General features: G+C 37.4%; 42 protein-coding genes and 3 long non-coding RNA genes across 85 annotated transcripts; 20 read left to right on the top strand and 25 right to left on the bottom strand.

The window, feature by feature from the left end:
• Nucleotides 1–16,524: 16,524 nt before the first annotated feature.
• LOC108163007 (replication factor C subunit 5) lies at nt 16,525–17,975 on the bottom strand. The gene is made up of 6 exons (XM_017298031.2): nt 17,866–17,975; nt 17,741–17,805; nt 17,234–17,684; nt 16,962–17,176; nt 16,824–16,901; nt 16,525–16,763 (listed from the first exon to the last, which is right to left on the bottom strand). The coding sequence occupies exons 1-6, from the start codon at nt 17,901–17,903 to the stop codon at nt 16,609–16,611; spliced, it is 1,002 nt and encodes a 333-aa protein (XP_017153520.1). The 5' UTR covers nt 17,904–17,975; the 3' UTR covers nt 16,525–16,608.
• Nucleotides 17,976–18,283: 308 nt separating this feature from the next.
• On the top strand, nt 18,284–19,543 carry LOC108163008 (CD2 antigen cytoplasmic tail-binding protein 2 homolog). Its single transcript, XM_017298033.2, has 3 exons — nt 18,284–18,504; nt 18,563–18,755; nt 18,809–19,543. The coding sequence occupies exons 1-3, from the start codon at nt 18,398–18,400 to the stop codon at nt 19,457–19,459; spliced, it is 951 nt and encodes a 316-aa protein (XP_017153522.1). The 5' UTR covers nt 18,284–18,397; the 3' UTR covers nt 19,460–19,543.
• Nucleotides 19,544–21,235: 1,692 nt separating this feature from the next.
• On the bottom strand, nt 21,236–23,063 carry LOC108163010 (REPTOR-binding partner). 3 transcript variants are annotated; one of them, XM_017298039.2, is made up of 4 exons: nt 22,876–22,908; nt 21,758–21,839; nt 21,574–21,695; nt 21,236–21,513 (listed from the first exon to the last, which is right to left on the bottom strand). In XM_017298039.2, exons 1-4 carry the CDS (start codon nt 22,891–22,893, stop codon nt 21,421–21,423), a joined length of 315 nt encoding a protein of 104 aa, XP_017153528.1. In that variant the 5' UTR covers nt 22,894–22,908; the 3' UTR covers nt 21,236–21,420. The 3 variants fall into 3 exon arrangements, with proteins under 3 accessions (XP_017153528.1, XP_017153527.1, XP_017153529.1); XM_017298038.2 differs by lacking the exon at nt 22,876–22,908 and adding an exon at nt 22,947–23,063 and having other exon boundaries at nt 21,241–21,513; XM_017298040.2 differs by lacking the exon at nt 22,876–22,908 and adding an exon at nt 22,947–23,062 and having other exon boundaries at nt 21,241–21,513; nt 21,570–21,695.
• A 1,393-nt stretch (nt 23,064–24,456) lies between these two features.
• On the bottom strand, nt 24,457–32,461 carry LOC108163264 (kinesin-like protein KIF21A). Of its 2 annotated transcripts, none has more exons than XM_017298435.2 (12): nt 32,320–32,461; nt 30,911–30,979; nt 29,548–29,686; nt 29,073–29,485; nt 28,377–28,947; nt 27,614–27,956; nt 27,324–27,461; nt 27,060–27,251; nt 26,796–26,998; nt 25,756–26,726; nt 25,079–25,163; nt 24,457–25,014 (listed from the first exon to the last, which is right to left on the bottom strand). In XM_017298435.2, exons 2-12 carry the CDS (start codon nt 30,964–30,966, stop codon nt 24,919–24,921), a joined length of 3,207 nt encoding a protein of 1,068 aa, XP_017153924.1. In that variant the 5' UTR covers nt 30,967–30,979; nt 32,320–32,461; the 3' UTR covers nt 24,457–24,918. The 2 variants fall into 2 exon arrangements, with proteins under 2 accessions (XP_017153924.1, XP_017153923.1); XM_017298434.2 differs by having other exon boundaries at nt 27,324–27,464.
• Nucleotides 32,462–33,469: 1,008 nt separating this feature from the next.
• On the top strand, nt 33,470–35,210 carry LOC108163864 (ATPase family AAA domain-containing protein 1-A). The gene is made up of 2 exons (XM_017299380.2): nt 33,470–34,153; nt 34,212–35,210. Exons 1-2 carry the CDS (start codon nt 33,972–33,974, stop codon nt 35,146–35,148), a joined length of 1,119 nt encoding a protein of 372 aa, XP_017154869.1. The 5' UTR covers nt 33,470–33,971; the 3' UTR covers nt 35,149–35,210.
• A 692-nt stretch (nt 35,211–35,902) lies between these two features.
• On the bottom strand, nt 35,903–39,797 carry LOC108163844 (protein limb expression 1 homolog). Of its 3 annotated transcripts, XM_017299360.2 has the most exons (5): nt 39,672–39,797; nt 38,105–38,187; nt 37,877–38,040; nt 37,632–37,822; nt 35,903–36,816 (listed from the first exon to the last, which is right to left on the bottom strand). In XM_017299360.2, exons 2-5 carry the CDS (start codon nt 38,175–38,177, stop codon nt 36,435–36,437), a joined length of 810 nt encoding a protein of 269 aa, XP_017154849.1. In that variant the 5' UTR covers nt 38,178–38,187; nt 39,672–39,797; the 3' UTR covers nt 35,903–36,434. The 3 variants fall into 3 exon arrangements, with proteins under 3 accessions (XP_017154849.1, XP_017154850.1, XP_033249016.1); XM_017299361.2 differs by lacking the exons at nt 37,877–38,040; nt 38,105–38,187 and having other exon boundaries at nt 39,672–39,795; XM_033393125.1 differs by lacking the exons at nt 37,877–38,040; nt 38,105–38,187 and having other exon boundaries at nt 39,743–39,775.
• A 2,595-nt stretch (nt 39,798–42,392) lies between these two features.
• Nucleotides 42,393–44,262, bottom strand: LOC108163737 (probable trafficking protein particle complex subunit 13 homolog). The gene is made up of 5 exons (XM_017299196.2): nt 44,142–44,262; nt 43,668–44,055; nt 43,296–43,608; nt 43,109–43,237; nt 42,393–43,042 (listed from the first exon to the last, which is right to left on the bottom strand). Exons 1-5 carry the CDS (start codon nt 44,182–44,184, stop codon nt 42,599–42,601), a joined length of 1,317 nt encoding a protein of 438 aa, XP_017154685.2. The 5' UTR covers nt 44,185–44,262; the 3' UTR covers nt 42,393–42,598.
• Nucleotides 44,263–45,435: 1,173 nt separating this feature from the next.
• LOC108164243 (cathepsin L1) lies at nt 45,436–48,172 on the bottom strand. The gene is made up of 5 exons (XM_017299877.2): nt 48,032–48,172; nt 47,820–47,972; nt 46,445–46,831; nt 46,090–46,250; nt 45,436–45,844 (listed from the first exon to the last, which is right to left on the bottom strand). The coding sequence occupies exons 1-5, from the start codon at nt 48,140–48,142 to the stop codon at nt 45,649–45,651; spliced, it is 1,008 nt and encodes a 335-aa protein (XP_017155366.1). The 5' UTR covers nt 48,143–48,172; the 3' UTR covers nt 45,436–45,648.
• A 2,468-nt stretch (nt 48,173–50,640) lies between these two features.
• Nucleotides 50,641–53,945, top strand: LOC108163766 (BLOC-1-related complex subunit 8 homolog). The gene is made up of 4 exons (XM_017299241.2): nt 50,641–50,743; nt 51,335–51,405; nt 53,390–53,496; nt 53,562–53,945. The coding sequence occupies exons 1-4, from the start codon at nt 50,704–50,706 to the stop codon at nt 53,884–53,886; spliced, it is 543 nt and encodes a 180-aa protein (XP_017154730.1). The 5' UTR covers nt 50,641–50,703; the 3' UTR covers nt 53,887–53,945.
• Nucleotides 53,946–56,365: 2,420 nt separating this feature from the next.
• On the top strand, nt 56,366–59,041 carry LOC108163370 (probable dolichyl pyrophosphate Man9GlcNAc2 alpha-1,3-glucosyltransferase). Its single transcript, XM_017298622.2, has 4 exons — nt 56,366–57,111; nt 58,103–58,300; nt 58,363–58,522; nt 58,577–59,041. The coding sequence occupies exons 1-4, from the start codon at nt 56,447–56,449 to the stop codon at nt 58,979–58,981; spliced, it is 1,428 nt and encodes a 475-aa protein (XP_017154111.2). The 5' UTR covers nt 56,366–56,446; the 3' UTR covers nt 58,982–59,041.
• A 1,839-nt stretch (nt 59,042–60,880) lies between these two features.
• LOC108161248 (importin-4-like) lies at nt 60,881–64,123 on the bottom strand. The gene has a single exon (XM_017295471.2). It carries the CDS (start codon nt 64,121–64,123, stop codon nt 60,881–60,883), a length of 3,243 nt encoding a protein of 1,080 aa, XP_017150960.2.
• Nucleotides 64,124–65,719: 1,596 nt separating this feature from the next.
• Nucleotides 65,720–66,874, bottom strand: LOC108163950 (ER lumen protein-retaining receptor). 2 transcript variants are annotated; one of them, XM_033392945.1, is made up of 2 exons: nt 66,737–66,874; nt 65,720–66,660 (listed from the first exon to the last, which is right to left on the bottom strand). In XM_033392945.1, the coding sequence occupies exon 2, from the start codon at nt 66,583–66,585 to the stop codon at nt 65,947–65,949; it is 639 nt and encodes a 212-aa protein (XP_033248836.1). In that variant the 5' UTR covers nt 66,586–66,660; nt 66,737–66,874; the 3' UTR covers nt 65,720–65,946. The 2 variants fall into 2 exon arrangements, with proteins under 2 accessions (XP_033248836.1, XP_017154980.1); XM_017299491.2 differs by having other exon boundaries at nt 66,742–66,873.
• A 1,236-nt stretch (nt 66,875–68,110) lies between these two features.
• Nucleotides 68,111–69,744, top strand: LOC108163979 (small nuclear ribonucleoprotein-associated protein B). The gene is made up of 2 exons (XM_017299540.2): nt 68,111–68,215; nt 69,019–69,744. Exons 1-2 carry the CDS (start codon nt 68,213–68,215, stop codon nt 69,613–69,615), a joined length of 600 nt encoding a protein of 199 aa, XP_017155029.1. The 5' UTR covers nt 68,111–68,212; the 3' UTR covers nt 69,616–69,744.
• Nucleotides 69,745–71,177: 1,433 nt separating this feature from the next.
• LOC108163726 (NAD-dependent protein deacetylase Sirt6) lies at nt 71,178–74,841 on the bottom strand. Of its 3 annotated transcripts, XR_001775709.2 has the most exons (7): nt 73,922–74,152; nt 73,735–73,862; nt 73,232–73,654; nt 72,478–72,601; nt 71,839–72,417; nt 71,452–71,751; nt 71,178–71,391 (listed from the first exon to the last, which is right to left on the bottom strand). XR_001775709.2 is itself a non-coding variant. In XM_017299180.2 (4 exons), the coding sequence occupies exons 1-4, from the start codon at nt 73,985–73,987 to the stop codon at nt 72,399–72,401; spliced, it is 636 nt and encodes a 211-aa protein (XP_017154669.1). In that variant the 5' UTR covers nt 73,988–74,841; the 3' UTR covers nt 72,329–72,398. The 3 variants fall into 3 exon arrangements, 2 of the variants coding, with proteins under 2 accessions (XP_017154669.1, XP_017154670.1); XM_017299180.2 differs by lacking the exons at nt 71,178–71,391; nt 71,452–71,751; nt 72,478–72,601 and having other exon boundaries at nt 72,329–72,417; nt 73,922–74,841; XM_017299181.2 differs by lacking the exons at nt 71,178–71,391; nt 71,452–71,751; nt 71,839–72,417 and having other exon boundaries at nt 72,513–72,601; nt 73,449–73,654; nt 73,922–74,136.
• Nucleotides 74,842–76,574: 1,733 nt separating this feature from the next.
• Nucleotides 76,575–77,923, top strand: LOC108162843 (transcription initiation factor IIB). Its single transcript, XM_017297785.2, has 4 exons — nt 76,575–76,682; nt 76,743–77,154; nt 77,207–77,441; nt 77,537–77,923. The coding sequence occupies exons 1-4, from the start codon at nt 76,666–76,668 to the stop codon at nt 77,818–77,820; spliced, it is 948 nt and encodes a 315-aa protein (XP_017153274.2). The 5' UTR covers nt 76,575–76,665; the 3' UTR covers nt 77,821–77,923.
• A 1,250-nt stretch (nt 77,924–79,173) lies between these two features.
• Nucleotides 79,174–83,684, bottom strand: LOC108162842 (TBC1 domain family member 16). Its single transcript, XM_017297784.2, has 2 exons — nt 81,260–83,684; nt 79,174–81,189 (listed from the first exon to the last, which is right to left on the bottom strand). Exons 1-2 carry the CDS (start codon nt 82,757–82,759, stop codon nt 80,566–80,568), a joined length of 2,124 nt encoding a protein of 707 aa, XP_017153273.2. The 5' UTR covers nt 82,760–83,684; the 3' UTR covers nt 79,174–80,565.
• Nucleotides 83,685–84,301: 617 nt separating this feature from the next.
• On the bottom strand, nt 84,302–87,555 carry LOC108162844 (COMM domain-containing protein 5). Of its 3 annotated transcripts, XM_017297787.2 has the most exons (4): nt 87,201–87,554; nt 85,260–85,403; nt 85,028–85,197; nt 84,302–84,940 (listed from the first exon to the last, which is right to left on the bottom strand). In XM_017297787.2, the coding sequence occupies exons 1-3, from the start codon at nt 87,506–87,508 to the stop codon at nt 85,047–85,049; spliced, it is 603 nt and encodes a 200-aa protein (XP_017153276.1). In that variant the 5' UTR covers nt 87,509–87,554; the 3' UTR covers nt 84,302–84,940; nt 85,028–85,046. The 3 variants fall into 3 exon arrangements, with proteins under 3 accessions (XP_017153276.1, XP_017153275.1, XP_033248736.1); XM_017297786.2 differs by having other exon boundaries at nt 84,710–85,197; XM_033392845.1 differs by lacking the exon at nt 84,302–84,940 and having other exon boundaries at nt 85,095–85,186; nt 87,201–87,555.
• A 1,552-nt stretch (nt 87,556–89,107) lies between these two features.
• On the bottom strand, nt 89,108–94,338 carry LOC108163188 (lumican). Of its 5 annotated transcripts, XM_033393174.1 has the most exons (8): nt 94,281–94,338; nt 94,149–94,219; nt 93,340–93,390; nt 91,975–92,514; nt 90,878–91,065; nt 90,708–90,802; nt 89,670–89,782; nt 89,175–89,606 (listed from the first exon to the last, which is right to left on the bottom strand). In XM_033393174.1, the coding sequence occupies exons 2-8, from the start codon at nt 94,158–94,160 to the stop codon at nt 89,175–89,177; spliced, it is 1,431 nt and encodes a 476-aa protein (XP_033249065.1). In that variant the 5' UTR covers nt 94,161–94,219; nt 94,281–94,338. The 5 variants fall into 5 exon arrangements, with proteins under 5 accessions (XP_033249062.1, XP_033249065.1, XP_033249064.1 ...); XM_033393171.1 differs by lacking the exon at nt 94,281–94,338 and having other exon boundaries at nt 89,108–89,606; nt 94,149–94,253; XM_033393173.1 differs by lacking the exon at nt 94,281–94,338 and having other exon boundaries at nt 93,346–93,390; nt 94,167–94,253.
• Nucleotides 94,339–95,025: 687 nt separating this feature from the next.
• On the top strand, nt 95,026–96,264 carry LOC108163190 (methionine aminopeptidase 1D, mitochondrial). The gene is made up of 3 exons (XM_017298330.2): nt 95,026–95,144; nt 95,218–95,891; nt 95,949–96,264. Exons 1-3 carry the CDS (start codon nt 95,059–95,061, stop codon nt 96,146–96,148), a joined length of 960 nt encoding a protein of 319 aa, XP_017153819.1. The 5' UTR covers nt 95,026–95,058; the 3' UTR covers nt 96,149–96,264.
• On the bottom strand, nt 96,176–97,187 carry LOC108163191 (cilia- and flagella-associated protein 20). Its single transcript, XM_017298332.2, has 2 exons — nt 96,705–97,187; nt 96,176–96,651 (listed from the first exon to the last, which is right to left on the bottom strand). Exons 1-2 carry the CDS (start codon nt 96,978–96,980, stop codon nt 96,328–96,330), a joined length of 600 nt encoding a protein of 199 aa, XP_017153821.1. The 5' UTR covers nt 96,981–97,187; the 3' UTR covers nt 96,176–96,327.
• Nucleotides 97,188–97,773: 586 nt separating this feature from the next.
• On the top strand, nt 97,774–99,589 carry LOC108163189 (protoheme IX farnesyltransferase, mitochondrial). The gene is made up of 4 exons (XM_017298329.2): nt 97,774–97,958; nt 98,022–98,271; nt 98,329–99,015; nt 99,226–99,589. The coding sequence occupies exons 1-4, from the start codon at nt 97,881–97,883 to the stop codon at nt 99,465–99,467; spliced, it is 1,257 nt and encodes a 418-aa protein (XP_017153818.1). The 5' UTR covers nt 97,774–97,880; the 3' UTR covers nt 99,468–99,589.
• Nucleotides 99,590–101,187: 1,598 nt separating this feature from the next.
• On the bottom strand, nt 101,188–103,447 carry LOC108163919 (myotrophin). 4 transcript variants are annotated; one of them, XM_033393177.1, is made up of 4 exons: nt 103,322–103,447; nt 102,874–102,984; nt 101,598–101,681; nt 101,188–101,533 (listed from the first exon to the last, which is right to left on the bottom strand). In XM_033393177.1, the coding sequence occupies exons 1-4, from the start codon at nt 103,430–103,432 to the stop codon at nt 101,447–101,449; spliced, it is 393 nt and encodes a 130-aa protein (XP_033249068.1). In that variant the 5' UTR covers nt 103,433–103,447; the 3' UTR covers nt 101,188–101,446. The 4 variants fall into 4 exon arrangements, with proteins under 4 accessions (XP_033249068.1, XP_017154936.1, XP_033249069.1 ...); XM_017299447.2 differs by lacking the exon at nt 103,322–103,447 and adding an exon at nt 103,044–103,298; XM_033393178.1 differs by lacking the exon at nt 101,188–101,533 and having other exon boundaries at nt 101,651–101,740.
• Nucleotides 103,448–104,673: 1,226 nt separating this feature from the next.
• LOC108163054 (ATP-dependent Clp protease proteolytic subunit) lies at nt 104,674–105,937 on the top strand. Its single transcript, XM_017298126.2, has 3 exons — nt 104,674–104,817; nt 104,877–105,302; nt 105,372–105,937. The coding sequence occupies exons 1-3, from the start codon at nt 104,776–104,778 to the stop codon at nt 105,663–105,665; spliced, it is 762 nt and encodes a 253-aa protein (XP_017153615.2). The 5' UTR covers nt 104,674–104,775; the 3' UTR covers nt 105,666–105,937.
• Nucleotides 105,785–110,220, bottom strand: LOC108163053 (cullin-associated NEDD8-dissociated protein 1). The gene is made up of 7 exons (XM_017298125.2): nt 110,000–110,220; nt 109,261–109,934; nt 109,038–109,203; nt 107,620–108,978; nt 106,332–107,556; nt 106,126–106,272; nt 105,785–106,060 (listed from the first exon to the last, which is right to left on the bottom strand). The coding sequence occupies exons 1-7, from the start codon at nt 110,042–110,044 to the stop codon at nt 105,930–105,932; spliced, it is 3,747 nt and encodes a 1,248-aa protein (XP_017153614.1). The 5' UTR covers nt 110,045–110,220; the 3' UTR covers nt 105,785–105,929.
• A 1,554-nt stretch (nt 110,221–111,774) lies between these two features.
• On the top strand, nt 111,775–113,622 carry LOC108163555. Of its 3 annotated transcripts, none has more exons than XM_017298919.2 (3): nt 111,776–111,913; nt 111,981–112,325; nt 112,385–112,950. In XM_017298919.2, exons 1-3 carry the CDS (start codon nt 111,880–111,882, stop codon nt 112,393–112,395), a joined length of 390 nt encoding a protein of 129 aa, XP_017154408.1. In that variant the 5' UTR covers nt 111,776–111,879; the 3' UTR covers nt 112,396–112,950. The 3 variants fall into 3 exon arrangements, with proteins under 3 accessions (XP_017154409.1, XP_017154408.1, XP_017154407.1); XM_017298918.2 differs by lacking the exon at nt 112,385–112,950 and adding an exon at nt 113,170–113,602 and having other exon boundaries at nt 111,778–111,913; XM_017298920.2 differs by lacking the exons at nt 111,981–112,325; nt 112,385–112,950 and adding an exon at nt 113,170–113,622 and having other exon boundaries at nt 111,775–111,913.
• A 360-nt stretch (nt 113,623–113,982) lies between these two features.
• On the bottom strand, nt 113,983–117,598 carry LOC108163554 (MOB kinase activator-like 3). 2 transcript variants are annotated; one of them, XM_017298917.2, is made up of 6 exons: nt 117,436–117,595; nt 117,203–117,353; nt 116,997–117,120; nt 116,119–116,222; nt 115,554–115,669; nt 113,987–114,459 (listed from the first exon to the last, which is right to left on the bottom strand). In XM_017298917.2, exons 1-6 carry the CDS (start codon nt 117,520–117,522, stop codon nt 114,334–114,336), a joined length of 708 nt encoding a protein of 235 aa, XP_017154406.2. In that variant the 5' UTR covers nt 117,523–117,595; the 3' UTR covers nt 113,987–114,333. The 2 variants fall into 2 exon arrangements, with proteins under 2 accessions (XP_033249067.1, XP_017154406.2); XM_033393176.1 differs by lacking the exons at nt 116,997–117,120; nt 117,203–117,353 and having other exon boundaries at nt 113,983–114,459; nt 117,436–117,598.
• A 1,295-nt stretch (nt 117,599–118,893) lies between these two features.
• Nucleotides 118,894–121,369, top strand: LOC108163140 (cyclin-dependent kinase 1). 3 transcript variants are annotated; one of them, XM_017298254.2, is made up of 3 exons: nt 118,898–119,125; nt 120,111–120,614; nt 121,084–121,369. In XM_017298254.2, exons 1-3 carry the CDS (start codon nt 118,977–118,979, stop codon nt 121,313–121,315), a joined length of 885 nt encoding a protein of 294 aa, XP_017153743.1. In that variant the 5' UTR covers nt 118,898–118,976; the 3' UTR covers nt 121,316–121,369. The 3 variants fall into 3 exon arrangements, with proteins under 3 accessions (XP_017153744.1, XP_017153743.1, XP_033249066.1); XM_033393175.1 differs by lacking the exon at nt 118,898–119,125 and adding an exon at nt 119,616–119,650; XM_017298255.2 differs by lacking the exon at nt 120,111–120,614 and having other exon boundaries at nt 118,894–119,125.
• A 1,128-nt stretch (nt 121,370–122,497) lies between these two features.
• LOC108163142 (4F2 cell-surface antigen heavy chain-like) lies at nt 122,498–127,247 on the bottom strand. 2 transcript variants are annotated; one of them, XM_033393170.1, is made up of 4 exons: nt 127,158–127,247; nt 125,436–125,796; nt 123,797–123,963; nt 122,498–123,739 (listed from the first exon to the last, which is right to left on the bottom strand). In XM_033393170.1, exons 2-4 carry the CDS (start codon nt 125,784–125,786, stop codon nt 122,599–122,601), a joined length of 1,659 nt encoding a protein of 552 aa, XP_033249061.1. In that variant the 5' UTR covers nt 125,787–125,796; nt 127,158–127,247; the 3' UTR covers nt 122,498–122,598. The 2 variants fall into 2 exon arrangements, with proteins under 2 accessions (XP_033249061.1, XP_033249060.1); XM_033393169.1 differs by having other exon boundaries at nt 125,436–125,799.
• A 36-nt stretch (nt 127,248–127,283) lies between these two features.
• Nucleotides 127,284–132,472, top strand: LOC108163141 (ionotropic receptor 75a). Its single transcript, XM_033393180.1, has 6 exons — nt 127,284–129,609; nt 130,142–130,638; nt 130,925–131,737; nt 131,808–132,094; nt 132,150–132,289; nt 132,347–132,472. The coding sequence occupies exons 1-6, from the start codon at nt 129,471–129,473 to the stop codon at nt 132,439–132,441; spliced, it is 1,971 nt and encodes a 656-aa protein (XP_033249071.1). The 5' UTR covers nt 127,284–129,470; the 3' UTR covers nt 132,442–132,472.
• A 1,864-nt stretch (nt 132,473–134,336) lies between these two features.
• Nucleotides 134,337–136,512, top strand: LOC117188650 (ionotropic receptor 75a-like). Its single transcript, XM_033392824.1, has 2 exons — nt 134,337–135,486; nt 135,710–136,512. Exons 1-2 carry the CDS (start codon nt 134,980–134,982, stop codon nt 136,424–136,426), a joined length of 1,224 nt encoding a protein of 407 aa, XP_033248715.1. The 5' UTR covers nt 134,337–134,979; the 3' UTR covers nt 136,427–136,512.
• Nucleotides 136,513–137,503: 991 nt separating this feature from the next.
• Nucleotides 137,504–140,307, top strand: LOC108162510 (mitochondrial chaperone BCS1). 2 transcript variants are annotated; one of them, XM_017297287.2, is made up of 2 exons: nt 137,504–137,564; nt 138,988–140,307. In XM_017297287.2, exon 2 carries the CDS (start codon nt 138,993–138,995, stop codon nt 140,286–140,288), a length of 1,296 nt encoding a protein of 431 aa, XP_017152776.1. In that variant the 5' UTR covers nt 137,504–137,564; nt 138,988–138,992; the 3' UTR covers nt 140,289–140,307. The 2 variants fall into 2 exon arrangements, with proteins under 2 accessions (XP_017152776.1, XP_017152775.1); XM_017297286.2 differs by lacking the exon at nt 137,504–137,564 and adding an exon at nt 137,572–137,632.
• LOC117188652 lies at nt 137,564–144,516 on the bottom strand. The gene is made up of 3 exons (XR_004472778.1): nt 143,857–144,516; nt 143,554–143,786; nt 137,564–138,908 (listed from the first exon to the last, which is right to left on the bottom strand). It is a non-coding gene; the product is annotated as an uncharacterized LOC117188652 (long non-coding RNA).
• Nucleotides 141,107–142,241, bottom strand: LOC108162514 (proteasome subunit alpha type-1). Its single transcript, XM_017297295.2, has 3 exons — nt 142,133–142,241; nt 141,443–142,081; nt 141,107–141,380 (listed from the first exon to the last, which is right to left on the bottom strand). Exons 1-3 carry the CDS (start codon nt 142,133–142,135, stop codon nt 141,177–141,179), a joined length of 846 nt encoding a protein of 281 aa, XP_017152784.1. The 5' UTR covers nt 142,136–142,241; the 3' UTR covers nt 141,107–141,176.
• Nucleotides 143,344–155,886, top strand: LOC108162513 (LIM/homeobox protein Lhx4). 4 transcript variants are annotated; one of them, XM_017297294.2, is made up of 6 exons: nt 143,344–143,435; nt 145,575–145,882; nt 149,096–149,249; nt 153,983–154,174; nt 155,039–155,090; nt 155,599–155,688. In XM_017297294.2, the coding sequence occupies exons 2-6, from the start codon at nt 145,636–145,638 to the stop codon at nt 155,629–155,631; spliced, it is 678 nt and encodes a 225-aa protein (XP_017152783.1). In that variant the 5' UTR covers nt 143,344–143,435; nt 145,575–145,635; the 3' UTR covers nt 155,632–155,688. The 4 variants fall into 4 exon arrangements, with proteins under 4 accessions (XP_017152783.1, XP_017152782.1, XP_017152780.1 ...); XM_017297293.2 differs by lacking the exon at nt 155,039–155,090 and having other exon boundaries at nt 143,345–143,435; nt 149,132–149,249; nt 155,599–155,886; XM_017297291.2 differs by lacking the exon at nt 155,039–155,090 and having other exon boundaries at nt 143,345–143,435; nt 155,599–155,882.
• Nucleotides 155,887–157,593: 1,707 nt separating this feature from the next.
• Nucleotides 157,594–171,258, top strand: LOC108162512. Of its 3 annotated transcripts, none has more exons than XM_017297290.2 (7): nt 157,594–157,759; nt 158,546–158,733; nt 162,527–162,672; nt 168,186–168,396; nt 168,459–168,570; nt 169,627–170,009; nt 170,073–171,258. In XM_017297290.2, the coding sequence occupies exons 2-7, from the start codon at nt 158,667–158,669 to the stop codon at nt 170,318–170,320; spliced, it is 1,167 nt and encodes a 388-aa protein (XP_017152779.1). In that variant the 5' UTR covers nt 157,594–157,759; nt 158,546–158,666; the 3' UTR covers nt 170,321–171,258. The 3 variants fall into 3 exon arrangements, with proteins under 3 accessions (XP_017152779.1, XP_033248716.1, XP_017152778.1); XM_033392825.1 differs by lacking the exon at nt 157,594–157,759 and adding an exon at nt 157,776–157,936; XM_017297289.2 differs by lacking the exon at nt 157,594–157,759 and adding an exon at nt 157,776–157,892.
• Nucleotides 171,259–173,224: 1,966 nt separating this feature from the next.
• Nucleotides 173,225–174,271, bottom strand: LOC117188651. 2 transcript variants are annotated; one of them, XM_033392827.1, is made up of 2 exons: nt 173,709–174,271; nt 173,225–173,648 (listed from the first exon to the last, which is right to left on the bottom strand). In XM_033392827.1, exons 1-2 carry the CDS (start codon nt 173,737–173,739, stop codon nt 173,329–173,331), a joined length of 351 nt encoding a protein of 116 aa, XP_033248718.1. In that variant the 5' UTR covers nt 173,740–174,271; the 3' UTR covers nt 173,225–173,328. The 2 variants fall into 2 exon arrangements, with proteins under 2 accessions (XP_033248718.1, XP_033248719.1); XM_033392828.1 differs by having other exon boundaries at nt 173,225–173,645; nt 173,709–174,270.
• Nucleotides 174,272–174,510: 239 nt separating this feature from the next.
• On the bottom strand, nt 174,511–185,821 carry LOC108161249 (nipped-B protein). 3 transcript variants are annotated; one of them, XM_033392818.1, is made up of 24 exons: nt 185,688–185,820; nt 184,968–185,127; nt 184,711–184,882; nt 184,540–184,658; nt 184,339–184,474; nt 183,608–184,277; nt 183,313–183,535; nt 183,090–183,254; nt 181,783–181,961; nt 181,284–181,724; nt 180,456–181,139; nt 180,162–180,390; nt 179,134–179,458; nt 178,839–179,067; nt 178,351–178,545; nt 178,185–178,277; nt 177,634–178,127; nt 176,872–177,020; nt 176,527–176,814; nt 176,228–176,463; nt 176,010–176,167; nt 175,286–175,949; nt 175,013–175,231; nt 174,511–174,947 (listed from the first exon to the last, which is right to left on the bottom strand). In XM_033392818.1, the coding sequence occupies exons 2-24, from the start codon at nt 185,032–185,034 to the stop codon at nt 174,798–174,800; spliced, it is 6,285 nt and encodes a 2,094-aa protein (XP_033248709.1). In that variant the 5' UTR covers nt 185,035–185,127; nt 185,688–185,820; the 3' UTR covers nt 174,511–174,797. The 3 variants fall into 3 exon arrangements, with proteins under 3 accessions (XP_033248709.1, XP_033248708.1, XP_033248710.1); XM_033392817.1 differs by having other exon boundaries at nt 183,313–184,277; XM_033392819.1 differs by having other exon boundaries at nt 174,828–174,943; nt 183,313–184,277; nt 185,688–185,821.
• Nucleotides 185,822–187,278: 1,457 nt separating this feature from the next.
• Nucleotides 187,279–192,937, top strand: LOC108163127 (ATP-dependent RNA helicase DHX33). Of its 2 annotated transcripts, XM_017298238.2 has the most exons (4): nt 187,279–188,288; nt 189,237–189,312; nt 190,154–190,936; nt 191,001–192,937. In XM_017298238.2, the coding sequence occupies exons 1-4, from the start codon at nt 187,447–187,449 to the stop codon at nt 191,379–191,381; spliced, it is 2,082 nt and encodes a 693-aa protein (XP_017153727.2). In that variant the 5' UTR covers nt 187,279–187,446; the 3' UTR covers nt 191,382–192,937. The 2 variants fall into 2 exon arrangements, with proteins under 2 accessions (XP_017153727.2, XP_017153728.1); XM_017298239.2 differs by lacking the exon at nt 189,237–189,312 and having other exon boundaries at nt 188,201–188,288.
• LOC108163129 (sodium-dependent phosphate transport protein 3) lies at nt 192,725–200,164 on the bottom strand. Of its 6 annotated transcripts, none has more exons than XM_017298240.2 (6): nt 200,058–200,164; nt 197,915–197,973; nt 197,766–197,851; nt 195,576–195,730; nt 194,452–195,519; nt 192,725–193,030 (listed from the first exon to the last, which is right to left on the bottom strand). In XM_017298240.2, exons 3-6 carry the CDS (start codon nt 197,845–197,847, stop codon nt 192,830–192,832), a joined length of 1,506 nt encoding a protein of 501 aa, XP_017153729.1. In that variant the 5' UTR covers nt 197,848–197,851; nt 197,915–197,973; nt 200,058–200,164; the 3' UTR covers nt 192,725–192,829. The 6 variants fall into 6 exon arrangements, with proteins under 6 accessions (XP_017153729.1, XP_033248713.1, XP_033248712.1 ...); XM_033392822.1 differs by having other exon boundaries at nt 200,116–200,139; XM_033392821.1 differs by lacking the exon at nt 200,058–200,164 and adding an exon at nt 199,709–200,006.
• A 713-nt stretch (nt 200,165–200,877) lies between these two features.
• On the top strand, nt 200,878–206,494 carry LOC108163451 (ribonucleoside-diphosphate reductase large subunit). The gene is made up of 4 exons (XM_033392820.1): nt 200,878–201,002; nt 201,055–201,143; nt 202,895–203,072; nt 204,070–206,494. Exons 1-4 carry the CDS (start codon nt 200,951–200,953, stop codon nt 206,214–206,216), a joined length of 2,466 nt encoding a protein of 821 aa, XP_033248711.1. The 5' UTR covers nt 200,878–200,950; the 3' UTR covers nt 206,217–206,494.
• LOC117188654 lies at nt 200,902–201,566 on the bottom strand. Its single transcript, XR_004472780.1, has 2 exons — nt 201,297–201,566; nt 200,902–201,214 (listed from the first exon to the last, which is right to left on the bottom strand). It is a non-coding gene; the product is annotated as an uncharacterized LOC117188654 (long non-coding RNA).
• On the bottom strand, nt 206,191–207,100 carry LOC117188653. The gene is made up of 2 exons (XR_004472779.1): nt 206,808–207,100; nt 206,191–206,757 (listed from the first exon to the last, which is right to left on the bottom strand). It is a non-coding gene; the product is annotated as an uncharacterized LOC117188653 (long non-coding RNA).
• Nucleotides 207,101–207,548: 448 nt separating this feature from the next.
• LOC108164102 (inactive rhomboid protein 1) lies at nt 207,549–215,291 on the top strand. The gene is made up of 7 exons (XM_033392635.1): nt 207,549–207,817; nt 209,428–212,368; nt 213,079–213,420; nt 213,482–213,736; nt 213,948–214,205; nt 214,262–214,546; nt 214,954–215,291. Exons 2-7 carry the CDS (start codon nt 209,450–209,452, stop codon nt 215,224–215,226), a joined length of 4,332 nt encoding a protein of 1,443 aa, XP_033248526.1. The 5' UTR covers nt 207,549–207,817; nt 209,428–209,449; the 3' UTR covers nt 215,227–215,291.
• A 1,749-nt stretch (nt 215,292–217,040) lies between these two features.
• LOC108162481 (transcriptional regulator ATRX homolog) lies at nt 217,041–233,714 on the bottom strand. Of its 2 annotated transcripts, XM_033392634.1 has the most exons (23): nt 233,598–233,714; nt 231,499–232,614; nt 231,045–231,204; nt 230,202–230,975; nt 229,969–230,138; nt 226,478–226,671; nt 226,282–226,419; nt 225,426–225,601; nt 224,864–224,944; nt 224,437–224,529; nt 224,336–224,386; nt 224,052–224,269; nt 223,307–223,401; nt 222,548–222,855; nt 222,362–222,483; nt 220,914–221,119; nt 220,812–220,839; nt 220,682–220,745; nt 218,984–220,110; nt 217,844–218,652; nt 217,694–217,761; nt 217,352–217,631; nt 217,041–217,295 (listed from the first exon to the last, which is right to left on the bottom strand). In XM_033392634.1, the coding sequence occupies exons 1-20, from the start codon at nt 233,654–233,656 to the stop codon at nt 218,577–218,579; spliced, it is 5,256 nt and encodes a 1,751-aa protein (XP_033248525.1). In that variant the 5' UTR covers nt 233,657–233,714; the 3' UTR covers nt 217,041–217,295; nt 217,352–217,631; nt 217,694–217,761; nt 217,844–218,576. The 2 variants fall into 2 exon arrangements, with proteins under 2 accessions (XP_033248525.1, XP_033248524.1); XM_033392633.1 differs by lacking the exon at nt 233,598–233,714 and having other exon boundaries at nt 217,352–217,634.
• Nucleotides 233,715–234,018: 304 nt separating this feature from the next.
• On the top strand, nt 234,019–237,171 carry LOC117188620 (malate dehydrogenase, cytoplasmic). 2 transcript variants are annotated; one of them, XM_033392636.1, is made up of 3 exons: nt 234,019–234,078; nt 234,367–234,480; nt 236,022–237,171. In XM_033392636.1, the coding sequence occupies exons 1-3, from the start codon at nt 234,034–234,036 to the stop codon at nt 237,027–237,029; spliced, it is 1,167 nt and encodes a 388-aa protein (XP_033248527.1). In that variant the 5' UTR covers nt 234,019–234,033; the 3' UTR covers nt 237,030–237,171. The 2 variants fall into 2 exon arrangements, with proteins under 2 accessions (XP_033248527.1, XP_033248528.1); XM_033392637.1 differs by lacking the exon at nt 234,019–234,078 and adding an exon at nt 234,265–234,300.
• The last annotated feature ends 2,470 nt before the right edge of the window (nt 237,172–239,641 follow it).

The following is a 239,641-nucleotide window of genomic DNA, read 5'->3' on the forward strand; positions in this document are numbered from 1 at the left end:
ATTGGCATACAGATATCCTCCTTGTCTTGGAGAAGGGGGATTGTCGTGCCAGATCTGGCCAGCTCGTCCGCTATACAGTTGCCCTCGATGTCCCGGTGGCCCGGGACCCAAATCAGGCTAATAGCAAATTGCTGAGCCATCTCGTGCAGAGATTTGCGGCAGTCTGCCACGGTGGCCGAGTTCGAAGAAATCGCGCTTAGCGATTTGATCGCAGCCTGGCTGTCGCTATAAATGTTTAGCTTGGTTGCCGTGACGGCAGCCGCTTGTAGGCAGTCTAGAGCCTCCCTGATTGCTATGACTTCCGCTTGAAAGACACTGCAATGATCTGGGAGTCTGAAGGAATGCCTTATGCTTAGCTGTTCAGAGTAGATTCCCCCTCCGACTCTGTCGTCCAGCTTTGATCCATCTGTGAAGATGTTTATGGCCCCATCTGGGCATGGGAGTCCCTCGAGCCATTCGTCTCTGTGAGGGATGATTGTGTCGAAGGGAGTGTCTGTGTACTCTCTTGGAACTTGGTAGTCTGTTTTTGAGGGGACGCTACTGCTATTATTTAATATGGCTGAGTGACCTATGCACTGTGTCACCCATTGATCTGAGTCTCTTAGACGTATTGCTGCTGCTTCTGCCCGTTCCTTTCCTGCGAGGTCAAGGCTCTGTAGGCATAGGATGGCATTTAGCGCATCATTTGGGGTGGTGCGAAGAGCTCCGCTGATGCATAGGGCGGCAGTCCGCTGGACTTTGCCCAGTTGCTTGGTGATAGGGCCGGCCACCACACCGTAACTCCGTAGAGTAGTATTGGTCTAACTATAGCTTGATATATCCATTGGACTATGCTTGGGATCATACCCCATCTTAGCCCAATAGCTTTTTTGCATGTGTAGAGTGCAGTCATTGCCTTCTTCACTCTGTCTTTGACATTCAGGTTCCAGCTAAGCTTCTTGTCAATTACCAACCCTAAGTAACTGGCACTGTCGCTAAAGGAGAGCCTGCATCCTTGTAGTATTGGAGGGTTGAGGGGCGGGACCTTGTATTTATTTGTGAATAGTACGAGTTCCGTTTTTGAGGGATTTACTCCCAGACCGCGCGATTCTGTCCAGTCCGACAGTTGCGCTAGCTTTGTGGACATTAAGTCGCACAGTGTTTGGGGGTATTTCCCCGAGAAGATAATCGCAACGTCGTCCGCATAGGCCACGACATTGCAGCCCCCCCTTCTAGGTCACATAGAATCTTGTTGACTGCTATGTTCCACAGAAGAGGAGACAGGACACCACCTTGCGGGGTGCCTCTGTTGACATACCTTGACTGGGCGGACGATCCCATCGATGATGTCACCGTCCTGCATGTGAGCAATTGATCAATGAGCATCACCAAGTGACGGTCCACCCCCAGGTCAGTCAGGGCTTCTGTAATGGTGCCCGGTACAACGTTGTTGAAAGCTCCCTCAATATCGAGAAAGGCTATGAGTGAGTACTCTTTGTGATGCAGAGATTTCTCCACCGCTGAGATCACTTCATGAAGAGCCGTTTCCGTGGATTTTCCTTTCCGGTAGGCATGCTGTGCGCCTGACAGCAACTGAGGGTGTATATTTGTCCTCAGTTGCAGCCCGACGAGTCTCTCAAAGGTTTTGAGGAGGAAGGACGATAGGCTGATTGGTCTAAAGTCTTTTGCAGCTGAGTGCGAGGCTTTCCCAGCTTTGGGAATGAAGACTATCTTTGCCTTAAGCCATGTTCGCGGGATTGTACCCACAGCCAGTATCTTCCTGAAGATACCTTGTAGCCAGTTGATGGCCGTATCCCCGGCCTTCTGAAGTTGGGCCGGGATTACCTGGTCTGGGCCTGGCGATTTGAACGGGTTGAAGCTGTTTATTGCCCAGCTTATGTTACGTTTTGTGAGGATGTGATCCATCGAGGTTACTGGTCCCTCTCCTGGAAGATGTGCCGTCTCGATGGTTGTGCACCCTGGAAAATGTGTGTCTAGTAGAATGTGCAGGGACTCCTCACTGGAGTTAGTCCACGTGCCGTCATTCCTTTTAAGATACCCTACCGAGGGGTTAGTTTTTGAGAGAATCTTGCGAAGCCTTGCGGCCTCTGACGTTTCCTCAATTTCCGAGCAAAATTGTTGCCAAGAGGCCCTTTTTGCTTTCCTTGTTTCCTTTTTATATAGTGACAGACTGATTTTGTAGTCTGCCCAGTGGCTCTCCTCGTTCGCGCTTTTGGCCCTGTTGAAGAGGGTCCTGCAGCTTTTACGTAGGATGTCTATTTGTTTTGACCACCAGGGGGTTTCTTTTTCCCCCTAGGTTTGCTAGAGGGGCACGCTGCCGCGAAGGCTTTGTTGCATGCCTCTGTGAACCTGTTCACTAGGCGATCTAGGTCGTCTTTTGTGTCAGGGCATGATGGTGCTTTGGAGGGGAGTAAGTCCTCCAGGGCTGAGCTATATTTTTCCCAGTTGGCTTTCCTGGGATTAATATAGTCCTTAGGTTTCTGACACTCGAGGGATAGTGTGGTCTCGATGTATCTGTGGTCAGAGAAAGAGTGGTCATCAAGGACTTGCCAACTCTTGACTATGTCTAACAGGTTGGAAGACACTAGGGTGATGTCAATAACCTCCTGTCGATTTTTAATTATAAAAGTGGGGTCGTTGCCCCGATTACAAATAAATAGATTTGAGTTAAGGATGAAGCTGAAAAGTGATTCACCCCTTACATTTGTGTTCGAGCTCCCCATTGAGTGTGGTGAGCGTTGGCATCGCAACTTATTAATAGGTCTATGTCCGACCTCTCGCTGTCGCTGGCTAGTTTGCGAACCAGGTCGTTGGGAGGATCGTTTCCCTCATGGGCCATGTAGGACGACATCAGCCTTAGATGTGTCCCTTTCAGCTCTAGGCTTGCCGCCGTGTTGTCGCTATCGCTATAGTTATGGAGCAGAAAGATATTAAGGTGCTTTCTGGCGAGAATGCAGGTGCGGGTTTTACCTTCATGTTGAGCTACAATTATCTTGTACTCCTTCGACCCTAGTCCACAAACCTTGTCTCCCACTATCCAAGCTTCCTGGATCAGGGCTACGTCTGCTCCGCTCTCTTCGAGGCGGAGTATAAGAGCAGCAGATGCTGCTTTACAGTGGTGGAGATTGATCTGAAGGAGCCTCAAGGACATCCTTAGTGTTCTCCACCACTGTACTGTCGGCATCCGGATCGTCCTCGACTTCCTCGTGGCAACACATCGCCTCGAAGTCGCATCTCAGCGTGCCATCGGTGGAGTAGCCCTCTGGGTCTATCTCTGTGTGATCGTCGGGTGCTTCGATCTCCGAGGCAGCGTCCTGCTCGACTGGCTTGTCGACAGGACGTGCCTCGGCCACCGCATCCGACTTGTAGACCTTTACGGTCACAGAGCTGAACCCAAAATTGAGCTCGCCTTTGGCAGCCTCAATCGGGGCCAGCGACTCTTTGTTGAGGACGACCACCGCCTGGTTTGTGGGGCCCTGTGTCGTCTCAACTTTGACCACCTTCCAATCCGCTGTTGGGAGGTGGGGGTTGCATCTTTGCAACATTTTTAGGATGCGCTCCGGCTCCTTCATGGAGGCGGGCACCCAGACTCTCGCCCTTGATCTACTGGGCACTTCGCTCCAGTCTACAGCGACGAGCTTCGCCCCTGGGTAGACTTCCCCGACTTGCGCTACCGCTGCTTTGTACAGCTGTACGGAGCGCTCGTCTTCACAGGCTACGATTTTTATGCAGCCCTGGTACCAGCCCATGTCTTTGCAGACGGGGGGGGGGGGTCCAGGCTGCTTTTCCAGCAGCTCGAAGCAGCGGTCGGCCAGTGCCGCTTCCACCCACTTCCACTGGTTTCTAGGTATCCGGGAGACCGCGCTGCCTTTGTCCAGGACGCCACTCAGCGTCCTTTTTCTGGCAATCTGCGCGAATGATGTGTTAGGCAGCACTCTGGAGCGCTTCGGTGTCGGCCCCGGAGTCTCTTGTGAGCGCTGCCTTTTTGACTGAGGGGCTTCCTTCTTCGGTGCTTCCTTGCCAAAGTTCGGCAGCACCTTCGAGGCCCACTCAACCTTCTTTATCCATTTGTCCGTCGGGCTGGACATCTGGCTTGCGTTCTGCCGACGGAGTATATTGCCAGCACTCCTTCTATCGGCATATGTAAAAGATTTGGCTTGGACACTAGTAGATGGTGACTCATCACCCGCCACTTTACCAGCAGGCAGAGCAGCCGCAAGATTGCATAGCCACTCTGCCAAGGTATCGGTTTTGTGAGCCAATTCACCACCCACCCCGACACCGGGATGGGACCCCTTTGGGCTCCCCCTAGCATCTTCCGCCGCGCAGGTTTTCCCTGCTGATTTGCGGGTCGGGCCAGGCCTTTGGGCCGCTGCCTTCCCCTATTTGGGATTGCTCCCTGTTGGCATTTGGGGAGTGCCAGACTCATTTTTGTTGTTTTTAAATTCTTCCATTCTTTTCCCACGAGCTGCAGAGAAGGGGTACGGTCCGTCCGGGCAGAGATCCACGTTGCCCGGATAAGGCATACTTAGAACAGGGGGCTGCCAAGTCCCTGAGCTCTCCGTTAACGACTGGGCTAGTTTTATATACCGGGCCCCCAGCCAGGCTGACTCTCGGCACGGGTCGAATAACACTCTTAGTCCGGCCCGGTGTGAGCTGAATGTGGGGGGTTGGGATGTGGGTAGGTAGTGTGTAGGGATAGGGGAGTGTGTGAGCTACTTATACGAGGCGGCACCACAAGCGCATCGTCAGTGTTGCTACTTCGCGAACACCCGCTGACTGTCCGGGGCTGCTTATTTTCGGTACTCTCCCTAGGGATGTCCGATTATTCGCAGCTGACCTACCTATATGACCTGTATATAGGTAGGTCGTTCGCTATCCGCAACCTGCGACCCGTCCGGTGGCCTCAGCTAGGCCCCCTTTGAGCCACCTCACGAGCTCATCAGACCAGAATCTGAATACTTAACGCTGCACTGAATTAGGCTGTGTTTAGATCCCTGAAAAGCTTTAAATGCGTTGGCTTTGTTAAAAAAACATACAAAAGTTGCAATGTAGCATTGGCATCGTTGCCTATTTCGACAGTTAAAATGCGGCATTCAGAGGTTTGGTCAAATGGCTGCACCTTAGCCGTTTATCTATAGATTTGTACAAACGATACCTTAAACGACGGCTAATTAATGTACCTGTATCAGAAAAATATAAAACCCCCAGGAATAAATCTATTTCGACTTTTCCCGAGTTTTCAGTCAGAGCTTGGTTTAAAGATCCTTGAAAAACAATAAATGCGTGGCCTTTGTTGAAAAGCAAACAAATATTGAAATGTAGCATTGGCATCGTTTCCTATTTCGAACGTTAAAATGCGGCATTCAGAGGTTTAGTAAAATGGCTGCACCTTAGCCGTTTATCTATATATTTTTACAAACGATGCCTTAAACGACGGCTAATTAATGTACCTGTACCAGAAAAATATAAAAACCCCAAGAATAAATCTATTTCGATCCTTAAAGATCCTTGAAAAACAATAAATGCGTGGCCCTTGTTGAAAAACTTACAAATATTACAATGTAGCATTGGCATCGTTGCCTATTTCGAACGTTAAAATGCGGCATTCAGAGGTTTGGTAAAATGGCTGCACCTTAGCCGTTTATCTATAGATTTGTACAAACGATGCCTTAAACGACGGCTAATTAATGTACCTGTACCAGAAAAATATAAAAACACCAAGAATAAATCTATTTCGATCCTTAAAGATCCTTGAAAAACAATAAATGCGTGGCCCTTGTTGAAAAGCAAACAAATATTGAAATGTAGTAAATACATCGTTGCCTATTTCGAACGTTAAAATGCGGCATTCAGAGGTTTGGTCAAATGGCTGCACCTTAGCCGTTTATCTATAGATTTGTACAAACGATGCCTTAAACGACGGCTAATTAATGTACCTGTACCAGAAAAATATAAAAACCCCAAGAATAAATCTATTTCGATCCTTAAAGATCCTTGAAAAACAATAAATGCGTGGCCCTTGTTGAAAAGCAAACAAATATTGAAATGTAGTAAATACATCGTTGCCTATTTCGAACGTTAAAATGCGGCATTCAGAGGTTTGGTAAAATGGCTGCACCTTAGCCGTTTATCTATAGATTTGTACAAACGATGCCTTAAACGACGGCTAATTAATGTACCTGTACCAGAAAAATATAAAAACACCAAGAATAAATCTATTTCGATCCTTAAAGATCCTTGAAAAACAATAAATGCGTGGCCCTTGTTGAAAAACTTACAAATATTACAATGTAGCATTGGCATCGTTGCCTATTTCGAACGTTAAAATGCGGCATTCAGAGGTTTGGTAAAATGGCTGCACCTTAGCCGTTTATCTATAGATTTGTACAAACGATGCCTTAAACGACGGCTAATTAATGTACCTGTACCAGAAAAATATAAAAACCCCAAGAATAAATCTATTTCGATCCTTAAAGATCCTTGAAAAACAATAAATGCGTGGCCCTTGTTGAAAAGCAAACAAATATTGAAATGTAGTAAATACATCGTTGCCTATTTCGAACGTTAAAATGCGGCATTCAGAGGTTTGGTAAAATGGCTGCACCTTAGCCGTTTATCTATAGATTTGTACAAACGATGCCTTAAACGACGGCTACTTAATGTACCTGTACCAGAAAAATATAAAAACCCCAAGAATAAATCTATTTCGATCCTTAAAGATCCTTGAAAAACAATAAATGCGTGGCCCTTGTTGAAAAGCAAACAAATATTGAAATGTAGTAAATACATCGTTGCCTATTTCGAACGTTAAAATGCGGCATTCAGAGGTTTGGTAAAATGGCTGCACCTTAGCCGTTTATCTATAGATTTGTACAAACGATGCCTTAAACGACGGCTAATTAATGTACCTGTACCAGAAAAATATAAAAACCCCAAGAATAAATCTATTTCGATCCTTAAAGATCCTTGAAAAACAATAAATGCGTGGCCCTTGTTGAAAAGCAAACAAATATTGAAATGTAGTAAATACATCGTTGCCTATTTCGAACGTTAAAATGCGGCATTCAGAGGTTTGGTAAAATGGCTGCACCTTAGCCGTTTATCTATAGATTTGTACAAACGATGCCTTAAACGACGGCTAATTAATGTACCTGTACCAGAAAAATATAAAAACACCAAGAATAAATCTATTTCGATCCTTAAAGATCCTTGAAAAACAATAAATGCGTGGCCCTTGTTGAAAAACTTACAAATATTACAATGTAGCATTGGCATCGTTGCCTATTTCGAACGTTAAAATGCGGCATTCAGAGGTTTGGTAAAATGGCTGCACCTTAGCCGTTTATCTATAGATTTGTACAAACGATGCCTTAAACGACGGCTAATTAATGTACCTGTACCAGAAAAATATAAAAACACCAAGAATAAATCTATTTCGATCCTTAAAGATCCTTGAAAAACAATAAATGCGTGGCCCTTGTTGAAAAACTTACAAATATTACAATGTAGCATTGGCATCGTTGCCTATTTCGAACGTTAAAATGCGGCATTCAGAGGTTTGGTAAAATGGCTGCACCTTAGCCGTTTATCTATAGATTTGTACAAACGATGCCTTAAACGACGGCTAATTAATGTACCTGTACCAGAAAAATATAAAAACCCCAAGAATAAATCTATTTCGATCCTTAAAGATCCTTGAAAAACAATAAATGCGTGGCCCTTGTTGAAAAGCAAACAAATATTGAAATGTAGTAGTTACATCGTTGCCTATTTCGAACGTTAAAATGCGGCATTCAGAGGTTTGGTCAAATGGCTGCACCTTAGCCGTTTATCTATAGATTTTTACAAACGATGCCTTAAACGACGGCTAATTAATGTACCTGTACCAGAAAAATATAAAAACCCCAAGAATAAATCTATTTCGATCCTTAAAGATCCTTGAAAAACAATAAATGCGTGGCCCTTGTTGAAAAGCAAACAAATATTGAAATGTAGTAAATACATCGTTGCCTATTTCGAACGTTAAAATGCGGCATTCAGAGGTTTGGTAAAATGGCTGCACCTTAGCCGTTTATCTATAGATTTGTACAAACGATGCCTTAAACGACGGCTACTTAATGTACCTGTACCAGAAAAATATAAAAACCCCAAGAATAAATCTATTTCGATCCTTAAAGATCCTTGAAAAACAATAAATGCGTGGCCCTTGTTGAAAAGCAAACAAATATTGAAATGTAGTAAATACATCGTTGCCTATTTCGAACGTTAAAATGCGGCATTCAGAGGTTTGGTAAAATGGCTGCACCTTAGCCGTTTATCTATAGATTTGTACAAACGATGCCTTAAACGACGGCTAATTAATGTACCTGTACCAGAAAAATATAAAAACACCAAGAATAAATCTATTTCGATCCTTAAAGATCCTTGAAAAACAATAAATGCGTGGCCCTTGTTGAAAAGCAAACAAATATTGAAATGTAGTAAATACATCGTTGCCTATTTCGAACGTTAAAATGCGGCATTCAGAGGTTTGGTCAAATGGCTGCACCTTAGCCGTTTATCTATAGATTTGTACAAACGATGCCTTAAACGACGGTTAATTAATGTACCTGTACCAGAAAAATATAAAAACCCCAAGAATAAATCTATTTCGATCCTTAAAGATCCTTGAAAAACAATAAATGCGTGGCCCTTGTTGAAAAACTTACAAATATTACAATGTAGCATTGGCATCGTTGCCTATTTCGAACGTTAAAATGCGGCATTCAGAGGTTTGGTAAAATGGCTGCACCTTAGCCGTTTATCTATAGATTTGTACAAACGATGCCTTAAACGACGGCTAATTAATGTACCTGTACCAGAAAAATATAAAAACACCAAGAATAAATCTATTTTGATCCTTAAAGATCCTTGAAAAACAATAAATGCGTGGCCCTTGTTGAAAAGCAAACAAATATTGAAATGTAGTAAATACATCGTTGCCTATTTCGAACGTTAAAATGCGGCATTCAGAGGTTTGGTCAAATGGCTGCACCTTAGCCGTTTATCTATAGATTTGTACAAACGATGCCTTAAACGACGGCTAATTAATGTACCTGTACCAGAAAAATATAAAAACCCCAAGAATAAATCTATTTCGATCCTTAAAGATCCTTGAAAAACAATAAATGCGTGGCCCTTGTTGAAAAGCAAACAAATATTGAAATGTAGTAAATACATCGTTGCCTATTTCGAACGTTAAAATGCGGCATTCAGAGGTTTGGTAAAATGGCTGCACCTTAGCCGTTTATCTATAGATTTGTACAAACGATGCCTTAAACGACGGCTAATTAATGTACCTGTACCAGAAAAATATAAAAACACCAAGAATAAATCTATTTCGATCCTTAAAGATCCTTGAAAAACAATAAATGCGTGGCCCTTGTTGAAAAGCAAACAAATATTGAAATGTAGTAAATACATCGTTGCCTATTTCGAACGTTAAAATGCGGCATTCAGAGGTTTGGTCAAATGGCTGAACCTTAGCCGTTTATCTATAGATTTGTACAAACGATGCCTTAAACGACGGCTAATTAATGTACCTGTACCAGAAAAATATAAAAACACCAAGAATAAATCTATTTCGATCCTTAAAGATCCTTGAAAAACAATAAATGCGTGGCACTTGTTGAAAAACTTACAAATATTACAATGTAGCATTGGCATCGTTGCCTATTTCGAACGTTAAAATGCGGCATTCAGAGGTTTGGTCAAATGGCTGCACCTTAGCCGTTTATCTATAGATTTGTACAAACGATGCCTTAAACGACGGCTAATTAATGTACCTGTACCAGAAAAATATAAAAACCCCAAGAATAAATCTATTTCGATCCTTAAAGATCCTTGAAAAACAATAATTGCGTGGCCCTTGTTGAAAAACAAACAAATATTGCAATGTAGCATTGGCATCGTTGCCTATTTCGACAGTTAAAATGCGGCATTCAGAGGTTTGGTCAAATGGCTGCACCTTAGCCGTTTATCTATAGATTTGTACAAACGATACCTTAAACGACGGCTAATTAATGTACCTGTATCAGAAAAATATAAAACCCCCAGGAATAAATCTATTTCGACTTTTCCCGAGTTTTCAGTCAGAGCTTGGTTTAAAGATCCTTGAAAAACAATAAATGCGTGGCCCTTGTTGAAAAACTTACAAATATTACAATGTAGCATTGGCATCGTTTCCTATTTCGAACGTTAAAATGCGGCATTCAGAGGTTTAGTAAAATGGCTGCACCTTAGCCGTTTATCTATAGATTTGTACAAACGATGCCTTAAACGACGGCTAATTAATGTACCTGTACCAGAAAAATATAAAAACACCAAGAATAAATCTATTTCGATCCTTAAAGATCCTTGAAAAACAATAAATGCGTGGCACTTGTTGAAAAACTTACAAATATTACAATGTAGCATTGGCATCGTTGCCTATTTCGAACGTTAAAATGCGGCATTCAGAGGTTTGGTCAAATGGCTGCACCTTAGCCGTTTATCTATAGATTTGTACAAACGATGCCTTAAACGACGGCTAATTAATGTACCTGTACCAGAAAAATATAAAAACCCCAAGAATAAATCTATTTCGATCCTTAAAGATCCTTGAAAAACAATAATTGCGTGGCCCTTGTTGAAAAACAAACAAATATTGCAATGTAGCATTGGCATCGTTGCCTATTTCGACAGTTAAAATGCGGCATTCAGAGGTTTGGTCAAATGGCTGCACCTTAGCCGTTTATGTATAGATTTGTACAAACGATACCTTAAACGACGGCTAATTAATGTACCTGTATCAGAAAAATATAAAACCCCCAGGAATAAATCTATTTCGACTTTTCCCGAGTTTTCAGTCAGAGCTTGGTTTAAAGATCCTTGAAAAACAATAAATGCGTGGCCCTTGTTGAAAAACTTACAAATATTACAATGTAGCATTGGCATCGTTTCCTATTTCGAACGTTAAAATGCGGCATTCAGAGGTTTAGTAAAATGGCTGCACCTTAGCCGTTTATCTATAGATTTGTACAAACGATGCCTTAAACGACGGCTAATTAATGTACCTGTACCAGAAAAATATAAAAACCCCAAGAATAAATCTATTTCGATCCTTAAAGATCCTTGAAAAACAATAACTGCGTGGCCCTTGTTGAAAAACAAACAAATATTGCAATGTAGCATTGGCATCGTTGCCTATTTCGACAGTTAAAATGCGGCATTCAGAGGTTTGGTCAAATGGCTGCACCTTAGCCGTTTATTTATAGATTTGTACAAACGATACCTTAAACGACGGCTAATTAATGTACCTGTACCAGAAAAATATAAAAACCCCAAGAATAAATCTATTTCGATCCTTAAAGATCCTTGAAAAACAATAATTGCGTGGCCCTTGTTGAAAAACAAACAAATATTGCAATGTAGCATTGGCATCGTTGCATATTTCGAACGTTAAAATGCCGCATTCAGAGGTTTGGTAAAATGGCTGCACCTTAGCCGTTTATCTATAGATTTGTACAAACGATGCCTTAAACGACGGCTAATTAATGTACCTGTACCAGAAAAATATAAAAACCCCAAGAATAAATCTATTTCGATCCTTAAAGATCCTTGAAAAACAATAAATGCGTGGCCCTTGTTGAAAAACAAACAAATATTGCAATGTATATTGCAAATGACTCTCGGCACGGGTCGAATAACACTCTTAGTCCGGCCCGGTGTGAGCTGAATGTGGGGGGTTGGGAAGTGGGTAGGTAGTGTGTAGGGATAGGGGAGTGTGTGAGCTACTTATACGAGGCGGCACCACAAGCGCATCGTCAGTGTTGCTACTTCGCGAACACCCGCTGGCTGTCCGGGGCTGCTTATTTTCGGTACTCTCCCTAGGGATGTCCGATTATTCGCAGCTGACCTACCTATATGACCTGTATATAGGTAGGTCGTTCGCTATCCGCAACCTGCGACCCGTCCGGTGGCCTCAGCTAGGCCCCCTTTGAGCCACCTCACGAGCTCATCAGACCAGAATCTGAATACTTAACGCTGCACTGAATTAGGCTGTGTTTAGATCCCTGAAAAGTTTTAAATGCGTTGGCTTTGTTAAAAAAACATACAAAAGTTGCAATGTAGCATTGGCATCGTTGCCTATTTCGACAGTTAAAATGCGGCATTCAGAGGTTTGGTCAAATGGCTGCACCTTAGCCGTTTATCTATAGATTTGTACAAACGATACCTTAAACGACGGCTAATTAATGTACCTGTATCAGAAAAATATAAAACCCCCAGGAATAAATCTATTTCGACTTTTCCCGAGTTTTCAGTCAGAGCTTGGTTTAAAGATCCTTGAAAAACAATAAATGCGTGGCCCTTGTTGAAAAACTTACAAATATTACAATGAAGCATTGGCATCGTTTCCTATTTCGAACGTTAAAATGCGGCATTCAGAGGTTTAGTAAAATGGCTGCACCTTAGCCGTTTATCTATAGATTTGTACAAACGATGCCTTAAACGACGGCTAATTAATGTACCTGTACCAGAAAAATATAAAAACCCCAAGAATAAATCTATTTCGATCCTTAAAGATCCTTGAAAAACAATAAATGCGTGGCCCTTGTTGAAAAACTTACAAATATTACAATGTAGCATTGGCATCGTTGCCTATTTTGAACGTTAAAATGCGGCATTCAGAGGTTTGGTAAAATGGCTGCACCTTAGCCGTTTATCTATAGATTTGTACAAACGATGCCTTAAACGACGGCTAATTAATGTACCTGTACCAGAAAAATATAAAAACACCAAGAATAAATCTATTTCGATCCTTAAAGATCCTTGAAAAACAATAAATGCGTGGCACTTGTTGAAAAACTTACAAATATTACAATGTAGCATTGGCATCGTTGCCTATTTCGAACGTTAAAATGCGGCATTCAGAGGTTTGGTCAAATGGCTGCACCTTAGCCGTTTATCTATAGATTTTTACAAACGATGCCTTAAACGACGGCTAATTAATGTACCTGTACCAGAAAAATATAAAAACCCCAAGAATAAATCTATTTCGATCCTTAAAGATCCTTGAAAAACAATAAATGCGTGGCCCTTGTTGAAAAACTTACAAATATTACAATGTAGCATTGGAATCGTTGCCTATTTCGAACGTTAAAATGCGGCATTCAGAGGTTTGGTAAAATGGCTGCACCTTAGCCGTTTATCTATAGATTTGTACAAACGATGCCTTTAACGACGGCTAATTAATGTACCTGTACCAGAAAAATATAAAAACACCAAGAATAAATCTATTTCGATCCTTAAAGATCCTTGAAAAACAATAAATGCGTGGCCCTTGTTGAAAAGCAAACAAATATTGAAATGTAGTAGTTACATCGTTGCCTATTTCGAACGTTAAAATGCGGCATTCAGAGGTTTTGTCAAATGGCTGCACCTTAGCCGTTTATCTATAGATTTTTACAAACGATGCCTTAAACGACGGCTAATTAATGTACCTGTACCAGAAAAATATAAAAACCCCAAGAATAAATCTATTTCGATCCTTAAAGATCCTTGAAAAACAATAAATGTGTAGCCCTTGTTGAAAAGCAAACAAATATTGAAATGTAGTAGTTACATCGTTGCCTATTTCGAACGTTAAAATGCGGCATTCAGAGGTTTGGTCAAATGGCTGCACCTTAGCCGTTTATCTATAGATTTGTACAAACGATGCCTCAAACGACGGCTAATTAATGTACCTGTACCAGAAAAATATAAAAACCCCAAGAATAAATCTATTTCGATCCTTAAAGTTCCTTGAAAATCAATAATTGCGTGGCCCTTGTTGAAAAACAAACAAATATTGAAATGTAGTAGTTACATCGTTGCCTATTTCGAACGTTAAAATGCGGCATTCAGAGGTTTGGTAAAATGGCTGCACCTTAGCCGTTTATCTATAGATTTGTACAAACGATGCCTTAAACGACGGCTAATTAATGTACCTGTACCAGAAAAATATAAAAACACCAAGAATAAATCTATTTCGATCCTTAAAGATCCTTGAAAAACAATAAATGCGTGGCCCTTGTTGAAAAGCAAACAAATATTGAAATGTAGTAAATACATCGTTGCCTATTTCGAACGTTAAAATGCGGCATTCAGAGGTTTGGTCAAATGGCTGCACCTTAGCCGTTTATCTATAGATTTGTACAAACGATGCCTTAAACGACGGCTAATTAATGTACCTGTACCAGAAAAATATAAAAACCCCAAGAATAAATCTATTTCGATCCTTAAAGATCCTTGAAAAACAATAAATGCGTGGCCCTTGTTGAAAAGCAAACAAATATTGAAATGTAGTAAATACATCGTTGCCTATTTCGAACGTTAAAATGCGGCATTCAGAGGTTTGGTAAAATGGCTGCACCTTAGCCGTTTATCTATAGATTTGTACAAACGATGCCTTAAACGACGGCTAATTAATGTACCTGTACCAGAAAAATATAAAAACCCCAAGAATAAATCTATTCCGATCCTTAAAGATCCTTGAAAAACAATAAATGTGTGGCCCTTGTTGAAAAGCAAACAAATATTGAAATGTAGTAGTTACATCGTTGCCTATTTCGAACGTTAAAATGCGGCATTCAGAGGTTTGGTCAAATGGCTGCACCTTAGCCGTTTATCTATAGATTTTTACAAACGATGCCTTAAACGACGGCTAATTAATGTACCTGTACCAGAAAAATATAAAAACCCCAAGAATAAATCTATTTCGATCCTTAAAGATCCTTGAAAAACAATAAATGTGTGGCCCTTGTTGAAAAGCAAACAAATATTAAATGTAGTAGTTACATCGTTGCCTATTTCGAACGTTAAAATGCGGCATTCAGAGGTTTGGTCAAATGGCTGCACCTTAGCCGTTTATCTATAGATTTGTACAAACGATGCCTTAAACGACGGCTTATTAATGTACCTGTACCAGAAAAATATAAAAACCCCAAGAATAAATCTATTTCGATCCTTAAAGATCCTTGAAAAACAATAATTGCGTGGCCCTTGTTGAAAAACTTACAAATATTACAATGTAGCATTGGCATCGTTGCATATTTCGACCGTTAAAATGCGGCATTCAGAGGTTTGGTAAAATGGCTGCACCTTAGCCGTTTATCTATAGATTTGTACAAACGATGCCTTAAACGACGGCTAATTAATGTACCTGTACCAGAAAAATATAAAAACCACAAGAATAAGTCTATTTCGATCCTTAAAGATCCTTGAAAAACAATAAATGTGTGGCCCTTTTTGAAAAGCAAACAAATATTGAAATGTAGTAGTTACATCGTTGCCTATTTCGAACGTTAAAATGCGTCATTCAGATGTTTGGTCAAATGGCTGCACCTTAGCCGTTTATCTATAGATTTGTACAAACGATGCCTTAAACGACGGCTTATTAATGTACCTGTACCAGAAAAATATAAAAACCCCAAGAATAAATCTATTTCGATCCTTAAAGATCCTTGAAAAACAATAATTGCGTGGCCCTTGTTGAAAAACTTACAAATATTACAATGTAGCATTGGCATCGTTGCATATTTCGACCGTTAAAATGCGGCATTCAGAGGTTTGGTAAAATGGCTGCACCTTAGCCGTTTATCTATAGATTTGTACAAACGATGCCTTAAACGACGGCTAATTAATGTACCTGTACCAGAAAAATATAAAAACCACAAGAATAAGTCTATTTCGATCCTTAAAGATCCTTGAAAAACAATAAATGTGTGGCCCTTTTTGAAAAGCAAACAAATATTGAAATGTAGTAGTTACATCGTTGCCTATTTCGAACGTTAAAATGCGTCATTCAGATGTTTGGTCAAATGGCTGCACCTTAGCCGTTTATCTATAGATTTGTACAAACGATACCTTAAACGACGGCTAATTAATGTACCTGTACCAGAAAAATATAAAAACCCCAAGAATAAATCTATTCCGATCCTTAAAGATCCTTGAAAAACAATAAATGCGTGGCCCTTGTTGAAAAACAAACAAATATTGCAATGTAGCATTAGCATCGTTGCCTATTTCGACCGTTAAAATACGGCATTCAGAGGTTTGGTCAAATGGCTGCAACTTAGCCGTTTATCTATAGATTTGTACAAATGATACCTTAAACGACGGCTAATTAATGTACCTGTACCAGAAAAATATAAACCCCCAGGAATAAATCTGTTTCGACTTTTCCCGAGTTTTCAATCACAACTTGGTTTAAAGATCCTTGAAAAACAATAAATGCGTGGCCTTTGTTGAAAAACAAACAAATATTGCAATGTAGCATTTGCATCGTTGCCGATTGTCGATTGTCGGACGCCTACAACTGATGATTAGACATGTGATGATCCAATAAGTGAACTTACTTTGGTGGGCAGTTAACTCAGTGTAAACATAGAAAACAGTTAGCTCCTTGCAGGAAAATAATTTTTAAAAACTGTTCGAATAAAATAAAATTGGATGAAGTTTTAATAAGATTGAATGAAAAAGTTACATATGTATTTATTTTAAAACAGATGACATGAACAGATGAATATATGATTTAACCTTTTTTATTTATTCCTTATGCAATGAAACCATGTCCCGGCATATAAAAAAAGCAGAAACCAACGCTGCCGTATTTGCAATATCAGTGCAACCTTTTGTTAAACGTTCTTCGATGTGTGCAAGCTTCACAACCAATTCATTCATTACCGAAATCGGAAATTCAACTGTTTTTGTAAAGAATATAAAAAAAATCAAAGCAAAAACCATATCTTATTAACACTTACGTCTCATTACAATTAAGTGCAACTCGGTGATTATGTCTTCGAGCGCTAGACCTCTAGCGCTCTTGGCAACGTCAACATCTGCGTGAATAAAGATATACTTTATGAATGTTTTACTTAAATTTAAACATTTTTACATACTTTGAAATGACACCTCAAAGTTGTGCCCCGAAAGCAACGCCTTCAATATGTTTTCAATATCTTGCCGTAAAGGATAGCCAGCACACATGTATACATTATCTTCGTTGACGACATCAAATGCCATAGAAGTGCTTTGTAAAACGTTCAGTACCTTTCGCATATCGCCTTTTGAAAGAGTAAGCAGTGCCTTCTTTCCATTTTCTGTAATCTTTATACTACAACGGTACAATGCATTAAAAAACTAAAACGGTACAATGAATCAAAAAACTTACTCTTCCGACTGAACAATTTGTTCCAACCTAGGTATCATTTTATCAGGGGACAACGGCGCAAAACGAAAACGGGTGCATCGCGATTGTAGCGCCGGGATTATTTTGCTTAGATAATTGCAAATTATACAAAAACGGACGTTGTCCGTATACTTTTCAATGATGCGTCGTAAAGCGTTTTGAGCGTCGTTAGTCATAGCGTCTGCCTCATCTAATATAATAAGTTTAAAAGTATCGCAGAAAATTGTTCGCGTAGATGCAAAGTTAAGAATTTGGCCACGTACAATTCCAATACCCCTATCATCGGAAGCATTAAGCTCTAGTACCATGGACTTAAAGAGCGCCGGCGGGTAAAGTTGTCGGGCACACGCCAATATGGTGCTTGTTTTACCAGTCCCCGGTGGTCCATAAAAAAGTAAATGGGGAAGCTGTTTCTGACTAATAAAGCGATTGACTGAAATTGAATTGAGTACTTATTTGATTGATCTCATCTTTTATTGATAAACTTACTTGTTAAAATTATTTCGTCATGAGATATAAGGTCATCTAATGAATATGGGCGATATTTCTCAACCCTGAAAATATAATATTTTATTTTGTATAATATGTTTGAATTAGTTTACAAGATTACATACCATGGCTTGCGCAAAGCAGTTTCGTTATTATCACACATTGCTAGTCACAAATTCAATCAAAATAAACTTATTCCTATACGCGCCTTTTTGTAACGATAACGATAACAATATCGTTAGATACGGTATTTAATTGATATACACACTTCACATAACGTCGCTGAGTTAGCATTATTCTGGAACATAAAACACAGAACAACAATATTAGCATTTCCATACATAAGACATCTCGGTGAGAGGAGACTAACACCAAAACGTTTGGTGTTGGAAAAAGAGACAGATGTAAAACCAAAGCCTATGCATTATTTTTATGTATTCCGGTTCGTTCTATCACACCCCCATGGAATCCATTCATTCTCTCTATTCCAATTCAACGATGAGCATAATGTGAACTTTTCTTTGCTTTATGTATGCGGTCACACTATTCTGTATGAAAATAACTATTTATTAAACAATTTCGGTCAGTGGAGATTGCGAGCACTCAATTTGCTTAAAAAGTAATTCTTTAGAACATCAACAAAAATTGATACAAACAATGGCAACCAAACGACGAAAACGTTCACCAAGCGATAACATAAACGAAAGAAAGAGTAAAAAACATACTCTTGATTCGGATGAAGAAGATTCTGACCACTACGAACGGTGTGAATAAATTGTTAAGATTATGGTTTATTTTCTTTTACAACCTATTATCTTACAGTGAATATATGAATGATAGCGACATTGAAGGCGGCGAGGAGGGCATTCCAAAAGTAGAAGACAATGTAAAGGTAACACCTTTTAATATGCGAGAGGAGTTGGAAGAAGGTCATTTTGATAAAGATGGCCATTACCATTGGAATGTTGACACGGAAATAAAAGATAATTGGTTGGATAACATCGATTGGGTTAAGGTAAGGATGATTAATTCAGTATCTCTTATCATATCAAAATTTGTATCCCTTAGATCGAGAAAGGTGACTCCAAAAATGGCGATCAAAGCTTAAATACGTCGGATAGTTCTATAGAACCCCCAGCGAATCCCTTCAATTTGTCTATGACACTAAGAAAAATATTGGAATATTTAAAAGAGGGGGAAAGCGTTCAACAAGCCTTGAAAAGATTGGGAAGTCAGCGTCCAGCGGTATCAACTCTGGAAAGAATAAAACAAAAGAAAGCTGGCTTTGTTGATACAAAAACTCAAGATATTTTGAAACTAACTGAACTTGCTAATGAAATACTTTTAAGGACGGGCAACATGAATATATATGACGAAACTACGGAAAGCATTAACTCCAAGCTAACTGATTTGCCTAGCACAAGCAAATCTACAATTGATGACGAGGTTGACATGTATGCTGATGATTTCGATTTGAAAGAGTCTCAACGTTTTAAAGCGCGTCCTACATCAAGTCAAACTATGACCGATTCGTCTGAAGTCATGTGGGAGTTTAAGTGGACACAAAATAACGATGAAATCCATGGCCCTTTTACCACTGATAAGATGTTAAAATGGTCCAAAGAAAAATATTTCAAAAATGGAGTCTATGCTCGGAAATGTGGCGAAAAATCCAACTTTTATTCCAGCAATAGAATAGACTTTGAATTATATTTGTAAATTATTAATATATTATATGTACCAACATAGATCCATCTCCACAGATTCAGTTTTAATTAATGCGAATAATATTTATTCAATATATTTACCTATATGTATTCTAAATACAAATTTAGAGGACAAATTAATTTTTGTGTAATCCACCCGAATGGTAAACATAGCAACGTCATGTAAATATGTATGGCATCAAAAACAAATACTTTTAAAGTTTTTGAATTGATTGAATACTGGCAGAACCCGCCCCGCTTCGCTGCGCCAACACGGCCATATTGCTGCCTTCGATGACGTACGTCATCGTGTCGTCCGCGTATTTGCGCATTTGCGAAATAAATTAAATCCTAGCTCCTCCTTCGGTGACTGAAGCGTCGGCTATTTGACGCACCAGGATCTCCTCCGCTGACTTCACGGACGACCCACTTACTTCTCCTACGGCAGACGCCAGTGCTGATCATCGAAGGCCCTCTGGAGACTCTTCAGCTCCTTCCTACCAAGGCCAGAAGAAGGCAATCGGACAATAGAAAATAACAATAATATAAACGTTTAACGGTAGCCGTACACGAATACGCCACGAGACACCGATAGGATCAATTAAATGTACGCCACAAATATGAAATGGCCTCACGGCTTCAAGTCTATCAGCAGGTAAATTCCCCATAAGTGTGTTCAGCAAAACAGATTTATACCTTCGCATCACTTGAGTGCACTCTCGGCTAACATTTTGTGTGACAATTTCCAAAATGAAATAGGGATAGGGTTGATAGGGTCCGTGTGGTGGATATCCTTACTGCCCGCGGTGTCCTCAAAAGAACTGTTCTAATGGTCGTTCTCTTTCCAGTAGAAACCAATACTTCCGTCCCACAATACCGTGATTGTGCCTTTGAGTCGTTCCAAACTCGTTTCTAATGCTTTTTCGCCTCCTATATTTCATCCTAGTTTTCCACATCCAGACAATCCGAAGTCCATTTTTCACTAGGTCATCAGGTTTTAATAACCTGAAAAACCCAATATGACGGAACTTTTACTTGAAAAAATCGTATTCGCTTGAAACTTTTAAAGATGCGTTTATTATGAATTTGAATTCAGTTTTCAAAAATTCACAATTCTTCACTGTGCACTGAGCAAATTGTGCTGGTGTACGCGCACTCGCTACTCGGTGGTGATAGACTAGTTCGCGTAGGCGCAATATTTCAATATTCGAGCCTAGATTACGATGCAAAGCAACTGTTGGAAGCCGCTGAGCTTTTTCGGCAACTCTGATGGTCGTGAACTCCTCGTATTGTGTCAAACTGTGCATAAAGCAATGCGAAAAGATGACTTGCTCGACGGAAATACTAACAGGCATGCTATGCGCTGATAGGGGAATTAGAGAATTAAAGAGAATTCGGATACAAGACATAAGAGATTATTAAAATGTCTTAAGAGTTATTGACGGCTGCTGCTCCCAAAAGCAATCTATATTGCTGGAAACGGCAAAGAGGATGGAAGCGTAGTCCTCTTAATAGGGAAAAACCTACCACCGTTGAATGGCTTTCTTACGGCAATATTGCAATAATTGCACAATAAAAGCATAAACTATTAAAGTGAAAAAAAATAAAACATTTTTTTTTTTAAATTTATTTCATAATGCACATGTACATACTTATTCCATATAGTTCTACTTTTTTTTTTAGTAATCTTGCCTGAGGTACATTTGTATAAGAGCCTAGTATGAAGAGGCAACCGAATGGATTCAGTATTCGCTTCGTTCGGTCAGGTATAATCAGCGTCATGCAGGGCTCTAGTATATTTGTATATTCAGTGCTATAATATATGTATTTACCGAAGTTCATTGTGATAGAGCTGCTTCACTCTATTCGATACAAAAATATAACCAAATTGATAATACCCTGCAAGGGCGTTTAATTAAATTAAGACAGAAAAATATTTATGTGTTTATAGTTCTAATTATAGATTAACATGAATTATTCTTCTTTAATAATTCCGATTTCTTTCAGGAACTGGTCAGTGTTGGGTGTTGAGACATGTTCATTTAATTGTCTACTCCAGAGTATGTACTGTAAGTAAAAAGAGCCAAATAAATAAGTTTACCTTGACATAGTAGCTTATATACCAACACGTTCCAGTTCAGCCCGCAATGCAACGACGGCCTTTTCACGATCTGCAACTAGCTCCTCAAGGTACTGATAGCGTAGTTTTTTACGGGCCCGGCATTCCCTAGCACTTTGCCTGCTACGTTCTATAAGAAAAATATCATAAAAGTATACCCCTATGGTACGAGTTAATTTACAATTATCTTACCAAGTTTGGCCTTTATATCTATTTTTTCGGTCGATGTTTTTCTTCCAGGCTTCCGTCCTCTCTTTCCACATTCCTTGCGGACCTGTAAATCGTTTTAGAAAATTGTATTATAGATCTCATACGATTCTTAAAAAAACCTCTCGATAATTATCCACACTCATTTTTCTCTATTCCTCTACCCAAAGTTAGGAATATTCTCTGACAAATACCAATTTTGGGCCGAATAATTCCAGAATGGAACTTGTTTAGATGAAAAAAAAAAAATAACAAATTTGTATACACCCAGTTGAAAGCAGTTCTGCATTATTGTATTCGTTATAGCTTCTTTTTACAGTAGAAATGCAAGAAACTTGATCACCAAATGTCGAACTATTTATGCTGATCGAAGCATTTTTGCTTGTGGTCGGCCCACTCTCATTCACAACTTTTGTAGCACAATTGTGTTGTTGTTTATTGTTTAGGGTGCAACAATGGTCAGTTGTATAGGAAAAAGATGTACAACATACATGACTCTACAAGCAGTCTATGGAAGATAAAGAGAAAAGTGGTGCCTAGTCGGGCGGGACGGGACAGCAACACTAATAAGACTGATGAGGGAAGTTGATTCAACCTCACAAAAGAGAAGTTTTCTGCATAGACAACAAGCATGAAGTCGTACGTACATATGTATATACATATGTATGTACGTTTTCTTGCTTGATGCTTGCCTTAAGTGCAGCATTTGAGTCTGTGAGGGTGCACGCGTTTTCTGCGCGCAGCAGCACTCTTCAAGTTCCATTCAATTGTTAGTTGTTCCATCTGCCAAGCTATGACTCAGGGAAAATATCTCAATGGATTTGTTATTGCGCAGAATGGCAATGAAATAAGATTGTATGCTTTACACATACATATACACATACACACAGTCGCTGTATTGTTTACAATAAGCTTGGTGAAATGTAGCAGCAGCAAAAATCGCATAGAGCATAATCGGGCAGTCGGACATTGAGGAAAGTGTTCTGATGGTGAACGAACACGTCCGAAACAGTGGTTGGCCTCAATCCAGTAACAAATTTTTCTTTTTTTGGCTGTCTACGCTAAAAAACGTAGAAAAATATATGTATGGACTCTGTACGTACTGCACTATTGTTTTTCATTCACATAAAAACATTGTTAAACAAAACGTCGAAAGCATAAGAACATATCTTACAGATGGAAAAGCTTCTTCCGTGACTGCCATTTTATTATTTTGGGATTCCATTTAGATTATTTACTAACACAACAATGTAGGATTTGGGCTTTTTTTATACTGCATCATTTTTCTGATAGAGTTTACAAGCTATCAATTCGCTAATGTCACGGTCAAGATAACTACTCCAAGTATAGTTCAATTTGGAATAATGAAAATGCATCATAATAATTTAATGAAACAAAGTGGTATGTGAGCATATTAAAATACATGGCTCCACATTCGCGAATAAGAGCTTAAGAGGACCCGGCTGAGCAGTACAACCGTTCAATAGTAATAGTTCAATAGTCCATTCTGCCGCCTGCAGACTATGTAGTTCCAATACTTTCCTGCCAAACTGTTACAACAACATTTACTTTCTTCGTACTCCATTTCAAACTGCATTTAGTTATTTTTTTAAAGCTGCAATATGCACAACTTGTACTAATATAATCTACTTTCTGTTTATGTAGTTCCAATACTTTTCCTGCCATGTGATGTCACAATTTTTTCTTGAAATTTGATTGTGGGAGGGCGAATAGATTGCAACAATGCTTAAGAAAAATGAAGAGCGAGCCATTATGGGATTTGTGTTCTAATATAACTCAATATGTACATAAATGTGGTGGAAGTTGTGATATAGTGTAAATGGATTCGCTTCCGCTTACATTGTGGGTGGAATGCTAACCAGTCAATGCATAAATGGGTATAAAGCAATACCCATCCCCAACAAAACGAGCACTTTTTCAAGCCATTCGTCATAAGCAATTCCGAAAAATAGGCTTCAACGATTTCTACCTTTAAATGGCATTGGATGAGATTTCAAAGCAAATAATGGTCCTAAACGTCTTGCTGGAATTTTTCCTCCAGCCATTCCAAAGATACCTTGAGCCACTTCTAAAACCTTTTTCCTACACAGCACATCTATGGGGAACGGTGGGATAGGATTAGTGGCGCATCGCGAGCACATGCTAAAATTTAGTCGACACTATGCCCGAACGTATTCAGAGTGTGAAATGAATTCCAAAGGTTTTTTTTTTACCTATTTTGAAAATACTAACAACTCTTAAAACCGATCTCTTTTAATTTTATTTATTGTTTTGTATAATTTTCATTTTATGAAAGAGTATATGCAAATATAAATCACAATTGACAAGCGTTTGAACTGAAAAGCTTATTTCGAAGATACTTTTTCCGTAACAGCTCTGTAGTCTTTGATTAAAATATTAAACATGACATTCAGTCCTTTGATAATATAATTATCCACTGCAGCTATTTTTGCAGCAATTTCGTTTTTAAGGAATCTCCGGGATGAGTTGCATCGTTTGGGTTGCTATATCCATATTTAGTGCTCTCGGTCCTCAGTCCATACATCTTATTATGGCATGAAATGATGAAATGTTTTCTTGTTCAATGTTTTCCTTTTCATTTAAGGAAACATCAATTAAAAATCCTTTATTTTACAAAATACAATATCGACAACCGAAAAAAATATGATTGAGAAATTTTTATTGAACAGTGTTAACAATGAATACATTCCTTATGTTGGAATCATACGTTAAATAGTTTAGTTTTTATTTAACCTGAAAGATGCAGTATGTGAATGAAAATGGAGTAAATTGCTTCTCGCCGAAAAATTGTCAACTCTGAATTCATATCTCCTCTTCGATTTCTTCGAAGTTTTAATTTTTGAAAGCCATGGAATTCTCTATAAAATTCTCTATAAAAAAACCGGATAATTTTGCTACATGATTTTGGCTGAGGTCCTAGGGTGCGTCATACCTTTGCTTCCGTGTAGTATTTAAAGAATTTTCTAGCGCTTTCAAAAATGAAAAATTCAAGGATATCGGAATTTAAGAATTTAGTTCACATATGTTGAACAAAAGCTAGATTTAGTTGCATAGTGTAATACGCGATCTGCTCCAAAAACGGTTTATGTGATGAATTGTACGTGCTAGAGCTTTAAATATCCTGGAGTACTTGAAACTCGCATAAGCGGATTACCACAGATAACATCATTTTTTGTGTAGGATCGAGACATTCTATGAGGCTGGACGATAAAAAAGTGTATAGTTTGAGTACATAAGATGTAGTATAGTAAAGAAATGTTTTACCTGAGTAGGAATTTGAACGTCCCCAAAAAGGAGATCTTGTCTCTTAGCGGTTCGGCTGCGTATTTTGGAAGTCTTATCCGGCAAGCTACCAGTAAAATAATACAAAAAAATTTTTTATTTTTAATATCACTTTGCATGCGTATTTTCAAGAAAAGTGTGTGGTATAGCGAGAGTTTATATTAGTCGCAAAAGTAATTTAATTATATAAGCTCAGTACCATTCCATTTAATACAAACGAACATAAACACACAAACCCAAATCAAGTCTCTCACACTCACATACTCTCTCATGTTGCGAGCTCTCTCGTTCTCATAAACTCACCCTCGGATGTAACACCCAGAAGGAAGCATCTCCAACAGCATAGTGTGGAGTCACACTAAATGAAGTTTGCTTTTAATGCTTACCAAACACTCTTACGCATCCCCGAATCGCACAACTTTGCGACTGCCACAATTTTAAGTTAGATTAGTTCAAATTATTTAGTCATAATGAATCGCGCTCTAAGCTACTTCCACCGAGACTCGTATTTGTAAAAATATGCTCTCACTCATAGATTTGGTGGAACTCATATACAATAATTCAGCACACTAACTAACACTAAACAGCACTAACACAGCACACTAAACTAAAAACAGTTACCATGGTAAAATAAATAGTATTTAAGTTTATACTCTTACGTGTCGATTCCAGGTGATGGGCTTCTACTACTTGTTGCTGGGTTATCTTTATGTGTAGAATCTTCAAATATATCCTCTTTTGGTATATCATATGTTCCAGTACTTAATAACGACTTTTGCGAACTGTGCCATAATGTATTTGTATTACTTTTAATATTTAAAGAAAGAAACACATCAGACATATGCACATTACTGTTTTGCGACAGAAAATGTTGTAATATCTGCTGTTGAATTTTATTTTCTTGTTTAGCTTCTTGTAGGAGGGATTCATTTTCCTGTAAATGGGTCTCCGTTATGGCCAAATTACATGTAAGTATAATAGCACTGTCGGAAAGCTTTTGAAGAATATATTTTGCTTCTTCAACTGTTTTTATATTATCCAAAAAATTCTGGATCTTATATATGCCACTCTGTGCAGATTCTTTGCTGTCTTCAAATTCCATAATGGCTTGCTGTACATGTTCTATAGTTTCTTGTAAATACCTAATGTTGGTCTTTAAACTGTCTTGTTCATTGAAGTCTTCAGATTTCTTATCCACATTTTGACAATTTTGCATTATATTTAGCTCACGACATAGATCTTCTCGTTCCAATATTAAACGTTGCAATTCGTTTTCTAATTGTGTGATTAGTTGCCTTGTTCTGGCTGCGTGTAATATAAAGCGATACAACTTTTCCCATTGCTGCTGGGTAGATCGAGACTTTAAGCTCTCAAACTTCCCGACTTTTGATATTAAATTGGAAGCCCCTTTTTGGCTTAGCCGGCCTCTTTGACTTTTACGGAGGGCAATTACCTCTTCAGTTTTCCGCTTTATCATTTGATCCTTGGCATTCATTTGTTCTTTTAACGATAATAATGCATTTTTTTGGCGACGTTGATCCTCTTGTAATTTCGAAATTTTTTTCGATTTTTTAGTGTCTTCTTCTTTGTGTCGACTAGATTGTTCTGAAATTGATTTCATCAATTTAACCTGGAAATATGAAGAAATATCGTATTAAAAATAAAAATTGTTTTAATCAGACGTATACAAGTTTCTTACTTTTGTGAACTTCAACTTTTCAAGTTCGATTCGCAAGGTATTTATTCTAACGCTTTGGGATTTAAGTTCTCTGTGTTGTCGAATATGTTCCGTCTGTGCGTGCTGTAATCTTTTGAGCTCACCTTGCATATTTGTTATCTTACGTTCATATTCTGTTTTCATTTTCCTTATAGATTCTTTTGATTGTACTGATGTAGATGAAACTAAAACATAGACAGTTTTATTAAACTTATATTTTATATCTTTGAACTTATTTACACATACCCATATTTGTCAAGAACTCATCTCGTTCGTTTTGAGTGTTCAAAATTTTACAATTTAGCACAGTAAGTTTTTCTTCATAGTGGCGACGCATGAGTTCTATTCTTTCCTGTGACAACTCAAGCTGCTCAATTAATTTACTTTTAATTTCAATGTCCGAGTTAATGTCATGCAAGTCTGCTACCACTCCTTCTTCTACGATAAAAATATTTTAATTGTTTATATAAATATGGAAAAATGTCAAAGATATTTGATATGCGACATTACCTTCCGAATCGCTACTGGAATTTTCAGATTCATCCAATCTGAGATTCTGGTTTTGTATTCCTGGTAAGGAATGTGACATTAATAACTCCTTGTCCCTTTCCAAGCCTTTTTTTGCCAAGTCTATAATATTTCCTTGCTCTTCTAAGATACAAAATGTGAAAGGAGTTATAAATTGTATGAGTTGAATAAAAACAAAAAGGAGGGCGATATTCGGACGCCGAAACTTTTGAGTTGGAAGAACTATTGGAACTATTTCCCTTAGCTGACTCTTCATACACACTTAAGCTTACCATTATAGACATTCTTATGAGGTTGTTGCCATTTTCCAATATAAGCTTTCAGTTGGTTTTGCATTTCTTTAGATTCTATTAATTTAGCTTTTAGTTTTTCGATTTCTTTTATATAATATTCAACAATATTATTTTTATCTAAATCTAAATTTGTGTCATTTGACCATTTATTTAAATCCTTTTCTAGTTGTAGATGTGCATTTCGTTCAGTTAGCGTGTTAATTGTCTCTTGCATTGATTTGAGACGTTGCTTCAACCGTTTATTTTCTGATAAAAGCAGGATATTTTCATTAAATGTGTCCGAACGTGTTGCATTTCCGTCGCAATCCACTACCAGTTTACCCTAAAAATAAAATAAAATTTCGTTGTGTTTTTAATTAAAACATGTTTGTACGGACGCTATGTATACATCGAATAAGCTTAAAAGAAATCACCCGATTTTCAAATATGAGGTTCTTAAATTAATTGGGTCCTTTAGAATGTATTATGTCGAATTTTAGAACATAATACCAAATAAGTGTCCACCTTTATTGGAATGGTAAACCTTCCAGAGTGTGTGTAGGCGATGCAATCTATGATGCGTGAGAGCAGTACACACAGAAGAATTATGATCCAAAGCAGACTGATCACTAGTGATCAACACAATTCCCTATTTTCGAAACACTTATTTATCTCGCATGCTATCTTTCTTTTGCAGTCTGGAATTGTCTTGAAGTCTGGTGGAGCATGCGAATATTTGTCTATGAGAATTTTTTTAAATTACCTGTTTATACTCTAGTAATTCCATTTGTAAAGCTGAGACATCTCTTCTCAGTTGTGAAATGGTTCGTGAGCTTTGATCTTTATTTATTTGAACTTTGTTCTTAATATTCCTCGCTCGGTTTGCATACTTTAATGTATTTAATGTTTCCATAAAGTCCCGATCGCTTGGCGATATGCATGCAATCATTAAAGTCCGACTGTTTCCACCTAAAGAGTCTTGAAGAAGCCGTGTTAACTTGGAGTCCCGATAAGGTACATGTAAAGCTCTCTTGGACTTATCACCAAGCGCTGATATACAATTTCCTAGGGATAAAAGTCCACAATTAATAGAGATGCCTTCACGTGCACGTTCTCCCGTAGCCAAAGTCCGTTTAAGACGTTCAGAACCCGCCAAATCGACAAAATGAAATTTCGAAGTAAAAGTTTCTAGATCGTTATCTAAAACATTGTTTGTAGGCGTAAGTAAACGCTGCCTGCGGACAAATATTGTAAACAATGCGTGTGATCGTGATGACTGATCATTCATTTTCGTTGATGCAGTAGTGCGTGCTAAAGCACCTTGCTGAAGGAATCTGTAATATAAGCATATTAATAGGGTACAAGCCAAAATCATAGTGCTACGAACTTTAGTGTCGAAAGGACAGAAGAATCTAAAAGAGCCGAGACTGCCAGATAAATAAGTTGAGAGGGTACTCACTTCAGTGCATCTTGAGGATGGTTAATTGGCTTTATAGATGCGCCTGTTATTTCGATTTGTCCATTGGCAGCTTCATGAATTTTAAAGCTTGTGTTTTTATTAAATGGGTCTAAGAGATCGAAAATGTCCTCATTATACAACTCTATGTATTGGACCGCAAGGCTGAACTGTGGACTTCCAATGGCAGACGTCTCATTACTTGCAGTGGTTTCGAAATCTTCGATACCAGAAAATATGTGTTGCACTGCTCTAGGTATAATTCCAAGTTGAATGTCATCGGATTCACGGTCAAACCCAGTCCCCATTGTATATGTTTTTCCCGACCCCGTTTGTCCGTATGCTAGTACTGTAGCATTATAGCCTTGTAAGGTACTCTCAACCAATGGCTCCACGCTTTCTTTGTATATTTGACCCTGAGAAAGAGGCTCGAATTTGTATTGACAGCATGACTAAGAATTAACTAAAACCAAACTACCTGATTTGAGCAAGTATCATAGACATAGTCAAAAGTGAAGGCTTTGTCCGATCCAAGTAGAATTTGAGGCTCTCCAATAGCTACTGTTGTACAAATACGGCACATATCGATGAGCTCTCTAGAGTTTTGAGGTCGAATTCTGAAATACCAAAGGAAAAAACATTGTTTTTATATCAAAAATATATAATTTATTATATATAATAACATGAAAATAAATGGCAACGCAAAATATCGTTGCGCCTAAAATCACTGGCGATAAGAGGTCGCGCAACGAGTTTCTCTTTGTGATTGGCACAAAAAAAGGAGACGAAGAACGCGTGAAACATTATAGTCTTTATAGTCGTTAGTTATTATAGTCGTTTTTAGCTTTCTTTCATTATACTTTGTTTGTTTCATTATACTGTCTTGAGCTCGTCAAATTCAAGTGTTCTTGAGCGGACCATAGTGCGATAGAAGATTTAGTTGGCCATCTTCACTAGAACTTCTCTCCCCCAACGAATCAATGTTGGGATGGGCTTAGTCCCAGCCGCGATCGAGTTCAAGAGTCCAGATTGATGGCACGCATGACTGAATGCTGTCTGGTCAAGACGATTGGATGAAAGCTATCAAAGTTCATTGAATATTCTAAGTGTGGTCCAGAAGTAGATAGAGGTTGCTCTTTCAGCTCGATCGGAATAGGCCCTCGCGAAAGAACGGCTGTATCAGAGCGGACTGGAATTGATCTATTGATAAAGGTCCAGCCTTTTACTCCATCATAGTCCTACCTCCTGAGAGTGTCAGATTCCGAGACAGCTATGCAAATATCACGAATGTGGATTTCTGCATCACCAGGGTGCGCTTGTACGCCAGCACGACCGCACACGGTTTGTTGAGTGGAGACTCTCCATCGAAATTTGTAACATCGAACGTAACGGAATTTTAAGGCAAAATGCGATATTTAAACGTTTTGATCAAAGGGCTGCACCTAAGCCGTTTATCCATAGATTTTTACAAACGTTACCTTAAACGACGCAAAATTAATGTACCTTTACCATCAAAATACAAAACCACGAGAAATAATTTAATTTCGAAAAAGTCAAAGTTTCGTTAACAAATACCATAAAAAATTTTCAATTTGAAAGCTTAATATTTTCTAGACGATAGTGTTCGGGTAAGATCTATAGCAGCATTTGTCAGCTAAGCAGAATTGCAAAGTTCAAAATGGACTAAAAATTCACAAAAATTTTTGATAATTTTGAAAGGTACACAGTTACGATCTAGACTGCACTGCGGTCGCCACCGACCGCCTTAACTTAACCTAAACATACCGTTGTTAGCTTTGAAGAGTATTTTGTTAGGGCTATTGTTACATCTTTAAACTCACCTTACAGCCACACGTACTGAACTGTCCTTATTTATGGGGTCTTCTTCGGAAATCATAGCTAAATTTTACCTACAATAAAATGTTGATTAATTAGACGCATTGAAAATAAAAGAAACAGAATAAAAATAACAACGAACGCGCGTCGTTCTTGATATACGCGGTACTCTGTCAAGAAGGAACCTAATGATCCCATTATCCCTTAGTACGGTTTCCGAACCAGACCTAGATCTAGCCAAGATTTCCCTGAGCCCCGATGACAGTTTGCGAGCGTACTCCAGCACTGCACAAGATTCACCAGAATCCCCATAGACGGTCTATATCAGCACAGTCCCCGAACACGGTTTCTAAACCACCACCTGGTGAACAAGAACCTCATTCCTCGACCGACCTAATCTCAGAGATTAGATTTAGAGCAACCGGGTTTTATCTGTGATACTACTTTAAAATAACACTGAATCAAACAATGAATTTATGAAATGCCAAAACGACCCAACGCGACATTTCCGCTGAATTTTTTAAATTTGTTTTTTTTTTATTAAAAAAAAAAAATTAACGTTTTCTGGTGGTATTTTTAAACTACTATCGTTTGTAAAAATCTATGGATAAACGGCTAAGGTCAGCCATTTGACCAAACCTCTGAATGCCGCATTTTAACGGTCGAAATAGGCAACAATGCCAATGCTACATTGCAATATTTGTTTGTTTTTCAACAAAGGCCACGCATTTATTGTTTTTCAAGGATCTAAACATTAATTGGGCATCGTTTAAGGTCTGATCGAAATTCAGAAATCTGGTTATCTTGTATCTTAAGATTTCTGCACAGCGCAGATTTTGCCTACTTATGGGAGGAATACACTTGTTTTAGTGTGATGTCACAGTAGTCTGAACACTAATCTTGGTTGCTAATTTTGTTTGCGAGATCTATGCGCTCATCAAGACGGACAGAAACGGCAGGCCATATCGACTCGGTTACTGATGATGATGAACAATAGAATCATACGTTTACAAACTGTATTAAACATTTATCTTTTACTTCTAAATACACCTTATAAGAAGGCTAAATATTAAGTCGTTTTTCACATTGGTTTTCGGATCTGGGAATAAGAATAAATTGATCTGGAAACAATATTACTGCAAACCATAAGTAGATCTTTTACTGCCAATTCCATAGATTGACCTTTAAAAGTCGTTAACTGAAAGTAAATACGTTTTTGTATTTTCAAACTTCAAAGACTGTGGACATAAATGTACATACATACATGTATGTACGATGAACATGTATATATGTAATATGTATATACATATTTATCGATGTGTATGTAATATCTTGGGAGTAAACAATGATTTTTAATGTAACAGGTGGAACAGGTGCGAGTTAAGTTAAAATTTTAAGAAGTTCCTTTACATACCTGCGAAAGACTATTATTGTATGATTTCAATGCATACGAAAGAAATGAATTTAATAAAAGCTGTGAGCTGACTTCCTAGTTATAACAAACACATGCATAAAAACATAGATTTGTTTGGAAGGTTGATCAAGATCGATTTACCGTTGACAGTTCACAATAGTGATAGTGATCGATATCTCTCAAATAGCAACCCTCAGTGGGGTACATTTAGTCTTTTCCCACCAAGCACATCTACAGGGAACGGTGAGAAATTCTGACATATGTGGAGCACCAAATTTCACTGGCTTCATATACCACAGCTGATGAAAATAACAATAACAAATTTTTTTTTTTATGAGAAATAAGATGTAAGTAAAACCTTAACCTTGGCGATTTTATTGACTATAATAAACTATACATATGTGTACAAGATTACGTCACTCTTTATCCCTTAAACATTTCTGGTGTTCTGCTTTCCCGATCAATCTCTAGAATGAAGTGATTTTTGTAGATTTGGTGGAGCTCCCACAACAAGCGTGTATTTTGTTTGTTTGTTTTAATTGTTGCAAGACACCTATCATAGAAAAATAGATGTATATAATAACTTAACTTTATAACAGTATTTGCTGTCTCTATTTTGTTCTGTTTTTGGTTTTTATTTCGTTTACATTGGTTTTGTACGATTTAAAATGTAAAATACGCTCTGAAATATCTTTAGGGTTTCGTTCAAAAACTACTGTATGAATGTCTTCTAGAAACTTGCGAACTAGGATCATCCCAGATGGATAGTGAACTAACTTTTACAAGTAACCTTACGGGCACGCATAAATGGAGAGTGGAACACAGTTCGCTATAAACGGGAAAACGGGAGAATCTAAAAGCGAAAAGTTCTTTCCGAAAACCTAATCCGCAAAAGTATGTGAAAACCGCAGCCTGCCTGTATATTTCAAGGCCGAACACAGAGGAAAATAGCGGAAAACAAGCAACCCAGCCTATATCTGGCGGAAAACGAGCCCAGCCGGAGTAGTTCCATTCATTAACATAGTTTACTTTAAACAAACTGGTAAGCAACACACAGCTGACTGTGTAACAGTAAAGCACACACACCAAGACACACTAGCATTTACTGAAAAATATGTCACTTTCTGGCAGCAATCGATAACAGCAAATCTATGACAAAAATTTGCAAAATGAGAGCACCTAAAAATCAAAACGGATCGTTTTGGTGGAACACTCAAAAGTTATAAGCACCCGGGGTTCCCTGTATTTCTATATCTTGCTTTAATCTTATCAGGCCTAAAAATTTCATTTAAAAAAATCTCGCTCGAAAATATCGTGTGCGTAACAGTTCAAAATTGGCTCCAGGGGATCGATGCGAAAGATTGTTGGTGTAGCTTCCATTGAAGGCTAAGTGAATACATTCATTATGAAGGTTTAAAAAGTAATCTACAAGAAATTCGTGCAGATGGACTTAAATATCGACTGATCAGCTGCCAATAGATAATTAGTCAAAACTACAGCAACACCAATTCAGTTGCAGGAATACCCATGCTTTTATTACATTTTAGAATCATTCATTTTTAATAAATGGTTTTTGGTGCCATCCGGTCACACATATATTATTTCGTCGTGCACTTCTAAAGAAACGAAACTAAATCAATTAAAAACTAAACATGGATCATTTCAGTTTTGGAGGAGCAGACTTAACGAGGGGTCAGATTTTTCAAGTCATAATACGTTTATCTGTTGCTTCAATGGTTACATATTATTCTGTTAAATGGATGATGAACCAGCTGGACCCTACCAGTAAAAACAAAAAAAAGGCCAAAGGCCTTGCAGAAGAACAATTAAAAAGGTATATATTTTTGTATTTTAAGTAAATGTTATTTTGTATTTCTCTTTTGATTTCATAGGTTGAGTGAGAATGATGGATTGAAAATAAATGCCCATGACTTTAATGACTACGAATTGATGATTGCGTCACACCTTGTTGTTCCAGCTGACATTACAGTCCGATGGAGCGATATTGCAGGATTGAATTTGATTGTTCAGGAGCTTCGTGAATCTGTTGTTTTGCCAGTTCAACACAAAGATTTGTTCAAAAGCTCCAAATTGTGGCAGGCCCCAAAAGGTGTACTTCTTCATGGACCACCTGGTTGCGGAAAAACTTTAATAGCGAAAGCCACGGCAAAAGAGGCTGGTATGCGCTTTATCAATCTGGACGTAGCCATTCTAACTGATAAATGGTACGGGGAATCTCAAAAACTTACGTCTGCTGTTTTTTCACTAGCTGCAAAAATCGAACCTTGTATAATATTCATTGACGAAATTGATTCGTTCCTTCGGGCCCGTAATTTAAATGACCACGAGGCCACCGCAATGATGAAAACTCAGTTTATGATGTTATGGGATGGTCTAAGCACAAATTCCAATTCGACCGTGATTGTAATGGGCGCAACAAACAGACCACAGGATTTAGACAAGGCTATTGTTCGCCGAATGCCAGCACAATTTCACATTGGTCTTCCATCTGAAACCCAGAGAACAGAAATACTAAAATTGATATTAGAGTCTGAGGAATTAAGTCAGGATGTTGACTTAAATCGTTTGTCTAAGCTCACCAACGGGTTTTCAGGTTCAGATCTTCGAGAAATGTGTCGAAACGCATCAGTTTTTAGAATGAGACAACTAATTGACGTTAAAAATACTTCAGGCTCTAGTATATCCGTCATAGACAAGAAAAATTTAAAAATTACAATGGATGATTTGCTGAGCTCACATCTAAAAATTAAGGAGTCTAAAATGCACACCGGTAGTTTGTTTTTAGAAAATAGAATTGATCTAGATTAAGTTAAATGCCACATATTATATGGTAAATAAATCCATAACCTAAATCATTACCCACATTCATACGAATTTGATGTACTTATATTCTTTTTGACTTTAACAATTCCTTTAGTAGAGGGTTTTCAATTGCACTCAATTATCGTCGTTTGAATCACACTGTTCATCAGTTTCTTGACGGACAACCGCGTACCGTGGCAGAATTTCATATGATTCAGATTCCGCAACATGATAATGATCGATCCCACCTTTCGGACAATTCCACAGCATATCAGGAAGAGAGCTTTCCGCAACAAGACTGCTAACTCTGTCAACCGGTTTCCATAGAGCAGGTGACAGGTGACATCAGGAGAATTCGAGACAAGAAGGAAAATGCAGGGCTTAACCACTCTGCCCAAAGAAAATCCCCCCCGTAGGAACCATCAGGATTCCGGCCGGATGGCCTACTTGAACAAGTTGGAGATAAACATGAAGTTCGTTTGCAAGACACTAATAGCCCTCCAGAGCAATCTGAGAAGATGCGAAAGGAAGTGAATCGTAGCGGAGAGTGCCTAAAGTTGGCAACGTAATTCGCAAAGTAATTCTTTACGGTGATCCCGCGGAGGGACAGGCCAGTTCGTTGAATGGTACGGGTCAGTCACGTCTCTTAGAGATTCTCACCCACCATGGCATATCGATAGAAAAAAAAACACACTCAACCCCCCTTTGATGAAAATGGAAATTCTTATGAGCCATATTTTTAAATATACTGAAGAAGAAATTTATTTTTGAAAGAGTTCATGGAATGTATAATATTTTTTCTATCTTAAATCGACTTGTCCTTTTTACTGGAGATCATATGGTATGCCAATAATATAAATATATACCCGTGCTTCCATTTTCACTTAGCTTAGCGTGTTGCCATTTGATCCAAATAATTTAAATTAATTTTCGAGACTCAAAACTTTTCGATTACCAATTTACAATTTGTATTTACCCTCTGGCGTAAACCTCACTTAACGTACCACACCACAACATCTGAGGCTTGGTTAAACAAATATTTGTGTTAGATTGCCCACTAGAACTAAATTGTACTATTACAATTAGTTGCCATCAAATAAAAACAAATTTTGTATGTTATTTAGATGCACATTATTCAAATTTTTTTTTCCGATTTTAAACCGATTTTGATAATATTGAAAAAGTGAAATTGGAAACACGTCGGATAATCATTTTGTTCCCAATGAGAGATTTTTGTATTTTATAAATATCTGTTCAATTTGACTTCGCAATAGATCAGTTTTCTTTTGTTATTATAAATGATCAATAGAGGCCGAGTTCAAGTTACTTCCACCCAGCTGATTATGAGCTATCATTAATATGTCCTTTTTTTCTTTTGGGAAGCGTAATTCCCGACCAGCCATACGAGAAGTCTCTAGCTCGCGTTCGGCCAAAAGCAACTCCCTTCGGATAACGCCAGGGCTATCATGTTCACGAGCTATCCAATCTAAAGACATCTGTGCACGCATTTCGTCATCTAGACTGCGGTTTGAATAGTGCGCCACTACTTCTTGCCTTGAACACTGACGTTCTCGCATTGCCTTTAAAGACCCATTCCAATGCAGGAGCTGGAATACAGTCATCAATTCTTGGAATTCCAACATGGTTCTTCCCTTATTTGCTTCCAGCATAAACCTAAATTAAAACAGGAATTGTTAAGTTAGTGGTCGGAGGTCGAATTGCCCTTGCAGATGTATTTTTATGCTAAAACAATTAGCTTCGGAGACCCGAATTTTATATTTGTGGATATATGCCGCATTCTTTTTTTTTTCTTTTTGTCTTTTAATATCACAGCTCGTTGGTTAACGTGGGAAGGGGGATCTTAGCGACCTCTCTTAATTTTGCTCGCCCTTGCTATGAGATGTGGGGAAAAAAATAGAGAGAAAGAGATAAATCACAACGGCTAATTATAATCTTCCACGAGGAAAAGTGTGTGAGAAAGAGAATTAGCGTGCGGATGAGGCTATAATAACGATCCGATCTGGTAGATGTGGTCATTCTCTATAATACTTTAATAAATCTGTGGATGCCACAATACAAGACCTGGTTCCTCTGGATCTTACAGATTTAGACGCTCATCAAAACGGACGAACAGACAGACATGGCTACTTTTCTTTTCTATCTGATCAAAAATATATGTATACTTTTTGGGGTCGGAAAAGTTTCCTTCTGGGAGTTACACGCGTCCGCATACACCACAAAACTAATACTATATCTCTAAACTCTTCGAGTACCGGGCATATATAAGAACTGAGTATTGAGTAGTACCGCAGGTGTGCCAAGCCACCGTTTTCAGTCAACATTTTTTTTTGGTGATGATGTGTTATTTAATACACAATCCGTAATAGCAAGGCATTAAAAAATTATAATATAATAAGTTATTGAAAGCTTATTAATTAAAAATATATCTGCAAGAGTATAGGAAATATATTCTTTGGAATTCATTTTACCTGAAAGCTTCGATTCCAGACTCTGTCCCTTCATTGCCTTGTAGTGTTGTTTTAAAGGAAGCACGTGCATCCTGTACTGCCTTCAAAATAAACTCGTCGCTAATTCGACGCGACGGATGTTCATTAAATACGGAGTTCATTAAAGCAATTTTAGCCGAGCTACGTCTTGCTTCCGCCTTTGTTGGACAGTTCTAAAATCAAATCACAGTATAAAGTTTTCTTCTTATATAAAAAATGCTATGTACCTGAAAGCTACCAAAGCAACTACCCCCAGGTAGTGTTACGAAACATACATAAGGCTGGCTATTGGACGGAATCGATTCGTATATTACAAGTGCGCCGTTTTTAAGGTCCGCTCCTCGTGACTGTTTCATTTGCCAAAATTCTTGAAGTGCTTCCACTACATTTACTAAAACACATGACATTCTTATATAAGCAGACATTTTCATACAAACTTTTAAATTCAAGCGTACCTCTATAATCTCTATCTTCGTAAAATCCAGTTACCGTGGGTAAAACCCAAAAGGGTTCCTCAGGGTATACCATTATGAAGATACTTAAGTATGTATTATATTGAGAAAAGAATAAATAAATTTGTATTAAATATTATTACAAAACAATTAATAATACTATTTGTTCTACACGGTGATCTTTCAATGACCAGCATTCAATTCTGATCATTCATACTATATACATATGTACGTAGTTGGTTGAAAATTCACAAATTATACAAATTAAGCCATTAAAAAATCGACTTCAAACATATATGCCTTAATGCTTCTCTTAAAAAAAAACTTCTCAGATCGCGATTCAGCAATTTGTTAGTTATGATCATTCTCAGTATTTCTCAGTTTTTTTTTCTTCTCGTATTTCAAAATTGTAGATGCCACAGATTTTCGTCCTTTGTGGGAGGGTAAGAAGGCGTGGTGAAGTTTAGAAATACTGTTGTAACATTGTGATACCACAGGAATCTGGATACAAAGTTTGGTTGCTCGGCTTTTGATGCTGATCAAGAATATATGGGGTCGGAAATGGTTCCCTCTGGGTTTTACACCCAGTGTGCAGTACAAGTGGGCAGTACAAGACCTAAGGTAGTCTCTTAACATGGTTATGCATGGTGGTGAAATCATAATGCTGTGAGGAATGCTGTTCCCATTCTCGGGTATTGGTCATATGCATACATTATGTAGAGAAAACAGTTTTTGCCTCCCGTACTCGGCAGTAAAATTCTGAATGCCACTACATTGGGAGATCCAGCAGGATTATGACCCGCAGCACTCTTTAATATTGACCAAGAAATGGTTCCTGCAAAAAATATGTTCCTCTGATGGAATGGCCTTAACAGAAGGTATAGACATTGACTGAAATTTTTTGGCACGACCCAAGACAGCACGAAAATTTCCAACATGCACTACCATGCACTGCTATAATATACGGGTATAAATATATAATCCGATTTGAACGATATATGGTATAGCTGCCATAGGAACCATCGACCAAATATCGTATTTTGAAACTTTGAGCCCTAGTCCGCACCTCTAAACGTTGTCGCAACGGGCTATAACTTTCTATTTTATTTTTTAATACCAAAAGATACCTCTTTGGACCCTGAGACCTTAGATTCCGACAAATTTTTTTCCGCTCACACAAATAAGCGCAAAACTAATGCACACATACGATTTTTTGTTGTGATATAGCCACGTCTTTAAAGATACATATGAAAGTCCAGGACCATATGTACATACATGTGTACATATATACCCTACACTTGTACATTTATGCTGGATGTATGCAAGTTTGTTGCTCAAGTCTTTTGATTAAGACCTTTTGATTTACACATATGTATATTGAATAGGTGCGTGCAACCAAATATTTCTATGCTTATTTAATTATAAATTATGAGTAGGCACTGGTTATGCGGGGCTGGTGAAAAACCATGAATATTCACTTGTCAACATATAGTGTGTGTATAAGTATTTCTGCACATTAATCCACGTCCATAATAAAGCTTTAAAAAAATAATACTTGAAAAATACATACATATCTACTTAATTATACATTCATATGTAGATTTATCACTTCTAACTATATCATTGAACAGTAAAAGTCACCTTCAGGTGAGAAAACATTGAAACAGGTTAGACTTCAAGTCAAAATTGTAACTGAATTCGTCATTGTAGTTGTGCACAGGTTATTATGTTCATTTGGTATAAGGAAAATATAGTTAGAAACCAGGGTACTCACGTTGGTGTTTAATGGCTGATTTAATTATAGCCTGCAAATTAGGAATTGATGAATTGATTTAAATGGCTCGAGTTAACACAGCAGCGATAGGTGAAATTTAAATCATACACGTTTTAAATTGCCATATTTTTTTATTTGTTTACAAATTGATTCGGTTAAAAATTACCATTTTTTCGATTTTGTGAAGCAGGACAAATACAAACTCAGCGGAAAATAAGCAATCTATATGGTTTGACCTCCATGTAACGAATTATAAATTTATCTTCACTATCCCGGACTGCTTGGTAGCTTGGCTATTATCTTAGAATAAGAGAGACAGATAGTATGGCTCTAATACCCCGTGAAATATCATCAGCTGTTTATGTATTATTCATCGGTATTTCATTTATTCTGTCCAAACCACATAACAAAACTTCATTGGCGAAATTGATCGACATAGCCTTTTCAGCAGAGTAAATGTAGATAGCGAATTATTTTCAAAAATTTACTCGTGCTTAATATATTCTAATATATATTACAAAATAATATATATATTATATATATATATATATATATATATATATGTAATAACATATATATGTATAACAAAAAAGTAATATATATATATTAATAAATATAATATATACTTAGTTTATTAATACTAATAAATATGCTTTATTATGTTTGATGCAAAGAGGAGCAAACAGATGGACCCGATGACGATGTTTAAGCAATAAAAAACGAAGTTTGAATTTAGTTTATAACAGTGCCAGTGAGTTCTCCTATGCAGACGACCCTCCCTCACAGGAAGAGAGAAAGGGTGAATGCTACAATTAAGAGCGTAGGGCAGAAGCATGATCCCATTAGAAGTTTTGAGCTCGGATAACCTGAGAACGCCATCTCTTCTAATGATCAGCTTTGTCACCCTTCCTAGTGGCCACTTGAGGAGAGGTAAGTTCTCGTTCTTTACGTGGAGAACGTCGCCATCCCTGAAACAAGTTAGCTCAGTTCTGCATTTGGCTCTCTCCTGAAGAAGGATGAGGTTCTCTTCCTACCAGCCGGACCAGATCGTCTGCTGCAGGAAGTTGACCTGCTTCGAGCGACCGAGACGATTGAAGTTCAATCCGGCCACATCTGGTTATGCGAATGTATGAATAGGCACGTCTAAGTCGTCGGGATGCACTGAAATGGAATGCAATGGTCTTGAGTTCACTATAGCAGTTATGTATATGGCACACGAGTGTCCTTAGGTCATCCAAGCACAGCAAGGAACTGATGTTTGGCTGTCTTCACCAGAGCCTCCCACAGCCGCCAACTCGTTCTTAGCTCCCACAAAGTTGGTTACGTTATCAGCCCAAATCTCAATGACCACAAAAATCTACGAAGTAGACGCGGTTCGCTCACTCCAATCTGCCAATACTCATGCAATTATGTAACGGGATGACGCTTTGGAAAAATAACTAGATGCCACGCATTGAAATCAAGTGATAAACTCGGCAGCCATTCATTTTCATCCAGAAATGTCGCGAGTGACGAATAGAGCTCGACGACTGCCATTCCTTTGCGTCACGGAGGGCCTTGCAGTCAGTCCAGAAGTGCTCTCGCTACCAAAGATGTCAACCATTGTTAATCCCGATGACGTAGTGCACTGAATAAATTTGAAGACGTATTCAAACGTGTTCAACGACCCGATTTGCAAAAAGACGTTAAAACTTAAAGGTTCATTGCGAACCCAAGACAAGGCAGTTGTAGAGTTGGATCATCAATGGCTTCCAGTAAATAATTTAAGTTGCTGTATCTCACTGATCAATTGAGAATCTGAGGGGTAGAGAAATTCTCGCAGAAGGGGGTCCACGCTGACGAAAGAGAATCTGGCAGACTCTCATACTATTGATACTGCTCCTTTTACGCCAGCTAAAGGAAAGTCTTTGATTTTGCAATGACAGACCCAATCAGTCCTAGGGGATCACTAAAGTGAGCAACAGTTGACAACATAAAGCGCTTTGTTGGCTTCGACGACAGCTTGATGAGTACTACCGAAAAGAGAAAATCATCGGAAGCAAAAAAAAATTTTCCCTTGTGGCTTAATGTAGGTTATCTTCACTGGCTAACTGGGCAAAAAGATTGATTACCAATCATTGAACATTGTTTGCCGACGTATTAAGAAAAACGAGGAGGAACATGGAGAGTCGCAACTAGGGCCGCGACATCTTGAAGGTTTTTAGACTCGACAACACTTTGTTGAGCCAAGCCGGTTTCTCAGAACTCAAAAAGTGTTTCAGAAACACTGTAGAAAATGCTTGCAACTGTGCACAAAAATACACAAGCTCCTTAAACTCGGTTTTACGAAGGCAGTTGGTCCAATATCGACCGACACTTCGAAAGTAGGTCTAAGTCATATCTTTATCTGAAGTTAACCGTACTTGATTATGCCAAATTTTTGATTTGACTATCATAGCGATGTTAACCAGAGCTTTTCTATATTTTTGTATATTGGAATGTCTTTATTTGATCGTTCAGGTAAGCCGCTCTAACGTGTTTGTTATAATCAAATGTGTATTATCGAGTAGTCAATGAACTTAATTTTTGGAGACGAGTTGTGGGGTGTCTTTTGTCTTATTACAATAAGGGGGAACATTTTAAGAACCTGTATTTAAAATAAATCCCGATAGCTGTGATTCAATTAGATATACAATTATTATTTAGCCCATCAATGTACAAAAAGTGTCAATTTTGCTAGCACTCTATACCACCTGTAATTGAACCGGCGACTGTATTATAATATCCGTTGGCTTTTCATAGCGAATTAATCTATTCTGGAAGGTTTTGTGATCTTTGTTGTAATCCGAATCTACTACAAAGACTTCTACTACCTTTTCTATCGAGTAATGTTCATTGTTTTCGGTGTCAACCAGTAATAAGTCGGCAATTTTAATGAGACCCAACTTCGATGGGGAGACCGATAGTGGAAACTCGGCATTTTCTCCTGTGTTTAATTCATCAAGCTTAAAATCAGCACAGCCCGTATATTGACATTCTGGCGATAACTTAGTAACCAGTCGAACATGCAATTTCATTGTGTGTTCGGATGTATTTGTTACTCTACAGTTAAAGGTAAATATTGTTCCAATTTTTACTGTATTTAGAGCATTTATGACTTCGAACCGCAGATCCTTACATTCATAGGGCTGTAAAAAAGTAATTTTCATGTTTAATTGTGAAAATGCTTGGCATATCATAGTTGAAGACCATACCAAACGCTGTAATTGACTAGTTTGCAATCGTCCTTTTTCACCGAGATTTGACCGCCAAACGATATCCAGTTTGCCTACATTGCTTATCTGTCGAAGAGTATGGATGTCTGTAGCTTTCTGCACTTTTGGCTGTGGGCAATATACATTGTTATATTTAAAGATGTTTATAAAATTCCTTGCTACTTACTTTTATGCAATAAAGAAACTGACAACTATTGTTAGGTTGCAACATGTTCTTAGTATTAAAAACAGACTCTCCATTAGGCAATGTATTTAAAGGAATTACTGTAAATTCTTCAGAGCTATCCAATTCCACTTTCTCGAGACAGAACGGACTGGTGGTAACATTTTGTATTTGAGCCTCCAAATAAATTTTTTCAATTTCGGCATTATAAAATTTTGTTTTTACGTCAAGTGGTTTTAAGACTTGAAACTTAAAAAATTTTCTTAAGGATTGAGCGTACCCCGCTGGACTCGTATAATTCACCTCGCAAACAAGTCTAAGAACATAAATTTTACATTAATATAAAAATTGTATACTTAATACGAATATACGTACATATGTGTTCCAATCTCTTTTACTTCATATCGTATAACATCATCAATAGTCTCTCCAGGTGCCAATATGATTGCAGACTTGTTATTTTTATGCAAGGATAAATTTATACGGGTAGTGTTTGACTGCAGGTCCGTTTTCACGTTAATACATTCAACAGGTTGGGGTGAACAATTGTGAACACAAATGTAACTTGAAAATGTTTCACCCAGATATATGTTTCCAAATGACTGTGGTAACAACAGCACTTGACCTGCCGACAGTGTTTCAGCAATAATACCAGAAAAAACATCACTATGAGGCTTAGAAGAAAAGCGTTGCACCAAATCTTTGTGTTCACAACTTACGACCGGCCCAAGTTCAACTAATGTCGGCCGCATTAAACGCATAACTGTGATAGATTTAAAATTAAAAAGTTTAATTAAATAAATCATTATGTCTATTAGTTTTAATATATGAAGTTCTTGTAATTTGTACCTTTTAAAGCCAATAAATGTGCATCAGGCTCTACTGGGTCCATTTTGTAAAGAATTATGAAATATGGAATTAGGTACCTAAATATATTTATTATTAGGTTCGTAAATATATTTATTAGAGATGGGAAAAAATTGATAGATATTGCAAATTTTGTAGAACATCGATGGTTTCTGCCCCATCGATAGTTTCTCGCAGAAAAATTTTATAAATATTTCGAACGAAAATATTCAATTGATGCGTCTCGTATTGTTGGTTGGAGGGGCTTAGATAACTTTTAGAAGCGCATAATTATTTAGTTAAGCTTAAAAGTGTCATATATTTGAGCAGCAGAGTGTGACCAGGCGTGCATGCTCTACGATTGTGTTTTTTTTTTTAGAAATTTGTTTCAAGTAAAAAGTTAATGAACGGCTTTACTCCGGCGATGATCGCCTGGCATGGACTGGGCCCCTCCTAATTTTATTCTAAATGGAATGTGTCGGGGTATGGGCAGCAGCGGATGGCAACGTTGCCCGTTTGACCACCGGCGACCAACATGAAGAATTCACGAGAGTCTCTTCGCTCGTGCGCCAACCCCAATCTTACTTGCTTAGGCAATAAAATCATTCCCTCGATGCAATGCTATTTATTAAGAATTTACATGCAGAAAATATATCTCAAATGTCGCTGTCTGTGACAATTTTAAAATATTTTAATTTGTCTCATCGCCCGATATTATATTTTGATTTTAAAAACGTTTCATTTTGAGTCTGAGTTCGAGAGCTACGTCTCAAATGAGCAGGGCGTAAGTGCGGTAAATGTTGTAAAGAAAAAGGATCTTCTTTTCTTCCTCTTCTGAGAAGGGATCACAACTGAAAAGAGATCACATAGAGAAAGAGACAGAGAGAAAAAACAAAACGCTTACGACTTGTGGTCGTTGTGGTCGCTCTACAGTGGCATTGTAGACAAAGCAGCTGATTAAGGACGTACCATGATGCGCGGCCAAATAGCTCTCAGGATCCGACATATACTTCATAGGATCAGAATCGTTTCCTTCTTGGTGTTAAACACAACCAAATACACCAAAACAACAATTAAAACTCTATACTTCGTATAATTAAATGGTTATAGCCGGTTACCATTTCTTTTTATTTTCACCTTAAAAAAATGTTTTTTCCTGCTTTTTGGAGCCTTATGCAACATCTTGTTAGTTGGATATTTCAGCATCGCTTGCGCTACAAATAACGTGATCGAAAATTATGATTTTAAACATTTATTTAAACCCAAGAAGCGAATTAAAATATTCCATATTGGAGACACAGCTGATAAAAAGACATTTTAATGGGTTGAAGAACGTTGAATAGTCCTTTTCGATATATAAAATTAGTAGAAAATACATACAACTATTTTCATATTATGTAGTAGCCGAAAAAAAAACTTTATCAGAGTAGTTTTAACTTTTACCTATCATTAGATCTGCATAAAAAATGAAATAATATTACAACTTAATATTTATAATAATAATGCACTTTCACACAATTGCATACGCAGCGTAATTCGCAATTCCACATAAATTTATGCCTTTCTTCAATCTCATGTAGCCAGATTCTCCCCAACGGTCGCCCCACCAGTTCTTTAATATCCAAAAATCCTTTCCGAATCCAATTACCAACATTGCGTGATTTACAGATGTGGACACACATGAAGCGTCGTCATAAACGCCGTCACTGAAAAAATTAAGTATTTTATAGATTTGAATATGTGGAATGGATTTTATTGAGCGTTTTCCGTTTTTTTCTGTTTGGAAAGTTTTACCAGCAATGTGCTGAACGCTGACCAATGCATTGCAATGATTGCATCTTAGCCGATTACACCAAGATTTTTCTTGGACGGTTAACTCCGGCACCAACTAGTTATTAGCTAGAAGAGCACGTCGTAAAACCATTTTTATTTCTGAGTATTTAAATCATACCTGTATAATTGAAATGTCCTTGGAGTGGCATTTATTGAAACAGCAATAGGACCGATATGTGCCACAGCAGCTTGAATTGCCTGTTCATTATTAACTGGTAGTATAGCCCAAGAAGTAATATTAACGACGGAAAGGTCGCTTACAAACTGGCATTTCCCTTTCTGTAAATTGAAAATAAAGCAATGAAAAGTATTTATATGTATTCAAACGGATACCACAGGTTTTCTTGACTCTTTAGAGCGTTCCCTGCAAAACAGATGTAAATTTGTGTATTTGAGCTTGCAAAAAAAAAGCGCACACAATTTTTTGTTGCATTGTTTAATGAAGTGCAAATCTAAAAAATATAAAAAATTACCTTTGAAACGTATTTGTAATCATCCGATCTCATTATACCGCCTGTGCTCTGTAAGTATTTTAAAGTGTTCCGTAAAGATCCTCCAGTGCATCCTTGATTTCCATGAGACACACTGCAGTCTACAATTTGTTGTTCGCTTAAGCTCAATATTTTTCCTGTGCGTTTAAAAATCTGTCCTTCAATGCTTTCAGCAATACTGAAAGCGTAGCATGAGCCACAGCTTTGTTGATTCTGTGATGGGGTCGTGAACCCCTTTCTCCGCCAATCCAGACTTTCGGGGATGTTAGTCATTTGTGACGATCCAACTATTTCAGCAATATTATCGTCGGCTACGTTTGATTGACTTTTCAATAAACGTAGAAAATTTTTTAAATAACCCTCTGTACTCTAAATGAAAAATGTTGAAAAGTTATAATTCTATTATAAAAGTAAATGCGATTTAGTAGGATTTTCCAATTACACGGGGGTGCCATAGAAAACTCGAGAGATTTGACAAATTCCATCGAAAAAAAATGTACTTAGAAATTAAAAATTAATGCACAGAATATAATTAGTCAATCGCAATCGGATATTCGAAGAAGAACAACATATTTTGGCACGGAAATCGCTCGAGCAAACACACATGCGTACCACACATGCAAGCGCATACATTTACAGATTTCTTTATTCTTCTGAATTTGTGCGAGCGTGATGAATGTCTCATGATGACACGGCACGAGCCGCACGCCATAGGCGAAGACCCAGAGGCCGTCCGCAGCAAATTCGCTGGCGACACATTCGTTGTTAAGCTGGCACATCTATATACTGTATACTGTAGTTAGTAGCAAGACATACCGAACGGAACATAACTTTAGGAGGGTTGGTCAAACGGCCGTTTATCCACAGATTTTTGAAAACTATACCTAAAACGACGACTAACTAAGGCCAGCTATATAAATAAAATATTAAAACACTAGAGAAAAATCGACGTTTTCTGAGTTTTTAATGTCAAAATTTTGAAAAAATACTGCAAAAATTATACAGTTTGCATTTGAAAGCTTAGGCCCAGACGATCAGCTGAAGCTATAAAGTATTCAGGTCCAATTTATAGCTGCATTTATCAGCTTATTATAACTAGATGTAAGTTACTTAATTAAGGTGAAAATAAGAAGCACTTACTCTAAAAAACACATTAAAAAAAAACGCAATTTTAAAAAAACTTTAAAAATTTAACTTTGCCTAAATTAAAAAACTTTTTTTAATTCGAGGAAATTATACCGCCAGAGGCGTTTCTGTAGAAAATGTGTATTGTATTGACGAGCGAGATAAACAAATCTCTGTTATATTTTTTTTATATTTTTACGTTCACATGACATATGAACATGTTTATACATACCATGTCAGCCATAATATTTGTTGCTAACCTGAATGTAGTCTGACCGTCCTGATAATTTTTATTATGGTCTTTTATTATTTTGTAGTTTACTTCAAATGCTTTAAGACTACGTGTTTCATCAAAATTACGACTGTACGTCTTATTATTTATCTTCTATAAAAAAAATGTTAATATAAATTTCGGTTCTTACATTCAGTCAAAGTCGTACCTACCTTAAATTGTTCGAATTCATTATTAATGTCTAAAGTAGATTCATTTTCAAGGTAATTAGCGTTAAGATTTGATAAAGCACTGAAACCATATAAAAATAAAATTTTCCACATGTTCGTAACATCAACTAATATACACAAATGTTACATTTTTTTTAAACTTTAAACAAACAAAAAAAAAAACGCAACGATGCAAGAATGAGTTTTTATTATCATGGAAAATACAACGTCAGCATTGCATGTGCATGAACTACTAGTATTTTGGATATTCGAATTTCACATAACATAAGAACTAAAATATGATTACGTCGAATACTTTATACCCGATACTGATATTCTTTACATTAAGCAAAACAAAAGCAGTTTAAATAGTAGTTTTTAAGTATTCCCTTGAAAAAACACGGCCAATAAATCTGCAAGCAGTCTGTTAAGCTGCGACCGAAGTATAACTTTAGGTTGTAAAATTATTTTATTAGAAGAATTAATTAATTATAATTATTTGGCTTTAACCCCTCGTTTTTGTGGCAGATATATGACATAGTGGTCATAGTGGTCTGTCCGATTCCAACTAATGATCTGTCATTTTAGAGGGTATTTCTTAGGAATTTTTAGAGGGTATCTCTAATATCATAAAGAATATTCATTATTGACTACGTTTGCAAGCCCAGTCAACCCAGTGATGTGTTTCTGTGTGTATTTATTATATGAGAAATAAGTTTTTTGTTCAGAATTCAATCTTGAATACACTTCTATTTTTGTATGAGCAATAACATATTTTATATGTCTTTCAAATAAAAATTTCAAACTCATGACGAATCAAACTCAAACTTTTACATATTTTGTACATGGTTTTTGAGATACGTTGTCTAGATAAATAAAACAAAATATACAAATTATCGGTAAAATTGTCTTCAAAGCACGCAATTTATAAAATTTCTGGCAATATTTTCTATTTAAAGTCATTTTTGAATAACCCAAGGTAAATGTTAAATATATATAAGCTCCTAAAGCCGAGAAAAGAATACTCTCGATTGACGATTTATCAAGAATTTAAATGTAAGCTTATTAAACTTAATAAGCCCGATTATAGGCGGACGGCGTAATCGAAAGAAAAGAAGGCGAGATAAAGAGACGAAAGAACTTAAGCTACTGCCGTGCGTAACCATATGTACATATATGTAGTGTTTGGTACAGTGGGCATACCGAAAAAGACGTCGCAGACGATGCGCTTGCATTGACGACTCTTATAAGTAGCTCATTTCCGATCCCTACATACTACCGTCTCACATTTCAATCCCCACACTCACCTCACTCCGGACCGGACTAAGGTTTCACCCGACCCACTCTCAAATTTGGCCCAGTCGTTAACGGAGAACTCAGAAACTTATACGGAAAATACGCCTGCTCCAAGAATGCATTAGCCGGGAAACTTGGAACTCTGCTCGGACCGAGCTTGCCCCTTCTCTGGAAATAGTGGGAACAAAATGGAAGCTAAACCAAAAACATACATGAGTCAGGAATTCCTCAAATGCTATCAGCTAGCAATTACAACTCCAGTGCCAATTACTGGCCCGGTACCCCCATAGTAGACAAAGCCGGCGCGGTGAAAATCGTTGGAGCTAACCCAAAGGGGTCCCATCCCAGACCTGGGGTGGATGGTGACTCGGATCGCAAAACCGATACCTTGGTAAGGTAGCTATGCAATACTGCGGCTGTCTAATTTTTATATTGCGAGGGAAGAGTTTCCATCAAATAACGCCCAAGCCAGAGCACAAACATATGTGGAGATGAGGGCTGATCAAGATTTCAGCCCAAAAGTGGTTGAAAAGTGGTCAAGTGGGCTTCGATGGTGCTCCCTAACTTCGGAAGAGCCTAGAGCTAAACCGTGCTTACGCTAAGACTGCTGTCATACTTTATGGCTCATTAGGAAAGCGATCAAACAGGTAAATCATTAATGAAGGTATGTCAACAGAGACATCCCACAAGGAGGGTCCTGTCTCCTCTATGATGCATAGCAGTCATAGCAGGGTATTGAAGACTCTCTTCTACAAGACAAGGAGGATATTTGTATGCCGGCGGCAATCTGTGAGCTCATCATAAAAGTGCATTTAAAAAAATATTCCACCAATATATTCCAATATAATATTCTTTTCCACCACAGAATATATACGGGGAACGATGGGATTTTTTGACAGATTTGAAACCTCGATTTCCACTGGCACCATCTACGATTTACCATCCGTCAAAAAAACAACATGACAATAACAATAGCCAAGTTTTTGTCTGAATTGTTATATATTACAAGTTGAAATTAATAAATTTGCGTTTTTATTGGCTATTACATACAGGCACAATAAAACGTTACTCTTTGGAATCCCTTTAAAATTGTATCTGCTCTGTAGGAAGTTAGTTTGGCCTTTACTGCTCTCAATTTACTGAAGTATCTCTCGCTTTGTTTTGTGTAATTTCTTAATTGTTTGCCATTTTTTTCAATCAAGCTCGCCTTTTATATAGGAAGTGAAATTTGGTTTCATGTGGTCAAACAAACATCGATTGCCAACAAAAGAATCCATGTTTTCACCAAAACCAAAGAATCAATTATATCGATGTTTGAATCGATATTTTCCCAGCTCTACTCTTTCCTTAATTTTGTTGTGCCATTTAAAAGCAAAACAATGTCTCGAGCAAGTGAATTGATCTTTAAAACAAGAAAAAGTATGTTATTAAATAAATTTCCCATATCAAATAAATGTCGGGGTAGAGAACACATCTTACGAACGTATGTTCATATGAGGTGCAGACAATATACACAGGAAAATAATAATAGTCGTGCATACACTGAATCAAAATAAATATTACATTAGTTTTCTATTGACTAGCTTTGGTGTAAAATGTATATGTAAATACTTAACTCAGATCTTTCGCAACTTACTGTAAAATTGATCAAAGGTACTCTACAAAGTACCTGTTCCAAAAACATAAGGCCAATCTCGACCAATTGCATTTTTTTTTACTTTATTACTATAGCTGGAGCTATAGCTGCATTTATCAGTTTATCACATTTGCAAAGTTCAATACAACCAGATGTAATAATTTACACAAAAATTCACAATTTCACATAACTCAATAAACAAAACCAAGCTTGTTTGAAAAAAAAATAACTGACGTAGGGTAACTGCAAGGGTATTTGGAGTTTCGGCCAGCAAAGCTAGCCTTCTGTTCTTAAATATGTTTTTAATGCACACATACACATTAATAATCTTAAAGTGCTGATTTTAGTAAATATTAAAACATTTTATTTTTTAGCTTCCGAAAAAATATCGGAAAATGTACACATATTCGCAAATGACCCTTCCCTAGCTTTTTTTCGAGTTCAGGTACGTCAAGCTGTTATTATTGTAACTATATTGTATAATAATATAATCTCGTATTGAACAAGCGGCTACAATTGTATTGACAGACACAATTTACCCCTTTTTTATGTTCTCTATTTTATTTTAATCGGTAGATCGGACCGCCCAACTTAGATCTATGTGGCCCTTAGTTCTCCGGTTGAATGGGACCGCCAAGAGTTTAATTAAAATCCCACAGGATTGAGGTGTCTTTGGCGAAGGAAATGCAATCGACTGATTCCAGCTTGATCATAACAGAATCGAGCATTTGCAGTTCCTTGCATTTCCTGCATCTTTTGTTGGTGATGTCAGGGCAGACAGTGTCTCACCGCTTTAACGCCTTTCGTGGTAAATTCAACAGATGGTACTTTGTGCTCTTTTACAAACTTTGTTAATTTACTTGAGGTAGTGGTAGTTTTGTGATCATTATTTTGTGATGCAGAGCCAATCCTGCTGCTGAGTCTTTCCCATTAGTTTATTGTAGTTCTAGAGTCTAGACAATGCTTTTAAACTTCACCAATTTTATTCCGGGGCTTACTATGTACCGTTATCTTCGGAGTGGTTAAAACTCAACTTACACTAAAATAAATTGTAATCTTGAGAGTTTTTTCTCCTCTTGCCCAATCATCCAAGGACCGCTGCCGAAAGACGTGCGACACGTGTAACCAAACCGATCGCATACATGCAGGAAAAATATATGTTAGACTAATATAGCTAAATGAGCTAAGAAATTAATTCAAGAAGGGGAAATTATAATCCGAGGATCAGATTGCCCAACAGGGGTTAACGTTTTGACACAGAAGGATATACCAGGTTTTAAGGTTTTGTATAGGATAAGTTATATTATCAACATTTTATTTTATTTTAAAATAAATAGATTAATTATACGTAATCTTTATTCTAATAAAAATATTCAAATGTTTCGCCCAAACCATATTTATTTTAGCTAGCTCTGAAAGAAATATGAAATTAGTATTTAAATAATATAACTATAACTATTGAATAATAGTTAGCTGTTAAATCTGGCTCACAACTTGTTTTAAGTTTCAAGCACGCCTCTAACAGCGAATCGGTTATGGTTTGTAGTGAAGTATTTCTCAAGTGAAGCCGGAAAACCCTCTGTGTTACATATGAAAAAGAATCCATCCAATAATGATTAAATGCTCGATTTTTCTCTTCAGTTCGTCTCTTGTTAATCGTCAGGGAAGGACTGCATCTGAAAATCTTAAGATTCTGCCTGATTATTTCGGCATTTATTGCCTGTTCAGTGTCAAACTTTTCATCTGATCTGATAGGAAGACGTAAGAGTGGTTCATTCAGCTTTGGTGCTGCGATATTTAATTTCAAAGTTTTAGGGCATCAAAATTATAGACCAACGCTGAAGCCTGTTCGAAGTCATCGCTGGCAGATGCTTGCTTGGGTTAAATATGGTAACCAATGGCTTATGATCAGTAGTAGAAATAACTTTCTGCCGTAAAGGTACTGATGATTTTTTGTTACCCCAAATATAATCGAAAGTGCTACCTTTTCTATTTGGCTTTATCGAACTTGGTGGACATATAATGTTCATCTAATGCTATTGGCCTTTCCGTACCATCTGCTTGAATGTGTAGGAATACCTCACCAATGCCATATAAAGATTCATCGGTGGCTAGAACAAGCGGTAGATGCTCGTTAAAATGTAGGGAAACAACACTTTTCGTTTTCGTGCTAACAGCTGCATTTTTGCGCAATATATGTAAATTATTCAGGGTTTCATTTGAAAACTATCGGCTAAATATCGAAAAGAAACGTACGGATTATGAACTTTCCAACTGCATAGTCGACTAACTGAGAAGTTTTTGGAAGCGCAAAACCTTACGGACAATACCACATTTCAATGGTGTAATTAGGGTATTCGGCCTTCGGACTTAGCCTTGTAATATACCTCACGATTATTTTCGATATTACTGCATTAGTTTGTTTTTAGGAGCATGTGCGGAAAGTATTACCAGCGATATATGAAAAACGTGAAGAAGTGTTCCAGTTGCAGAAAAATCTTCAGGGACATTGCTATGACATGGAATATGGAGTAGAGTATGTCCACTCATTTAATTTGCTACAAGTTTAACGATAACATTACGATTATTTATAATTCACAGAGCACTACAAACAATAGAAAAATCGGAGTCCCTATTTTCCAATGTACAATCAATTTTAAAAACATCAATTTTTTTAAAGCAACAACTTGCAGCGGAAGAGAACAGGATAAAAATGAAAAAAGAAAGCATCAAATCCTCGGTATACAAGAGATTTTCTGCGCACCTTGCATTAGATCTTCCCGAATTGCCTGATTTTAGTGGTGTAATGCGGGACACCAGTCAACGAATTGAAAATAAAATAGGTCCTAGTAATGTACGCGATGATACACAAAGTTTTCAATCCAACTTAGGAGAACTTCAAAGGTCGCACACCACATTACACTAACTTTATACGAATGATAATATTATACAATTTATAACTTTAAATACAAATTTAAATATTAACACTTTTTCTCAATCTGTGTTTTTTTGAAATTTTTTGCCGCGCCCCTCACAAAACTAAGTTAGAATAAGTTGAAATTAGAATAGGATTAGGAGATCATGTTATTATTTATCATTACTGTTTATTTTATACCCGATACTCAAAATGAGTATTGGGGTATATTAGATTTGTGGTAAAAGTGGATGTGTGTAACGTCCAGAAGGAATCGTTTCCGACCCCATAAAGTATATATATTCTTGATCAGCATCAATAGCCGGGTCGATTGAGCCCTGTCTGTCTGTCCGTCCGTCCGTCTGTCCGTCCCCTTCAGCGCCTAGTGCTCAAAGACTATAAGAGCTAGAGCAACGATGTTTTGGACCCAGACTTCTGTGATATGTCACTGCTACAAAAATATTTCAAAACTTCGCCCCGCCCACTTCGGCCCCCACAAAGGACGAAAATCTGTGGCATCCACAATTTTAAAGATATGAGAAAACCAAAAACGTAGAGAATGACCATATCTTTAAGACTGCGGAATCTGAATTGGATCGTATTATTATTATAGCCAGCATCAAGAAAACAATTTCATTTTTTCTCGCCCTGTCTCTCTCTAACACACACGTAGCATAGGCGGCTTTGCTTAGAGTAAAACATATGCGCCTAGATCTCAGAGACTACAAAAGCTAGAGCAACCAAATTTGGTATCCACACTCCTAATATATCGGACCGAGACGAGTTTGTTTCAAAATTTCGCCACACCCCCTTCCGCCCCCGCAAAGGACGAAAATCTGGGGATATTCAAAAATCTTAGAGACTATTAAGGCTAGAGTAACCAAATTTGGTATCCGCACTCCTGTTAGATCTTACTATAAAACGTGTATCTCAAAATTTCGCCGCACCCCCTTTCGCCCACACAAAGGACGAAAATCTGTTGCATCCACAATATTGCACATTCGAGAAAACTAAAAACGCAGAATCATAGATAATGACCATATCTATCAGATTGCTGAATCTGGATCAGATCAGATAATTTGTATAGCCAATAGGAACAAATCAATTTGCAGTGGCTACGCAGCGCCCGACGTCACGCTCAGACTGATTTTCTGTCTCTCTCGCACGCACTCTTTGTCGTGTCGTTTAATATTAGCGGCGTCTGCCGGAAGAGAGCCATTCTGACTTAGTATCGGGTATAACTGCAGAGTTGCGGTGTCCGCAGCAACTCACAACGTTCCCCCTCGTTTTAATTAAATTGATCAGGACAAGATTCGAAATTGTCAAGATAGGTTTCCAAACCCACCCCAAGTCTAGACAATGCTGGCCCCCTCCTCAACTAGAAGACCAGACGGTTTCCGAGCCACTTCAGAACCCAGAACCCGCAGATCGTCAGAATCCGTTAGCGTCGTCTCTGACCCATGCCTTAACTAGGATACCTGAACCACTTGAAGCCCAAAGCATGCAGATTCCTAGAATCCCTGATTGTGCCTCCCGATACATTCTCAAGTTATGACCAGGGAACCTGGCACCTGGCAGATCATACCCGCAGAACAAGGATCCAGCGCGGAAACGACGCTTACCCCGTCAAATAGGACTGTGTAGAAGAACAAAACCGACGAAGCCCTAGGATTCCCTGGAGTGGACCGCGAGTATCTCGGCACATTTTCAAAATCCATTAAGTATAAAAAAAAAATATTATATAAACTTAACCTTTAAAGCGTTGTCACTGGGAAGGATGTAAACGATTATTGACTGGAGGGGCTACACACAAAAATATTCTGTCTCGGACCTTGGATACGGCGAGCTATATCGCGCATTCCAAAACAGGGTTGTTACAACGCTTTATTAGATTTTTTTTGTATTATTTGTATATCATTATTATTATCATTACTACTACTATACATATTTAGAAAGTTATGGCAAAGGGATTTCCTGAACTTGTGTGTCATTTAACCAAATCGCAATTTTGATTTTGAGATATCAAGAATTCATGAAAAGCGTAGTATACAACAGCTCCAACAGATTAGAAACGTTTGATAATGATCTTACGATTTCAAAAATGAATTGCACATGGCATTTACATAAATAAAATTGACATGCGTGGAAAAGAAAAATGTAAACATAATTTGCTGATGCTTTAAGTTTATATATGTTATATTTTATATGGAAATGGAAATTTATTTTCGTATAACTTTATTAGTATATATTTATATGTTTATCACTCTTTTTTTCCTTTTATATTCGTTGCTTCGGCTAGTTTTAGCATGACCAGAACAAAATCGCTATCTGATTGTCATCGACACACACATCAGCTGTTTTAATAACGCAACTGTGTGCCAATGTTAACGCTCATTCTGTGTCGATCAGGCATACACAGGAGAATTGTTTAGTAGGTTTTAAAAGAAAAATCGAAACTTTTCTATCTGGTTGCTTTCGATAGGTGACAAGACTCTTTATTTTTAAACACCAATCGATAGTGTCATCGAAATTTCTTCAGCACTAATGGTTAAAAACAAATAGCATAGGAAATATGAAATCTGAAATTTTAGCAATAGCTTGCGTAGCTGTGTCGCTTAGATCCATAGTTTCATTGTACTCATTCTCAGGCTTTGACTCGCCTCCTATGTACGGTGACTATGAAGCTCAACGCCACTGGCAAGAAGTGACAATTAATTTGGAGCCTGGTCAATGGTATACGAATAGCTCCGATAATGATTTGCAGTACTGGGGGCTAGACTATCCTCCACTAACCGCACATCATAGCTATTTAATTGGTCGCATAGCAGAATCCATTGATCCTCGCTTTATCGAGTTGCATAAAAGTAGAGGTTTTCAATCTAGACTGCATAAAAGCTTTATGCGACTAACTGTATTGACAGGAGACATTTTAATCTATTTACCGGCTATCTTGGGGGTGTGTATTTGTATAGATAAAAGCTTTCAAAGCAAAAGTCTACTGTTTGCCTTCATGTTGTTCGCCGCCTATCCTGGTCAAGTGCTTATCGACAATGGACATTTTCAATACAATAACGTGTCGTTGGGCTTAGCAGCTGCGGCTATTGCAGCAATTCTGCATGGCAAACAATATATTGCTGCATTTGCCTTCACATTAGCATTGAACTACAAACAAATGGAACTATACCACAGCATTCCGTTTTTTACGTATATTCTAGGCGAATGCTTGGCAGCAAACAGGTATGCTTACGGTAATCACTTATAATAATCCTATGGTATATTTAAATACTCTATAAATGTCGCTCAATTGTAAACCTACACGAAATATGTGGTTGTCTCTGCCATTGAAACAGTTTCTGTTGCCCTTTTCTAATCAAATGAGCGGCAGTGTATGTAACATATGTACATTTAATGTAACTTAAATTCTGAATTCACTCATTATTATTATTTATACTTATACTTATTATTTTGACCAGACCGAAAATTACCATCCAGCATAAATTTAAGCTTAGCATTGAATGAAGGGCTTTCGCCATTTTAATTTTTGGTTTAAATATTTTTCAGCACTAGCCTCTCAAAATACAAACCATTGGCAGCCATTCAAAAATATTCGAGCTATTTAATAACAAAATTAGCACGCTATTTTTCCCAGTAGTGTATTTTTTTGATTAGCATCAATAGCCGAGTCCGATACAGCCATGTCTGCCTGTCCGACCGTCCGTCCCGTTGAGCGCATAGATCTTAGTGCAGAGCTAGAGCAACCAAATTTTTTATTCAGACTTCTTTGATATCACCCTGCTAGAAGTGTATTTCGAAATTTCGCACCGCCCCCAAATAGGACGAAAATCTGTGGCATCCGCAATTTTGAAGATACGATAAAACTAAAAACGCCGGCTATTGAGAATGACAATATAGATTGCCGAATCTGGATCAGATCGGATTATTATATTATATACAGAAGGAACAAATCCATTTTGCAGTGGATATCAATTTTAAATTTACGGGTTTAATTATTATAGTCAGAATGAATGCTGAGTCCCATGTTTTGATATATGTAGGTGCCATAGAAACGAAATATATATTTACGACTTTATTACATTAAGAGGGTCATACCCAAAGCCTAATAGGCTGCTTTTAACTTAAATTTATTGGCCTTCTAACTTGAAACTTTATTAAATATATATTCATACTTTATTTAATACTGAACATGTTTTAATACAAATATTTTTAGCTTCAGGTTATTTGCAGTTAAATTAGGAATAACCGCAACCATTGTTTTAGCTACATTCTGCCTGCTTTGGTACCCTTGGTCTGGATCGCTTCATGCGGTGGCTGAAGTGTTACATCGCCTTTTTCCTCTCGGGCGCACAGTATTTGAAGACAAAGTTTCTAATTTTTGGTGTTCATTAAATATAATTTGGAAACTAAAGTAAGCTCAAACTAATTAATAAAAACAGTAAAAAAAAACAGTACAAAAATTGTATGTTTCAGACAACATGTGTTGAATAATCACATGGCTCTAGTTTGTCTGGCTTTCACCTTAATTAGTGCTCTGCCAACTAATATTACACTGTATAGGAAGCGATGTAAAATGGGTTTTTTATTATCCCTTTTCAATACTGCCATTGCTTTTTTTTTATTTTCATTTCAAGTACGTATGAAGAATTTAACTTGAGAACAGTTTTATAACTCGATACAATTCTAGGTTCACGAGAAGACTATTCTGCTGGCTGCACTACCATCATTATGCTTGCTTACATGGTGGCCGAACGAAATTATTCTCTTTCTCGAAATGTCAGTATTCACCATGCTACCACTTTTACAAAGAGATGGTTTGTTAGTACCGTCGCTGGCATGTGTTTTAATATATCACTTGATTTGCAAATGTTTTTATTCTGAAACTAGACCGAGTTCTGGCCAAAAAGCATTTTTATATATATCAAAAATCTGCTTAATTGTCATTGTGGGGGCTTCATTAATAATCAAAGCCCCTTTACGATATCCAGATCTTTGGCCATTGATATCGTCTGTGATAGGTTGTGCATACTTAATTTCATTTTTACTATGGGGAAATTTTCAACATTTGACCTGCAAAGGGGAGGCCCTATAAATAAATAAAATGTAAACTGAATGTTATCATAAAAAATAGAACAACAGATTATTAAAAAAAGTTTATTTATTTATATTCAGCTATTAAGATTTTTGAATACCTGTTGAAGGTTAAAATAAAAAGTAAGGCAGGTTCGATGTACTATATACATTTAGATCTATGTACATGGTAAACAAAAGCGCGCGTTTTATGAATTGCCCGTTACCTAATGACCTAATGCAAGCAGTCGAACTAAAGAAACTAGAAATCCACTTTGAGCGCTGCTGCAGTGATGTACATATATGGACATATTCTTCCTTCCACCGAACCAGGTACTGCAGGTATTCGCTACCAGGCTTTGTGACGTCAGGATTAGTAGACGAACCAGGAGGACCATCATTAAAGAAATGCACCATTCACTCTAAAATGGAAACTAGAGGTGGCAAATCCAAGAACCGCCTTGGCAAGAAGAATGCCTTTCGCACAGTAGAAGATGTACTTGGCCGTTTTCACAGCAGCTTCCCATAGACCACCACGGTGCTAGTCTATAGCCTGGAGAAAGACAAAATCCTGCATCGTCTTTTGATGGTCGTCGGTGAGGAAAAGGCGTTTCAACTCAACCATCTCATTCCTAGTACCGACAAAATTTGTTGTATTTTCTTACCGAATTTCTCGCGGATTTTATCTGGCGCTTATGTAGCGACCATGGATTGAAGCAATTCCACATAAATCCTTGATCATCTACAGATGAAGAGTCTTGGTACCTCAGGCTTATAGAAAAACGGGCCACAAAAATATGCGCCTTTATTCTCAAAAGCTTGAGAAACGTCGAGCCACTCCGTTGGGAGATCCGCCATAATATGCCATATCATCAAACTCCAGCGGAGAATTCTTCAGTCGACCACCTACGAAAAGAACTCCAAATTGATCCATGAAAGGCGTCAGCGATGCAAGTGAGCTAGATAAGGAGACCACTCCTCTGGCCCACAGTGACTTCATGTCCTTCCATAGCTGAATACGCTGGACCAACCGCAGCAATACCTTCTGTCATCGCTACCTTTTTCAACTTCCAGCTAGAACTTTGCAGGCCAGAATGCACAATTGAAATTGCATTGGCATTGCCTTCGTTTTTTTTAAATTTTGTTTTGACAATCAACTTGTGTCTTTTGCGAACAGCGATACCAAACAACATATAAAATATATTCTATGATTATTCTATTCTACTGACTTTGTACCGCGTATAAAATTTGTATATGCTTTTTTTTTTTGGCCGTTCCCCCCGGGCTGATATAACCAGCTTAACCCGATGAGTCTGTGCAAAATTACTGCATTATACAGTTCTTATAAAGTTTCATAAATCGAAGCACTTTTTATTATCCATAGAAAGCGTTCGGAAAAAACTTTTGCAGACTTCCACTTACAGAGTTAGACGTAATATTTTCCCTAAACACTGTGCCACCCATTTTACTTCAAAATATAGAAAATTCAAGCTACTGATATTCGATTTATGAATAATTCTCATAGAAACAGATAGACGAAATGTTTATTTTATTTCAGACTATTCCATATCGCTTTGCAATTAATAATTAAAAAACATTTCGTTAACATTCCATTAGCTCGTATCTATCGTATCTCCATGTACTATCTCCGAGATGGATTTCTTCGAGAGTTTTTATGTGTATCTATGAACGTGCCCAATATTTTGGGACTGACTGACATCACTGCGTGTACTGTGTACTGTGTGTGAACGAACGTGAGAATTTTTGAAAAATTTTGACTGAACTTCGATCACATCAAGGTTTTTAGATTTGTTTTTACTCCGAAACTGGAGAAACTTTGGCCTGGAACTCTCTTGAATGTGTATGTGTATGAGCAAGGTATTTGTTGCGAGGTCTGATTTTGGAGCCGCGCTGGTGCTGCTTACAGGGTCTGCACGAATGTGAACACCTCCGGACTCGAGTTGGCCACACTGTTGAATTGCTGTGGATACTCGATGCTGATTTCCTTCATGAAACTAACAGCATTGGCGTTGGTGTCATTATCTCGAAACTCCTGCTTGAACAGCACATGTAAGATGATGCCCAGCATCTGCTCGATGTGAGGGAGAATACTCTCACGTGTGTTCATGTACAACACGCGGAAGGCCTTCAGCACCACGTCATTTTCTCCAGTGTCCTCGCGGAGGGGCAGACTGGACATGAATACGGGCAACACATGACCCAGGGGCACAATATTGTGATTGGTTATGATCAGGCGTGACAAAGCCCCGCAGATATTGTCCAGGGCAGGGGCATTCTGCTCCTTGGCGATCGCATCGGAGAGGGCCTGCAAAATCACTCCAAACGAGTCAAAGGACTTCTCTTCGGCGTGATAGACCAGTTCGCCCAGGCCGAAGTAGCTGTTCTGGCGCGCCTTGGCGTACGAGTCGGTGGTGCCCACTAGAAGCACGGGACAGAGCCAATCGAAATAGGTGACCACACAGAGTCCCAACGATTGGAAGCATTCGGCCAGGACGCCATAGATAAATGAACGCTGGTCTGGATCATCCTTCTTCTTGGCCTTTGCCAGTTTGGTCAAGAAAAAATTGTACAGTCGTCCAAAGTACAGCGAGTATGTCTCCGGTTGGAGGGCGTGGCCAATCATGGCCACCAGATTGCCACCACTTTCGATGAGCGCCTCATCGTACTCGCTTTCATCGGCCTCCTCCTCATCACCACCGCCACTAGGCTCATTGAACTGGCAGGCCGTATTATTGAGCAGCACATCTTTGATGCAGGCAACAACCGACTCAGCAAGATCAGGGGTGGGCAAGGCCGACGTCTTCACGGCCTTGAAGAGCTCGCCAAGCTCATCGAGTATTTGCCAGACGACGGCCTGTTCCTCGTCGTTCTTAACAAGGTAAATAAACTTTGGAATGAGAATCGAGCATGCGCGCTTTACTCCGTCTCCGTCGTTCATCTTGTGGAGGCAAATTACAAAAGCGCAGAGGGCCTCGATGGCTGCCTTGCGGATGACATCCTGGCAATGATCTATGGTTTTGTACACCTCCTCGAACACCATTGTGAGGTAGGGGAAAAAGGCGTTTCTCGAATTTACTGCAAACTCCTTGAGCGTCAGTATGGCCTCCTCCTTCTCATAGACGTAGTCATTCTCCACCTGATATTCACCTATATCGTCGTCATCATCGTCCTCATCGTCGGTATTGCCCAGATCGATTTCAGTTAAGAGGCCGCCCGTCGGCGAGTCTTCTCGTAGCTTTACCAAAGCATCTTCCGTCGACACCACCGTCTGAATCATGCGTTCGATAACCTTAGGGAAGAACGTGTTCATATCGCTTGTGACAACAACGGACAGGCCACCAATTAAGGCGTAGATGGCACGCCTCAGGTCTGGATCGTCTGGTCCCAGCTCCAGCATATTCATGCAATAATTCATCGTGTCTTGGGCGAGATGAATAAAGTTCTCTTTACCAACGGTTCGGGTAATAGAAGCCAGTGTATCGATGGCCTGAATGCGTAGCTCATTGAGCGACTCGTCGCACTCATTCAACAGATAAATCTTCAGTATCTCCACAATCTGACTGAAGTATGGGACCAAATTCGTCTTCGATGCGGTGGCAACCGACGAGATGGTCGACAGGGCCAGCTGTCGAATGTGAATAGAGTTCTGCTGATCCATGCACTCGAACAGACGATCCATCAGCACCGGCAGATGTGGCACAATCTCTTCCTCGAGGTTCTCGCAGAAAACCTCCAGGGCATAGAACATGCGATCCATGTGTGTGGGTTCCGGCTGGCCCATCTTCAGCTCCACAACCAGTTGGTGGAGAAACTCAAAGAGCACGGGCAGAATCTGTGAGGCGAACTTTGCTATCTCGGGCTGCATAAACTCGGAGAACTGGCCCAATGCAAAGAAGGCCGCATTGCGCACGGCTGGATCCTGATCGATGATGCCGCTCTTGATTATGTTTAGCATTATTTCCAAGTATTTCTTTTTGATGGCCTCCGAGCAACCCTCGGAGCTGACGGCCATGGCCATGAAGGCGGCGCGACGGCGCAGAGGGTCCGGACTCTGGAGAGCTGGCTCGAGAATCTGCAGAAGTGGTGGAATCAGCTTTTCTGGCGACAACTGGAGAGCCATCACATCGAAGGTTTGTGTAGCCGCGGTCACGGGCGTGTTGCTAGTACCCGAGAAATAGTCGTCCTCATCATCGTTGCCGAGTTCACTGCACGTCATCTCGAATACGGTGACTAGGATGAGGTCCAGGAGTTTCTGCTTGACGATTGCCTTCTTCTTGACGCGGACGATGCGACCGACAAAGGTCACCACCACAACACGGATTTGGTCATCTATCTGCTTGTTGCTCAGCGTCGCCAGACAGAAATCAACCAACATCTTTAAGTAATTATTCAGCAGTTTCGGCACGTACTCTGCAACGGAATCCATGATCTCAAAGGCGGTAGTGAATTCTGTCAGGACTCCCTTTTGGACAAAGGCCTGGAGAGCAGCGAGCATCAGAGGAACGACTCTGGAAACCGTCTGCTCTGCCATTGTGTGGCCGACAATGAATGGAATCAAGGAACACATTCCCTGCATCATATTGGCTATAGTGAGCGTGGCCATATCTCCATTGCTCTGGGCGGCTATCAGCACACTCGAAAAGAGTTGACAGATCTCAGACATTTGGCTGATTAACTGATCTGGGGCGCTGTCGGTCAGACTGGCGAATATGGAGGATCCCAGCTCACTCTCTTTGGGATCGTCCATGCTGCAGCGTTCGAAAATAAAGCTCAGCAATTGGGCCAACCACGAGTCCTTTTTGTCTGCCTCATGACGCACTAAAGTCCCAATAAGCAGGGCTATGGCATTCTTTACGCTCTTTTCCTTCTCCCTTCTCAATGCCTGGAGCACGCACGCCTTAATGCCTGCCTGATGTTCGGGCGGCACCATCTGCCAGTGGCGCAGCTTTGCAAGGCGCTTGTTCATCAGGACAACTGCAAACTGGCGGATTTGCGTCTCGCGGGTCGACACCAGCATCTGGCAGAGCACCGGCAGTGCCTCTGGGTTTTCGAACGCCTTTCTCAAAGCGGCGGTGCAGTTGTGTATGCGTTTGGTATCTGTGCACAGCAGACCGGCAATTATTTCATCCAGTGCCGCCTCCATTGTTGGTCTCTTTGAGATTTGTTTCTACTTGTAACCTTGTAATGCCGTTCAAAAGAAAAAGGACATATGTACGCAGACATATGTATATTAAAGCTGCTTGTCGTTTTGATTAATACATACATGCACACTTGATCATAATAATAGGTACACACATCTACGTAAACTTTAACATAACAGAAAACGGTTTTATGCAATATATTAAACTTAAAATTAGTTCTCAATTATTCCTACAGTATTTGTTTTCAATCAAATCAACTTGATTATATTCTAAGATAATGTTATAAAAGAAAATAGATCCATTTGTACTTCAAAGTCAATATCTGGCTGCTCAAAATAATAGGTACAATTCAAGTATTGTTATGAAAAAAGTTTGTTAACTGATTATTATTTTTTTGTTGCCTAAATGGGATTCAATAGTTAATATCCGATGTATCCACCTTTATTTTGTGTCACCTTTATAATTATATTTGTCGTACTTTTAATAAGCGTCTGGCAGGTGTCTCATACCACAATTTTTGGACGCCCTCGCATAATTTTTGATTATTTGAAAATGAAAACTTAGCTAATTTCGTTTCGTAAGTCTCCCCACAAGTTTTCGATTGGATTTAAGTCGGAAATATGGACCTACGCCGTACCAGGATGAGCAGCCCCATATCTTTAACTGGCACCTCCATGTTTGACAATTTTTTTTTGTGAAACATGGATCAAAATTCTTTTGTTTAGGACTTCCTAAATTGCTTTCACATTCATTTCCTAATAAATTTATTTTAGTTTCGTCGCTCCATAAAAGGCTTCTCCACTTTTTCTCTCCGTCGCATCCTGCGCCGTCTTTATGATCTTTAGCAAAAGTTTGCCCCATGGCTAAATTTTTTTGACGCGTAAGTGGGACCTTTCTTGCTATTCTCCTTGGAAGGTTTGCTTGTTGTAGCCATCTACGGATCGTTGGAGCACTAACTTCTAGTCCAATTTATGAGACCTTTTCATTAATTTGGCAATGGCCCGAAGAGATTGGCCTTCTTTTTTCAGACTAAGAGCCAATTGGGCTGTATAATAAGACTTTCGGCCCATTCTTGTAAGAACAAAAATAATTATTTGTTTATAATTAGACTGTAGTAAAATTAAATGGATGTTTAGTTGCCAAAAAGCCAAGAATTTCCAAATTATTCACTTGATATTCAAAATTTACTGACACTGTACCTATTATTTTGATCAGCCAAAATGTGATGTCAACTCACAATTTCGCTTAAAGCTCTGTTATTCGGCGGTTCCCCTGTTTCATTTTTTTGTCACGGAACTGCAATACATTGACAAATAAAACATACCAAACAAAATTTTGTTTTCAACACTTAAAGTACGATACAACTAATTATTAATGAAAAGCTTCAACGTGTACCTATTATTATGATCAAGTGTGTACATACAATGTACATATATATTTTGTGGTTTGAGATGCTTCCTTCCATGCGCTTTAAGCTTGTGCACAATTGGATAATACCCCCTCCCCGGGTATAAATATCCAAACCATTTTCAATATTAAATTTGATTCCCTCTGAATAGTTCTAGTGTTCATTTAGAAAACAAAGAATATTACAATTGTTAAATTTTTACATGTATTATTCACGAGTTTTTGATTTTCTTTTTCATAAAATAGTTGCAACACAAAAAATTCTCCCGATACATCTTCTGTAAATTATCATAAACTAAAAATTCTTTGTGAAACGGTCCATTCTTTATTTGCTTTTGTATCCGTCTTTGCTGGAATACATACGCTGCTTATTAATGCCTTTGATGTGTCGATGTATTAAAGTTAACAATTTTTTTAATTATGCTGGCAGCTGCAGTTTCTTGCCTTTAAGAACTTTGGTAATGTATAAGTAGAAGAAATCGCAGTATAGAATGGTTTGAACAATTCCAGCGAAGATCGCAATAAGATCATAGTGCGATTCTACCATGTAGCGATAAACCCAATTAAGCAAATATAGCGCGCGGTATGATCCAAGAGCAAAGAGGTAATGGCTAGTTATAGATTCTGCCTCTCCAGTTTTGCTTACCAAAAAAAGTTGTGGTAAAATGGCAACAGATTCCAAATAAATTGAAAATGTCCAAAGCACTTCCATTACTGTGAATTCGTGATTAATGACGAAGGAAAGCAAGGCGCAAGGTATAAGAAGGAACTCGATGCGGAACGAATCATGGTTGTGATCATAAGTTGCCTTAAACTTTACGTACATCAAATAGACCGTTGCACCAGAAGTGGCCAAAAACAGCACCTTCATAACAGAGTTATAGAGGCTTACATATGTGGTGAAGAGATCGAGGTAGCGTGTTAAGTAAACTACAGCGAACAATATTTGCGATTTTCCAGATATCCCAGCACACGATCGAGTTTTCCATATTTTTAGCAGAAGTATTATGATGGCAAAAACATGAGATAGATCTCCAGCAAACCGAAAAATATTCATCCTAAATGATTTGTCAAATTATGAATTTCTGGCGATTTTTCCTTGTTCCTGGTTGAAGTATCAGAGAGCACGCACCTTTTAATAAATTTAGAGAATATACACTTTAATAAAGCATTGGAATTTAGAATGCTTTTTTTTAGTTACTGCATACGTTACCCGTTTTTATTTTTCACGTATATTGCCAACGAGTTAGAACTTCAGGGCATCGGCGCTTCCTCCCCAAACTTCTGAGTAGAATGTCAGCAAAAAAGAGAATAACGGAGAGAGACCAAATGACGTGGCCGTATGAACATTGAGTCGCAGACTTGAAGTTCATTATTTGTTTACTATGTTTGTAGGGCTGGAACTTTTTATGCATTTTGGAAGTAGTCGATAACAATTAAATACATCTAAAAACTTCACTAAGAATATACAACTTTAGTTATTTTCGCATATCGAGAAGCAGCTGTTCATACAGCATAAAACGAGAATAACATAAAGTTATCCAAGAATTACAGCGCACTACCTTTTATTAATATTTTGATTAAATTTTATGTTATTTAGTTAAATATTACCATGATTTGGTTGCGTTATTGCGTTCTTGCGTTTAAGTAACAAGGTCTTACTATTTTTTTTTATGTAGAAGGAGACTAGTGCCATAATGGTAGGTAAAGTGGGAGTATCTGTATTCTGATATCGATAGCAGATATATGACAGTGTAACTCGGCTATTATATTGAGAACATGGTTAAAGCGTGGACGCACCAGCGAACTTTAAAAAAATATTTTTAATATGCTTTATACATTGATTTTATTAAAGATAACTCGAATAATAAGCCAAAAAAATTTAGCCAGCTATCAGTCACAGAACTGAGGCACTGCTTGTGACAAATTTTCCTACACACACAGCCAGCAACACTTTTTCTGTCGCACAGCTGCTCCCACCTTAAGTGGAAAATCAAGCATTTCTCTCTCTCGCTGCTTTATTTTCCAAAAGGCTGTATCTCAATTAGGGTTGCGTTATTCCGTTTTACCGAAATCGCAATTTCGCTATGAATGCCAATTAATTAGAGTTGCATATAAAAATCTAAATATGCCAAATAAACGTGTGGCTTAGGAATGTGGGATATTTTGAAAAGGAAAAATTTTATGGATGGTGGCCAGTGTGAATAGGCTATTATGGGGACCCCTCTGGTCATGTAAGGAAAGAAATAGCAAGGAACATTTTAAGAATAACGCAGTATGCATTACGTTCTGCGCTATGGTCGTAAGTTCGTATTCCACTACTCTAAGTACCTGTTAAGTATGAAAAAAACAAATCAAACTATAAATTTGTGTTAGTTTGATGCAGTGGTCGCCACGCATATATTCACATGTTTATAGTACGTTTGTGCGCGTAGACAGAAGGCAACCCATGGCAAAACCCAAGCAAGGGTTTTCAGAACAGGCCGATATTGAGAGAAGTGGAAAACGACCAAAAGATATGTGGATAAACTACTCGATTTCTTTGTTAGTTGAGCTCGTGAGCGATAGCAATCGTTTGAAATAATCGAATATAATAAGATTAATTTTTCTTCAATCTAACCCCGTGTTGGCTTGCTGATAGAAATACAAATCATTTTATTTTCGTTTATAATAAATCTCTTAAAATGGTAATACGGTGGCCGCCAGTGGATTTCATTGTAGAATAGAAAAATAGTTATTGAATTGAAATTAAATATAGATTTATTGAGTTACTTGTAGAATATAATTCGATGTTGCCGGGTGAAAAGCATTGTACAGCATTTGTGCTGTGTATTTGTGTACAAACATTAATACATAAAGATTATAAGCAACAACTAAAACAAAGCCATCAAACTATTTTAATAAGCAGCTAAAAATATGTTCCATATATCTGAAAATGATTGGAATTATTACTTCCGTTGCATACATACATTTGTATGTACTATCAAAAACCGACGCTATTTGCGAGTACAATTTGTTGTCTGGTACTCAAAGGCTACATCGTGTAGATATTATTGATCAATATCTTTAGTCCAGTCGGTGTCTAGATTCCAGTGATATCACACTGAAAGAAAAGATAATCTGTTGCTTCCACAATTTTAAAAATACGAGAAAACCGCATCGCTTTCAGATAGATTATATTGGATATTTAATATGGCCAGAATGAAGAAAACAGTTTCTCGCGGCAGACCCTCGCCACTCTTTACCTCTCTATGTGTCCGCCAGTTTTCAATATATATAAAGAGTTAAATATAAGAAAAGATGAGGCAAATGCGACGCGGATGTGGGGTAAATCGTTATCCTAAGATCCAAAAACAGGTTCGATTTGCCATCTTAGCTTTCGTACCACCATGTGCTATTTAATTTTTTCTACATTAAATGTAATAATTGTCGTAGGACTATTAAAACATATATAGATTCATTTTTTAACTTAATATTATTTTATTTACAGACTATTGGGAAGAATAACAAAATGATTCAGCATCTGAACTACCGGGTGCGAATCGTTCTGCAAGACTCACGTACATTCATCGGAACTTTCAAAGCATTTGATAAGCACATGAACTTAATATTGGGCGACTGCGAAGAGTTTCGCAAGATAAGATCTAAGAATTCGAAAGTGCCCGAACGAGAGGAAAAACGTGTCCTAGGCTTTGTTTTGCTGCGTGGTGAAAACATAGTGTCTCTTACAGTGGAAGGACCTCCACCTCCAGAGGAAGGACTTCCCCGAGTACCAATACCAGGAGCTGCATCAGGGCCAGGCATTGGTCGTATAGCCGGCAGAGGCGTACCCTTGAACATGTCAGCTGTACCAGCAGGATTACAAGGTCCAGTGAGAGGCATAGGCGGGCCAGCTCAACAACATATGGCTCCGATGGGCAGGGGCGTGCCTCGAGCTCCCATGATGGGAGCACCCCCACCAGGATTAATTCCTGGTGGTATTCCTTCATTACCTGGGAATCTTGGACGTGGAGCTCCACCACCAATGAGAGGCCCCCCGCCTAGTATAATGCGTGGAGCACCTCCTGCGGGTAGAGGTGGCTTTTAAAATTAATATTTCCGAATGATCAATAAAAAATTTATAAAGAATTTTACAAATACCTAATATTACATAGCTACATTTAAAATATTTAACTGCAGGTTTAACAAATAACTAAGTCAAATTTAAAATTTTGAACGAAGTACTTGTACATTTTTTTAAACTGCGCCTTGGGGTTCACTCGCTTCGCTACCTCGAGCCGATATGAGTTAAATAAAATAAATATCTTTGGTCCTTGAAAATAACTTTATCAGATCAGGGACAATTTTCCGAACACAAGAATCCGTCGCATGCCCAGATCGGCCCATAAATAGCGGAGAAAATTAGTATTTTTGATACTTGATATCCTTGGTCCTTGAAAAGGACTTAATCAGATCAGGGACAATTTTCCGAACACAGGAAGCCATCGCACGTCTCGATCGGGCCACAAATAAAAGCGAAAACAAGATACATATGTCTTGGCAAATTATCCTTGGTCCTTGATAAGGACTTAATCAGATCAGGGACGTTTTTCCGAACACAGGAAGCGGTCGGACTCCCAGATAGACCCATAAATAGCGGAGAAAATTAGTATTTTCAAACCTTGATATCCTTGATCCTTGAAAAGGACTCCATAAAATCAGGGACATTTTTCCGATCACAGGAAGCCGTCGTACGTCCCGATCGGGCCACAAATAAGGGAGAAAACAAAACTGGCTTGTAATTTGCTATTTTTGAAAATGTAGTTCACGAAATCCGCGATAGGGGCGCCACCGTACAACAAAAAACAACTCACGTCTAATGGCCAAAAACTGGATGGGACACCAGGCCAACAGAAATCAGCAGCAAGCAACTGCAGCGAGTGCGAAAAAAATGGTGCATACTTTTGGGGGACCAACAATTTAAAAAAATTCAGCGACCTTCTGCTGATTTCTGTTCGCCTGGTATCCCATCCAGTTTTTGGTCATTTGACGTGAGTTGTTTTTTTTTGTACGGTGGCGCCCCTATCGCGGATTTCGTGAACTACATTTTCAAAAATAGCAAATTACAAGCCAGTTTTGTTTTCTCCCTTATTTGTGGCCCGATCGGGACGTACGACGGCTTCCTGTGATCGGAAAAATGTCCCTGATTTTATGGAGTCCTTTTCAAGGATCAAGGATATCAAGGATCAAAAATACTAATTTTCTCCGCTATTTATGGGTCTATCTGGGAGTCCGACCGCTTCCTGTGTTCGGAAAAACGTCCCTGATCTGATGAAGTCCTTATCAAGGACCAAGGATCAAGGATAATTTGCCAAGACATATGTATCTTGTTTTCGCTTTTATTTGTGGCCCGATCGAGACGTGCGACGGCTTCCTGCGTCCGGAATAACATCCTTGATTTGAAGGAGTCCCTATCAAGGATCAAGGACAATTTTCCCAATCAAAAATATTCAGATTTCTCCGCTATTTGAGAACCGATATGGACGTGCAAAGCCTTTTTGTAATCGGGATAGTTTCCCCGATAAGGGAAACAGCAAGGATGATTTTTCAATATAATTTGTTCATCATAACTTTGTATAAATAAATAATCATGTGAACAACATTTGTATCTACTGTCTAAATACATGGACCCTTATATTCATATCCTTAAACCTAACAACAACGATATCTCTTAGTTCCAACAGTCAAAGTCCTTGTTGTCGATGGCCAAGTCGAAGGAGGGGGACCCCTTGCAAGGGGCTGGAATAGTTTGATAGGACTCCATCTGGCGGCGAGAAATTGGATATGACTCGGTCTACGGCAAAGCGTAGGGTACACAAGACCTCTGTGAAGGAAGATATCTATTAAAATACATCCACAAATATGTGTATACTGATTTACTTACGATCACTGGTACCTGCTGCAGCGAACGGGACGTCACAGCCGCATCATGGCTGCCACAGTCCAGCCAGGAGCACATCCTCTGGAACCAACGAGAGGACAAGGAGCTACGGCGGAATCATCCGCTGAACAGGTAGCGACGGCCAGGCCAAAGACCACAGCTCGCGCGACATGAATCATGTCCCGAGGGGCGGACGTCACCGTGGCCAATCAGCAATCCCTATCTCCAGCAGCCATTCTCTGTTGCTGGCATCACCTGTGCGCCCATCATATTTAAGAAAGCAAAAATCAGCAGCGGAGATTCCTTGGAAGTATGCAGGAAAGTTTGCACTTTTAACAGCCATATATCAAAAGAAAGTTGATAGATGTTATTAATTAACCTTGTGATTACCTTGTGCTCGTGATTACACCGAAAGTTTCCAGTTTGGTCCTTTGGTGGCGATCCCTTCTGACGCAAGGGCGCTGGACCAACAGGGATCGTTTAGGGTCAGCCTCACATACCTCAGTTCCTGTTAAGACCCTTCCCTCTCTTTTAAGGCGAAGTTCTTACAGTTATCTCTGCTGCTTGTCGCCTACAACTTTCGTGAAATACTGGTTAGCTAGCATGGTAGCATGAAAAATGTCACTAAGCTATTCCATGGATATCTCACACTTTTTGTAATTAAAATTAAAACACAAACTTACAAATAACTAAATTTATTGTAAAAATGTATCTTGAATAAAGCGGGGGAGGTAACAGCTACTCCGGATTTTTCTTTTGATTGCACCCAACTGTCTCTTTCAAATGTGCTTTAAACTGTCTTTCAATAATATTTATATGATTCAATGGCAAAGTCCATTCAACCAAGTTTGACTGCGTTGTGGGATCAGACGACTCTGAATATTCTGATATTTCAATACCTAAAATATTACAAACCCTCGATAGTATTTCATCAACATAACTTGAGATAACTAAGTGTGCCTTAGAGTCCTGCAATGAAAATGTATATATATTGAATTGAATTAATATAAGAATGTGTATATGTCTTACATGTTTTGTTGGTTGTAAATTACATATAACAAGTTTACCACCGCCTTTTATATTTTTTAAGGGTAAGTTCCCACTTGGTACAATTTGTAGAGTTGTTCCCAGAGTTATATTCAAGTCAGCCATTCTATTATATATAAGAACAACTTGTTAGATTCGTACGCCAAAACTGTTAGTATCTATTATATAATATTATATAGTATATATTATATACTATATGTACGTATAGTAATGAAATGTAAATTTAATAAAATTATAGGTACGTATGTATGTATTAGGGCCCTGCAGGAATCCACAGTATTTTTAGAGCTATACTCATGCCGATACTTAAGTTTTACAGAGCTACGAAGATTCTGCATTTTTGGTTTTATCGTATTTCTCGTAAACGAAGGTGGCGATTTGGCGACCATTGGAGTTACTTTGAATCGAATATGGGCCAGCTCCGCAGAATTAAAACTAAGTGTGAATCCTTGTCAAAAAAAAGACCATATGGCCAAATAACAAGAGCATAGGCTCATTAAAAAGTGCTTAATGCAAAGTGTGCCAACATTTAAGTCCGGCACTGTATGTATGTTGAGTTTGTTTGGAATACCTCTAGTTGAAGAACGTACAAACTAAGATTTTTTTCTGTATTGATAAAGACGGACAGCCAGACGGAATTCGCTAGATCTAAACGGTTTGTATAATTCATTTTTCCTTGACAATTTCTGTCCAAATAAGATTTTTTTTAAATTATGTAAAATATAAACAAACGTACGTAGAGTGCATGACAGCCATATCGAGATCTCTCTGAGGTAAATCGTGCTCCCAGTCAAGCACATTATCATGCAAATAACCAGTTCGGCATGCCCGGCCTACATTACTGACTGTTGATCGACAGCGGATTCCCAGTGCTTTTTGACCAACTGATTTAACAGATGTCGAACGAACAAACTGACGTCTACATGTAGCGCATTGTTCAATAAATATGTTACCGTGCAACTCTGATAAGTATCTGCGTTTAAGTCCGGATCTTAAGTGCAACCCGTCTATATTTTGAGAGACAACATACTGCACGTATCCGGCTTCTACTAATGCTCGTAGGGCCATATGTGTCTTAGTCGGCGTTGCCTTATCAAAAGAAGTGTTCAATTTGGGGATTTCGCCTTTTTTTTCCAATGTCCACACGCCTTTCGGTCCTCTTCGTTAAGATATGCAAATAAAAAATAAATGTATATTTATGTACCCGTCATAAACCATATCAAAATGTATATCGCATACCTGAAGTCGGGAATGCCGGCTGATGTACTTATCCCAGCGCCAGTATGAAATACAACGTGTCTGGAATCCTTGATTAAATTGGCTAACTCAGTGCATTTATTAATGACAGTATCATCGCTGTCAAAACACTTAGCCGTTAAATGAATTTTTTAATACGAATCCAAAGCGCATCAATATAAATATCTACCTCTGGGATGCCTAGGATTCCCTTGTTTTCATAAGGTGAAAGGCTGTCAGCGTAATTGGAACTCATTGTATTAAACTCCCTTTCATTTTCTCAGGGTTTGTGCTACTATTCGATAGAATTAATATTAATTGATGATAAGTTTTGAACTGAAGGAGATTAATGAGAGATTCACTATTGATGGGATATTTTCACGGGCAATATTATTAGATTTCGATACTTCTTATGTCAAATATCGAGTCTTATATATCGAACATGCCTATAACCACTAATAGCCAGTGCACACTGAGCACATCCCGAGGGAACGGTGTGATTTTTTGACAGATGTGAAGCGGATTCAAGCTGGCACCATCCAACATCCATCAACTACTATCCGTCAAAAAGCAGCTGATGAGCATAAAATTACAAAGTTTTGTTATGAATTGTGAAATTTTCACAATTGGAGTATATTGGCTTTTTATTGGCTATAAGAAAACAATCCATGTATGTACAATAAACGTTACTCTTTGGACACCCTTAAAAATTGCTGTACATACAGCTGTTAATATAGCTGTATTTGGAAGTTGGTTTGGCCTTGGTTGCTCGCAATTTGCTGGACTATCACTGTATATCTTTCCTGGTGCTCTTCGTGTAATTACTGCTGCTTCTTCTGAACTTTAAGCATTTTCCTAACAATCTCCAGTAGATTTTACAGCTGAATCCGCTTGGGTGCGGAATGGTTTCAAAAATAATACTAGAGCTGCAGTTGGATGTGTCCCGATCGACATTAACGGAATTATTTCGGGACCGCCGCAAATCCGCAGTACTATCATTCCAAATGTTTATAGAAAGATTTTCCATCTATGCAGTCCATTTCGACTTGCGTGTGTTGTGTTCATTTAATGGCTTGAAAAAACTAATCATGAAACGAGGGGGAACGTTGTGAGTTGCTGCGGACACCGCAACTCTACGGTTATACCCGATACTAAGTCAGAATGGCTCTCTTCCGGCAGACGCCGCTAATATTAAACGACACGACAAAGAGTGCGTGCGAGAGAGACAGAAAATCAGTCTGAGCGTGACGTCGGGCGCTGCGTAGCCACTGCAAATTGATTTGTTCCTATTGGCTATACAAATTATCTGATCTGATCCAGATTCAGCAATCTGATAGATATGGTCATTATCTATGATTCTGCGTTTTTAGTTTTCTCGAATGTGCAATATTGTGGATGCAACAGATTTTCGTCCTTTGTGTGGGCGAAAGGGGGTGCGGCGAAATTTTGAGATACACGTTTTATAGTAAGATCTAACAGGAGTGCGGATACCAAATTTGGTTACTCTAGCCTTAATAGTCTCTGAGATTTTTGAATATCCCCAGATTTTCGTCCTTTGCGGGGGCGGAAGGGGGTGTGGCGAAATTTTGAAACAAACTCGTCTCGGTCCGATATATTAGGAGTGTGGATACCAAATTTGGTTGCTCTAGCTTTTGTAGTCTCTGAGATTTAGGCGCTAATGTTTTACTCTAAGCAAAGCCGCCTATGCTACGTGTGTGTTAGAGAGAGACAGGGCGAGAAAAAATTAAATTGTTTTCTTGATGCTGGCTATAATAATAATACGATCCAATTCAGATTCCGCAGTCTTAAAGATATGGTCATTCTCTACAATTCTACGTTTTTGGTTTTCTCATATCTTTAAAATTGTGGATGCCACAGATTTTCGTCCTTTGTGGGGGCGGAAGTGGGCGGGGCGAAGTTTTAAAATATTTTTGTAGCAGTGACATATCACAGAAGTCTGGATCCAAAACATCGTTGCTCTAGCTCTTATAGTCTTTGAGCACTAGGCGCTGAAGGGGACGGACAGACGGACGGACGGACAGACAGACAGGGCTCAATCGACTCGGCTATTGATGCTGATCAAGAATATATATACTTTATGGGGTCGGAAACGATTCCTTCTGGACGTTACACACATCCATTTTCACCACAAATCTAATATACCCCAATACTCATTTTGAGTATCGGGTATAAAAAGCAAATACATACATGCATATGGTTACTTAATACCACCAATTTCTGGTTAGAGTAACCATTTTGTATTGAGTCTATTGTATGTTTTTCTTGTACTAATCTTTAACGATTTGATATAAGTTTAGTCGCGAATTTTATTTTTTTTGCCATTCATTGTTATTTAGCGTTGCATCGAGATGGATCGCGGAATAACTGGAACTGCAAAACCTTAAGGACCATGCCCGAAATGAATGTTGGATGGTAGCCAGTGTGAATAGCCTATTAACAAATGTCAACCGTTATTTTCGAGCTCTGTTCGTATACGATAAAGTTTTTTAACGTTTGCTTCGATAGGAATTGTTCTGGTGATCTGGTGTATTACGTATATAATGTAGGGTTAGTGGCTCTAGCGAAATATAGAAATGTTTTGCCTGTCACTGGCGAGCTGGCAGACCAGTAAAATAATGTTATTAACACAGTAGAGCACAGACCAATTGGAGTTTTTATATATTTTATAATAGAGCTGGGCATGTTCACCTGTTCACACTGCCACTAGCGAAGTTCATAAAATTTCTGACAAATGGAAGAAAATAAATGCTTCCGTGTTCAATGTTTCCCCGTTCTATAATCTAGAATACATTTTAATTCGTATTTTACACTATCGAAACAACATCAATCAATCAAAATCTCATCACCTACAAAAACATCGATATAATTGATATTTTCTTGAATATCCTCACTAGTGTGAAGTTGGTTGTATAAATGGCTTCAACATCGAGGTATTATTGAATATTTTTGGCATAATTAATTCTATATATGGGGTTTTTTTATATTTTTAGACTTGACAACAATAAGGTGTGCTGTTATGCACATCCAGAATCTCCGTTGATTGAAGATTATCGGGCTGGTGATATGATATGTTCGGAGTGCGGTCTGGTTGTTGGAGACCGCGTAATTGATGTTGGATCAGAATGGCGAACATTCAGCAATGAGAAAAGTGGCGTGGACCCCAGTCGTGTTGGCGGTCCAGAAAATCCCCTTCTTAGTGGTGGAGACTTATCTACAATAATTGGGCCAGGGACGGGCTCTGCATCATTCGATGCCTTTGGTGCTCCAAAATATCAAAACAGACGCACTATGAGCAGCTCAGACCGCTCTCTCATATCAGCTTTCAAAGAAATTTCATCAATGGCCGATCGAATTAATTTACCAAAAACTATTGTTGATCGTGCAAATAATCTATTTAAACAGGTATGTTTTAATATAGCTAGTGAAATCCGATCCCACGACTTATTTCGTTTAGGTTCACGATGGAAAAAATCTTAAAGGTCGATCAAACGATGCGAAGGCATCTGCATGTCTTTATATTGCTTGTCGACAAGAAGGAGTTCCACGTACATTCAAAGAAATATGCGCCGTTAGCAAGATTAGCAAAAAAGAAATCGGAAGATGCTTTAAACTAACACTGAAAGCTCTCGAAACTAGTGTGGATTTGATAACAACTGCCGACTTTATGTGTCGGTTTTGTGCAAATTTGGGTAAGTATTCAGTGGAAAATACAAGTTATTTACTAAAGCATTGATATTATTTCGTTCTAATCGACCATAATTTTCTATACATATTTCATTGACAGATCTGCCGAATATGGTTCAACGCGCTGCTACACACATTGCGAAAAAAGCTGTCGAAATGGACATTGTTCCAGGGCGATCTCCAATATCTGTGGCTGCAGCCGCAATTTATATGGCATCGCAGGCGTCAGAGCATAAGCGTAGTCAGAAGGAAATCGGTGATATAGCTGGCGTTGCTGATGTCACCATAAGACAATCGTACAAATTAATGTACCCTCACGCTGCAAAACTTTTTCCTGAAGATTTTAAGTTTACCACACCCATTGATCAGTTACCACAAATGTAAATTGTTAGTTATCGATGCTCAATAACAATGCTAACGCTAAGTTGTAATATAATCAAAAAGGCACGATTTTATTAAATAAAGCTAGTATTATTTTGTATACAAATCAGACTGTTCCTTTTATTTATCGGACTTTGCATTTTAGCTAATATTAGAGTAAGCTTTACATTTTCCTTCGGCAGAAACGGAAAAACGTTTAATTTAGGTTTAATTTAAACCTACATATGTATAATCAAATAAGTCAGGGGACAAAACTATTAAGGGTCTCAAGAATCAGCCGGTCTAAGAAAATCAGCTTACAAATAAAAACGATTAAATTTCATATTTATACTGCTTCAAAAGAAATATGTGTACATAGATATGGGCAGAAATGTATATTTTAAACTAGATTAAATCAGTGAGAAAGGTATCTTAGGGGCGTTGAAGTTTTACAAGCCTATGGCAGCTATATATTATATATATGGGCCAATTGTACCCAAATTTTACTTAACAGTCCCACTCAAAAAAAGGACCATGGAAAATTTCGTTAAGAAAACTTCAGTTCGCAAAGAAACAGACGGACATAGTTATATCGACTCGGGTTATCTTAAATATCTCAAAAATATATGTATATAATGTTACAATAACTTCTTCGAGGGTGTAAACAGACACATTTTATAAATTTTTCTGTAATTAATAAGTTTACCATTATTATAAAAACTACTTCAAAGTTTCCGTTCGACTTTGCCAGTGGTCTGCTGACTAAATTTACTTTAATAACAAAAATCCAATAGAGGTTATCTTAAAAAAAAAACATTTAAAGTACTTCTAGACTACTGCATGGTAGTCTCATACTGATCTAAAAGTTTATCCAATTTATAAATGACCTTTTTTATGGATTTTTTCATTCTACCCTTTTTTAATATATTGTATTTAATGTAACGACTTTAAACTGTATCTGTCATATAGAAATTTCGGTCAGGATATCTTACAAGACGGCGTTCACTCCTTTTCACTGTGGTGCAGTTTGACTTAACTTTTCAATGCGGAAAGTCATGAATTTTCATTGAGGCCAAAGATTTCTCCCAGTTTTAGGACTTTTCCTTAAGTTATTCATGCTCGCCGGTCAAAATTGTATGTATATATATGTGTATATCCTTTGGCATTTGACTTGGGACCAAAATGACGGGCTACCCTCTACCGGCAGTAGGCTACTTCCGCCAAACATCAACAAATTCTTTCTTTTCCAATGTAACTTAATTTTTAAAGGAAACTATGTGATAACTCTTGTCTTGAGCAACATGTCATACTGATCACGGATATGACTATAATTTCCTAAAACCCTTTCCAAACGTAAAGAAATAAAAGGCGACCCTCTTTCAATCAACCATCACAGATTTAATATGAGACCTATTTGTATGCCTTTAGCACTTTATTTCTTCTGTCGATATCTTGCGAACATAACTTTAAATACGTTCATATTTTATAACAATTTTAACAAACACACATTTTTATAACATAAGCATTTAAGCAATGTGTTGAGACCAAGTTCCACTACATTTTGTATTCATTACATCAGACATACAGTACATAAATGGGTGGACTATAATAATATGTGAACATAAATATACTTTTTATTCCTTAATTGTTCAATTTTTCTTAGTGGTAAAAAAAAAGTTTGCGGTACAAGTTGGTTATAATGAATTGTAGAAAACAAAAAATCTATATGAAAACCCCAATGAAACAAACTTCGCCACATAGATTTCTTTATATCACGGTAGATCGTGGCACTGTAGTATACATGTAGCTTCAATGGGAATGAACGACCGCAAAACAACTTCCCTGATGTTAGCCTACCAGCGTTTCTGCCCAGTCTCACATCTGCGTTCTTTCTCAAATCACGGAATAATAATAGAACATTTTTTCAAGCCAACATAATTTGATCGGTGAACCTTCTATTGGGAAATTGACACACATTAGCCATATTTGAGACGTCAAGAAAGAAAATCATGGTCTTACTGAGTCATATAAACAGAAATGCGAAAGGTACTTGGGTTATTTTCATAGAAAAAACGTATTATCATCACTCTATTTCCGATCTTCTGTAGAGGAGCTACATGAAATAGTAATTTTTTTTGGACCAACGCCTTGTGAGTTATTTGAATGCAGGTTTAATTAATTTATATTTTAAGCAAAGGGTTTTCTTACGACTTAATTTTTGGTCGATCGTTCATATTACAGTTTTAATAATAATATAAGTAGTTGGTAATAATATAATTTGTGGGGTCGAAGATGCTTTTTACTTTGCTTTCCAAACATAAATTAGTCATGGCTAGAACTTTTAAAGAAAAACCGTTTTTTTTCCAAGCTTAAAATAAAGTAAAATTTAATTAATGCTAATATTAATAATAGTGTGTGTCCGCCAATATGGGTACATGCAATGCTAATGGTCGAATACCACTACACTTGAAGTTAAAGCAGTCAGCCCAGATACAAAAACCATATGGCGAAAAGCATGAAGCAAGCAGAGAAATATATACTTTAGGTTACTTTTTTAGCCAATCTGGTGGCAGCGCGGCATCAGATAAAATATAAATGCTTACTCTGAAATAATAAATTGGCTAATCCAACCTAACACAAATGTATCGTCGTCAGTTTTTCATAGTAGATTAGTCCTGAAGTGTAGTGGAATACGACCATTACTGGTATTGAAAATGAAAAATCCATCAACATGCTAATATTTTGTAAATTAATGGAATTGGCAATCAGCTAGTCAATCGAAAGAGAACATTTCTCGTCATCACTATGCCCGACACACTCAAGTGCAGGTCGATGCTCAGAGTCCCACATACCAGGTCCACATCGCTTACAAAGGCCACTTAACGTACACGGAATTTTGGGTATTTGACGGTATTGGTGTAGTAGACCACGAGCTTTTCGAAGAATCAGCTGTCCATCCATATACATGGCCAGGGAGCTGAAGTGCAATAGCATTTCGTCCGCGCGTAATCCTTGAGCTATCACGTCATCTGCATAGACAGCTATGATGGCCAAGCAAAGAAATAGATGAAAGTAGTCAGTCAAATAGTTCGACCAACAGGCCTCCCACATACGAATTACGACAGCTTCGGTAAACTCTCGCTTGAAACAAAGCAAAAGCCATCGGTGACAAAATAAGAGCTCCATAGAATCGTTCTGATGCTCCAAATGTTCATAAAAACGTGGCAACATTAGCCTTATAAGCTCTCGCAGATAACTAAGATTATGGTCAACGTCACTGTCTGTGGGAGTGCACACAAAAAATGCACGTTGCATTAATCCTACGAAACACCAAAATGTTTCAGACTCATTTTGCACCTCGCATAATATAGGCGCTAGTAAATCACTCATACCCTGAAAACGAATTGAATAGTAAATTTTTGTGTGTAAATAGACTGGCATGTCTTTAAATTGAACTACGAACCTGGGAATAGGACAACCCAGCATTATAAATAGCAAAGTTGAGCAGAATGTTTTTCATAACCTCGGTATTGGGATTATCGTCACCGCAAAAAAAAGGGTTGGTGCGGTCTGTACGCACAACATCCTTTTCAACAACACACTGTACGGTTTTCCAAAAGTGTACTTGTTGCTCTGGAGACATTGAGTATAGACGCCTTCGTGTAATTTCGTCGTACTCCTGTCGCTTAATGTCCATAAGGACTGCTCGATCTTCAAATGTCGACGAAAAGGAATAGCACTTTAATAAAAATGGCCATACCGTTTTTCGCAGGCTCTTTTCAAGGCCACCAAAAAATACACATTTGCGAAGAAGCAAATCATCTTCGATCTGTCCTTTTTCGTTTAACAATGTGCCATAGAAAAAGTTCGTAGTTATTTTCTTAACGTCGCCCTCATCGGGATGCATTTCTGATTTCTTGACTTCAGGTCGACAGACCATAAAATGCCTGTATGGCAGATCGAATTTTTCTGGAAAATTGTCCAAAGTGATGTTGTGCAGAAAACAATGCCACTGATGAAGCACCTGGGCCAAGTGATCCAAACCACCATAATGGAAATGGAGTATCTTGTACTGCGACTCTCGAGACGCAATCACCAGCTGACCCGATGTGCAGTTGTTGTCATTGAAAAAGAGGCGTAGTGATCTCATTTGACTTAAATCTACGGAAAAATGACGACACTTTAGTGCGGTATTTCGGCGGGCGGCGGCCATCGTGCTTTCACTATCTGGGAACTCTAAGTTGTGCTTAAAGGCAAGTAGTTCTGGGGTCATCCACTTTGGGTTGTTGTCATCAGATGTCTGACCAACGGAGTTTAAATGGCCCCTGGGTCCTATGAAGTAGTCACTGCTGTTGTCTTCGTCTGTCCTTATCGTTATACAGTTGAATGATTGCGAAATATTGGTGTTTTCGATCTGCGGATTCGAAATGGTTATATTCACCGAAGTTATTGGGTTATTCTTTAGGAGCGCTGTTAAATCATCTATTGAAGCAGTTTGTCCGCCGAGCAGAGGCTGTAGCTCATTTTTTAGTTCTTGCATTTCCGACGCCTCATCATCTTCCTCTCGGATGACGCTTTCATTACCCGTTTGAGACACCGCTAAAAAACACTGTTTATTGGTTAAATCAGCACTCTTTCTCATGGGACTGAAACTTTCGCTGGAATCTGCCTTAGACGAAGTCGTATATTTACATAGGGAAGAATTTGGAATCCATGTGAGAAGAAGAGTAGGTCTTTTAGCACAGTTATACTGATCAACGAATGTTTTTGTAGTGCATGTTAAATAACCTGGGTTGTGCAATATATCAAATTCATGACGTGCGATTGTTGGCGGATGAATGCATACATTGTTCTTGCAAAATAGAATTTCGTTGTCTTCGTAAGAAATATCGATTTTTTTATCAATTATTTCTTCACCGAGTATAAAGCTGGATGCTTTTTTTATTATACTTCCTATTGGCATTTTTAAATACGAATTGTGTATCTTTACATATGCCTATTTTTTTTTTCAATTAAAAGGATGGTTTTACAGGATAAGATACCAAGGGGTGTTACTGGGTAAAGGGGGTTGTAACAGGTTTTTTTTACGGGTTGCTAGTGAACGGTATCTCTATTGAAAAAGGGTCACTCTATTACGAATTTTTTGGGAAAATATCTGGGGTGCTCACGTTAGATTTTAAGGATCCCTTCCGACCCAAATATATGTTATATTTGTTATCAAAACCTTTATGTAATATGCAAAATATTAATGCAATTTAACGTTTTATAAGCTTAGTAAATTGGTTTCGAATTTGTCATATTTTACGCAAGCGGTAAGTGTGACCAGCGTTACATGCTGAATGGTAACACTGTTTTGTGTTTCTATATAAATAATATTAATGAATTATTAAATTAATCCTAATGGGATTTTTAATGGAATTCAGATCTGGGCCTTTAGCAGGCATTAATTGAAAACTCTGATTACACTAGGCGACACAATTTAACTTTTTAAGTGAATCACACCCACTCTTTCTGATAGAGTCGCCTTCGCAGGAAATCGAACTGGCGAAATGTCACAAAGGCCCTGCCGACCCCTGGTTTACATTCATATAATAGGGCGGAAAAGCACCGACGGGCCAAATTATAAGGCACAACAGCTGATCAGAGCAAATCAAAAAAGCAACGTCGCTGGAACGAATCGGAACAGTCCTGATCAGCGGCAAGCTAGGCTAGCCGCAGGGCTAACGTCCATTTTGGTAAGCATTACGTGTGCTCTCGCGCTCGCGGAGCCGCATTGAACCTCCGGACCCATTACACTACTCAACACGACATTTCCACTGTGAACTTAACCGAATTTTATTTGATAGATTTGTGGCTTAAAAAATGTTTAAGCTATTTGTGCATAGGGTTTATTTTTTTTTAAAGAATTTTTTAAATCTAATAATTTTTTTAAAGGTATTGTTTTTTGACATAACCTAAGTATCTGAAATCTGGTTATATTGAACTTTGCAAACTTTGTCAGAGCTGACAAATGTAGCTATAGATCTTAGCGGAACACTTTGTAACTTTAAAGTTAACGTATAGAAAATATTAAGTTTTCAAATTAAAGATTGAAAATGATTGGTGGTATTTTTAGACAAATTTTGATATTGAAAACTTGAAAAACTTTCCCGAAATAAATTTATTCCTTTGGGGTTTGTATTTTTCTGATTTTTCTTCAGAGTCTTAAGTGAACATTTTGGAAAAATATACCGCAAAAAATTAATCTTTTTTAATTTGAAAGCTTAATATTGTCGAGACGGTAAGCTTAAGCTACAAAGTTTTCGGGTAGAATGAACAGCTGCAACCATGAACATTTCAGCATTGCAAAGTTCAATACAAAATAAATTATTAAAAATTTTTAAGGCCCAAACCTATCACAAAAGGTCGGTTTGGCTCACAGCGTAAATGTGGTGTTGCATAGTGTATTCTCTGCCTCTACCCGAAAAAATAGACAGCACCCAAACATCTTTTTGAAGTAACAGAAAGTATGAAGCGGAATGTGATACTTTCATTAAAGGCGTAATGGGAGCGTTCTGAAAATATACAACCAACATTTCCATGTGCCGCAAGCTTTCGTAGAAAACTTTTGCCTGATCTAATAGGTACAATAGGTACAAAAAATGTGTATTTTTTGATTAAATATCAAACCTAATTTAACTGATATGAACCACAACTGAAATTTTCTTTGTATTAGTTCATTTCACATTTAAGGTGAAATCTTCGCATAAACGGCCAAACTGCACTCAAATAAGCCAACCCTTTCTAAAATTGCATTTGCTGGCTAGCTCAAGGTGTAGCAGAGGATCCCAAGGAATTGTACTTTTATTCACAGGTGCGCGTCGTACCCAAATGTACAAATACAGTGTCGGAGTTGAGTGTTGGCACAAATATATGAATTTTCTATAAGATTGGCTCAGTTTAATAAGCATAATTTTATTGCAAGATTTAGTAAAAATGTTAAACGAAAAAAATGTCTAAAATAAGGGAAACAAAAGTGTTGACACACTTAGGATTTAGCACTTCTTAAGCACTTTTAATCTAGATTGGCACTCAAATCTAGTGGAGTAGGAGTACAATATAAGTATACCTTTGGGGGTCCAATTCCTGAAGTTTCAATCCTGACCTGTTTTGTTAAATATGGAGAGTGTTGGAACAAAAAAAAAGTCAGGGAAACTGCTGATACCTTAATAGTGTCAATAAACATATTTACTTCTATATTATTTTAAGATTTATCGACTTTGAAAATGCTGCAGATCATTGAGTAATAAAGTAATACTGTAACGCAATCGTTGAAACGTGGACAGTGGCAACTCCAGAGTTCGAAAATCTCCACTCGGGAGCTTGAAGTGCAGTACTACGGTCGTTTTATCTTGGATAGTACTAAATAATATGAAGAAATATCACAAATTTATTTGAATATCCCAAATTAATTATATTCATACCTTAAAGTCAAAGAAATGTTGATCCTCCACTTCACGTTTAACATTTTAACACGATCTAATTTGGTATCCGAGTAATTTTTACTCAGTATTTCTCGATGGTGGAAAATAACTGTGCAGATATCTTCAACGCATTCTTCCGAAAATCTGTAAAGAAATTTGAATTGACTTTAATTTTTATAATTGTCGTGTTTTATTTTGTCACAATTCTAGGGAAATGGGCGGGGCGCGTTCACCAGCACAATGTATCATGCATCATGTACATATCATGTTTTTAAGTTCTGGTGATACATTCCTTACCATCCCGCTGTCACACAGGGGCTGAAACGGCCAATCTAGCTTATATTCGAATTCAATTTCAGAATTCCGAGAACCATTTTCTATCGGTACACGAAAATTATTGGTCTTGCTTTTTTGTACCCTGTAATACTCCTGTAATATCATACTGAATCAAGTTTGTTGCTAAATTTTGCCACGCTCCCGGTGCACACAAATCTGAAGTCGTATGAAAATTAAAAAAATCGTATTCGCAACTTTTTGCGAATACCGAATCATGGCTGATACATTTGTCTGCTCTAAGAAAAGTGCAACAAGCAGATTACGTATAATCAGCGGATCTGTAATTTCACCCTACCAAATACTAATGTCTTTCATTTTACTTATAATAACGGTAGAGGTTTAAGTTGGTTTCTTGTTAGTCTTAAGAGGGCCGTAAAGGATGCAGTGGCTTCATGGTAGCATTTATACATGTGACGCATTCATATATACCCGTGCTGCACAGAATATTAAAATGATTTAGATATTTTCGCTGATTCATCACGTGTGATCAAAGACTATACAATAGCAAGATGAAGCATTGGGAAAAAATTCGATTTCAAGGCTTATCTTTCGCCTCTGACCTGTTACTCGGCTTGGTCTGTTCGTCAATACCTTGTTCAGCGCTGAGCCGAGATAAAATGCAAAACAAAATATTGTCTTTTGACGACGGCCATAGAGTCGACCATCAATGTGCAGAATCATGCCCATGTAGCAATGTAGTTATTTTTTTCAATCTTACGACCTAAAAGTCTCGAATCTCGCTTGTGCGAGGGGAACGACTTTGTGCATCGCCAAAGACTGTAGAGATGTTGCTTTGTATTTATAGAAGGATTCGAAGACCCTGACGATCAGCACAGCCGAAACCGAGTAGGTAAGCAGTGGTAACGAAAAACCCCGCCATAAAACAGCTTTTTGCTCCCTCATCCAACATGTCGCTACTTCTTCTTAGATTCTTCTCGTCATTGCCATCTTCATAATTCAATCGAATCTTCCACCGTCCTCTAATATAAAAATATACAAGGCCCTGGGTATACCCTTACATAAACAAATCGCCGACAATCCCATCTTAATAGCTACCAATCAGCTACCAAGGCGTTGTACAAATAATAGCTTGTTGGCTACTTACTAACTCAGCGTAGTGAGGGATTATGTAGTTCTCTTGTGCAAAGTCTGCCCACTTTTCTATCTGATTGGGAAATTTGTATTTTTTATTATTTATACTTGATGCTAAACTTGCTGTATTCCTAGCTAATTTGCAAGCCTCAGAGCATAGAACTTACAGCAATGCAACTGTTGTCCTTTGAAATAAATATTAGTGTTACTATTACTTTGAAATACAAAAATATTTGCTCGACGATTACTATTATTCAATGTTTGGACTTTACTCTACTCTCTTTGACTTTACAAAAAATGTATGCTCAAAAAGTAGAATCATAGTGCAGCTACACTTTGATTCAATGTGCAGAAGTACAGATGTATGTAGTTTGTTTGTAAATTTGAAAACATCTGCATTCATACACACATAAACATATACATATGTACTTACAATAAACAACGAAATGTTTATGACTTGCGAATGTAAATAGAAGAATTAATATGTACATACATACATATGTGTTTGTATACCTTAAATCAACCATTAGGCATTTTCGTAGCTCGTCAGCCTTTACCACTCCTTTTGGATAGCGCAAAAATATTTGCATCATCAAAAACACTATAGTAAAGAGCTCGCAAAAGTCTCCAGGAACTTCATGGCCGGCATTTGTCAGTTTGCTCTTTGCAAGGGACAGCACTTCGGAACATGATTTTTTTGTCTCTATATAATGCACGGAAACTTGAATTAAGACCCGCAGCATTGGTTTCGATAATTGCGGTAGGATCGAAGAATATGGTTGAACATTTCTCTGAATATTATGTCGAAACGAAAATGTCATTTTAATACAAAATTTGTTTGTATTTAAAGAAGTGTTTCTTCTTTATGTTTCAAAGATACAGGACATGCTCTTTTTATCATATTGGCAACTTGGATCATTGAAATAAGAACATAATGAAAAAGTTCATCTATATTTACGTTATTAAAATTAAATTTTAGCTGGAATTGCATTAATGCTCTGTTTTTCGCAAACTTGCGAATACACTTTTGAACGTTTTCCTTTATATTAAAACTTATGCTCTCTGTTTTTTGCAACATTCGCTAACGATATGGTGATTCAGTTCCATATTGTTTCCAGATATTTTACATGCTTGGCTGTCTGTCTTCCTTTTGACAATTAAAATATTTCGTTTATAGTCCAAGCCGCACATGGTACGGTGGAATTTTTGGCAGATGTGAAACATCTATTCCCACTGACATCATCCACCTTCCATAAGAAACAGCCACACAGAATTCCGAAATGTGAATTTTTATCAGATATTGATACATTAGCTATCGTTTTAGCCGTGGATCCACAACGAAAAATGTTGGTAGATTGGCATACGTCCTTTCTGACTGTCAGAAGACTGAAGACGAGAATGATAAGGGGTCGGTTCCCCACTACTGCCACTGCACGGCCCTTGGAAACCGTAGACGATGGTATATCGCGTTCCACTTTGTCAAGCACATTTTTGACCTATTTGAAACCATAACAGCATTCTTATCAAAATAGATCCAAGCCACTGAATGGGACTACTCTTAAAATTCAGTATAAGGCCCACGGTCGGGGCGAGAGATGGGGCTCAAGCCCATGCGAAATGGTCTATAACAGGCCCAAGTGGGCTGAGGGGAGGCTCAGTTATGAAACAAGATTTTAATATATTGTTACTGTGTCCATAGTCGAAAACATCAAACTGTAAATTTCAACTTTTTAATACGGCATTCAGAGGTTTAGTTAAACGGGTGCACCTTAGCTGTTTATCCATCGATTTTTACAAAAAATACCTTGAACGACGTCCAATTAATATACCTTTACCTACCTTTACCTAAGGAATAATTTTTTTCAAAAGTCAAAACTTTGTTTGAAATACGACCAACAATGTTAAATTTTCAATTTAAATCCTTAATATTTTCCTGATGATACGCCTTAGTTAAAATGTGTTGGGTTAAAATATGTAGCTACATTTTTCAGCTTTGCAGAATACACAGAAGTTATATAAAATAAATCACTAAATATGAGAAAACTGTAAAAAAAATAGATATACAAAATTGTTTTAGTAGTGTGCTACCTTTTGTTGTGCAACACATACCTTTTTCCAACCCAATGCGTCCTTGATTGGCGGCCCAACAGCATTGGGGCTCCAATATTTTGAACAATTTTTAAAGACATTTTCATATATGTGGAGTTTGTTCACAGCGGGAAAATAAATTGTTCTTGTAGTGTTGTTATTAGCTAATTATATATTAATAGCTTATAATAATTACCTTTGTTTTATCCCTACGCATTTACGCTATTTATTTAGCTATGTTTCATGTAATTACTAGGTAATATCGGGCTGTGAAACTTGACATCCACAATTAAAAATGTAAGGCATAGGGTAAATGGAAAACTCTGTATTTTGGGTACAAAAGTAAATTTTTATTTTCTTTGTTGGGTATGATAATTATAAATATATATTACAATATAATTAGATTTGGTAATCGTCATTGAACTTTGTTCTATTATAGAGAGCACGACTGGCGCCGCTGTCATTTCTATTTAAAGAAAAGCAGCCACGTCTGTATAACACAATAATTCCTAGTGTAATCGGAATGGCAATAAGAATAAAAACAAGCAACCCAATCCAGAAAATACCACTGCTTTTTTTACTGTCAATTAAATGATCCGTCGCTACCTTTAAAATATCCACATTTTTTAATTCAACGGGTGAATCACACTTTACATTTTTTGCCAGAAGTGCGGTTGTTTTGTTTATTTGTGGCAGTAGGATGTTGATTAAATAATCATTCGACTCTTCGCAAGTCCATGGATTATATCTAAGATCAAGCACTGAAAGTTTATCCCAACGTACAAGTAATGACTTTGGTAATTTTGTCAAGTTGCAATTATTTAAATAAACCTGTTGGAATTATAAGGGAACAATAGATAACATATGTATAATAATGGGATTTTTTTAAGTTACTTTTTCCAATGGCGGATAGTTCATGTATTGCCCATCAGTAAGGTTTTTTGCTAGGGCGAGCTCATCGATTTCTACTAGAAACTTGTTGTCAGACAATATTAGCTCGGTAAGGTCTGAAAAAAAATTGTAATTGAATGATAATGAAATACTTTTTTTAAATTCTATTAGTTGATAGAACTAAAATGGTTTCTTTTTTAACTCCATATTCATTTTGTTATGCTGCAGCTGCAACGCATTGGAGTTTCAAAAATCATACTTTTGCGCTTTCTTCTGTGCCCACGTGCCAGGAGCAGTTAACTATTTTGCGGGTGGTGAAGAGGAACGAGATGAACGAAATCAACAAAGACAATTTGTCTCTGTCTAGTTTAAAGCTGCCATGCACGGTTAACGATTCATATCACCTTATGGTCCATGAATCATATTTGTAGTAATCATATCGTGCAGAAGTTGTTCAGTGGACGGTTCTGGAATTTCCGGAAATCACATTATCAATTTCCTCAGGGCGTATTTTATTTATATTTCTATTGACACGAATAAAACAGTGGGAACAAAGGGGCACTGCAATTACCGCAATCTGTACCAAGAAAGGTCAGTTCAGTCAGCCGTGCGACGATTTGAAGATGTGTTTTTCCGATCCAATAACCAGAGTCGGGTTAAAGTTGAGCCCACTTCTCTCACGATCGTCAATGTATAAGCCTCCTTTTAAGGAGGTAATAAATATTGGGAGCTTCGAATGTTCACCCAATTTATTTCGAGGTATATTTTCTACTTATCTCGGGTTTACTAACTACGTAGGCTAATCGTACAATTGCGAGCGCTTTACTGCAACATGTTGCTGTAAATATTTTGGAGTAGGACTAATTAAAAACTGTTATATTGATTAATAGCTAAATAATCCAAGAACCTATTCTCATACCTACTACCCAGATGAGTTCTCACACAAACAACGTGACATGAAGATGAAACTAACGTTGATTTCAAAAAGAAGGTGGTTGTCTGGCTGTAAAATACTAGAATAGCTTACATTTTTAAACTTACTCTGCAATTCACTCATGGCGCCAACTCCAATATGGCGAAGCTTTGGCATATAAGACATACTGAGATATCTTAAGTTAGTCATCACAGGAAAAATGCTAGTTAAGATTAAATTTTAAAAAATTATTTATAGTGATTCTTTAAGACAGAGAGCTCCGTTGATCATAGCTTACTTGTCGCCTTGAAGATCTTCAATTGGGTTTTCATTCAAGACAAGCCTGGCTAAATTCCTTGCAAATGATAAAGCATCTGGCAATTTACTGAAAAGATTTCCAGCTGCTATTAAAGTCTCAAGATCTCGTGGCCCATGTAGAAGAGTTTGTGGCAAGGTTTTTATTTCCATATAGGAAATATCTAAAACCTATAAAAAAAGATTAAATTAATAAATCATTTCTAAAAAATATTCTAAAGATATTATTAAGCCAAAAAAAACAATGGCATCGGAACTGCTTTTTACTGAGAGCGTGCTCACTGCCTAGACCGGTGCAATCCAATTATTATGGTTTAAGTGACGTCCCATCCGGTGGCTTGAATGTATTTGGGCAAGATCCCTGGTTCCGGATGGGTCCGAAATATCCGTAAGGAATGGAGCTCCGAGGAATTGAAGTGTATACATATACTTTATGAGGTCGGAAATGCTTCTTTCTGGGTGTTACACATCCAATTTCACCAGATCATGATTCATGGATATATTTATGAACATCAAGACGGTTTGGGTTTGTACTGCAAGGCAAATGTCTCAAAAGATGCCGCATGGAAACTTTGCAAGCCGAAGGCTGACCTTTTTTTTTATCGAAACCTGGCTCAAGATCAGTTCTGAGTTATACATACCTATTTTTGCCCAAAGTTTTTGGAGGATTGAGAAAGACCAACCTCCAAGAACAGAATGTGCTTCACCACGACAAACCCAGTTCTCACACATCACCAAAAATATCGAACCAAAAGAGTTCCAAGATATAACAAAAAAAATTTAGCAACGTTTTTCGGCACCGAAAGAAGCTTTGTCTTAGAGATACTACCTTCTGAGTGTCAAAACGTTTCAAAATAGGAATTGATCTTCCTGGAGAATATTTTCAAAAACAATAACGCTATTTAAAATTTTTGTTTGTTGAAGTGAAAGTGCTTTCACTCCTTAGCCTAATCTAAGAATATAAAAGCAACTTACGTAAAATATATAAATTTGTATATACGTATTACCCGAAGGAGTCCGATGCCACTGCTACGCATAATAATGATAATTTTAGTTTCTTGTTAAATGGGCTTTACATACCTTCAATGATGTCAAACCTGAAATTGCCACTTCTGAAAGTCCGTCTATTACTTGAAAATTATTTGAGCATAAAATAAGCTCTTCTAGGTTTGGAGCATGCTCGAATAAATCTGCATCCAAAAAATGCAGCTCATTGTATCCCAAATTTAGCGATTTCAAATTGTATAACGCCTTATAGTCCGATACGGTATAGGGTCCTTTAAAGACATCTGGTAGCAACACTTTTGAAGTTAATTTGTTGTGCGATAAGTCTAGGCTTGTCAAGTCAGATAGATTTTGAAAGGCGCCGTTAGCTATTGAATCTATCTGGTTATAGCCTATGTATAAATGTTTTACATCATATGTTGGCAATATTGGGATACTGCTTAAATTGTTGTGTTCTAGCTTGATTGTTTCAAAAGTAAAGTTTCCGTTGATTAAGACATTCCATTCTTCGTTAGAGAGCCAACTGTTTAATTTGTTCGTGCAATCGATTAAATTGTTTTCTAAATCGCATGTGCATTTTTTACACAGATCATTTTCTTTTAAAGCTGCAACGTTCTGGAATTCCGATAAATTAATTTTATTATGTATTGATCAATGTGGTGTATTTGGTTTTGGTTTGGTTCTTGGTTAGAATTGAAATTTGGAAAACAGTGAGAACGAATCGATAACGCCAGCTACATGTGGAAGCTTGTGTTTATCACGCTTTTTCTATCTGTTATACATTTACATTAATATAATAAGTTCAGAGTCTAAACGGAAAGAAAGTTTGTTTCGGCCGGATTGATATGTTGGTTAATTCGGGGACGATGGATCTCTCTCAACTGTGTGACAACTGTGGAAAACATAGAGAGAATTGTGCGTATCTTCAAAATTGTGGATGCCACAGATTTTCACCCTTTGTGGGGCGGAGGCAAAATTTGTAAATACAATGTTAACAGTCTGATATCACAGGAGTAGGGAAAATAGTGCAAAATTTGGTTACTTCTCTCTGAGGTCTTATCAAGCCGGACGGACAGGCAGACATAGCTGTATCGACTCGATTATTATCATGCTAATCAGTTATATGTATGAATTATATTCACCGATGTCATTTCGTATTAATATAAGCAATATTTAAAAAATATTTTAAAAAATATCTATATCTTATTTATGTCTATAATGACGCACCAGACATAATAGAGGGAGAGATTTCCTTCTCTGTTTCTTGTTTGAATTTTACCGTTTTTAATCAATATTTAAACTCATTTTTCGCGTTTAAGACTAACTCCTCGTAAATATATATTTGCTAAATTGACAGTTAACAAAGCCAAAACGACAAGCAAACTATTAACTATTAAGGTACTGCGTAATATTACAGAGAGAGAAGATTAAAACACTTACGTATACCTTCGAAACTGATGGCCCTCCGGATGTGTTTTCATCAGAAACTGCCTGAGTATTGACATTTGTTAAAATAAAATAATATAATGTACAAATTAAAAAATTAATTTTTTTTAATTTCATTTTGTTTGCTCAAATAAGAACAACTAAATATGCAATGACTCTTAACAGACGAATGAAAAGTGTATGACTAAACGCTCAGTTAAAAATGTGTATGTTTATCTATTTCTACCTATCTTATCTTCTTTGGAGCATTGAAGGCACTGATTACGATTATCTCGATGAAATTATTTGTACAATCCCTGATAAGAATCCGAAAAGCTTTCCCAAACTTTTAATTTTGTATTTTCAAAGTGAATAGGCCTGCATTCGTACTCATATACTTAGTCAATTTTGAAATTCAATTTCTATGCTATGTCCGAGTCTAAATTTTGATCGATGTCTCGATAAAAGCTGTACGATGTAGGGGTCCGACATAGAAAAATATTTTCAAAGCTGCATAAATAAACATCAAAACTAGTCAAATAAAATTTAAAGTGCAAAACGAAAAAAAACCTCTAAAGCGAAATATACCGTCGACAATTTTGTTTGTCTTTTCTACCAATTGCCTACAAATTACGGTCTGAAATTATAGTATTTGTGGCATTTCAGATGAAAACATCGTACAATTGTTTGACAAAAGTTATTTGTGCTATCTCTGATAAAAACATCGCACTTTTATTGGTCGGCGATTGAGAAACGAGACATGGTGGAACATCTCTGTCATCTTATGTTGACGACGAAAATTTCTATAAAAAGATTATACTTACTCGAACGTACATACATACATGTTTGCCTACACTTTTTTCGAACCGATTGCCTGATTTTGTAACCCCAAATTCTGCAAGATTTGTCTCCATGTTACAAAATTTTGAAGTTGGAAAAATAAAAAAAAATATTACGGTTGTCACTTTTGCGGATTACTCTTTCAGTCAAAACGTTCGTTTTCGTGTTAAGGTGTTCCCGTTTTCACACATTTTGGTATCGATATGTTTCAAGTACTCATCGATTCTGGCAAAAAAAAAAAAAAAACAGCTGACATGGTTGCTTCGAAAATTCGCAGCGTTATAAAAATGGCTTAATTTTTCCAACTGACAATTATTTAACATGTCTGAAAATGTATATTAAAAATTAAATTGCTAAGGCCAAAAACTGAATTTGGTGTACCTACATTTTGAATTATATGTGGCGGTACACGGCTGTCCTTACCCTTACCCCTTACCTTTTGCAAGTTTTCCGATAACCAAATAGGACTGCGTCAGCTGTTTGTGCATATCCAAAAAGTGTTGACCAATTATTTGGCAAATTTAAGGTTGGGTTAAAAAAAAACTTATTTATAAACATAACATTAGCATAAATTTGACACCATACCAAGGCAATTCAGCTTGTGCCTTGTTTATAAATGGTTATTGTTTAAATCAATCTCAAATGCGATGAGATAAACAAAAACACAGATGACTGGGTAAAGTTATAAAGTGTGAACATATTTATAAGACAATATTTTAGCGAAAAACGTTTCTCGTCTTTACAAAGACTTCGAATTTGTTAATACCGTCCAAAACGGTAGAAATATAACTTGGTGAAGTAGTAGGTGCATACTAGTGGTCTGTCACGGTTGGGACCAGTGATCTTAAAATACTCGTGACTTATTTACTTTAGTTATTTTCATAGCATAACCAAATGACGCTTAAAATGAGCATACTCTTGAAATGTTTATTACCACAAAAGTCTTTAATAAGGAATTTTATTCACAGAAAGGGGAAGGGGTATGTGTAATATATTTATTGTGCTTTCATGCCTAATGACTAACTGGTGGGTTTATATAACTCAACTTCACAGCGATGCAGGAAAGTATGAAAGAATCTTTGCACCCGGACAGGTTTCCAAGGAGCGGACTGTTCCTCAATGGATACCAAAGCCTCCATACTACTACAAAAAAATGCCACCAGGTAGCACAATTGGGAGCCCAGAAATTAAAAATATAGACCAAATACAAGGAATGCGTCTAAGCGGACAACTGGCGGCCAACATATTACAAGAGTGCGGCGCTCTAGCAGTAATTGGGAAGTCAACAAATGAAATAGACGCACGTGCCCATGAACTTATTATTGAAGCAAATGCGTACCCGTCGCCCCTTAGGTATGCAGGGTTTCCAAAATCCATCTGCACGTCGGTCAATAATGTAGCATGCCATGGAATCCCAGATGACCGCCAGTTAATTGATGGCGATATTATAAACATTGATGTTACCGTTTACCTCAATGGTTACCATGGTGACTGTTCAGAAACCTTCCTCGTTGGTGATGTTGATGAACATGGCCGCTACCTGGTCGAAGCCACAAGGACTTGCTTAGATATGTGCATTTCACTATGTGGTCCAGATGTCTCTTTTAATAAAATCGGCAAGTTTATACAACAATATTGTGAAGAAACAAAACTTGAATCAATAGTTGATTTTATTGGACATGGGATTGGTAGTTATTTCCACGGGCCTCCAGAAATTTATCATTACCGTATGCACACCATTTAAATTCTTAATTGTATGGTAATCTAAAACAATTCATTTTTAGATAATAACATTGGTGGTAAAATGCGTCCTGGTATGACGTTTACAATTGAACCCATCCTAACTCTTGGCGAATCGGACATAGCTTTGTTAGAAGATGGATGGACTGCAATCAGCCTAGATGGTGCACGGAGCGCACAATTTGAACACACTATACTTATAACAGAGGCAGGAGCAGAGGTACTGACAAAGGTCCATGAATAGTTCAAAGTATGTAGATATATATGCGAATTTTCATTTTGTTTTTCAATATATTTGCCTATTTAGTTCATAAAAATGTTATTATATGAGTGAAATTACAATTTTTGCAACTGGGCCGCTATAAACTTTGGATATTTTGTGCTATAGTTGATTATAGATGCAATTTCATCGGCGGAAAGAACCTAGCCGCAAATAGCGTTGGACTTTTGTACTGGTTTTTGAATTGGTAGGAACAACTTAAATTCTGGCGGCAATTCGTCTTCTGAATAGAGGCGATCAGAAAAATATACGCGCCGTATACGGCAATTTGCATGAATTTGTACGCGCAGAGTTTCTACATAGTTTGTGCCATAGGCGCGCCGTGTAAAGTCAGATAGGTTAAATTGAATTTGATTCCATCCCTCATCCAGACGCATGGGCATCGTGCAAATAAATGGCTTGACACGAGTGGTCGATTGATAATTGCTGGCTCGAAACCTGCGACGAACATTTTTATCATCCAGAACCTACAAATTATATGTAAAGAATATCATACGAAGAGCTGCATCAGAAATATTACCTGCACTTCAAATGTGAAGTATTTCTTCATGTTCTTAATAATCATTACAAGAAAAGGCAATTTTATACCAAGTGTCTTCTTTGGATCCGCTGGACATGTTATAAATGTAGTGCTGACGTTAGTACCAACTATTTCCAGAACTAGACTCTGTATGTCATTGTCAGTTATACGTTTTATATGTCCATTGCGCACTTTCTTGTCCCAAAGCTGAAGAGGCTTGGAGCCAATGCTGTAGAGAATTGATAAAAATCCAGATTGAAAAGTATTTTTGAACATTCTGCTATTGAATTGACCGGGTTGTTTCGCAATATACTGTTTTTCAAATTTAGTATATGACCAGTAAATGCTGGCCAACAAATTTAGCACAGCCGAAACTCGTACAAACTACGAACATGAATACGAAACTGTTCAAAAATTTTCTGTCAATAAATTTGTTTGGAATGATTGTTGCCATTAGCAATGGGAAACGAACAGAGTTGACAATAGGGTTGGGAAAAAATCGATATTACTAGCGATACTATCGATGGTTGAAAAATACGCAGACCATCGATTGTTTTAGTTAACCAACGATAGTACTGAGCGGAAAAATTTAACATTCAGCCATACTCCTGTTTTCACTTTCACAAAAGTTTTCCGATTTACTTTTGAAAACACACGTTTTCACATTTCGCAAGATTTTTTCGTTTTCAAAACGAAAATATTTTCCTCGACGAATTGGTAGGTAAACGGCTTGTCAGCGCAACACAAATTTTAGTTTTCGTGACTAAACAGTGAGGTACAGCTGTTTCCTGCCAGAGTACTTATTAGACTTATTAGATTAAGGCCAGTACTCAGATAAGCGAAGTTCTTCCCGGTCTAAAATTGTCATATATTTCCGCAGAATGTTGGAACCTCTATGTGCTGTACGGTTAAACTATGTTGTGTTTGTTTACGAATAAAATCTGTTCAAAACTAAACTAAAATTTTGTATTGAAGCAAACAGGAAAGGAATGTGTTATTTGAGAGCGAAGAAAGAATACGATGAATTTCACCTCAGTATTTTTTCATTTTGATATATGGTCACATTTTTGTCAGTAATCTATGTTATTTTAAACAAAATTATACACATTAGTGTATAAGACCTAAATATTACATTGCTTGAATTATGTATCACCGGTTTTGTTTAAAAAACTAATAATGATGCGGGGATTAGTCAAGCGTGAATGGAGGCTAATAACCCAGGTTGTAAATCCTGTTAATTTACAATCGACGCGAGTAAGTGTATAGTGTGTGTGTGTTATGTAACTTTTAACACTTTAAAACTATTTGAATTTGCAGTATACAACTAAAACTGCATCCTCCAATAATGAAGAAATCGCAGTAATGAGAAGTGCTTCGCCTTGTGACAATTCGATAGTACCAGTATCTCAGGTGAAGGATATTTGTGGGCCTGTTAGTAAAGACAATGTGATATTCCCAGCGACAAATATAATACCCGATAATCATACCTCATGGTTGCCGAGTCCATACACTACCACTGGGAAAACAATCAGTCAATACAAAAAACTTTCAAAATTTCGGCTTACATGTAAGTTTTCTCGTGCTGGAAAATTAAATGAGCTTCTTGTTTATTGTTGTATTTCAGCTCTGGTTGTTGTTACCACAATGGGTGGATATGCGATGGCACCTGCTGCGTTCGATCTTAGTTCATTTGCTATGTGCACGTTGGGAACAGGAATGATTTCAGCTGCAGCTAATGCAATAAATCAATATCATGAAGTTCCTTTCGACTCCCAAATGTCGAGAACGAAAAACCGTGTGCTTGTAACAGGCCAAATTACCCCACTTAAATCAGTACTTTTTGCCGCTGTGTCTGCGTCAACTGGACTATGCATGCTGTATTTTGGTGTTAATGGACTAACAGCGGCTCTAGGAGCGGGAAATCTTTTTCTTTACACATCAATATATACACCAATGAAGCGGATTAGTATAGTCAACACGTGGATTGGATCAGTAGTTGGCGCAATTCCACCTTTAATGGGCTGGGCCGGTTGCGCTGGCAGTCTAGATTCAGGCGCAATGATACTGGCTGGAATACTGTTTGCTTGGCAGTTCCCTCATTTTAATGCCCTTTCATGGAACCTGCGACCGGACTACTCTCGCGCCGGGTATCGCATGATGGCGGTTACTAATCCGAGTCTTTGTCGTCGTACAGCGTTGCGATATTCACTAGTCATTGCCGGACTTTCATTAATGGCGCCAGTTCTAGACGTTACAAACTATTGGTTTGCGTTGGAAACAATTCCCTTAAACGCGTATTTCGCATATTTGGGTAAGTAAAAACACACCCAGATCAGCAACAATTTTAGTACCCTATTAACAAACATAATTAGAAGCACATTTATCATTTTGGGGTTTGGGCATAAGATGAGATTGGCGTTACCGCCAGTCGAGCTGGTCTCCACAAAATCTCTTCACCTTTAATATTAATTACAACATGATATATACATAAACTAATCTTCTTTTCAATATTTTTTTACAGCGTATAAATTTAACAAAAAGTCAGATAGCAAAAGCTCGAGAAGCCTTTTTAGGTTTTCACTACTGCACTTGCCAGCTTTGATGCTATTATTTTTGGCAAATAAAAAAGAATGGTATTTTAAAAAGAACGCAGAAGAAGAAACAATAAAAACAGATTCAAACTATATGGTTTTGAAGCCATCAAAAACTGCAACAAGTCTTGGAAACGTTTTACCTGTCGCTGTAGCCGAAGGACCCAGATAATTTTACATAATTTATGCATTATTAAGACTTGTAAAAATGTAATTTATAGTTAAATATAATTTAAGCTAGTCCTTTGACTTGTAAAATAAAAGTTTTATTCTGGAGCTTTATTATTCAGTTTATATTGATTGTAAAATGACTATTTGTTTTGATAGTGTGATGGCTCTCCTGTGATCTTACACTTTTGCTGGCAACACAGCAATCCTAAGTCGATCCAAATGCTCATTACAAGTTATCCTGCCACTTGAGAGACACTTAGTAACAACTGATTGACGCATCAAAATAGCCGAGTATAAATTCAAGCATGTGACGTTCATATTGAACAGACGACGCTGATCGACAGTAAGGGCTCGCGCACACTATAGCTGAAAGCGGAGCTGAAATCGGCGCTGAAATTGGAGCTGAAAGCTCACTTGATCTGAGAGCTTTTTCCAGGCAGAATCAGCTTGCAGGTGCGTACATTGTCGGCTGATCTGATTGCTGAAAGCTGAAAGCCATTTCCTCCCTTTGTCTCCTCAAGTGGCATCAAAAGTTATCATTATAATTATTATTATTATATTGTTAATTAATTACTTCACAGCACGTACAGTAGCCAGACGGAAGTTTTCTTCGTTTTTTTTTATTCCGTGTATTTCAACCACATTTCCGTTATGTATTGTATTCGTATTACTTTTATTTTACGAATTATTATTAAATTTCTCAATTATTCATTATGTTGTATAATAATAAACATTGTGATGTTTTCCTAGCGTTTACTGTACTTGGGGACATAGTATATTATATTTATTATTGACATATGAAAATGGTAAATAATACAACTTTTTTGCCCAATTTATCTCCTGCCAGAAATAAAACTATGATTCAAATATTTTTAATAATCCCGCTTATTCCCCAGCTCTGGGTTAACCGTAATTTCGCTTAACAATGTTTTGCAGCCCATTTTCGATCACTTATGAACCAATACACTTGAACAAAATCAGCAATCAGCTTGCTGAAAAAACAAACATGCTTGATCGATCAAACTAAGCTGAGCTGATTTCAGCGAGCTTTTTCAGCTTTCAGCTCAGCTCAGTCTGCAATGTGCGCACTTGCACCGGTGCAGTGTGTTTGTTTTTTCAGAGCTTATAAATCAGCTATCAGCTCCGATTTCAGCTCCGCTTTCAGCTATAGTGTGCGCGAGCCCTAAAGGCTGATTCAGCAAGCTGATTGCTGATTACCTGAGGTCACCGCATCCGAAATCCCAGCTAAACCGATAGCGATCTGGGACTCTAAAGTCAACTAAGCCAACTAATCGAGGTATACTCGTCACACCTCAAACTGCTAAGAGTATTCGTTTTCCGTCTCATCCGCAAATGCAAAGACAGAAACGTCAAGCGGGTGCGAGCTTCGAGAGCTCTTCTCACCGCAGATGAGCTGGAGACCGTGCAGGTCGGGTCTCGCGTCCGCTAAGACCACTAAGCCCAGACCGAAGCGACGGGGACGCGCTAACTCCCGAGCACCGGATAACAGGCGGGCCGCTCACCGCACCTCCTCTAACCGCAAAAAACAAATATGGTGGAAACTTATTTGAAAAATTCATCGAATTCGCTTGAACCTCGTTACTCTGCAGCTTTTGGTGTCGATATTCACTGCTTGTCTGCATTTCTACCCATCAATTGACCAGAGCCTTTTTTGGCCGGTAGTCAAAGTTGTGGAAAATCGTAAAAAATCATCTAAAAGAAATTGTGTCAGGCAATTTATTTTCGATCGGGATGCATTTTTAAAATTCCATCTTAAAAAACCCACATCATGCAATCTTTCTGGAATGACGCCTTAAATTAAAAGACTTGTTAATGCGTTGATATAAAGATCCTGTTGTGATATTATCACTTTGAGCAAACTCGAGGAGAGTCATAAAAACTAGAATCTAGAGAAACTAGAGCTAGTCTGTATTTCAATTCCAAAACTTAAAGTGCTTAGCGTCATAATTACTTTATAATTTAGATAAGAAGTTTCTTGATTTCATCGCTTTCTGCTGCTTCAATATAACTTTTGCCATCTGGAGTAGACTCGCTTTTGTTTGCTCCCTGTAAGATATTGAATTTTAAAACTTTTGTAGAACATTTACAGATCTTTGTTATCAATCCAAACCTTTTCCAAAAGAAGCTCTACGCAGCTCTTGTGTCCTTCCCAAATAGCTGCAAGAAGCGGTGTAATGCCATGTTTATCCTTTTTCTGTGTTAGAGCATATAAGGATAACAGTAAATCAGATAATTTACAAGGTATGATAGTTTCTGAAACCAAGAAGTTTTTAATACAGAGCCTACACATATCCATGGGTAAATATATATGAATCAAGTATTCAAGTCAATTTTTGTTATCGTGGAAAAATTGTAATTGTTCTTGATCTACGTATGCAATTATAAGCGCGTTGCAGTTGCATTAATAGTGTTCGAAGGACAGGTGTTCAAAGAGCCAGTAGCCTTTCTACTTGCTTTCTTCATTCGGGATATTATAATGATCCGATTGCAATGTGTTTCTCAAATCAAGTATGATTCTCTTTGACTCTGCGCTTTCAGTATTCTTGTATCTTCAAAATTATGGATAGTCGCCATAGTTTTCACCCCTTGAGAGTAGGAGGAGGCCTGGATAAGTTTTGAAAGAACATTCTTCTTATACACATCCATCCTTGCCTTCCCCAAATCTTGCCAAATCTCAATAGCACTCCGTATCGAGGATATTTTTAGATTAAATTCATTTTTATTGATAATAACGATTTTTGCTTGGTTAGGAAAATGTAGAATGATTTTCCTGTGAGATTCTGTGGTGTCTTTTTCTTTACCTCTAACTTTTCTAAATTTTAGTGATTCGGCAACCAAAGAGCTTGATCTAAGGGTGAATCCTTCTTCAATCATATTGGGGCAATTTACAAGAACATACATAGCTCATTAAAGACTAAGTGTGCCAATGGCCACATTTTTTTAGCCACACTTTAGATGTTTTTTCGTATAAAAAATAATTTTATAAATGTATGTATATTTAAATTAGACAATTAGAGAAAACAGTTTAGTTTAGCGGAAGCAATTATTTTTTCTTTAAAAATCGCTATGGAAATGATTTTAAAACAGCAGTAAACTTATTTAAAATTACTTAAATCTGGCAAGTATCTACCTGCAGAGTTTAAGGACATACATATGTATCTAGTCCTTCAAAATTTTCGCTAAGTTTTACGACTTTAAAAATATGTAGAAAACAGAAAAAAATCACAAAGCTCAATCATAACTTTTTGGAAACATGTTTATAGTCACACGGCCAGTCAGTAAGCCAATAAGTGGTGAAATTCGTACTGAGACTTTGCCGGTCACTGTATATAATACGTGTGTGTGTATACTATTTTAGAAAACATAATTAAATCAGCCAAACTTACATTAACATCGGCTCCTTTTAGAATCAAGAGCTCGAGCACCTTTAACTGACCAAAATCAGCCGCATAATGAATTGGGTACCTTCCTTTAATCTCCTCATTTACTTTAAGAGCCTGTCGAAAAAAAAGAATAAAATTAAATGCACTTTTAGAAGTTGCATACAAACACACACATCGTTTTTGAACGCTTCTTGCACAGCATCAAACTCTCCGTTTTTGATAGTCCAAATAACATTTTCACTCATTTTTATTAATCATACAAAGATTATTTAGGTGGATAGGAAAGAATCTTGCGATATATCGCTACTAATGTTTTTAAATATCGATCGACGCACTAAAAAATTATCGAACTGTAGGGGCAACCTCTTATTGCCCAAAAAAAATAAAAATATTATGATGTACAAATTAAGTGTCTATTTGTTGTATGATTTTAACTCAGATTGGCAGATACCGAAAATCCATCCAAAATAGTAGTAGCCAAAATATATGGAATTAATATGAATTTATACGACAGAAAATTGTATCGCCTGCAGCTATTTGATATTTTTGATAGACTGACCATTTCATCAAAAACTTATCAGTCATGCTCTGGTTATCGGAAATCGGACAAATTTGCGGAGTGACCTTAAACAGCAAATTGCGTGCTGTGGTTTTCGCACAGCGTAAGGTTCTAGCGAATTAATACCGGTTTGATTGAGCTTTAAATTTCAAAAACTAATTTCACAAAGCACATAAAACAATAATTTATTGTCTTACAAATGTGGCCTGAGATTAATCCTACAGCAAAATTTTAATGGTTATGGCCAGACAAGCTAGGTCTTCAGACTGAACTAACACCATATTTGATGATTAAAACAACAGTTTATATATCTACAATAAGAAATTAATTTGTTTCAATATTTATTTATATACAAGATTATTTATAATTACAACTCAAATTTGACTGAGCCAAAACAAACCAAATCGAAAATATATGGCGAATTCCTGAATTCCCAAAATTCTCGAAATGCCGAAACACAACCTTTTATTGTAATTAATAACGAAAAGCAACAATTTTTTTCAATAAATTACCTCAAAACAATTTGGGAAAGAAACGCTTTTAACGATGGCATAGCAAAAAGTTGAGAGCAGAGGAACAAACAAATTTTATATCTAACGAAAATCGCATATTTACAGAATATGTATTATTGTATTATTATACTCGACACTCGAAGAGTTTATGGATATCTTAGTTTTGAGGTATAAGGAAGCGACTTTATCCAAAAAGTTTATATATATTCTTAATCAGCAACAATAGCCGAGTCAATAAAGTCCCAAAGAGCGATAAGATCTCTGACTTAAAATGGCATGAAATTCATGTCATGGCACAGCATTGTGTTTACACTTGCACAATGCTGATTATTTAATTTCGAAAGCTAATACGTGAGTGCGTTTCCCGCTCTGGCGTTCATCTCGCGCCACTTCATCGTCCCAGTAGCTTATTTGCATATGTTCGTGTGGAAAACACACTATATTCTCACAAAAAACACTAGAAATATTGAATATCAACCGTTCGTAAAATGTTTAAGAAAAAACCCTTTCAATAATTTATTCAGTAATTTTTGCAGACCAAAGTTTCGTTCCCTCTAAAAAAATGGTACAATTTTGTTGACCAGCGTAATCGAACGGGTTTTCATCGTAAATTTTTATTGGGACACTATAAACAACTTGTTCAAATAACTAACAGAATGTAATCCATATATGCATACCTTATATATATCACCTTAGCAAAGTATGCCATCTCAGCATACATTTTCAGTGTTCCATTTCATCTGTCTCTAAAATTATTAGAAATGTCTATGCTAAGCCTTATAAAACAGCTGTTTTGCCATTCAGGTTGATTACCGTCAAAGCCATACCAGAAAAATGCTTAGAAACACTATCAGCCGCTTGTTACAAAATAATTCTGTAAGTTTCAATATCGATTATATGTAACGAAAATGCGTAATATGACCACTTTTTAATAGCTAAAATGTGTTACCGGAACTACTTCTTCTCGGAGTATAAACCTCATTCCCATGGTGGTAGAACAAACTGGCAGAGGAGAACGGGCCTATGATATATTCTCGCGACTGCTGAAAGAACGGATTATTTGCCTTATGGGAAACATAACCGATGACATTAGCTCTACCGTGGTTGCTCAATTGTTATTTTTACAATCTGAGAATGTCAACAAGCCAATCCACTTGTATATAAATTCTCCGGGTGGTGTTGTTACTGCTGGTCTTGCCATTTACGACACCATGCAGTATGTTAAGCCGCCTATAGCGACGTGGTGCGTTGGTCAAGCATGTTCAATGGGATCACTTTTATTGGCGGCAGGAGCACCGGGAATGCGATATTCATTACCTAATGCCAGAATTATGATACATCAACCTTCTGGAGGCGCACAAGTATGTTTAATTTCTTCATTTCCTTTTGTCAATAATAACATTTAATATCCAACAATGTACTTACTCTAGGGTCAAGCCACCGATATCCTAATACATGCCGAGGAAATTATCAAAATTAAACGCCAACTTACTAGCATATATGTAAAGCATGCTAAAAACTCGTACGAAGAAATGTGCCAACGAATGGAGCGGGATCATTTCATGACCCCCGATGAGGCCAAGACACTTGGTATTATTGATCACGTGCTTGAACACCCACCAGAAACAGTCTCAGACAGTGGGCCGACATCTGATGGTGGTAAAAATGCTGGTAAATCTGCTTCTGATGAGCCCCAGAGGAAAAGGTCAAACCAGGCAGCTTAAGATCTTTTCATTTACGGAAACCCAAATTCAAGCTTTATCTTTAAAATTGAAAAGCAACTTTCATATAAAAACTAATTTTTCAATACTTTTGTCAATTTAAAAAAAAAAAAGAACACATATATATATATTTATTTATTTAAATATATCTAATTCAGACATAACTACATTTGCATACGCAAATGTTTGACAGATGAAAGAAACTAGAAATCTATGCTTGAATTTTAGCTTTGATCCAGTAAAATTATTTCCGAGCTCACAGGGCTTTTAACTTTGATCCATTAAAATAATTTCCGAGCCCCCAGCGACTGAATCCTTCTGTATATACTCGTAAATTTTTGCCAATTCTGGAGTTTCCTTAATTGATTTTAGAAAATCAATTAAATGCTGATTTTTCTCTAAGCAGGACAATTTTTGATTATTGGATTACGCTGAGGTATACTATTTCTCTATGAATACTTACTTGCTTTGGGTATTTGAGAAAGTGCAGACACGGCGCGAAGTGCGGAACGTTTCAGTTCATCTTGCTTTTCGTATTCCTGTTTCACGGAATTGGCTTTCACCTTATGTGTACATGTATCACGTAGTTGTTGAATAAATTGATCAAGTCCTAGGATGGGAAGCAACAATTACATATCGACTATAACCATATTTAAAAATATATTTTACTTAGCAACACCTTATCCGGACACAATACGGCTAAACGAGCAGTCATTAGGTACGTCAACATCTTAATGTCGTAGTGGTCGCAAAGTCCAGCTTGCACATGATCTAGAAATTGCATAACATCTACACGATCTAAGCCCTGCTCAAGCAGTGTATACATGCACTCAAAAGCAGCTTTACGGATATCCAGACCATCGTCAACTGTGTGTTTAAACGGTCCCATTTCTACCTCTCGAATAAGTTCACTCTTAACTTTTGTTTCAGAATACAACCATGGCAAAAGGGTAGGTAGCAAGTCGCGCACCAGGCTTGGCTTGTTGTGCACAGCTGAATTGAAAGCAACAAGAGCAACGCGTCGCACTTGTGGTTCTGGGTCACGAAGCGCGAAAAGGAATTCTCCAATGCTTTGTTTAAGAAGGACATCTATTGGTTGTGGCTGATCGGAAATGGTAAATTTGATTGAAGAGACAACAACAGTACGCATAGTAGCACTCTCCGATCGCAGTGCTTGCTGTAATTGCGGCAGTAATTCTTCAGGGTTAACCAGAACGAGCTTCCCAAGGCATTCGGCCACCACATTACGTGAACCTTCTTCTGAGCACTCACAATGCTTGAAAAGCTGAGTCCATATGGATGGCACAGATGGTAACAATTGGGCGAGGCCACAAGGTGTTACAGAAAGAGACGATATTACTTCCTTTAAGGAATGAAGAAGCAAATATTGTCGCTTGGGCTGTACTTCGATTTCTTTTAAAATAAGCGGTAAATATGTCTGCAAGCTGCCAACAGATACCGCTCCAAGGGCATGTGACGCTGCTGCTTTCACGTCTTCGGAGGTTGCACCAAAGCATTCTATAATAGTTTTTGGGAGCACCTGTATGGAGCTCAGATCAAAGTGCCTACCTATTTCGCCAATTGTTAATAAACAAAAGATTACTTCTGTGTCGTTTCGTTTTTGTAGGTCTGTTATCAGCTTTGTTGCTAATGGTGTGGCCACTTGCGAGCATTGTTGAGTTAGAGCAGCAATGCACTTGGCTGATGAATGATATGCTTGTTTATGAAGTTGTAGTGGTTCAATTGGAGACGTAGTTGTACTTTTGGACGTCATTTCACCACCAATCAAGACTGGCGCCATAAGTTTTGACACAAGCGAGTGATAGTCTAAGCCAGGCAACTGCGTTTGAACCAAAGCTTGAAACAACTCCAACGTGCAGTTCAATGCTGTTCCCTATAAAGACAGAAAATATTTATTACATTAAACAAAATCGTAACTAAAAATGATTTTACGTACCTGCAACAATGGTGACCGAACTAGAATAAGTACTGATGGTAAAAACTGCTCATGTATGCCAACTAATGCTTGCGGCTGCCTACGGGCTACAGTGCTTAGGAGCGTTAAAGAATACTGAGCTACGTGTAAGTCTGTATCAGATACGAGTGGTGGAATTTCTACTATTGCTGTCTGCAGTAGATTGGGTTCAAAGTTGCTTGAATAGTTGATAACAATTTTGTTAATAAGATCCAAAGAGTGGAGCTTCAGGGCACGATGGTTCTTGCGCAAGAATGTACCTAAAGTCGGTAATACATCATGCAAAATTGGCGTGAGGTCTATACGTAACGTGGATGCTGCAATCATAGTGAGCGCTTTCACACTGCTCAGCCGGGTTACTTCGTTCTTAAGGCGTTCCATAAAAATCGGTAAACAAACGCACAGTTCAGTTTTTAGCATGTCTCCCATATTAGCAATAATTTGTCCCATGCATGCTATAGCTCTTTCCTTCACCTCCTGATCTACGTCAGTGACTTTTAGTTTTTGCAGCGTACAAGAATAAACCTGCCCAACAAAGGGTGTCGCATCGAAACCAGATTTTGAATCATTTGTGTCCAATGGTCGAATTACTTTAACAAGTTGCTGTAACACCATTAATGCTTCTGTGGCAATTTTATAAAACGGATCGAAAACTGAAGTCACTACTAGAGGAACTAGTGACGGTATGTGTGGATGAAACACACTCGGTGGATGACCTTGAAGTAGAGAATATAGAAAACCTAGCGACTCGATTTTCATATTACTCGTCGAACTCTTATCATTTAACGAATAACTTATGCCGGGCACAACGCTGTCTAAATGAGGACCTAAAGCTCCTGGTAGTGAGTTTAAGAGCTCTCGTAGTAGCAAGAAACAATCCTGACGCGTTTTCATTGATTTTTCTCGCATTAACGGTTGTACCGCTTTGACGATTAGTGGCAGCTGTTCCATTAATAATGAAGTTGGGCTTGAAATTTGATCCATGGAGTCGGGGTCTGGAGTCACATCGTCGGTCAGACGCGTGCTCTTAAGCAATGCAACATATGCGTGAAATATATCAGACTTTACATTTTCCTCTCTTTCTTTAAAACGAGCTATTAAAGCTGGGCTTAAGGTACGATAAAAATCTTCAATAAGTTCTTGCCGAGTTGCAATTAAAACTTCTAGACACTTGGCTGCAGCTCGTCGGACCTTCCAACTCATGTCGTCGTCATCACTGTATTCTTCGCTGTCAACGTATTCATCATCTTCGGTATCCATTGCATATCCAGTGTCACCATCATCGGTCTCATAGTTGTAGTTTGGATCATAGGTAACATATTTCAGGCAAAGTGCCAGAATCTTTTAACAAAGCACTGAATGAATATAACAGACATACAGATTACTGAAAGATTACGTACCATAGATATGTGTGGATGTATGGCATCGGGACAACGCATAACAAATGCTTCACAGGCCTGTAGACAAAACTCACGCAATTCATCGTCATCCTGCTCGCTGTATTGCTCCAGAACACGCATTGAGCGTTTAATAGTATGATTACAAAGCCGATGTCCAGCCTGGCGGCTACAGAGATTAACAACAGTTAATACCTTAGTAACATTGATATTTATTATGTCTTACCATATTGAAGCTAAACACTGAATGTACGTTCGAATCGCAGCAGGGTTTGGTGGTTTTTCGAGTCCATCAAGAAGATGATCAATGACGCCATTATAGGCATTGGTATTTGCTTGCATGAGAAGAAATGAAAGTGCTACGATAGTACGCTTTCGTACAGCTTGACGGGACGAAGCCAATTGTGGTATTAGTGCTTTTAATATGGTACTATGGAAGGGAACTAAAAACTCGCCAAATCGAGAAAGTAGGTCTGCCAGAATATCAAGAGACTCTAATTTTACTGAAACATCTTCCTTTTCAATGGCCGTACTTAATTTTCCTGTTATGCGCTGGCAGACATTTGGGGCAAGAGAGTTTGAAGACTGAGGGAGTTCAGCAATTACTGTTTTTAAACCAATACTCGAGATATCTCTTAGCTGTTCTGTGTTTGACATCATATTGGCACAGAGGGAATCAACAATTGTCTCTACTTGGATTTCTTTTACTTTGTTGACTAAGGGGCCCAGACACTTTACAGCTAGATTCTGCACTTCGCCGTTTTTATCCTCCAATAGTTTTAATACCATTCGTACTACTTTTTTTTCCGAGTCATCATCAAGAATAATACTATCCTTTTGCAATTCCATCATTAAATCGTTTGTTGCCATAAACCGAAAATCTTTATCGGTTGAGGTCATCTGCATGTTTAAAACTCAACTATATATGTATTTCAATCATTGCGGGTATAAAAATCTATACGTACCTTTTCCAGCAAATTTGCAATTTGGTGGTATTGATGGGACGACATATTGTAGTCTTCGCAAGTATTTTTGAAGTGGTTATATTATAAATACGTTATATTTGAAATAATTGGAAATATGTTTGAAACTTCACTAACTTTATTTTCCTGGAAAATTGTATACTAAAATGTTCCGGCAGAAAATTCGAAGAAGCATACCAAAAGCAGTTTGGTTATCGATGTCTAAATTATACATGAGTTATGTTATCATTGCTTGACATGGTCATACGGCTAGAGATTTGGAATTCTGGAATGAACATCAAATCAAACATATATATTTTTCTAATATTTATATAAAATTATATCGAAATTAAGATTGTCTGCCACAATATTGTGATTATTTGTAATTTTCGGTTTTTCTTAATCATGTTGCATTGTGACATGTGTATTTTCAAGCCATGCAAAGCAGCCGCCGAGGTGGAGATATGGCGAGTAGATATTTAACAAGAAAATACGGAGGATTTACGGGAGCTGACAAAAATTCCCATCGATCTTAGATGTACACATGTCCAAAAAAAAGTTTTAGAATATAGTAAAAAAAAAAAAAACCGTCCACAACCTTTATGTCAAATGTGTATTAAATGCAATTAGATTTCCAGAAAACACCTTCTCGTCGAATTAATAAAGATTTGTTTACTTGCATATATTCACGCTCTTATTTTTGCGGGTGTTTACGAAGACAGAAAAGAAAACGGAAGATTGTATTGGTTCCAATCAGTGTTATACTTTTGTACGTGAGCGGCAGCTGGAGCACTTTTTCCTATGCATATAAGATAGGGCCTTGCCGACCGCTGAACAAGTCCACATAAATTTTTTGCAACAAATTTCTTTGTTGTTAAAACGAATTTAATGGAATAGGCAACTTATATTGCATTTCGTTGAAATTTCAGATCTGATCACTTTTTGTTATTGTCGTCAACCTTTTTGTATGTCAAGGCTTTGGAGCTACAGTCGAAGGCCCTTACGCACAACAATTGGTTGTCGAATTGGAGGAGGAAGTGGGGAAGCTGTGTGAGCTCACCCAGCACGACCAAGGAGGTCGACACTGGGGTGGAATGCGTTTTTGAAGATCGCATTAAGGAGGAAACCTCAGAGAAGTATGAGCCCTTGCCGAAACGCCGTCGAAGACCATCGATCTCTGCACTACTGAACTGAATAAAATATCGAAAATGTCCACCAAAATTTCGAAACATTTCGACAGAATGGAAGCATTAGAAAACGAAAAGCTAGAGGTTCAAACGGAGCTTTTAGAACAATTTAGCCAAACTTTTGATAAATTTTCGCAATAATTAGTTTATTTCCAACCATTAGCCAATGATTATTTGTTTGTTAATTATTTTAAATTAATAATTTTGTTAAAACATGGCTCTATTATAATACAAAGAAGACAATATCTATTATTATGAGGAATAACCTGAGCTGTAGATATTGTTGTTATAGTAAAAATCGTAGCCCCTCTGATAGTCTCTAAAACAATTAAATCTTATTTTATCATTAGATAAGAAATTTTTGTGGACCCCTCTTCCCTTAGCGTGTGGGAGAACTTCTACATCTTTAGAAAATGGCCGTGTAATAATAAAAAAAAAACAAAATACATTATATATCTCTCATGAAATATCGGTATAATTCGGTTGCGTTCCAATTCATCGCAATAGCAATATCGCGTTCCTTATATGCTTGTATCGAAGGTACGCGAACTCTGTGACGATAACTTGACTCATATATTCGATTTATTTTTTAATGTAATTGCTATCGCTACAACATTTTAGTGCCCGCAAACATATGTTTGAATTTGATATCTATAACTAAGTAAGAAAATTTTGTTGGCAGAAATTTATTAAAGAATGGAGCAGATTTTTTTGGACAAGGAAAATCCGGGTATGCATTCTATATAATCTATTAACTATTGCATTTTATGAGTTTCTCTCTATTTATTAAAATCTAGTATCGTCGATATCCATCAAAAAGAATGCGTTGTCTATTAATAATAGTAGCATAAAACAAAATGCCAGAAAATTAGTTCTGGGAAATCTGGAAAATGTGATGCATCAAAAACAAACTCCATTTAAAAGTGATTCCATATCATTCCCTAAGAGCGTTGCAAAATTGCCACTTCAGAATTTCCGTAGAAATTATGATAATGAACGTGGAGAAGCCGTTCTGAAAATTACACCTAATTACTTGGGCCTCTATTCTTTAAAAAACGAAACATGTTCCCAGAGTGCCTATGAAAATTTATTTGATTATATGGACTTTCCAAGTACGAAGTGCTTGATTAAATGCTGGAGACGTAAGTCGCTTAAAATTTGTATTCTATTTAAACGATTACACTTATTTAAATTACTTTAGAGCCTTCATAACTTAAAAAACGCAGTTTTATGGTCGCTCGTTGGCAGATCTTCCCTTTGTGCTGTGTCGTCTAATTAGGGATCCAGTGGTCTCAGTCCGTACCGGTCTCTCCAGAGGCGTGGTCGCCAGGCTGTCTAGATCCTCGAAGAATCCTCTTTCGAACAGCCGCAGAGGCGAGGCTTTACACTCTATTTCAGAGGTTTGCAGCATCCTATGCACAGTGAAAAGGAAAGTGTTCTGATGCTGCCGCGCACGTACACGCGTAACCCAGTTTGTTGCTGCTAACATAATGTTTCGTTTTCTTCTGCTGTCTACTTATAAAAAATGTGAATATTGGGTGCCGATCCCTGCTCTATTTCCTCCTCACCATGCAACTGCGACAGAAGTCATATTGCGACTCCAATCAATGTTCGAAACTCGTTTTTGTAAATGCACTTTTATAACTTGTACGCGTGAGAAGAGACTCTCAGCGTTACGTCTTAACTCGCGTTTGACGCAAAAATTGTATTTTTTTGTTAGTTATGACCGTCTCCAAGGAAATTATCATTTATGTGTACACATATATATCGCCCCTCTTTGCGAAATTATGATCAGCGAAAATGAATTCAAAACTCACTTTAATGTTAAATTGTTTTATAATATTTAATTCGTCATCCATTAAAATATGGCAGTTTTACTTTTTGTCGCCTACGATCATTTCGCAAAAGGAGGTCGACATGTACATTCGTATTTAAGTGTGTATAATATATCTGCTTCTTAAAATGAATTTTTTCTTTGTGTTTTAGCAATTGCTGAAATATGGTTGGATAATCAATCTGGTAAAAATACTTTTACTAAAACAATTTTAAATGATCTTGGCGACTTAGTAGAAACTTTGGAAACTGAGTGCTGCATCTCAATAGACAATGGTTTTTGTGACAACTTTGACAAAGACAATTGTTCCAAAAATGATATTGATAACACTGGGACTGAACAATGCGAGTATAAGTTGGATTCACATTTTGCGATGCCAAATTTAGATGATATAGATATACCTTTTTAGACATGATAAATTAAGCACGCTGATCTTCTATCGGGCGTTTGTCTCTTACTAAATTAATATACCTTAAATAAATTGTAAATTGACATTCTCTTGTTTTATGATGTGCCCATTACATATGTTAGGTAAAGTCACCAATAAAATTTTAATGATATATTAACAGTTGAAATACAACAAAACTACATTTTGCTAAAAGAAATATACATTTGCGTTAAGTTCTGTTTAAAAACTGTCTTTATTTCTTACAGTCGGACCTTACATAACATATATCTAAGGGCTACGGGCTCGAAAAATATGTTTTTTTTATTCTTTTTTAAATCAAAAACGACTTGCTTCGCCGTCCCGTCGAAACCAAACGACCACTCCCTCACCTTCTTGGCTACGTTGGCAAAGCATAAGCTGAGTCGCATCCCTGTCTGTCACTCTCCCCTCTCCCAGCCGAACACCGGCCTCATACCCTTCCACGGGTATTGTGAGGTATCTTGACTTAGTGCCGAATCTCTGGAAATAAAATTGAACTCGATGCTCTTTCTTAATAAATACAAATAAACAGGAAAAATATACAAAAATAACAATTTTATTTCATACTAGCTGTAGACTGTCAAGTTACGCTATGGCGCACGTTGTGGTTTAACGGATTTGAAACGAGGAACAAAACAAAGTTGGCTCTTGTTATGGGTTTTTCGCCTTAGGTCGCATAATTTATTTATTTATTCTATTGATGCAGGGCGTCACTCCTTTTCACAATATAGTTTCCTTTTTCTTTTGCATTTGCAGGAGAAACATTAACGCTGTTTTTTTTCCACAATCTTGATAATTTATTTTCTACACAGAGATTCCGAATGAATACAAGAAATACTCTCGTATTCATGAAGTTTAAAATAAATAAAAGCATGTACAATCATTATGTTCAATCTTTGTCTTTGCAAATCCGGGACGTCATTTCGTGCAATGGCTCCAATTCCTTGCTTGATATCATATCGAATTCTTTTACAAAATAATAAAAATGTTTATAGCAAGCATTAACGTGCGCCTCCTGTAAATAAACAAAATGTAGGAGCATGTTATTCACCGAGTTAAGATCGCAAAAGCAGCAAAGGAAACGTAGATTTATAAAAAGCAGAAAACTATAGTGCTCCGACTCATTTCGCTGCACTAAGCTTTTGAAATTAATTGTATTTTAAGGAGTAGGGATGAAAGGAGAGAACATTCTTTACGAATGCGAGTTTTACTGGGAAAAGATTATAGTGCACCCTCTCGGTTTACATATGGAAAAGGTATTGTATACGTAAAAGCGAGTGTGCGTCTAAAATCTGATAAAGCTCACTGGTTTATGAGACCAAAAGCATGATCCGAACAACCTAGGAAGCTTGCTTCAGCTCGTTGCGATGTAGTTATGTATATGGCCGGCTGAAAAGGTCCCACCCCCTTCCACCTAACTCCCCCTAACTTACAACATAAAGCTGCTTGAGAGTCGCGTGGATCGTAAGAGCGAGAGCAAGAGCTAACAGTCCGTCGAATCAAAGACTATACAATACCAATATTTTGCAGGAGAACCAATTTCCTTACATTTTTTAAAATACGAAAAACTCCTCTATGAACTCGGGATGTTTCCCAGATCTTATCGGACAAAAATTAAAATTTACGTGCCTTTAATGACGTCAGACTTCGAGTAGAGAGCGGACCCATCAAAATCCCTAATGAGGTCATTCAGCTTCATAAGCACGGATTTACAAAATGCAGCATACAGTTGATCCAATATCAACCGACACGTAGCAAGTAGTCTTCAGTCTATAACAATTCGGTCGTATCCGAGAAAAAAAGGATTGCTGAGCTTACTGGGTAAGCCTCTAGCATTCTGATAACTAACTACAGAAGAATAAGTTAATTTTTTGCATAACGGTACTGCACAGACATATTCGTGAGCGAGGAAGGAAGAACAAAGTAGGCAATTTCAAAAAGTTTCTAAAAATAGAATTGCAGCCGGGAAAACGTCGTCGTTTAGCTGAGAAAGTGTATCTTACTATGTAATAAATTATAGTTAATAATTATTATCATAAGAGTATATATTACGTATATCCTTAATGGCTTACATTAACTATCGGTTTATAACAAATTTAAATTACTTACAGCGCCGATGCTCACGATTCTGTCAAAATGGTGAATGTAGACGTGTACGAAAACACGGAACAATCGCGTTAGAATTTTACGACAAAGTGCAACAAATGTTTTTGGAAATGGAACACCTGAAAAAATATAATAAATATTATATATTATTATTATTACTATTCCGATAAATTTATACGTATACAGTGCCAGACTTAAGTGCTCGCACAGCAATAACTTTTGACTTTACTGCTGTTTTTTGCATTGTTCCGTGGAGTTTATCTAAAAATGGGCAGACTTTTCTAGGCTAAAACAAGTATCAGTTGGTAAATTTGTTCGTTCTGATTATCAAATAGTAAAATACCATTTTTCTCTATTTGCGGTTTTTTAATGCATTTTTGTTGTTTCATTGTTGGCCTCAAAACGTTCTTTTTTTTTCTAGAAGTCAGAAATTTTTAGTCACGAAGACGATCTTTTTTTACTGTCTACGATATAGGCTATATTAGCCGTTTGACCCACTGCGCAAAGGCTTAAAGTTTTCTTTTTTTGAATATAATTCTTTGTTGTATTCGAATTTACACGTACTTACCAGTGGATACGGGAAACAAGGCTTCATTGTTAATTTGAGTCTCAATCCAGTCCATTAGGTGTTCAATATATCTTTGAGCCGGGAGAGCAACTGGTTTTTTATAGCTGAAACAATACATTAAGAAAAGTAAAAATTTCTATTAAAAACTTTGGAAAAGCGGCTGGATTTACATATCAGGAATTATGTAGGGGAGACTGATGTTACACCAAAGGGTAATCGGTGGAAACGGTACTGCATAAGTTAGTAACCACCATCGAGGGAGCCCTTCATAACAAAAAGGATGAGTATGAGTACTCGTTGATAGACCCGGAAAATTCGATATCGGAACTACGAATGCTATAATGGATCGCAACACGCACCCAGCAATTAACCTCTGGATAAAGAACCATCGAAGTTGTAGACGTAAATTTGTAAATGCATCTCTTTCGAATTGAGTTGCGGAGATACAGAACATCACTTCGACAGCCCTATGGAGATATGTGCCCACCAAATAAAATCCTGCAGACTTAGTATTTCGGTGATTTCAGTGGCAGACTTAGATTCGCTATTTTGGTTTTTGAATCCAAGAATCCAATCCAATCCAAAATTCTCATTTACGTTTGACAGAAGCGGGTGTGTCATTGAAGAAATCATCGCCAATTTGGAGCCAGGCAGAGCCTACCGGAAAGTTTGTTCCTGGGATTGCATCCTGCGAGCCACATTTGAGGCGGAATTAGGCCGTTACCCTATATTTTTTCAACCGATCTGAAATATCTAAAGGAAGCCCATATCGCTCTTAGGAATACCCAAACTGAATCATAATGATAAAACGTGTTATGATGTAATTCTGCAGCTAATCATATTTTGATATCAATTTGGTAAGGTGCATAAAAACTTACATCTCTCCATCTGCCCACAAATACTCATAACGTGAGCCTCCAGACATAGTTGGACAAGTTGATTCATCGCAATACTCGGAAACAGTTCCGTAAATAAGGTTGATACGATTGAAGAAGTCCACAACTTTGTATTAAAATTGAAAAAAATTTAAATTTAAAACTTTTGTTCCTGTAGAGATTGTTAACAGCTTCAATGACAACTTTACCATGCACCGCTAGCCAGTCATTCATGTTCTCCCCTGGAGGTAACCGTACCACCTGACGTAAATTTATGCCAGATTGAAGACTAGCCTGGGCTTGTTTGTAGAGAGAATATCTAATTGTGCCTGCTGCAAATCGTTTTTTGGGCCTAAAAGTCTGCAAATAGATATTTTGTTTTAAAAAAATCCAGATGACGGGGCAGACGCTGTATAAATGTTTATTTGGTTGACTATCGTACTTTTCCTTTTTGAAAGAACTCAACAAATCCATTTAAAGCCATATTATTGTTTAGTTCGAAGCACAGGTAGTAATATACAGTTGGCATTACATTTTAACGTGAATTAATACATAAATATTTACGTTTTTTATACTATACTAGTGAATGTACAACGCAATGTGAAAACAATCGAGAGTACTATCGATGGGAGGACAAAATAATAACGGTATTCATTAAAGCAATTCAAGTTAACTACTCCGTTTAACTTGAACTTGAATATATGTATATTTTTATCACCTACTTCCTAGTGCCCAGTGCAGGAAAATTGTTCGCTACTAACAGTCTTATGACATTAGACATTGCTAACTGACTAGTTGCAAAAGCAAGGATAGCCTTATGGGAAGAGCATGCGGTAAGAGCGAGAGAGACAACTGCGTTAGCTTTGCTTTCTAGTTAACCTGGGAGCAGCGCTACGGTAGATATGATCGATTCGAATGATATCGGATTACGTTTTCAATCAAAACGTTATGTTTTCGTTAAAAGGTGCTCCGATTTTCACAAATTTTGTTATCGATATGTTTCGTTTAGTCATCGATTCTGGCACTCAAAAACAGCTGACCTGCTTGCTCTAAAAGTAAACAGCGTGATACACATTATTTCCGATCCAAATTCGAGGTTGGGTTAAGAAAAAATTAAGGCACAAGCTAAATTGCTCTAGTAATGGTGTTAAATTTATGTTAATGCTTCAAAGGGTCATCCATATTTTCCGTTTTAAAAAGCGCTGCGGACATCGGTAGACACTGGCACGAATATACTTCAGCAATGGGAGAGCAGCTAGCTAAATAAATAAATATAAAACACATGTACATACATTTAAGATGCTACAATATACGCGGGTTCATGGACAAAACAAATATAGTTATTAAAATGTTTATATTGGTCACGGCTTATAAATATTTTTTTAGAGCTGTATTTGTGTATTAAGTAAATCTAGCATTGCAAAATCTATTTCTCGTCGAATCCATAAATTTGTTTTTTTCCAACGTCAACATGAGTTTTTGCAATAACATTTTGTATTTTTTAACCACAGTAAATACTACTGTTAATGTACCCATTTTTGTTAATTCTACAAAAATTCACAGCAAATTTTGTGTTTGGTTGTGTCGTCAGCTCTTGTTTTATGGTTATTTGATGCTGAAAGTATGAATCGATGTTTCACATCTATCAAAAGTTTCACCGTTCCCCAGAAAAATGTCATATAATTATATTTAATAATATTTATAAATAGATGAATTCGTGTAAATATGAATGTCTTACTTCCCTTGAATTAACATTCGACGCAAGCCCATAAACACATGTATTAGTTAGACCATTTTGTATTTTGGGTACAACTCATTTCCATATTCCAAATTGACGATTTATGTTCATGTGTCGAATTCCAAGTGGCTTGTCAATCAAAATATTCGCAATTTTTTGTTTTTAGAAATCTGGCAACTTCCAAATCAAGAAGCATCTTAGAACGCGGAAATTTGAATTAGTGTTTGTATTAATAATTTTTAGAAATGGAAGACTTTGAGAAAATTGAGAAGATTGGTGAGGGCACGTACGGTGTTGTTTATAAAGGCCGCAATCGAATCACGGGCCAAATTGTAGCAATGAAAAAAATTCGCTTGGAGTCCGACGACGAAGGCGTACCGTCAACTGCGATCAGGTAACCCGTATTAATTTTAAACACCTCAATATGTATTTAATGTTTCCTTTTTACATATATCCTTAATATATTTATTAGTATTATTAACCCCATTAGCTCATTTTATATGTGAATGTACGTACATGGAGGCATGTAATGGAGGTTAGTGATCTTGTGCACTACGTGTGCTTAGTACTAACATATGCCGATTTGCTAGAGAACAGAAATTTGAACCGTTTGAACAGAAATTAGACAAAAAAATATATCTGTGGATGCCCAGCTAAATTTACATATTGTACCTTCGAAAAAATTAAGAAAACCCAGTGAAAAAATACCTGCATCACGAAGCTGTAGACAACCTGCAAGTCGAGATGCCTATGTCGGTTTTACATATATGTATGTATATCTCTTACATATGCCCTATATTAATGCGATTTTGATCCCTTTTAGTTACGTTTGCACAGGTATATAAAATAGTATTTTCGATTGTTCCAATCGCAGATTTATGGTCTGCCTTATCAGAGCTATGTATGTAACTTTAAAAATGTAAGTCTAAGCTGGGCTGCCAGCAGTTCGATACAAAAAGAAAACGAGCTAGAGCATTATATACCTCTCGATATCACTGATTTATGATAGCCAAGGTATTGAAAGGTCGTTTCACTTTTCGGCTTTTCGGAAACTTTTAAACCCCGCCAGTTTTAGTCAGTCATTACGCTTAGCAAGGCACACTTACTTACGCAAATGGCGCTTGACGTTCGCTTCCTACAAACTTCTCGGTGGAATACAGCAACAGAAGAGAAATATAATATCGGTCTTTGCTTGACCGAAGAGCGAATCGAGCAAAAACATATTTGATCAGGTGTTTTCTGCCTCTTGTCCTTTTCGGTCCACTAGTAGTTACATAGTTCCCAACACAGGCTCTCTCAAATCCCAACACCACCACCTATTGTATACTGGACAAAACATTCGACACAATTATAAAATTTATTTATACTTGTTGTTTCAGAGAAATTTCTTTGCTTAAAGAACTAAAACATTCAAATATCGTCAGTTTGGAAGATGTATTAATGGAGGAAAACCGCATTTACTTGATATTTGAATTTTTATCAATGGATCTAAAGAAATATATGGACTCGTTACCACCAGAGAAACTTATGGATAGTAAACTTGTGCGAAGCTATTTGTTTCAAATAACAAGTGCTATTTTATTCTGCCATCGTCGTAGAGTATTGCATCGGGATTTGAAACCTCAAAATTTACTGATTGACAAAAATGGCATAATTAAAGTTGCCGACTTTGGACTGGGAAGATCTTTTGGCATTCCAGTCCGCATATACACTCATGAAATTGTGACTCTGTGGTACAGAGCACCCGAGGTATTACTGGGCTCTCCCCGATATTCATGTCCCGTCGACATATGGTCAATCGGATGCATTTTTGCCGAAATGGCAACACGAAAACCGCTTTTCCAAGGAGACTCTGAAATCGATCAATTATTTAGAATGTTCAGGTAATTATATTTATTATTTTTAATTATTTTGTTATTTTGAGAGTGGGCGTGTAACCCCCAGAAGAACCCCCATAAAGTATATATATTCTTGATCAGCATCAATAGTCGAGCCATGTCCGTCCCGATGAGCGCCTAGATATCAGAGACTATATGAGCTAGAGAAACCATATTTCGTATCCACACTCCTGTAATATCGCACCGTGACAAGTGTATTTTAAAATTTCGGCTTTTTCTGACGAAAATATGTAGCGTCCACAATTTTGAACTCGCAGAAAATCAGAGAATAACCATATCTACCAGATTGCCGAATCTGGATCAGATGAGATCATTATTATAACCAAAAGGAACAAATCAATTTGCAGTGGCTACGAAGCGCCCTTCACGCCCTCTGATTTTATATATGTACTTGATAATTTTTGTTTACCGTTTTCCTAAGAACTAATTTTTATTTATTTTTATTCATTTACAGAATTCTCAAAACTCCAACTGAAGACATCTGGCCGGGCGTAACTTCGCTTCCCGATTATAAAAATACTTTTCCTTGCTGGTCAACAAATCAATTAACAAACCAGCTAAAAAATCTTGATGACAATGGTGTAAACCTCATTCAAAGAATGCTAATCTATGATCCAATACATCGTATATCAGCCAAAGATATTTTGAAGCATCCATATTTTCAAGGGTTTTTGAAGCAGATTTAATATCTAGTTAACTTTCCGAATATCGATTCAAATAAAAATTTATGTCAACCAGAATCTTGTGTTCCAGTCCCACCTGAGCGGTAGTTGGTCCAGGGCTGTGAGGCCACGCATGCCCGTAGAGGCTTTAAGTAGGGATGGACAAATTAGAGCACGTGGATTAAAGTAAAGGTGTTCATATACTACGGATGCAGCGCAGAATTACTGCACATCAAACCCGATTCAGACGAACTTTCTGGAGAGCATTAAGTCCCTTGAGTAGCCTGGTGGGAATTTTCGTGGAGATGATCGTGTGGTCCCTCAAGATTGGGAAGTACTAGTGGCCACAGGTCATAGTTGAAGATGCCAGACGGACTGCAACGCAATGAAAACAGTGAGTCCATACAATTTTGGCTGCGTCCGTTCCGCTGCATATGCTTAACACTTATTGGGGAGCACGCGAGCTTTTGTTTTGTATGAGAAGTGGTTACTTTCTCATTCAATATTTAGTGATTCTGCTCCTGTGACCCCTAACAAGAGCTCTGAATAGCTTAATCTCGGTAGTGGCCCACATTAAATGAACACCTTATATATAATATATACATATATATTCCCGCATGCGCAAGCACATCAGCACGATAGGTTATTTACAAGAACAGATATAATTTAACCTTTTGTCGTGTTGAGATTGTCGATTATCTTAAATTAAAGCTTGGATATTCGGAAACATGATGCTCTAAATTAATTTAAAGGGAAGACGCGTGGCATAAGCCATGGATTAGGCCAGACGCAGCCGTTCCGGCAGTGGGTGGCCAAAATGACTGTTGTGTTTGAGCACCGGTTTAAACGCCTAACAGCACCCTGTTATTCTTTTTCGTTCCGACGTTTCGGAAGGACGACTAAACGGCAAATTAACCCGACAAATTAAGTCGACAAACCGTCCCTAAGGGTGTTTTAAGCGTTCATCAGGCGTTAGTCCAAAGAGTTTGATGACTCGTATGTTAATAAAACAATGTATGTACGTCTTCAGAGATTGCAATCTGCACGCAATATATTCGTCGGAGCAACCATTATTTAAGCGAACTCGATCATTTGTATAGCTCTGTGAGTTCTTTCAAAGTTGCATACATGTTATGCTTTATATATCATATAGCTGATATTGGAAAAATCGACCTGCAAGTGTAGTAAAAGCTTCGTTGCCCGTTAGTTATTCATTTAGGTATTTTTATTAAATTTGAACTGAAACATAAATTGGCTGAAGAAGTCGAAGTCTAGATACCTGCAACTATAATAAATAAGCATGCGTTTTACTTATCTAATTTAACAACAATGGTATCAAACGGATCTATTTCAAAATTTTTGAAAAATATTTTATCGGTTTCGTTAGTGAGCATTCGAGTGCCACTATAAAATGTCGATGTCAAGTCCATGGTAATTTTATAACTGCCCAAGTTTGTAACAGATGCAAATGAGTTTCTCCGTGGGTAGTTTCGGACAATAATAAGTGTATCATCATTGGTATATCGTATTAAAGTATTTTGAATATTACTATTTGGCTTACAAATTACACTTTTGTATATAGACGGGGAACGCTTTCGCAGAGATATCATATTGCTTACAATTTTTGATCTATCAGTTAGCTTATGCACGCTGTATTGTTTTCCATTCATTTCATCCTCATACTTTATATTTGGTGTACCTGGCAGCATAAGCTGCATTATTGTGCCAGCCATTATTTTATCCGAATTAAAAGAATCTCGATCGTTGTGGTGTTTTAATTTGGAATCAACAATCGACCACTGTATCCAGGTTGAATCTTCGGCTGGTGGCATGTTTGCTAAAATATTTTCTATGCGATTGGTAATTTTTTTCGTGCCTCCTTCCAGGTCTAGGCAAACGTTAACCAGATCAACATGTTGTTGAATTGCTGTTAAAAATGAACTTGGTTTTCCTTTTAAAACTGTCTCGTTTATTATTAGAACTCTATTTTCGCCAACTATACGTTTCCATATTGCTAAGAATTTAAGAAGCATCAAATCATTTGAAAACAAATCAAGTCCTTTTAAATAAAATCCGTTCACTCCATTGTCCACGCAAGAAGTTATTGTTTTAGTAATTTGATTATAGACTATTTCTTGGTTGCTGTGGATATTAACAAATGTATTATGCAATGGTATGTCTAAGAGAAGAGCTATATTTCGAGATTGTAAGGTATTGGCTAAAACTTTTAGCTGGGATACATTCCCAATTGCAGGATCTATGTGAAGTACCGATGTGACATTATCCATATTTCCTGGTAGAAAAATGGAATTTAGTCTGACAGCTGCTACACCTAATGAGGAAAGGTAATCAAGGCGGTTGATTATTCCACCTATATCGCTAATTCCTTCATACTCAGAATCCTGAAATCCCATTTCATAGAATACGCCTCCACGGTACCAAATTGTTCTGTAAAATTACAGAATCATAAGTAATATGAACATATTTAATTATATAACAGCTTACTTTGGATTACAAGACTTGGGCATAGTAGATATTTTTGCAACAACTATCGAGCACATAGCTAAAATAGTAGAGACAAAAATAAAAAAAGTACATTTCCGTATTAGCGGCCAGTTCCATGATACAAATGAGGGAGCGTCTTTCGATTTTTTTCCAATGAAGTGGGTATCCTAGTTTTACAATAAAGAAAATAAACAATTTATTTAAACTGTTAAAAAGCCATCGAATAATTTTAAGCAGAAATGGCTGTTACAAAATCAGATAATCTCTTTGTACCAAACGTAAGCCAATCTTTTTCTTCTAAAATTAAGCGTTGTGTAAAAGTTTCGACATCCTCTTCGCCAACACAAATTTCCAACAGCTGTTCCGCCACTTTCCATTGCTCCATAAAGCAAACGTTTTCGTTAAAGATTAAAAATTCGATCAGATTAATGCCAAAATACCACAAATGACTAAAAGTATTTTTAAGAACGACGTTTGAAATTTTCGTATCACTTTTTTAATACTTGCAGCTTCAAAAGCTAATGTTGGAAGAAACCAATAATTTTTATGAAAACGCATTCTCATTCTTCTCGATTTGTCAATTTAAATCTAATCTCGAAAAAAATATATATTTAAGGTATAAATTGCCTCAGACATGAACAAGCGTGCTTGGTAAATTGGTTCAGAGTTGGAAATTATGACCTTTCAGAACCGATTAAACAATTAATATTAAACTATTGAGAGCCAAATCAAATGATATAGTGGATGTAATCGAAGGATACTAGTCACACCTCAAGCTGCTTAAAGTGTTCGTTTTCCGCTTCATCCGAAAATGCAAAGACTTCTGCCATCAAGCACTTTTTCGTTGGTGCGAGTTTTTGGGCGACTAACAAACGCTCCTATGTCATATTCTTCTTTGTTATTAACAAAACGCTCACAGTTTGTGCAGAATTATGTTCTGCATCAAAGGAATACTTCACGAGAACTTGTGAGTAACCATAGACATCGTGTTTGGATAATAAACGGTCAGGAGGCTTGCCGGCCGACAGTCAGGTTGCGTATTCAATGATTTAAAATCAAGCCTCGACTGCAGACCTAAATGATGGGCAATCTACCGCAGACCGGCTCCGTGCTCTCCGCCCTTTCGAGGTATGTGGCTTTGATTTTTGTGGTCCTGTCTTTACGACTCTGAAAATTTGTCGTACATTGCGTGGTTTGTCTGTTTTTCGCCCTAGGTGGTTTTATAAATCCGATCCTTCGTATTGGCATTACAAAGGTTCGTCGGTCATCGAGGATTTCCATAACAATATATCAAGGAGCAAGTCCCCAATTCAGCGGATGGTCTCTGTTACTTAAAGCGATGGCAGTTTTGTCTCGTCAGTCAGTCAAATGTTTTGGCCGCGATGGTCCCGGGAGGATGTGCTTGTATTGAAACCGAATGTCGAGGAAGTCGACCTCGTAATCGTCACCGAGGACAACCATTAACCTCAAAAGTGTTAAAATAACATTACACCCGAGGGCACGTAGGAGGACGAAGGAGAAGACCTTTATCGTTTTCGTTGCTAAAATATAGAGTTAATTTTCAACTCATGTAACAAGATTAGTTTCCTTACTAGTTTTTGAGGAAGTCTAGAGTTAAAATAAAATACAAGTAAATTACCTCCTCTGTATTAATATTGTTATTTTGTAGATGTTGATAGCTTCCATTATGAAATAGGTTGTTTGTAGCAGATTCCTGGACGTCGATAGCTATCCCGCTACTACTGTCGGTAGAACTTGACTCGGCCTTACAATCTAAACTTATTTGGCAATTTGAGGTAATACCGTCTGTATCCATATGATTAGGGCTCAATGGATGTGCTATGGGACCTAGCATTCTACTTGAAAGTAATGGACAAAAAGCAGCCTCTTCATCTGGCAAAAAAGTCGATGTTGAAGGTGATTCAAGAAGAGTTTTGGGCAGCTGAACATCAAGAAATGTAGGTTCCGTTGGTACTCCCATTTTATTCATATTATAGATGCTTCTGAAAAAAGTTGAAAAAAAATATATAATTATTATACTATGTGTATATATGAACAAACTCCAGGTTGAAAAGTGCTGTAAACAAGGGCGTACCCAGGGGGAGGAAGGTCGGAAGCCAATTTTCATTTAATTTTCGCTGCATATTTAAAAAAATGTTCTTCAAAATACATGTAACAGTATCATCTTACGCGTAACAATCACGTATGGAAACCATTACCAGGTCAATATAGCTTGTGCCTTATTAATAAATAATTTTGTTTAACCCAAACTGAAATTTGGCTTGGAAATAATTGGGCAGGTGAGCAACGCTTTTCGTTTTCGTGCAAACAGCTGACGCATCCCGATTCGATTATGGCAACATTGCCCAAAAATACATTCTTGCGCATAACAGCCCATATTGCGGGAGAATTATATTAAATTAAAGAACAACTAAGTAAAGGCAGCTATTTCGCGCCACATTTAATTTAACATATAATCCATGAGGCAATGCAACCTATCGATAGCAAAAATTTGTGAAAACGGGAGCACCTAAAAACGAAAGGTTTTGGCTGAAAACGTAACCCGCAAATGTATGTGAAAACCGGAGCATGCCTGACTAATTTAACTACAAAAAAAGCTCATTAGTATCTATTTTATGGTCGATATGGCCGTTATTAATTTCGACATGTGAGTCTGATTGGATCAACACCTTATCGATATTTCTTATACGATATATCGGTATCTCCCACAAATTACGTTACTACTTCTCGTTATTATTATACTGCTACATATTTTTTTACCGGAACTATGTCGTTTTCAGTTATATTATTTTGCAGGATTGTGAGACATAAATTTTCAATTTTGATAACAAGTGACATACGATACTTTCGAGGAATTGCGTTGTTGACTTTCCTAGATCCCCAAAGAAAAATATCTTATTGAAATACATGGGTTTGGATTTGTTGACCGATTTCCTAAATCTCTAGAGTAAAAATTTCTAATGATTTTTATGGCACCACTGATAGTTTGGTTGAGCTATAAAAAACTACAGCCTGCTAAGCGAAGTGTTTCCATAAAGAATCGAACCTACTACAAATATGTATATCTTTATAGGTATATATGTACATACATATATGTACATCTGTATATTGGTTCCAACAGTTTCTGTGCAAAATTCATCTTCAATAAAAGAAAACTTACTTGTCCAGAGTTTCTTACCCATACATATATTTTTATGGATCATTAAAGAAAATTAAGATTTTAATTGTATTTAAGAATTTATTTGTGTTAATCCGTATGTATTCATACGTAAAATTATACACATATGTACATATGTACAGATGTATATGTAGATACAGAAATGTGTAAAAATATACATACGTTGTTTTTTTTGTGAATTCACCCACACCGAATTTTATACAATATCATCGAATGTCTTCAAACATTAACATTCACGCTTATTAGGATTAATATAGATAATTTATATATAGTGAAACAGAAATATCGATAATCAATTACCTGCAGAAACATCGAAGCTTACATCGATGTTTTATTGTATATATAATAGGGTGTACACACTGAGCACGACCCGGGGGAACGGTGGCATTTTTGGCAGATGTGAAACACTGATTCCCACATACTCCATCCCGCAAAAAGCGGTTGATGAGCATAAAATTATTTAGCTTTGGTCTAAATTGGGAAATCTCAACAATTTTAAATTAGTGAATTGGCTATTTTATTAGATTCTATGGACTCTCCTGTACCATGTTCTCTTTGGCTATCTTGCGAAATTCTCCTTTCTTCTGCTGCAGCTATAAAATATACTCTTTTTCTACCAGCTTTTCTAAATCACTGTCATGTTATGCCCGTCAAAATCTTGAACGGAAATATCTGAATACTTCTCGGCGCAGTGGAGTTTATAAACAGTTGTACCCTACCAACATGCGGATCTTCTGCGCAATGCAGAATGTCCATTACCACGTGACACTCCTGTCGCTATCAGCAAATGATCTCTATCTGTGATCACACAAACTGTTAACCAACTCATCAGCACCTGTACTCTTTGTTGGATAAAGCCAAAAAAATGTAGAAAAATCGTCGAAAACTATTAGAACGTTGTTTTCTAATGTTCTTATTCGGTCCAATATGGTCGATCTGATACGCTTGCAAAGGCTCATCAGATTTTTAGATTACACTCAAGTAAACTTTTTTCTGTCCACATTTCGCATAGCTCATCATGCAGTCTACGCAAACTTCAACAATTCTATCTATCTGCACTAAATCGATAGTTCTGTTAGCACCAAAATGTTCTTAACGATGAGCAGTCATTACGGTTTGGCTTTCCATCCCGTCACACTTGGGCGTGTTTCTTTCCATTGTTGTAACGTTTTGGACCTTCCGATTTTTACGTCGTCAGACCTGATGTCAGCAGCTATCCCATCCGGATTCTTTTACAAAATGTTCTATCTTCCTGGGACAATCTTTGATCTGCCAATCGACTTGCGAAGCCTCTGGAAACTTCCACGACTAAGATCATTGCATTGCTAAGAAAGAAAATACCAATACCAAAAATGTGAGAACTGCGAACAGGCTGTCCGGTTACTGAACAGGCTGAAATAGAGGAGTAACGACACGCTCTCACAATACACCCATCGAATGTGGAACCCACAAAAACCGTGAAGATAGTCTCTGTGACTAGTTGTTTAAAAAGAGGACTAGAATATCCAACCCAACCGAATATGTTAAGCGATAATATTTACTCCGCAGCAAATTATGAAGAACTTGTCATTCATTCGAAAATTTAGCCAAGAAATCTACTGACCTGCAAATGCACTGGAATCATTACAGCAGCAAAAATTTCAACACCACAAGGAATGGCTGTGGAAACCAACCAAAATCTAGAAATCGAACAACTCGTCTTCGAAAAGGGACAATTGCGACGGCAATAGCAGTCGCACAGATCGCCATCTTCAAAACAACGGCTAAAATTTGCTACACGCAATTTCACTCAGGCTCTAAATAAAGAACAAAAAGACGCCCAAAGCCGCTACATAGAGAAACTATTACCAAACAGCACCAAGCATTCACTGTGGAAGGCCCATCAAAACCTTAGTGCTCCAATAGAAACAGTCATGCCATGCTGTTAAGGAGTCCAAATGGCAGTTGGTCACGTAGTAACGTCACGTTTTGCAGACCATTTAAAAAATTTGCACCAGGCTAATCCTGTCACTAATTCATTTTTGCTCCCATCTTCATTGACATGGTGGTAAAGCCTCCAGAGACCATAGAATTTCGGCCAATCGATATGCTAAATGTCGTATTAGTCCACTCCACTAGCTAATACTGTTACTCCGTGCTGAAACCTGAAACCTTTAGAAGCAATCAGAAAACTTTTGTATCGTAAAAAAAAAATTTTTGTTGCATAGTGTTATTGTTAGTCTTTAATTAAAAGTGATAAATTAAAAGAGAATAATAAATTGACAATTAATTATAATTAATTGAAATATAATTATGAAATGTATAGAATGCTTGATTCTGTATAAAAACAAAATCCAGACTTTGTTACATAGTGCCTTCATTGTAAAACTGTACCTATTATTTATAATTTTTCCCACCTGCATTTATCCTGTCAATCTATTGGCTGTGAAAGCCATATAAAAGCACTAGATCTTTACCAGTTGCTAAGAATAAACAATGAGGGCCTCCATCGCTTTGATTTTATTAATCGCTGCACGTGGAGCAGCGGCGCATATGGACACATCGGTTTTAACCAGGTTTATTGTGAACTTGGTTGGGACTAATGAAGCAATTATTTTTTCCTGTTCAGACAAAGGTAAATATTATACAAATTTAATTTTAATGACTATCTAAATTAAATAAGGAACTCTAATTTAAAATATACATTTTTAAAAATACTCAAATTATGTAAAAAATTATTACCTCTAAAAAAAAAACCAAAAGAACTAATTTCCGACAATGTTTGACATAGTTTTATAGTTTCCGATATCACAATTAATACGGTTCACATTTTGTCAAAGCCCCAAAATTTGTAAAATACAGGGAAGTCATGAAAACATAATCTGAGTCTTGTCTTGCATGGCGTCCAGCGGGTCTTCTGTCCGCTCTGATAATGATTTTGTGGTCGGCAGAATGCATTTCTATCCAAAGCGGTTTTGAACAAAAATGGCACAACGCTCGCCTAGTTCAATTTCCGAATCACCAACGAAATAGTTTGACATTCCTTTTTTAACTGAATTTTTAGAAGAAATTCCGAAAAACTTAGAAGGATTTTTCCATTTCCATATGTAATATAAAAAGTTTATAAAAAATTAATTATATATTTCTAAATTTTAAAATGGGACCAGATTTGCAGCTCCTTGCTTCTGCGTTTATGAAAAATGACCAGTTTGTGAATTATGTACATATGAAACAAATGTACTCTCTGCCCTTTATACTGGGACGAAATAGCCATGGTCGAACTTCTGTTATAGTAAATACCAGATGTAATGGTGCAGCTGGTCTACTGGCTGATGCTTCTGCAAATAAATACTTTAACAAAACCTATCAGTGGGTTTTTTGGGGTGTTGGCGTAGAAGTAAAATATTTACTTCCACTGGAACTGGATTATATTGGCCCAAACGCTCAAATAACCTACGTTAATAAAACAAGTAACGACTACTGTCTCTGGGATATTCATTCAAAGGGACGTCACCTTCAATCGCCTTTACAACTACAATTAATAGCAACAGTAACAAATTATGAAGGCAGTAGTTACCTAAACATAGCTCGAGACATATTTAAGCTACAAAGCACTGAATACCGTGGGCAATTTAATGGGATTACACTACGAGGAGCAAGCGTTGTAAGTATGTAAATGTAGTATTAGAAAAAACACTACACTTCACTCGTAAAATTTTGTGAAAGCTAAACTGTGCGACAAAACGAAATCTTTGTATTTCGCACGAGCAAAAATTCAATTGTAGGACTGAATGAGTAGATCATACCCTCTTACTTAGAATTTATAATATACATCAAAAGTCTTTTTCAAAAATTCAAAAGCACTGCAAATTTTTATATTTTCTGTTAGGACTTTTGACTATATGCGTTCGGAATTTAATCGATTGTCCATATCCTTTTTTTTATCGTAGATTGACCAAGAGGATATAACTACAAATGAACAAATCGAGGCTATACTTTCGAGGTCTACAAAAGATACCGGAGTGGCCGCCTTTATAAAATATCACTATGAACTTGTAGGACTTTTACGGGATCGTTTTAATTTTTCTGTTAATTTCCGTAACTCAAGAGGATGGGCTGGTCGACTAGGTAACACCACATTTCGTCTTGGACTTTTAGGAGTTGTTAAACGAGACGAGGCAGACATTGCAGCATCTGGATCGCTCAATCGACTTAACCGTTTTGCGGAATTTGATACAATACATCAGAGCTGGAAATTTGAGGCTGCATTTATTTATAGGTTTACTCCAGATTTAGATACTCATGGAAAAAGTGGCAATTTCTTGGCTCCATTTAGCAAAGCGGTTTGGTTTTTAATTCTTGTTTCGCTAATAGTGTTTAGCGTAATTTGGTTGCTTTTTGAAATTATTAACAGCAAATTGAATCCTACAAATGACGATTTCCAAATCAGTAATATACCTGATACTGAATCACAGAAATGTTACGCGTTAAAAATGCAAACTAGTTGGGCTGAAAGTTTCTTGCAATCGTTTGCAGCTTTATGCCAACAGGGTTTGGATCCGATTCCAAAAGATCACTCATCGCGTTTTGTCGTAATAACCATATTTTTATTTTCACTTGTAATATATAACTACTATACTTCTTCTGTGGTTGGTGGATTGTTAAGCTCTTCTGATAAAGGTCCAGCTACTGTTGATGAAATAACATCTAGTCCCCTCACAATATCTTTTGAAGACATTGGTTATTATAAAGTACTATTTCGAGTGAGTTAACTTATAGCTAGCTTTTCATGGAATAAACTATTATTTTAATGTTATTAATATATTTTAAAAGGAAAGTAAAAGCCCAGCCGTAGCCAGACTAATAAAAACCAAATTGTCCTCATCGAGACCTTTGGGTAAAATACCAGTTTTTGCACATATCGAAGAAGCTGTACCATATATCAAATCCGGTGGTTTTGCATTTCACTGTGAGGTAGTTGCTGCCTATCCTTTGATTGCAGAATTATTTGATGCTAGTGAAATTTGTGATCTGCGCGAGGTATCCGGCCTAATAGAAGTAGAATTGCTGAATTGGATTTTGCCAAAAAACAGCCAATATACAGAACTGTTTAAAGTTGCGTAAGTACCTTTCATTCCCGATATTCATATTTTTTTTAAGCAGTCATTATTTAAGCATGTGTTCGGCACGGGAAAGAGGTTTCGTGGAACGACTCCTTCGGCAACGTCAAATTAGAAAGCCTACCTGTCAATCATTATACACCGTATATCCAGTCACCTTATCAGCAGCTTTAGCGGCTTTCTTTGTGTTGATTTGTAAGTCACATTTAAATAAAGCTTTAAGTAAGCTTTTCTTAGACTTCTTTCTTGTAGGTGGAATTATTATGTCTATCCTAATGTTGAGCATGGAAATAATTTATGTATATGTTGTTGTCAAAAGAGGTCAAAAATTTTCTATTGTCCGCTAGTTATGTGGAGATCAATTAAAAGCAAACAATATTAATGGTATTAATGTAAAATCCTTTAATTAAATTTAAAGTTTTAAAAATATAAATAAATTAAATTAAAGAAAATTAATTTTTAAAAATTAAATTTTAAATTTTAAATTACGCACTAAGGGCTCGCGCACACTATAGCTGAAAGCGGAGCTGAAATCGGCGCTGAAATTGGAGCTGAAAGCTCACTTGATCTGAGAGCTTTTTCCAGGCAGAATCAGCTTGCAGGTGCGTACATTGTCGGCTGATCTGATTGCTGAAAGCTGAAAGCCATTGCCTCCCTTTGTCTCCTCAAGTGGCATCAAAAGTTATTATTATAATTATTATTATTATATTGTTAATTAATTACTTCACAGCACGTACAGTAGCCAGACGGAAGTTTTCTTCATTTTTTTTTTCATTCCGTGTATTTCAACCACATTTCCGTTATGTATTGTGTTCGTATTACTTTTATTTTACGAATTATTATTAAATTTCTCAATTATTCATTATGTTGTATAATAATAAACATTGTGATGTTTTTCTAGCGTATACTGTACTTGGGGACATAGTATATTATATTTATTATTGACATATGAAAATGGTAAATAATACAATTTTTTTGCCCAATTTATCGCCTGCCAGAAATAAAACTATGATTCAAATATTTTTAATAATCCCGCTTATTCCCCAGCGCTGGGTTAACCGTAATTTCGCTTAACAATGTTTTGCAGCCCATTTTCGATCACTTATGAGCCAATACACTTGAACAAAATCAGCAATCAGCTTGCTGAAAAAACAAACATGCTTGATCGATCAAACTAAGCTGAGCTGATTTCAGCGAGCTTTTTCAGCTTTCAGCTCAGCTCAGTCTGCAATGTGCGCACTTGCACCGGTGCAGTGTGTTTGTTTTTTCAGAGCTTATAAATCAGCTATCAGCTCCGATTTCAGCTCCGCTTTCAGCTATAGTGTGCGCGAGCCCTAAGGACCAAACGGACGACCTCAAAAAGCTGTGTAGTCTCTGTCACCAGTACTGCTCCAAATCCATCGAAGGTTTTCTGCCCAGAAGAAGCCAGGTCGGACACTACTAAGACCATATGAATATTATTATTATTACAAGACCTTGTTGCACTTCGACCATATGTATATTGGACTGTTTGATATTTCCTGCAGATCCGTTTCACAGAATTCACAGCTGTCTTTATATACTAGTTTCCATTGCTTACTTAACCATTTAAAATGCGTCTCCTTAAATTTGTTTATATTTCACCGCATTTTGGCAAGATTTTTTCGATTTAAATCTCTGAGATCATTATTTTTTGACCTGCTGCACTGGCATCTGTACTCATTACAGCAGCAGCAATGTCAACAATCGAACAACTCGTTTGCGACGGCAATAGCAGTCGCACAGATCGCCATCGTCAAAACAACGGCTAAAATTTGCTACACCCAAATTCACCAAGGCTCTAAATAAAGAACATATGCTAAATGTCGTATTATTCCACTCCACTAGCTAATACTGTTACTCCGTGCTGAAACCTGAAACCTTTAGAAGCAATAAAAAAATTTCTGTTTCGTAAAAAAAAAAAAATTTTGTTGCATAGTGTTATTGTTAGTCTTTAATTAAAAGTGATAAATTAAAAGAGAATAATAAATTGACAATTAATTATAATTAATTGAAATATAATTATGAAATGTATAGAATGCTTGATTCTGTATAAAAAAAAATCCAGACTTTGTTACATAGTGCCTTCATTGTAAAACTGTACCTATTATTTATAATTTTTCCCACCTGCATTTATCCTGTCAATCTATTGGCTGTGAAAGCCATATAAAAGCACTAGATCTTTACCAGTTGCTAAGAATAAACAATAAGGGCCTCCATCGCTTTGATTTTATTAATCGCTGCACGTGTAGCAGCGGCGCATATGGACACATCGGTTTTAACCAGGTTCATTGTGAACTTGGTTGGGACTAATGAAGCAATTATTTTTTCCTGTTCAGACAAAGGTAAATATTATACAAATTTAATTTTAATGACTATCTAAATTAAATAAGGAACTCTAATTTAAAATATACATTTTTAAAAATACTCAAATTATGTAAAAAATTATTACCTCTAAAAAAAAAACCAAAAGAACTAATTTCCGACAATGTTTGACATAGTTTTATAGTTTCCGATATCACAATTAATACGGTTCACATTTTGTCAAAGCCCCAGAATTTGTAAAATACAGGGAAGTCATGAAAACATAATCTGAGTCTTGTCTTGCATGGCGTCCAGCGGGTCTTCTGTCCGCTCTGATAATGATTTTGTGGTCGGCAGAATGCATTTCTATCCAAAGCGGTTTTGAACAAAAATGGCACAACGCTCGCCTAGTTCAATTTCCGAATCACCAACGAAATAGTTTGACATTCCTTTTTTAACTGAATTTTTAGAAGAAATTCCGAAAAAATTAGAAGGATTTTTCCATTTTCATATGTAATATAAAAAGTTTATAAAAAATTAATTATATATTTCTAAATTTTAAAATGGGACCAGATTTGCAGCTCGTTGCTTCTGCGTTTATGAAAAATGACCAGTTTGTGAATTATGTACATATGAAACAAATGTACTCTCTGCCCTTTATACTGGGACGAAATAGCCATGGTCGAACTTCTGTTATAGTAAATACCAGATGTAATGGTGCAGCTGGTCTACTGGCTGATGCTTCTGCAAATAAATACTTTAACAAAACCTATCAGTGGGTTTTTTGGGGTGTTGGCGTAGAAGTAAAATATTTACTTCCACTGGAACTGGATTATATTGGCCCAAACGCTCAAATAACCTACGTTAATAAAACAAGTAACGACTACTGTCTCTGGGATATTCATTCAAAGGGACGTCACCTTCAATCGCCTTTACAACTACAATTAATAGCAACAGTAACAAATTATGAAGGCAGTAGTTACCTAAACATAGCTCGAGACATATTTAAGCTACAAAGCACTGAATACCGTGGGCAATTTAATGGGATTACACTACGAGGAGCAAGCGTTGTAAGTATGTAAATGTAGTATTAGAAAAAACACTACACTTCACTCGTAAAATTTTGTGAAAGCTAAACTGTGCGACAAAACGAAATCTTTATCTTTATAATATACTCCAAAAGTCTTTTTCAAAAATTCAAAAGCACTGCAAATTTTTATATTTCTTGTTAGGACTTTTGACTATATGCGTTCGGAATTTAATCGATTGTCCATATCCTTTTTTTTATCGTAGATTGACCAAGAGGATATAACTACAAATGAACAAATCGAGGCTATACTTTCGAGGTCTACAAAAGATACCGGAGTGGCCGCCTTTATAAAATATCACTATGAACTTGTAGGACTTTTACGGGATCGTTTTAATTTTTCTGTTAATTTCCGTAACTCAAGAGGATGGGCTGGTCGACTAGGTAACACCACATTTCGTCTTGGACTTTTAGGGGTTGTTAAACGAGACGAGGCAGACATTTCAGCATCGGGAGCGTTCAATCGACTTAACCGTTTTGCGGAGTTTGATACAATACATCAGAGCTGGAAATTTGAGGCTGCATTTATTTATAGGTTTACTCCAGATTTAGATACTCATGGAAAAAGTGGTAATTTCTTGGCTCCATTTAGCAAAGCGGTTTGGTTTTTAATTCTTGTTTCGCTAATAGTGTTTAGCGTAATTTGGTTGCTTTTTGAAATTATTAACAGCAAATTGAGTCCTACAAATGATCCAAATGACCAAATCAACAACATACCTGATACTGAATCACAGAAATATTACTCGTTAACAATTCAAACCAGTTGGGCTGAAAGTTTCTTGCAATCGTTTGCAGCTTTATGCCAACAGGGCTTGGATCCGATTCCAAAAGATCACTCATCGCGTTTTGTCGTAATAACCATATTTTTATTTTCACTTGTAATATATAACTACTATACTTCTTCTGTGGTTGGTGGAAATTAAAAATGCGTCTCCTTAAATTTGTTTATATTTCACCGCATTTTGGCAAGCTTTTTTCGATTTAAATCTCTGAGATAATTATTTTGTCTTATATCATTATTTTTCCCCATGCTTGAGTTAAATATATCTCTTCATTAGCTTTATTATCAATCCAAATATTAAGCAGCATTTACTATAAAAATGTAACCAAATTAATTTAAAATTTAACACGACAATATAACTGTGAACCAAACATAATTTTTCTGAAAGGTTTGGGGATTGCAGCAAAACAGATTTAAACAAAACAAAAAAAAAATATTTACTACAAAACAAAATCATGAAACATTTTTAAACCATCTATAAAAAAAAGTCGGTTTCATTCACAGCCATTTCTACATTAAAATAACATCGTTACTTTTTAGCACAAGTTAGCTCAAAATTAGTGGTTATCCGCAATAGACACGTTACGTTTTCTATTATTTCCAAAAAAGACAAAAAACCAACAAACATCAACAACATATTTTTTATTAAGACATTCTACATATTTCGGGGATTAATTAATTAATTCATGACTTTGATGGACTGCAAAAATTTTAGTTCTGCATTAAAATCAGAAATATGAATTTATGAATTTGTTCTACCCAAGGTATGCACTATGAAAAGATTTCTATAAAAATTTCGAATTTATGCCAAAATCTCGGCTGTCTGGCACAAAATATGGCAAGGAGCGAATTATTTGTTTTTACCTCTCATTACTTTCTAGAAACAAGAAACGGACGGATTAGGAACATCCCAACTGGATGGTGGACTAACTGAGACATTTTTGGCATGGCAAAACCTTCCGGTCGCCATCCCACAAATGGATGGCTGATGTTAACCTGTGGGAAGAGGGTAAAATGTTTTTAGAGTATCCATTGTAAGGTTTTTGGTAAATTTTTAACGTTTTACGTCAAGAGTGTCTCTAGGATACATATAACGTCTGGGCTTATTAGTTATTTTAGACTGACTGCCAAGTGCCAGCTGCCAACAATCGGTGAAGACATCGGTTGAAATTGTGAAAATATCGCTAGTACATACCACAGTTCCCAATTATTATTAGAAATTTCGATATATACAAGAAATATCGATAGCAGTGATAGTTGCTCGATTTACTCTGAATTTGGTATAATAATAATTTGATTTAGATCTTATATTATTGTTTTAGTGTTAATTCCATAACTCCCAGAAAATGTATGCGCTACCATCATTACTTTGATAATTAAATAACGATCAATTTGATTCTAAAATTAAAACAGAGTAATTACATAATTACATACATAATTCTATGTGTACAAAAAAACCATTTTATTTTATTGTACATACATATGTACATATACGCCGGCCGGTTGTCAACAAATGAATCCCATTTTCAATACATGGATAGACAATTATTTCGGAAAAGAAAAGATGCAATATATCTATTCATATTTGGAAACTATTCTGAGTTTTGTCACAGCACACGTGCTACGACCGAGTACTCCGTGTGTGTATACATATGTTTGTGCCGTACCGGTGTTGGCACAGCAAACTTTGGAGTTTGCTGAGACTTCCAGTCGGTACCTCTCTGTGTATTCTCAGCAATTTGAGCTTGCGATTGGACTTGGTTTGGAAAATGCTGAATGATTGCCATTCCGCAATGCGGTTTCCCACGAAAGTGGGAGGAATGTATTCCCATCCACTGCAGAACAGCACTGGAAACAGTTCAGCAAAATACAGACAAACTAATGCTTCATTTCATCCCAAGTTTTAAATTATGGGTGTATGACATCGAAAACAGAAGGTGTCTATCCGAGGTCTCCACGCAATACCGAAAGCCTTTGATATTTCTGAACGGCAACCTTAATTGGAACTTCCTGGATCCCTCCTGCCCATTTTTCGTGATTGAAATGCCACTTGGCCAACTGTAAGCCAGTTTTTGCCAAAAGAAAGCTGACCTCATCAGCATTGCGATCCAGCTCGAACTCGGAGTCGGAAAGAATAGTCAGTCGGTTCAGTAGAATAGGTTTTTTGCCATATATTGTAGGCTTCTGATAGCTGAATAAAGAGCGCTCGAAAGACCATAAGTTACAGTGTTGAAATTATACATGCTAATGGGATCAGTAACTTTGTTCCTCCATGGTACCATCGAATAGCCCATAAAATGTCTACACATCTTAGAAAAAAAAAGCTTGTAATTATTAAGTCTCTTTCGAATTTGAGTCTTAAATTGAATGTAAGAATGGACTCCAGGACTTTTCCACAAATGTCGTTGTTGAATTCATTAATTTCTTACCCCTTGTGATTGAAACTCGCGCCATTCCGACATGCTCACACGCACATTTTCGTTAAATTTTCGATTCATTCGTCTGTTCTTTCTTCTCTTCTATTTCCCATGTTTCATTCATAATTCATTCCACGGTCAATGTTCCATATGTTGGTGTTGCTCCAGTAGATCCGGCATTAAATCCATATTCTCGGCGTACTTCATCTGTAAAAAACAATTAACTAGTATTAAATGTTTATTACTTTTTTACATTAAATTTAATTATTTTAAATTTGTTTTTTAGGTGATATGGCCTTTACCGAACTTTTGTCAAGTTTATCAACAAATCCTTATTTTGGTGCTGGCTTCGGTTTGTTTGGAATCGGCGCTGGTGCTGCAATATTACGAAAAGGCCTTCAAGGTGGAATAATACTCTTTCGACGCCATTTAATGATAACTTTAGAAGTTCCATGCAGAGATAAATCATATCAGTGGCTATTAAAATGGATAACAATTAAAGGAGCCCGTAAAACTCAACATTTAAGTGTAGAAACCAACTTTCTTCAAAACGACAATGGCCAAATCAAAACCAGCTATGATTTTATACCAAGCATTGGAAAACACATATTTAAATATAAAGGAAATTGGATTCAAGTGGAGCGGACTAGAGAACAGCAAACATTAGACTTGCACATGGGAGTGCCTTGGGAATCGGTGACGCTAACAGCATTTGGAAACAATAAACAGATTTATTCTGATATCTTAGATGAAGCTCGTTATTTGGCCTTAGAAGAAACCGTTGGTAAAACGCTTTTGTATACCGCGATGGGCGCAGAATGGAGGCCTTTTGGTCATCCTCGACGCCGTCGTCCTATTGGCTCAGTAGTATTAGATAGTGGAGTTTCTAAGAAAATTATTGCTGATTGCAATGACTTTATTCAAAGTTCTGTGTGGTATACTCAACGTGGGATTCCCTACCGGCGAGGATATTTACTTTATGGACCCCCTGGTTGTGGAAAATCGAGTTTCATAACTGCTTTGGCAGGAGAATTGGAATATAGCGTTTGTTTGTTGAATTTATCTGAAAGAGGGCTTACCGATGATCGACTTAATCATCTTTTGAACGTAGCACCAGAACAAACCATAATTTTGCTTGAAGATATTGACGCAGCATTCGCTTCTCGGGAGACAACTTTGCAACAAAAATCTGCATACGAAGGAATTAACAGAATAACATTTAGTGGATTGTTAAACTGTTTGGATGGGGTTGGTTCTACAGAAGCTAGAATTGTATTTATGACAACCAATTACTTAGATCGCTTGGATCCCGCGTTAATACGTCCTGGAAGAATAGATTTAAAGGAATATATAGGCTATTGTACTGAATATCAATTGGAAGAAATGTTCAAAAACTTTTTTAATAATACTGACACTGATACTGGGGTAAATTCTGTAGAATTTGCACAGCGTGTAAAATCGTTTGGTCGCCCTGTAAGTCCAGCTCAGATTCAAGGCTTTTTTATGAAACATAAATTATCTTCCCCAGAAACTGTTATTAATTGTTGTAAAGATATTTGGGAAGATTCCTTAAACATAAATAAATAATATAATTTGTTAAACCCAACCATATATACATTTTCTTCAAATGTCCGTTCTCCGGTATATCATGAGTTCTTTTCCAATAGGAGACTCAAAAGGCTTATCAAATTATAGTACCTTAACTAACAGCTCACTCTAATGGTGACTGAATCCGCGTTGCGGGTTAGTTGAGAGGAAAGGATTAAGTGCGATGATTCCAAGATCTTACATTCTTGCTGCTGCTTGCAACCCCCCTTAGATGGATACCGTTGGTCCCATTAGATTTAAATTTAAGTTTTAGAATAGGACCTTGTATTCCAAACGAATGGTGAATCAAACGTTCATCCTCCAATGGAGGCTATTGGCTTTTAGTTGTAGGCGCATTTTCTTAGCTTTAATCGGACAAGAAATCGGGACACAAGAATCAAAAAATGTGTCAAGTACATTGTAGAGCATGTTTGTGACTTTCATAACGTTAGTCCACAAGAACAATGCGGACCAATCCAAATCCATAGAACGGTAAGCTTCGTAAAGTCGGCTTTACAAAAGTAGCGGACACGTTCATATAGTTACCCGACCGATCCGATACAGTTGGTCGTATATCGAACGACACTTCGAAAGTAGAATGGTATAAGTATAGTAAGCGGAAGGGCTAGGATCCGAAACAATGCACAGATCAAGCCATCGGCCCAAGAACCAGGTAACGGAATCTTCCGAAAGCCCGGGCTAATTACAAGATTGAGGCGCCAATTGTGACCAGCAAGCCGTCCCAATTTCGGTGGAGACCTTGGCGTCAGCCATCTTTACGTACCAGAACCAAAATACGTCTGGGTTTGTTTTCCCGATTAATGATATTTTTGAATTTATTCACCATTTATTTAATGCTTTTATAAAGACATATATGCTCTCAAAAATCTATTCCTCCGTTGCGACAGCTACGATTGGGTCTCTAGGTCCAGAGGTTGATGGACCTGCGTGCGATGTGCTTCCATCATCATCATAAGGTTGATCAGCGGGAGGATTCCCTTTCTCTGAAGCCATTCTTAGATATATCTCGGTTTCTTTTTCATTGAGAATTTTAAACGGCTGATTTTTGCCGACAATGGCAATTGTGATATTCTATACAAATTTTCAATAATTATTAATGAAAGATTCTATTACATTATTTATTATAATCTTACCAATTGAGATGCACTCTCATTTTTACTCTGCATTTCGTCTGTGGGCAAGGAGCCATGAATCGCTGATATTCCGTGACATATAATTTCATCGTTCGAACAGTTTAAAAATGTGTTCAGATTCCTCTCCAAATATGTACGTGCACTTTGTGAGCGGGACCCAATAGAATTAGCTTTGCAATTATAAAAAGTCGCAGACGGTGTGACTTGATATATATGGGGCCCCTTTTCATCATAGCCACCAACAAGAAGGCCCACTCCGTAGGGACGTCGATCGTACCGTTGAGTGGTCGTTTGCATCTTATTACCAAGATTTGTAATCAAACGGGATACCGGATAAGCCGAGCCGTAAGAATGCTTGTAACTTAAGCACTCAGAACGTAAGTATCTGCTAATCACACGAGCGTCAGCAGTTATGCCAGCGATGGATATTCCCAAGTGATCATCAATTGGAATAATCTTACGCTGAGAAGCTGACAGCTCCGACGATGGTTTGCAAAGGGCAACCAAAACAGCAAAATCACGATTTTTTAACCCAACAGTTGCAGTTCCAAGCTTAACCGCTTCCATTGCGTACTCGACTTGGTGCAGTCGTCCTTGCGGACTCCATACAGTAACATCACTATCATACTGGTTTCGAAACTAAACGAAACAAATTTTAAAAAAAGTTACTTTATTAAACTTATGGCTTACCATTATTTTCAGAATAGAAGCCGCACAGGATGACAAGTAGTATTTCGGAAAGCTAGATATGGCACGGCACCAATAACAACGACAATAAACAATGAACAGAAATAATCGAAAATTTTAAAACAATGAACATTGAACATAAGTTTCGGTTCATGACATTGAGCTCAATTTGGATCGGGTGAATATGTAACACAGAAGGAATATTGCTATTTAAAATAGCTCTATCAAAAAATCAAATTTTTCAAAATACAACAAAATTTTGTACAAATTATAACATGTGTAATCAGGTTTTTGCTTGAGATAATGTTTCATTCCCAAATTGTTCATATCACTTGCGTAAGAACTATCCATACAGTATACTGATTTGAGTTCATACACCAAACATGTAGCAAACGAACTTTTTTTATTAGCTCACAGGCCGTTCGACTCCGCCGCGTCATTATGAGCCAGCCAGCGCAGCTTTTCCACACTTGGTCCACAAATTTAATTTCATTTGTTTATTTCTCGTTTGCGGATGCGACCGGTTCTGTCATTGAATGGATACATGATTTAAAATTTGATGCTTTCGAACGTGCAAAACAAGGCGGTATACTCAAACTTGCTCGTAAAAAAAAACCAGGTGCTTTTGAGCACATCAATTAATTCTACCTAGTGCAGCACAGACGATAATGAGCTATTAAGCGGAGTATGAGCGCTATGAAATAGCAGAAAAACGGAGCAGAAAAAAATACTTTAAAAATGTTATAGCTCAAACAAAACACGCCGACCTAAGCTATCCAGCTGAAAAGTGGTGTTTCTGGCAATTTTATATAATCGACCAATTTATCTATTCGTCCATAGCGATTGATTGTCCTCACAACTTTCCATGATCTGAAAAATTCAGCAGAATTTTAATAATCTGCCTTGTGGAGAACATTGCAAAACAAGATTCAAAATGAATGCAAATGACGATGCAGACAGACCAACTTGGTCGGAACAGCGGAAGTCATCGAGTCTTTTTTATACGGTTGTCTTGATCATATTCTAGGAACACGAACTATTTAACAGACATTATAGATGCCTACCTTATATCACAGACTGGAAAGCAGAATAAGAAAAAACCTGACACAAACATTTATAAATTTGCAACGCAGTGTAAATTATATTGCCTTTTTCCAATGTTCCTAATTAATTCTGAAATATCATGTTAACTAAACGAACTCGAATACATCCAATTCGATAGTATCGATTCCTTTCATCACTAATCTAAATTGCATTTTTAACCAAAACAATATTTTAAAGGTTTAGAAAATGATTTATTAAAAATGTAAGTTAAAAATGATGTCAATTAAGGTGTTAATTTAAGCTTTCAATGACGATTAAATCTATTGCTTTCCCTCTTACAAACTTAAGAATATTTACAAATTAAAGTTATATTTTTTTACCTTTTGATATTTTCCAAGCCAGCGGTAATACTTACATGCATATGTATGTGCATATACATCATTTCATAGTATTTTGTGTCAACGTACAGATTTGATCAAAATTGCATTCGTAAAATGTTGACGATTAAAACGCGTTTAAAGCGATTATAGCTGTCTCGAAACACCAAAAGTATTCATGTTCATACATATGTAAATATCGTAATTCTAATCACCGGGTCCATTAAATGCATCTTCTATTAAAAAATAAAACAACAAGACAGTGTCTTAGTTTGTGTATAAAGTGTTTCACACACCCATACCTACCGAAAAGATGTACATATGTATATGCATACATATGTATACACACATACAAAAACTAAAATTTAGTTTTTGTATATCTTTTCTATTGTGCTCATAAGCATAGTTCCTGTATAGGTTCCTTTTATTATCATTTATTTTTTTTTTTTACTGCGAAAATATAATTATCAGGCAGGCTCTAGCTTTCACTTTCGCAAACATTTTCCGATTTACTTTTAAAAACGCTAAAATTTGTGCACCCTTTTTTCCAAAAAGCAAACATTCTCCTTGCCGAAATGAAAAGTCAACGGCTTTTTTTAATACAGCTAAACGAATCTTAATTGCTAATAAAAACCAATTTGTATGCATCAACGTAAATTTGATACCATTACTAGGGCAATATAGCTTGTCTCTTTTATAAATAATTTTTTCTTAACCCAACTTCAAGTTTGGCTCGTAAATAATTGGTTAGGGCAACAACCGTTTCGTTTTCGTAAGAACAGCTGACGCTGTCCGATTTGGTGATCGGAACGCTGGCAAGAAATATTTTGTATCACGCTGTATATTTTGAAACAACCAGGTCAACGGTTTTTGTTTGCTAAAATCGATGAGAAAATGAAACATATCGATGACGAAAATTTGAGAAATCGGGAGCACCTAAAAACGAAAACGAAACGTTTTGGCTAGTAAGTAAAGTAAGTGAAAACCAGAGCCTGCCTAAATACCCTAAAATATCTAAATTGCTTATATCAAAGCGGCAGTGGCAGAATAGGTGCTTAGGACAATCGAAGAAAATATCTCAGTTAAAGCCAAGAGAATTGGTACGCCATCCGCAATCCAATTTTTTGTCGAACACAACAAATTCGACGAACATGTGCGCCTGTGGATGGCTTGCTTAAAGCACATGGAATGTAGGCATTAGAAAACCGTCACTTATTTACGAGTTCTTTAATGAATTTAATAATGTACTGGTCCCATTTTGCTGACATTAACCTCATAGATCAGAATCTACTCGAATAATTTAGGTCTCATAGATCCTGGTTCTTGAATAGTTAAGGAGACAATGGACGTAGTGTTCCTCGCAGCGAATTTCTTTTGTTTCCCAACTCATCGAAGAACCAACTCATTGGTGTCATGACGTAGTGAACTTCATGTTTAGAGGGCGGTATTGGGTTTCTTCTCCTTTTCTTTATTGTTTTTTTATTGTTTAAGTTCTAACTTCGCTTCCACCAACTTAACCTAACTATCACCAACGCTGAATGTTAGTCGGCACTCGATTTGAGACCATTTAGACCGTGAGAGTTTTGGAAGTTTGGAAGATCGCAAAGCGCTTGAGGGTATTTGCCCGAAAAGATGATTTCATTCTCGCCTGCGTAGGCCACCCGCTTGCAATCTATTTTTGCCTTAAGACTGGAGATTAGCACTCTCAATATTGAAGATACTGGATTACTTAAGATAATTATTACATCCACAAGTAAAAACAGGTCGAAAGACATTCAGTGTGTCTTCCTATGAAAAACTTGATGCCGTGTTTTAGTCACAATCAGGTGTTTCCTCCATTTCTCTCGGTCTCTCTCTATTTCCCTCATCAAGTTAGATGATACCCTTTAACTGCTTTTATACCTGGAGAGTACACCAACTCTAGTCGTATGCTTTTTATTCAGTTTCCTAATGGATAGGTAATAGTACCATTTATTCAGACAGCATTTATTTAATATATATATTCTTTTCTTACATATTTGCAGGTTAAAACTATAAACAGGATATATGACCCTAACAATATAAGTCATTAAAGTACTTTTTGCAATGAATGCATCGTTCCATTCATATAGAGATTTACTAGTGGCACATCCCCAAGATTCCTCAAGTCCGGAAAATTTTGCTCCCGTAGTTATTGGTTATAGAAATACTGCCAACAATAAGGATATTGTCGAGACCAGCTCAAATATTTCTTCGTCTCATTTATCGTTCATGGACGAATCGTCAAACGATTTCAATAATCATCAGTTAATTCATCCTAACTCTCTAATTAAAGTGTGTGGTGGTTGTGGAGGTAAGATATTAAATAAATCAAATATGTTGAGTTTAGTTTTAATTATTTCGGATAGACACAAACTTTTTCTTATTCTTAAGCTATTACAATACTTGGATTCGTTAACAGAATATATAGTAAATACGTATATCAAGCTATAATGTAATTATTGTATAATACCACTGTACAACAGTGATTTTTTAATTTGCACGAGACATACATTTGTTGTAAGAGGTTGCTGAACACATCCTCATACCTCAAATTTGCAATATATCACAAAAATCCTTTTTTAAAATTAAAAAAAACCGTGATAGGGTGAAAATATCAGTTGTAAACTGTAAAGAGAATGACATTTCATACGAATTTTTATTCGTGTATTAAAAAAAGTCGAAGCTTTGTCATTCACTAGACAATTTTTTTTGTATTCTCAACAAAAACAGGCACATGCCATACCAAAAAAAGTGGCAACGGCAATGGAAAACAGTGGGTTAGGCAAGGTTAGGTAGAGCTTAGGTAATAGACACTCACAGAGAAAATAACTGTCGTTTGTCTGCCCTCCACAATCAGTTAACGATTTTAACTAAAGCCTCCTGTAGAAGTAAAAATACTGGCTAATTCGGGTACTTAATATTACAAAATTTTGGTAATTCAAGTAAAAATCTTGTAAAAGCGGTATCTGGGGAGAACGAGAAAGAGGGAGAAAGGAGGTTCTGGTGCAGGAAGGGAAGGAAATGTATTTGCAGAACTTGTGGGAAAGTAATGCTTATCTGGGTTGGACTGCACCGATGGTTTGCTCCCATTACCTGTTTGCATTTACTTCGAAAATTTCTTGTGTGAGAAGCTGCAAGTAGCCAACGCTCGCTTCCTGTCTGCTAGCAGATATTTGGTGGTGCTCTGTCTTGTCAGTTTGTCGGCGGCATCGGCCATCGATGTCCCTTTGTACTTTGTACTCATATTATGAAGTGGTCTAACTGCACTGCGGTCTCTTTAAGAGACCTGCAACAGTCTTTTACGGTCGTTGATTGCGACGATATTGAGCCTAGTGGTTTGTCTGCGTGGCTATCTGAGAAGACCCACATTAAATGCCCGTCTAGAGAGAGTTTGCAGATGCCCTCCGGCAACTTCCGCTTTGAATATTCCGAGTGAGTGATCCACTGCAGTGACCAGGCAGCCTGATGTTAAGCTCGTCACAGTAGGTTCGCTTCGTTTCCTAACTGGGATGGATACCTGGAAAGGCGTCGAGAGCTATTTACTGAGGATACCGTAATCTGTTTTCTCTGGTTATTGAAGGAGTGTCGTCAAAATTCCTGAATGCCTAAACGCGAATAGTTTTTAATGCTTGGTTTCTCTCACTTTGAAAGCGGAAAGTGTTGACACATTTCTTCTCCTTAAGTATACTGGAAGATGGTGCAGCATTGTGTCCAGGGCATCGCCTGGGTTAGTACATAGCCCGCCAGTTATACGTAGCTCTGCAATACCCTGTACTCAGCTTAGCTTGTTAAGACAAGTCTTATCAAGGACTGGCCCTCTCCTTGCGCATGGACATAGTCGATGAGCTTCTCAACCAGTGCCTGCGGAAAGGAGTATTTCGTAAGAGGTGGAAGATGCTGTTTCTCATTCCCTAACCGGGTAAGCTGTCGGGGGAGCACCCTTCTATTATGCCTGATCGACAGAGCGAGTAAACCTCTTGAAAAAGTAAAATGATTACGTTGGGAAAGGGCGTGCGACTTCTCACCTTACCAATATGGTTTTCGCAAGTTTAGATGGTAGTATGGTAGTGGAAATTGCTTCACATGCAATTGCCAGCACTCTGTGCAAGGGCGGCGAGAAAAGTACTGCGTGATGGTTCCGCTGAACATTAGGAATGCGTTCAAAACAGCTAGGTGAAACTGGTAACCACCCAGGTATGAAGTCAGGTATAAACTTCAAAGTGGAAAAAATAGTGAAATTTAAGAGAGCGGTGAGTTCTTTGTTGTCATGATTGACACAAGGCTCTGTTTCCAAAAGCACTTGGCTTTTATAAGCGCGATGGTTCAGCAGCAGTGCCCTCTCAAGATGCACACGGCGTGCAATCAGCAAAGCCTAAGTGGTAATATGGCTCGAATACGGCCACCCAAAGACGTTGGACTCTCAAACTCATCCCAACCATCGACACGTGGGTTGAAAGTGATCGCATAGTCTATTTTGTAAACATGTATATATTAGCCTTGATCTTGGAGAGTCAGGTTGGTCATGGTGATGGAGCAGATCCTCACTGACTGTCTCCGAGGGCAGCGATCTCCGGTTACCTGCTTGTCGAGTCGGACTTATAGGAGACTAGGATAAACTTTTCGTACCCATAATACATCACACCACCTGTCTTTCCAAGCAGGTCTACCAACTCGTCGTTAATGACGAGGATCACATGACGCCTCTGTCTAGCTACCTTCTAAACGTTGGCCATATTCCAATTTTCTGTAAGAAGACCTTCAGAATTCTGATAATCTTCTATGGTAGGACCTCGCCTCGACTCGATCCCTTGCGCAGGTGCCAGAAAACACTGGATCGTCGTTAGCTACGATGTAGGTCGTACGACTCTTGTCCTTTGGCTTATTTTTCGGTTCAGAAGCGCCGCCTGCCCGGTAACCTGATGCCCCCTCATGGATTGGCCCAATAGGCTTTTCGGATCCCCGCAGCGCTTAATGCCTCGAACGCCTTAGTCTCCCTCCCCGTCATTTTTTGCACTAGTTCTCCAAATGCAGAGATAGAGAGAAGGTCTTGTCGCTCCGGCACTTTAAGATGGGTACTCCCATGAGTAGGGAGGGAAGGGTTAGTCACCCGAGGAATAGTCCGATCGCCCCGGCAATCATATCTCGGCATATGACGGTGTCACTTTTGACGGTTCGTCCGTGATCGCTCTGTAGGGCAAGGGTGCACAGCTGCATCGGGTCTGGGAAATCCCTAAGCCGAAGCCTCTTTACCCCTGTCCAAGTGTACAGGTATGGCGGGCAAACCCGTTATCCTTTAGTGCCCCTGTAACACTCGATGGCTGACCGCAAAAGTCCGCCAATGTCTAAGTTCCGCTTGTATAAAAACGGAGCTGCGTACCTTGCCAATTTTCTAATTATATATATGAAACTCTGTATGAAAAATGTTATAATTATAATGGTATGTAAATTTCGGCTATCCGAATGTGCGTATGTTTCCGGACTTTACAAGATTATACTAACATTTGGTTTTCTTATTTATTCATAGATAAAATAAGTGATAGATATCTTTTATATGCTTTAGACAGATATTGGCACAATGGTTGCCTAAAATGTCATTGCTGCGGAGCCATGTTAGCCGAAGTCGGTTCCAGCTGTTTTACACGAAGAGGTTTGATACTCTGTAAAAAAGACTACTCCAGGTAAATGTTTAACTTAATATATTAAAAAACATAATGCTTAATTATATTTTTATTACTGACATAAAAAAAATAAATATAAATACAAAACATGAGTTGTCCCTTTTTTTTTGCGGAAGATTTAAAAAAGCCCTGCGCATCTATCGGCGAGTTGTCACTACACTAAAGAAAGGTATTAATACGTTTACAAGTTAGCCTATAGAAAAGCGTTGGATGAATTCAAAAATGTTCTGATATTAGTGCTAATTTGACAAAATGTAGCGGCACAAATCGCGAGCGTGACAACGATGCTTTCTAAGTTGATAGAATAACAATTCTTTTTAAATAGAGTTTCTAGTAAATAAAAGTTTCGTGTCACGGTGTTTGTGTATCAACTTCTCCGAATCGGCTCGACCGCACTCAAATGAAAGCGAGTAGAATCTCGATAGAACAAAGAAATGGGGTTTACTCTTTCGTTTCAACCCGTGATTCCGGGTTCCTGACTCAAGAATTACAAGAAGGAAATGAGGCACAACGAAAATCGTGGAGGAACTTCTGCTCTATCACCGCAATATGCTATTAGAAAATCGAAAGTTAATTCCGGTAATAACAATAACATGCAGGCACAAAAGTTATGCAGACTGGATTAGATCGCTACTTTCAAATAAAGAACGAAAACTCAGCCCGCAAACTAACGGGGCAATAAATTAAAAATAAAATAAATAAAGCCCAAGCAACACCAAAGGGTTTTCGTTGCTGGCTAATAATGCAAACGATCAGCTGGAGAAATCACTCCAAAGAAGCCATTCATTCATCCAGGTAAAGAGATCCAGCACGCCAATGAACAAAGTTGTGGAACTTATTCAAAATAAAAACATTCATGTGTTACCTCTTATTAAAGGGAATATACATACATGAAATATACATCCAATAGCAGAAGGCAATTTTAAATATCTAAATGAGCAAGATCTTGCAGATACATAAACGCAATGGGGATAGATCCAGGGGATAGATCCAGTATAGATCTAGATCTAGAAACTGCGGCGGAAACCACACAGCGAACTGTACCCTCTCTGCAGTTTACAAGGAATTGAAGTGAAGGAGAATCGCCTTCTGATTTAGAAGAATTACCAAAAGGCCCGAGAAAAGCTTGTTCTGAGAGAAAAAACCTATTGGCAGCTTTGGCAGGACGTTTACCCGATTACGATTCTGACGGGCCCCAGTTCCTGCGAGTTTGTGAAAGGGCTTGATCTTCGGTGAAAACTATCCATATAACTCCCCAAAACACTGGAAAATGTGCGCATGAGAGGATTGTTCAATGAAATGCAGATAGAACGATAGAAGAGCTTGGCTTAAACCAACACATGTGGAAATGCTGACGTTCCTCAATAAAGACAAGTTCACTTTAAAAGTGTGGATCTCCAAATAATCTTCACTTTCACTTTGGAAGCTTATTATATTGTAAGTTAACCGGTTTTTCAAGCTCTATAACAGAGTCTGCAGATTCAAAGAGAATAAGATTTTGCAGAGCGAATAGAGCAACAATAACAAAGATAGAGACGTGAAGCGGCCGACAATTCTAGCAGAGAGAGGAGAAAGCCATGTCTCAGCATTGTATTATAAAAATACAAGCTCATGTATTCCGATAACGGCGCGTGCTTAAGAACATCTAGCCGAGGTTCCGAGCTTAAGAAGGTAATTAATCGCAGCTCATCATGAACATCAGGACGAACCATCTCTTACTGAGCACGTTGGATGAGAAGTCCAGTCGACAGGTCTGACCAGACCCACTAATTAGCTTCACCACACTAGTTTATGGCGGTGACGACATAGTGATGGTAGATTTCAGACATACTTTCAGCTGATAAAAACAAACATGCTTGATCGATCAAACAAAGCTGAGCTCATCATGGTGAGCCTTCAAAGTTTCAGCAGTTCTTATACCGGTTCAGTGTCTTTGTTCTTTCGGAGCGCTTACTTAAGGCACATATGTTACTTAGCCGATTAATGGAATAGACTAAATAATTTTCTTTAGGAAATTTCATTTGTTTAATCAATGTACGAATGAATATGGATAAAATTCATTTTAGGATTTGTTTGTTTGCCGACCTGTTTCCATCCCAAAAGATCCACAAGGCTTTGTCGTGCTTAGGGTATTGCTTCCATGCTCGCCAAGACACTTCTGGAACTGACCACGGACGACTACATGGACCTTATTGCCGCTTGGCTGTCTACGAATAATTTGACCACATCATGTGCTCGTTCCGTTAGCTGAGCAGATCTCTGCAGATGGCGAAAACTTCCGCCTAAAATTACGTGCACTGATCCGGTAGCTCATTTTCAAGACTTATCTCAGCGTCTGTACAGTACTCCTACTCCTCCGTCCATCTTGGAACCGTCTTGTTGAGGTGGCTAATCCTATTTTCCAGTCGTCAGGTTCAATAAATGAGGTAGTTTTGACATCGAGGCAAGTTTGGGGTATCATGTAGAGAGTAAAACTGATCAGGCCCCTGTCAATTAACCTATGTCCGACTCCTTTTAGCGGCATGTTTCCTGATGCAATTAGGCGTTGTGCTGCCCTTCCTGCAGTCAGAACGAGTATGTTTTCGAGTGCTTTTGTTGGGGTTGACCTCAGCACCCTTGTGATGCAGAGCAGATCATGTCGCTGATGTATTTCCATAAGCTTATTGGACTTATTTTCAGTAACTTTCCACCACACTAAAACGTCATACAGCAGAGTTAGTCGCACCACCGAGTTAAAGATCCAGTGCATAATAGCAGGTGACAGGCCCCATGTGCTGCTAGCATCCTTTTGAAGAGAGGATGAGGTCCGTCTTTTTGCGTTAATACGCCGTCTTTTTTGTAAAACTCTTTATTTATTTATTCTTATCCGCCAACGGAATATAAATCCTTATCTGGCTAGACTTACTTATTTATAACTTAAGATATTATCAGAAAATAACAAGAATTAATTATGGTAAAGGAAGAGGTCTCCAAGCAACCGACTGACGGCTCCCTTCCCCTGGAAAAAGTCAAAACGCATCCCAGCTGGCAGCGCATTGTACTGTCGAAGCGCCCTACAAATGAGCTCATTAAAGCCATAATTGGTCTTTGGATAGAATAAGCATGCTGAAATATTCCGTCTAGTCCAGACCCGTGAAGGAGTCTATGGTGCAGTGGATTCTCTTAGAGGTTATCAGATCTGTGGGAGGTGTTGTTCCTTGGTTGCTAGATCCTGATGGGAAGGTCCCATCCTGGAAGTGAGATTCCGTTAGTGCCAGTTTCTTCAGTACTATCAGTCTGCGGAGTTTCAGGGACTTACTCGATGTTGGATCATAAGTTCCTCGACGTGTTTCGTTGTGCCTTACGTACTTCTTTCTTGTTACTCTTCAGTAGAACTTTGCATTAATAATAACCTAGGTCGCTTGTTTGGTGATCTTAATGCATTCCTTAAGATTATTTTGTTATAAAGATAAGGACGTCTCTATATCCTCCGAGGATATCACTACGCCCGCCGCGAGTTTTGAAGTAACCCAGTTTGTATTCAGGCGGTTTCTATAGACAGTTATATTCGGAGAGCGTTTTGAATTCGCACTTGAACTGTGAACTTATAATGCAAGAAGACTCTCCTGACGAGGACTCTCCAGCTACTTAGCCAAGTACTCTATCCTGCCTGCTACGAGTGTTAGATCTAGTAAGTTAGACGAGGTAGGACTTACGAAGGTATATTCCTCCCCCACGTTTGATAATCCTAGTTAGTTAGTGACTCAACTCTGTCGTTGATATCGGAGCTGTCCGTACCAAAGAGAAGTAGCTGGCTTCAGGCACCAGGCTCTTTATTGTTTCAAGTGGTACGGGTCCGCGTGTGCCATATAGCAAGAAGCTACCTGAAGGTGCTTTTCCACACTTTCTACTGCCACGTTCGCCTTTAGTATAGACGGGGTTAGATCCCTGTGCACCACTTCCAGTTTGGCATTATCGGAAGAGCGTTGCCTCTCCTTGTTGACGTATTCGCCGTTCGACACCCCCATTTGGGTCATTTGTTTGTAATTCAGTCGACACTCCTCTAGCTTGGCTTTCTTCTCTTGGGAATTATTCGCCTTTCCTTGGAGACGGATCTGCATATTGAGGACCGCCTTTTATTGAGCTTTAGCCTTCATACCCTCCCTGAAACGCTTTAGCCCTTCCCTACGCAGGGAGCTAGTACCTGGTACAGGCGAGCGGTGAGGGCTCTCTTTCTCCGTCTTGCTGACCGAGAGCACGCGCTCCAAATCTGAGTCTGTCTCAACAACGGGAGTGAGTCAGTAGCCATGGCCTGCTCCCTCCACGTCAGAGGTGGCCTCCCAAGCCAACCAACTGATCACCTGTTTTTTCGAAAACTGGTCAACTGGACAGGCTGCAACTTTTTCGATAGACAAAAGGAGAAAGATCAATTCTGAGTGGCAATTAACCATTTAATTGGCACAACCAATTAAACCATCCTTAACCATAGTTTCTAAATGGGTATTAATTTTCTTGAGGAATATTTCCAAATCTAATAAACTATTTTTAACCATCAACGTACGTTTTTTCGATAGCTACGCCGGAAACTTAATTAGCAGCCTATGTACTTGAAGTATTCTAACTGAAGAAAAAAGGAAAACAATTGCTATTGACGATTGTATTCTGAAATTATAGCGATATATTTTGTTGTTTTAGTACGATATCTTTTGTATTGTAGAGCTTTTTCAATTTATAAATTGAAATCTTTTTTGCAGTATGTTCGGATGCTCTGGAGTATGTTCCGGATGTGGCGAAACAATTCCTCCAAGTGAATTGGTAGCAAAAGCGCTTACTGGAATAAATAATATTGATATACAAAGTCAACAAAAACAAATAATTAACTGTGTATTTCATCTAAGGTGCTTTAGTTGTGCAAAGTGTGGCTCAAGTCTACGCCCTGGTGATAGGTATGTATGTCTATATTTTACATTTTACAAGAATTTGATTATAATGGGGGTTTAGCCCCAACTCACTTCGCTCGTGCGCCAAAAACCCGTCCCCCTTGCTCAAGTAACAAAGAAAAATACCATAGATAGAAGCTTGGCCGATTAAAAAGTGGCATGGAGTGAGCACCTCCTCGTCGTTGGGATCTGTGCTAACCTCTGCCATGATGTCACCGTCCTGCATATGATAAATTGATCAGGCAGGGCCTCCTTAATGGCTTCTGGTGCGACGTTGTTCTTCGATGTCGAGAAAGTTGTACAGAAGAACTCTTTGAGATGCAGAGATTGTCGTTTCTGTGGATTTTCCTTTCCGATAGGCATGTTGTGCCCTGGCAGTATCTGAGGATTTATTGGTGACTTCAGTTGTTACCCGACTTGACCGTCAATGATTTAGAGAAGAAAGGACGATACATTGATTAGATAAAAACTATTTTTGCCTTATGCCAAGCGTTTCCCACTTTCCTGAAAATACATTGCAGCCAGTTGATGGCCACGTCTGACCTTATCTGGGCATTTTAACGGGTTGAAGCTGTTTACTACCCAGCTAATGTTACGTTTAGCCTTCACTAGGTTCTACAGTCAGGGAAATGAGTATCGAATAAAATGTGTAGGGACTTCTCACTGGATTTAGTCCACGTACCATCATTTCCTTTGCGGTACCCCACCGAGGTTGCAGTTTTCGAGATGAAACTCATTGTGCCAGATTGTCGTATCTAGATCAGGTCGGATCAGTATTATATCCAGAAGGAACACATCATTTTGCAGTGACTACGGTACCGGTACCTTCTCCACGCCGTTACTCATCCTTTCTCTCTCTCTCTCACACAGTCTTCCACGTGCTGTCTGCGACGTCTGGCGAGATATAACAGCTGGTGTTGGTGTGAGTAGAGAGAGAGGGACAGATGTTGCGTAATCAAAACCACCAGCAGAAAAATATTTAAAAATTATAATAATTAGGTGGAAATAGTAAAAAAAACTGACATTAGAATATAACAGGCACCGTGGTTTCTCTGTTTCTGTGCCAACAAAATTTTAAGAGATCTTTCCTCCCACAATCACAAACAAATCAATTCGTCCTTTTTACAGACAGCGATAACAAAAGAGAGAGAGAGAAAGAAAGCATGCCGCAGTCATCGGCACCGTACAAATTCTGTACGTAATTGCCTGTACAATATTTTGTATAAGTTACATAAATCATAAGCTCACATTTATACTGCCTGAGTACCAGGTATCAAAGTAGAGCGACTCTTACCGCTGATAGTAGTGTACCGACTCTTTTTTTTATTATTTCTGCTTTCCATAAAGCAGACTTATTCCATAATATTATCCCTAATATTGGATAAGCAAATGAACTATATGTGAGCACACGATTTTTGTAATATTTTTAGGTACACGATGCTAGGAGCCAGCTTGGTGTGTGAACAGGATTGGCATAAACTGCTCAAAAGCCCAGCAAATTCGAATGGTACGCTTGCACAAAGGAAAGGGAAAGTAGGAAGACCGAGAAGAGCCAAGGATTAATAATATTTAATGTCTTGTATTAAATAAACGTTTATTTTAGAACACAGTTCATTTTATAGATTATCTTTAAAAATTCAATTAAATCAAAATGTAATAATCCGAAAGCCCCTATCCCACTCCTTCAATGGAAATATACATAATTATTTTTTTATACAGTTCTGAATGTAAAGGTAAACTAAATTGTCGTCGATATTATTTGTGATTTTAAGGAGACGCCTCCAAAATAACAAACCATCGACAGGCATTGTAAGCAAAATAGTATGCTGCCATAATATCGCCGTTTTCAGAAGACATCATCTCGTGCGAGCTTTTTTTTATGATGATCATAGAGTTAAATCGATTAGTGAAGCGTACGGAGATAAACGAAGACAGTGTAATCGAGAGCATAAAGCCATTTGAAAATTATCCGTGCTCTTTCCTTGGGATAGGGTCGCGCATACGCGCTAACGTGCATCGGCCTCTGTTAGGCCGATCGTTATTCACGTTCTCCGGAGTACCTTAGAACCCCCGATACCTATTCTATTCAATGATAGAAACTCGCTATAGTGCCTAACGATCTGCATCTATCATAGTCTAGTTGGCTATCGTCTCTGAACGCGTTCGGCCCTGAAAACCTAGCTGGCCCTGAGCTAACACCCCAGAGAAGGCAACTAAACTTTCCATTCCATTCCATTTCCACTCCTTCAGCACTGACTTCAAACGAAAGCATCGAACACATTTACGAAAGAGTTCCAGCTTGGAGCTACTACTCGTGAAACCGACTATAATAGAGACAGTGACAGGATGACGCAGAAATGGATTTAAATGGTACATCAGAAACGACAGTCCTGGAATTGGTTCAGATCCTGAACCAACTCAGTCTCACTTCTACAAAGATAAATGAGGCAGAAGAGCGGCAGGAGAGCTTAGCAGTATGGCTGGTGAGATCCCGAATCTTACAAAGAGAGTTCAGTTTTATCGAAAACAAACTGGGTGAGACCCAAATAGAAGCTCAGCTTAAGCTAAAGGTCGATGCACAGGCTAAGGCTAAAATCGCACGCGATTTTAGGATTCAGTTCCTTTCGTGGAACTTAAGCACATCTTCAACAACTTTTGCCTAATCATAAATCATACATCAGCGCCTGCTATTAAGGATATATATCCTATAAGGCTGAACAAAAATCTGACCTACTTTATTGTTGGTCAGACTGGAACTGGTTCGCGATAGAGCGGCATAGCTGCATAATTTCGGTATGTGCAGTCTGGAATAAAAAAAAACCCATCATCTTGCAGTTACTCGGACTAAATTCACCAGCATCAGTATATATCAACGAGCAGCTTACAAAAGAAATCTACCAGATTTTTAAAGAAGCTTTAAAAGAGAAAGAAGCATCAACACCTGCAGTTTAGGCGCAGGGGAACGGTTCACGTAAGAGTCAGCCAAGAAAGCGAGTTTTGGGTGGTTCTCGAAATTCATGAACTTCTAGAGATGCAAGCCGACACCAAAAGTCCTGCAGCTGGCGAGAAATGTTCGTTTAGTCAATAACACAAGTTCGATTCCGATTCGATAACACTATGTTTGGCTCAACTGATAGCCGGTAGACGTATCTGGAGACGGCTGGGAACAATTTGTTGTTCCGTCTGGCATGCTCTCTCTTTTCGCAGAAAAGTTAGCCAAGTCTAATGTCATAGGGATATTATGAACCAAGCTTTTAAAATTATGTAATTTGTATGTACAGCTATTAAAATTGTCGACAATTAAAACAAAGTAATGAACTACTACTACGACAGACAGTCGCACTGACAAAGATCGTTGCCAAAACAAAATATCCTTAGCAATCATTTATGTAACTTTTATTTATGTAACCCTGGAACATTTTAGCAACTTTAGTAAATCATTTGTACCATCCCTGGCAAGTACTGTGATGGGCGCAGTTCGCGTTTGGACAATGCACGCACGCGCATGCTTACATACATACATATGCATTCATGTCTGAAGATATGTTCATGGCTCCCCCTGTTACGTTGAGACCTACATAATGCGATTGCGTGAGTTATAAGGGGAACATTTGTACGTGGATATGTATGTACGTTTGTGTACATTTCCGACGGGAATTTAGTCTCCGTTTGACATTTCAAAGAAAAAGTTCTGAAGCCGGGCAATGCATTATTAAGCCATCAAGTGATTTTCAATTAGTTTTGTGCTAATTTTTTGCATGTGCATATGTACATAAAACTAAAATATATTTGGAGTACTTTGAAAATGTATTTACATATTTAAAATATGTACATACTGTATCTACGACACATTGAGGATACTTTATACATGAATGAATATAAAATATCTACATATGTACATATATAATACATAGGTACAAGATCTACTGAGAAACTATTGCTCAATTGTGTGGCTCTTATCTGCGTACTATGTATACACACATGTAAATAAATTTCAGCATACATATTTCGAACAAAAATAAGTAAATATTTACTTATGTAGATACAAATATTTGTACAGAATCAAAATATAATATCATTTAAAAACCATACACAATGTATGTAAATATGTATGAAATGTATAATTTGTAGGTGTTAAACTATTAAAACATAAAACAAGGAGCGCCTGCATACATCTATAATTGACCTATGTATGCCTATAAATAAAGGAAGCAATTTGTTTACTGTGTATGTAGCATGCAACATACATATGTATGTATGTATGTATCTGCATGCATGCGCTTCCATATTCAAAAAGCGAGGTGGTCAAGGTTTTCAAGTGGAACAGTGCTACATTTTTATTAATGTATGAAATGTATTATGTATGTACATCTATAGTATAAAATGATCCTTCCTGAATATGTGCATACATGTGCAATCTGAAATTGGTGTCTGACAAATATGTTGCTGCAACAAACATAAACAAATTCAAGCTCGGAAAGATTTAAATTTGGAAATAATGGAACCGAAAAGATGGCACTTGCAGCTGTCATGTTTTTTCCTGCTGCTTAGCTCAACATTTTCAGGTATGTCAAATCACATATGTATACTTATTTCTAGATTATTTCGCGCGCGAACTTTTGTTCAAAGGAATCAAAAAATTCGGTGCTCCGAATTTTATGTAGGTACATACTTATATACATATGTATGTATATATCCTTAAAGTCTTAGGACCAATAAATAAATACATACATATGTATGTTTATAGCAGATGTCCTAGTATATATACATATGTCGAAATATACATTTGATACTATTCATCAGTAAAAAGAGTTTATCTTGCAACATATTTTTTGTATGTCAACAGTTCTCTTAACCCATTAAGATATATGTACATATGTGTACAAAGCATTGGTGTTTAAATACCTAATGGCTCTTTAGGGTACCTTTGTACTTTTTTTTGTGTTCAATTATTCATTGCAAGTTTTTGTAGGGATTGGGAAAAAGGTGATGAGAGGTACCTCCTTCCCCCAGCACGCAGCGCAGCATCTGTTTTGCGGTTTTTGGATATCAACAAAGGGGCTTCGTACAAAATTAAAATATACAGTCTTTGACGACGGACACAAGTCTGCTACGCCGAAGGTCGAGACTCTTCTAGTTGTTCTTTTAGCACATTGATACTCGACTCGAGTTTTATTTTTGTTGTTGAGTTTGTTGTTGTTTTAGCATGCTTTCAAAATTAATGTTTTAATGAACAATTTTTGGAACCGATTTAAAAAATTACAAATTACAAAAAATTAAAATGTTCCCCTTACTAACTTCTATTAGTGAATCTGAAGGAGCAATTGTAAATGATCAATAATATCTGTTCGGTCAAACTTTCCCTTGCCAATGTCTTAATCTTACTGTTATCCTCTTATCCTCTTACACTTCATGTTCCCTCATAATGTAATCCATCATCTCTCATGTTTATGCGCCCAATGGTACCAAAGACCAGGCGTGCGTACCTTTTTTGAACATTCTTCCGGAGTCATCCAAAGTCAATAAAGTGCACACGTGCATTCACAAAAACGCGTGTGAATTTAACATTTTGTCTACCAACGTGGGGCAGTATATACAAATTTGTGTGAAAATAACCCCTAAGAGTGATATTAGGCCTCTCAAATCAATCTCTTGGAAACTAACTAACGAGAACTCAACGTACATTCATAGATCCCAATACCAAGTGTTTCAACCCTTGTTGCCCAGTGTAAGATGCAGTTCGTCGGCTGTTGCGCTACGATCCCGAATTGAAAGACAAACGTACATTCGCACAGAACCAACGGACCACATTTACTGTGGCCATTCTCGTCGCATTTGTCGTGCACGTGCCCTTCTGGTCGATGCCGTCGTCTGCCGCTGCCTTCTGCTGATCTTCGTCGCATCAGAAGAATCCTAGAAGCAATTTCGGTCTACCTTGTTATGGACTAGTGTGAAAAAAACTGGAACGATTGGAATAAATCGCTGGACTACACTTCGCTGCCGTCATGGAATAATTGCGTCGCATGCTTGAGCGCCATTGCCAATTTCTGATGTCCAGTGGAGGTACTCGAACGCAGACTAGAAAGCCCGATCATCAGCTCTACCAATGCCCAAAACTCATCGTTCGCGCGGACCCTCGTCGATCGTACTCTCTGCTCAAATTCGGGACACAGATTAATGTGCGTGCAAGCTGTTTAAAGCCATGGATGCAGTAAAACTGTTGCATGTAGGAAAAGAGCATCGGCGCTGTCTCAACTGCCTGTCTACGGGACATCAAATGGTATTTTGTATCTCAATCCATCGATGTCGGGCCTGCGGTCAGTGTCATCAGATTCTATTGCATCACAGCAACACGCTGCAGGCCGCACCTTCATGACCATCAGCCTATCGAAGAGGCTGCGCATGCACACGCCTAATCGGACTCCGCCAAGAAAACTCTGGTCATCCTGGCAAAAACCATCGTCCTCGTCAAGGACCCAATGGGCTTCTAAAGAATTAGCATAGCACTCATTGACTCGTGCTCCTAGGTAAATTTCATAGCCGATGTTTTTGCTCGGGAGATGGTCCGCCTACCGTGAGACAGACACGACATTAAAATTTGCAGCATCGGTTATTCGCAAACGTAATCTTGCTTTTCGCCCTTTGAGCTATCTCTCTAATCGTAATCTCCCACTGGAAACGTCGACATGTTGTTATTCACGAAAGCATTCTTTGTCCTTTGTGCAGTGGGCCAAGTCCAACGACACCCTGCTTGTTTTCCCCAATCTTTGTGATGAATTTACATAAGACGAAAATGCCTGTACAAGTAAACATTTATAAAAATGATTGCACATACCAGTACATTCTGCGCACTTACCAGCTCAACACCGTGACCTACGGAACGGCCTCGGCACCATAACTAGTACGCAGACTACAGCACTTGGCAGACCTTCATCCAGTTGAAAACCCCTGTGTCGCGGCTGTCATCCAGTCCTCATTCTACGTCGATGACTTTTTAACTGGAGCTGATGATCTCGCGACTCTGCACACCATTAAGAATGAAGTGAGATTCTGAATCGAGGTCACTGAAAATATGACATTGGAGTCACTTGGAATCGGAATAAAAAATATGAACCTTTTCGCATTCACATGCAAGAAGATCACCTCAGTCATCACCTAGAGAGTGTCATCCTATCAGCTCCATCGATTTTCGACCCGTTAGGACTGTCGCCACTCGTTATAGTGGCTAAGAAAATACTGTGCAAGTACTGCTCGCACGACTTCAATGGCATAAATCCGTTCCGCAAAGCACGCATGTAGCGTGGAGCGCACTTGCTTGCCCAACACATGCAATGGTCAAACCATTGCTCGTCGATAAGCCACGCTATACTCACTTGTGGTGTGACTCACATATTGTCTTATACTGGCTCTGAAACACTTTGTGACCCTGTACAGTCTTTGGGAATGGAGTCTCCGAAATTCCGGATTTAACTTGGACAGGCGATTGGTTATTTGTGCCTACCGCTTCATCTCCTGTCGACATTGCCGACATCTCACGAACTTGAAACCTTCATGTGGTTTGCTGGTTCGCCTTTCCTGAAACAACCTGCCGCATATTGGCCAACATCACCTTAGTTCATCGACATAAATACAGAGGTGATCAGTACTAAGCAACGGAAAGCACTAACAGCGCCGTCATAATCTCCAACTATTTACTCGAGAAGCTAAACAACAACAACTCCCACACTCGCTGCCTACATATTGTCAACTGCATGTTTGGTTTCTACAACTTAACTAGGAATATAGGTTCCTCCCGAATTCCTCCGAATAATTTAAGACTCGTTCAGCAACTGTTGACTGCTGGATACTCCGGTTCTGCCTCATGAACGATCGTATGTCGTTTTCAATTGCGCATCTACAAGCCGCTTCACATTTTGCGTTCTATACGATTACGATTAGAGCATTAGTAAGCTTTCACTTCGTTACTTTTCTTTGCCTATCGTCGTATACATAGAGGAGCATTATAGACTTAAATATATAAATTCTTGATCAGCATCAATAGCCGAGTCGATATAGGCATGTCTGCCTTCCGACTGTCCGTCTCTCCGTCTGTCCGTCTCTCCGTCTGTCCGTCTTGGTTTGACAACTCCCAGAGAGTAAAAAAGCTAGGCTCCTGTGATATCCCAATGTATCAAGTTTATTTCAAACTTTGACAGGACCCCCTTCCGCCCCTTTTGTCGCAGCGCATCTACCAGAGGGTAGGCCATTCTGCAACCTACAACCTGCAACAATCTCATCAAATCGTTCGACTAGACTAGTTATTCTTTTCTTTCTTGCTCTTTTCATAGCATAATATAACATAAATTTTAAATTTTTTAGATGTTGGCAAAATAACTTCCTCTCAAAATCACTTTGGAAATACTATACAGAGTCAGTTCACCACCAAAAACAACACTAGGGTAATTGCCCAGAAAGGAGGGCTTGCCATATTACCCTGTGTCGTCAAAATTAACTCTCCAGCAACGGTAAGTCGTACATTTGTTACTTAAAATAAATATAATTAATCGTAACTAACACAAGTCCTGCAATCACTCACAAACGACTCGACCGATTTTGATATGTATGTATGTAGTAGTTTAAGTTGCTTGATGGCAACGAGTAACATTTACTTAATAAGTATGTTGGACTTAAAATTATAACAGCTGCAAGTTTTACAAGTATGTTTGTGACTAATTATATGCGTGTACGTCTGATGCGTGGCTGAACTGACAACTGACTGATCTCTCTCTCACTTGCTATCGGCTCTCTCAGAGCCGATTACTGCTCTATCCCGACGACACGACGAAAACACGACCGCTTCGTGTCTCTCTCTTTCCTTCGTTTCCTACATTCGGCTGTCCTGACGGACCATTCGCCTCGGATGGGTCTTGCCAAGGTTTCATATATTCTGAAACTGTAGAGGTCTTATAGGGACCCTCAGTATCCCCAATCTTCTCGACTTCGTACCTTCCATGATTCTTTACCCTAACCACCTTATACGGCCCTAGATACTTTCCTTTTAGCTTTAATCCAGTACCATACTGAGTACGCTTGATAGCTACTAGCTCATTAACCTCATACTGTCTATCTAGTTTCCTTTTTAAGTCAAAACTCTTCTTGTTTTCCTGCTGTAACCGTGCAATGTTTTCAACTACTTCCTTTCTAATTTTTTCGCGGTCCTTGTTCAACTCTTCGATAAGTGATTCTTCCAATATTTCTTTTATTTTTGGATCCATTCCTATACGCATGTCTAGCCCAGTCAATATCTTGAAAGGTGTTACCTTGGTACTTCGCGGCTCAACACTGTTGATCATTTGCTGTACTTTTCCTAGATGCTTATACCAACTACCGGAATTACCCTGACACAATTTCGACAACATAGGCACCACTATCTTGTGCATCCTTTCGACTTGACCATTCCCACGTGGAACGCCTGTGGCAATCATGAAATGCTGTATTTTCTCTCTCTCACAATATTCACGAAACAAATTGGACATAAACGCTGCACCCCTATCCGTCACTATTCTGTTCGGATTACCAAAACTAGTCCCCTGAATTTCCAAACACTTAACGACCTCTTCAACGCCTGTACTACGTGTAAAATATAACCAAACAAACTTAGAAAATCCATCAACGACAACCAGTATATAATTGTACTGTTTTTTAGTCATTTCCATTGGTCCAACGTGATCAATGTGATACGTTTGTAACGGCCTATCACCCTTGTCTATTGGTTGCAAATAACCCTCACGTTTATCTGTCTTTTCATTGACAATGATACACTCGACACAACTATTTATTACGCGCCATACTTTGTCTTTTAACTTCGGAATATATTACGACTTTTCAATGATATCTTTTGTCTTTTTAACTGAAAAATGTCCTTGCTTATGTGCTATTGATATAATCTCATTTTCCAACTGAGCTGGTACTACGATAAGCTCCTTATCCGGATCCTTAAACAAAATCTGATTCCGAATATAATAATCCTCATATTCCTTGTCCTCCACAATACTTCTAACAGCCTTAACCCAATCGTCGGTTAGCTGAGCATCTTTCAAACGATGAGCTATACTTTCGGTCACCATAAAACAAGATACACGACTCAACGCGTCAACGTGCCTCATCTTCGTTCCTGAGCGATGTTCTATAACATAATTAAAATCTTGTAGGTACATGGCCCAACGTGCTACTCTCAAAGGAACGTCTTTCTTTTTGATCGTCATTATAAATGCATTACAATCTGTGACAATTTTGAACTTTATACCCAAAAACATTTCCTAAAATTCTCTGCCATCGACCCTTTCACCGAACTCTCACTTTTATTACTCAGCGGCCAATTCTTACTCATCGGCTTGTATCCGCCTCTAGCTTTCTGGTAAACATCGATCTGAAATTTAAGCTCCTTTAAGTTTCTAGCTTGGTACAGCATTGCCTTACTTGCCCTAGCGTCTGGTATACCATCCACAAAATATTCGATTAAACTCTCATCATCTAGTTTAATTGGCTTGGCTATCTCCATTAACGCATACAAAAACTCATGCAACGACTCTCCTTTTTTCTGCTGGCGCTTTTGCAACATTCTATGTACTTCTACGGACGACAGTTTAACACTAAACTCATCCAACAGAGCTGCCTTCAACGAATTCCAGTTACGAATATCACGCAAACTACGAGCGAAAGATTTTGCTGCACCAACTAACAACTGCTTGGCATAAATGAATAATTGTAATTGACTCCATTGAACAGTAGCTGCGCATTCTTCTAATTCCTCTATCCATTGATTGATGTCGGGGTTATTAGAACCAGAAAATTGTGACACACTACCTTCCACGTCTTTTAGCGTAAACCAAGATTTATACTCTGCCTGTCGCGTACCTGGTTGAACTGCTACGGTATCATCAACTGCTGTTACTACGGACTCATCCTCTGACTCTTCTTCATTCTCAACTGGAAAGCCGTGATGTATTAATAGTCTATCTTGCAAATCGCGCTTTCGTCCCGTCGTCTGCAACGCAAGCTCTCTTAACTTCTCTCGCAAATCTGCGACTCTCAGTGTCATTATCTCTTCAACTTGCATCGTGACGATTTAAATACAAAATAATTGATATTAGCTTATATCTAAGAAAATGTAATTAAATCAACTTAAACAACCTTATTACTGCTGGCCTTTTAACAATTTTCCAGTTAACATCGACTCCGAAAACGCCTTTAAAGTCGTCACTGTTAATGATCACTTCTCTGTTAACGCTCACCTTACTATCTGTTCACCCTTGTTAACTCTCGCTTCTGCGCAGAACTTTTCAGACTTCAAATTTGACGCACACACACCACCACATCCAGATCTCGCTTGCACGTCGATTTCGCTGTTGCCGTCCTCTCTTTGTTGCCTTGCCTTGCTCTCGCTGTTTGCCGTTAACTCGTTGTCGCTTCCCGAATCGTCGCTGCTTCTGCTGTTATAAAATGGTCGTCTCCTTGCTGCTTGTCTCTTCTTGTAGTTGTAGTCTCCGTCCGACGCAGTGCAACACAACAACAATCAATGTTCTTTGATTCTTGCTGTTTGCTGCCGTCGTTTTGTCGCTTCTGCTTCCTTTGGAACGAACGCACTCAGATTGTCGTCTCTGTGCCGCTTGTCTCCTTGTAGCTCTAGCCTCTCAGACGCAATGCACAACAACAACAACGAAGGTTTTGATTCTTGCTGTGTTTGCTGCCGTCTGCCGTCGTTTTGTCGCTTCTGCTCTCTTTGGAACGAACGCGCTCAGATTGTCGTCTCTGTGCCGCTTGTCTCCTTGTAGCTCTAGCCTTTAGACGCAATGCACAACAACAACAACGAAGGTTTTGATTCTTGCTGTGTTTGCTGCCGTCTGCCGTAGTTTTGTCGCTCCAGCTCTCTTGAATGTCTGCTCACACTAATGCGCCTTCTTCGACAAGTGTCTCTCTCGCACTTATAGGCCAGACTGCAATTCAATTTCGCACCGCGACCGATCTCTTGTGTCACCAGTCTCGTGTTCGCCAAAATTTCCAAATACACGCACAAATCTCACTTGCAAATGTTGTTGTCTTGGGCTTATTTTCGGACGAGCCCCCAATTTGTAGTAGTTTAAGTTGCTTGATGGCAACGAGTAACATTTATTTACTAAGTATGTTGGACTTAAAATTATAACAGCTCCAAGTTTTACAAGTATGTTTGTGACTAATTATATGCGTGTACGTCTGATGCGTGGCTGAACTGACAACTGACTGATATCTCTCTCTCTTGCTATCGGCTCTCTCAGAGCCGTTTACTGCTCTATCCCGACGACACGACGAAAACACGACCGCTTCGTGTCTCTCTCTTTCCTTCGTTTCCTACATGTATATGCATTTTTTTTATAACGATTTGAACCAAGAAAGGTTAGGTTAGGTTAGAGGTGCTAGGTGCACTGACGTCCGCTAGGAAGACGATACAGTGATCTGGTAGCCTGGAGCAGTGCCTTATGTCGAACTGTTCACAGTAGATTCCTCGTCCAACCCTTTCGTCCAGCTTCGATCCATCCGTGAAGATGTGTATGGCCCCATCTGGACAGGGGAGTCTTTCGAGCCATTCGTCTCTGTAAAGGATGATTGTGTTAATAGTCCATTTTTGCTAAGACGATATTGCTGTTGTTTAGTATGGATGAGTGACCCATATGCTGTGGCACCCATTGGTGCCATTTAGCATTTAGCGCATCATTTGTAGTGGTGCGAAGGGCTCCACTGATGCATTGGGCGGCGGTCCGCTGAACTTTGCCCAGTTGTTTGGTGATCGTCTTTTTTGATATTGCCGGCCACCACACGGCAACTCCGTAGAGTAGTATTGGTCTAGCTGTTGCTAGATACACGCATTGGACTATACTTGGGTTCCTGCCCATCTTAAGCCAATAGCTTGTTTTCATGAACGGAGCGCTTTCGTTGCCTTCTTCACTATTTTTTACGTTTAGGGTCCACTTAAGCTTTTTGTCAATTACCCAACCTACTCCCAGTCCACGCGATTATGTCCATTCTGACAGTCGCGCAAGCTTTGCGGTCATTAAGGCGCCGAGTGATAGCAGGTATTTCCCTGAGAAGATAATTGCAACGTCGTTCGTGTATGCCACGATTTTCTAGCCCCACCCTTTCAGGTCACATAGAATCTTGTTGACTGCCACAATCCAAAGAATAGGAGAAACCACCTTGCTGGGTGCCTCTGTTGTGACATACCTTGACTGGGCGGGCGATCCTATCGATGATGCCACCGTCCTGCATATGAGCAATTGATCGACAAGGTGCTTTTTAGCAAGGATGCAGGTGCGTGTTTTACCTTTATTTTGAGCTGCAACCTTGTACTCCTTCGTCGCTAGTTGTCAAACCTTTTCTCACACTATCCAAGGTTCCTGAACTAGGAAGCATGGGATTTCCAGTGGTGGAGATTGATCTGAAGGATCCTTAAGAACATCCTTAGAGTTTCCAGCACTGTAATGCCGGTGTCTCGGCGTGGTGTCGGAGGAGTAGCATTCTAGGTCTGCATCTCTGCAGCATTTTCAGGATACGATCCGGCTCCTTCATGAAGGCGGGCACCCACACTCTCGCCCTTGGTCTACTAGACACTTCGCTCCAGTCTACAGCAACGAGCTTCGCCCTGGGTAGACCTCTCCAACTTGTGCTACCGCTGCTTTGTACTTTGTATTTTGATGAAGACCTGGTACCATCCCATGTCTGTGCAGACTGGGCGGGGGGTTCGGGCTGATTCTCCAACAGCTTGAAGCAGCGGTCGGCCCGTGCTGCTTCCATCGCAGCACTAGATTTTCAGAATCTTTGATTCCGCGCTGCCTTTATCGCGTCCTTTCGGAATTTTTCGCGGTTCTTATTACACTGGACTTTATGACACGTACGCTTTTCAAACATTATAACTCTGTGCTACAATTCTCATTGCTTATATTAAAATTGATTTAAGTTTTTTACATGCATAAAATAAAATAATTATTAAATTACCACTTTGTAGGTTTCTTGGATACGCAGGAAAGATTTCCAGCTACTAACGGTTGGGTTGTCAACACATAGTAGCGATAAACGGTTTTTGGTTGAGCATACGCGGCATATGGGTCACTGGTCTCTTAGAATTAAAGCCGTCAGAGAAGAGGATCGTGGATTTTATGAGTGTCAATTGTCAATTTACCCAACTCAGTCAATTTTTATTGAACTAAAAATCGTCGGTAAGTAGTATTAGCTTAAAAGGTTTTCAATCCAAACAAATTCTAATGTCTTATAATCACAGAAGCGGTTGCTGAAATTTCAAGCGCACCTGAGCTTCACATAGACGAAACTTCTACTTTACGGCTTGAGTGTAAACTTAAGCGGGCGACGGAAAATCCCTCTTTTGTATTTTGGTGAGAGACCATTTTTAAAATCAGAAAAGCTAATTTCAGATTCTGACAAACAGTAAAAGTGTTTTATCTTAAGTTTTCTTAATATGAGCACTCAGAGTGTCAATTCATTCAGTTGATCTAAACTCTAAACTTTGTTATCTGTGTTATACAACTTTAAACAACCATTAGTCAGCTTTGATTAACGATAAACTATCGATACAAAATTGAAAATTACCATTTCTAACAATGCACGTAGTTGGTCTGGCTAACGAAAAGCAGAAGGGAGAGGTAGAGCTGAAGGCAAAATTGTACACGCTTTTGTAGAAGAATATTGTCTATGCATAAAAAATTAACGGAAATTTGCGTTCTATGATATTTTGGTCTACCGAGTACCAAGAGTTTACCGTTGTTGGATACCAGGATACGAGATTCTGATTTATGTTCAAAGCAGACAGCTGGATGGTAGCTGAGCAGCCGAGCGATACATGTTAAATTCATTCAAGAACATCATCAGGTTAAGTGGGAACCTATGTTCTGAGGACTTTTTATGGTCATGGAGATTCTTAAAAGTAACCATTAATCTGTTGAAGTCTATCGACGCGTGAACGAAGATAAAAGTATTTGAATGAGAGTTTGAGAAAGTTGCCAGAACACCGAAGCTCAGACAAATTGAACGAAGACAATGGTAAAAAAGACATTGATGGTGACAGGTCCTAAGTCACCTGTACGTACCATTATGATTTATCTATGATATTTATGAAATTTGTGGAGAATATTAGGGTTCGAAACACGACAAACAAATTTGTATATTTTAACATATTTTCCACTATTATTATTATTAATCAATTCTTTGGATATCTATTTTATATTTTTACCCAGAGTGGGGTGGTATTCAATTATTCCAAGCGAGATTTTAGAGTTTCGGGCTTTGCCAAAAAACCGCCGTTTAGTTACTTCATAATACAAATAAAAATATGTACACATTAGTCAAATATTTAATTCTACATATTCATATGACATATTTGATTCATTTTATCGCTGTACTCTTTTAACATTACTGCAACATTTTTTATTTAGGTATCATGACAACAAAATGATTAATTATGATGTACAAGGCGGTTTTGTTGTTACGTCGATGGAATCAAATGGGAAAAGTAGCGTACAAAACGGACACATTTTTAGAGTCTTGCCCGGGTTTGCTGGTAACAAATCACGTATTATCCCTATTCCGGATCCCGTGGAGTCAATTAATGGAATTCTAAATAGCAAAAACGTAGCCACTTCAGCAAACTTCATTTCGCCGAATCCACCATATTTACAACCGCACCAGTCCTCATATCTTCTTGCTCCTTCTATGAGTGTTCTAAGTATTAAACAGGTTAATTTTCGGCATGCTGGTAACTACACCTGTGCTCCATCAAATGCCCGTCCTGCTAGCATTACGGTACATGTTTTAAGAGGTAATATTAATTGAATAATGTACATATATTCGCCCACTAATGCATTTAAATTTTAATCTTTAGGAGAGAAAACTGCTGCCATGCAACACGCTAATCGAAGTTCTTTGGATAGTGAGAATTTGAGCAACAGCACTTTTGGGTTAATAAGTATAGGTGGTATCAATGGCACAATCAGCCTAGTATTAGCCAACAGCTTATTATATATCTCAATCATATTCCTATTAGTAAGCGTTCTATCAAATTTTCGCTTACTAAAAGTTGTAGATTCCCTAATATTCTTAGCATTTATAATATTACTCATGGAAAGCTGAAAGTAATTCATGTTAAAAGAAATGGAGCAAATTCAATCAACCGAAAGTAAAAAAATGCTCCAAGTTATAATTATAATTATCGTACATATACAGGTATATGTATAATATCGACATACTTATGTTCCATGTATAAGTCCCTTACCTAAACCTTTACTATCATACAAGCTTTATATGCATTTTTAGAGAAAAAAAATTGATGTATACTAATTTTAAACTGTAAATAGACTTTCATAACATACAATGTATTGAATCGTGAAATAAGAAAATTCATCTACTTGTTACCAAATATACAAAAATTATGTAGAATACATACTCTGTACATTAATTCATAAGATACAAATACTGCAGCTATGATTAGGAGTTCATATTTATTTACATGTACTGAAATTTTAGCGTTAAACCCACAGATCATACAAGAATGATAAAAGAGTAATTTGTTATATATGTATGTAACTGTTATTTTGCTGTTCAATATGACTATGCAACAAAAAAAACTGCCGTCAGATTTTAATTTTTAAAAATTAATGTGTATGGTACAATTTAAATTAAATAAAAATATTACCGTAAGTTTGAACGCATACAATGGTATTGCCCCATAAAAAATATCAGAGTTATGTATCAATCTACGAACAACTAGTCTACGAAAACTACGATTGCTGTATAAATATCAAACAAACTTCCTGCCAACTTGGGCAACTAGTCTTCGAAGCCATTGGTTTGAAGCAGTATTAAGAGCTACGGAATGACGAAACAAGGCTTCCTTTTCTTGTTTTTTTTTCTTTTTAGTTACTAATTGGCTGACCTCTATTATGGGTGAGCATAGCTTAAACAATACGTAGAGTTAAAAAAAGTGAACTGTAAAGATGAGTATATTTACATTTAATAGTTTCAATATCTCAATTCAAAGAGTAAAAAAAAATAAAATTAAATTTTTCCAATAAGCACAAGTACAGTTGATCCAAATGTTCAAATTTAGACTTTGGTACTAGCTGCCCAGCCACGTTTCGCTGTGGCACATTGTTGTTGCATGGATGAAAAATGAGGAGAAGCATTAGTTGTATATATATTTAATTTTGCAAACTGGGGTGTGTAAATCATATTTTCGATCATCTCCCTCCCATTTCCGACGCACAGTGAGCAATCAGCAGGAAAGAGGTGGCAAAATGCATTTTCTGAGTGAGCTGTCTGTCCGTCGGTCTTGTTTAACGTCTAGTTCTCAGAAACTATAAAAGCTAGAGCAACCAAATTCTGTGTATAGACTCTTGTGGTACAGCACTGTGGCCTCATTTAGCTGAGATATAGCTGTCAGAAGATTTCGATTTGCATATCATTAAAATACTGGTTTTTTCTGTAAGCTATAACTCGGCCACACAGAGCCCGATCCTGGAGCGGCATGTCTATTCGTGATGGGGAGAGTCCTGCCAATAGACTGCCATCCAAAAAAAGGGCATCCATTCCTTCACGATTTCCGCAAAAAATCATGATGGTTACATCATTCAATTTGTCAAAAAACGGCCTCATTTTCGTGGTCGAGATTTTGATGCCAATCGACAGGCTGGGTCCTTACGATTCTGCGAGATTTGGTCCTTCGCCGATCTTGCCCTATTTAGCTGAGATATAGCTTTCAGAAGACTTTGATTTCCATATCATTAAAATACTGGTTTTTTCTGTAAGCTATAACTCGGCCACACAGAGCCTGATCCTGGAGCGGCATGTCTTTTCGTGATGGGGAGAGTCCTGCCAATAGACTGCCATCCAAAAAAAGGGCATCCATTCCTTCACGATTTCCGCAAAAAATTATGATGTAACCATTCAATTGTCAAAAAACGGCCTCATTTTCGTGGTCGAGATTTTGATGCCAATCGACAGGCTGGGTCCTTACGATTCTGCGAGATTTGGTCCTTCGCCGATCTTGCCCTATTTAGCTGAGATATAGCTTTCAGAAGACTTCGATTTGCATATCATTAAAATACTGGTTTTTTCTGTAAGCTATAACTCGGCCACACAGAGCCCGATCCTGGAGCGGCATGTCTATTCGTGATGGGGAGAGTCCTGCCAATAGACTGCCATCCAAAAAAAGGGCATCCATTCCTTCACGATTTCCGCAAAAAATCATGATGGTTACATCATTCAATTTGTCAAAAAACGGCCTCATTTTCGTGGTCGAGATTTTGATGCCAATCGACAGGCTGGGTCCTCACGATTCTGCGAGAGTTGGTCCTTCGCCGATCTTGCCCTATTTAGCTGAGATATAGCTTTCAGAAGACTTTGATTTCCATATCATTAAAATACTGGTTTTTTCTGTAAGCTATAACTCGGCCACACAGAGCCCGATCTTGGAGCGGCATGTCTATTCGTGATGGGGAGAGTCCTGCCAATAGACTGCCATCCAAAAAAAGGGCATCCATTCCTTCACGATTTCCGCAAAAAATCATGATGGTTACATCATTCAATTTGTCAAAAAACGGCCTCATTTTCGTGGTCGAGATTTTGATGCCAATCGACAGGCTGGGTCCTCACGATTCTGCGAGAGTTGGTCCTTCGCCGATCTTGCCCTATTTAGCTGAGATATAGCTTTCAGAAGACTTCGATTTGCATATCATTAAAATACTGGTTTTTTCTGTAAGCTATAACTCGGCCACACAGAGCCCGATCCTGGAGCGGCATGTCTTTTCGTGATGGGGAGAGTCCTGCCAATGGACTGCCATCCAAAAAAAGGACATCCATTCCTTCACGATTTCCGCAAAAAATCATGATGGTTACATCATTCAATTTGTAAAAAAAACGGCCTCATTTTCGTGGTCGAGATTTTGATGCCAATCGACAGGCTGGGTCCTCACGATTCTGCGAGAGTTGGTCCTTCGCCGATCTGGCCCAATAGTATTCAATATTAGTTATTCAATATCAGTATTCAATAGTATTATTCATCAAAACTTAGCTTAATATAAATAGATAAACAAGTGGAAAAAATTTGTATCTATCTTTGAACCAACAACAACGAGATCTATTTAGATACAAGACTGGAACGCGTAGTCACTCCCTTTGTTGCCAAAGTCAAAGTCCTTGTTGTCGATGGACAGGTCGAAGGGTGACGATAACCCAAAGGTCGCCCAGGGCCAAGACCACAGCCTCGCGCGAGAGGAATTATGTCCCGGGTGGCGCAAGCCGCAGGAGGAGGCGGGGAGCTCGCAATGGAGCCGGTCAGGCGCCTGGAGTGGACAGCCGATTTCGAGCGCACACTTTCTCATATGAACCTGAAGACCAGACGGGTAAAGCCCCTGGTAAATGATGGCATATCGGTGTCCGCGGGCACGAAAGAGGTATTCTGCTAAAATGAAAAGAAGAGTTTAATAAAGTGAATGAATAAATAATAGCATCGTAAATTTACCTGGCCGGCTAAAAGAAGGGGATCGCAGCATAGCAGTTTGAGGCCAGAGAGGTTCTCGGCAGTTAGAGCTGGAGGGAATAAAAAAAAAAAGAATAAGAGCCAAGAACAAAGAAAAACTGAATAGGGGGAAACAAGGAAAACTTACTCGGTGCCGATGAGGCGCAGGAGGGATGACGATGTCGGTAATGTATTAACCTGTGAAATAATTACGTCGTAAGTCGTAAAAAGTGCAGATAAATAAATAATGTACCAGCGAGATGCACGTGAGCTTCAAGAATGCAATCCGTCTCGTAGCTAATTTTATTTTATTTTTTTGTATTAGAGATGGTTGCGCCATTCTAACGATAGGGCAGATCTTAAGCTTGTCCCGAAGCAAAAGCGAAAGCGACGATTAAAGAATGTATGTTTGCACTACACCTTGAAAGACGTCGAAAGCAAAGGCGGAAAATGCAAAGCAATCAAGCAGAACACCTATGTTTGTGCTGTATCTATGAACTCAAGCGGTTCCTATCTTGATGTTGCTGCTGCTAGCAATGAGACATGTTTGTACAAATATCAACGATATGGCCGGACCGGTAAATAAAAAAACGAAAAGGGAACTAAATTGGTTGTACTTGGTTTATTAGTAAGATTACAAAATCTTTATGTTTACGAAATTTACATATTTATATTTTCTATATCTTATTATACAATTATTTACTTTTTTTTGTTCTTAATAAACTAAGTTTAAACTTAGAGGTAATTTCTAAAGAATACGGAATTTAGTTAACGAACTCTATTAAATGAAAATATTATTTTCGTAGTTGTAAATATTTATTAAAACCTTAAAATTTTAGATTCTGAACATATATTCATAACAGTTAATTATTCGGAATTAACTCTATCGAATATTTGAATTGCCTACAGATAAAATTATTTTGTAAATAAACATTTTTTAATTTTTGTACATGTAATATTATAGGTTTCTTGTGAAGAACACAACGCCCATGAAAATAGTATATTTTTATTTATAGAGTAATAAATAAGTATACCAAAACGAGTTGTTATTAGTTGCTAAACCATATACAAGAAAACCAGAAAGGATCAAGCTCACGCATATTCCTCATCACTGACTTCATCGTCGTCAGACGACATTATCTTGCGCCGTTTTCGCTTATTTCGTGCTATGTATTGCTTACGACCGCTAGGTTTTGTAGGAAAAATTGATGATTTCACGATTCGAGACCTCGGTGTACCTTCCTAAATCAACGTGCACATTATAATGCAGAGTTTGAACCAATAAAAAATTTCATATAAACACTTACATCCGTTGAAGTCGCAGGTATTGTTGATGATTGAACATTGCTTACATTTGGTGTCGAACTAAAGCTGCTGTCATCATTTGGTGGTTTAGAACCTTTTGAAGAGTTTAAGTAAATAAGACCATCAGAAACGGACGAGTTATTTAAGTTTGATTTTTCTCGCAGTTCATCCCCATCTGAATCTCCGTCCTCTGGATCCAGCTTTAACATAAGTTGCTTGAACTAAAAATAAAATTGTTATATATATAAATATATAGCGTAAGACAAGTTACTTACATCCAGGTACTTGACAACAAGGTCTAGTTTTTCATCGTTAGTAAGTGGTCTTGAGGAACAATCAGGTTCTGAGTTTGAAAGCTGCTGTGACTTCTGTTTCTTAATTAAATCAATTGTTGTTTTAGGGTTGAAGTCGTTGACGCCTCTACGTGTAATCGCCTTTTCATACATTTTTTGTTCGGAAGGCGAATATCTTGAAATTTTACCATCTGTGAGACCATACATGTCCTTTAAATGATCTTTCAGTATTAAAAGGAGCATGCACGCTTCGGCGGATGTAATACATTTTTTTATCTCGGTCATGTCTTCTGGCAAACGATTAAACAAAACTTGAGGATCCTCCACGTCATCATCATCCTCTAATGCATCTCCCTCTTTATCATTTGGATTCAAATGTTCCTTAAATGTTGCAAGTAGATGTGTTCCAGCCATTGAAATCAGCAAGTCTATTTGATGTATCAGATATAAAGGCTCATCTTGAACTACATACGGAAAGTATGCTAGATTATCGGCTATATACAGCATTTGCTGTAGAGATGTTTTCTGATCATCAAACTGTTTTGTAACAGTCTGAACCAGTGCACGTCTCTGTGGCTTTGTGGACCGAAGTAAAGTATACAGAAAGTCATTTAATGCCGTAGTCACGTGTTCTGGTCCTCGTTTTCTAAAAACAAAATAATAATATATTGATAAACTGATTAATATGAATTATTTAAATACTCACGCATAACCTCGAATGATTTCAACGTTCCCCCGGCTGTTTATTTGCAAGATTTGCTGTAACTTAAAGCAAAGTTGTAATCCAAATTGAACTTTCATATTTACGAAACCAGAATAGGTTTTATCGATGTCTTTTAATAAGGCATCAGCTCTATGGGCCGACTGAAAAAATCAAACACATTTTTAGATTTTCATTTTCAAAATGAACGAATAGATACGCACCTCTACCTTAGGGTCGGTACTTAAGCATATTAAATATGGAACCATTCTAACAGGATGAACTAGGCCTTGGCGCAGAACAATATGTACTACTTTAACAGCCCACAGTCGAACCGTATCATCCCGATTAAGAAAACAGTTGAGGATTTCTTCCAAATAGAGCTGAATTATCCGACTTGACATGCCTGACGACACGTCATTCATTTCCTTGAGGTCTTCGTGCTTTGATTGTTTTTCCCCTACAAATTATGAATGTACATTTAGGGACTGTAAAATAAAAATCCAAAACAGACTGTACTAACATTCTTTTTCCTTATTGTGCATAAACATCTCAGATTCTGTTAAGTATATCCAAATATTTCGCATACATATTATTTTTATGCCACCATCGCTTGTGGTGGAGTTTAACAAATCACAGTAAAACTGTTTAAGCTCAGATCGTGTTAGGTAATCATCGTTCAGAACACAAAAAGAACCAAGTGAAATCAGAGCTTGCTTTCGAATTTCTTGATTTGAGCAACGACAAAAGAACATCAAGCACTCAAACACATCATCACATATCGATGCCGGAAGGCCCCCATTTGTTTCACCTGAAAATTACAAATATGATTCGATTTAATCACAATTAAATCCAAAATTACACTTACCTAAGGCAATAGGTGACTTAAAATCAAAGTATCGCATTAGGATGCCAATCGTAAAAAGGCTGCGTCGAAAGCTAGGCGTGTAAATATTATCTGCACTGCAGTTTTTTTGAACCACTTGATTACGAGAAACATCAAGAACGCGATAAAACCTAAAAAACAAATGAAAATGAGTATATAAGACTATATGTACTATTGTATAGTCAGTTACATATTAGAAAATCGGTACTCAATCGTAAAAATTGCAACTGCCTGTTGCAATCATAGAGAATCTTAAACAATGTCACATCTGATCATTACTATAGCCAGTTCTCGCTAATTACTGTTGACTCTTTCGGGGTGTCCGAAAGAAAAAACCCATATTTACAGACACGTTGAAAAAACAGACAGAAAAGACGCGATCAGATGATACAGAATTTCGTTATTGGAGTGGGTCAATAATTTCAAATAAAAGTGATATCTCTTTTGGTCTCCGAGAACTAGGCTGTCATATAAGACGTGCAGACGGAAATACCTAAATTGGCTTGATGCCGGCTATTCTGGTAGTCTACCCCATAAGTATACAAATGCAAAATATTGTGAATGGTAAAATGGTTAAAAAGTAGTGGTAGATTCTCTGGAATAGATTTAGTTTTAACTTTAACGTTTAACAGCTTATATTGTTTGGCTTGTTGTTTGCTTTTTACATACTTATACACTAATATGGCAGTACAGAGTGTACCAATTACTATTAATGAAATACATTTTGGAAAAGGAAATACATACTTTTGAAAACAATCGCGGATCAATTTATAGTTCTTTGTAATCTTATTGACGAGTGCGCCCAAACAGGATACACAACTGGTTACTTCTGCTTGGTTCCGCGAAACAACCAAGAGCATTAAATGCTCTTCCAAAGAAGCCAAAAAAGACTCGCTAGCATTATTAACAAGGGGCACCACCTTTTCGAGAATATCTGCAACAGCACATATGAATTTTGCAGCTGTGGCTGAATGACATTTAATATTTAGATAAGGCTCAATAGTCATTGCATGCCGAACCAGGAGCTGTGGTCGCACTTTTGCTAGCAAATGCAGTGTAGTTATGCAACCGAGCATTCGCGCATTATCAGTGTCTTCTAATTCAATCAGCCGGTCTATAAGCCCATCAGCTAATTGCTGACATGCCAGCACTATTTCTTGCGGTGGCTCAGTATTTTTTTTCACAGCTTCTTGGATACTTCCGTCGTTTTTTAGCATGTTATCTTTCGGTTTGAAAATCTAAAAGATAAATTGTATGTGAGTTTTTGCGATATTTTAATTACAAATAGTACGTACACTCATTAAAAGTCCCTCTAACCATATAGTTCCAGTGTCATGAGCTGTATTTACCACGTCTATAATCTGATTAATTTTCCGTTGTATGCCGTGCTAATTATAAATATATACACAGAATGCATTATAACAGTTACACATTAATTAAATCCACAAATTTTTTACTTACTTTGTCATTTTTCATACACGGTGTGAACCACATTTTCATAAAAACCTCGGTAACAAGCTTTTGAATTCCTTCCTCATCATTAACCCGTCGTATCATTTTAACACAAATTTCGGGAATTTTCTCAAAGTCTGGATATTCAATACAAATATCACGCAATATTTTAATAACTCTTTTTCTCACGGAGACTCCAGTATCCTAAAACAGAATGTAAACAACAAATTAATGATGCTAAATTATTTGTTCTGATACATATTAGAACCCTGCTTGAATCCACAGTAATCGTTCCAATTTTGATTAGATTTTATAACCGATAAGATTCAAGTGGCATGCAGGCTCTATAAATATATGATTGCTTTTATTACACTCATATTCGGCCGGACTCCGGGAAAAACCTTTTGGACCGTTTTTGGTTAAAAACGAAAACACAAAAGTGAGTGAAACCCGGATCCCGCGAATATACATTATTTCTTATATTCTACACATCTCACCAATATTCGAGTCGATAGCATATCGTAATACTGATCAATTAATTCTTGATTGCTGAGTACGAATTTTCCAACCAAATCTACAGCAGCTTCGCGTACTGAGATAGCAGTATCTAAGAATTTCTGGTTAACACCCATTTGCATATCTTTTCGTTTCAGTACCAATGGATCCACTTCCACAATGTTAGCGAGACATTTCATTGCACGTGTCCTTACTGCTATGGACGGTTCACTGTTCAAAATTCAAAATACAAATGATTAAAAACTGATGAGCCTAGAACTCACTCGATATACTCACTTAACGACTAAAATAATTTTCTTTAAGCATCCATCAAATGACTGACTAAAGGGCCGTTTAGTAGCTAAATATTGCGCTATTAGCTGTGCATTATTATAATCTATGTAAGTCTTAATTTGCTGGTGTGATGTGTGATGTTGTTCGCCAGAAACCGAATATGGCTTTATTTTACTGATTAAATATTGTTTTCGTTCCTCTAAAACGTTAAAAATTTCAAGGTTGAGTTCATAATCAATCAATTCAATAGACGGATTTCCATTTTTTGTTGAGTCTTCGTTGTAATTTTCTTCGCACGATTCAGAATCTGATGTTTCCAAGTATTTACCTTAAAGTAAATAATGTATTTATTTTTTTCCAGCTGGGTTAATAAGTTTTTAAATAGATATACAAATAATTTCTAATTTCATGAAATCAATTCGAAAGTAAGCGGAAGCGTCCTATATTTTAAAAGGTGTTTGACTGAGAGCATGAACCTTTCCACGCAACATACTCCACAATTTAAATATATTGCTTCTATATAAGTTGTGAGAAAATCTTACTAAATTACTAAATTATTGACCCGCACAGTGGAACTTTCACCGTTGCCACTCGTTGCCAAAATTAATTTTCCAGCTGTTCCGTTAAGAACATATTTTTGATATTGATTTTGCGCACACATTGTACTACGAAGAATGAGTAAGAGAATGACTTATCGTGTGGCTGTGTTTTCGTAGCCACTGCAAAATGGTTTGTTCCGTCTGGCGATAATAATGATCGGATTCAGATTCTGCAGTCTGGAAGATATCGGCATTCTCTGTAATTCTGCGCTTTTGGTTTTCTCGTTTCTTTAAAATTGTGGATGCCACTGATTTTCGTACTTTGTGGGGGCGTAAGGTGCAGTTTTGGAAAGGTTATTGTATTTCTAATTGCAGATGAGCATAATTTAAGATTTCACCTGTTTTATATCCCTTTCTTTTCATTTTACGAAACATCTAGTCAAATCTCTAGTAATACAAGCCTATTGAAACATGAATCGTGTGCTAAAATACCTGTCTTTCGTTTATTTCGGATTTTAGATTTTCTCAACGCGAAGCCTTTTTCTCCATCCTTTATTCGACGTCTCTGATAGATAACATCTCGGTACCATTGAGCCAAATAAAAGTGTCGTGCGTAGTCCCAAATTAAATTTTCTTCTTGCGCATTTACAGCTAGAAAATCAAGAAGAATCTTCTGCAGAAATTCCGTTCGCTGCTCTTCTGGGTGTAGTTCAATTTTTGTCTGTGAAGTATATAATATTAATGTAGATGTGATGTGTCACAAAGTCTACTAATCCAAGTACTTACGTTATTGTTGGATAGATCTCCCTCTTTTTCTTGTTCCACTTTTATTGATTTAATCATTGAATCAATTATATTAACTTTACATCGGGACTCAACTGTGTCCTTGCGCAGACGAGCAGCTACTATGCCAAGGTAATCTAAGGACACTAAGCGAATGCTCTGCTCTATACCCTTATCAGACACATATCGGACGAGCATAGTTCCCAGAAGTGAAAGCAGCAGTTCAGATGCGGGCCATTCGGGCTTGTTGACGGTGGCCAGCAGATCATGGATGAAATTTTCAAATAGCGGTCGAAAGTCTGTTTCATTGGACCGTGACTTGCATTTGTTTAAGAAAGTTGTTAAGAAATTGCCTCCAATACTGACAGCTACATCATACTTTTTTAAAACCACTATATCTTTGTTTGGTTTAACTATTTTCTTAGCACTGTTTTCAAGATCATCTTCGTTATCAACAGTCAGTTGAAATGTAGTCGTTTTTCCGTTATCACAAAGCGAGTCTGGTAAAATTGTAGCACATTGAATTAATTGCAGCACAAGTGCTGTCACCATTTGAATATTTCCGCCATTATTTGTAAGTTTGTACGGACGAAGGTTCTTCTTGGATGAAGGCAACCGATCAATCGAAGACAATATGTCTCCCAAGATACTGTTCCTTATTTTATCGTATCTTTCTTTCCGAAATATCTAAAATATACAATATAAGTGTCTTTAATATAAATGTGCGCTTTTGTGTGTGATGTTATCTAAAGATGTTATAAATAAAGATGGAAAGTTGGTTTTTTTGTTTTTAAATTATCTTATGGTATTTCATTTGTTTTCATTACTTACAGTAGTTACTAGTTCCAAGCACACAAATTGCAATGTTTCAATATTGTCTACAAAGAATGGTTCTATAGCAAGCGTCGACAGCGGCAAAACTATAGTATCGACAAATATACACTTATCAAAAAGAGCCACAAAAACTTTTAATAGCTCAACTGTTTTAGAGTAAAAGATCTGTAGATTTCGCTGATGTCCTTGATGCGACTTAATTTTTTTGCGGTTAGTAGTCTTCTTCGTACTCTTGACTGTATATACAGGATCATGGCAAGGAAATATAGTTTCGCGCAGTTGAAATTGTGCAAATTTGATAATATGTGAAATGTTGTCCTCTTGCAAAAACTTAAGATCGCTCACTGTCGAATATATATTGCAAATAAGTAAGCAAGCATCCATTGCATTTAAAATTTTTTCTATTACTTCATCATCTACAATTTCATCTTCGTCTTCCTGCAATTAGTTATAAAATCAGCATGAAAAGTAATACATTAAATAATATAATACATACTGGTCCAGCAAAATAATTTCTGGCTAAATAAACATTACGCATAGCGTAATTTATTAGAAGGGTTAACTTGTTTTTCGGTATGGAGTCCAAGGCTTGTTTAGCTTTCAACTTGGCCACATCATTGCTCATCGTATTAAGAAGTTTTGGGGAAATGCACTCAATATTTTCGTCAACATGCTCTGCAAATGTAAAGAAATTTGAAAATATTTTTAGAACCAGTAAGACTAAACTAACTTCGGCGTAATAGTATTTTCTTAGTATGCCCTATAGATCATTTTATTTATTTTATTTTATAGAGCATTTTCTGTTTTTAAATCAAATTTGTAAGAGTAATTATTTAATTATAGATTCGGTTTTTGGTAGCCGATCCGTGTGAATTATTATTCCACACGTACTCAAACATACAACAAACAATAGGTCGAACAAGCTCAGATGTAGCTTGAAGAATACCCAAAAATCAGTGATAACTCACAAGAAGCAACAAGTGACCAGGAGTACAAGACAAGGCAAGAAAGAGGTCACAGCAATTGACTGCCGTTGACCTTCTTAGTAAAGTAAATGCAAAGATTGACCAACTAAAAATATAATAAAGACAGATTATGGTTCAAAACATTCGCCGGTCGTTGCTCTCATCCGGATTTTCGAGAAGGCTATCTACGATGTCCTTAGAGAGAAGATAAGAAAAATGTGCTACGTTTACGTAAACGACGTGATCATCTTTACACAAACAAAGGAAGATTAGTTCCATAGAAGTCTTCACGACACAGGCATGAGGGCATCTCAGGAAAAGGTTTTTGGCAGGTGTCTGCCACTTTCTAAAACATTCATACGTGTTTTCGATCATATCCGTTCATGCGTTTTTGAGTAATTAAAATCGTAGTTTACACCACTTTCTCATTTTGTCTCCGCACAATAAATCTCTAGCTCCAACAGTCTCTGAGATCACTGAGCCGGACAGACACTGCTATATCGACTCGGCTTTTGACGCTGATCAATAATATATGTAATTTTGGGTTTAGAAACACTTCCTTCTAGGTGTTACACACATCCACCACAAAACTAGTATTATCCTTAAACTTTTTGATTATCGGGTATAAAAATACTATTCTTTTTCAAGAATAGACTATTTTTTGGCCAAATTTGGTTAGGTTTTTCGGTTATTCGCTGGCCTAGAGATCCTGTCAGAGCACTAAACTACTAGGCTATAATTTATTTCTCAGCAACATCGCCAAAGACAGGCGTTGAGTGATCGGGGGATAGATGTACATTTGGCATGAGAAAGTTTCGCAAGTTTTGTGTTTACGTACCTGAATCAAAATTTGGGGATTCCGTATCGTCCAACATCTCAATAATTTGTTCCATATTTCTCATAAAATGTTGATATGTTTGTGACCGAGTTACTTCATCCTTTGAATCCTTTGAGTTTGAAACGGCTATTATTCGTTCGACGCGACGTACTTTGGGCTTTGAGACTAAACAAACGTACATTTTAGGGGATTAAACTATTTTTTAGGTCATAGGGATATTTACATATTTGTTCCGGGGGAATATCACCAATTGAAATAGCCATTTTTCGCTTTGAAGCAAACCGTTTCTCGTCTGCTTTAATTGTTGAAAACATATCCAATGTTGTGTTTAAAGATTCCGTAGTGGTCCTACCGACTTCTAACTCAGCGGCTATATTCAATCTCGTATTGGGCTGTTGTTCTGATGATTGTTGTAGTAGCCCAATACTTCTAGCCAATTCTGGTGACTTTTGTACAAACTTTTTAATACTTTGCTGCATCAAGCGAGTATCCTCAACGTTAAGACGATTTATACATACCCGAACCTGGGACTTGCCACTCGATGACGTCGATGTCGAAGTGGCAGTCGAAGCTGAATTATTGTTTTGATGCGGTTCTTGGCCGATTGCATGTCCACTATTATTACTTATCAGCGATGTTGAAGTTGCAGGTAATAATTGTTCGTGTGGCACGTTGGTGGATAGCGTCGGTAACTGATTTTTGTTGCTTGGCAGTAAAGATTTTTGTTGATCTTTGTGATGTGCAGCAGATTCCGTAATCTGTTGTCTTTGTAAATTTAATACATTTTGGAAGTTGCCTTGGATCATTGAGGTCGATGTTGTGGGAGCTTGGGATTCTGTCATAGCAGCTTGTAAATGATAAATTGGTGATTCCAAGAACGGGAATTCATCATCCATCCGAGGAAAAGATGGACGATTGTCTGCGGGCTTAAGATTATCGCAATTCAATGAATATTCCCGAGCTTTAAGGGGACTGAAATACTGTTGCTGCACAGAATATAAAGATGAACTTGGGTTCTTTATTTCTGAAGCGTTCTGAGCGATTTCCATTTCCTCGATTTTTGGAAGTGTTTGTGTAACATCTTGGTCTTGGTTTGCCGGTTTCTCCATTCTTTTATTGAATTCATTCACGTTTGTCCTGGAGCTGATCATGGAATACTCATCTGGAAGCACGTCAGTACCAGCCATACTAAAATATAGAAACATTTGTTAAATTAATAACACATAAGCAGTACAATAGTGATTCTCACCTGGAAGATTTTTTGCATTGTTGCATATTGTGGGATAGATCAGTAGATAACGCTGTCGGCTGCGGAGAGGAATGTAATTGACCCTCCATGTGTTCGCTGGGGGTTAGTCCCTTGGCTTTATTATGTTCACTTCGCGCTGGATATTATAAATATGAATGTAACAAAAATCAAAAACATATACTAACTAATGTTAAAACTTACTTATCTTCAATGGCGTGTTGAAAACAGTTGGCCGGAAATTGTAAATGCCCTGGAGTAGCTCTGGATAGGTACTAATATTAGTTCCATGTTGTTCAATAGTATACTCTGGCTTTAGCTCGCTGAAATATAAGGATGATTAATGCTAAATTATTAATCTTAAACCGTACCTACATATTGTCCGAATTTGTTTGTTCAATGGCATTCACCAACTGACGTACGAGAGTCCCATCTCGGACAGAAAGCAAATTATCAGATTCACTTGCCACTAAAGCATGGAACAGCAGTGACTTATTCAGTGAGGCCGCACTCAGGAGAGAATCGGATACAGGTAGCTCGCTGAGCACTTAGTGAAAAATAAATTAATGTTTATAAGTTTATTACATTTATTTATAATGAATTAATATGTATATATGTGAATTACTACTTACAATCAGAAGTGCTGGTTAGACCCGCTAACGTTGTGACGGGTACGCTCGGGATGTCACGGTCCCCCATTATTTATGACAGGCTGGACTTTCAGACTGGTGTGCCTTTTTTTAGAATGGTTTGATATTCTATACGATTCGGTTTAGAAATGGTAGGACTAAGCTGCAGAAAAATAGGGAAATTTGTTTAATTGACTAGTTACCAAGTTTTGCGTACGATACATATGTACGTATGTAGACACTTAAGACATTCATAGATAGATATGGACTTTTCGACATATGTACATATGTATGTACATGTATGATAACACCCTTCTTCTTACGCTAATTCGTTAATATTGTTATTATTTATTTATTAAACCATTGAAATATTTATTTGAAGCAACACACACAACACACACACACACATGTTTATACTCAAGTTTACTAGCCATGTAAATATGTATGAATGTAGATTTAATTCCTTGGCAATCTATGTACATATATATGTACATGTGTTTTTACAAATTCGCGCATGAGATTTCTCTTCGTATCCGGCTTAAGTGGTTATATGCGAACAATAAACACGTCGAAATAATTATTAATATTATATTTCCGAGTACAATGCACAAATGAGTTAAGGACTACTTTGCACAAATACAAGCATATACAGAGAATAGTTGCATTGGTATAATCTAAAGATGTTCTTATTTAAGACTAGATCCGGACCGCCTTTACACATACTTTTATTCATTTTATGTACACCACACTTTCAACACAAAGAAAACACTTTTAAGCTAGTAAATTCAATTCATTTATTTATTTTCAGAAATGGAGATTTAAAGGAACATGGCCGACAATTATGAACGAATACTGAACGCTCTAAAATCATCTGGTGTAAACAGATTTTATAGCAGTCAGCTTTTATCTGTAAGTGCCACTTGCAGGGTTGATAAATGTACGCATTTATGGTATTCGTGAAATGGTTTGAACGACTAGTTTTCGTTGATATTATTTGTTAAAATGCAGTTCCTTACCACAGTTGCAATACATTCCAAGCACATTATGGCACACTTATCGAAGGAAACAACGTCACTCTGGTCCAATGGTCTGTGTCCGTGTAATTCGCACTGAAAATAACTTTGTTGGTTTAGCATAACACTCGGAGAAGAAACAGAACAAAGACTTAGGAGAATTTTGGTAAAATTAATAAAGCCAGTCGAGCGGGGGAAATTGTTACAGAATTTAGGGAATATAGAACATGTTTATTGCATTTATATTCCACAAAAACGGTTTTATCCAACACTAACACATTCCTGCTTGCTTTCATACAAAATTTGAGTTTTGAACTGATTTCATTTGAATGCAAACACATATTACGATTTTCACAAACAACTAGTTCGAATGCAGCGATAAAATCCAGTTTAGGACTAAAATAATCTAAATTTATATTACAATATTATAAATGTTAATCAAGCTGGATCACTTACTTTTGCGGATTACGTTTTAAGCCAAAACTTTTTGTTTTACAGTGCTGGCGTTTTCACAAATATATGTTATCGATATTTTTAATTTTCTCATAGATTCTGGCCCACTGGCACTTATCAACTGCTTGTTTTGAAGAAGATCAAGACATCGTAGGTGCTGTGAGTAACAGCTTGCATATTGCAAATTAAAATGATAATGGAACAAAAATTATTTCCTTGCATGGGGCGGGAAACAGCTGTTCTTACCCACATGTTCTGTTACGAGAGCAGTCTGTGCTGCTACTAATTATTTATGCTGTTATGCTCATATATTTATTTCTTTCCAACAATCCGATAAGCACATCGGGCCGCGCAGGCTGCTAGCATGAAAACGATAAGTGTTGTTCCCCTGAACAATATTTATAAAGAAAGCACAAGCTAAATTGTCCTGGTAATGGTATCAATTTTATGTTAATGCACCAAGACGTCATCAATTTTTTTCCTTTTTAAATTAAAATTTTTGTTGTTCAAAAAGCCGTTTTGAAAACGGAGAACAATTTTGCTGACTCTGACAACGGATGCAAATGTCCTCGACAAGTATCGATATGCCAACACATATTCATTCAAATACTACGATCAAGAAGGAAGAGCATATAATAAAAACGTGTTATTAAAAGTTTACAATATGTTTACTTACTTTGGCATTGCTGTGCTGCTGCTTACAGAAGACAAATACGCAATGATATGAAATTAAACTACCGATGTTTTGCCAAACATCGATGCATCACTCAACATCGGTAGCAGCAAAAACATCGGAAAACATCAGTAAACATCGGCAGAAAAACATCGATGCTCAATGCATCGATGTTTTTTTACATCACTAATAGCATGCTTTGACAATATACAAAAACAAATTTTCTATTAATAACAAACGTGGAGTGCTCTTTTATTAAGTCAATTCTGAAATTTATAATTCGCACGGTATAAGTGAACTGCGTAATCGTATATTATCGTTAGCTGCATCGGAAAATTTGAAAATGGATTCAAAATACTTGCTGACCAAAAACTCTGAGATCGGGTTTAATTCGACGAATTTTGCAACTAAGCGCAAAGCTGAAACAGTCAAATTGGATATGCACGGTAAAAATAAATTTAATTACACTCGTTCAACGTCTCGAAATATACCACCAGCTTCACCGGCTATTAAAAGAAATTGCATTGGACAAAAAAGTAAATCGCTACCAGTGTTCAACTGCCGGCAAAGAATATTAAAGGAGATAGAAATGAACGACACTGTGTTAATAATGAGTGAAACAGGATCAGGAAAAACAACACAAATTCCGCAGTTTCTTCTACATGCAGGGTATGCCAAGAGTTCCATGATCTGTATTACTCAGCCTCGTCGAGTAGCAGCAATAACAGTTGCAAGACGTGTTGCGCAGGAGCTGTCAAGCAGTATTGGCGATATTGTAGGATATACAGTTCGATTCGAGGATGTTACCACAAAGAATACAAAAATTCGTTATCTGACAGATGGTGTATTGTTACGAGAGTCTATAGAAGACCGCCTTTTGCTTAAATATTCTGTGATTATTCTGGATGAAGCTCATGAAAGAACTGTAAATGCCGACTTACTATTTGGAATAGTAAAAGAAGCTCAGAAAGAAAGAAGTAGAAAAAATATACCCAATTTAAAAGTGGTGATTACTTCAGCGACGATGGATATTGATCATTTCGGAAAATATTTCAAGTGTAAGGGATTGTATTTGGAAGGAAGGACGCACCCCGTCCGTGTGATGCATACCAAGGAGCCACATGATGACTATGTCCACGCGATACTGGTTACGCTGTTTCATATTCATCGCACTGAACCAATCAAGTATGTATGCAAAACAATAATATGCTTAAAATCTGGGTAAAATTAATAGGAATTTCACTGGGGGAGTGCGACCAATTCTCGACGCCATAATTTCTAGGGATATGTCGTTCCCACGGCTAGACTGACACATGTAGTGTTAAAGCGTCTTAATTTAGCGAATTTCAATCATATTGAAATTCATCCTAGTCTCAGTTCAAAGCCTCAACGATGTTTCAGTTTTTACTTTTTGCTCTCGGGTGCTTCCTTCGTTGATTGGAGAAAATTCTTGGTGTGGTTTTTGTGCAAAACTTGATCAAGAGTTCACGTAGTTAGCCCTGGTTTGTTGAGCCGCATAAACTTCACGATGCCAATTAGATCCACTAGAAACTATATACCTTCCGTTTTGTAGATCGAATTATTCCTTGCGTGACCCGTTTAGGGTCTTATGCTCGGATTACAATTCCCTCTGCCATATTATAACTACCAATTATTTCCTTTCTCTTCTTAAATTAATACTGCTCACGTACATTTCCCGTAATTAGTTATTGTATTTCTATTTTTAATGCATGCTTAGTTATTTTAGTAAGTTTAGTTCTAATTTTCCTCGAATATTAGTCTAACATCTATCCCTCCTGGAGGACGTATGCGTTCCTGTATGGGATCCGCGCGTAACAGTCTTCTGCTGGTGTCGCATGGGCCACCACAATTAATCTAGCTTTCACAGCAACCATCGGTTCAAAGCAGGTGTCATCAACCTGCGGATTTAAACCTATTTATGTAAAATAAAATATATAATTAATATAGCTAATACTAATCAAAAACCACAACACTGAAACAAAATTTCTAAATTGTAACTTTTTGCTCTCCGTCTCAAAGGATTCCCGACTCCTTGTTCAAATCCTTTCGAAGCAAGCTTTTCTCTTTTTTAATTTAGCTGTTTTAATTTAAAATTATTGAATCACTTTACAGCCATGACGTTTTAATCTTCTTAACTGGGCAAGACGAAATTGAATCATTAGCTCAGCAAATTCGAAAGCTTGAAAAGGTGAGTTTTTCTACGAAATACAACTTTGGATGATAGTCCACTATAAAGGAAAAAAAGAAAATTATACCATTTAAACCCGCACATTTGCAAAAACGTTAAATATTATTATTATTACATATAAGAGAAGTTTACAAAGCTTAACTAACTTGGATGGTTTAGTGCTGGATACAAGGACTTCGGCTATGTTATTTGACATTGTATTGGCGGTGGCGGCTTATTTACACATTATCCTATGTTGTATATTAGCCTAATTATAAGTAATTTAGTAAGTAGTTTATGCATTATTGTATACATTGCTTTAGTTATCTTTTACATTTTGTGGTACATTTTTGATGTTTTTCTGTAGGATATGGTTGTATTATAATATTGGAAAAAAAGGGCAGCATGGTGGTAGGTTATGGTTAATTTAATGATGATGATTCAAATAAGAGTGGCCTAAACTCTGCTAAACTTTTGGTGGAAGAATCCAAAGTAGTCGCCAACTTGTGATTTATCCAAATTTTGCGCTACGATTGACTGCAGTGGGTAAGGTTTTGTTTCTGTCCTGTCGGGAATTCTACTTTCAGGTATCTATTTATACCTGTTGAATTTATGTTTGGCATAAGAACAAGAGGCATTTATGCCTGCAGGACTAGGGATCCACATTATTTGTGTTTTAGTTGATTTTGTTGGGGTAAAACTGTTACTTATTTTGTTTTAATGGAGGCGATAGCCGGAGGACGACTGATTGCTCTGTATTGAAGGTTCCCATAGTGTTATTTAAAATTTTATGATACAATATTATGTTATACCATAATAATATCACAATGGTTATAAAATGCTTTTTTATTTTCTTTCTTAGATAAATACAAATGGACCCACTAATATTCGTGTTTATACACTGTACGCGCAATTATCACACAGCATGCAGCTGGAATGCTTTTTACCGGGTCCGTCAAATATGCGGAAAGTTGTTTTGGCTACAAATATAGCTGAAACGTCGATTACCATACCTGGTATACGCTGCGTCATCGATTGTGGATTTGTAAAAGAAAAATTGTTTAATTCCGTTGACGGAATTGATATTTTAAAAGCAGTTCGAATATCACGGGCACAAGCATGGCAACGGACTGGACGGGCAGGTCGTGATGCACCTGGAGTGTGTTACCGGGCATATACAAAAAGTGAAATGGACTCTTTTCTGAGCTCGACTCAGCCGGAAATTCTTAGAGCAAACCCAACATCAACAGTGCTGCAGCTTTTGGCTATGGACATAGATTGCAATAATTTTGATTTCTTAGACGCTCCACTAGAAGAAGCCCTGATAAGTGCATATAGAAGTTTGGATGGTCTTGGGGCTATCGAATATGGACCTATATCACACATTACTCCTTTAGGTCGTTTAATGTCCCAGTATCCATTAGATCCCAAATATTCAAAATTATTAACATCAGCTTCAAAGTTCGGCTGTATGGAGGAAATATTACGTCTGGTTTCTGTCCTTTCCAGTGATAATATTTTTGTTTCAAGCAACGATAAAAACGAATTGGCCACACTTGCACATGCCAAATTTCACTCTAAGCATGGAGATCATTTAACGCTGCTAAATGTTTATAATTTATTTATAAAGGCAGAAAAGCCGAAGGTAAGAGCCAACTTTTTTTGATTAACATTAATATTTATGAATTTATTTCGTTTATTTTTTTTAGGTGTGGTGTCACGACAATTTTTTAAATTATCGCTGCCTAATATACGCCCGTAACGTTTGTCGCCAATTGTCAGAAATAAGCCTGCGATTGGGCCTGACTATAAACAGCTCCGAAAACATTGAATCGTTTAAAAAATGTCTTTTGAGTGGATTTTTCGAGAATGTTGCTATATTGCAAAAGGACGGTTCTTATTTGACTTGTTCCGGACATCTTAAGGCTAAAATGCATCCTTCAAGTGTCTTTCACCTAAAGTACAAACCAAAATGTATATTGTTTACTCAAATGGTTCAGACGGATAGTAACTTTCTTCGGCAAGTCACAGATGTCTTTATAGACTGGGCTAAAGAAGTGGTACCTTGTCTTAAAAATGGTCTAAAATAAAATACAAAATTGATACATTTTTTTCCTAGTCGAGAAAATATTCTGTTAATGGTCAATTATTCTGAAGTAATTATTATTTTGTTGTTGTTGTTCAATATGTTAATAAAAAGAAGGGACTGAAGGAAGGAAGCTAAAACCGTTCGGTACACGCCAGCGACGTCAATATTGAATAATTCAACGTCTGCGTAAAAGATGTGTTAGCTAAAATATAGAGTCTCGTGGTTCATGAATAAGGATACAAGAACGGATTATCTTTATTGATCTTAAATTTACAGTCACGTAATATCCTGAATCGAGGTCGTGGATCTTATTTCTCGGTCGTCTATGGGGCCGCACGGGCCTGATTTCGCTCGCACATTTTCCAGTATTCTCGTACTTGTTTACTAATGTCCTATGACGAGTCTATCTATAAACTGTCTTCTAAATTTTCAACGCCTTTCTCACTTCGAGCTACCGGCCAGGGGTCCGCCAGTTGGCCTTGTATCACTGCGTTTTGTTCATCTAGTGTTTGTTCCTCTGGCGCCACTATGTTCCAAGTAGATACGATCAATTTTTATGATTCATTTTTATACGTCAATAGAATTTTTCCCGACACGTTAATTTCATAGAGGACAGAAGACCGAGCAATGACCGGTAGTTCTGTCGAAAATCACCAGACAAAGCCGATATCAGCAGATTCCTTTTTTTGTGCTGCTCCGCTGCTCTTTGCAGCGCGCTGCGTCGACCTCCATTCCTAAGTAGTGCAAAAGACGCTATCGCTGCAGGTCCATACTTCATGTGTAGTTCCTCTCGAGTTTTTTCACAAAAATGTGTGTTTTAAACTATTAACAAGCTTCAAAGTCGTGCCAGTCCCGGTACTCAGTTTGTCTATGTATATGCAATGCTATGAGCTGTATCGTCAGAAGATGAGAAAGAGCAAATGAAAGCGCGCGCCAAGACAGTCAGACAGTCAGTCTTAATTCTTAATCTAATCAAGAATATATGGACTTTATGTCGTCGGAAACGTTTCTTCTGGCTGTTTATCATATTTTTAATAACGATCTGAAAATTCCAACTACTAGGCCTGCAACCTAATTTTTTCTCTGTGCTGAGTAAAAAAAACCCCTGTCGCATAGTGTTATCTTCATAAATGAAAAAGATTTCTCACAACAAAATCTTTTTGTAAGGAATGTTCATATAGTACACATATAATATTGTACACTCTTCATGGATATACAAATCGAAAATATTAATTCATAAAATAGGTATATAGGACCAAAACAACTTCGGATGATTATTTTCGCTCCACCTATATGTATAATAATAACTATATAATAGTCTTAAATCTTAAAACATTGAAATGGTCAGGTAAATATTTATATATATTGTATTTATATAACAGATCCTTCTTTGCCAAAATAAGTAAAACAATATTAAAAAGATACAAGTAGGATTTTAAGTAAAAACTTTCACATTGGCTCAGAAATCGTATTGAATTCTCGGTTTGATTTCGGAAAAATTTCAGTTTCTTCATCGGAATGGTCAATTTTGGGTAGTTTTATATTCCAGGACTGAATTTCTGCTGTTCCAAATATTTGATATACAACGTAAGTCAATAAGGAAATTACTGCGCCAACTCCAAAAACCCTTCGCCACTGATCGATGGAGTCCTAAAAAAATAATGACACTTAGAAGTTTTAATGCTGTATTGAATATGTATGTAAATGAATGTAAATGCCTTATCTAGTATAAATATATATATATATTGCCGTACATTAGGTACGCAAAAAGGGGGGGGGGGGGATTAAAGCTATGCACTTGCGAACATTAATCGAGCTAACAGTAGGAATCACCCTGTGCACTCTACAAAAACTACTCGTCACACTATTATTTCTGTTACTCTTATTGCCTTCACTTTGTCCAACGTCCCATTATGTAAGATACTTGCCGTTTTTGCATCGTAACATCGTAACAAAAACATGTTCAGAGAGTAAACATTGAAAAATTCAAGCGGAAAGTAATGATGTTCGTTCGAACACTAGTATCCACTATCGAACACATTCCCCCGAGCACACGCAAGGCAGAACCATTTCTATTCCGACGAACAAAACCACAGAACAAACAGTCTTTTTCAGTAACACAGTCAACTTTTCCTCCGTTAATTCTTGATAAAACGCATTCCATCGAGGGTAGTTTTTTTTTTGCTTAAGCTAGTTGTTGTCGCACGAGCGAAGCGACTGTGTAGTCGGGTTGTCCCCTAGTATATTCATAAAAAAAATTATAGTTTTATCTTGGAAAATCGTGATATAATCTTGAAATCGTAGTAAATTAGTAACTTAGTCAAGCAACTCCTTTTAGACTTTCGTTTGAATGCTCTTCTTCTATCGCCCCCGACCGTCGGACTCACAGTCTTGCGTTGATCGTCATAACTAAATCTGCCTACGAACATATGTACATACGTGTACATTTGATATCTTGTAATAATTTGTATGTATATTAAATTGACACCTCTCGACTCTCTATTTAAAACTTCAGCAGCTATTAAAAGAGCTTAAAAGTTGAACGGTTTAGACATTTTCCCCAAAATTAGAAGAAAAAATGATAAAAGAGAATACCAAATGCAAAGAATGGCAATGGCAAAAAATAGACATCACGAAGACATCGAACCAATTCCGTAGAATTCAGTGTGCGTAAATGCAATCAATTCGTAGCCAAGACTAACTACTAAATTTCTCAAAACGTGTTACCATATATCTGATTGTGAGTACAGGGCCCCAAGAATCGTTTGGCTTTGGTAGCTTGGAGCGTATTGTCCATTCTAAACTAAATGTGCAGATTGTTATACACCTAATCTCGTTAAAAAAAAATGTTGCAATAAATAATGTAATAAAATTACGCTTATAAAAAAGAGCTATCCTAAATAATATATACAATTATTTTTCTTTTAAAAATCACGATGAAAAAGCTCTTAAGATAACAGTAAACTGTCATTTGCTGTTCTAATACTTAAGTTCGTCCCTGTAGTTGACATTAAAATGGCCTATTTTTTATAAGTAGCGAATTATATATTATATTATATATTATAATTTACCTCTTGGGTTACAATAAATCCAGCCGTTAATGGTGAAATAAAAGACGCTGACATATGAATAGTTTGGCAGAATGCTAAGACGGCAGCAGAATGTCCATAATTCGGCGCTAAGTCAATTATATTTGCCATTGCTCCTGCATAGGATGCCGTTATAAATATCACTGCTATAAACCAAATTGATAATAAAAGATGTATATTATCTACATATCCTATACAGTATATTAATATCCCTGGAATGATCTGTGATAGCGCTGTAAATAACTTTCTCACATTAGTAAGATTTAAGACTTTGTACAATATAAATTTATCAGCAATATAACAAAACAATACCGATGAGAAGTATGAGCAAATAAAAGGCATTCCCGATAGAAAACCATTTGTTTCAAAGTTAAACTTCAAGACGTTGCCCATAAATGTGGGTCCATTTACAATAAAAATATAATGCAGGAATATTCTTCCAAATGTTGTAATTGCAATTGCCCATGCCGGTAAAGACTTAAATATTTGTGGCCATGGCACTTTTAATTTGGTATTAGTACCCTCTTTGCTAACATTAAGCTCAATGTAGTTTAATTCTTCTTTAGTAATACGAGGATGTTCACGAGGTGTGTTAAAAGCAAGCAAATACCATAATAAACACCATCCAACTCCTAAAGTACCCGTAGTATAAAATATGTATTGCCATCCAAACTGTGATAGTATAAATCCACATAATGGATATGTTAGGCCGATTCCAATACTAAATCCTTGAAAACTTGACATAAAACGAGAACGTTCTGTAAGTGGTATCCAGTACCCCACTATAGCGTACATAGCAGGCCAAGTTAAGCCTGAGGCAAACCCCTGAATAGAACGTAACACAATAACAGCAATGTAATTTAATTCTACTGCCAACGGAATAAGTAGACTACAAAGAGCAGTTGCCAGCTGTGACCATCCAAATACGCACTTGGTTCCGAAAAATTGAGTGGCAACTCCGCCAGCAACCTGGGATAGTACGTAACACCAATAGAATGAACTTATTATAACCGATTTTACTATGGTTGTTTGGTCTTCAGTACCACCTCCCTAAAAAAAAATCATATTTAAAAGGTCTCTGTGTAAAATGTTAAGAGTCACATTACCGAAATTGTATGCGAGGTATTAGTTATGTTCTGGTTCGTATAATCATTTGGATATATGGCAACCAAAGCAAAATTCATATCATTACGCATCATAAATGATACAAGAAAACCAGACCATGAAAGAAAATACAGCACCAAGCGAGCAGGAATTTTGTCTGAAATTTTAAAATCGTTTTTTTTTTTAATTTAATATAATTGAAATTGTTTCAGCTGCAAAGCTTTTTAAAGTACATAGAAGCTGATTACATTTTACCGTTTTAAACAGAAATGAAAGGTTAGCTTCGGGATCCGAAGACTTGCAGATCGATCGTTTCTTTGTCAGCTCTCATATATGCCCCAGATATTCATTCCAACCGAATTCAAATTGAGTTGGAATTCTAAATGACTTAATTGACTCTCTCGGTTACTATAGTTACTCTCTAGTACTATTGCTACAGACATGGTTGAATACACCGCAAAACACATTAACAGTTTTAACAGTTTTGGGAACGTTATTAAAATTTGTTTTTTAAAGCTAAAGTTTTTAGTGTTTTAATCCCTTTATTTTTATTTTACGAAGCCTCTGGTCAAATCTTTAGAACAATTACCATCTAAAACCAGTACCAGTAGTAAAAACCCAGCAGAGGGTTGTTTTATTGAAACCAAAAACCCCGAAAAACTCAAAATGAGTATAGGGGTATATACTCGTTTCCGACCCCATAAAGTATATATATTCTTGATCAGCATCAATAGCCGAGTCGATTGAGCTATGTCTGTCCGTCCGTCCCTATGAGCGCCTAGTGCTCAAAGACTATAAGAGCTAGGGCAACGACATTTTATATCCGAACTTCTGTGATATGTAACTGTTACAAGTATATTTCAAAACTTCGCCCCACCCCCTTCCGCCCCCGCAAAAGACGAAAACACTACAATATTGAAGATACGAGAAAATTAAAAACGCACAATCATAGAAAATGATTGCCGAATCTGGATCACATCGGATTATTATTATAGCCATAAGTAAGAAATCAATTTTCAGTCGTTACGCAGCGCCCGACGACACGCTCAAACTGATTTTCTCTCTCTCGCACGCACTCTTTGTCGTGTCGTTTAATATTAGCGGCGTCTGCCGGAGGAGAGCCATACTGACTAAGTATCGGGTATAAATGTAGAGTTGCGGTCGCCGCAGCAACTCACAACGTTTCCCCTCGTTAAATATACAGAATATTAAATTTGTATGCACTGTTTTTATTTTCTTCTTGCAATAGATATAAAAAAAAAGACAAGACAAGAAAGTTTTGTATATATGGTGCTTGTATTTTTGCTTCTCAATTAGCTAAAGCAGGAGAGGATTTTATCCCCAATTGGCCTATTAATTGTTTTGAATAAATACAAAACACGGCGCACAAATTTTGATTAAATGCATGAATATAAAATTGCAAGTAAAGCTTGAGTGGTGTACAAGTTCGGACGTTTGCAAAAATGCCACAGCAGCGAATGCCAGAATGCTTTCAATATTTTTAAGAAATAAGATACTGAAGTTATGTCAAAACAGGATCACACGTGAAAGTGTTAATTTTTTTTAGCTTTTTCATTAGCTTTTGAAGTTTGATTAAAATAAAAAGTCGATCGGGTTCAATTTATTATTATATGAAGAGCAACGTATGGGTAAGTACATATATTTGTATGTGTGCTAACGGCCGATAAAGAACAATGTGATTCCAATGGCTACGAAAATAAGCTCGAGACTGATTAAGGGTACGCGGACCAAATTGCCCGTTCCCTAATGCAAGTGGGCTAATGCGAGTCTCCGACTCTACACTGCCCGTCAATAGGTTAGACGCACCCATTCTAGCATTAAAATTTGAATTATAACTTTTTATTTTTAATGAATTGTTGGTACTATAGAAAAGAATCGTTGCCTTCTAGATGTCATAAGTTTGAAATATGAATGTTATTTATAGAATTAAGTAAATCCTACTACATCAATCAATGGGACTTGCCATTGATGTGTACTCAAGGATGTAATATAAATACATTTGATTTTATCTAATTGGTTCCTTCCTTTATTCGAACTAATCTATGGTCATAGTCCATAGTTTTTATTACCCCAAAGAACAGACTACACATACTTTTATTATTACAATTAAATACACGGTTTCCGTTAAGCGAGATTCTTTTTTAGTAAAAATGTATCAAAACAAAGATTACCTCTGAAATGCCATCGACGCAGGACTCTAGTGGTTTCGAGTTCTTCCTGTGGTATAGAATAGGTGTCCCTCGAATCATACATGTTACTAAAGAAAAACAATGTACATCAAAAATCCATCTTGGATTCACATTAAACCAATTATACTTACTGGAATGTTATAAAAACTGTTTATCTAATCGAATTAGGTACTTCATTACCGATGAAAACCTATAATTGATGGATATAAATAAAATATTAGCTCGAGAAAAATAAAATAAACTAAATAAATTAAATTAATTTGATTATTATAGTAAGTACATAGTATATCCTTAAATCGTATGAATAGTAATCTACATTTATTTTTATGATCATTTAGGGATAGAAGATATTTTTTATATTGTAAACGACCCTTCCAAACAAGAAATAAGAACAATAAGAAAGTGGAATGCAGAATCGTAGAAATTACCATATCTAGCGAACTGCCGAATATGGCTCAGATCGGATTATTATAGCCAGAAGGAACATATCAATTTGCATTGGCTAGGCAACGCCGTCCACGCGCTTTCTCTCACACACTCTTCGTCGTTTATGTGTGCGCCCTCTGGCGGAGACGAGTCATACTGACTGAATATCGGGTATAAATGTAGAGTCGCGGGCGTAGCAGCGACTCACAACATCCCTCTTCGTTTATTTTTATTGTTATCTTTATTTTATTTTATTGTAAATATATTGCCGTGCGGGACCATATGTATATGTAAGTATGTAGACTATAATGTAGTACAGTGGGCGGTGCAAAAAAACGAAAAATAATACGATTAAAAATTTACTCTACTTATTTACCTTTAACTATCATCTATAAATTACTGAGTTATATCGGGCTGCATAACCCTTACGGGTTGTCTTAGAACTCTCTTTTATTTATGATCAAAGAAGAATTCTGAAGTGATTACATTGGAACAGTTGCAGAACTTTTCTATATAGTATGTAGGTTCTGATAGAAAGTCCTTTTATGTATGAACTTATACATTCTCAAGGAACGGCTATGGATGCATGCCAAAGATGTGTTATGTAATGCTTCTTTTGGATACACAACCATCAGTTCCCAATGCGTTCTAGGAGAACTGTGCCTACCCGGACCTAAAACACCAGTTGCCCGCGTGTTCCGGCCTTACCTAAATGGAAGTGAGAACTTTATGTATAGGAAACGTTCTTAGTGGAAAAGGAAGCGTGCCATATGTAGTTCTTGGAAGTAGCCAAGTCAGATTGGGAAACGGTGCCAATTACTGTTATACACGTCTAAGTGAGCGGCAGCAGATATGTTACAACTAAAGATCCAATACCAATATATTCCATCAGGAACAAATTCCATTCCCATATTCGTTCGACGCTTCATGGTTCGGGCGTGTGCCGTACTTCAATTCTTTTGTAGGTTACCCTTCCTCTCCACCGTGGCCCGCTTTCTATTTACCTATCTATCAGCTCGTCTGGGTCCTAGAATCCTACCGAAATACAATGGCTCAGAAACGACATACTTTGCGACCAGTAAGTTTCTGGCAAGGTCTTTGGCGACGCACAACGTCGATCCCTCGCACAAGCTAGGCTTTTTTCTACGTCGCAAGATTGCAAATAAAAACTTAATTGCTTGGGAATAATTAAGCACAATAAGACTAGCCATAAATTGGAAGTTTGTATACTTTTATTTAATAATGAGTGTGCCTACGTCACTGTATTTATCTACAATGACGACCAAAATTTACTTTTTTTTTATATATGTACCTTTAAAAAAATTAAAAGTGAAATAAAAATAAGAAAAAAATTCTTTTCCGATACAAAAATATATTCTTTCAGTTATAGAAAATGTATTAATTTATTAGATAATAACATATATTTATTAATTATATCTATGATAATATTATCTTATCTTATAACAGCTATAAAAAAGGGTGCACAAAGCATGACGTACCAATAATGAAGTTAATCACTGTATTTACGTTCATATACTAGGTAAGAGTGCACACGTGCATGTACATTCCAACTAATAGTCCAATTGTAGAAAATACTATGAATTTTTACAATTGAGTCTGCATCAAGAGTCTAGATTCCAAACACATTCAACACATCCATTTACAATAACAATAACAATTATCAATATATACATACAGACATATGAATTTGAGCTAAACGTTACATTTCACCATATTGAAAGATTTTATCGAGACGATTATGCAAATGATATATGTTCACAATATTCCAGCCTATAAGCTACATAAACATACTCTTCAATGGCGTTTAAAATTAGAGTTTTGAATTACCTGCACTTTTATTATTTAACTATTTAAAGTTTTTCGTCAACTAGACATGTTTGCTTACATATGTATGTTTGTATGTATGGGCTTTTTACTTCTCAATCAGCTGACACACACTGGACTTAGAGATGGAAACTATCGAGGCATTAATCATATCGATAGTGATTATGTTCTGTTCGATTTCCACTAACATTCACGACCGGTGTATATTATGTTAATTTCATATTAATATATTTATAGGTGTGTAGTTTATGACATTATTATTTTCAGCCATTAAACACACAAATACAGAAAAATCGCGCTATAAGAATTTGCCATGATAATATTGCGGATTCGCAGCTAACCCAAACATATGCCAAAACGAACAAATTTGGACAACCCGCTGGAGATTGCTCGGAATAAGCTGGAAGTCCAGAAAGAGCATCAGAAATTGTGGGAGTAACACCAGAAAACCGAGCACCGAGCAGCCAAGGCACAAACAGACATGCTTAAATTTGTAATGGTGGCCACACATTTTTTTATATCAACTTGGTCAAATTTGTTCTTTGATTAATGTTGTTTCTCGCCAAAGACAAGTAGCCGACCGAATAGCTAGGCAGCGGACTGCTGTCAGAGACGATGGATACCCCAAAAGAGAATTGAAAAACCCCGCGATAGAATAGCTTTTAATTCCCTCATGCAACTTCTCGGCATTATATAGTCTTTACTATTATGCTCTCAGTTTTCCGATGTTCCGAATGAACACTGGCTCCTCGACGCTATTTTGACTATCATCATAATTTTCATTTTACTCGATAGTATCAGTAAAAATAGTAAAACAATCATACGGTAACTCTAATTGTTTGGCGCCTTTTTTCGATACTTTGTTGTAACAAACAATTGTGAAATAACCGGGAAAAATGTTGAAAAATAAAACTTTTAAAACGTCCAAATTGTTTGTTGTCAAACGAGGTATGCGAACAAAAAAAATGCACAAAACTGTTATATTAACTTTTGTTTTTAGATGGAAGACAGGAAGAAGTACATTTTGATAAAATTACCTCACGAATTCAGAAGCTATGTTATAATTTGAATATGGATTTCGTTGACCCTGTAAGTTGTATTTAATCTCTTTCTGATTCTTTTCGCAATTAAGCGTGCACATTTACAGTCACAGCATGCGTCTTAGGAATTAGATTACAGTTAATCACTAAAGTATTCGATGCAGGGTAGAAACCTTGATAGGTATTCCTTATACATACGTACCATGTCTTGGTCAAATTTTATGTTTTCAAAAACAAATGTACACACTTATGTGCACATGTGATGCAAAGAATTAGTTTGGTGTGTAGTTTTACTTGCTGAAAAATACGGTAGAGCGGGCTATTCGCTTCTCAATAGGATTTACGTCGGGGCTTAAGTCTACCTATTTTAATACAGGTATTGTTCGGCCTGGTTTAATGTTGTACTTTGTAATGTGTTGCCTTTCAGTATAATAATTATACGTTTTGAGCTCTTGTGACCGAATTAGTTCAGTTCCATTTTATTACTGATTGTTCAATGTTCTTAGGGGCTAACTTAGCTCTAAAGGCTGGGCGCTGCTTTGGCAGCGAAGCCAGCGTCAGAGCCGTATATAATTGTACATATATAATATATATGTGTATGGTAACGGCGTCATTGGACAGAGTGTGCTACATATGTATGCGCGAGTGTTATATATCTTGATCAGCATCGCTCGGATATACTGACGCAACATTGACGCTGTGCCCGCTACACTCAAGTGCACTCATATTGCATCGCACTTGAAATGTCCTGGGTTCTGGAGTTTGTTTAGATCATCGCCGATCCTGGCGCATATCTTTCCAAAAATTTTTGCAACTGTCAGGACCATCTAAACTAAACTTTTCCTCATCACTCAAAATGATATTATGCCACCAATCGCCCAAAAAAACTGTATTTATGTATCTCCAAACTCCAAGCTTTGATTTAGGCACCTTGAAGGTAAGCTTCAGTAACGGATTTTCATGTATAGTTTGGACTATTCAAGTCTTTGTTATTACTCCTTTGGAACTCGGTAGTCCGTTTTTGTTATGACGATATTGCTGTTGTTTAGTATGGATGAGTTACCTGTCTGCTGACCGTTTCTTCTTGCAATGTCAAGGCTCTGGAGGCATAATATGGCATTTAGCGCATCATTTGGAGTGGTGCGAAGGGCTCCACTGATGCATAGGCCGGCGGTTCGCTGAACTCTGACTATACTTAACACGAGTTCCGTTTCCGAGGGATTCAATCCCAGATCGCTTTGCGCTGATTAAGTCGCAGAGTTTTTGAGGGTATTTACTAGAGAAGAAAACTGCAACTTCGTCCGCGTATGCCTCCACTTTGCAGCCTCCCCTTCCTGGTCGCATAGAATCTTGTTCCGCAGAAGAGGAGACAGGACACCACCTTGCGGAGTGCCTCTGTTGACATACCTTGACTGGGTGGACGATCCCATAAGCAATTATTCGATGAGCATAACCAATCCGTAATGGCACCGGTTGCCGGTTACGACATTGTTAAAGGCTCCATCGATATCGAAAAAAAGTCACAACCAAATATTGAAGTTAATCCACCGGCTTTTGAAACGTTTTTAACTAGTCTGCTGCTTCTATTTTTTTTTTTTTTCAGGTCTAAAATATGAGAAATGAATTTTTGCTACATTAAAGATTTTGTAATTTTATTTTTTTTTTAATTTGGTAGAATCCTGTATACAATTTCAAACAATATTAAAAAGAATATTTGAGAAATTTATGCCGTTTCAATTTTTTTCTCTTTGCCATGACCTGGTGTATAATATTCAAGCTAATAAACCTGTTAATTTTTAGGTGTCCATTACACTTCAAGTAATCAACGGATTGTACTGTGGAGTCACTACGCAAGAACTAGACAATTTGGCTGCAGAAATTTCAGCTGGCTTGACTTGCAATCATGCCGACTACGCCATTTTAGCTGCTCGGATTGCAGTTTCTAATCTGCATAAGGAAACAAAAAAAGTTTTTTCTGGTATGTACACAAACAATATCTAGTCCTGGACGAGTGGCATTCGATCTACAAAACTATCCTACTCGGTACTCGGAGTGTATATTTGCAGTCGTTTGATCTATGCTTTGTATTCCGCCTGTTTCCACACCGCGCCTTTTGTTGCATCTTTCCGTTTCTATTTTCCTTTCTTTTTTTTAATTTTAACCCAACGAAGTAACGTTTGGGTGTGGGCGAGGCAGGGCAGTCAGCCGCAGGGAATTCAGTTCTTTATTCTAGTTATAAAAGAGATTTGATTAACTGTATTTCCACAATCTAAAAGATATGATTCTGCGTTTTCGGAATTCCTTTACCTTCAAACTTGTGGGCGCCAAACATTTTTCGATATAAAGGTGTGGTGGGTGTTGAAAAAATGTTAAATATTTGATCTTGTTTCGGTGAGAACGGAAATTAGTGAAAGTAATACAATCTTTCAAGAATTATTATCAATTATAATTGGTGCTCAGGTCGATTTCTGCAACAAATTTCTAGTAAAGAGTCTTTGAGGAAGAATTTTTACCATGAATCATCTTTACTCTAGGGGAAAATAGTAAAGGAAAACATGACTGCAAAAATACAAGAGAATACCCAAAAAGTGTAGTTTAATAGGGCTTCAGATCAAAGTTCATGATATTATAAACCAATTGGTGAAAATAGCTGAGTATCAATCAACTTAAAAAATAGCATAGGCACAAAAGTATGTGGAAATGTGTTTTAATAGACTTTCAATAGTCTTTTGTTGGCTTCGGTGCATTTTTTGCGGGAAATATATATATTTATGTATATATATGTGGTCAAACCGGTCGATAACTTTACAGTTACTTGACCCTGAGAATTTAAAGATAACACTTTCATAAAAAACGCTAACCCTAATTAACCCTAAAAATTATTATACAAACCGTGGAGAGCACATTTCTGCCTTCAAGCCTGTTCTGTTCATTTATTTCTCGGTATTAACAATCTGTTGCAATAAATTTTTCAGATGTCTTCGAGGATCTCTTCAAAAATATCAATCGCGAAACAAACACTGCGTCACCAATGGTATCGGAATTTCATTATAATATTGTTAAAAATAATGCTGATCGCTTAAACTCTGCTATTATTTATGACCGAGATTTTGGTTATAACTATTTTGGATTTAAGACGCTCGAGCGTTCCTATCTACTTAAGATAAATGGGAAAATTGCAGAACGTCCACAACACATGCTGATGCGCGTCGCTCTTGGTATTCATGGAGACGATATTGATGCGGCAGTGGAAACTTACAACCTACTGTCTGAACGATACTTTACGCATGCCTCGCCAACGCTTTTTGCTGCTGCTACAAATCGACCTCAATTGTCCTCGTGTTTTCTTTTGACAATGAATTCGGATTCAATTGAAGGTATTTTTAAATCAGTTGAACAATGTGCACTGATTTCCAAATCAGCAGGTGGAATCGGACTAAATGTTCATTGCATTCGTGCTAAAGGCACTTCAATATGTGGAACGAACGGTACGTCGAATGGATTAGTTCCAATGTTAAGAGTTTTTAATAATGTGGCTCGATATGTTGATCAGGGAGGTGGAAAAAGACCTGGTGCCTTTGCTATTTATTTAGAGCCCTGGCATTCAGATGTTTTTGAGTTTTTAGACCTCAAAAGAAACACTGGAAAAGAAGAAAACCGAGCACGTGATCTTTTTTACGCTTTATGGATTCCTGATCTTTTCATGAAACGTGTTGAGGCAAATGAAAGCTGGTCATTGATGTGTCCACATAAATGTCCTGGCCTTCAAGATGTTTGGGGCGAAAAATTTGAAGAACTCTATGTCAAATATGAGCAAGAAGGACGTGCGAATCGAACAGTGGAAGCCCAGGCTTTATGGTTTGCCATTATAGAATCGCAAGTGGAAACTGGTAACCCATACATGCTTTTTAAGGATTCCTGCAATAGAAAGAGCAATCAACAAAATGTTGGCACTATTAAATGCAGTAATTTATGTACAGAAATTGTCGAGTACTCAGCACCTGATGAGATCGCTGTCTGCAATTTAGCTTCAATAGCACTGAACATGTTCGTAACAGCAGAAAAAACGTATGATTTCAAAAAATTAAAAGAAGTAACCAAAACTGTTGCCAAAAATCTTAACAAAATTATAGACATCAACTATTACCCTTTGCCAGAAGCCAAGAAGTCCAATTTAAGGCATCGTCCAATCGGTATAGGTATTCAAGGTCTAGCTGACGCTTTAATTTTAATGCGTTTTCCCTATGAAAGCGAAGAAGCCGGTCTTTTAAACCAACAAATATTTGAAACAATTTATTTTGGAGCTCTAGAAGCTAGTTGTGAACTTGCTCAAGCATTTGGTCCATATGAAACCTATGAAGGAAGTCCTGTAAGCAAAGGAATTCTACAATATGATATGTGGGATAAAACTCCAACGAACCTATGGGATTGGCAAAGCCTGAAAGAAGACATTAAAAAGCACGGAATTAGGAATTCGTTGTTAGTAGCGCCGATGCCTACAGCATCTACTGCACAAATTATGGGTAATAACGAATCATTCGAACCATATACCACAAATATTTATACGAGACGAGTATTATCTGGTGAATTTCAAGTGGTCAATCATCATTTATTGAGGGATTTAACAGAGTTGGACTTATGGGATGATGAGATGAAAAATAAAATAATTTCCAGCAGGGGCTCCATTCAAGATATTGAAACTATTCCCCAAAAGGTTCGCGATCTTTATAAAACTGTATGGGAAATTTCAGTAAAATCCACAATTAAAATGGCTGCTGATAGAGGTGCATTTATTGATCAAAGTCAGTCGTTTAATGTTCACGTAGCAGAGCCCAACTACGGAAAATTGACATCCATACATTTTTTCTCCTGGAAAGCTGGACTAAAAACCGGAATGTACTATTTACGCACAAAACCTGCCGCCAACGCAATACAATTTACTGTCGACAAGAAACAAGCTGCATCAGCGTTAAATGATCTAAATGGGTCTTTTAACAAATCAACTTTGCTTGATGAAAGTACCAATAACTCTCAGCATATTGAATCAGACCGAGAACGCCATATGGCTGAAATGGTTTGCTCGCTCGAAAATAAGGATGCCTGTTTATCATGCGGATCTTAAATGCATGTAAATATATAAGTAATAAACAAATAAGTCAATGAGTTAAATTAATCCCATCATGTAACAACAAACATAAAATAAAAGAATATATACAGAAGTACGCAGTAGTAAAAATTGACATTAGTCAAACAATATGGCGAATGGCATTCAAGCCAAGCCAGCAGAGCAGTACGACATTTAATTTAATATTTAATTTACTTATCAAACCTTATACACATGTTAAAGAAAAGTTTTTGTATAACAAATTCAATAAAGAACACTTCTACTAGTGCTACTTACAAGCAGATTAATAAGGCCAGATGTAGTGGTCTAAAATACATCTTCTTTTTGCAGGTTAAACAAGTCGCTTTAATGAGGTTTGCGACTTCAAACTTAATTAGTCTTTTGATTGTTGATTTCATTTTTTTTTGGTTCATGTAATTTTTTGTTAGGATGGTATAGATTGTCTGCTCAATCAAGGTTTGGATAACTCTGAACTAGTAACGGTGTCTTCAGTCTTCGTTTCTATGGACGGAGCCAATTATTTCATCGGCGTAGCCTTCTAGAAGCAGAGATTAGCGAGTCTAGTGTGATGATAGCATTAATATATACCTGACAGTCGAGGTTGATTTAACGGTACACATCTTAGCCTGGACTACATGCACTAGTCAGGGATATGTGGGTCGAAAAGGATTTGAGCTCTGCCTGGGGGTGCATTTCGAAGATACGATGACTCCGTACACGCTACTTGCAGCTAAGCTAGTTTGCCCTTATGTCATCCGGCCCTGGAGATTTGTAGGGTTGCAATGATGTGATAGCCTTAACTATATGGTCTGGTGCCATTATATCTCTTACGAGATCCGCAATTCGCTTGCTTCGATCAACAGGGAGGACGAGGGGACTCAGCGCTGCTGAGGTTATAAAATAAAAACAAGAAAAAGAAGAAATAAATTTATGTTACTACTTGTTAAAACTTTTTTACAAAAATATTTATTGAGGTTTAAATGAGTTTGGTTTTGTTTAAACTTAAATATACGACTATAAGTATTAATTTTATTTTTAGAGATAGGTTAGATCGTTTAGGAGATATTCAACTTTTAAGCGTGAAAAGTAAACTGATTCATTTAAGCTGTGAGCCACATCAGGCCATTTTTCGATGAATAATTTTGTAATTTATCAGCGCACATGATTCTTTGCATAAATTTCTTTATTGTTTTTTTTTTTTTTAATTTTCTATTTAATTTAGGAACATTTTAAACTTTCAAAATCCATTTTATTCAGTATTTTTTGTCATCAAGGATATTGGACATGCGCATTCAACATGTATTTGAAATGTATGCAAACATGTGTATAACATTGAATTTGAAAGCGATTAAGTGACCAAGGATTGTGAACAATAAATGTGCAAAAAATCTTCTATATAATTTCGTATATATAAGAAGATATATTCATGGATAATATATACAAGAACAAAAATTTCACCAAGTTTTTATTAGTGTTGCTACACTTTTGTTTATAGCTCTGAAATATGGCGAAAAATCGATCAAAAATTGTTGAGGAAAAGGAAACCAAAAATTTCTATGTGAATACCAGCACATCTATTTGTGTTAAACATATATGAGGTATGTAAATCAGTATGTAACTGTGTGTTAATTGTACTCTTAATAGATATATCTAAAATTATGTATCCATTATATACATACATATATACATAATTCATAAATTTCAACATTGATAGTAATTCTGGCTATAATGTTGTTTTTTGTTAATGTTATGTATTCAAATACATATGTATGTATGTATATAAAAAATATATATCGTGGAGTGAAACTAGCAAAACAAATTATTTTTAACTCCTGTATTGTTAATCGATGACTTCATAAAAATCAAAAATGTATACAACAAATCAGACTTCTGCCACTTCATGTTGGGATTAGGCATGAAGATAGTTTGAAATGTCATACTCAATAAGAAGTGTTTTTTTGTTCAGTGTGCAGGATTCCTCGGTTACGAATTCTTCTGCTTCTCGCTAATGAACAAGGGATACTTATGGTACGAACAAAAGGAAACAAACATAAACATAAATAATAGTGGAATCGAAAAAGTTCGCACAGATATGCAATGTGTTTGACGAGATAAAAGTATGATGGCTATCTCTCTTTAATATCTGATTCGGGCCCAGTATACTTCGGTCTTCTTTCAATTTCATATTTCAATTTAAGTAAAATCATATGAATATCGTTTTCCTCTTGTGGCAATTGGATGTGATGAAACTGCTGTGAACACTGGAGCCGCATGTCAAGTCATATGTTTATTGGAAAAAAATCTTAATGGACCTTGTAGTGGTTCGTGTGCTTGTTGCATGCGAATGAATTAACAGAACCATAGGATAGGAATAGGATTCGCCAGCACAATCCTTACAAGAACTAGTTACTTTCATCATGAAAGTATACGCACCAACCTGGTTTGACATCAAAACAATGTCAACTTGCAAATATGGTCGAATTCTCATTTTGAGCATTGTTAAAAGATGTAAATATTTGAGAGATAGTCTTAAGAGCATTGTTTTGAAACAATATAAGGGAATTTCTTATTCTGAAGGCGGGAGTGGAGGCAAGAACGCGAGTTCCAGAACTTGAAGTTCATGCTTCAGTGCAAATTATAATGCTCTGCTTATAACAAAATGTTCGATTAGAAACAGCAAAATGGAGAACTGAATATTATCGTGTATTAATTTCTTACAACTTGATAAGTTTCCTTGCCAAACTTAAGCTGTGGAAAGATGTGTCAAGCTTGTGTTAGAGGTCTGTTAGGTCTGAGGAAACTAGCTAGGGATGGGTTCATTACCCGAATAAAAGGAAGGAAATACCACTGTTTGAGACAAAATCTACATTTTTGTAAAGAAAATAAAATATAAAATACTAGCGGACCCAGCGACCGTTGGCACGCTCATATTTACCGCCATCAGACAAACTTCAGAGTAATAATAAAACACATATAGTTCAAATTTCGATATGATTTATTTGGATATGATTTCGGATAGCAAGTGAACGTGAACGTCGCATCTTGAGTGTCGATCCTTGCAGGTCCTACTATCTTTAAACAAATTTTCTGAGAGAATAAAACTACATTACAACATATTTAATTTAAATCGAGACTTTATTCATCATATATATTTAAAAGTTTAATTAATAATGAAACTAAAATTGGCTCTTATATATTTTCTTTTCAGATGAGAAACCATCACTGTTATTATGACATCAAGTGGAGAAAAACTGTCAAGCAATAATTGCAGAACTGGAAAAAAGTGTCCAGACAATGTTCATTTCATAATGCGTGCAAACGGTAATATCAGCATCAGTCAAAGAAAATCTGTTAATTCTCAGAATCAATTTTCGTTGACCTTTGAATCAAATGAATGTGATGTGATGTACTGCAGTTTGCAATCTTCTCGCTTAAATGCGCAGTCTAGTGATGCTTTCCAGCCCAACGCTGGAAAGCTGAAACTGTCGCCGCTGGAAAAGATTGACGATGCCAATACCGCAGCCCCTCCATCGCCCGCACCTAATAATGATGGTTTTGAGGCATGCGTTAACCAGTTAAAAACTCATACATGTAACGTAACAATATCAAAGTCAGACAACCATGCCTTAGTTCCGAAGCATGGTATCGGATCAACAAGCTACCATCAACGTGGCATATCCCCAAACTCAAGATATCGTCTGGAGCGGTATAAAGAGGCTAAGCCAGCTCAACAACCAAAATTATTAGAAGCTGTAAATGTTCCGTCAACAGTTCCATCTGTTTCCTCAACTCGATTACTGCTACCATCCAATGTAGCGCTACCGATGGGTCAATGTGAAAATTATAATGCGTATCTAGGATCGGCGGTACATACACCAGTAAAGCGATATGTGCCAACTCCACCGCCTGCTATTGATATGTATGCAGGCCTAACATTACAGTCCTCGTCAGCGAATATGACCCCCCCGGCATCATCAGTGCAGCCTCAGTACGGCAATATGCCCTATAATTATCGTTCAAAGTGCTGCCATAATGGCAATGTGGAATCTATGCATGGAAGTTTGACCAAACCATCACAAACATATGTCGCGAGTGTATCCTGTTCAACATCTTGTACCTCGCCATTGCCCGCACCATCAACAAGTATTTCCATGGCTTTTTCAGCAGGCAACCATTGCTCGCCAATTATGACAGCTACTGCAGAGCAAACGATAGCTCACAGTAGCGACAACTCACATATAACCAGCCGAAGATCGGACGAAAGTGATTCTTTAATTGTTATAGCACCTGGTACCACCATAGCCCAATTGGAAGCGGACAGCCCCGCCGGCACGTGCATGCATTGCAATACAGCACGACGAACCACTGGGGTACATCAGACAACACAAACGACTGGACCTATTAGTCCTGTGCCGATATCTTTGTCTGTTCCTATGACTGCGCCAGTTATATCGAGTTTGAGTGAGCAACTTGCAAATACAAATACCGACTCAAGTATCGTGTCCGTTCAAACGAAGCTCCATGATAGTAGAAATATTGCACTGAAGCAAGGGTCGAGTCATCATCAGTTGTACGGACCAGGTACTGCAGCTGCGTTTAGCCATCTTATAAGCAATCCACGCTTACAGCATACTCACCACACACAGACACATCAACACCAGTCGTTGCAAATACTACCGCAGCCTCAAATTCATCATTACTCTTGCAAAAAGCGAATAGTAATCTATTTAAAACGTACAACTTCCCAATTTTTTGGAGTTGAGCCAAGTACTGAGGCCGAAGATTGTGCTCTGTGGCATGGTCGACATCGTCGACTAGCTATTCGTCGATTTGGATTGTTCGATAGCGCACTAGAATATCGTGTCCAACAGTCGATTAGACACGGTGTTAATGTCGAAGTTGGAAAGCAAAATAGTCCGGAAATGAAGCAGAACTGTTCTAACGCAAGCAGTAATTACGCACAGGATCGCCCCGACATTCTACCCGTTCAAGATGCAATTGCTATGAATATGACATATTCTTCAGATAATAGGCGACCCAAATTCTACACTAACAGAGATTTTTGTGACGGTGAATTTGTAGAGCGCAAGGCGTCAGTTGGTCACATGTTTATAACAATGGTTAATTATTTGCTCCATTTTATTTATAAAAGGCAGACTAAGTGCAGCCACAGAGTAAAACATCAGTGGCAATGGTCACGTAGTTTTGCACCGTTACATGTGCAAAGCAGCTCCAGTTTTGATCCGACTCACAACGATCAACCGATTGATATAGAAATAAGCAATAGCATGACGGATGCTTTAGAAACGATAATTGTTGATGAACTCTTTTTTGATAGTCCTTGCGAAGTGTCTACTGCATCTGCAAATGATGACATATCTGATATTAGCAGACAAACCATTAAGCCACGTGTCTCCACACTGGGAACCAATGGTACCAATATGGGAGTTGGAGTAAGTGTGTACATGACTGAAAGACACCAAAACGGATGGCGCACATCCGCTCTGATCAGCAATGCATGCACAAATGGTGATATTAATTTAAATGCTGATCAAAATTTACATCAAGTAAATGCGGGTCATATACAATTGTGCAACTCAATCCCTAGCCAAATACAACCATCCATGCGAACATCACAATCTACAACATCTGCATGCCAACGTGGTACACGTATCACAGCTCAGCTGTTGGATGGAGTCTTGGAAAACTCAAGGCGAACCCCTTTACGGCGCATCAAATATTTCTCAGTCAATGATTTAGACGATCGAACGGATCATCGACCTATATTTACCTATTGGATTAATACCGTACAGTTTTTAGTTTTAGTTCTATCGATAATATGTTATGGTATTGCTCCAATTGGAATTGGCTCTGAACAAAAAACAGGACAGGTACTGGTCACCAGTCTAAGTCTGCAGACGGTTCAACATGTAGAACAACGAAATCTGTGGATTGGGCCTAGAAATATTGACTTAGTTCACATTGGTGCAAAGTTTGCTGCCTGCATGCGACGTGACAGCAAGATCATGGACGTGGTTATTAAGACAAGACGTCACGAAAGGGAAACAGCCTGCTGTATCCGGAATGATGACTCCGGATGCGTTCAAAGTTCTCAAGCGGATTGTAGTATAAGAGGCCTCTATCCTACAGTAAGTAAATATTTCAAAAAGCTGACAAATACTTATCAAAACAAAAACAGTGCTGAGGTTGGGAGTCTACCCTATACTATATTTTTCAACAAACCCAAGCTGTTTCCATACCGCACCTTCTTTCACTTTTCCCCACCAACGACGTATTATGCTGCCGTTTTATGTCTCTCAATACAGCAGGACGATAAAGAGATAGAGGGAACGGGTGTGGCAGTGCGAGTCCTCAACTACTCATTTCGGCCAAACAAATTATCCTATCTGATTTTGCAATCTAGTAGATATGATCATTATCAACGATTGCCACTTTTTTCGTGTCTTCAATATTGTTCATTGGACGTTGATATGCAATGAGAGCACCGTCAAGTAGCCCATTCGTTACCAAGCCGAGGGCTGTCACGGGCCTGGGCCTAAGATCCGCAGGCAGATGATGCTTAATCGCCAACAGTAGAATTAAGCAACATTTTTAACTCAAATAACAAATTTGTAAATGGGAGTGGCAATTTGTCTTCATATTAATAATAGCCCAGGCTAAGAATGTACAAAACATATTTCTGCTTTCCCGCTCTACCACAATCACCCCTCTCACAACAATTCGACTGGTTTTAAACTATTCTTATTTTCCATTGACATATTTTCATGAGGTATAAAATGAAGATCAATTTTATGAGAATCTGAATCTTATTCAATTCTTTTTTAATCCCATTGATTAGAAATCCATATCAACATGGAAAAAATGGTCGCCCGGCGAATCAGGACCTGGTGGTCGAATTTCTGGATCAGTTTGTGGCTTAGATCCAAAATTTTGCGATGCACCAGCGTCAATAGCACCATATGAGTGGCCCGACGACATCACAAAGTGGCCCATTTGTCGTAAAACGAATTCATTCACGCAGCGCTATCGTTATAAAGACCATACTTCTGAGCATATGGTCTGCGAAGTAATTGGTCATCCTTGTTGCACCGGGTTATACGGAGAATGCCGAATAACGACGCGGGAGTACTGTGATTTTATAAATGGATATTTTCATGAGGAAGCCTCTCTCTGCTCACAGGTGAGTGTTAATGGCTTGAAATTGTTGTCGTTATTCCAGTACCTGTCCCATTTACTTTCAGATATCATGCCTCAACAATGTTTGTGGCATGTTACCATTTATATCTGTGGAAACTCCAGATCAGCTCTATAGACTGTTAACATCACTGTGCATGCATGCCGGTATCTTACACTTGGCAATTACACTCATTTTCCAGCATTTGTTTCTTGCTGATTTGGAAAAATTAATTGGAACGCTCCGAACTGCTGTTGTCTACATAGTTTCCGGCTTTGCAGGAAATCTTACAAGCGCTATAATTGTACCACATCGCCCAGAGGTAATTCAAAATATCTAAAAAGTTGCAATGTGAAGTAAATTGTCCAAGTCGAAACCTCCATCCTCTTTTCAATGGAGTCAATGGAGTAACGAGAGTAAAGAGAGGCTCTTATATCAAATCCTAAAAACAATCGGCACGTTATCGTACAAGATAGAATTTTTATTGTTTCAGATGTTTTATTAAAAAATCTTTTAATTAATTTGTTTAACAGGTTGGACCATCAGCATCGCTCTGTGGTGTGGTGTCTTCGCTTATTGCACTTTTGATATGGATGCATTGGAAATGTCTTCACAAGCCGCATATTGCTTTATTTAAATTGTTACTCTTATGCAGTGTTCTGGTCGGAATCGGAACCCTACCCTATCAGCTGAATTTTGTTGGACTTTTGGCTGGAGTGGCTTGTGGTGGCCTTTTAACTATGACCCTAGTGCCATTTACAACATTTTCGAAATACGGACGAAAAAAAAAGGTTTTAATTATAAAGGATTTTGGTTTATAAAATATGCTCACTGTTTTTATTTTCAGATAAAACTTATTTGGACATGTCTATTGTTCCATGTAGTAATATACAGTGGTTTGATTGCGACGTTTTACATTCATCCCAGTGAATTTCATACAATAAGCATTGTGGATATTTTTAGTAATAGCAACGGATACGATAATGTTACCAACTCTGACCATCATGGCGTTGACGTCATAAGCAGCACCACTAGATACACGGAGGCCCAAAATCCCCAATTTTATTATCACCATCATTCTGATGATATTATCAGAAATAGTGTCGCATTCACAGAAAGAGCTCTTGTTTCGGTAAGTAAAATTGGTATACCAAATATGTATAAGTTAATTTTATCTGTATTGAAAGGACAAAAAAAAGTTATTTTTAACTCAGTTTAGTTTGCAAAGTGCATTAAATTAATATCAGAAAACGACTGACTTAATATATAATTATAAGTGTTAGAAACCTACGATTGATCGCGGTAGAGGAAAAGATGGCAGAGTTTGTCAGCGGAGTCGGCAGCGGCTGCCGTCAACGGGAAGTCTGCATTGGTAGCATTGCTAGCATCGGTGGTGAAGGTAGAGCGCAGCAATGTCAAAGTCGCATTGTCAGCATTGCCGCAGACGCGTCGTCGGAGATGGGGTGGAGATAATACACGTGTCTCTCTCTGATTGACTTTAAGGACATTAATTTAGTGAACTTATTTTTTTTTTTGCAGCACATAATATATCCATCAACTCCACGGAAAGCAAGTGTTCAACAGTGGCAGAAAGCTGAGTTGAGTCGTTCGTTGAATAACTTTACAAATTATAGTAATATAAAAAAAAGTATCGAACATATATCAAACGTAAAAAAAATGTTTACCCTACCTGTTAGATTAACAATCCAAAATAACCATTCAAATCTTATGACTGAATTAACAACAGTGAATACCAAAATGAACCAGAAATATTTAGGTTATATAAACAACACAAAAGCAAAAAGCCCGTAATTATTTTAAATAATCGAATCAATTAAATAAAATATAAGTATATATAGTATGTAACACATTATATATGTATTGATAATGTATTATAACTTTCAAATAAAATATGAAAAAATAAATATAGTCCTAATAAATTTCAAAAATTTAATGATAATCACCATTTGTATTTTTTTTCGTCATTGGCAACTGAGCTGTGGCCTTTGGCCTGGGCGACCTTTGGGTCCGTCCACTGCCGTGGCCCTCTTCTTCGCCTTTCCTTGAAAAAACATACTTGCGAAGAATTGGGGAAAATTGGGGGGTTGTTTGAGTCCTTACCAAAGTATCAATGATATTTCCAAAATCAGGAACGTATGGAATGGCCAGATCAGCCCACAAATAATGGAGAATACAGGATATATATGTTAGTCCTTGGTCCTTGATAAGGACTCTATCAAATCAGGGACATTTTTCTGGTCACAGGAATCCATTGCACGCCTAGATCGGCCCACAAATAGCCGAGAAAACTAAATATGTATGGTTGGGGTTTTTAGAGTCCTTACCGAAGGAGCAAGGACATTTTTCTAATCAAGGCGGCCATTGCATGCCCCGATCGGGCTACAAAATAAGGGTTTAAACAAGATATATATGTCTGGAGAAAATATCCTTTATCCTTAGTCTTTGCAAAGGACTCCATAAAATCAGGGACATTTCTCCGAACACAGGAAGCCGTCGCACGTCCCGATCGGCCCACAAATAAGGAAGAAAACAAAACTTGTTTGTAATTTGTTATTTTTGAAAAAGTAGTTCACGAAATCCTTAATAGCCCCTTAATAGCCCCGTACAAAAGAAAAAAACTCGCGTCAAATGGCCAAAAACTGGATGGGATACCAGGCAAACAGAAATCAGCGGCAGGCAACTGTAGCGAGTGCAAAAAATGGTGCATACTTATGGGGGACGAACAAAATCAGCGACCTTCTGCTGATTTCTGTTGGCCTGGTGTCCCATCCCGTTTTTGGCCATTCGACGCGAGTTTTTTTTTCTTGTACGGTGGCGCCCCTATAGGCGATTTCTCGAACTACATTTTCAAAGCCTGTTATAAGTCAGTTTTGTTTTCTCCCTTATTTGTGGGCCGATCGGGACGTGCGACGGCTTCCTGTGTTCGGAAAAATGTCCCTGATTTTATGAAGTCCTTTGCAAGGACCAAGGATATTAAGGATAAATAATACTCATATTCTCCGTTATTTATGGGCCGATCTGTGCGTGCGACGACTTTCTGTGTTCGGAAAAATGTCCCTGATTTTATAAAATCCTTTGCAAGGACCAAGGATCAAGGATATTTTCTCCAGACATATATATTTTGTTTTCTCCGTTATTTGTGAACCGATCGGAAGGGGCGACGGCTTCCAGTGTTCCGAATAAAATCCGTGATCTGATGGAGTCCTCATCGAGGACCAAGGATCAAGACATATATATTTCTCCAGACATATATATCTTATTTAATCCTTTATTTTGTAGCCCGATTTGGGCGTGCCATGGCCTCCGTGATCAGAAAAATTTCCTTGATCTTTCGCTAAGGACTCTAATAATCCCAACCATACATATTTAGTTTCTCGGCCGATCTAGGCGTGCAATGACTTCTTGTGATCGGAAAAATGTCCCTGATTTGATGCGAGTCCTTATCAAGGACCAAGGACTTACATAAATATCCTGTTTTCTCAATTATTTGTGGGCCGATCTGGCCTCAAACAACCCCAGCAAGTATGTTTTCCCAATCTTTGCAAGGATATTTTTTCAATAATTGTATTCATCAAATCGTTGCCCAGTATAAAGAAATAAACACGTGGAAAACATTTGTATCTATCTTAAACCTAATAACAATAAAATTTATCTAGAGTCTAGTAGCCCGCGTGGCCCTACCCTTGGTTGCCATTGTCAAAGTCCATGTTGTCGATGTCCAGGTCGAAGGATGACGATGACTTGTTCTGTCCTGATGGATACGATTCTGTCTGGCTGGGATACTTTGATAGAACTCCGTCTGGCGTGGAGGAAATCGAATACGACTCGCCTTGTGGCAAAGAGTAGGGCACATAAGTCCTCTGTGAAGGAAGATTTATTTTAAAATAAATCCGCAATTATATACTGATTTACTTACGCGTCTCGAAGCCGAAGCTCAGCGTTTCATTCGAGCGGCCTGCAAAGGCGGAGAAATGGGCCGTGGCGTTGGACGGGCACAAAGGTCGTCCAGGCCAAAGGCCACAGCTCTCGCGACAGAAATCATGTCCAGAGGGGCGCACGGCGGGGAGTTCGCGATGTCAGCCGGTAAGTCGAAGACAGTGGAAAGCCGTGAAGGGGGAAGCACCTGGTAAGCTTTGGTGGGTATAATGGTGTCTGCGGGCACGCAAGATGTATTCCTGGCCACCGGAGGGGGCGATCTGCTAAAATGAAAGGAAGAGCTAAATAAAGTTAATACATTATAATATTTTTATAACTTTACCTCACGGGGTAAGATGAGGGGATCGCGACATAGCAGTTTGTGGACAAAGAGGGTCTCGGCCAATAGAGCTGGAGGGAATACAAAAATAAAAGAACCAAGAAAAAATTGTCAACGGAAAATATGAATATGGGGGAAGCAAGGAAAACTTACCCGGTCAAAGCCGATGAGGTAAAGCCGATGCAGGAGGGAATACGATGTCGGTTTAAAGAGAGAAAATCGCCAGAGCAGTGAAGGTTAAAGCCTCACGCCGCTTATCCGGTAATCTATATTGGGAGCTGGACTCATCGCTATTCAATTAACTTTCAACTGGGTTTTCAGGGTCTTCGGCTCTGGCGTTCAGCCATCATGAGCACGCGGGAAAGACCAGAAATATTATAAATGCATACAAGACTCCTGCACAATGAGACAGTTTTTTGTATATGCAGTTCGAACTTGGAACCAACTTCCCCACGTCGTCAAGGCAATCAGTGGTGCCAAGCAATTCAAGTTGACATTTGTATTTAAAATAGTAAAGATGAATGAAAAGATAGCGAGATCTCTAGAAACTAAATTACATTAAAAAATGTTAGTATACAATTTTAATTTTAATTTTAATCACTTCTTAATGTTAGTAAATTCCATTCTTAAATGTTAAATAAAACTAATTCACTTGTTGTGTCTAGCGCCCTAATTTATAAGTATGTAATATGCTCGTAGCGCAAGGATGGTATAATAAAATATACAAATAATTTTAATTCTGAATTATAGATAAACAAACCTTTTTATTTAAACTATTAGCATTATTTGTTTTTAAACAACAAAAAATGCTTTTATTGCCTTATACTATTTCATGGCGGGTCTGCTCTTTGTTAGGCCGCATTGAACATATCGATGATACATATAATTATAATTTATTTTTTTTTAAATTGAGATCTTCGTCTTGAGTACCTGCTGACCTTTTCCTAGTTAAAAGTGGAGTCCTGAAAAAGAAAAGAGGAAATCAATTAAGGGCATAATTCAGTATCTTCATTTACTTATATTTATTTGTGCTTAAGCGTCTTCAATGTTGAGTGAATTTTTAAAAGCAAAAGTCAACCAAACCCAACATAGTATTTTTTTTTTGTATTTTAAATATTTTATAATATCTTCCGTTTGGATGACTGCAGTGATCTGGCAGTCTGGAGCAGTGTTTAAGTGTAGGATTGTATTCAGATATTTTGGGCCTGGAGGTCCAACGAGTCAGTCGACTCGTTATATCGAAAAAGTGTACTTGTACTCATAATAATAATAAGAATACAATTATATTCTTACCCGATAGAGCAGACATCAATTTCAAGATTATCATTGCTAACATTTCCTCCCACGTTGTCTTTGAAAGCAGAAAAAGTTTCATGGATTTTTTGCCTTATTTTATTTTGATGATTTAGCGAAGGGGTATCTTTTGGATCTCCTAAAGTTGACTTCGTTGATTGTTGTATAGTTTTGTTAAACACTCCACTTTTAGAATTTGCGTGTTTATTCAGTGAGACGCTTGACACCAACTTCAAATCACTAACCGTATTTTTCTGTACAATATTGGAGCGGTCATAGCGTGTAGTGCTTGAAGCGGCATCAGAAGTACTCGTACCCATTGCGAAAGATTGCTTGGAATTACGAATAGTTTGCGGAGGGCTTGCTAGGGGTACATTTTGCATGCCACAATTGGTCTTCAAACCCTTGCGGGTTATGTTTTCTAAAGAAGAATTCTGGTTAACTACAAGATTTGTAGTGTCTTTATGAGCAGCGGTATAGGGTGGGACTTTTCTTTTTCGTTGATTACTGTTTTTTGAAGAGTTTGACACAGGATCTTTAATCACCATTGTTACAGATTTTTCTTCATCTGCTGTGATATGTGTAAGATCAACGGTATTTATATTTTTAGCAATAATTGAATCATTCGCAGCACATACGCTTTGAGTATATCGAGGATCGAATACATTTAAACGTTCCTTTCTTGAAATTTCATTATCTCCAACGTCTGTAAACTTTGCTTTATTAGTTGAAGCATTATAGCTCTGATTCGAAAAGTTTATGAGACTAGAGAAAGGACTTTCAAGAAAATGTTTGTATTGTTCAAACGTCGACAGTACCTTGTTTGTATTTAGATTCGATTGATCAATACTTTTAGAATGTCTCTGAAATATATCATTTGGAGCTATTGAACTGGAACTAATCGGCACGCTGGGTACACTCGAAGAAAGAAAATTATGATTTGATTGGTTGATTGGATTATAAGGTGAGACATAGTTATTATCATTTAAGCAAGAATTAATGTCTGGATATCGTAGCGAATACTTTTGGTAGTAGTTTAATCTGTCCAAGTAATTTTGATTTATGTTGTAATTAAGTTGTGGCATAAATGTTGTTGGCTGAATACTGTAGTTTAATAAATTTTGCATCTGAAAAAAAAAGAAAATTATTTTTGTTATATATGTGTGTACATAATTTAATTTACACATTTGACATAAGTTTCAGTTTAACAAAATATTGCATAAAACATGATACTGCAAAATTAACTATTTTGGGTTGGTATATTCCCTATATTTTACATAAGTTGGTGTATTTGTGGTAATTTGTGGTAATATACGAGGGTGCCACAGAAAGTTACGACACTATGCGGAGCCTCAGACAGAAAATTAACGAACGAACGGCACTTGCTGCCGCAAGGGCAAGCGGACTGTGTCCAAATAAAAGTAAGAGAACGAAAAAGAGGGATAGAAGGAGAGCACTAGAGCAGCTCTGGCTGCAACTAAGCCGAGATCGGGCTGGGACACCCGAAAACTTTCTTCCTGATATTAAATAGCAAGGCTCAAAGACTTTGACAGCCTTAAAAACGTTTATATCAAGGGAAACTACGAGGCCCCTAACGAAGCCATATGGTGGCTAGTTCCTAGTGATTTAGTTCTATCTCAGTAGCAAGGGCATCAGTATTTTCACATTTTTATTGGGCTTATGATAATTTCTACTTACATCCAGACTTGGAATTGGAGCTAAGTACGAGGACAGCCTTGAACTCGGAATACTGCTTTGACCTCTGAAAAAAAAAAATTGATTATGCTTTTATGTTGCTTTTATAAGACCGCTAAAAATAACTGCTTACGTTTCAGCATGTAATCCTTCCTTTTGTTCTGAGGGAGAGAGATTGCAAATAATAAATACATATAATATCATAAAGGTTAAGAGACTCTATTTAATGTTTTACCTATATTGACTTCTAATTCTTTTTCGTAAGTTTCCCAAGCATCCGCTTTCTCTTGTTCACTCAATTCTTGCTCGACTTTATTTTCTAAGAGACTGTCATGCTCATGGTATTTATAAACAAGCTCCGATTGTCTTAATAAGTGTGCCAGTATAGTGTCCTTAGGAAGCACAGGCATACTTCTTTCACTTTTTTTTGGTTTCGTCAACCTATAAAGTAAAATATTAGCAAGTCAATAATTTATTATTCCAAAATAATTTTCTTAGAGGGTAGCATCTCGGCTCAAAATGTACTTTACATTTGATTTTATTGAAGTATAGCGTAAGATAGTGCGGGAAGCATAAGAAAGCTCTCTCTCGCTCTTGGCAAATTCACCCCACTTCGCTACAGTATATAAGTTAGGCTTAAGATTTAATTAAATAAAGAGGAAAAGGTCCTTCCAAATCATTGAAATCGAAAGCAGGTACTTTTCATTTTTCGTCGCTTGAAATTTAAAAATATGGCAGCCACCAAGTATAGGTTTTTTATATTTGGAAAAACTATTTCAAAACTTCATGGCGCCCCCGGATGGACTCGTAAATTAAATCTATATACAGTTGAGTGGCGTAGTGACACGACTGAAAGGTGCGATACATATCTGCAAGCATATATATTCTTATATAGATATATATTTTAATACCTGCCAGCAAATTTACCGCATCTCGTGTGTGTGAAAGAACGCAAGCAAATGAAGCTGCAAAATCACCGCGTCGGTCGCGCAAATACCCTGTCAGCAGTTCTACCGCCGAGGGATATCGACTCCAGAGGAAAATTTTCGTTCTCGGGCGATGAAAAGATTCAAGAACACACCATCGATATCACGGATTCGGCAAGGACGAACTACTTCACCTTTGTCAATAAGGTTAGGGATGTCATAAACGATAAAATGAAAGTGGTGACGAAGCGGTTAATTCTACAAATAGTCGTGATGCTTTCACATACATAAGGATCGATGGAGGATAACCATGGAGAAATTCGGTGCCCACTAGTCAGTTCCAAAACAAGAGAGGCTCCAAAGAATGATATCAATGAAACCAATTTCGATTCCCAGGATGGAACTTATGGCAATGTGGTATTGATGATAGTTAAATAGAATAACTTAACTATAAAGAACAATGAGGTAGATAAGAAATAACTGATCTACAATGTATGTACATTATTATTTTATTGATTCTGGCAATAATAACACAAATTTAGGCGTTACCGAAGCCGAACTAACTAACATGGCTATATCGACTCTACTATTAAAGCTGATAAAGAATATATATACTATGTACTTTATGGGGTCGCAAACGCTTTCTGTTTCGCTGTTACGTACTTATGTGTACTGCTTGTGCTCAAAAGAGGATGTCAATTCAATACCGAGTATTCAGACAAATTTAGTTTAGCTTCATAAATAAATCATTACTTACGTATAAAGTTCTGCTAATTCCTCCATGTTATAATGCCTATCTATTTGTTGTTCATCTACTACTCGAAAACTCATAGCTTGTTTTGTAACAGATCGAGAGTAAACTTTTTCTTCCATAGTGCCCTGTAAGTATAAAAAACGTAAAAATTAAAATAGCTGTATAGTTTCATGGCTCATTTTACAATACCATTGCAATTAGACGATATATATAGCAATTTTTTTTTTGCCCCAGACGAAATACTCGAAATATATTTTGTTGATCATTGGAGGGATTCCACGAGGTATCTAAAATTATAACTCTATTCGCTCCAATTAGATTTATTCCTTGGCCTCCAGCCCTGGCAGATATTAGAAAAACGCGTGCACGTTTGTTGACTTCACTGTTGAATCGTTTGATCATTTCATGTCGTATGTTTTTAGGTGTTCTGCCATCCAGTCTGTAATAGTCCTGGCCACTGATCCATTTTCCTGAGGGTTTATGACTTGATGGTACATCTGTAATAAAAGAAGTTTGTAAAAGTCTGCAAACTATCGGAGTAATATTTCGTAAAAAGTATGTTTTGCACTAGTTTCAGTCTTATGCAATGCTGTAAGGCGTGTAAGCTAAGTCGTCTTATGAAATGTAGTGACAGTGAAGTTTACGTAATAGAAACATCTTTTCGCTGCAGTCCGAAAAACTTGAACAAAAACTATGAGCTATTAACTTCTAGCTTAAGCTAAAAATATTCTTAGGCCCATTGAAAGCTTTCAAAATTGCAAAGATGTTAAAACTAAGTGCAGCCTACTCAAGATATATGGTAAAACGCAAGACTACCTCTGACACCTCTGACTACCTCTATATTAAAAAATATTGAAACCCCAAGTCTATCAGAAAAATTCAGATTGATGTCAATTAATTAATTATTATTAGTCGTAATATATGAATTTAAGCGTATTCTGAGCTTACGGGCGAGGTAAAACAGTTCGGGATCAGACTCCGTAATCCGTTTGAAAAAGTATTCCACCACATTGAGTACTGCCACAAAAGCGGAAAAGATTAAACTGGAACGAAAGAAAAAGTAGAAAATTAATAATGATTGAAACACAAAGTTAATATTGTTTAATATGTCATGAGTGCCAAAATTGTTCAGATGTTTGCAACAGACAAAACGGCGTATGGATAGGTGAGGAGCATCAGCCAAAGTCGCAGAGCTGTATGTAACCTAATAGTTAAACTTGCGACTTAAGTGACTTAAGTGTTTGCACAGCAATAACTTTTCAGTTTACTACTGTTTTAAGTGCTTTTCCATTCACAAGGACAGTGTGCGTGGAGTTCAACTTTAGCGACCACCAGGCGGATCGACGTTGAGCTTTAGAAAGCCGAAAACAAAGGAGCCAAAATGGAGGGATAGGCTCTTGGAAGTCACCACCTTCTCAGAGTCGTTCAGGAAATGCACGTGAAATCTAGCTGGCAGGTCAGAGGAACCTTGGAACCTCATGTTCAGCGTGCTTAGACTGCAGTTTCCCCCAGGGTGCTAGCGTTGTTAGAAAGCAGCGAGCATGCAAAGAGTCCTCTCTCGCATACTGCCAAATGTATAGATTTATATAAACTATATGTATAGTTTTTTAAGACAAATTTAGATGGTGTTTTGCCTAAGTAGAGTCTTGGCTGTCTGTTTTATAGGTATATGTGTAGCTGTGCAACTGCTCACCATTTTTCGCCCTTCTCTTCGCACATTCGAAGAATGGAAAACATTATCCGGAGTTTATTACTAGGAATTACAGATTCCAGATCTGATTTTGTCAGATACCTGCGCCACCAGTCATTAGTTACAGACATAACACCAGTTTGACTGTCATAGATGTCATCTGGTTGATCTTCTTCGGAGTTCGGACAAGGGATTTTTTTCATTTCTTTTTTGCTTCTTTGCTAAAAACAATAGTTATACGTTATAAGATGGTTTTAAGAGCAGTAACCAATAAGTTGTTTACGTACGATAGTAGCATTTTTCCATGCGTCCTCTAATACCTTAGGATGTGTCCATATCTAAGGAAGAAAATTATTAGCGTGTATCATCTCAAACATATTAAACTTACCTTTCTTAAAACAGTATAATCTGTTATAAGGCTTTTGCCTCGACAGTCGCCGCGGTTTCCTATTGCTTCCAATATATGTTCATAAAGTATATTCTATAAAGAAATTCGTTGTAAACCTTTCTTTATTGTGATAATAAATACAGAAGTAATGCACGTTATTTTTGTATACTTTTTTAAATTAGAAATATTTTTAAAATATTTTCAGAACCAAAAATACTACAAATAAACGAAGTACTGCTTCTTGCAAGAGAATTCGAGAATTTTCAGAATTATTCGGTATTTTTTACTTGGCCTTCCTGAATAATCTTGCATTTAGAATCATGAAACCATTAGAATTGGTTGAATATCATAGAGACATAACAAAATAATAATAAGCTAATTGTATAGATATTGTTCGACAATCAAAAAGGAATAAATAATTACGTACCTGAACCGACGTCATCGGAATAAATAAAACATACTCGAATTTTTGTGGCAAAAACGTTTTAAGCAACTCTGCCTCCTTCCTCTGTAAATAAAAGAAAAAAAGTACTATATTTAACCATATTTATAGAAAATTTATAAGTTAGCTGCCACTTAACCCATGTTAATTTCTTGTGAGGGAGGCGTTCCTAAAGCACATTAAGAACTCATAAAATATACTCAGCAGCAATAATGGTCTATTTCTATGCAAACTGGTCACTCAGTTTTCAATATATCTTTCATAGACAGACAGATCATACTTCGGAGCCGGCAAAATCAAATGTACCAATATACCATAGAGCTCCATAAAAAAAATCGGTTAAACAATCAATAATTCCCTTCCTGTTTTGTGACGAGGTGTTGGAATAACTATTACAGACATCTATACTCTTTGAGTACCCGGTATAAACTTCGAGTGTGTAATGAACATATTAAAGATGCGTTATAAATACTCCTCGACCTCACTGTAGCACAACATTAACAATGTCATGACCATCAATGCTGAATAAAATAAAAAATGTAGTTACCTGAACAAATTTTGATAGTTTCTTGTGTAACACGTAGGATCGCTGCTTCATTATTGTAATATCCTTTTTACTGGAATCTTTGTGTTGTCCGTTCTTTATTGGATTTGCATATAAATTTGCAAACTCCCTTTCAGTTCCAAGGTACAATGGTTTTATAAAGTTTACCATGCTATAATCTATAAATATATTATTATTATAATTATTATTGTTGTATATTCGTGGGCATCCCTAAAGAATTACTTGGTCAAATGGTTCATTAAGCAAGGTCTAACGGTTCGATCATAAGATTATTTTTATTTGGCTTAAAATAGTTGATTTTTTACCAACTTAAAGCTTTAATCTCTTATAAAAATTTGTATTTTTATAGGGGTGGAAGGGGGCCGGGCTAATTTGTAAAGTACACTTGTAAAAGTGTGATATCACAGGAGTCTGGATGCCCGATGCACCAATTTGGAATTCAAGTAATAAAACATCTGAGATATGAAATGAATTTGAAAGACTATAGTAATGCTGCACGGTTTTTTTACATTTCGGCAAAGCTTTCGACCGCGTTCTGCTGGATGGCTTTATTCGAAAAATCTAAATATTACTTCCAAAGAACATCCATAAAATATTGGATCCTGGATCTGGTGAAAAGACCTCCCCGCCCAGCAATAATAGTTAGGGCAGTACTCTAAATAATTAATTAAATAAACATATTATATCCAGATTTTCCTATTTATAGCTAGTCTCCAAAAGAGAAGATTTAATAAATAAAATACAGTAAAATAAAAAAGATGTACATGTATGTCAGTGAAACTCAGAGAATGCCGATCAGGGATCAATATCTCACACTTTAATTCCACGAAAAACTTACATTCTTTAAGATTATTTTGTATAGGTGTTCCGGTTAATATTATTCGTCTTGGCGTTTTAATTTTTGATACAGCAAGACTTATGGCAGATTTGCTGTTTTTAATAATATGTCCTTCATCACAAACGACTAAATCGGCACCTGTTAAGATACAAATAATGAGCATTTTGGAATCAATGTTTTATAAATAAATAATTACCCGGCTCTAAAAGGTATTTTTGAACTTTTTCTCGAACATTTTCTAATTTTGAGGAAGTCACGTTCCCTCGATATTTATACGAGTGATAAAAGACAAGAGAACGGAATGCCTCGTAGCCCACTAATAAGCAGCCCGCTTTGTTAGTCGACGATAATGACCATTCTTCCAATACCCGTAGCTTTTCTGCAATATCCCTAAAGTTATAAGTATAAATAATGCATTAAAAAGGGAAAAGATGCAAGGACCTGGGAAGCACTTTATAAAGTATACATAAAGGAGAAAGTTTTAAGATAATTGGAATTTCAAAAAGTTGTGTACAGTTTTTAGAAGTTTAGAAAGTTTATGTAACTTAAATTCGGCACATATTTATCGTTTGTCCTCTGTTCTTGCCAGAAAAACGAAACGGGTTAGGTATCGGTATCCGGTGTGGAGTTCTATCATTTTTCGATTATCGGTGACCTTTTTTAATATCGGATAGGTAACAGTTACAGGTTTCTGATTTGGTTTTTTGTATTCATTTATTTAAAGACTCAATTCAATAACACCGTTAAAAACCTGTACATTTTTGTTTTCGGACACACACTAGTCCAAAAACCGGCAATAGCAACTGGAATTTGGTTGAAATATATAAAACGGAATGTAGCCCTTGATTAAAGTGTGGATCTTCTTAGATCCCTAAGGAAAATCAATGAAATATATGAAAACATTAGTCACAAAATTATTTTTAGAATTTAAATGTGCCACAGCTCAGGTTTTTATACCCGATACTCAAAATGAGTATCTTTCATCTCTTATAAAACTTTTATAATAAACATAATTAAAAAATCAAATTTACTTTTAGTTTTCTAACCTACAATAGACTATAAAAATGTTTATCATAAGCATTTTTCATTTCAAATATATATTTTATGATCGATTAAACCTTAAAATCATAAATAAGGGCTGGCCAAAATAATAAGTACAGAAATTCACCAAAGCGAAAAACTAAAAGAGTTTCAAATTTTTTACACTTTTTTCTTATAATTTATAATCTTTTAATAGTACACACTTATTTTGGATGATTTCGGCCATTCTTCTTGGCATACTAGCAATAAGTTTGCGGCAAGTCTTCACTGGAATCTAATACCACGTTTTTTGCACAAATTCTCCACAATTCTTTTTCTTTTCGAAAAGAATTTTTACCAATTCGACGTTTTAAGTCACTCCAAAGGTTTTAAAATGGGTTTAAGTCAGGAAACTGACTTAGCCAAGCCATAACGTTTACATTTTTTCCCGTAAACCAAGCCTTCACCACCTTTGAGGTGTGCTTTGGGTAATTTTCCGGTAGAAAGACCCATCTTAAGGGCATGTTTTCCTCAGCTTAAGGTTGTATAATGACTGTCAATATGTTTTTATACCCGAATTGGATCACATGATCAGTTATGCGATGTACCGGCTCAACGCCATGCCAAGAAAAATGCCTCAGATACATATACATCGGTCTCCGTTCTTAACCATTTTCTTTGTGTACCGGAAGTCGAATTCTTTGCCTTTGGGTCGTTGTATACATCTTCTGGAGTCATTATCAAAAAGATTTATTTTTGTTTCATCTCTCAATAATATATTATTCCACTTCTAAGACCCATCTGACCCAGACCATGCCAAATGATTTTCAACGACTTTTTGCATCATCTTCAAAACTTTTACTCGGAGTAAGGGAACTTTTCGGACTAAACGTCCTGTTAGGTCTATATATTGAAGTCTCCGACGAACCATCAGACCTGATTTTTCTTTGCCAATTTGAGCGGATATGGCCTTGGAAGACATGAACTGATCCTTTTTTGCAAGACTGATGATGCGGGTGTCCGTTGTTTGTAAAGATTTCTTCTTCCATCCTCGATTTTCAATAACCACTTTAGATATTAAAGCATTCTGAACAAAAAATTCAGAAAACTCTCATGTACTTAAATATGAAAGAACTCAATAAAAACCAACAATCCTTTGACCAAATCCTTATCTAATCCTTCAAAATTTATAAATAACACCAGTGTACTTATTATTTTGGCCAGACCAAAAATGCTCATTCAGCAAAAATGTATGCATAGAATTTTATTAAGATGGTTCCCCACTTTAATTTTTGATTTAAATAATTGGCAAGACTGTAACCTTTCCGAATATAAACAATTGGAATCAATACATTTACAAACATTCGAGCTATTCCATAACAAACTAGCACGACACCGATGTACTTATTTTTTTGGCCAGTAGTGTATATGCTTGATCAGCATCAATAGCCGAGTCGATTGAGCCCTGTCTGTCTGTCCGTCCGTCCGTCCGTCCGTCTGTCCGTCTGTCCGTCCCCTTCAGCGCCTAGTGCTCAAAGACTATAAGAGCTAGAGCAACGATGTTTTGGATCCAGACTTCTGTGATATGTCACTGCTACAAAAATATTTCAAAACTTCGCCCCGCCCACTTCCGCCCCCACAAAGGACGAAAATCTGTGGCATCCACAATTTTAAAGATATGAGAAAACCAAAAACGTAGAATTGTAGAGAATGACCATATCTTTAAGACTGCGGAATCTGAATTGGATCGTATTATTATTATAGCCAGCATCAAGAAAACAATTTAATTTTGTCTCGCCCTGTCTCTCTCTAACACACACGTAGCATAGGCGGCTTTGCTTAGAGTAAAACATTAGCGCCTAGATCTCAGAGACTACAAAAGCTAGAGCAACCAAATTTGGTATCCACACTCCTAATATATCGGACCGAGACGAGTTTGTTTCAAAATTTCGCCACACCCCCTTCCGCCCCCGCAAAGGACGAAAATCTGGGGATATTCAAAAATCTCAGAGACTATTAAGGCTAGAGTAACCAAATTTGGTATTTGCACTCCTGTTAGATCTTACTATAAAACGTGTATCTCAAAATTTCGCCCCACCCCCTTCCGCCCACACAAAGGACGAAAATCTGTTGCATCCACAATATTGCATATTTGAGAGAACGAAAAACGCAGAATTATAGATAATGACCATATCTATCAGATTGCTGAATCTGGATCAGATCAGATCATTTTTATAGCCAATAGGAACAAATCAATTTGCAGTGGCTACGCAGCGCCCGACGTCACGCTCAGACTGATTTTCTGTCTCTCTCGCACGCACTCTTTGTCGTGTCGTTTAATATTAGCGGCGTCTGCCGGAAGAGAGCCATACTGACTTAGTATCGGGTATAACTGTAGAGTTGCGGTGTCCGCAGCAACTCACAACGTTCCCCCTCGTTTTTTTTTGCTTCCTCGAATATAAGGCTATAATATTTTGGTTAACTTATGTATTTTTGTCTGATACTGTATTAATTTGATTATTATTAATATTCCGTTCCAATATAAAACCCTGCACAATCCTGTATAATTACACAAACTAAAAATGTTATAAGTAAGAATAAATTAAAGTAAATAATAATGCCTCGGAGTACATATACATACATAATTATACAAAAAATCAAACTCACGATGAATCAGGGAAAATGAAAACCTTTAAATGACTTTTTATATTCAAAGGACTCAGCCAATAATGAAATTCGTCAGCCCAATTCATGACCGTGCTTTTTGGACATAGTACCAAGACCTTCACTGTGTTTAGTTCCTTGTAAGATATGACGGTGTGAAGCAAAGCGATGAGCTAAAAAAATATTGGTTTATTGTATATTTATACAATTGCTCAAATTTGGAATATTCGTTTTACCTGTAGAGTTTTTCCCAGGCCCATGCAGTGAGCTAAAATGCATCCTGATCCAGCATTCTTTTTGGCTTGATCCACTCCGCCATAACAAGAATCGTACATAAATTTAATACCATCAATTTGGTGCGGCTTTAATTGTTTAACTATATCACAATGCACTTTAATAAACTTATTAGTGCTTTCGATGTAATCAAGTATTAGCTCTGACTTATTTATATTTTCAGAATTCTTTTTAATTGCTTTGCTAAGCTCCAAATGTTTCTTTTCAAGGCGTCGTATACGTTCACTTTCGGTTTTTTGTGCAGCTTTAGTTTCATTGGCAAGCTGATCAATTCGAAGCATTGGTTTTATCAATCTTGATTTTTGAAGATCAGCTTCAACATCCGAAAAATCGCTTTCCGAGCTTAGAACGATTTCTTCATGTTTATTGTGCTTTCCGGTTTCTGTCAATGTATTTTTTGACCTTTTTTGATCATCTTCTTTGACAAACAAGTCTGCGTTTTTCGCTGCGCGCTTATAGTCAAGTTGAAGTTCTTTGTCAGCAACAAGAGCATCGTCCATGTCCACTTGATCTATTTTATCAGAGCTAAAATCTCGCAAGAACTTGTCTACAGTATTATTTATGTTATCACTTTCTTCTGACAAAACTTCTTTTGAATTATCGTAGCTACTTTGATTTGACAATCCTGAATCACTACTTGAATCATTTAACAGTTGAATCTTGATTTGTTCGTTATAACGCGAAAGAAACTGTCCCTCGGTAATACAATCTTCGTTCTAAAGTGAAACAAAATTATTGTATTATTTATAAGATTAATTAAAAAGTTTGACCTCGTGCATACTCACTTCAATTATGGTATCACTTTCATATTGGTCCATGTCTTCTCCAGACCCATTATCCTTTTTATCAATACTCTTTTGAAACAAATTTTGGTGACTCTTTTGCTTTGATTTGGTGCAAGTCTTATGGACATGACGGGTATTCAACGCACTCAAATTTGTCAGTCTGTAGAGAAAATATCAACATTTTATATTTTGTAAGCCATAGATTCGGGGGCAGAAACTTAAAATATTATAGCAGATACAATAAAATGCAGCTTGAGTTTTAATTTTCCTACTTTATTTGTATTTTTATGGAAAGAGCTCTCAATCGCGGCTTATTACATTTTTTTTTAATTAAAAAATTAAACCTTGCCCTTAATGTATTACAAAAATTCGGTTTGGTTCAAAGCGTAAAAATGATAATGCATAGTGTTATAAATTGAATCTAGGAAAGGTCATTAACTTGTCAAATACAAACCTGTCGATTTCCTGGTCAGTATCGTTGTCCGATACACATGATCTCGTAATTTTTATAGTTTTTTTATCGCCCCCACATAAATTTGAACTATTATTTACATCCAGCTTTATATATTTGGAAAGATCAACACCGTCATTATAATCGTAAAGCAAATTCCTGTTTTCACTTGAATGGTTCCAGTGAGGTATTGACGACAGTCGGGAACTACATTCACTTGAAGATTTTTCGTTTAGATCGTCCGAGCTACTTTCGGAGCTTAATTCGGAGTCTGAACTCAATGAACTAGATGTATCTAAAAGTAGTCTCATTTTTGCTTTATTGTTTTTTTGATGTTTCGTCATCTTTGATCCATTGAACGGCTTCTCTAGAGCTTGACATGAAGACGTACTTCCAATGGTGGCAATTTCGCGAAGTTTTTTTATTTTTTTTAATAAAATCACTTTAAATTCGTCTTCAGATTTTGAAGTGTGCGCATAACAATCATTTATTAACTGTTTTGCTAAATTTATTGTGGCTCTTAAAATTGGTTTAAGGACAATTTTTTTTTTCACAAAATTTGTACCATTTTCAAGGTACTGGTCATTCAGCTCGACTTCCAAGGGCTCTGAACAGTACTCTTTTAAGTCTGCAGTACATTTTTTTGCACTCGTTACATCCAATTCTAAATTAAAAGTTTTTATTTTTTGTATGGTGGTGTCAATGAAATTCGATATGTCTGGTGTAACAGGCTCAGATACAGCTCTATTTGGAAAAATAAGATTTCGAATCATATTTTCAACACAATCCAGGCATTGTCGACACTTTAGCTCTTCTTGTGATGTATAGTTATGATCGCTCAATGCGTCTGAAAAGCTTGTGTCACTTTTTTTCAACCAAGTACATTCTTTTCGTCGATGTTCTGTTGCAGGAAACTTGAACAATTCTTCAGTACTATTGTAGTTGTTAGAGAAATTTTGCACTTCAACTTGGTTTATTTCTTCTATAGATAAATCTATAAAAGGTGTTTCCGCATTTGGTTCGGTAGTAGTTTCGCCACAATTATCTTTCGAAACCTCAACACAAAAGGATTCGTCCTGCGTACTTTCCTCCGTCAGTAACGGTTGATTCATTTTTAATCTATAAATAATATATAAAAAACCATTTAGTTAGCATTGTGTTTAAATATGTTTTTTTTTTTCTGAAAATATTTCTAATCAAGTCGCTACTACACTACAGTACCCAAAAGTCTGTTATTATTCGAGTATATGTGAACTCACAATAAACAAAATTTCGTAAACGATATCGCAAACGAGAGTTACGCGAAACTCAACAGTGCAAAACTCTCGACAAATTGCTTATAAGCGAAGTCCTTTGGATTGGATTCAAAGCGTAATCAATCGAGATAGAATCAATAGAATATACAGTTATATACTAAGGGGAAAGCCCCCTACGAACTCGCTTAGATCGCCAACACCCGTCTCACTTGCTTAATCAATTCATCAGGAACGTGTAATGATCTATCAAGAATTTACATACGTGCAGAAACTATTATGACTCAATTGTAACTTCTGTAGTACTAGCGCTACTCCTAATAACATGGTTGAAAACGGCACCGAACAAAACAATAATAAATGTTTGTTGTTCTACTTAACCGTACAAGTTAAATATGACATGAATGATAAGGGTATATGGATAAATGTTGCGCTTACTCTTCGTTTTGATTCAATTAACAACGATAGAAACAAATAGTTGTCAGTTTTTAAGAATAAACTCTACAGTCAATTATTCATTATTTCTGGGAACACCAAATTCAGTTTCAAAACACACACAAATTCAGATTACCGGCAGTATCGCAGTAGACGGCAGGATGAGAGAATTATTTACCTTTCAAATCTTTTATATTTAGTTGTACATAACAAGCTATTGAAAGCTATTGGTATATTTGGCTTGCATATGTATTTTACATATTATTATTTAGCTTTCTTATGCCTTGATATTTTTGAAAGTTGTTTTTTTTTATTAGTGCGATACAAAAATATTAGCAATTAATTTTATTTGTATCAAAACATCCAACAACAGATAAGTTAACACTGGAAGAGGTCATGGACGACAGCACTTACATTTCAATTTGCATAGATATTGCTTTACGATTTTTCACCTGTAATTTCTTACTTTTCATAGTTCTACGATCTAAGTTTTTTTTTACTACAAATTATAAACACAACTAAATCATCGACGGCACTATTCATATATCGATGCTTTTTTCGTACACCGATATATACCAAATATCAGCACTAACCATACAGTGTATCGATATTTCAGTTCATACATCGAAAATGTCGAAAGCGAGCTTTCAGCGTACGCTCCCACGGCACCGGATGAAATGGTTTGTTCGGTTTCTGTTTTCTCATGTGGTTCCATCTTTTTTAATGTAGTCATTACAAATTCGGATGATTTATCTCAATTCAGAAACACTTACGATCTTCAATAGTACAGGAGAGACTCTGAAGTCCCATTTTATTGTCGATCGAGTATTGTACAACGGAATCTCTAAATATGGAATATATAATAGATTATTTGTATTCTTTAAAAACTAAGAAAGTACGAATTTATTTATTGGAAAATATAATTAATATTAGTTTTCAAATTGTACAGTAAAATTGTGATTTTTGTTGTTTTAATTTTTGTTAATTTTGATTCATCTTAGTTTAAGTTTTGAAACGGCACTTGTAATATTTGTTATGTATTAAAACGGGTTATCGGCGCTGAGTGCTAAAGTTTTTGGAAAGGTTAAACAACAAAATGCCTGATTTATATATTTTGGTATAATTTGAATTCAAAATTAAGTTTCATCCTGGCACTTAAAATTATGATGTGTACAAATTTCAGCTCAATCGGTTGGTGGCCCAACTATCGATTGTACCGATAGCGCAATCCATTATTATCCAGTCGGTGAAAAGCATTAATAAAGTGTCAGTAAAGAAAGAATATAGTGTAAAAATGGTAAGATGAAAATCAAATATTGAACTCTCTATCTATTTTCCTTAAATAATCGCATTATATGCATTCTTCTAATCGAATCAATTTAAAATATTAATATATTTATTGTACATGCATATTTCCAGACGTTTATACATATGCACATATCTACAAGTACATATAAAGAATTATTAAATTTAACTTTCAATCGCCCTCTATCATGTTCATAAAAAACGTCATAACTTGATTGACACTGTACATTTTTCCAAATTAAATTGTCCAAAGTAAATTCATTTTTATAATCGGCACAACAAAACACTCGAAACATTTTTAGACACATATCATAACATATCAAAATTTTTATTTGTTGAATCATGATATTGTATAATGTTTCGGAGGGGGGGATGGGGTTCCGTTATCTTTTAAAACGAAAGCACGGTCGCTGGGTACTGTCTACCGACCTTAGCTTGAGTTCAAGTAGGGGCTTGAACATAACCCTCGCGCATATGTCATATAGCTGCTATAGTTGCGAAATATTGATGAGAAATTAATTTTTGCGATTCCTAAATAGTCTACATTTTGAAATATGGAGCAGAAGTGGTCACAATATTTAAGTTCGAGAGCAGTCCAACAACGGAAAGAAAATACCCCTATACGCGTGGCATGCAACGTCCGCACGCAGCAACCATTTATACCCGTTAATCAAAGAGAAAGAAGACGAATAACGGCTGGATGATAATTCGTCGAACGGTGCTACATATGAAGAGCCAGAATATTTATAATTAGGTGGAAAGAGGATAAATTTGTTTTTTTTTTCTAAACTATCCATTTTATTTGCTATTGTGGTTTATAGCCAATTCGATTCTAATACCGCTTTTTTAAAATTTAGTTTTGACAGTTTTTTACAATCGTAGACTTCTCGAGCTGGGTATCCACACACGTTTTCTATAAAATTATTATTATTCTTACATAACGCTAACAGTTTAAACTAAACTGCTATAGGTAAGCTCGCTAAAGTTAATATGAATTGGATGATGTTATATGGTATTATTATCGATGAAATATTTACAATTTCGATTAGGTATGTATTATAGATGATCTGGGATTTTTCTATGTATTGGTAAAAGCATTTCGTTGATGGTGGGATAGCTTTAATTTGAATGGGATCTAAATTATTAAATGATGAGTATCTTTAAGGGACGAGTGAGGGACAAATGCATTTGATATGAGGTCTATCCATTCGCGCGTTGTTGCAAAAAGAACATGTGGTGGATAGGATTTTGACCCTAAAGTGGGTACTGGTCAGCTTGCTGTGGACAAACTTCAACCTCTTTATGAATTCTTGTTGTCCTATATAGGGTAGAGTGTTTGAGTGTTTCAATAACCACTGTAATAATCTGTAATTTTGCTTTTCAATCTATGATTTTACTATCCACTTCATCGGCACTTTTACTTCTCATTGAGCAGAAATTAATTAAGTAAACATTTATGGAATTTCCCTGTTAACTTGCATAGCATAATTATTATTTTTATCTAAATAAACAATCTGGTTCTTATATTTTTAGGCTGAACCAATTCGAGTTGTTGTGACTGGAGCTGCTGGTCAAATCGCTTATTCCTTGCTGTACATGATCGCACGAGGAGAAGTTTTTGGATCTGATCAGCCTCTTATCTTGCATTTACTGGATATTCCGCCTATGGTTGGCGTTCTTGAGGGTGTTGTCATGGAACTAGCGGATTGTGCGTTGCCTTTGTTACGTCAAGTTATACCTACAACAGATCCATCTGTTGGGTTCAAGGATGTCTCGGCCGCCTTTCTTGTAGGCGCCATGCCACGTAAAGAAGGAATGGAGAGAAAGGATTTGCTATCAGCAAATGTAAAAATTTTTAAAGCACAAGGACAGGCTATTGAAAATTTTGCCAAAAAAGATGTTAAGGTTCTTGTGGTTGGAAACCCGGCCAACACTAATGCTTTTGTTTGCGCTAACTATGCGCCATCCATTCCACGTGAAAATTTCTCAGCAATGACACGATTAGATCAAAATCGCGCCACCTCCCAAATAGCTACAAAGTTGGGAGTTCCCATATCCGCCGTTAAGAACATAATAATCTGGGGCAACCATTCATCCACTCAATACCCAGATGCTGGACAAGGAAAAGTGGTTATCAATGGTGAAACCAAATCTGTGGCTGATGCTGTCAATGATAATGCATATCTACAAGGTGCCTTTGTTGAAACTGTTCAAAAGCGTGGAGCTGCTGTAATTGCAGCTCGAAAAATGTCATCCGCTATGTCAGCAGCTAAAGCCGCTTGCGATCATATGCATGACTGGTGGAACGGTACCGCTCCAGGAACATTTGTATCAATGGGTGTATGTTCGGATGGCAGCTATAACTCTCCAAAGGACGTTATTTTCTCTTTTCCTGTTGTCATTGCAAATAAGCAATGGAAAATCGTCGAGGGTTTAAACCTAAGTGATGCTGCTAAAGCGAAGTTAAATATAACTGCAAAGGAGTTGCAAGAAGAAAAGGACGAAGCATTGTCTGTATTGGATTTAAGTTCAAACTTGTAATATGGCCTTGCATATTAACGCAATTTAAATAATTTAGATTTGAGCATTTCAGGAGCAAAGCTCCTTGCATTAATGTTTGTATATAGATTATATTATGAAAAGTTGAACCAGATATGTGTAAATAAATCATAATATGATGAGAGACTGTTGACGTATTTATTACTCGCACCACCATCCTATCCTGCGATGTACACGTAGATATCTTCCAAAAACGGGTGTCTTTTCTGCATTGGTGACGGGTATATTTATTTAGTGCACTAGAATTGTCCTTTAGGTTGTAAAAGATTTTCTTTTGGAAATTGCCTCTTACACATGTAAAGAGTCCATGGATCAATTTTAGTTCTCCGGAATGTCGAGCACGTCCTCTAGATTGCGGATCTTACCACGCCCGTCGTCCCAAAAATTTGCCTGGGATCTTTTGCGGCGGATCAACACCTACATTCAAAATGTTAGGTCAATATCAGCTACAGCTCTAAATAAACCTGCAAACGATTTTTAAATCCGATATTCAAAGAGTATAGATGTGCATTAGATGTTTGGAGGAAGTGAATAGGTGTAACACCCAGAAGTAAATGTTAACGAACCCATAAAATATATTTATTCTTGATCAACATCAATAGTCTAACCATCCTTTTCAACGCCTAGCCCTCAGAGACTATAAAAGCTAGAGCAACCAAATTGTGTGCATACTCCTGTGATATCACACTGATTCACTGATAGCAGTGAGTACGCTACTCCCCACGCGATTACTCCCCCTCTCCCCTCTATCACATACATTCTTCATACTGCCCGAGGTATGAAGGGGGCTTGCCTCATTCGTTCTTTGCATTCGCATCAGAAAGCGAGAAATGATTTCCAGTTTGATGAGTAAGTATGACACAACCATCCGTACAACCCTATTTCATACCGCAGCATTTAATTATATATCATTATACCCGATACTCAAACAGTATAGAGGTATATTATGTATTTAGTGAAAGGGGGTGTGGGAAGCGTTTCCGACGCAATACATACACATATATCTATGAATATTCTACAAAATCGATTCTCACACATTCAGAGACGAATGCAAGACATTGGGAATTCCAAAAACACGGAAAACACCCGAAAATTTCATCTCGGTAGGTTAATATTTAAGCCAACAATAAAAATATAAGACTACACTTTTATATTAAACTCGCTGAACCTGCCACGTTTTGCTGTGCCGCAAGATAACAATACAAGATAGCAATATCTCGAGTTTGGAAATGATCTTCGACTATGACAATGGCCTCTTCTTCCTCTGTGGATTATAAAACAGAACCAAGTCGCCATCGTGGAAGACTTCGGTGTTCGCCTTCAGATCATATGGGGCTGGCGTTCTGTCACTCACTATTGCGACGTCTTATTAAGAGACTTCTGGGAGACTCAAGTTAGGATTCGGCTGGCAACTCTATTGGTACTCCAAATCTTGGAGTGCACTTTCGATACTACCTGATTTTTTAAACAAATTTTTGTCGCTGTTGGTCACCATGGTCTTGAAACTTTGACATAACTTGTTCCTGTTGTACCTCTGCCTTTTTTCTAATTTCAAACAGCATCTGTTGCTGTTGCAACATGGTTCTTCAGCTGTAAGATCGTCTGTTGTTTCATCTTCATCTTCTGTCGACCTGGAGCCTTGCTTATCCAAGAACTCGTAATCCTCTACATTGGCCTGTTGTCTCCATTGCAAGTTTCAACCACAGTTGCAATTTGGCTATCAAACCGGTAGTCAGTAAGCCCCGCTCAACCAATGCCTTCAACAACTGCTCAACTTTTAAATCTCCATTCTTGCAATTTGAACTTTTGGCTAGAGTTACGTTTTTGCATTTGGTATTTTCCGGACTGAGCTAGGACATTTTTTTACGAGGCAGGTAGACTTTATTTTCCGAGAATTTACGTGTTGTTCTTTGCGAATCTGAGCGAAGACTAATAATTTTCAGTGAATGTCATGACAACTCAATGGTCTATGGTTAAACTTATAGAAAGTGTTTCTATTTTACAAAGTTTTTAGTTCAGAAAAGTTCAGTTTCAGTTGATAATGATAAAAAATAAAAGCTTAAGTTTACATCCTTACACCGTAAAGTTTGCGGATTTGCGAGAAGCTAGAAAGATTTCCGTTGACGGCGACCAGGACAGAATAAACTGAAGCTCTCGCGTTCATTCTGCGATTGGGCACCCCCCCAAAGGAACAAAACTGGACAATGTTCTGGAGATTGAGCGGGAAATACTGGAAGTCCAAAAGGAGCAGCAGAAATTATCAAACGAGGGATACTCCAGTAAATTGCGAGCAGCTATGACAAACTAACTTCCAAACAAAACTGTTGCAATTTTTAAGGGCTCCCAAAGAATAACGGTATTAAGTGGTCTTGTGAAATATCACTATTCAGTAAAAAGCTTTGTTATGGTCATTGTTATCAGTTGTTTTTTCGATGGATGGTTTCACATCTGTCAAAAATTTCCACCGTTCCCCGAAGCTGTGCTGTGTGGGAAAATGCTGTTAAACATAAAAAACTTTGATAAACTTGGTCTTTGGAGGTTAATTTTCTTGCGACCAATTTGCTCTAGCAGCTATCAAAGAAAAATGGGCTGAT

This window comes from Drosophila miranda, chromosome 4, assembly GCF_003369915.1.
Source record: "Drosophila miranda strain MSH22 chromosome 4, D.miranda_PacBio2.1, whole genome shotgun sequence".
Classification (NCBI taxonomy): domain Eukaryota; kingdom Metazoa; phylum Arthropoda; class Insecta; order Diptera; family Drosophilidae; genus Drosophila; species Drosophila miranda.

Excerpts from the sequence above, each read along its gene's own strand:
- LOC108162512 (XM_017297290.2), top strand. The coding sequence starts at position 158,667 with ATGGAACCGAAAAGATGGCACTTGCAGCTGTCATGTTTTTTCCTGCTG. Across the intron at positions 168,397-168,458 it reads TATTGAACTAAAAATCGTCG|AAGCGGTTGCTGAAATTTCA; the intron begins GTAAGTAGTATT and ends TTATAATCACAG. Across the intron at positions 168,571-169,626 it reads AATCCCTCTTTTGTATTTTG|GTATCATGACAACAAAATGA; the intron begins GTGAGAGACCAT and ends TTTTTTATTTAG.
- LOC108163370 (XM_017298622.2), top strand. The coding sequence starts at position 56,447 with ATGAAATCTGAAATTTTAGCAATAGCTTGCGTAGCTGTGTCGCTTAGA. Across the intron at positions 57,112-58,102 it reads GAATGCTTGGCAGCAAACAG|CTTCAGGTTATTTGCAGTTA; the intron begins GTATGCTTACGG and ends AAATATTTTTAG. Across the intron at positions 58,523-58,576 it reads TTTTTTTATTTTCATTTCAA|GTTCACGAGAAGACTATTCT; the intron begins GTACGTATGAAG and ends ATACAATTCTAG.
- LOC108163142 (XM_033393170.1), bottom strand. The coding sequence starts at position 125,786 with ATGAATAAAATGGGAGTACCAACGGAACCTACATTTCTTGATGTTCAG. Across the intron at positions 123,964-125,435 it reads ACAATATTAATACAGAGGAG|GATACCCACTTCATTGGAAA; the intron begins GTAATTTACTTG and ends TTGTAAAACTAG. Across the intron at positions 123,740-123,796 it reads CCCAAGTCTTGTAATCCAAA|AACAATTTGGTACCGTGGAG; the intron begins GTAAGCTGTTAT and ends GTAATTTTACAG.
- LOC108163188 (XM_033393171.1), bottom strand. The coding sequence starts at position 94,238 with ATGGAGACAAATCTTGCAGAATTTGGGGTTACAAAATCAGGCAATCGG. Across the intron at positions 93,391-94,148 it reads ATGTATGTATGTACGTTCGA|GCAGTTTCTGATGAAAACAC; the intron begins GTAAGTATAATC and ends GTCAATACTCAG. Across the intron at positions 92,515-93,339 it reads CATCAGTTTCGAAGGTATAC|AACGTTGCAGCTTTAAAAGA; the intron begins GTAAGTGTTTTA and ends TCGGAATTCCAG.
- LOC108162514 (XM_017297295.2), bottom strand. Across the intron at positions 141,381-141,442 it reads ATGAGAGTGCATCTCAATTG|AATATCACAATTGCCATTGT; the intron begins GTAAGATTATAA and ends AAATTTGTATAG.
- LOC108163950 (XM_033392945.1), bottom strand. The coding sequence starts at position 66,585 with ATGAATATTTTTCGGTTTGCTGGAGATCTATCTCATGTTTTTGCCATC.
- LOC108163451 (XM_033392820.1), top strand. The coding sequence starts at position 200,951 with ATGTTGAAAAATAAAACTTTTAAAACGTCCAAATTGTTTGTTGTCAAA. Across the intron at positions 201,144-202,894 it reads ATATGGATTTCGTTGACCCT|GTGTCCATTACACTTCAAGT; the intron begins GTAAGTTGTATT and ends GTTAATTTTTAG. Across the intron at positions 203,073-204,069 it reads AACAAAAAAAGTTTTTTCTG|ATGTCTTCGAGGATCTCTTC; the intron begins GTATGTACACAA and ends TAAATTTTTCAG.
- LOC108163844 (XM_017299360.2), bottom strand. The coding sequence starts at position 38,177 with ATGGTATACCCTGAGGAACCCTTTTGGGTTTTACCCACGGTAACTGGA. Across the intron at positions 37,823-37,876 it reads GTTGCTTTGGTAGCTTTCAG|AACTGTCCAACAAAGGCGGA; the intron begins GTACATAGCATT and ends ATTTGATTTTAG. Across the intron at positions 36,817-37,631 it reads TCTGGAATCGAAGCTTTCAG|GTTTATGCTGGAAGCAAATA; the intron begins GTAAAATGAATT and ends GTTTTAATTTAG.
- LOC108163189 (XM_017298329.2), top strand. The coding sequence starts at position 97,881 with ATGATGCGGGGATTAGTCAAGCGTGAATGGAGGCTAATAACCCAGGTT. Across the intron at positions 97,959-98,021 it reads TTAATTTACAATCGACGCGA|TATACAACTAAAACTGCATC; the intron begins GTAAGTGTATAG and ends TTGAATTTGCAG. Across the intron at positions 99,016-99,225 it reads CGCGTATTTCGCATATTTGG|CGTATAAATTTAACAAAAAG; the intron begins GTAAGTAAAAAC and ends ATTTTTTTACAG.
- LOC108163007 (XM_017298031.2), bottom strand. The coding sequence starts at position 17,903 with ATGTGTGATAATAACGAAACTGCTTTGCGCAAGCCATG. Across the intron at positions 16,902-16,961 it reads CTTTGAGGTGTCATTTCAAA|ATGTTGACGTTGCCAAGAGC; the intron begins GTATGTAAAAAT and ends TTATTCACGCAG. Across the intron at positions 16,764-16,823 it reads GCACTTAATTGTAATGAGAC|TTGAATTTCCGATTTCGGTA; the intron begins GTAAGTGTTAAT and ends TTACAAAAACAG.
- LOC108163141 (XM_033393180.1), top strand. The coding sequence starts at position 129,471 with ATGAGGGCCTCCATCGCTTTGATTTTATTAATCGCTGCACGTGGAGCA. Across the intron at positions 130,639-130,924 it reads CACTACGAGGAGCAAGCGTT|ATTGACCAAGAGGATATAAC; the intron begins GTAAGTATGTAA and ends TTTTTATCGTAG. Across the intron at positions 132,095-132,149 it reads ACAGAACTGTTTAAAGTTGC|CATGTGTTCGGCACGGGAAA; the intron begins GTAAGTACCTTT and ends TCATTATTTAAG.
- LOC108163554 (XM_017298917.2), bottom strand. The coding sequence starts at position 117,522 with ATGCCAACTGTATATTACTACCTGTGCTTCGAACTAAACAATAATATG. Across the intron at positions 117,121-117,202 it reads TGACTGGCTAGCGGTGCATG|TTGTGGACTTCTTCAATCGT; the intron begins GTAAAGTTGTCA and ends TTTAATACAAAG. Across the intron at positions 114,460-115,553 it reads GAATCGTGAGCATCGGCGCT|GAGGCGCACGTTAATGCTTG; the intron begins GTAAGTAATTTA and ends GTTTATTTACAG.
- LOC108163737 (XM_017299196.2), bottom strand. The coding sequence starts at position 44,184 with ATGGACCCAGTAGAGCCTGATGCACATTTATTGGCTTTAAAAG. Across the intron at positions 44,056-44,141 it reads ACATTTATTGGCTTTAAAAG|TTATGCGTTTAATGCGGCCG; the intron begins GTACAAATTACA and ends AATCTATCACAG. Across the intron at positions 43,238-43,295 it reads AGTTTCTTTATTGCATAAAA|CCAAAAGTGCAGAAAGCTAC; the intron begins GTAAGTAGCAAG and ends TATTGCCCACAG.
- LOC117188620 (XM_033392636.1), top strand. The coding sequence starts at position 234,034 with ATGGAATATATAATAGATTATTTGTATTCTTTAAAAACTAAGAAA. Across the intron at positions 234,079-234,366 it reads ATTCTTTAAAAACTAAGAAA|CTCAATCGGTTGGTGGCCCA; the intron begins GTACGAATTTAT and ends TACAAATTTCAG. Across the intron at positions 234,481-236,021 it reads AAGAATATAGTGTAAAAATG|GCTGAACCAATTCGAGTTGT; the intron begins GTAAGATGAAAA and ends TTATATTTTTAG.
- LOC108163726 (XM_017299180.2), bottom strand. The coding sequence starts at position 73,987 with ATGAGTTCCAATTACGCTGACAGCCTTTCACCTTATGAAAACAAGGGA. Across the intron at positions 73,863-73,921 it reads GAATCCTAGGCATCCCAGAG|TGTTTTGACAGCGATGATAC; the intron begins GTAGATATTTAT and ends TTAACGGCTAAG. Across the intron at positions 73,655-73,734 it reads GCCGGCATTCCCGACTTCAG|AGGACCGAAAGGCGTGTGGA; the intron begins GTATGCGATATA and ends ATCTTAACGAAG.
- LOC108162844 (XM_017297787.2), bottom strand. The coding sequence starts at position 87,508 with ATGACATTTTCGTTTCGACATAATATTCAGAGAAATGTTCAACCATAT. Across the intron at positions 85,404-87,200 it reads TGCCTAATGGTTGATTTAAG|ATTTTCGGAAGAATGCGTTG; the intron begins GTATACAAACAC and ends ATTTCTTTACAG. Across the intron at positions 85,198-85,259 it reads AACATTTCTTTGACTTTAAG|TACTATCCAAGATAAAACGA; the intron begins GTATGAATATAA and ends CATATTATTTAG.
- LOC108163054 (XM_017298126.2), top strand. The coding sequence starts at position 104,776 with ATGCTTAGAAACACTATCAGCCGCTTGTTACAAAATAATTCT. Across the intron at positions 104,818-104,876 it reads GCTTGTTACAAAATAATTCT|CTAAAATGTGTTACCGGAAC; the intron begins GTAAGTTTCAAT and ends ACTTTTTAATAG. Across the intron at positions 105,303-105,371 it reads AACCTTCTGGAGGCGCACAA|GGTCAAGCCACCGATATCCT; the intron begins GTATGTTTAATT and ends TACTTACTCTAG.
- LOC108161248 (XM_017295471.2), bottom strand. The coding sequence starts at position 64,123 with ATGGAGGCGGCACTGGATGAAATAATTGCCGGTCTGCTGTGCACAGAT.
- LOC108163766 (XM_017299241.2), top strand. The coding sequence starts at position 50,704 with ATGTCTCGAGCAAGTGAATTGATCTTTAAAACAAGAAAAA. Across the intron at positions 50,744-51,334 it reads GATCTTTAAAACAAGAAAAA|CTTCCGAAAAAATATCGGAA; the intron begins GTATGTTATTAA and ends TTTATTTTTTAG. Across the intron at positions 51,406-53,389 it reads TAGCTTTTTTTCGAGTTCAG|GAGCATGTGCGGAAAGTATT; the intron begins GTACGTCAAGCT and ends GTTTGTTTTTAG.
- LOC108163191 (XM_017298332.2), bottom strand. The coding sequence starts at position 96,980 with ATGTTCAAAAATACTTTTCAATCTGGATTTTTATCAATTCTCTACAGC. Across the intron at positions 96,652-96,704 it reads ACTTCACATTTGAAGTGCAG|GTTCTGGATGATAAAAATGT; the intron begins GTAATATTTCTG and ends TATAATTTGTAG.
- LOC108161249 (XM_033392817.1), bottom strand. The coding sequence starts at position 185,034 with ATGGGGGACCGTGACATCCCGAGCGTACCCGTCACAACGTTAGCGGGT. Across the intron at positions 180,391-180,455 it reads GAGATCTATCCAACAATAAC|ACAAAAATTGAACTACACCC; the intron begins GTAAGTACTTGG and ends TATACTTCACAG. Across the intron at positions 179,068-179,133 it reads AAAATTATTTTAGTCGTTAA|TGAACCGTCCATAGCAGTAA; the intron begins GTGAGTATATCG and ends AATTTTGAACAG.
- LOC108162481 (XM_033392634.1), bottom strand. The coding sequence starts at position 233,656 with ATGAAAAGTAAGAAATTACAGGTGAAAAATCGTAAAGCAATATCTATG. Across the intron at positions 230,976-231,044 it reads AAAGTGATACCATAATTGAA|AACGAAGATTGTATTACCGA; the intron begins GTGAGTATGCAC and ends GTTTCACTTTAG. Across the intron at positions 226,420-226,477 it reads AAAATACCTTTTAGAGCCGG|GTGCCGATTTAGTCGTTTGT; the intron begins GTAATTATTTAT and ends GTATCTTAACAG.
- LOC108164243 (XM_017299877.2), bottom strand. The coding sequence starts at position 48,142 with ATGTGGAAAATTTTATTTTTATATGGTTTCAGTGCTTTATCAAATCTT. Across the intron at positions 46,251-46,444 it reads ATTACAAATACGTTTCAAAG|AAAGGGAAATGCCAGTTTGT; the intron begins GTAATTTTTTAT and ends TTCAATTTACAG. Across the intron at positions 45,845-46,089 it reads AGGACATTTCAATTATACAG|TGACGGCGTTTATGACGACG; the intron begins GTATGATTTAAA and ends TAATTTTTTCAG.
- LOC108163010 (XM_017298038.2), bottom strand. The coding sequence starts at position 22,997 with ATGGAATCCCAAAATAATAAAATGGCAGTCACGGAAGAAGCTTTTCCA. Across the intron at positions 21,840-22,946 it reads CGGAAGAAGCTTTTCCATCT|GTCCGCAAGGAATGTGGAAA; the intron begins GTAAGATATGTT and ends AACGATTTACAG. Across the intron at positions 21,696-21,757 it reads AGATATAAAGGCCAAACTTG|AACGTAGCAGGCAAAGTGCT; the intron begins GTAAGATAATTG and ends TTTTTCTTATAG.
- LOC108163127 (XM_017298238.2), top strand. The coding sequence starts at position 187,447 with ATGGATTCAAAATACTTGCTGACCAAAAACTCTGAGATCGGGTTTAAT. Across the intron at positions 188,289-189,236 it reads CATCGCACTGAACCAATCAA|CCATGACGTTTTAATCTTCT; the intron begins GTATGTATGCAA and ends ATCACTTTACAG. Across the intron at positions 190,937-191,000 it reads TAAAGGCAGAAAAGCCGAAG|GTGTGGTGTCACGACAATTT; the intron begins GTAAGAGCCAAC and ends TATTTTTTTTAG.
- LOC108163140 (XM_017298254.2), top strand. The coding sequence starts at position 118,977 with ATGGAAGACTTTGAGAAAATTGAGAAGATTGGTGAGGGCACGTACGGT. Across the intron at positions 119,126-120,110 it reads GTACCGTCAACTGCGATCAG|AGAAATTTCTTTGCTTAAAG; the intron begins GTAACCCGTATT and ends TTGTTGTTTCAG. Across the intron at positions 120,615-121,083 it reads CAATTATTTAGAATGTTCAG|AATTCTCAAAACTCCAACTG; the intron begins GTAATTATATTT and ends ATTCATTTACAG.
- LOC108162843 (XM_017297785.2), top strand. Across the intron at positions 77,155-77,206 it reads CAAATAATCTATTTAAACAG|GTTCACGATGGAAAAAATCT; the intron begins GTATGTTTTAAT and ends TATTTCGTTTAG. Across the intron at positions 77,442-77,536 it reads TCGGTTTTGTGCAAATTTGG|ATCTGCCGAATATGGTTCAA; the intron begins GTAAGTATTCAG and ends TTTCATTGACAG.
- LOC108163190 (XM_017298330.2), top strand. The coding sequence starts at position 95,059 with ATGACGCTTAAAATGAGCATACTCTTGAAATGTTTATTACCACAAAAG. Across the intron at positions 95,145-95,217 it reads ATTCACAGAAAGGGGAAGGG|CGATGCAGGAAAGTATGAAA; the intron begins GTATGTGTAATA and ends TCAACTTCACAG. Across the intron at positions 95,892-95,948 it reads TCCAGAAATTTATCATTACC|ATAATAACATTGGTGGTAAA; the intron begins GTATGCACACCA and ends ATTCATTTTTAG.
- LOC108163008 (XM_017298033.2), top strand. The coding sequence starts at position 18,398 with ATGGCAACCAAACGACGAAAACGTTCACCAAGCGATAACATAAACGAA. Across the intron at positions 18,505-18,562 it reads GATTCTGACCACTACGAACG|TGAATATATGAATGATAGCG; the intron begins GTGTGAATAAAT and ends ATTATCTTACAG. Across the intron at positions 18,756-18,808 it reads ATAACATCGATTGGGTTAAG|ATCGAGAAAGGTGACTCCAA; the intron begins GTAAGGATGATT and ends TGTATCCCTTAG.
- LOC108163129 (XM_017298240.2), bottom strand. The coding sequence starts at position 197,847 with ATGTATGATTCGAGGGACACCTATTCTATACCACAGGAAGAACTCGAA. Across the intron at positions 195,520-195,575 it reads ATACCTCGCATACAATTTCG|GGAGGTGGTACTGAAGACCA; the intron begins GTAATGTGACTC and ends ATTTTTTTTTAG. Across the intron at positions 193,031-194,451 it reads GATTTATTGTAACCCAAGAG|GACTCCATCGATCAGTGGCG; the intron begins GTAAATTATAAT and ends TTATTTTTTTAG.
- LOC108163864 (XM_017299380.2), top strand. The coding sequence starts at position 33,972 with ATGGATCATTTCAGTTTTGGAGGAGCAGACTTAACGAGGGGTCAGATT. Across the intron at positions 34,154-34,211 it reads GCAGAAGAACAATTAAAAAG|GTTGAGTGAGAATGATGGAT; the intron begins GTATATATTTTT and ends TTGATTTCATAG.
- LOC108164102 (XM_033392635.1), top strand. The coding sequence starts at position 209,450 with ATGACATCAAGTGGAGAAAAACTGTCAAGCAATAATTGCAGAACTGGA. Across the intron at positions 212,369-213,078 it reads TAAGAGGCCTCTATCCTACA|AAATCCATATCAACATGGAA; the intron begins GTAAGTAAATAT and ends CCCATTGATTAG. Across the intron at positions 213,421-213,481 it reads AAGCCTCTCTCTGCTCACAG|ATATCATGCCTCAACAATGT; the intron begins GTGAGTGTTAAT and ends ATTTACTTTCAG.
- LOC108163919 (XM_033393177.1), bottom strand. The coding sequence starts at position 103,432 with ATGGTCAGTCTATCAAAAATATCAAATAGCTGCAGGCGATACAATTTT. Across the intron at positions 102,985-103,321 it reads CTATTTTGGATGGATTTTCG|GCTCTTAAAGTAAATGAGGA; the intron begins GTATCTGCCAAT and ends TTTTTTCGACAG. Across the intron at positions 101,534-101,597 it reads TAGAGCTTCTTTTGGAAAAG|GGAGCAAACAAAAGCGAGTC; the intron begins GTTTGGATTGAT and ends AATATCTTACAG.
- LOC117188650 (XM_033392824.1), top strand. The coding sequence starts at position 134,980 with ATGGGACCAGATTTGCAGCTCGTTGCTTCTGCGTTTATGAAAAATGAC. Across the intron at positions 135,487-135,709 it reads CACTACGAGGAGCAAGCGTT|ATTGACCAAGAGGATATAAC; the intron begins GTAAGTATGTAA and ends TTTTTATCGTAG.
- LOC108163555 (XM_017298918.2), top strand. The coding sequence starts at position 111,880 with ATGGAGCAGATTTTTTTGGACAAGGAAAATCCGG. Across the intron at positions 111,914-111,980 it reads TTTGGACAAGGAAAATCCGG|TATCGTCGATATCCATCAAA; the intron begins GTATGCATTCTA and ends ATTAAAATCTAG. Across the intron at positions 112,326-113,169 it reads CTTGATTAAATGCTGGAGAC|CAATTGCTGAAATATGGTTG; the intron begins GTAAGTCGCTTA and ends TTTGTGTTTTAG.
- LOC108162510 (XM_017297287.2), top strand. The coding sequence starts at position 138,993 with ATGGCCTTTACCGAACTTTTGTCAAGTTTATCAACAAATCCTTATTTT.
- LOC117188651 (XM_033392827.1), bottom strand. The coding sequence starts at position 173,739 with ATGCTGCGATCCCCTTCTTTTAGCCGGCCAG. Across the intron at positions 173,649-173,708 it reads CCCTTCTTTTAGCCGGCCAG|CAGAATACCTCTTTCGTGCC; the intron begins GTAAATTTACGA and ends TTTTCATTTTAG.
- LOC108163264 (XM_017298434.2), bottom strand. The coding sequence starts at position 30,966 with ATGATTTCCGAAGAAGACCCCATAAATAAGGACAGTTCAGTACGTGTG. Across the intron at positions 29,486-29,547 it reads ATGATACTTGCTCAAATCAG|GGTCAAATATACAAAGAAAG; the intron begins GTAGTTTGGTTT and ends CCTCTTTCTCAG. Across the intron at positions 25,015-25,078 it reads ACGTTCAAATTCCTACTCAG|CCTCATAGAATGTCTCGATC; the intron begins GTAAAACATTTC and ends TTTATCGTCCAG.
- LOC108162842 (XM_017297784.2), bottom strand. The coding sequence starts at position 82,759 with ATGCCAATAGGAAGTATAATAAAAAAAGCATCCAGCTTTATACTCGGT. Across the intron at positions 81,190-81,259 it reads CTGGGTTGTCCTATTCCCAG|GGTATGAGTGATTTACTAGC; the intron begins GTTCGTAGTTCA and ends ATTCGTTTTCAG.
- LOC108163053 (XM_017298125.2), bottom strand. The coding sequence starts at position 110,044 with ATGTCGTCCCATCAATACCACCAAATTGCAAATTTGCTGGAAAAG. Across the intron at positions 109,204-109,260 it reads CAGTGTTTAGCTTCAATATG|CCGCCAGGCTGGACATCGGC; the intron begins GTAAGACATAAT and ends TAATCTCTGTAG. Across the intron at positions 108,979-109,037 it reads TACATCCACACATATCTATG|ATTCTGGCACTTTGCCTGAA; the intron begins GTACGTAATCTT and ends CTTTGTTAAAAG.
- LOC108162513 (XM_017297291.2), top strand. The coding sequence starts at position 145,636 with ATGAATGCATCGTTCCATTCATATAGAGATTTACTAGTGGCACATCCC. Across the intron at positions 145,883-149,095 it reads AGTGTGTGGTGGTTGTGGAG|ATAAAATAAGTGATAGATAT; the intron begins GTAAGATATTAA and ends ATTTATTCATAG. Across the intron at positions 154,175-155,598 it reads AGTCTACGCCCTGGTGATAG|GTACACGATGCTAGGAGCCA; the intron begins GTATGTATGTCT and ends TAATATTTTTAG.